The following is a 230,964-nucleotide window of genomic DNA, read 5'->3' as shown; positions in this document are numbered from 1 at the left end:
CTCAAACGTTATCCAGCACTACTAGCAACTCTGTAAGTTACTGCTTGTCAGCTGAGTCACCAGCAGTTAGCACGGGTATGCTTTTAGCTCAGCCAGATGTAAAACACATTAGCTTAAACATCTTTCATTCACCTCAAACACTGTTCCTGCTGCCCACTAATGGAAAGTGCCAAACATCTTAACTCCATCACAATTTTCTGAGATTATGGGGACAATGAAAAGGGGTTGGTTTTGCCTACTTCACATAGCAGATTTCCAGTGCTGGACGCAGCTGCTGCGGGGAGGGGCAGAAGGAAGGAATCTCCCTATCACAGGCAGTATTTATGTACAGGAAGTTACAAATATATTTAAATGATATGGTTTTAACATGAACTACTTTTAGCGAATTGATACTTTCACTCTTTATATAATTTTTATACTCCGAGGGAATGTTTTTTTTTTACCTGAATGCTTTTAACGCCAGTTGGAATAGCTCTGGCTTGCCAGTTAGCCAGTCCAAACCAACAGACCATGGAATACCACCAGTGTACGCCCTGAACACGTGGCTCGGGGCAGGCACGGCATTATCCAGTCCAAACAGACCAAAACAACACGACAGTACTCCATGGATGTATAAGTCTTTCAAAGCTTTATCTTTCATAAGGTCTTCAAGTAAATTGGAAGGCTTTTCTTTAAGATGAAAGAAGTCCAGTTGACTCAGAATGAAGTGGTACCATTCTTCTGGAAACCTCTGCCTCATTTCATTGACTTTGGAAGAAGGCACCGGGGCTGTTCTCCATTCTTCAGGGATGCTCAATAGCTCTGAGTAAGAGCAACTAAATTCAACCTGAGGCAAAACTTCTTGCTGTTTCCCTTTGTCTACAGCAGGAAGCCCAAGCACAACAGCCCTGTATAATTTATCTTCTGGTGACATTTCTTGTGGGACATTTTGGCTTCGTGTTTCCACAGATCCTGGAATAGCCAGATGTTCTTTTGGTGTCATTCCCAACTGCCCAGGTTCTTTTCTGTCTTTCATTCTGCCACTGGGTTCAAGATCAAAAATGTCACTATCATCAGTCCAGTCCTCAATTGTATCAACACTAAAGCTATCTTCTTCCCTCAGAGGCCTAGATCTCTCTACGGCACCGCTATGCTGATTTACTGGAAACGATCCTTTTTTGTTCTTGTCGGCCTTGCCTGGGCTTTCCCATGTTTTTGATTTTTTATAACAATACTGGACAAGCATCCATACAAGCACTTTAATGAAATCATCTTTCAGATGCTTTAAGTTCTCATGCGAGTCAATGATTCCAGATAACACATTTCTGGCATCAGAATACAGCCGCACAGGTAGAACAGTACAAGGAGTCAAAATATGTCCAAAATGGTGATTAGGAGAGAGAATCTTTGCGTGCTCCTGATGTTCAAAGGCCGTTTCAAAAATTTCATCAACTCTGTGAGCTTCAGCAGCATGACAGGATGTTTCTTGCAATTCTAGCCCCTAAAGCATAAATGAGAACAATTTGGTTTTAGTCTTCATCAGTACATATTCTTAAGTGCTTGCAAGCTGTTTTCTTGCCACAAAATTTTTCTGAACAAATAGATACATACCATTGTTAATATTTCCACAAGTGTACCTACAAATCTTACTAGAGATAACAGTAATAGCAAAGCACTCACTACAGTGTCAGACACAGATCAAGGTCTTAAAAAAGTAAATCTTTGCCTCATACAGATCTTACTAGCCAGCTTATTAAAGATGGGTCACAAGGTAGATGATAAAAAAAATTCACACCTGCTAAGCATGTCAGTTACAAGACTAGTTAAACCAGCCACAACACTTATCTTAGACTCTACCATCAGGTAGGTTAGTTACATTGCTGAAGTGTTATACAGCAAAATATTTGCGTTTCAAAACATTAACATGTCAGTCCTCAGCATGCAGTTACCTTAATGTTAACACTACAGTAAGTGAAGCCTTTTTCTAGCACCAATATCCACATCAGTCTGTCCTGAAAACGGCACAAGTAATGCGATCCCGGTAGAGAGAGACCTAGAGAAGGGGAAAAACACCCCAACAAAACAAACACTATGGTATTATTATGGCATTATATTGCTAAAAACCTTTTATACATACCAACTGAGGAATTCAACTGCAAACAAAATATTTCTGCATCAACATCAAGATGAGTTAAAACTGGCTAACTGGTACCCTAGAATCTTAAATAAAGTAGCTGCAAAGCTGGACCTTGAAATTGTAGTGCTATCTTTGAAAAAGCTATGGAAAATTGGGAAACCCTCACACAAGTGCAGGACTAGAATATTCACACTGGACCAGGGTTAAGCAGCCTCACCCTCAATTCCCTTTATCGAGACAACTTTCATGATTAAAATCATCTTTGGCCACATTTCCAACTACAAAGTTCCCACTGATGTCACCCTGAGATCTAAAATTCTTATGACTGCTGAATACATTAAAGAATCATCATCTAGCACATGAGTATCTTAATGGCCCCATCTGCTGTGGAGTACGAAGTTTACTTGTTATGGAAGAAATAAAAATGTAACTCAACAGAATTTGTTACGTACACTACCAGTTCCTAAACCGATCTGTCCGTATTCCAGAATGATTAGAAAATATCCTTTAGGATGCAAAATCCAGAGCGTAAATGATTCTGCTCAAGTGTCAGTTTACCAGTGACATAATATCACACCCATTTTACAGATACATAAATGGAGGCAGAGCAAGAGCACCTGCTCATCTTTAAAGATCTGTGAATCAGTATCACATATGTTGAACACTAACAGCGGATACATTTGAAATCACCTGTGGTCTTTCTGAAATACCTCTGTGTGTCTGTGTGTGTGGAGTAAATCTGATCCCACTGCATTAAGTTTGCCATCACCAAAAATACAGCCACACAAAAAAAGGAATTTGAAAATCAAGTCTTTAACAAGTTCAGGTCACACAAAGTAACTAGTACTCAACAATGCCACAATCTGGCTCTCGCTGTAAACGACACTTACATCCAAAAAAAAAACCAAAAGATACTTTTTCTCTCTTCTACCTATTTCCATAAAAAGTGCAATGCCAAACTTCATAGCAAGTGGTGGTTACACGTATTTCTTTTAAGTTATAGCCTACTGTCAACTTCTCCAGTACACTGGTGCTGTGTTTAAGCATGACATTTACTGCCAGTTTATGACCTGCTTCTGCTGTTACTCACGTTCAGGTGACCACTCACTTGCACAGGGAATTTTAGTTTCAGAATGTTGTAAGATGAAATCAGTGAAACCAACCATTAAGCTGTAGTTAAAATTTAAGTAACCTTTTCTATTCCACTGAGCTAATGAAGTGCATTTTCTTGCTAACATTTTGCAAAGATTTTAATTCTTTTCTTGATAGCTGTTCAAGCTACTAAATCTCCTTTACACAGGAAAAAGTATGGTTTTAAATTAAAATAGAGACACACAAAGTGGTACCTCTTCATTTTGAACTCAAGAGTACACCACATCTTTTCTTGCTTGAAGACATGCATTCACAGATTTTCCCATTAAAGAAGAGACTTTTTTCCCCTCAAGACTAGTGTTTTAAATTATTTAATGAGGCATACATGCCACTGCAGTCATATATAAAATATCTATTTTATATCTATATGAATAACAGATACATAAAGGATAAATATACATATCTATTATAGACATAAAGTATACACGGGCAGATGCAGTAGACAAACTGAAGTGTCTCTTTTAGAGGAAAAAAGCTTCCTAGTTTTATTTAATACCTCTGTCTATACTAGTACTGGAAGTGCAGCAAATATTTCCTAGTAAAGCACTTGCATATAGTCTTCAGAAAAGTCCACTGTCTTTAAATATTAGCCTATTTTTTCCTAGTCATAAGGCATTTTCTAAGAGGCTTATGTAAATATTTGCCTCTTGTCTAAGGGCAGTGATCTTTTGATTATTTAGGTTACATAAAGACTGGTTCTCAAGAAAACAAGCTTGCAATTTTATGAGTTATTCTGTCTCCAGCAGGGAGAAAGACCTGGCATTTCTTCACCTCTGTTTACATAATTCTGTGAAATACCCATCATGATATCTTTCACAGGTTTTAGGACCACAAGTGCTGTTACAAACGCTACCTTAACTGCCTGCACACGATATGACATTAAGTCTTACCAACTGGTTCAATTCTCAACTGTTTACTGCTGGTTAGGCTACATCACATATTTTACAAACATCCAGTCCATATTCACCATACCTAATTAACAGAGCCAAATTAGCAAAGTTGCCTTCTGGATCCTGAGTAACAGGATTGATGCAGAGAAAAAACATGTACATACACAATCACAAAGAGCAGCTGGACACATCTCCTTCTCCCCACTGACTGTCAAGAGTACTCCTCAATTTATTGCCTCCAATTAGGGGGGATGAGTGCATACCATCCTATTTTGCTCGACAGAAAAAGATTAGGATCGATACTGTTTCATCACCATTTAGTTTCTCCTCATTTTAAAGACAACAAACCAGAATTAATTTTTAAAAGAACATAACAAGTAGAGATGTACGAGAAGGATAAAAGTAATCACTTTTTCCTCAGTCTTGGAATATCAGATTTAACCTCTGCTGTGAAACATGGTTTAAATCAGATGCTACGATTTTCCTTTCTCCAGCAAAACTACGTTTCCTAAAATATTTAGCTACATTCCTTCACAATGTTGCTAGTGTACCTACCGAGGCTACCGGCTGCTAGTGCAGACTGCAGAGCAACAGCCAGGCTTGGAACCATCTGCTGGTAGTAGACGGTATCGGAGCAAACACAGGCTGTAGCACCCACAGGCCCTGGCCAGCTTCGGACAGGCCTAGGAAACCCAATCAAAAATACCGGTAGTGTGAAGAGTGGCAGCAAGGGAGAAGAAAGGAGCGCAGAGATGGCGATGAAGGTGAGCAGGATTGGGAAGAAAACAACATTGAGTGTGATTAAGGTGGCAGTAGATTTACGACGCTGTTTCTTCTCTGTCCACGATGTCAAAAGAATAGCGATGGCAAACTGCAACTTTGAGACAAACTGAAGCAGTCGATCCCGTAGGATACCAACCTGCAAAATACATGCAACAAGCACGTTTATTTGTATCCTGTATCATGTCATATTCAGCCCTGCCAAAGCTGCCTTAACTACAATAATTTTAAGAAAATGAAGTGTGATTATCATTGACTGGCATTAGAACATATATCTTAGTGCAGTTTTTCAGTTTCTATTTGCTAGGCCCTGGACTCCATAATTCTCTAGTCAGGGAGGGCAAGGAAACAAAGACCCTAAGTCACAACTATCTGTTTAAATTTGCATTATGACAATTACCAGCAAGAGTCTGATTCCTGTATCAAGGTTCCTGTTCCACCAGAGGTCTGGATTAAACACCAACATTTGTGCTAACGACACAACCACTATGTCCAGAAGGGCATTTTCTGTATTCTGCCAGACCTAAAATAGAGATATATTAGACATACATTTAAAAATGTATTTCTCTATCTCTGCTTTCATGACCTGGAACATGTTTTCCAAGTCACCTTAATACTTAAATCATGTAGAAGAGAATTTCTTAGGCTAACATATTTAAAATTGAAATTACCATCCTAAATATTCTTGTGAATCCAATGCAAACAGACACAGAATGAAGATTTTGTAGCGAACGGTCTAGTGACAGGAATGCTACCATAGCAAACGGAGACACTGTAATTGAAATAAAAGAATCATTGATTTCCTTCCAAAAACATAATTAAAGTCTACAGAGGTAAGCAGTCCTATTGCAGAATAGAAATCTTAGCATAAAAAAAGAACTCTTCCATTCATTATTTCCAACTCCTCTTTGTATTACACTTCCAGGATATCAAGCAGTGTATTTGCACTAATGGCCCAAGATGGCAAATATTTATGTCAATGCTTAGTTGTTACTTACTACTTTTTTTGTTGTTAAACGCTTGTATTCCCCAAGACAATGGGAATACTCAAATAAGCAAAAAAACCCCCATGGGAATAGTACTCATCAATCCACTTCCCCAAACTGATGCTTCTTTATAAAATGAACTCATTTACATCAAATTTTGGTTACCTGAAAGAAAATACATTTATCCCTAACCTACCAGAAAAGAGACTGTTCCCTTTACTAGCAAGTTTTAAGAACCAAATATTTAGTCAGCTTGAAGACTCTTCAACTCACTTTAGTTTCCAAGTACCTTTTAAAAATATCTACAAGAGCCATATTTTCAAAAGTCAGTACTGATATTGTAACTAAAAATCCTTTAAAAGGGCTTGCTTTCTGAGATGGACTTTTTAAAAGCTCAACTTTTTAGGTTTACCCCTAAAAAGAAATAAAATCACTAATCACTTTCAAATATTCTGAAACAGTACTTTTGACCTCAATGCACAATTTAGCAGAACATCAAGTATTTCCAACTACTTGGTTTTTCTTAGTTCATTCACAGAATCTTGCACATACAGTAATTCTAGCGTTGTTTCAATCTTCCTACAAGCATCATCTAACAAACAACAGACAGCGTGTATTCCTACCTAGTGTTAGTAAAATCCTCCTGACAACACCAACTTTCATTAGCCTTCTTTGCTTCTCCATGAACACAGTCACAGTCCTGACATCCTTTGGATAAAAGGGGTTTCGGAAGACTCCAAACAAGTATACTCTCTGAATCTCTCTAAGAATCCACACAATTATAAGTAATATCATCAGAATGTAACTTGCTATAGCCTGAGGACTGGCTTTGGAAAATGATGAAAAGCCTGCAAATTGATGCAGCAGGCTAGCTTCTATGAGAGCAAATGTCAACACGGTCAAATAAAAAATAAATTCCCTCCACCCAAACTGTATTCTAAGACCTCTGTGCATATTTTTAGATTTGCTGGAGGCTAAATGGCTGATCATGGTGTGTTTGAAGGCAAAACCAATCTCACTTAGGTTAAGACTCAGTATGAACCCAAATCCAGTCATGAAGAGGATCACACCGAGAGTGCTGGGAATGAAATACGATGCTATTGCTGTTCCAGCAGAAATGAGAAACATTACTAATAACCTGTGAAGGAGAAAATAAAAAAGATTTGCTTGAAAAGAAAAAGGTTATAAACAATATTGATATATTTTACAATTATATAAACAACATTTACTTTGTGTTACTTGACATAGGTGAACCTCCTAGTCCAAACTCCAACAGTTGTTCCATTCCCCATAGAAAAAGCGCATCAAGCGGGGGCAGAATTCCCATTGCCCATAAGAATGGCAGAAAAAGAAATATGATGTGCAAAATCTGGTTTGTCTGTTCTAGAATGGGTGTGTTGACAGCAAACCTGGATAAAAGAAGAAATGTATTTGACTTCTATGAAGGAAAAGGTAACTAATGTGTGGGAAGACTTTTTGTTTAACTACTACAGCAAATCCACAAGTATAAACATTACATATTCAATCTACAAAACCTCAACCAGTATCTTTTAAAAGGAAAAATAAGGACATACATTTATGCTTGGGGCAGTAATACACTAATTAGAACATCATAACACAGGCTAATTTTTCATTCAAAAGATCTGAAGCCTCCGGATTACGCACATGAGTCAAGTGATGTAAGTAGCCTAATTGTTTTGATACTCTTGGGATAATACATTCATGAGATACTTGTGCAAAAAGAAAGGCCCACAGGCTTTAGGACCTCAACTGTTTAACAAAAAAATGCTAAATACTTTTTCAGAATTACAAATGAGAAGCTTTATGCAAGTCCCAGACCCAAGACATAAATCTTAACGCTCAAAGAACTGGCATATTGCCTGTACATCAAGACATAAACTCTCCTCAGGAATATAAAATGTTATTTTCTACATAAAAGTATGAAAATCTGCCTGTAAAAATACAAATATCAGTATTAGAAATCTTCATAAATTTTAAGTCATGCACAGTTCACCAGTTAATAACTGAGTTAAAGGTGGACTGTTAAGATACTTGGTTTCTCTCTACTTAATAAATAAGTAAGTAAGCCTCAAAGGAATTTTCTCCTCATGAAATTAGATAGAAGAATCTGGGGTCCAAGACCATGTGTATAATTCTCATATCATAACTGAAGAGGCAACTAGAGTAAATCATTAACAAAGACATCTCCAAGGGCAAAACTAGTAAAATCAAATATGCTTTTTTTTTTTTTTAATGCATTTGAAGTACCCCAACCATAAAATATGTACATGTGACAAAGTGATATAAATATCACCTGACAGGAAGAATGAGTGCATAGAGTAAGTCTAAAAGCATCTTGCTTTAAGAGATTCTACAAATACTTTAGCTAAGACACTCATCTGAAAAGTGGAAATACAGAAGTCTCCTATTTGTAGACTGACATAGTTCTTTTGTGTTATAAAAGCATTTAAAAATCCAAGTTCAAAATCCATATAACAAAAATATAGCAGTGTTCACATTTGCTTATCCCTTCATTAAACCAAATCCATAGTCCTTTATTGCCTTTGTTGCTATTTGTAGTTTAAAATCCTCTGCTATCACTTTGCAAACACTAAATTAGAAAATATTCCAGGATGAAATGTGGATATAAATCCACTATTCCTGAATTTTGCAGGACTTAGATCTATGATTCCAGGTCAGGAACATGTGTTTTCAAAACAAATCCTTTAAAAGGATGTTGATGCAAATGCTGTTGTACAAAAATACTGAAATTGACACGTAGAAGATAATTTTAGCTGTCCCTTACTTAGAAACTGCTTTAACTGCTCTTCCTAATTTATATGGAATGCTATAAAAATTTAAGAACAAACTTTTATGCACAGTGTAGAGCCTCAATTTTTACCCTATACACTTCTAGCTTCTTTCTTTGGAGTCCCTATAGTTGATTAAAATCTCAAAATAATTTTCCTCGGAAGAATAATTTCCATCTTTCTTATCCAAAATATATAGAAGAAGCATTACTTTAATTAGCTAAGCTAATTAGGTTTACCTGTGTGCAAGATCCACTGCAATAAAGACAAAGATATAGAAAGGTCTCATCAGAGCAGTGATTTCATAAGTATCCAGTGCTTGGAAAGTAGCTGTTTCGGTAGCTGTATTTACAATTAATGAATACTCTCCTATACATATAGTCACCCATCCAAATACAAAGATCACAACAGTTCCTCCGATGTTGCTATATAGCAAGGTTATTCTGTTTGGCAGCAAATACCAAGTTCCCAACCCACACAATACCCCTGCCAGAAGGGAATGAAATACAGTGTTGATTATATACTTCTTGCCAGGAATAATAAATTTTACTGTCTCTGAACCTACACAGCTGGAAAATTCAAACTCATCTTCATCTGTTAGGGTATTCTGAATTTGCATTCTTTCTACCGTCACTGTTTTCTGCTTTGCATATAGATTTGTCATCTGAAGAATAAGTGCAGTGACAAACATCAGTCCTCCCGAAAGTGCTGCGGTATAGTAGTCTTTCATAATGCCTAATTGGTACATAAGTGTTCCTACTCCTCCCAAAACCCATGGCGTCAAGAAAAGAATAATCTGATTCACATATATGTAAGGAGGGGCACAATAGCCTAATTTAAACCGGGGACCTCCCAGCACAGTCTGTGGAAAGCGCTTCAAGAAGAACTCCTGTTTGTAGTCATTCAGCAGAGGTACATCTGGACCCATTCTTATTATTCAGGAATGCTGGATGAGTATCATTTTTCCTGTAAGAGAACAGAAAGAAAAAGAACAAAACATTACTGAATCTGGAACTCAGAACTTAACTAGGGAATTCTTTTGTCCTACTTTTATTTACCAAGTTGTAGTGGAATTCTGACATGTTAGCGTTAGTAGAGATCATCCTAAAGCACCCACAGAATGTGCTAGAACACAACTACTAAGCAAACACCTAACATGGAAAGACTATCTATTTAAAAATGTGAATGTATTCTTTAATCTGAAGTTTAGGCAACAAATAAAACATACAATCTGTTACTGGGATATGGTAAAACCAACTCATCTCCACACCAGAACACCTTCCTAAAACTGATTTTTTTTTTTTTTTTTTCATTTGGTCTGATTCCAATCATGTCTTGCCACAGACCTCTAATTCCAATTAATCCTGTTAAGGATCTCCATGTACAAACAGAAGAGTCAGTGATTTCAGTGAACAGCCACATAAGCGCAAGGATACAGTCATGCCAAGGACCCGGTAAAAATCAAAGTCTTATGAAATAAACTAACTGAAAGAAAGGTATTAGTAGAAGCATTAAAAATTATTTCCCACATCAGCATTTTTACTGTTCTCCCTACAGAGCCTAGCTGCAGAACAGGATCTCACTATACTAAGCACTACACAAGACATAAAATAAACAGTTCACTTTCTGCTTCCTAAAACATAAAATAAAAAAATAAACACAATACTTGTGAGTTGTAGCGAATCGGCATATATTCTTCTATATGTCAATGGAGAAAGCTGAAAAAAGGAGAAGATACCTGTGAACATTTACAATGAATCACCAAATATAAATCTGATATGAATACTCATTTAGAGAGGATCAGGCAATGTAGAAATAGTGAATGTATGATGGTAACTATAATATTCAAATATAATTTTATGCTACTAGGCATAAAAGCAAGAATCCATGAATACCCAAGCTAAGAAATAAGGTGAAAAAACAGCACAAAAATGCAGTGCTAAAGCACTTCATTAATGCTAATTACAAGGAAGAGATGTTGATATGCATTAGGAGACATGCAAGTAGTGAAATTTTGACTTTCTTCTACTGGATCCGTATAATCTGACAAATACCTATTAGCCACCATTGCTGATGTATTAAAAATTAAACACTCGGCTGCCATGGAGTTTCCAAACTACTGTGATCCCTTCTTTCTACAATAACAAATGCTTTTAGGCGCTTCTGAGAACAATTTATTCCTTGCATTTAAACAAGATATCAGTCACTTGACTGTAAGTAGATACTGGCCATCAGGGACGAAGTTAGAAACACTGCAAATGAGAGAGATGAAAGGGCATTCGTATGCATTATCACAACTGGAAATCTGTGCTCAGGGTCCACTAAGTCACTGCACTCCACAATAAAAGCTGAACCCGACAAGCTCTGTAACTACTCTCCATGTAGGCTGTGGAACTACTTTTTTATTTTAAGCATAGACTAGTGAATGTGGAATATTGAAAACACAGAGGGGTTTTGGTCATACTATTTCAAGCCATTGAAAGTTTCTTAAGGAAAAGGCAGCAGTCTGTCTTAATGGAAAAGACACATGTTGACAATGGAGAGAGGAATTCATTGCAGTCAGCTCAGGAATTTGAAAATGTAACAGACACACCCAACTAAAAACAAATTTCAAATGTAATTAAAAAAAAAAAAATCACAATTCATCCAATCTTGTTTAAAAAACCCCCCCACTGTTTAGAGGGCCACATAGGCATGAAACTATGTTGCTGTGACAGTTACATGCCCTAAAAGATATCTACCTGCATAAATGATAGAAGCTGAATTTAAAAAGAAACATAGAACTAATAGGTGCATAGTTTTCCTTGAAAAACAGCTTTCTGGCAGCTGTGTTTTTCTGCTCTAAGAAGGGCTATTTTTGTTCCAATTTCTAGTCTGCATTTGTGTTTGTCAGTTTATATTGCTAACAAAATGTTAACAAAACATTCCTCTTACAGTTTCTGTATAAACAATAGACATCTTTGTGTGAGACACAAAAATCTACACACATAAACAATATACTTCTACTTGGCTATACGCCAAAATGAGACATAAAAAGATGTGAGTTTATTTATAAATGAAAATCCCAAGACTGAAGCTCATGAACTACGGAAAGGACATCCTCGACTGTCCTCCTGGCTTCCATATAGTCAGGTAGTACATTAGGACTTCAAAGAGGCACTCATGCGTGTCTCGTTATTTCTGTGCAAAGCCCTAGCAACAAGCCTCCACACATTAAGGAGTGTTTACAGGACCTGGCTTCAATATACATTCCTAACATACAGGCCTGGCCTGACTTTGACAGCTTGCCTGGTTACCCAAACAACCCGCACCACAACAGTTTGTCATCTCCACCAGGGATCCATGTGACTGAGATACTATCATAACAAGGATGGGAAAAGGACTTCAACACCATCAAGTTCCCCCCTGCAATATCCTCTCTGCATCCTTATTACAAAAGAAAACAAAGCGAATCTTGCTCAAATTGAGGCATTCATGGGAGGGCATGAATTTCTGTCTAAACAAACACCATCCCTCGCGTCCATCGGTGGTGGCTCAGCTCAGAGCGGTTTGGTTTTATTTCAAGCCGATTACCGGAGAACACGTGTACAGCTCTCAGCCATCTAAGCTGCTGAAGCACACAAGGCTTAGAAATACCTACCTCAGTGGTCTTCCAGGTCTTTTCACGCGAGACTAACAGTTATAACCCCCCTGCGAGCCCAGGAGGGAGGTGCGAAGCGGCCTTCAGGCAGCCCCTCTCCAGGCAAATCCAGGCGCTCCCCCTGCCCACCCGGACACCCGCACCTCTACTCCGCGGGTGAGGATCCATCCCGCCGTGCTGCGGGCCGGCTGCCAGCCCCGGAGCCAGACGGAGCAGGCCGGGGGCCTCTCCTCTACAGCCTCGACGCCGTCCCTCAGCGAGGCCGGGGACGCGAGGCTTTAGGCCAACACGCTCCATCCCCTTCTGGGGAGAGCTTCCCTCCATCCCCTGGAGAAGGGCTGCTGGCCGCTCCCTCCCCAGACCCCTCTGCACCTGAGCAGAGACACCACGCTTCCTACCCAGCCACCTCTCCCTCAGACCTTCTGCAGGAACGGAAATGAAAATAATCAACCAAGCGACCAAAAAAAAAGCCTCTGCTGTTTTCAACTCCGGAGAGGAAGGGAAACCAGGCAGCCACCGGGCCCGCCGAGGCAGGGCCGCTGGGCAAACCCAGGGGAGGGCAATGCGGTCAGGCAGAGCCGCGCGGGCCGGGCCGCCCCTCCCGGCCGCCCCCACAGCCCTGCCTCCCGCTTCGGGGCGGCCCTGGCGCCTCCGCCTGCTCCGGGGAAGGGCCCCGCGGCGCCCCGGCCCCTGCCGCCCCGGGGCGGGGGGAAGCGGGCAGGTGGGTGCCTGCACCCCTGCGGCGAACAGCCGGAGCCGGCGAGAGGCAGCCGCGGGAAAGAGCCTCTGCGAGGCGGGCACCTACCTCTGGCCCGGACTCGGAGCAGGTCAGGGGCTTTGCGGGGCGGGGGGAGAAGGGGAACGGGGCTGAGCCTGCGGCGGGAGGAGGAGGCGGGAGGACGGCGGAGCGCTCCCCTCCCGCCGGAGGGAGTGTGAACGGCGCAGGCCGCGGCCGGGCGCTCCTCCCCGCCGGCGGTGGCCCCTCCGCCCCGGCGCTGCTGCTGAGGACGGCGGGGAGGGGGAAGGTGGAGGCGGCGGCTAATGGTGGCGGTGAGGCCCGGCCTCGCCGCGGCCCCCTCCCCTCCCCGCCCCCTCTCCCCTCCCCTCGGCGACCGCCGCCATTTTGCCCGCCTGAGGGGCCGCCGGGCTCCGCGCTGCCCGCGGGAAGCGGCCCCGGCCCTGCGGCGGGGTGCGCGGGTTCTCCGCGCGTCTTTGTGGCAGACCCAAACAAGCTAGTCTGGTTCTTTAATTATTACAAGGTTTAACATTCAACACACAACATTCTAGTATTATATTAAAACATCACAATCCCCAGCATTCTTACATCACACAGGTGATTAGTGAAAAAGCAAGGGGGAACGGCGTTAAACTCCCAACAGGGGAGGTTCGGACTGGACATTAGGAAAAAAATTTTCACAGAAAGAGTGCTCAGGCAGTGAAATGGGCTGCCCAGGGAGGTTGTGGGGTCCCCATCCCTGGAGGGGTTTAAGAGTCGGGTCGACATAGCGCTGAGGGATCTGGTGTAGTTGGGAACTGTCAGGGCAAGGTTAACGGTTGGACTGGATGATCTTCAAGGTCCTTTCCAATCTAGTTGATTCTGTGATTTTGTGGATGTGTTTAAGGGTCGTTTGGATGAGATGTTGGGGGATATGGTGTAGGGGAGAACTTTGTAGAGTAGGGCTGATGGTTGGACTCGATGGTCCCAAGGGTCTTTTCCAACCTGAATGATTCTATGATTCTATGATCATACTAAAATACTCTTAAATAAATTTTCCTTAATCTTTCTTTGTTCATGTGTAACTAAGTCAAGGTGATAACACCGGTAGAGGAAAATGCGTTTTCTTTTAGGTTAAATAAACTTGAGCATTCGCTGGCAAATTGAAATGCAAGTCCAAATACTTCAATCCTACTTACCACTTCAAATTCTACCCACTAAACATTAACAATATTTAAAAGAGTGAACATGCATAATATAATTTACATCTAATAGTATTAAAATGTATAACTCACTATTCAATAGATCACCAGGGCATGCATATGTCTACCTTGCTATCACAACAATCACCATGTAAATTCTTATAGTTACATCCATTTTGATATGAATCCCTAATAAAATTTAACACACAGGCATATACTTACAATTTTACATAGACTAAAAGAATTACTCTAATCAGTTCTTATCAGAAGCATCAGAACCTTTTTGTAGGTCTGTTAATCTCTATTCTTCAGAGATAATAAAAATGCTGTTAGACTGGGGTATCCAGTGAAAACCTTGGAAATGCTAACAAAGAAAAATGCTCATTTACCTTTACTGAGTTTCTTTTAAATGAAGTTCAATGGTACAAATGATACTGAAGTCCAGCCTTCTGGAAGACAAATACAAGTATCTCAGACAAACTGTTTTTTTTTCAGGATCCTTGATGTAAGATTTATTTACCCTGTTGTTCAAATATATCTGTTGCAATCCAGAGTGAAATCTGACTCATTTTATTCATTCTTTTTGTTCTGCATGCCATAGCAGACCAATCTTACATGTATCTGTGTGGCTTTCTGGACAGCTGCGTATGCTGGATATATGTTATCCATGACTACTTTTCTATGGCTGCCTAGCAAGTAATGCATTTCGACAGTATTGCCTTAGGCTGGCAGAAAAACATGACATACTAGGGAGCTTGCTTCTTTCTGGATTACTTTATCCCATTCAGAAAAACTTTACAAAAAAGTACCCCATTCCTACATATGAAAGATACCCGTTTTCCTGAAGGCAAAGGCTTTTGATGACATTTCTGAACTATCTTTAAGAGTTCAAGGGTAACAATCATCCATATAATGAGTTTTCTCAATCAAAATATCACCTCCCATTCAGCTACCCTTCCTGTGTGGCAGCTAAGCATATACTCAAAATCATGTCAGACTTGATACCTAGCTATTTGTTATGACATTAAAGCAATATAAAAGTATTTATCAGTTTAGGTTTGTGTGTAATGGTTTGGATTTTGAGAACTCTGTTCTTCCAGAATTGCTGCCAGTGAAGGATAAAACAGTCTGAGTTTGCAGATTTCTTTTTAGTTTGTGTAGGATATGCTTAAAATCAGGAGCTGTGAGCTGAATTCTTTTTGTTGTTTAAAAAAGCAAAGTTTTCCTTTTTTTCCTCCTTGCATTTCATGCTGAAAACATCTTGATTATGGAAGCAATCTAGTTAAATATTTTATGTTTTGGGAAAGACTCACTTGCCTTGGAAGTCTCTTTCAATTGCTGCAGTTTGAGAATGTCACTGATCTGAGGGGAAAGGGACAGAGAAAGAATTACAAATTGCAAATTTGTGTATTGCTAGAATCATAAGTGACAACCAAGGATTGACTGTGGGATATTCTGCATCTTTAGTTTGACAGGGTGCAACAGTCCTGTGGCCACACAGACTTCACAGCTGTCACTTATACCACAGTCCGTGGCCACACAGATGTTGTGGTTATAAACGGAGACAGATAGTGTGCAAGACACTCCACTCCAGTGATACACAACCTTTTACTGCTAGAGCTTAAGGACAGTTTCTAGCTGCCATTGCAGTATTAAAGTATGTTTCATCTACATGCAAGGCAGCATATCCTATGTCCTTGAGCACTTCACCCAATTTAAGAATGGTCACATTAACACACACTAGTTGTTAAAGACTAGGTTCAGATTGCTGCCATCCAGCAGCTTTTCAGCAACCTAAAAAAATATTATTGACCCCAAAAATTAATTCAGAGACCTAAGTGAGACATTTGGGCTTTGTGCGAGGTTGGGAACAGAGCGAAGTAGATGTCTCTGGAGTACAGTTCAATACTCACTAAGTGGAGAGCTGCTGATGTTAGCCATTAGGAAGCATCACTCCAGGAGCAGGTCTGAGCTGCTGTCTTACTGCATCTGGTTTGTGGTTGTGCATAAAAAGTGCCTTGATCCACTTGGAGCAGTGATGCCCCTGGCAGGTCTGGTACCTGCTTAAAAAGGACAGAAAGGCAGCTGTATGGTGCCAGGAACTGCCTTTTGTGAAGTAGGCTAGTGACTGGCCACCCTGAGAGGAAGGAGGCCAAGGACCTTCTCAGCCTGAAAGAGTCCAACTCACCAGCCACTCAGTAAAAGACATCCTAACCGTGAGGCTACGGACAAGGCTATGGAAGAGCTATTTCTCTGCTGTTCTAGTAAAATCAGACTACAGAGGGAGTCTGATCCCATCATCCAAGGACAAGCATTTCCCTTGTGTGCCTGACTTAAAGTATTAATTAGTCCTTACCTGTTGCTTCTAATTATGTCTTCAAAAAAGCAGACCAGCAAGGGAAGATCTTAGTGTGAAGATTCTCATGTGAAATTCCCACAGTACTGAGTTCAGCTGTGGCGTCTTGGCATACACTAGAATCATCACTTGCTCCCGCAGCATGACAGTAATCTCCCACAGAGAGAAGAGGTTCAGTACCAGCCATCAAAACACTTCCCAGGAGCAGAGCTGGCCCTTCAGAGTTCTGTTGAGTGGCAGTATTGAACAGTATGCTTGGACAGTAGAGGAACATTTTGGGGGAACTAGTTGCTCTTGAGAAGAGCTTGTGAGCATGCCTCCATTTAAGCCTGGCCAGGTCTGTCCTAAGTAGTAAAACAATATATATAGAGACACAAATGGTCAAGTACTGTTCTGTGCTGGTGCTCAGCACACTGCAATACTATTAATTAAGCTTTCTTAGTTTGATGTCCAGATTTTCTGACATGGATTTTGATCTCATCTTGCAGAATACTAAAACTCTGCCTTTTTTCTTTTTATGTGCAAGTACATTTAAAGAAGATTTTCATAATTTCTTTGTCTCCAGCCTCTCTAATAAGGTTGGACAGATTCTCACAGTTTCTGTTGCTAATATGATTCCTGGCAAATAGAGCAGAAGGTTCAAGAGAACAAAAGAAATGATCTAATTTTAGTAATGGTGCAGACCGAGTCTGTCATTTTTCTCTCTCTTTTATCCTCCTACCCTTTCTGAATGTCAGAACCTCTCCCAACACTGCCTCTTTTCAGTTTGAATTGAATTCTTGTTCTTCGTCAAGGACTGGGCTTGATGAGTTTTGAGATACTCCTGTGAACAGAAGCTGGAGTATTTGAGAGGCTTATCAGTGAAATCCTGACTTGTCACAGGTAATTTGCTAAGAGTGAACCACTGCCAGTGGAGCTGTTTTTGCAAATTAGAAAACCTTATATCTGAAATTTCACTTAATGTGTATGTCATAGTTCTATTATCCATTTTAAATCTTAAATTGAAGTTTGAATCTATTACAGTATAAAAACAATAAAGGAATTTAGTTTCTGAAAGACAAAAAGGGTTGCATTTAGTATAGTAAGTCTGTTCAGCTTGCAAGGTGCTCTGATCTCTATCCAGTGAAGTTCATAATTGAAGTTATTTGATATATATATATATATCAAATATATATATATATCAAGATATATTTGATGTTATGAACAAGTTTAGCTTGTTCATAATTGAAGTATGAGAATTTCTATAGAAGCCTTAACATAAAATGTATTCTAACATGTTTTAAATTAAATATATACTGACAAACTTTGCTAGGTTTGGATCTCAGGAGATTGTTCTAGTGAACAATCTTGTCTTAGTCAACCTTTATTCTTATTCTTGTACTTCCATTTTGGATGTGAGAAAAAAACAGGCTGTATTTGCAATTTGGAGAATGGCAATTATAGACATCTGATGTGCAGAACTGGACAAGAAAGCAGAGTAAACAATAACATGGTTTGAAGTGAAAATTGCTTGAGCAGTAACAAAATGCAGAGGACATTCTTTCTTGGATGTTGATTTACTGACTATACAACAAAACCACCAGTATGGTTAGAAATAAATTATAGTTCAACATTTAGAGACATAATATATTACAAAATGAAAAATAAAACCAACTTAAAGATTAATTTTGTTCCTGAACAGGTCTACTTAAACAACCATGTCAGACTTGATTAAAAATGTGCAATTATTTTTCAAAATAAATCATTCCTTGGTATCTAGCTCCAGTTTGTTTCATTTCATGTCATCTATATAGAAGGGGTCAGGCAAGTGTTGCAATTAAATCTATAAAGCCAACAACCATATTCATGTTCAAATAACTTCCTGTGATTGATGTAACAGACCACACTATTAGGCCTAAAATTGGGTTTTGGAATACACTTGATGTACTTTGGAATAGTATTTTCATCTGCAAATGCTCAGTAAATAGTTAGGCAGACCTTCTCCCCTGACTTCCATGATGAACTTAAAAACTAGGCCGAACGATTCTGGGATGGGAGGAGTACTGCTTCTTAGCTTTGTGTCTTTAGGAATTAATTTACATTGCTTTTTCTGAAAAATATGAAAGCTTAAATGTAATCCAGGAACTGGAGCTTAAAAAAGCCCTCTGCCAAATAGGCAAGGCTTGCAATGAAATCTCCCTTATCTCGACCAAGCAGCTCATCATCAACCAGGAAATGGAAGGGAAGGACCGTTCCCTCTCCATTCCTGTTTTCCATGCATGGTTTGGATGGTTCCACCCTGAGGCTCGGCTGAAAGCAGTGTTCAGGTTGGGACAATGTCCTGTGCCAACCTGCGGAGCTGGACGTGGTGGGTTGACTGGTGGTGGGAAATGGCACACAGCAGTGCAGCTGTCCCCACGACACAGTCCTCCGTGCCCCTTGCACCACACAGCCTTAGCAAGAGTCAACTGCCCCCTTCATCCTCTCCCTCTCCTGCCACAGCAAATATAGGCCTGGGTGCCAGCCCGCCCCTTTCTCAGGAGCATTCTATCTTGCTTATCCCTCATCTCTTTCAGCTCTGGTGCCTGACCATTACTCCTACTCCACCTGCAGTCATGGAGCAGCACAATATTTCTGTTTAAATGAATGTTCATTAAATGCTTCTTGTCCAGGGGCTGGGTGGAAGACTAGAAATGGACAGGAGGATCTAGGGGTTCCTGACAGTTTTCCCCAGAGTACAGGAAGGTCAGCTCTCCCAGGCCTCTCTGTTGGGTGCTCTGTAACCATCTTCATAGTTCTTTCCTGTATCTGGCGCATGTTTCTCACAGGATGATTTTCTGGCCAGACTAAGGCATCCCCAGCCCTTCTGGTGCAGCAGAGCCTTGCGGCACAGGCTCAATCACCATTTCAGCCAGCCCCTCCCATTGCTGTCACATGCAGCTCTTATCAGGGTGCTAATACTGTGGCTAACGATGGCTATGTTCTTGAGGCGCATTAAGAAATCTGGAATATAGCCCACGGCTAGAACTCAGATTCTGCAACAATAATGTTTACATTGGCAGGACTTTGAATAGAAACTCACATTCACTCCAGCTGGTTGGCGTGATTCTAGCAATTAATTCAGCTTTTCCAGTGGCAAGAGTTTGTTGATACAGCTTGTTGCTCTTCCTGTTGCAAAACACATCAATAACTCAGAAAAAAACTGCCTACACAGTCACAGAATCACAGAAGTGTGGAGGTTGGAAGGTACCTTCTACTCTGCTCTTGTGAGACCCCACCTGGGGTATTGTGTCCACCTCTGGGGCCCCCAACATCAGAAGGACATGGACCTGCTCGAGTGGGTCCAGAGGAGGCCATGAAGATGATCAGGGAGCTGGAGCACCTCCCCTGTGAGGACAGTCTGAGAGAGTTGGGAGTGTTCAGCCTGGAGAAGGCTCTGGGGAGACCTTCTAGCAGCCTTCCAGTACTTGAAGGGGGCTTATAAGAAGGGGACAGACTTTTTAGCAGGGCCTGGTGTGATAGGACAAGGGGTAATGGTTTTAAACTGAAAGAGGGTAGTTACAGGGAAGACATTTTTTATAACGAGGGTGGTGAAACACTGGCACAGGTTGCCCAGAGAGGCAGGAGATGCTCTATCCCTGGAAACGTTCAAGGTCGGGCTGGACAGGGCTCTGAGTAACCTGATCTAGTTGAAGATGTCCCTGCTCATTGCAGGGGCTTTGGACTAGATGACCTTTAAAGGTCCCTTCCAACCAAACTATTCTATGATTCTATGACATTTGGAGGTCATCTAGACTAAGCCCTACTCAAAGTAATGTTAGTTACAGAAGTTGCTCAGGGCTGCATCCTGTTAGGTTTTGAATATCTCCAAGAAAGGAGACTCCACGATCTCTCTGGGCAACCTGTTCCAGTGTTTAATCTTCCTCCCAGTAAATTTTTTTTATGTTTAAGTGGAGTTTACTGTATTTCAGTGGACATTCATTGCTTCTTGTCCTCTCACTGGGCACCACTGAGAAGAGTCTGACTTCATTTTCTTACTCCTTCACATCAGGTGGTAAGATTCCCCTGAGCTGCTCCAGGCTGAACAGCCCTGGTTCCTTCAAGCTCTCCTCATATGACAGATTCTTCAGTCTCTTAACCATCATTGTGGCCCTTTGTTGAACTCATTCCAGTATGTCCATGTCTCTTTTGTACTAGAGAGACCAGGACTGGACCCAGTGCTGCACATGTGGCCTCACCAGTGTTAAAGAGAGAAGGATCACTTCCCTTGATCTGCTGGAGATGCTTTTCCTAATGCAGCCCTGGAGGCTCTTGGCCCTCTTTGCTGCAAGGTCACCTTGCTGGCTCATGGTCAGCTTGTTGTCCACCAGGATCTCCAGGGCCTTTCTCACAGGGCCTTTCCTGCAAAGCCACTTTCCAACCGGCTGGCCTCAGCCTGTACTGGTACTCAGGGCTATTCATCCCTGAGTGCAAGACTTTGTAGATCTCTTTGTTGAACCTCATGAGATTGCTGTTCGCCTGAGTCTTATGAAAAACCAATTGGGAAAAAACTGGAGGGGTGGAGATTTAAGTATCTCAGGTTCCCATAAAATCCACACATCACTAGTTATCTAATTTTTTAACTCATGACCCTCACATCTATAAGATCCAGTCATCATCCTGAGCTCTGGAGGCTGTCACAAATCTTCAGTGAAGACAAAACCAATCCATATAATGATCAGCTTTGTAAGTTTATATAGAAAGAGAGACTACAGGTATTTAATTCTTCATGTTGTAAACTGAGTCCTAAAATTTTGTATTTATAGCATTTTTTTTAACAACAGGAATTCTGCCTAAAAATAAATATGTGTAAATGGAATCCTCTTGGTTAAGAATAAACCGCTTATTTTCTGTATATTTATGTAACTGAAATTCATCGTTTCCTCCGTATAATATGTTTTTTCTGCAAGGTTGTTCTTTCCAACAAGGCCACACAGCCTCTGCCCTCAGCTCACCTATGGTGAGGAATTAGAGTGTCCATGTTGTTTCCCTGAGTATACAAAATACAGCAAAATGCTGGCGGTGAAATGTCACCGACTGGAATTGCGATCAGATTGCCAAATGTCCTGAATATGTGTTTTTTTTTTTTCTTTATCTTTATCATGATCCTGTTAATTTTGGGGGGTAGAAGGGACCTAGAGCTTCATGAGGCAGTCTGATAACAGCTCTTAGTGTCTTCCTCTACTTTTGCCATTCACATTGGACAGTCATTAATTAACAACAGGGATTTACACCCAACTGTGAAGATTTGAACTTTGGGCCCTACCTTGAATCCAGACTTTCCGGTCTATAATGGATGGCTCAGACAGTAGGACATCAGGAACATAATCCTGGTTTCTGAGGAGCCAGTAATGAATATGCCTTTGTGTTGGAGGCAGCCTGTATTTTCAAACCATTTGGAGGCCAGGAGTACCCAGTCTTGTTCTTTCATCCACACTGAGAAATTAAGCACATTCATAGAATCATGGAATCACAGAATGGTTTGTGTTGGAAGGGTCCTTAAAGATCATCTAGTTCCACCCCCCCTGCCATGCGCAGGGACACCTTCCACTAGCCCAGGTTGCCCAAAGGCCCGTCCAACCTGGCCTTGGACACTGCCGGGGAGGGGGCAGCCACGGCTTCTCTGGGCAACCTGTGCCAGGGCCTCACCACCCTCACAGGGAAGAATTTCTTACTTATATGTAATCTAAAACTACCCTCTGTCAGTTTAAAGCCATTACCCCTCATCTATCCCTACACCCCCTGATAGAGTCCCTCCCCAGCTTTCCTATAGGCCCCCTTGAAGTACTGAAAGACCACTATAAGGTCTCCCCGGAGCTTCCTCTTCTCTAGGCTGAATAAAACAATTCAAACCCCTTTAGTTACCTTTCTTTACCCAAACTCACTAATTTTTAACAGATAAACATAGTTTACTTACTTTTTAGATTTACTAATTTGGTTTGAAATTTCTTTGGTTTCCTTCAGGTTTTATGCTGCAAATTTATCAGTAGCACCAAAAATTAGATTTGTCAAGAAGGTGTGCGACCAGAATAACAACATTATAAAGTGGATGTAGCAAAGAAAGGAAGTAGAAGTGTTGCTAAAATTAATTTAAGATATTTAAAACTAATTTGCTCACTCCTAACTTCACTGTTGGATCAGGTCAGGGCATAGGGTCTTCATGTCATCGTAGTGTGAATCTCTTTGGGTTCATGGAGATCGGGGCTGCGGATATTAACCTCTCCGCTCCATTCCTTGCATGGCTGGACATAGCCTAGTGCCTTGCCTGGGGCTGCCTTGCTGTCTGCATGCTCTGCAAGTGCAGTGCCCTGCACCTCCCTGCTGGGACGCTTTGGTTTGGAGGGTGGAAGAATGGCCTTGTGTTTAAGTTACTGCACTGAGATGCTTCCAGGCTAAAAAAGTAGAAGATTTTCTTTAAACAAATGTGGTTTCATCTGACCTTCAGTAAATCGGCTAAACTCAGCTTTCCACTTCAAATTAGGTACTCTCAGGCTCAGTTGGTTGGATACCAGGTGGTAGGAGGGAAAACATGATTATTTAAAAAAAAAAAAACCAATCCTGCTTCATAGGCAGAGCTCATCTCTTGTAAGTAGGTCAGAGTTGTTACAGAAAACATAGCAGTACTTGTAGTAACAATAGGCTCCAGTTTGTTTAATTGATCCTGTTAACATTTAAGACTTTTTTCCCCTTTTAAAATTTCCATTTTGAAGTCAGATGATTCATGATAATACGTTTTTCCTTTTGCAGTTAACACGTTGACCCGGCATCTTGGCAGCAGCACTGGGAAGTGGTGGTGGTCAATGCAGGTCCTCACGCCTCTGAAGGAAGCACCCACCAACGGGTCCCTGGGATTAAGGGGGAAGCGGAGGTTTTAATGAAGCAGACTCCATTCTTCGGAGGGGTGAAGCGAGGTAAGGGAAGCTCCTGTTGCTTATGTGATTATTGCTAATTACTGTAATTGAACATCCTCATGACAGGAATATTTGGTGCCTGAGGTAAAGCTTGTTTATGTCCATTCCTTTTTTCCAACTGTCTCGTGGTGCCCTCTCGAGGTAGGAGAGCAGCCCGTTTTATTTGCTATTTTACGGCAGCTGGAACACAAACTGGAAACAGAGACCCCAGTGAAAAAGCTGAGAAATTGCTGTTTGCTTTGAAAAACAAGTTAATTTTCCTGTAACTCGATGAAAAGTCAGTGTTTTTCAGATTCCCATTTGAAATAAAACACACCAATCCCTTTGCCTTCAGTTTTTCCACTAGAAAGGACGTGGAAAGCAGGAGGGGGGATGCATTTTTGCAGTGCTCTGAAGCCACAAAGGTGCATTTCTGCAGAGAGGGAGCCAGCAGATGATTGCAAGGCCAGCTGTTTCCACAAAGGAAGGGAACACATTTCGCACAACATGGTCTTGTGCCCTTGAAGTTGAGCACAGAATGCATCAGGAAATGCTGACATGTTTGGATACTAAACTGGATTAGGAAACCTTGACACATTAGGAAGGACGGCCTCTGGGCTCAAGTCAAACAGTGCTTGTGGGGAAGGGCTGTGCGTGAGGTGCCTGTCCCTCCCAGCCGGGGGGAAGCCAAAGGTCTGGGCTGTGATCACTACTTTACTGTGAAGGACTGCAAGCTGCAGGTTTCTCTTTCCAACTGACTATTGGATGCTTGGTCTTGAAATACCTCTTGCCAGCAGATTGTCCTTCCAAAAATGCCTCATCTTTAATCCAGCAAGGACAAAGGACTGGCAATATGGTGGGTCCTCAAGAATCAGTGAATGTATCACTTTTGTTTTGGACTGGGATAGCGTTGATGCTGAGTGCTGGAGGCAAGGACAGCCTGTTTGAGAGATGAGTATGCTGTGGGTGCATGCTGATTTTTTAGTAGTCTCCCTTACAGCTGAGGAGGATATATTTAACCTCACTGTGCAGCCTCTGCTGTCAGCTTTTCACAAGATCCCACTGGGTCACTCCAGACTGTTTCTATCTGATCCCATTCAGTGGGGGTTTCAGGAGAATAGGCACAGGAGCCAATTGCTGGCTGTATTTTGTTAAAGTCAGGGTCCTTTCAGACCTCCTATGAAGTCTGCTACCTCCATTTGACCAAAATCTCTGTTCCTTTGTTTCCAATGTACCTTTCAGACTAGGTGAGCAGAGTGCTTGGTAGGGAACATTCTGACCCCGGAGCAGCAGAGGCTGTGGCCTGCCGTGGAGGTAACTGCACCCCCGAGGCCCACCAACATGGGGGGGTGATGAATGCGACTACTTGGTTGTCTTAGCAAGCAGTGTGACACCTTTTCTCCTCCTGATAGTGTGACAGCTGTGATTTGCTGAGGCACCTGAACGAGTAGGCACCTGGGGAGCAAGATTTTTTCAACGAAGGGTTTTTTGCTCTGGTTTTCCTCTGCTGCTATTATTGTCTGCGGACTTCATGACCTACAGCCCATCCTCCATCCTGTCTTTTATGTGCAGCTCAGTTTTGGAGTTGGAAGGCTTTTCATGTGTTGATTTTGTGCCCATATTGGATACATTTTAAAAATACTTATTTTTTTAAAATGTCTGTGCTTCTCATAGATAACTTTTGATGGTGACATTTGGAAATAAATGTAAACAAATGCTGAACAACATGCTGAATCTGAAGGCATAAATCCCCTCCACAGAGCTGCAAATTGAAGACTCAAAGCTCCTGTTGTGTTGAAAAGAGGGACTCTTGGGCCCAACAAGGGGTAAGATGTTAATAAAACCTTTGTTCACTGTTACAATAGGGAACAGCTAAGTGTGGCTTGGGGTTTCTGCCAAGTTAACCCTGACTTATTCCCGTTGTCACAACTACTGCTAAGAAACCCCTTAACATATTATTAAAGATAAAGAATGAAAAACAGTTAATACTTTTCATTTTGAATGCAGCATTTAAAGCAAAAGGTTTCATTTTAAAAACATCTTTTATTCCCTTTCCCTGTTGCTAGACTAGGGGCTTTAAAGAAAATTCACATTTTATGTGGCATTAACTTTCTTTTTGTGGGGAAAGAACAAAGTTAGCTTAAATGGTCTGAAACTGGCACTGTCTTTAACATTACTGGAGTCTTATTTTATTAAGCACAGGTGTTCTGGGTCCCCTGAACACATATTAACCTGGCTTATTTGATTGTTTCCTTCCCTGTGGTCTGTTGGGCTCTGCCCATCCATCTCTTGCCCTGTTGTTAGCTCTTTGGGGCAGGAACCATGTGCGGCACATTCAGATCCATGACCGGACAGAATTGCCATGATAATGTGAATAACAACAACAACAAGGCATGGAACAATAAGATAACATTCAATCAGCATTTCAACTTTTTTGTTCAGTGAAGGAAGGCAAAAGAGAGACAGCTTCTGGCTGCAGTCCTGCCTTTCCTTTGCAATCGTACTGTTAGGGAATCAGAGGCTACTCAATAGGTGCTCCTGGAATCTCTTTGGATGAGTGTCTGGTTGTAGGAGGTGTTGGTTTAGGTGCATCTCCATGAGAAGCTGATAGTAGTATGATGACAAGTAGTACTGGCAACTAGGGAAGAAATGAAGGAGAGAGGTGGCAGGTGTACCTGAGTACTCTCTGGTCAGGTCAGCATGTCTTGAGCATCAGGGACACAGAGGCCCAGTGGTGTCATGTTTAAGAGCAGGCTGGCAGAATACACTGGGGTGATAGTCATCATTTTTCCAGCCTTCATACCCTCTGCGCTCCCCTGTGCCACCCACTTGTCAGGAAACGTGGCATCTTTATTCTGGTAGAATTAACTAATCAAAATACACTGTTGGCAATTTCAATTATAAATGTTTCCTCCCATTCTTAAAATGTTTCCACTTGTTTTCTTGGCAGGACCTTGGTGATCTCTCCTGAGAGTTCTTTTCACATAGATATGCACAGAATGAATAGTTTATCTCCAGCTCCTGCTGACTTTCATGAATAATTTGACGTAAAAAGCTAAGTTGGACTTCTGCTGTGTCAGATAACTTGGGAGTACCAGCTTCTAATATTCTAGCCACAGACTGAAACAGACTTTCTTGTTTTAGAGGCTAAAGTGGCCTCTCTGACTTCCACTCACCTGCAACCTTTCCCAGAAATTTCCAGTACCTTCCCTTTCCCTTCTTTCACTATCTGACTGCTCGGACTCCCCCCAAAATGAGAGAGGCTCTAGGGCTTCCAGCTGGCAGAACTTCTCTTGTGAAAAAAAGCTATTTACTTAGACAAAGAAGATTTGATGGGACATACAACCGTGATTTTTACTGTTTCTTGTTCACCTCAGCGGATATATGCCAGAAAATACTGTGGTCACTCCTGAAGGTGAGCAGCTTGTTTTACGGGGTGTATTCATCTGCCCAGTCTCATTTGAAGGCAAACAGAATTGCTTTTCTGAGTAATGTCACACATGTGCATAAATGATTGCAAGAGACTGAAAGGAGTTGGGAGTAGAAATAATAGCACTACTTCATCTCTCACAGAGCAGTGCCAAAAAAATAATGAAGCCATGTGAATAAAGAACCAACATAATAATCAAGCTCTAACCATTTTTGGAAAATTAGCACTTCTTCCATAACAGTAACGGCTGCTGGGAAAATGGTACAAAATATTAACTGTCAGGTTAAGCATACCTTAATCAACATGTGCTGAGTCCCACTGATGTGTCCTCAAACCTGTTACTTAAGTACTTGTTAAGGCCAATTAAATAAACAAAATTTTAAAGCCTAATAGCATAAACCACATAAATAACATAAAAGAGCCATAACGGTTGAATGGGTGGGTGTTTAGCCCTTCTTGATTTAAAACAGTGAAGTGCAAAATGTTGGAGCCCTTGAAGGTGATTTCGAAGACGAGGAAGTGACTGTGCTACACAAACAGCAATCAGAGACAATTAAGAGAACTGGGACAAGTGCCTCATTCTCTCTGCAGACTGCATGGGAAATTGCGCTTTACATTTCAGTCTCGTTGCATTTCAAATAAGGCCCCCAGCTATGTCATTTTTCAAGTCCAACTCAAATCAAAAGATATTGCTTAAAATCTTCCTATTACTCCAGAAGTGAAAGGAATGATTGTCTATGCTGATGAGCCAGGAAGATTGTCTTGGAAAGAATTTGACAGTTTTGTCTCCCAGTCCCATTATAATGTTATTACTGCCCCTGAAGAAGCCTGACAGAGCCTGAATACCAGTGTAAGTACGGGGTAGTTTAGGATGGCTCTCTGCCGCTGCAGATTTCATGTTGTTTCTCTGCACAGTAGAAAAGCTGTGTGCTGCACTGTGCATGTGTTTTCTTGTAAAGCTTAATCTGATGAAGAATCTCAGCAGACCGTATAGTAACAAAAGAACAGAAAATACAAGCAAGCTAAAAAAAAACCACCATAAAAATGGAAGGAATGAAAACAGGGAAATTTGGAAATAATTATCCCAGTCTAATTATAACCCTATCCCTATGCAGAATGCACAGCCCATGAGTGATACTTTTTCAAGAACTTTCTGATAAGCATGTAAAGGTTTCAGTACATGATTCAGAAATTTCCTGATGTGCTGAAGTGGTCTCACTTTCATAGCCTTCTTTGCAAAGAGAGGAGTACAATGAGCTTTCAGAGCTCTTGTAGCTGTTTTCGTTTGTCATAATACTCTGTGGTGCCTAGAAATGAGCAGCTTAGTTTTTAAACGCACTTAAATATTGATTTAAGTGACTAAGTTTCCCCTGGTGCAAATGCTCGTCTGCATGTCATTTGTGTAATACCATAACTTTTGCTGGTCTTTATCCTCTTAGTTATGAATAAGAAGTAATTGAGAAGTAAGATGAACATACTGTATTAAGTTCCTTACTAGAATATCAGTGCTTTTTGATGTGATGTATGTGCAAAACAGACTGTTTACTTAAAAAAAACCCCAAACAACAACAAAACAGTGGGGCCGGAGGAGGGGTTGAGAGCAGGGCCATGTGCAGGGCAGTGCCCAGCTGTGCTCAGTTCAATGTCAGGGTCTCCGTTTCCTCCCTGCTGCAGCCTGCGAGAGCCCCGACCCCCGCGGAAGCCCAGTCCCAAGGGCCACTTGCTTCCCCTGGCCTCGGCGGAGCCTCCCTGCCTCCAGCTCTGCCTGCCCGCTGGGGAGCGAGCGCTGGCCCAGCCACTGCCCTTCCCCTGGCACATGTTGGTGTGCTGAGGGACGCTGGAGGACCGTGAGCTCTGGCTGACCCTCTCTTAACCAGCCCTGACTTCTCTGCTCGCTGCCGTGAAGACTGTAAGATGGAGAGGCTGTGTTGTGTGCACAGAAGTGATGCAAGCTTTGCCTTACGGCAATTTTCCCAAAGTAGTATCAATGTCATTCTCATCTTACTATTTTCTTTGCATAAGACACTTTTTTCTTCCAAAGACTTTTTTTTTTTTTAAATGAAAAGGGCTCTAAATATAACCGTTGCATTATAATGATAATTAATAGGAAGTTAGTAGAAGATCTCTCCCCTCAGATACAATCAACGCTCGTAAACCAGGTCATCTTAGAAAACAAGAACCTAAATAAATTCTTTCCAGATTAAAAATTTAAAATTTTACTTTTCCCTGTATAACAATTGACTAAGAGAGGAATTATGAATACAGTGACAAAACCTGGTACTTGCACTCCTCAGTCTACTACCTAGATCTCTGAAAAGAAGACCAAGACCTTGTTGGTTTGTGCAGGCTGCAGAACAAATATGCCCACTGAAGAGGAATTTGTAAAGGAAACAGGCTGCTTCTAAGCCAGGAATTTTAGATCTCATTTTCAAATCGTGATGACCTCAATAAGAAGCCTTTCCCAGTGTGGTGTCAGAAAGCAAGTCCAGCTAGATCACTCACATATGGAACTACAAAAAGAAAGAAAAATACAGAAGAACCATAGTCATTGCTCTCAGAACCTTACCCTGGTACCCAGAATCGTGATGGATAATGTCTCTAGCAGAAATCTCATTCATTTCAGTGGGGGTTCCTTGGAAGCTACTCAAGTAGTGATGGAAAAATGGGTCCTAACCTGCTTGTTTTAAAACAGCTGTAGCAAAAATATATTTAAGGGCAAATTTTGGTTGCAGTAAAACCAATGGGAGTTTTGTGACTTAGTTAACTTTTCTTACATTTTTGTGTACCTCAGATATGTAACTCCTAACTGGAAGGAACAAATTTACATATCTACATAAAAATTATGTACCTAAAAATGCAATGTTTATTATTTTGTATTCACTAGTAACTCTATGGGTCTGCATTAATACCTCTCTGTTGTTTTCTGAAATGGAGCCAAAAGGCCAATGGGAGTGAAATACCAACCTGAGATAGCAGCCTAGCAAGTAAAGCAATGCTGTCAATGCAGAGGGACTTCTAGCAGAAGTGACACCTGCAGTTACTGAGACTGTCAGTCCAAACCAGTCCCTGTTGATTTGGTATCCCGGATAAAGATCAGGTCAGTTTAAGAGCTGGTGACATGCCACGCAGACAGATGGATAGATTGGTGAGCAACACAGAGACCATGTAGGAGCCTGAATTTTTAAAAAATAATTTCTGTTTTAGGAAATGCTGCAGTTTGTTTGGTTTTAGATGATGTAACATACTGAACAAACCAGGGACTAGAAGGGGTATTGTTATTTAATGTTGGTGAAGCTGGAATGAGCTGCACAAAAAGGAAGTGAAGAAGGAGCATTTTCTCTGAGCCCTGGAGAGAGTGAGGATGAGAAATGGTAGTAGAATTTCCCTGTGCTTTTCTGTGGCAGGGCACACTGGATCCCACACGCTGCTGAGCAGAGCAGTGGAGGGAGTGCCAAAGGTGCTCATCAGAGATGGGGAGGAGAAATCTCACCTTGGATTCTGAGGCTGGAATTCATCATAAACTCACACTTCAGCCTTCCTCTCCAAAGAGGATCAGCATCAGGGTAGAGGCACTGTGAGATGACTCCTCGTCTGGGACAGGGTAGCACTTACTAGACAGGATAAACTTGGACTCTTATTACAAGCTGGAAAACTGAAACCCAAATGTGAATATCTGATACCAGTGCATTTTGATTTTGAAGAAAATAGTTTAAAAGAGTTTAGCTGAATTTAAATATTTACCTTAAGCCGTTTATTTCCTGGCTCACCAAACTTTAGATGGTTCAATTAAATGACTCAACCCTAAGTAAAAACGGAGCTGCTATGTAAGAATTTAAATGATTGGTCCTCGCGTGCATCAGCATCCCTTTGACTTACAGTATTTCATCCCTTCTGTTTGCAAAATGAATAGGGTTTTCCCAGGCAGATATTCTATCTGGACTGTACTGTATTCTGTCTTCTAATAATCAGTCCAAGCTGCACTTCAAACACCACGTCAACTCCATTTTCTGTAATTTATTCATTATTTCTTCCAAAATCCTGGGTTTCCCCATGTATTTTGTCAGTGTTGATGCATATTGGTCAGTCAGGCCTAGAGTCATTCCAGGGTGCTCTTATGTTACTCTTATGAAGTCAGCTTGTATTTAACCTGGGAATAACAGTCATAAAAGGCCAAAACACACAAAAAACCCCATACAATTGCATCCAGTGCAGTCAATATCATGCTCAGTCACAAACCAGGTTAGAAAGGGACAGGATGAGTGAAGATACCAATAACGGGAGCAAGCACCTAATTTTTGGAAGTGGTTTAGATTTGCTAAATCAGAAGATTATTACCAACAGCGAGCACTGATTTATTGCTGGGTTCATCTCTTCGGGTGCACTAAAGGTATAACAGAAGAAATGACACCAGCAGACACCTCTGTTGTTGGTCTCTGCAGAAGAAAAGAATATATTTACTTATTGGAAACTTTTGTTCTCACACATGCATGTATTCATATTAATGTTGTAGGATCTGAGGGGGGCCATGCATGTGGCAGTTACAAAATAACACAAGGAGTGTATTTTGATGGCAAAGAAAAATTTTAAAGCAACACCTTAAATGGATACTAGCATATTACATAACTTTTTTAAGTTAATGGAAGAAGCACCTTTCCATTAATGCACTTGCCTAGGACCACTGTTCTTCTATCAGAGACAAGCAGTTCCTGTTAATTTTGCAGTGAGATGGGCATGCAGCTGCACTTTTTGGGCTTCCACAGATTATGCTTACAAGCTTAATAACAATTACGTGACTACAGTACATTAAATAAAAGAAATACACTGAGGAACATAAAGGGTATGAGGTTGCCAGCAAAGCAATCGAGTTGTTTATACTGTAGGGTGAAATCCTAATCTCAGGATTTCAGCAGTATCTCTAAACCAGCTGACCCATGAACGCTTCCAGTGCCATCTCAGGACAAGACTTTGGGACATCCATCCATCTTCCGTGGCCTCACAGTTCCCACATAAAGACAACGTGCACAAAGTCCAGGTGCTGGTTGTGTTGTATTCAGCAGGGCCCTGACATAGATCATCAGAGGCCCAAGACCACAGCTCTCAGTGTAGACATTAACTGTTGGCCCTACCTTGGCTTGCAACGATCGAGAGCAGAACATTGTGCACCACTAGCAGAGAGAAGGAAAACATTACTGTGACCCCAGCTCTAAGTCAGTGATGTTACAAAGGGGTGAATCTGGGCTTAAATCTGCCTTGGCTTTTTTAAGGTCAGTGATTCCCTCTAAAGAAACAAAACAACACGTGCTTGCGTGCACACAAACACACACATACAATAATTAGAAGAATTAACACGGGACTTAGTTTGTGTTGCAAATCAAGATTTTTGTTAAGTGGAAATTTGCCATATGCTCTCCAACACCCGACACAAAGAAGAGCCATTTTACTAACTTCAGCCTCAGTTTTGCTGTAGGATTGGAATGCCCATTGCTGTCGATTGTTCAGTTTAGAGCATTAAGGTTTATTTTGGGGACTGCATATCAAGGTTACTTGGAAGAAGTTTTTGGAAACTCTCTCTCAGGCTGCTGAGCTTTTATTTTGAGAAAAAAAGTAACACAAATAATAAAATGCAGAGGTGCCAGGGTGCTTAGGGTAAAGAAGACTTGGATATATCTTCCTTTTTTTTTTTTTTTCTTTTTAAACAGTCCAATTATGTACCACATAGCAGCAACTGGGCTAACAACAGCCATATGATGGAATAGCTTGTAATCCGGTTGTGGGTCTAGCTCCGTGAGCCAGACTCCAAGTAGATGAGTTTTAAATCTCCTTAGAATTAAGAAGGGTTTGGCAACCAAATTAATTGTTTTGGAAAAATCCTGCTTTATGGATCATGAAGAGGATAAAAAGGGAAAAAACATGTCATCTGTAGTGGTTAGTCAGATGTTCTTTTGGAGTTACAACGATTTCCTCTCTAATTCCTCTTCTTGTTGACATTCCCGTTAAAAGAATAATGAGTACTATGTTCGTTGCCTTAGCGCTACTCATCCCTGTGTACATTACGAAATCTTTGCATTAAGCTACCCAAATGGATTGAATCATAGTGTAAGGCAGACATTAAAAACAACTGCACTCAGCTGTAAGCATGCATAAAAGTGAAGTATAAACTGATACGCTATGATACAAGTGATAATAATCACTGGTACCCTGTACAGTAGTTTGTTTCAAAGAGGTGATGGGGCCCAGACAACCAAGAGCATGCATCTGGATTAGCAGGGCTGAATTATTTTAGTCTTTGGATTTTTAATATTTATGTAGTTACCCTTTTACCAGTGAGGTTGTGATGCTTTGGAAAAATATGTTAGATGTATTATTAATGCCATGTTTAAATAATGGGAGACAATTAAACAACCACTGGGTAATAGTTTCCCAGGTGTATTTCTATTTTATGTATTTTGTAGTTATATAATGTATTCTCACAGAGGCTACATTACTTAATTACTCAATGCTTTTAAAGTATTTTGGTAAAAATAGGTGTGCAAAAAAAGGTATTATTATTTCACAGGTGGCATTAAAGCAGCTTCATTAAGGAGGCTGGTACTAATAGTCCTTTAATACAGAAAGCCAGGAGATGGTTCTTCACATGGTACATTAAACAGTGAAATATGCCAATTTTGACTTGATTTCTATGCTGCTAAACTACCCCACATTCATTTGCTTCAGCTTTAAGCCCTTCCATTCTAGTATTCTCTAGCCGCAGTTACAGAATTGCAGCTTGCTTTTCACCTATCTTCTAACAGTTTAACATAGATGTCTGGGTCCAGTCCATTGTTCCAATTGTATATAGTTTAAAAAGCTCTGCAGTATTTTACTCTTTCCATTATATCTTGGCTTCCCTGAGCGCTCTGCTCGCTGCATTTTGCTTGTACTGGCTCTGTTTTCTAAACCCATTTATGGCTTTTTTTTCTGTACACACTTGTTCATTGGGGAGCTTAAATTGACTTCTCTCCATTCTGTTTCCTTAACTAAAAACGCACCATTAAGGTTGATTGAAGTCTTTTGAAAACACTTCATAAAAAATGAAAGGCCATAAGAAATTAGGCTACCAGTGTTTGCAAATACCTGTTTTCAGCCAAATTGATGGGAAGGAATAAGAACTGAAATTTAAAAATGCTACTGATATATATTTGTTTGGTACTTATTATTGTAAGAATAGAAGAAGCATGTGTAAAACATTTTGAGGAATAAAATATTGAGACGTTAACAAAATACACCACGCAGTAGCTTTTTGTTGCAGAAAGCCTTTTCCCTCCAAAACATCAGGGCACAGTTCTGAAGAGAAAAAATGGCAGAATGAACTGTATCTGGATCAGTCATTTTCATGATTTTCTGTTTTTAAAAAATATTTTTTATTCTTAAATATTTATTTTCAGAGAATACTGAAAATTATTTCTTTTTAAGAGTAACATTTGAACCATGGAATAACATTTATCAGGAATAGGAGGGGTTCTTAATAAATTGCTTTACAAATAGGAGAAAAAGAAAAGTTAATTAAGTCAGCGAAACTTTGAGTGTCCTTTCAGCATAAAAACATCTGTGCAGTGGTTGAGGATATTAAGTATGTTTTACATTATGTACATGTACACTTAATAAACAAAGCAGCCTCATTTCACAATTCACCCAAGAGGAATAAGGGAAGTCATTCCGAACAGCATGCTGAATTGTCAGGGAAACTTTTATGGACATATGGAAATGCATCTGCTTTAAAAAGAGAAATATCAAGAGGGATTTGCACAAAGTTAAAAGCAAAGCAAGTGCTTTAGAATCAAAAGTGATTACATTGAAAATGGCAGCTTGCTTGTCAGAGCAGCTGAGACGGCTCCTCACCAAACAAAATACTAATCATTCCAGCTGTTTCCAGGCTCTCCTAATACTGCCGCTTATCATTAAAAAATATATACTTTAGAACTGTGGAAAGCTCTAAAAGAAAAATTATTTGATTTTAGTTTATTTTTAGACAACTTTTCATACAACTGCCAAACATATTTTATTTACAAGACGTATTACTTCCATGGCTTTTTCTCTTTTCAGAAATACAGATATTCATTCTGACAGTCATCTCACTAAGTGGAGACATCTAAAATGCAGAAGATTTTCAGACTTCTGTTACAGAACAGTAGGAAAAAATGTGCATAGTGTGAGTTTTACAGTTTCAACAGACTTCTTCCACCAAAAAAAATCTTAATATGGATAAAACCCTTACCTAGCCTCAAGAATGAACTTAGGTTTGAATTCTACAAACAAACTTGTAAATTAAAGCTGTTCCCAGACTTTGCCTTTAATGATATGATCTATTTAAGATTTTTGTTCCTTTTTATTTTATAAAAGCAACAGAATAAGCCTGCCAGACCTCAAATGCAGTAGTATTTGATGGTGTACGTGAACACAAATTGTAGCATACTGTATCACTTTCTTTAAGAATTTTCCCGTTAATGGAGGAAAAGAGCAGCGACAGCAACAAGCAGAGTAGCTAAGTACAAGGAGGTCAGGCAGCAGTGCTGAGTTCTGCAGCAGCGGTACAAGGAAACCCTGTCAGCTTCCATCCCATTAAATGAGCTCTGAGCCATGTGTTGGACTCACTGGGATTACCAGCAAACCCCTACCAAGCTGTGTGCTAGCTCTTGCTCACATCCTCTATCAATTATTCAGTTCCTTTTATGCAAATAATGTTTCATAGAAGCAATGGAGATCCATAATGGGAAGAAGAGTAATATCCATTTAAAAGAATTAAATGGTAGATGAAAAGTGTGACACTTTGCAGGCAAAAGCGCTCGGAATGGTGCAGTACTGGTAGCTTTTAAATGTCTGCATGCGTGCACAGATGGGGAGATTCAAAGTTTTGTTTGCTTTTTTTTTGACTATCAACTTTATACAAAATTAAATAAGAAGGCAATAGACAAAGCCTTGCATTCACAGTTCTGCCCAGGGGACAGTCACAGAAGCGAGGCCTCTGTAGCAGATCTGTCTGTGTTCTTCAGGCTCTAAGCTTTCATTTTGTATTTTACAGGCAACGTATGCAACAAGCCTGGATGCAAATGGTGTTTATACTAAAGAGAGGCTTCGCTGTTCTTTACAGTCAGGAGTCAGAAAAAAACTAAGGGCCATTCCTGCATCCTTTTATCGGGCAAAACGTCCCATCGATTTCAGTGCATAGATGGGATCAATGCTGTAGCACCCTGGCCCAAATTCAGTAATGCAGAGGCAATTCCACAGCTGTCAGGGGACATAAGCCCACTGAGTGAGCTTCCACAAGGATGCTCCAGAAGGCCTGCTTGCTTCTGAGATCCTTCCCACAGAAGAGATTGATAAGTAAATGCAGACAATCCCGGGTGCATCCAGCCAAAGGACGTGTCTCTGTTGTGAGCCTTTAAATCCTTGTCTGGGATTTTACTTGAAGGTTTATCCCTTTTCTTCTCAGTAAACTAATTACACTCTTCCTGCTGAACTGTCTGTGGGCTGTTTGACCACGTACGTCTGGGTTTGCACTGGCAAGTTGGGGAGTGGCAAAACCCCACTAATGCCTCTCCACCGCAAGGACTGTGGTGGAGCTGCTTGTCATGAACATAAACAGGTCAGGGAGGGTGAGAAGACCTCCACAATTCTGTGTGCTCCCACATCAATTAGAGAATGTCATAATAATTTTATATATATATATATCTCTAGAATTAATTTTATACCAGAAAACCAGTGTATAATAAGGCAGAAGCACAGAAACAGGACCACAGCCTCAAGGTTTCTATCTGTCCTGCTGCAGCCTCTTTGCTATGCTTTGCTAGTGCTACTCTTCGTGTGCAACCAGCATGAATCAAAAGCAAACAAAATGTTATCAAATCTTTCAACTTAATTTTGGGAAACAAAAACAAAGTGCTAAGCAACTTCTCATGGCTTGAATCTGTATTTCCTGGAACTCGCATGCATGCTCTAGTGTTGTAACTATGTCTTCTAGACACGAAGACATCTCTTCTAAAAGCTTTGTAATGTGGGTGCCCTGTGTATTTATGGTGCTTCTGCATTTAACTATCTTTAATTATACTGTTATTTGCAAAGGAAATTTTTTGCTAAACTGGGAGTGACTGAAAGTGTGTTTAAATGGAGTGCAGTTAGCCCCCGAACAGAAATGTGCTTCCATTATAAAATTCTACACTTAAAAAGCCCTGGCGATAGGCAAAGGTGAAATTTAAAATCCCTGAAAGAGCTGGAAATTTGAAAGACCATTACACATAAACATAGATAAGTTCAGAGAATTAAAGAGAAGCAGAGCTATAGGGGGTACACACATCTTTCTGATTTCATGTTCACCACACTGCTTTTACAGCCTACGGATATGAAAGCTATTCACCTGTGACAGGCTGGCAGAGCAGTGCTCTCCATCTCATGGCTCATGGAGGCAGCTTGCCACAGAAGCTCCAAGTCCTTTAGGAAACTTTGGCTGCTTTAAAGCACACAATATTTCTATTCAGGTTTATGCAAGGGGCTTTCCGTAGGGTTGAAAATTACACGGCAACCGCAAGAGCAAAAACCTGCACTGAGTGGTCTCTGCAGAGAACTGTCTGAGCTCACTCATCCCTTTCCTCCCCCCTTATTCCTAGGTAAGGCCAGCAGTTAAGTCTTGCCTTGGAGGGCTGGGACTGACCTTGTACAGAGACCACTAACACAAGGCCATACTGGTAGGGTGAGCAGCCCTACTCTTCTTTTTCCTCCGCGTGCTACTTTTACAAGCAGTTCACTCATAAAGGGCTATCTTCTGGTTTGTGTTGCTTCTCTTTCTCCTTCAGCTACACGTGTGCTTCCCTTTCTTTTGGGCTCACCTTAGAGGTACAAACTTTTCCCCGACACTACTGGGTCCTTGTTCAGGTCCCTCTATCTCTCCTGCAATGCCCAAACCTGACTGCTAGCAGGACAGCCAGGCACCTTTAGATGCAGCATGATCCAAGTCATCTGTGCAAAGCCCAAACCAGTCACACTCAGACCCTTTTCCCAAGAAGTCCAAATTAATCAGAAAGAAAAACGAATCAGACCCAAAGGCCGTGCTGCTCCCACAGACCCACGCAGAGCTCTGCAACACTGCAAGTGGTCTTGCCTTGCCTTGACATTTCAAGAACGGGATTTAAATTTTTGATTTATTCTGGTGCAAATGTGCCATGACCCGGCCGAAGGGAGGGGGCAGTCTCGGTTACCCTGTGTACTCATGGCATGTCTCAGTATCCCTGGTGTAGAAAATCAGCAGTACAATAAAGACACCTCGTGGCTGTCCTGCAAACCACACGCGAGACAAAGACTTGCCAGCCAGCAAGGGCATCTGACCACAGGCCGGGTAACAGTCTTCACGCTTACTGCCTGCCATCTCCTTGTAAGTATAATTAATACTAACCCCTCTTCCAAATCACAACAAAAAATTTTATGTAATAAAATAACTATAATAATATCTTAGTTGTAAAAATTAAATCATATCATTCATAGAAATTTGATGATGGCTTCCAAATTAAGCATAGAAACTCAAATTATTAAATTAAGAAACCTCAGTAACTCCTGCCGTAATTTAATTTGACCTGGTATGTGGAGTGAAGACTATGAAAAATTTATGAAGTCTGAAAGTAAGCTCTTATATTATAGTACTCTAAAGTGTTCTAAGAAGTTTAATTTTATAGTAACATGGTAAGTTACCAACATATAAAATACTTACAATCTTATTAGAAACTAGCAGATATATAACATATTTATAGTTCTGTATACCAGTATATTTTTTAAAACCCTATATAATCCTGTATGCTATATCCCAAACTCTATATTTTAAAAAATATAATATGAAAAGTTAAATGTATTTTTTAAGAATAGATGGAATAATAAAGTCCATAATTACATTGAGATGTAGTTTTATTGCTATTCCTTGCATCAGCTCACAAATCCATATATAGGAGAAAGGCTCTATAGATACAGTAAGTGCATCTGTTATAGCAAAGTGGCAGTTTTTGTGATTATCTAGAACTGTACTTCTGAAAAGAAAAACAAGATCTTGCACAGTAAGTGTACCAGCATAAAACCTCAATTGGAGACATACTTACGCTTTTTCTTCCTCACCTTTACATTGAAATTCATGATAATATAATCCATGGTATTTTCCTAGTTTAGTAAAAAGAAAGTAAAAACTCAGATCATAATGCCCTTCGAAAAAAAGACCAACCCACTACGTAGTAAAGGCAGAAAGATCAGACTTTGCCCTGTTTTTCCAGTGCAAATCTGAATAAATCATATTGAATTCAGACTAATTGTCAACTAAATTCTGAGATTTTATTGCTGATTTATACCAGGGTGAGTGAAAACAGAAAAAGCCAAAGGGATCTCTTTGAGTCCCATAGGATCCTGATATTCTGCATGTGCATAAATGGTTGCTTCACTAAGTTAACATTCAATTACATAACTGATATTTCAAAATAATTATACTTTCACAATCACCTTATTAAAATAAAAGTACAAATGGCCAAATTCTCCCTTCAGTAACACCACTTAAGGCTGTGGAACAATCCACAGGAAGACTTTTTTCCCTGGAATTTCCCTATTTTCACAGTTCTTTTGACTCTTATGGTTCAGTTAGTGTGGAGAGGCTAGAGACAGTTTCAAGTCAAACCACAGAGACTTTCTTTTTAAAAAAATCCATTCATTTAGAGAAGTAATAATAATACATATTTTATACATTAATAACATGATATTCCGTCCTATCATGCACTCCCATGACAATAACTTTATTGTGTACCCTTCATGGATGAAATCAGGATTTTACTTAAGTAACTTGGAGATCTACTGCTGATACAGACAAGCCAAGATTTCACCATGTACTTCAGTACATCCCTGTACAAGCATTTTTACATCTTTTTTTTTTTTTTTTCTTTATAAAGATGCAGTTATTTACGAAGATGAAATTAGGATCAGATTTGTAAATATGCCTAGGTATTGCTCTGAGGCCTAAATATGTTACTAGTTTTAATCCTACTGAAAATCAGTGATCCTATTCCCCATACTAACAGGTGATTCACAAACAACAAGCAGAGAAATATGCCATTAGTGGTTCATAAACATACTGTTGCATCTTTTAATGCCAGTCTAACTTGTTGATTTCTCTAAGGAGAAAGCTTTTAACCCTGTTCCAATTGTGGCAACATGAAAACAGTACTGACCTAATACTAGGGAGTATGTGTCCCAGAATGTGACCTGAAAGAACCCACAAGATAATAACGTATTATCTTATTATCACTCTCATCTACACGCAGCTGATGGTTGGAGGAACCGCCTACTGCTTTGTGCCATCAAAGGATAAAAAGCCAACCCCCTTAAAACACGGGTGTTTCCATTCAAGTCCAAATTATCTTTTTTAATCATCTCTTTTTGGTAGAATGTGCCTTCTGTTGAAATATAATTTGTAACTATAATATTTAAACCTGAACAAAATGAAGCCTGGAAGATCTTAATATTTAGAAAGGCAAACAAACATGATGTTCTGTTTTAAGCAGGGTACCATAGTGGAGACTCCAGTGTTAAAGCCAAGTTGTTTTGCACATTAAGCAAGGATTCAGTCTCCTTTTGTACATCAAACAGTGCATGCCTTTGTACATTAAACAGCTCATTACCAGCTCTCTAACAGAATGGGAAAATTCAAGCAAATCCATTTTTGAAGTAAAATGAGGTGAAACGCAGTTTTGTAAGAGCTTTGCCTTCCTGTGTGGATTGTTTCTCCTCCTGATCATAATAAAAGAAAAATACACGTTTTAAACATTCAAGGGAAATATATATATTATACATAGACTCCACTTGAATAAACTAATTGGCAGTAAATTTAAGTTACTAATAAAAATCATACACAAGTGTTATGTTTAACTAGGTCACACACAAACCTAGGACAAAAATTCAGTTAACTCCAAAGGGTAACTGTCTTAATGTGCATCCATCAACCACTCACCCTGGCCTCCACTGCTAATTTTCATACAACATTTCCACATGTTGTAGTGGCTCACTGGCATAAAATTTTTAATTGAATATTAGGTGTCCTAAGAAATGTTATGGCTGCATGGTACCTTGAATATCAACAGAGCAAAGGAGAGTGGGCTGACTTTGGGCATTGAAAGGGCATTGTCAGAAGACCTGGAGCAAACTTAAAATTTTTTGGACTCTGGAAACTAGATCTCCCTTCCTACACAGATATACAGCCAAAGATGAACCTACCACATAAACTAACTCTTTGACTACCAAAGATTAAGGAAGAAATGCATGGGTTCATGTGCTTTCTGGTGATGGAATGCAACTATAAATTTAGCTTAAATGATTACTGCAGTCTTCCCGCTTTGATGTATCAGTGAATCTTCCTTGAAGTTCAAAAAATAAGTACTAATTAAAGACAGATCCTGTAAACAGAAATAATGAAAAGTATCGCATAACAGCATTCTTGTTTCATTTTTCCTTAAGGGTTGTGCACAGAATTTCTCATTATTAATAAAATAAAATTAAAATACAAATTAATAAGTAAATATCAGTAACAACTGTAAAATGCTAAGAGATGCTACAAATATAATCTAATTTAAGAAATTTAGGGAAGATAATACTTCAAAGAAATCTAACTACAGTAAGGTAAGTTAAGATACCTGAATAGTAAGTCTGTTAAGACACCTGAAGAGCTTTAACTCTGCCTGAAGAGATGCCATGAGGGAAAAGACTTGATTTGTCCTAAAGCATCACTTAATCTCATCTGGGATGATGTGACTAGCTTTGCTTAATCAGATGCAAACACTTTTTTTTACTATCTGAGTGCCTTTGTGATGTTCTTCTAACTTTAGCATGTTGGGTTTAATAAAAAGTAAGACTAAATTGGAAACACCCAGACTATGCATCGTTCTGTAACATTACAACAGGCTGGGAGAAATGGGAAAAGATCAAAGAGCACGTGTCATGCAAGGAAATGCGAGCAGTGATAGAGGATGCTTACTACAGCATCTCATCTGCATTATTTAAAAATACATGGTCTCCATGTGTTGTTTTTTTAATGTGTGAGGGTCAATCTACAACATGAGGAAAAAGTCATACATGCTGCTTTAAGGCAGAAAAGCCCACTTTTTAAGTACAAGAGAAATACTTGTAAAAGGATCCTGGACAGTATGCAGTTAAGGTAGAATCCAGTCCTGTGAAGAGGCCAGCTTAGATAAAGGCTAGAGGGAATTTAGTTCTGTATAAATCAGTCATGCTGAGTAATGTCACTTCCTCTGACCACTGCTTTCTCGTCTGTAACATCTGAGTCAGCATGGCACTACTTGGTTTAAACAAGGTTTATTTATAAAGTGTATCCCCTCTAGAGGTTTGGTGATATCAGTCACCAAAAATACATGTTCCTTTAGAAACTACTCCTGTCATCTCTGTGCATATGTAAATACCAGTTGAAGATGGTTGTAGAGAAACATATGAGGGAACAAGCCCTTAATTAACGCTCTCTTTTCATTGGCAAATATGGCCTACAGCTTTTAAACACACTCTTCTAGCAAGGAAAAAATCGCAGTTTATACCATGGCATATAATAATATATGAAAGATGCCCAAGAAAAATGCTTGTTTGGGACTAACGTTACACAGAAAGAAATGATGCGTACTGATTCCAGAAAGAATCACTTCACTGACTTACACAACTGATTTTAAGGGAATCTCTTTAGATAGTAAACGTTAGTAATCAAGATGGAAATGTGAAAGTCCTAGTGCCAGACCTGTTTGTTCACTTCCCTGTTGTGGAGAAACATTTGATACAGTAAGAAATGTTGGTGTAACATTTGGACACACACTGGCTCGTTTCAGCTGCTGGCAGTCAGTAACAGCAAGATACTGCTGTTTGTATCACAATTATTAGATATATTTAACCACAGCAACAGCTTTACCCTTGCATTTCTGCTTCTGTACTTAATATTTTAATTACTAAACAAAACTGGACTTCAGGCAACAGAAGACAAACCAACCAGAAGGTTGTGAGTTAAAACAGGATTAAGCAGGGGCTGGGGAGAAACCATCTTATTTGTGTTAAACAGCTGGCTCCATTTCATTGTGTAGTCATTGTTCTAGTTGCAAAATCTTGAGTTGTTGACTAGATGTTTCCTTAGATGCATTGCAAGTTTTATCAGAAGAGAATAAACACATTTTTGATGGATCTGGGAACTGAGGTAAAGAAAATATGGCAGCATTTAGAGAAAGAAAAGTCATGTTTGAAGAGAAGTGCTTTGGCTGCACCCCCCCCTAAAAAAGGAAAGAGGCAGCACTGTTTAGGGCTCGTAAGAGCCTCACCTGCCCACATTTTCTCTGTTGCCCTGATGGAGCTGACTGGTTCAAGAAGCAGCACTGTGATGCACCAAATGGTTTAGAAGATTAGTTGCTGCTCTTTTGGCTTGCCTAAGAGCTCTTTCTGAGTGGATGCTCCTAATATTGGCTATAATTCCTGTGTTCTTAGACTTACCTGTAACACAAAATGTACATGGATATTCTCCCTGCGCAGCCTCGCTCTAGCTGCCAGTCATCAAGTACTGCACTCATTCTTTTCCTTTTCATAATTTTCCTCACCAGAACCATGTTACATGATTTCTTTTCCATTCCTAGCATAGTTAAGACTTTAATTTACAGACTGAAATTGGTTGATAAATTAAAAAAAAAAAAACCACAACCCCAAATCTTTTGAAAGCACTTAAAGGCTAATTCTTCTATCAATGATCCAGACTGAATCTGAAGATCCATCTTAGGGTGAAGAACGGATAAAGATATGTATTCCTCCAGAAAACACATTTCTCATCTCTGGGAAGGTTGTGAGAAACTTACAGACTTGCAAGATACCCAAGAAAGATAAAAATGTCCATGTTAAAAATGCTTTATATGGCCATATAATATGTAGCATGAGGGAGTATAACTATGTTAAGTATTCAGGAATACGTAATCCTGTTTGTTTATGCTTACTTTCATTTGACTTATTCAGTAAAGGCTCTTCAAGTTCATGACCAGATATAAGATCAGAGCCATAAATGGTTAATGTTTTCATTCAGATTCCCATTTGTTATTCTGAGAGAATTATTTCTTCTAAAGTCTGCTGGCAGTGCAGGAAATCCAAAGTCCTCTGGAGAGTTTGCAACTGGAAAACCCTTCATAAGAAAAGGAAAAACAAAAATAAAGATTACATATCTTGGTCTTTATGATAGAAATATCTTTTTGCTTTTGCAGTAATATAATCAGTAATGATCAGTTTTTTGTGAGTAAAGAACTGTAGGATCAGTCTTCAAATTACTGTTGTGAGTTTAAGATTTGACTATTGCGCTTTCTAGATAAGCTGTCAAATGCAGAAGCTATGCAAGTTGTGTACATTAAAAAGCACCAGTAGCTACAAAATTCAAATGCTTGAAGTAAAATTATAACCACTTCAAGAGCAAAGCTACTGTAATGCACTGAAGCTGTTTTTACTGAGAAAGATGGAAACCAATACATTTCCAAATGTAAACCCATTACAAAGGATGGCTGGCAGGGGGCTGATAAAAATTCGGTTTTGCAAGGATCTTTGTAATATTTTAAAATATTTAGCAGTTCATAAGTCTTGGTTTGTGACAACCAGTTCTTGTAGCAACGGATTTAAGGCTGCCAGTCTGTCCTGAGTTGTTAATTTTGTTAAAGCTGGGTACAGTACAATGACAATGGTGATTGATTTCCTCCTGTAAATCATCTCTAATTCAGCAGTGACAACATGAAAAGAGATTTAATCAATGCATGAAAAAAAGAAAATATTATGATGTACAGAGTGTTCTGGTGTCTACCTAAACCAGTACTAAATAAAGTGTTAGCCTACTTTCTGCTGGGAAAATCTCTTTTGAAGCTTAAGATCAAAAGCACTTTTTAAGCTTAAACAACACCATACGGTTTCAATTCTTGCTTTCTAACAAGCACTTTAAAAAGCACAACTAAAATGCAACTGACAAACTTGAAAAATCTTTTGTGTTGTTCCACTCGAATGATCTAATGAGAAAATGGCTCAGTTCTGTTGTAGCTAATGAGGTATAACATCTTCACTGAACCTGAATATAAAACAGAGATTTCTCTGAAGATATAGTCTTAACATGCTTCTATTGCTTTACTCATTCTGCCATGTTTTTATTTAAGTGATGTCCAATGAATAAAAGCACAGGTCAGTTTTGAAATAAAACATTTACACATGAAATTACTCAATCCCAAAGTGCTTTGAACTCTGTATACATGCACTGTGGCTTCAAGTAGGAAAATGTGTTTCACTAACTTACAGAGATCCCGAGTCTGCAAACAGAGATATTAATGTAGCCCGACAGAGATCTGTGGTAACACAATTTGACAGATGAAGAACCCAAGTGTACCTGGATTTTAACCTGTCTGGTTTCAGCAGTGACTTACTATCAATGTGAAGACTGAGATTTCATAAAACAGTGAAGATACCACTAATAGCAGTATCAAATAATAGCATTTATTCTGGCTGTACCTAGAAGCCAATATTCTGCTAAAGGGCTTTCTTTATACAATAAAATACTTACACCAATACATTTATACAACAACACAGTAAGGACATAACCCATAGGTGTGGAAAGCATAAGATAAGATAAAGGAGTTAGAGTCAGTGCATCAGATAGTATTTGCAGCTCAGCAACAGTTTAGATGTAGTTGGGCATGGCGACAGCATCATGGCTGTAAAAAATTTAAGGAAACAATTGGAGTAGAATAACCTTGTGGTATAGGTGTCCACTGGTTGTGCTTCTCATCTATAAAGCAAAGAGGTTTGAGGAAAACCTGGACAGGTTGATGAGGACAGGAGAATAAAACCAATTGTACTGATGCTTCTCATCATCCCTTGTACTTTGTATGTTTCAGATGTGCAGAAGAACTGTTTCTGTGTCCATAAATGTGAAACTGAGACTTGAAGAGAGAACTGGTTTGCACAACACTGAGTGGGAACAGACTCTAGATCTCCTCATTACTCTATTGATCCGTCTGGGGAAACCGATGGTTAAAATGCATACTGAAGTCTTTGAGCTGGAAGGAAAGCATTCTGTTCATCAAACAAATCTCCAGAGAAGTTTCATGCTGTGATACAGAAAACACAGGTCTGCTGTGGGACAACAAACTCTTTCAGTGAGTGGGGTCTTAGTGATAAACAGAACGACAGAGACAATGAACCTTCTGTTTGTGGGAGACACGTGCTGGGCTACCCTCCTCTCTGACTCCTTGCTGTTGTTATTGTTATTCTTGTATTTAGGAAACCTAACAGTGAATCCTACTAAAAATCTCTGTTCCAGTGAATTTATACTGTAAAATGAGATGAGGCACACCCAATGAATGCAGACAGACTGACAGATGGGTGAGCACAAGAAAATAATGAGCAATAAAATTGGTCAGTGTGACAGACAATGGTCACAGCAGACGCCTAACTGTTGTGAAGCTTTCTTTCGGTTTCACAGTCAGTGAGAACTTCGGGGCAAGGTCTGGAGGAAAACAAGGTACCTTGTCCAGAGAGCCCCTTCTCAGCAAAAGGAGTAGCAAAGGTAGAAATATGGCAGTGAAAAAGGGATGTTGATGACCAGTAACAGTGGTCAGCTCATGGTAAGCAGTTGCATCTCAAGGCATTAGGACATGACCTCACTCTCAGCAAGAAGCATGGGGATAGACAAGGCTGAACCACAGCAATGGACACAAGTACTTCGATGAGGAGGGACAGTGAGAGCTAACAGAAAGCCACAGGCTTACAGGCAAAGCAATAAATGAAGAATATTATCTGTGCTAAAGTATTTCCAATGGATACAGATGGGACAAGATAGTATCTTTCAAGATAAGACAATATGTTACATTATCAAATTATAGTAGAAAATAATTATGAAGGTAGCTATCAGCAAGAAGAGAAATAGGAATCTGGTGTGTCAAGAATCACATTTACTGAGAAAAGATGGACAGAGAAGTTATAGCGGTGAATAATTAAACCTGAAATTACAGTTTAAAACATTGATACAGCATTGCTGTGGTACTGCATTATGTAGTAACATTATGAGGTAAGAGAATTAGGTTCCTCTTAAACTTTTATAAAAAACTATCAGACGCAGACACCCTGTGAACGTGTGGGTACTCCTGTTCCTTGTTCTGCATGGACATACTGGCATGGCACTGGTGGTGCATCTGCTTAATCTACGAATGAGGATTTGGTTCATCAAACGTGACCTGATTTTACCTGTAGACTAGACTATCTAAAAGCTGTGTAAGTGCACAGAAGTATGAACTGAGGGTGAACCCTGCTGGAAGAAATGAGTGGATTTGCTGCAGCATGGAATTTCAGGGTAAGTATAAGTTACTACTGGGGGTAAATTTCACATTTCTGAGCAATAAAATCTATGGTGTCATCTGTATCTATAGATAGATGAGCCTGAGACTCTAATGGGTCTTTTATAGTTTTTAAATGTTTGGTTTGTATTGTAGTTGCCTATTACAGGCACCTTAATGAAGGTAACACAACAAACAAATAGTAGGCATCTTCCTGGCAGGACGATAGAACCTGTTACAGATTCTCGCACTCATTAAAGTCTGTGGTGAAGAAAGGAAGCATATGTCATATGTTTTTCCTGACTTTACAAAACCTGAGATAGAATCCCTCAAGCAATCTAGAAGGAAAAAAAAAAAAATCTATTTTAACGCTGTCATAATCACATTAGGCACCCATTATAGGTGATGTGAATATTGTCCTTGGAATTTGAGTAACATTTGCTTTACCTGTTCCAGGGGCTGGTTGTCAGCTCTCACCCTCTCTTCTGCATTTACCAGGAGTCAAAACACAAGCAATGAACAGCAGTTCTTCTTGAGAGAACTGGGTGCAAAGGAAATACAAATTAATCCAGAAATGGGGTCCTTGTCCAAGAAGTCAGTAAGATCATATCTCTGCTACACCAGTAAATGTTTGAACCAAACCTTACACCAATGCTACTCTCCTAGAAACAGAATCCAAACTGTGCATAAATGACTGTATACCTTCGAGCAGTGTTTTTCAACTTTAAGTGCCCATGAGTAACTGACACTTTGTACTGACAAAGTGGCATGCTGTGAGCAATTTTATACCTTCCTCATCAAGTTAGCCTGGACCACAGCAAGTTCTCATGGCCTTCAGCGCACATGAGGATGCGAGTGCACTGTGTGCCCTGCAAAGACGTGACTAGGAAACAGCCTTGCACAAGGCCAAGTGTAGAAATGCAGGCTGTGCTGCAGACAGAAAAGGCTAGCAATATTCTTCTATTTTAATATACCGTGTTATTGAAAATGACGATGTTATCTGAAGTGTAGACCATAGTGTCAGGTATTAACTGATGCTTACTAATACACTGTGAGATGTACCTCTTAATGCTACATTGTAGAGGAGGCAGGGGAGCCCACCACCTTGATCCCATTCAGGAGAAAGTCTAGGACTGCAATTCTAAAGAAGGAAATGCTGGAATAGCAATTTCCCAAGAGGAATCTGGCTTTTTTCCTCGTGAAAAGCATGACTGTTCTTGCCATTACTAACATTCAGTTTGCTTGACATTCTCCTGCCATTTCATCAACCATTTCAGAAGTTCATTTCTGAATCTGTATGACCATTTGCAAGTTGGTTTAAAAAATATTGTAAGAGCAAAAATATTTGAGTCAGCCACTGAAAACAGAGTGCATGACTGCACCATATGTATTACTGCTCCAACACGCCCCTGCCTTCTCTCTTCCCTTGTTTCTACCTGTTGCTTTAGACACTGCAGGTTTATGGTAAAAGGAGGTTAAGGTGCATTTAGGTTTTGGGCTTTCCACCTAATCTTCAAGGGTCTATTTGTAAAAACTATCCATATGAACTATATATTCAACTGAATTTTAGAAAACCACATTTTTTTCCTCAAAACTAACAATTAAAAATATGGTTTTGTTTCCATTTATGTTTGATGCTACTTTAAAGCTCATCAGTGCTAAGATACTTAAATACATGAAGCTGAGATCCTACAAACTTCATTCAAACACTTGGCCCTACAAGTCCCACTTGTCCAGGAAAGCCTTTTCTACTGTGTGCAAGTGTTAGCTTTCTTCTGTCCCATAGATATGTAATCATAAAACCAGAAAGGCTAGGGTCTTCTTTACTGTGTTCTGATAGTTTGTTCCCAAGATAAAAAAGCCAAACCAAAAGTACTACGTAGAAAAACTGAAGCATGTCTGCAAAAAAAGAAACCTGAAATTCCCCTTCCAGACTTTTTCCAGGAGTGATGTGCAAAACAACAAAGACTACTATTGAGCCATTTTAAAAATAAAACCAAGTATTTCAGAAATCCTTTAACATTCTTTGACCTTTCTTCACAGATCTGACCTGCTTTGGAATATTGAAAGGACAGCCCATCACTGCAACATACTCACGCAAACACCTGCATTTTAAATTTATCTTGCAGCACTCTGAAGAACAGTTTGCTAAAGAGTGATACTTCTGATCACAGTATGGCACTGAGACAGGCACAGTGAGGCAATGTGATCATCACATATACTACAAAGCTTTCAACCTTAATAATAGCAGATAACTTAGGAATGACCTAGTTATGGATAAATTCTTAATAGTTTATTACAAAGATTAAATATTCACTGTATGAAGTGAAATTCTCATCTAGTTTATTTAGCAATGCAAACAAATATCCTTACTGGGTTTCCGTGTTTTGAGAGCACCCTAAAACTGGGAATAACATGAAGTTTTTCAAGCTCAGATGATTCCTGTCCAAAAGTTAAAAAACATACCATATATCAGGAGTTTTCAAAAATCTTGGTACTGATATATATATATATATATATATATGTATATATGGGGGAAAATACTGGTAATTTTACTAAGGAAAATCCATAGAAGAAAACAGGAATTTTGTCTGAAAACAATCTACCACATTTAGCCCACTGAATCTACAGCATTAACAAAAATCTACTCTGCTTGAATTCTGTTGAAGTCCAGAAAGAGTTTCTGTAATTTTACCAAAGGTTGTAAACAGTTCAGTTCTCATAAGTGGTTTTGCTCCAGATGAAGAGTCAGAAGACCATTCTGACTAGCAAGGAAGACTTGTGAAATCCTTTTAATGCGGTTATGGTCCAATACCAATTCCTGTAGAAACTGGAGACCTTCAAGTACTTCAATTTGGCTGATGTAATTTCCTAATATAGCAAGAGTAAATGCATGCAATAATCTTTAATGGATTTGTATTCCTTTCCAGCAAAAAAATATCTTAAACAAAAACAGCTCATGAACTTTCTGAATTATTTGTATGCTGATTTGGACCACTTCAGTGACACTGGACAACAGTGTGTTTGATTTCACCTATCTACCTGCCATCTCTATTAAAAGCAAAATATCTTCCTAAAAAAATCTTGGCATTTTGAGGAACAAGACTTAGGTTAATCATTATTGTCAGTATTAATTATAATGAGAAGAAAATTTCCTCAGTGTGGAACTTGCTACAGGCCATGAGCTGAGAAATATGTCCTCCATGTGCTGGTTTCCCTGCTCTGCCCTTGTCTTGTAAAAGACAAGTGAGGCACAGTGGAGCAGTATCAAAGAATTTCACTGTTCAATATCTGAAGAATCTTGGAGTCAGGGCAAGAATTAAACCTAGGATATCATTCTTATTGGGGTCAAGACCAGAGAAGACTGTCCCTCACAAATTCAAGGCATGGAGTGAAGAAGACTGGACATAAGGAAAGTACTGTGAAATGAATGAATGTACTGAAAAGCTGCTACCACCTACTCTGCAAAAACAGAAGTTTCAAGTGGTTTAGCCTGGTAAGATGTAGCTGGGCCATGTTAGTGATTCCATTATAATCCAGATTAAAATCTTCCAAACTCTTCATTTTCACTGGCAGGTTTTCTCCAAATTCTGCATCCCTAAACTAATAGATCAAACAAGTGTACGATGACACAGTTTTTTCTTGCACAAAAGAATATCAGCATTTCCCACCCCAAAAAAAACATTTATGAAGAGAATATATGGATGACTGCAATTTCACTAATCACTGGAACATGTTTCATAGGAATTACACCTGTGTATGTTAAAAAAAAAAAAAAAAAAAGAAAAATGAAACAAATCCACTACTTTGAGGTGGAAATCTTTCACATACAAACTTCTGTTCTGTGGAAGCTAGGTCAGATTTTCTGGAAATCAAACAAATAAAGCAAGCCCCCTCCTCTGCTCACAGAAGTCTGAGGACATGAAAAGAAGATAGCTGTAAATCACTTCTAGATTTAGTAAAATACTTATGGCAACCTTTGGGTGTATTCTCCCAACAGCTGAATGACAATAGGGCAAAATAAAATAACATGCACGCTCTATGAATTTGTAAAAGCTTCATTTCTGTTATGTCTGACCTGTAATTAGGTAGCATGAACTAATAGGTTAAGAGAGAGAAGGGAAAAAAGGTTCTAATTTTAGCTTTGCTTCTTCCTTACAACCAATCTAATGAAACAATGTGCTTAGCAAACTCAATTTCCATTGAAACACTAAGTATCGGTGATTGCTGAGCAGCTAGTGACTTGATTACATTCACATATCATAAATAAAACAGTATCTAAACTGTATGTGAATAAGTAATATTAATTTGTATTAAGATGTGTAAATACGTAATACGTATATTTTATGCTTTACACAGGCTTATCTCACAAGGCTACAAAAATTAAGAGCTAATTCAACTTCCAAAGAAAAGTGCCAAGAGGATCTGGGGAAGGTTTAAGAACATTTATGTTCCTAGAATATCTCACACTTGAGAAAGAAGGCAACAACGATTAAAAAGATAGTATCCACTTAGTGAGACATTAAAAGGAGCTATAATAAATGGAAAAATAAAGAAATTGACAGTAAGAAACAAAAATATGCAAAAAATTGATGAAAAGAGCAAATGCACAGAAGGGGACATCAATGGCTTGTAGCATTAAGAATAGTGAGAAAGAGTTTGAAAGTATATCGATACCAAAAGTAATCTTGACAATGGTACTGGATCATTACTAGCTGAAGTTGGTAGAAGTATCAATAAACCTGATATGAAGCATAGTTTTTCACTAAATACTTTTGTGCTGCATTTGTGAGGAGAAAAAGGGCAATGTTATTCATATCACACGGTAATAATGAAATAATTTCCATTCCACTATTGACTTCAAGGCTGTTAAGTAGCAGTTATCAAGCCAGAATCTGACATGTTTAAATCAGTGACTCTGAGTAAGTCACATTTGAAGAACTGGCTGAGAAACATCATGAAGTATTTTTGTTGACTTGCACTGAGTTTGGGAACATCAGTCAAGTGTCAGTGGCCTGCGAGAAAGTTAAATTTGTCAATTTTTAAAAAGGGAAAGGGGATAAAAAAATTCCTCCCACCAAGAGGGGCATTCCTGCAGTTACTGCACAATTTTTTCTTTTTGAGCCCCCAGTCTGTATAAAGAATGCTAATCTCTCATGGAGAAGCAGATAAGCAAAATGAGCACAGAAATTTAAATGTCACACTATGATGGAAGCCCAAACAGCCCATATCCATGTGTGCTTCTGCCAATACCCCTTTTCCCCAGAAAACTGGAAAACAAATCAATGTTTTTCCCACACTTCAGGTGCTGAGCATATGCAAAGAATGAAGACAGTGAAGAGCTGTGTGATGTCTTGAGAAGTGTGTACACAACAATTAAGTTTTGCAGGGTTTTCTGATGCTCTGTCACTGACACTTCTGTAAAACTTGACCAAGGTATAGATGGAACTCTGCATGGTGACTTTGCAAGATTTGTCTGATATGATAAAACTGAATTTGACTATGGATGTTGCCTTATCCATGCAGAAATAAGTAAATGAATCCTGACAGGTCCCAGAAGTTTCAGTCCTGACTAAAAGAGCACACAGATGAGAAATGCAGACTGAAAGGTAATTTGAAAACGCTCTTTAGGACACAGGCTAATCTAATGTTGATGGCAGAAGGAAGAAGAAAGAAGTATGACTGTCTCCTTCAGAGGATGATGAAAATAATATAACTTACAAAATGAATAAAGGGAAAGAGGTTTAATGGCAGGATGACTGACTGCTTAGACTACACACAACATTGCAGAAGAACTTTGGATGAATATACGAAAGCCTTCTTTATGCTCGTAAAAGGTATGGTAGTCTGAACTGGCTAAACTCACCGATTCTAACAAAAGGCTGTGACTGCCATCAGAATACTACACAGTGTAAGGCAGCTGAATTTTTACAGGTCAGGCTCAAGGTACTGAATTACTGCCTCAGTATATTCCCCAGTATCTGAATATTTCCTAAAAATTGTTAGTGTAATGTTGTACAATTTTAAGTAAAGAATGAAAACAGAATATCAATGATCAACCTAAGCAGAGGTATGTGTCCATACTCTCCCAGATCAAACAAACAGCCAGAGAGGTAGGTGGTTCCCTTACTCAACATGAAACCCTTCGTAGGAAGGTGAAAAAGTTTCGATGTATGCCTAACCACCTATGTGATAGGATCCAAGGGACAGATGACAGCAGCCTGGTATAGTTAGTTTGGTGATGAAGTGGCCGAAAAAGTTCATAAAGAACTTAGGAAAGAAAAGCCAGCTAGATGATGCCAAACATACTATATACATGCAAAACAAACAAAAAAAATCTGCTGTGTTTCTTCAAGATAGGAGGGGGAAAAAAATTGAGATCCAAAGCTACTGACACTGAAGACACCTCCCTCCTCCTCAGTGGAGTAAAGGAGAGATAAAAGTGTATTTAAAAAGTTGATGGTATTTGCTTTCTTTTGCAAGTCCTTCCTGTCCAGAGCTGTGAGAGGTCACCTTTCAGTACAGCTGCTGCCTATTTGTTACCTGATTAGGCTGCTTTTGTTCAGGCAGAATTGATTCAATGCAATTGTAGTTCAGACACCTGTAAAAAGGAAGCATAATTAATCAAACAGAATGTTTCTCTGTTAACACATTAGCAAAGCTGCCAATTACATTTTTCTGACTCAGAAATTTGATCTTTAGAAAGATGATCAGTCAGTTTAAAGTGCTTAAAAAAGTTTGGTGCAATTAATTGATTTTGGATCAGATTACTGCAACAACACTGTAAAACTGAAACAGTGGTTGCAATCAGCTTTGTGCTGATCGATTGCTGTTGTTACAAAAACCCATGAACACCAGGGTATTAAAGGAGATTAAAGACTGTATTTTCAATCAAAGGAAATTAGTTCATCATTAATATTATTAAGAAAACCAGAAAAGACTGTGTCATGAACCCACCTTGGCATTAGGAAGGAAGATTAAACCACTGAAAGACGTGAGATTATTTTTCTTTAAGTTCATGCCACAGACATTTCTAAATTGGTCTGCTAGTACCAGCTCTACAGCTCTGAATTAAGTAAAAAGAGACAAATATGGATTTAGAGTACAAGTAATATAGAAAAATAAATAGAAATATATAGCATGAGCAGATCTGTAATATGCTGGCTTTGGGGTAAGAGATGCAACATGCTCCTACGAAAGAAGCACCCTAACGAAAATATCACAGCAAATTCACAGTTCTTTTTCCAGTAGTAAACAATTGTTTTGATTCTGACACCAAAGGCAAGGGCTTTCAACAGGCTGCTCTGTTTGCTTCTATATCACATTGCTGAAATTCCAGTTCCATACCTCTTAGGCTGTTTTCGTTGCTTTCCAGCAGCACTGGAGCTGTAATTGCTCAGATGGGGTGTTCCATTCTCCACTTACCCCGAGGCCTGCCGAAGCACCACGCAGGTTGCGATTGTGTACCTCAGCTCCGCTGAAGCCTGCTTGCAAGGTACTTGTTACTACTTAATGGTAGAAGCAGGATACTCTACTGGTCAGAGAGGCATTCCTCAAGTAATTTTTAGGCATTCATAATTGTGTTGCTGATACATCTCTTCAAGAAATTCAAGGCTTGCAATTGTAAAACCTTAAAAGGCACATAGTCAGTGTTATGGTATTGCTCTACAACCTTTCACAACAAAGCCTCCAGGGAATGAGTGTCCTTGCAGAAAATAATCCTGACAAGAATGTTTAAATACTTGTATCTGTTCTCACATCTTAATAAAACAGTCTCTTGAAACCAAGAGTCAAACTAAAAGGAGTTACAATTTCTTTATAAGCAACACCTACTCAATTCCAGAGTATATGACACTGATATTCCTGGCATGGTAATACTGTTGCTGTAGGTCTTCTAGGCTATTTAAGATCAAAAGATGAATAATATAAAATATTAAATATGTCTCTAAGAAGACACATACGTACATACTACCCATAGAAATACTCTCCTAACAATATCAGGGATGATGTCTACAAACAAGTGTGATTAGTGCTGTGTCGCAGAACAGTGACTGTCCCACTGGGTGCACATACCAGTGTTCAGTTAAGGATGCATTTAATGTAACCAATCACAGGTCATTCTTGCTCTAAATTCTGGTAGACCTACAATGAACAAGGCAGCTTTTTCAGAAACTGGAAGACTGCAGAAGCAGTACTGAAAATACATACATGTCAGTGCTCACTTTGGGCAAATTTGTTCTGAAAGGAACCAGAACAGAGGAGTTTTGATCAGATAAAATCTCTCTTCTAGATATACTTGGTTTGGAACCAGTACTCTATCTCTCTTAGACATTTTCTGTCAAACTGTGTGCAGGCAGCACCACTCCCTAAATGAAAAATGGAAGCATCTAGAGAAAGAACATTTCTTCAACATAATTCAGAAAATAACCTTTTGTGATGAAAAATTACAGTTATTTTATTAATCACTAAAGGGAATTTGGCCTACAAATGCTAGGGAATTATCAGGCATATTTGCTAAATACAGATTCTAGCTTTAGATTTTGATGTTGTATCCACAGTATTAGATGCTACTTTTAATAGATAATACAATTCTGAAAATCACCACACCTGATATTAGAAGCTGTCCAATTTAATTCTTGCATTTCTGTGGTCTGAATGTCCCAGTCTATCTGCAATCATGTCTGAGGTGAAGTTGCCTTTTGCACTTTCTCCTTCTGTTGATTCCTGTTAAATGAATTTGAAGTGATGTCTGCAATATTAATGCAGATCTAGAACTATCATAGTAATAAAAGCAAGAAACAGTTTACAATTCAATGAATTAAAAAAGTCTAAAATCAAAATAACTTTAAAAGTGTTTTATATGAGCAGACCTGGATGACTGTTTTCTCATGGAACAGATTAATGGAGATAGTCTGTGTGCTTTCAGTCAGTTTAGATTTGTAAGTCTAGATTTGTAAGTAATGTATACTAATTTCATAGGTGTTAGAAATGATTAAGCTCCAAAATTACAGTTAAAGCCTTGGGAACACTAGCATGTGCCAGGACACTGTTGTGCTAGGTACTATTACCAAAAAAGGCAATTTCTACCCCAAAATGACTGAAGAGAGACAGACAAAGAAGTTTTATGGATTATATGAAAAGATTACATATATATTAACAAGTCTGATCAGCTGGGTCTTGATTTGTTGAAGAACTGTTTTTTAAAAGTTATAGTAATAATCTCCACACAGAATAATTTACTACTGCAGTGCCATCTAAGACTTTGAGATAGGGAAGATGGAATAATACAAATAATCAGTAGTGATCTTGTTTCTAGGCTATTCGATTTCTATGCATGTCGAAAATTATCAGATTAGTTAAACCTTAAGTAGAAAAAAAGCACGTTTATTAATATAACTTTAAAACATCCATATATATGTGCATTCAGACTACTTTATTTTCAGCTCCTTCTTCAGCCGTTGTCTGCATGACTCAAAAACGAGAAATCACTTAACCAAATCCAGATCTGTTAATTTAGATTAATAGTACTTTTCAACACTCAAGCCACAAAGAAAGCTTAAAAGTTAGTGAAAACTATACTGACATTGCCTTAAAAGCCTTTGTGCTATCACACAGTTTTTACAGAGTCTGAACATAAATAAGAACTGGGGCTTCAAGTCTCCAATTAGAGTTTGAATCCAGCCAGCAAAGTTTATAATACATACATTAGCATTCCAGGTAAACTGAAAGGAGCTGGGACTGCTGCGGGTGTAATTGTTTGTAATTTGACATGAGCTGCACAATTATTCCAGGGACAGTAAACCTTGATTTAGCCTACCTGGTAAAAGGGGTAATTACCTCTGCAGAATATTTTGAGTCCAGTCCACCTGGAGGGTTCAGTACCTCCTTCTCAGGAGTAAGTATCAATCCAAAAATGTTAGACTGGGGTTCTCATCAGTTCGGGTTCCACTGTAAAGATGGATGAATGCAGCACCCACAGGCACTGGGTTATACTTATTTATACTTATATATACTTCTATTTAAGTATATTTATACTTAAACATGGAATTATGTTTAAGTATAGCTTCCTCTATACTTGAACAAGTGGGGAAACACAGTATTTCTAATGTAATTAAAAAACAAATTAGTTCTGAAATAGTAAATATTTACTTTTAAATGATGTATGTCTTGTTTGGTAAAAAAAGTTATTACTTAAGTATAGCTCTGTTAGGGAGTAAATTTTCTTTAAACCAATTAAAAATATGATTCTGTTGTTCTCAATGGAAATGTAATGAGGATAAGACAGATTTTCAAACACATGTTTTTTGAGGCTGATAAAATGGTTATTATTTACAGTATGCCTTGTAAGTTTACTGAGCTTTGAAATTCCTTGAAAAGAAACAAGATACACTTAGTATAAAGTGAGCTGTATCAGAACAAGGTGGCTGATACAGAATTTAAACTGGTTACAAGTGACACAGGTGACATAAGCTTGTGTTACTGGGTACAACTGTAACTAAATCAAATAGATCATTAAACATAGATAAATATGCATATTTTCATAAGAAATCATTATTTTGCTGGAACATTACTGTTCTGCTTCACTCCCTTTCTTCAATTGTGATAGAGATACTCAGATTTTTTCATATTTGGAAAGCTCACTCTGTTGGCAGTGAGAAAAAACTCATCCTCTGTAATATTTCACTATAAAGAAACATTTTTACTGTGCCCCAGCTTAACAGTCTGCATTATCACTACCACGGGAAATATAGTACCATCTAGTGTTGAAAAGTAGTTTTCATCTAAAGTGAGTTCTTCGAGGTTAAGACAAGACTTCAGTCTTTCTATTGCTGCGAGTGTGTTGTTGCTAAACGATGCCCATCTTAAATGCTCCAGTTTTTCCAAGTTGGAAATTTTGAAGAGGGTTGGTCATCCAGATTTAAGACAGTGATCTGTAGTAAAACTCAGTATTAGAACTGAAAGAAACTGAGCAGTCAATTAAATCTGTAAATTAATTCCACCTATTTATTCTGTGCTCAGTCTCTATGTGTACATTTCCTACTAATATCAATGGGAATTTCTTGGATGTAGGATGTGATGTTTCCCCATTATACCACAGAGCTACTCATCTTTAATAAACTTCAGAAAAGTTCAGCTTCTCCTCCAAAAACAAGAACTCTACAATGCAGGTATGCCAGCTCCCAAATGTACCTTTGCAGCTGAAGCTATCTGAACATAGACATTTTTTTCTTGTCTGCATTAGATCTTATATAATTTTGTTCAATTCAAATCCTTCTGCAATACATGATTATATTATTGGCTAGTCTGCTTTACACACCCTCATTCTGCAACAGGACTTCAATAGAAACAGGATTTCAGCCTAACACCAAGGCTGGATGTTTAGTCTAGAAGAGACTGAGTGCAAAGTCAAAGCGGGATTTATCCTAACTTTATAGTTCTTCATGTTTTTTATATACAAACTAAACACTCTTTTCTCTCTATCATAGATCAACAAATTCAGTAATTTTCTTGTTTGAAATATTATTGAACAGAAACAAATAAATGCCAATACCAAACATGTATTTTGCTGCCCAGATTGTGAAACTTTCTTACACAGGATCTGACTTTAGACACGTGGCAGCAAGCTTCCTGTAAAGACGAGGCTGTCCATGATCCAATCCATAACCTGCTTGTATGGCTATGACTCCCCCTTTCCGACAATACTACAGTACGTTAGCCCATCATTGCACAGTGGAGAAAATCACAGAGTCACAATCAAAAAAATTCAAATATTATTGTAGGACTGTATCTAAGACAATCACTTACGTATTCTGTGGGATTTCTCACTGGCTTTGGTGATTAAAAAATATTTTTGGACTATATTATTTTATTTTCCAAAGTATTTATCTTACTCTTTATAAATCCCTTTTCTCTGATGTCACAAAACTTATATGACATATCCTGAAGCATTAATTTTGCTGGCATTTTTTCTAAACATGAATTCCCTAATGCACAGAGAATGAAACACTACACTTAGTCAACAGAAGTGTGTTTTCCTCTAGCTATTCTATATTCTAATAACAAATTGTACTGACAGAGGAGCTTTTAACCTTTCATACTGGGTAGATTAACATGATTTCAGCTGATGGATCAGAACAGGTTAAAATGACCTTGGATCTTCCTCCACTGACTCTTGAGGCTTTTTGATAGCTCAGTTTCCTAAGGAAACAAGGCTAATGTGATTGTGCTACCTGGATATCCATCTGCTAGCCTCACCACTAATTTTTAAACCTATTGGTGAATTTTGGCCCAATCTGCTAGACAAGCACCACTTGACTTTCTACAAATTCCATGAAAACAAGCACCTGAATTAGAGTTATAAACTGATGATCCCCGTCAAGGAAAGGCTGCAATATTAGCTCAGCTATAATGCCAGAGGATCTATGAGAGACCTGTTCTGAACGATCTGAGAAACTCTGAGAGCTCCTACCTGATTAGGCATTGGATAACCCAAAGGCAAGGCTCTTTATTAAGTCAAACCAAGTTCCTTCAGCCCTACTGCTCATCAAGTGACTCCTTAATTAGTTTATAATTTTAGGTAGTCTTTCAAGGTGAGAGATAACATTTAAAGGGTTATTCTCAATGTTTGCTGGTTTGAAAATAAACCTACTAGCTCTATTCTTGCAATCTGTTTTTCATATTGGTATTTAGTAGAACTCCATGAGATTTTAATCCTGCCTGATCACAAGAAATGGATTAGTATGGAGAGTTCAATATGCATGTGGTAAAGCTCATTTGGCTTTAGACATGAAATATGGCTAAGCCTCTAAATTTTAGGGCAGGGAATATTTGAAGGGTAAGTATTAGAAAACTCTTGTTGCTATATGCATTAGAGAATTTATAGAACTTATTAGGAGAGCTAATGCTTCAACATGTTTCAACACTATACTTTTGTGAAAAAAGTTGGGTTCAAAATTGTCAGGTAAATAAGCTAAGCATAGCTGTGGAATTTTCTAATAAAAAATTTTCAGGGCCAATCTCTACTGATCAGGGAGGGAATGCAAAGCAGCTGGCTGCAATTTCCAGAATCAGTCTGGGTCTGTCAATATCCTTGCCACCAGTGTCCTTGCTCTTTAAAAAATTGCTCAATATTCTCGAAGTTTCACTGACATTCTCCTTTAAAATACTTCCAGAGTGTTTTGAATTCCTGGAATCCTTAAATGAAGCAAGTAGATGAAAGACTTTGACTTGCCTTAGGAGGCAATCCTTTAAAAACACAAGCAAGTGTACCTCATAAGCATGTCCTTTATATAGCCTTGGTGTTTTAAAAAGGGCAATTTTCATATGCCAAAAGCAGTCATGAGCAAAATGAGTGACACAAAAACTTAAGCTAAAAAATGTGATGGCTAGTTAGGAGAGGTTTAAAGATGCAGAAGGTTAAACACTTCATTATTATATACTGTTACATTTACAGTTAAAAATATTTTCACCCTTTTAAATTTACAGATTACAGCAAATATTCATGAGCCCTTCTGGATCAGGCTATGGCCCTTTTATTCCACTACAGCAGAAGTGAATGAAAAATCGGAAAAATTATAGCAGTGAGTATAAAACAGTTGTTAGAAACATGGATTACTGAAAATGAAAGCTAAAAATGTCAGTGCAAGTTTGATGGCTAATACAACCGGAGATCATAATCAGGACCTAATGATATTCAAGCAATGCTATAGGCTTGATCCTATCTAAGGATTTTAAAATGGTCAGTTAGAATCCAGAAGAGGAAGATAGTTTCAATGAATATTTTTCTCTGTCTTTGGGAAGAACCATGATGAGATGCTCATAATTTACATGGATAAAAAAATTACTTTATATTTCTTTAATAACTAAAAAGAATCTAAAACTGGAACTACTTACGTTAACATTTTTAAGCAGAAATTTTTCAGTCAAGGATATTAATGAAACAGTTGAAGAACTTTCTGAGCCACTCATTTTATACAAATGATAGTAAACTTGGGAAGTTCTAGAAGGTTATGAACAAACTGAAATTATAATAGTATTGAGGATTAATAGGATTAGCTTGATATCATCCTTAGGTATCATAGAAAGGCTGATATGCAACACAGTAAATAATTACAAGTTAATGGACTCTTTAGTAGCTGCCAATATGGTGCATAGGAAACAAAATTAATAATAAATTGCTTTTGATGAAAATGTAAATGTATTGATAAGATTAATAGCTTCTGTCTGAAAATGTAATAAAAAAATAATTATATCCAAAAGTGAAGGTAACTTGTTAAATAGACAAAACCTATTCTAACTGTAGAAAGAAAATCACCACTTTACAGAGTACTTTTACTGATGTTCTGTTCTAAATTCTTTTTCTCAGTGACCTAGCAAATAAAGCAGAATTCCCTTCCTGGTAAATTAGGAGGTGACATTAAGATGCTTGTAAGGTCCACTATAAACAGCAGTTTTATAATGACTAACATGATGACCCTATTTAAAAAGCACATTTCTGCATAGAACAACTTGTAAATTATGTAGCTGGGAACAGAGAAATTCACACACAATGAAAAAACAGTATCTCAGGACACTGAAAAGGACTGGAGTTAATGACAGAAAACCAGCCGAATGTGAGCTTGTGCTGTTGCCTCAAGGACACGCATGTCAGTTAATATTTAATCACTGTACTAGTGAGTAGGATTAGGCAAGTGGAATTTTTTCTAGGTATGCCATTATCAGTCCAGTGCTGGAAGTTTGTACATAGATTTGTAGGAGGCCATATACAAAAAACATGTGGACATAATGAAACATGTTCAGAAAGGAACTAGAATAATGTCATGAGAAATAAAAAAAACACTTCATAATGAGACACTTAAGCTCAACCTAACTTAGTTTCTTTAAGATAAGATAAAGTGGGATGATTTTTGGCTAAATAAGGATAAGACTTCTGGTCCTTCAGAACACCTGGTTCTGCTCCTTTAGAACACCAGATAGAGACAAAATGAGACGCACTGCATGAAATTTGATAGTAACCAAATTTATATTAGAAACAAGATTTCTGAGAAAGAAATCTATGAGGAGAGACCTCGTAGATTCACTGTTGCTTGAAATCTTTAAACAAACACTTAAGAGTGGTTTTCATACCAGCAAAACAACATCAGCAATGGAGGTATCGCCATCTGTGGTGGCTGGCGGGGCTCTCTGGTAGGTTGCAGTTCACTTCAACCTACAGTAACCCTCTAAACTGTTCCGTGACTCATGTCCCCAGACTATTTTTGTTTCTGCACAGTCCACAAAAGGAATGTTCAAATGTGGTTATCATCTGCACTGTAGATAAGCAAAATTAGGTGAAATTAATCCTAATCTGAATGGTTTACTGTAAAATCTGCTGTAGCTCAAAGAGATGGTATGAAATTGAGGTAGAAATTACCATTTCTAATGCTTTCTTGTCTGCTTTATGCATAAAGTCAGTCTAGAGAATGTTATTAGTATCCCTTGGTCTTAAAAATATATTAATGCTAAAAAGACAGTTGCACTGCAAAATAAGTAATTTAAATGTCCTCTTCAGGGTATCCTGGACCTCCTGTGAGGCATCTGGAAATGGACATTCTCAGAGCTCAGAGACAACACAACTGTTGGTTAGACTTGAATGTATTCAGAAATATTTTTTAACCAAAAAGCATTAAACCTTTAAACTTAAGAAAACAAAAGAAACTCTTACAGGGATTAATCTAAATGTTAACCTAAATACATTAAAAAGCATCAGCCCTACCACTGAATACCAGTTATTATGATGCATCTGTGAATTTACCTTGATCTTGCAAATTTGAGACAGAATTTTAGTGCAAGGAAATACACTGAGAATGGGAGTTTTTTCTTCATCAGTCCTAGTATATTTTAACAGAGACACCTGAGGAAAAAAATGAAAGAAAACACTGTATTAAGGATATACTGTATATACTTCACAGCATTAGTAAATGGCATAAAAATCCTGCTATTCTTGGAAGGGGAAGGTGATATAATAGTAGATATAATAATTCATATATGTAGTAAATTTAATAGTTTTGCAAGGCTCCTACAGATCTTGCACAGATCACGTTTTTAGAGTTCTCAGTACATAAAACAGAGAAGGTAGAGCTCATTAAAATGCTCTGTATTCACTACAGTCTGTTTTCTGTGAAGATATTTATCCTTTTTTTTTTTTTTTTTTATCAGAAAGTCATGATCTTAGCATGTGAGCAGACATAGTTTAATTGTGACTGGGCTGTGACCATATAAAAATTGTGTTGATACCAAGTTCCCACCTATACAGCCCACCTATACTGAGTGAAGTAGCTTAGAATCAGCCTAGGATTCAGAATTGCTCTGGGATATAGTCCAGAGTAAAACAAGTTTGTGCTCAGGGGTTGGGAAGGATCTGTATATAAAATACTCTGAAGAATCGCCTGACCTTAAGACAAAGAATTTGGCACTAGATACTTTTAAAAGTATGTAGAGCTGTTGGTTTATCCTGTTATTTTCCTCTCCATTGTTTCTACTTGGCAAACATAGTTACTTTCTTGTATTTTGAATTCAGTAGAATTTGAACATGACTGTTTCCAAGATCATGCTAGCATATAATTTTAGGTACCAGCAGATCAGTGAGATCGGTGTTTAGTAAATAATTTTTGACCTACGGCCAGAGGCAAGGACAAAACTTCTATCTTCACAAAACAAAATGTTCTTTAAAAAAACAGATGCAGAACTATTACTAAAGCTTTCCTTTTCCACAGCACTTGCTGTGTTACAACACAGAACATAAAACCTGGGTCATCTTTGATCCTGCAATACATTGTAATGCTTTTGCAACTTCATTAAAAATCAGGACTCCATCTAGGTTAGTGACAGCCTTTAATAGGCCAGTGACATTCAGGTAAATGAGGCTGCCTTAAAGACAGACCTTCTATTAAATTACCAATATAGTTTACACAGAAGAAAGAGACTTGCATTTCCTTTTTCTTTAGTGTACTGTCATCTTGTGGACGTTAGGAGCTAGAGGCTTGCTATGATTTTTCAACAGAGCCACTGTGTCATCTCTCCTTGCATAGTTTGCTTGAAACACATGAGACAAGGTACCTTTGGGCCAGTTTTGATTGTCCTGATTTTATGTGACATTGATGGTAATAAACTGCTCTGGAGTCACATAGGCTAACTCAGAAGTTTACTAATCTTATGAAGCTCACTAATACATAAGATGTATTAGTATTTGGTTTTATAACCTAGGAGTTTCATTTATGACCTAGATATACAAAAAACAAAGAAAGCTTGATAGGACATGTGAGAAATGTTTGAAGGATTTAGAGGTGTCACTGAAACCTCAAGACATCACCACAAACCTCTCCTATACATACAGAATATGTTAGACTGCCCACTAGTTTACAATATAATACATGAAATACACACTTCTCAAATAATGAATAATAATGTCTGTGTGAATGGAATATAGATATATTTTGAGAGCCAAAAAAGCCAAATGCAATCACTTATGAGCTAGATAGTAGAACATCCTTGGACAGGCAGGAAGGATTTTCTGCTTTGCTCTGAACTTAACTAACTAGACATTGTGGCTGGGTGCCTAAGGGACTCTGGAGAGGCACAGGTTTACTGATGTGTAATACTCAAGGGTTACCATGTTGACACACAGAGCTGATGGCAAAGAACACAGCAAAACTAAAAGTTTTTTCTGATAAAAACCTGTGTAATAACAACAAATAACTAGAGACCAGAAATGGTAGCTCTTATTATTTCTTTTTATATCTTAGCATGTATTGAAAATATTAACTGAAGTTAATTGACAGGCCAAATAGACAAGGCAGCATCTTTTTGGATGAGTCCTCGGTGCTCCAGTGGAGTTGTGTTTCCTGTGTTGGTTTGTTGTTCAAATTATTTGAGAGGTGTTCTATTCAGATAGTACTCTTTGCCTGACTTTGACTTGTACAAAATACTAAATATAGTGTTACACAATCATTAAAAAAAGCTTTTTAAAGTGTCTTTCAGTGCCTCCAATTTGTAAGTTTTAACTCTGCTGACTCTGACTAATCCCTTTAAATAATGTTAAAATGTACTGATTCAGAGGGAAGAAAGAACAGAGAGAAACATTTGTTCCAGAAGCTGGTTGGGCAATGGGAATGAATGAGAGTCAGTAAAAGGGCTGAGTATTGGCTTTCTCACCAAAGGTCCAGCCAACACAGCTGTGCTGCTGCAGACAGATAGATGCAGTAACAGAGAGACTAACAGTGTATTTTCACATCCCCAAGGCTAGGAACTGTCTCTGCCCCCAACACTTATTCAGTGCAGCTGAGACAGCAAAATTAAAGCCAGGGCTTGGTTTTTCATATCTGGCACAGGCCACCAATAAATTTAATTCTTAAGGGAAGCAAAAAAGAAAGGAATTATGTCTCAGATGTCTCTGAGCAAAAATGACATGCAACTCATTCACTTGGTTAGGCTGTGACTACTAAAAGAAGTGAGAGAGGCCCTGTGAGAACAAAGATGCCATAACATGATCATAAGGCTTCTTACATTGCCAGTGTCTTAGAATTAATAAGGTGCAGGACCAGATTTTAAGCCTTTATAACTGTGGTCATGGTTAGAATGCTTTCCCAGGAATTTCAAGCGCTGGTATGTACCTTATGCCATGGGTTGTGTGTGATGTCAAGACTGAGTAAGTTGGGAGTGTATTTATGTAAGATGTTTGTATCTTCCCTGGACTCCTTCAGCTGGTTCCAGATCAGGTTGAAGAACTTCAGGTTTGCTTAAGCCTCTAATGCCCTCAAAAGTGATCACATAGTTATGGCTTGCATCAAAACATTCCCGGCTGGGTTGCAAAACAACGCAGGTTTGAGAAGAGCTGTATGGCCAAAAGTGTGGCAACCCCCCCCATCTGATTAAAGTAACCAGACACATTTAATCTTTAAACAATTGGACCCAGTGCCTGGAATTCCCCTTGCTCAGTATTGAGTCTGTTGAGGGAGACCTAATGTGCTCCAGCCATGTTACTCTATTTGTTAAAATGAAATGATCATTATAAAGGTCAGACAGGTGATCAAGTGATATCACTGTAATACTGTGGTTCAAATTAGAGACACTATCAACAGGCACCAAAACTGTGGGCTGCTAAGGATATCACAGTATTCGTGATCCTAGTTTAATCTCCCATTTTGTTCCTCTCTGTGCATCATGGCCCAATCCTGCCTGGTGAGCACATCCCACAATGTAAGAATATTTACGCTGGTAAATGTTCCTTGAAAAAAAATAATTAAAGCTCAATTTCTCACCAGGTCATAAATATTATTTAAGGAAGTAAATTCATTAAAGTTGATGATAAGCTTTTGAAGTGTTTCAAGTCTAGAGACGTCCTGCAGCATGCTCAGGCTGTTCCCATTCAAATTCAAAACCTAGACAAAAAGTAGATCAGAAATGACAATTTTACCAGACATGCAGCCAAATTCTGTAATACTTCAGGGCTGCTTTTAAAATGAAAAAGCGTCAACTGATGGAGTGCAACTACTGGTAAAGCCTAAAAAGTCTATAAAATGTGAATACAAACCAATGTGAAATAATGAAAAGGCAATAAAGGCTATGATGACTCGTTTTCACTTATCTGAAGACTTTTTATTCTCTAACTTCTCTCTGAAATAAAAGTGACCTGGCTAAGATGGGGAGTCAGACAGTCAGTCAGTTCATAGGAGAAAAATAGGAACCTCAGCCAAATCTCACTACAATGAGTGGAAAGTTTCTCGCTGACTTCCACAGAAGATTTATCTGGCTCTGACAGAATGGACAGAAGAGAATCAACCTTAAACCTGGGCTTCTCAGGTTGTGGTAGTAGAATATAATTTAATTTTACCTACTTGGTTTTTTTTCTTCTCTTGATCTGTGAAATTCAATGCTCGCTAGCTAATATCACAGTAGGAGAAACAAAGTTCATACCAGTGTAATTTACTCAAACTCAGCAACATGTTCCAGCAGGACCAGTTCATGGTCAGACACAAGCCACTCACGGTGCCAACGGCTGCAGTCACAATTTCTCTGTTCCAAGGAAGTTCATATTTCTAAAGTGAAGAAAATAGGGTAAATATACTATTGTTTTTTAGCTCACTTTGGTATCTCTTTCAAAATGTTAATGAGTCAAAGGTATCTCCTTCCACAAAGATACATCAGTTTTATTCCTTTCTGCCATTAGACTTTCTCTGTCATGCAGACTCAGGCACAGGCTAATAAAGGAGTTTAATTTGGCTCTCTAATACCTTATGTAGAATAAGCAACTGTCAGATTCCAGCATGAAAATCACAGCTGTCAAAGACTATCTTAGATCCTGAGAGCGTGGACAGCTCTCCTGAAATTCTTTCATTGCTGCACTGTCCCAAACTACTCCATTATATTACGGTGTGATCACCTTCCAAATCAGTTTTCATTTCCTCCCTTCTAAGAAACCAGAAACAATCCCTGTTCCTTTATAAAGGGACAGATGTTGCTCCCTGATAGCATCTGACAGTTTGGAGGGTATATTAGAATGAACAGACAAAATCAATTCTCCTTTCCCACTCAGTTCTCTTGCATAAAATAGGATAAAGCAGAATCTATCGCTCAGAGGATACATATGATGCAGAGATTTAAGCTGGTTACTTATAGCAGTGTATTTCTCAGCAGTAATAATTTTTATTTAGCTTAAAGATAAAGGCCGTGGATCTTAAGAGTGATGATTTCCTCTGTGGAATATGCATACTGCCCTTTGCCACACGCACTCAATCCCACTTTACGAACAGTGGGTATGAGACTGCATGAAATAAACTGCTTTTAGTGGGCACTAATGGCAGAACAGCAGCGTGGCACAGTGCACTTTCGCTCTGCACAAATATTTATTCAAAGAGGAATCTTTTTGGTTATTATTGTCTTTGAAAAAAAGGCAGTTCAGCTGAGCAGAGACTGTGTTCTGATGAATGAAACCTCTAGACAAAACGCAAAGTCAAAGATGAGTTTAAAATACGAATGTTAATTTATCCTTAACTTTATGCTAACAAGTGCTGTCACAGATGAGAGTATTTCACACAGTTACGACTTAACAGCAATTTCAGATTCATTAATGGTGTGAGGTAGATCAAGGTTGAATTTTAACAGCACTTAAGGATTGATTAAAGATTAACAAGGTGATTTGGTAGAATATATTAGGATTAAAATAGCAATTGTATTTGTGTCTTTCCTCACTCATCTATCTAGAAGAGATCAGACATATCTAATTATTTCTCACATATCTCTCACAGATGCTTCAAACTCCTGTCTGGGAATTACTCCCAGTAGCCGAAGCCCTTTGTGGAGCTTCCTAATACACAGAAATGCCGCTGGGACAGATTTCAGCAAAGTTTCAGAGCTCCTTTCAAGGCTGCACATGCCACCTCATGGCCATCTACAGTATTTACAAAATGTCCTTTAACAGCAATTATACAAGCCATACAGCATATATTTTACAAGATCTTTCCAAACCTTGAATTGGCCATGCCTGAATGACTTCTCAGGATCACTGCTGGTTTTGCCTTCTGCCTTAGCTTCTTGTTTCAGAGATGTTCACATATGCTTAGACTGTTACAGAGAACAAAAGCTTTTTTTCCCGTCAGGCTGCTGCAAAGCAAGGGCCAAGTATCTTTATTTGACTGAGACCATCTCTTAAAAATGTAAACAAATTTAAGCAGCATGAAAATATTGTTCTGAATTATGATAAGGGATGGCAGGCAGAGAAAGCGCAGAATAATTAATAAGAAAGTAGTTTATAGTGTCATTATTCAAACAGAATGAGATACAGGCAAGAAAATCAGATTGTTAGCTCTGTGGGACAGGGCCCATCTTTCTGTATGCTGTCCTGCACATCTCAACTCATGAGTTTTTTTTTTTTTTTTCCTGACTCTCCTCCCCACCCCACTGGGAGGGGGAAGAGTGAGTTAGCAGCTGCATGGTGCTTAGTTGCTGGCTGGGGTTAAACCACAACAGATGCTTATATAGCATTTAACACCACAAAAAAGAATCCCACTGGGGCCTCTGCAAACTAGCATGATATAAACAATAATAAAGCAAAACTGGACAGCAGATGCTGCATTTGAAGATACAACCTTGCGACCCAAAAATCAGATCTCTTCTCAGAGCAAAAAGAAGAAAAGGAGAGCAATGGGGACTAGAGAAGAGTTTCTAGGGTTATGACTGGTCTGAAAACAAGGACCCATGGCAGTGGGAGCATACATTTAGGGCTAGGTATCTGGAGATACCAGAGATCAATGGACTAGGATTAAATTTAAGATTAAGGACAAAGGAGACAGTGATACAGAGTCAAGGGCAAGCCTTGCAAGCCAGGACCTGGGATGCTGTATTACTAGAAGTGAGAGTGAAGAACTGAAAGCCCATGCTATGCTTTGTGCTAGCACTGGTAGGAAGAACAAAATAATAACAAAATAATATTGTGGTCAACCAAATACAAATGAAAATTACAAAATAAATGGCTGAAGAAACCACTGAGCCAATCTGTTCCACAGGCAGTAAATACAGGTGCTGCAGCTGTTACTGTGGAGACTTCCAAAGCAGCCCTGTATCAGCCCCTGCAAACTCTAGTGGGAGGCACTGATGAGAAGTGGTGAGTGAGAAGAGACAATTTGTAACAAAAAGACAAAGGGCAAGGAAAGGACAAGATGATGATGAGAAAAACTGGAAAGCACTAGTCATGCCATTGCCACAAATGGTGTAAATATGTGAAGAATGCAGCAGAGGTAATACGAAGAAATACAATGAGAACAGAAGAAGAAAACAAAAGAAAGATGAATAGAAAAATGATGAAAGGAGACAGGAAAAGAGAGCAACACTTTTCTGCCTGCTCTCTTCTGTGCTACTTTACTAAACAACATTCTTCTGTCCACACTGCAGCATACCGTATGCACTTCCAGACCCTAGAAACTAACCCCCAGCATTTGTAGCAGCTGCTTTTCCTTAACTGGCTATTCAGGGTTGCATACATAAGACAGAGATTCCATCTTTTCTCATTAAGAAACTACAAATAGAAGAAATAGGGAAAGATTCCAGGTTTTCATTATGCTGTTGCAAAAGCAGGCAAAAGACAAGAATAGACATTCTGACCATATAAAGTTTATAAATTGCACAATATTTACTAAGGATAACAGACTATAATTAACACAAATTCCATAACACTGAGGTTCACAGTAATCATGAGATCAAGACTTATTTTTTTTCCCCTGCCTCTATAACCAGTAAGAGTAGTCTCCAAGTTCTGTACTACATTAAAAAGCCCATCTATTTATTTGGCTCTGGAACCACCAGTAATGTCTTTGCTGAAGATCCCTGGCGGGAAGGTAGCAATAACATGAGAAGAAAGAGAATAGAACAATAAATGTTGACAGCAGATCCAGAACTCCGTACAAATTCTACAAAACTGTTGATGTTATTTTCTTCTTGAAATTCTTTTTTCATAAGGATGTAATTTCTGGTGATTTACAACACTGCAGTTTGAACACCAGCAGGTTAGTGTGGGCATTTGATTAATTATTGCTGGACTTCTCTGCCTAAATAAGCATCAGACCATGAGCTTTCAATTTAAGAACAGTGTTGGGCTGATAGTTGCTACTCAGGGAAGATGCATAAATTGCCTATCACCAACTGGAATGGGGTCTAATATATATGAATGGAGCTGATCTGACTAATCCATACTAGGAGCTAATACAATGAGACAGTTTTTCATACAGGAGGATATCCTACCAGCACAATACAGAGTGTATTGGGGAGCTTCCTGAAAAGTTTTTTTCTCTTTGGGTAATATGAAAATAGCTCCTAAAATCATCAGATGTGCCAATCGGACTTCCCCATGGGCCAAAAAAAGTACTGGAAGTGGGTAGCTGAATTGTCTGATACAGATTACTACCTCAGGTAAAGCTGCAAGAATGAAGGTTATTTTGTGTTTCCAACTTTATGTGAAGAATAGCAAAGGGTGAACAAATCTGTTTCATTTTGTATTGGAACAGACTAGAAGCTCAATAGTGGTGTTTCAGCTATGGGGGGAAATAACTTTCAGCTAACGGCTTATACGAAAAAAAAATTGAAAGTGGTACGATCCACAAGATCATCTCTGCTCATCTGTGAAGGTTTCTCATGGCTATGCTATTTCTGGGTCAAACCATACCCTACCTGCCCAAACCCCCAAAGCAAACCCTGCCACCCCTGCAAAAAAAAAACCCAAAACAAAACCCCATGCTGAGACATGTTATGCCATTCACTGAAATACTGCATCTCAGAACGGGCACACTTTGAATCCCAGGGAACTTGTTTTGATCTTAGCAGCTAAAATGTCCTGAGCTCAGAGTATCTGTCCCTCAGGGACATTAGATTTTGCTTTCAAGATTGAAAAGGTCTTCAGCTCCCTTCAAGCTCTCAGCTCTGATTTGTACACACAGAAATCACACATACGATTATACATATGAACTTTCATACGTATAAACATAAAAAGATGAAAAGTGCTGTATTAACTGTACTAAAATCATAACAATACAGTCACACATGTCAAGTCAGTGAACTGCTCAGTATGGAAAGAAAGAATTGGATTCAACAGTTGTTCTGTCCCATAGCGACAAATGGGCAACGGGGCATCCTAAGACCATTGCTCTACTGGGCACACAGTTCCACGAGCTGCTTTGGGCAGATGTTTTCCAGTGCTTCTGACAAAGATCTTGGCTGCATCACAAGCCTCAGCTTGGTTCTTGGAAGGCAGTAAAATAAATGAGTACAATCACACAAATTTCAAAGTTGAGACATACCCAGAAAAACTTGGGACTTACCTGCATGAATCCAAATCTGCTCTCCTGTGATAGAGATGAAATACAGCTGCATATACATCGGGGTGGGATTTGTGTTGTTTCTGCATTGTTCATCTACCGCTGCTTTCAACTTTCAGAAATCTGGCCATTACACAATAATATTTACCCTGTTTTCACAACAATATTAGGAACAGATGAGGTAAGACCCAGATTCTAACAGCAAAATTCTGAACCAATTCTCAAGCCTGGTATTTCCTACCAAGCTATGGACCTCTGAAATCCAAGAGCTAGTCATAGAAACACCAAGCGTAGGGACTTTGGGGAGCTTCAAGACACCTCTGCCTGGGTAAAACTTCTTAATAATCCTAAATAATTTGATGCTTTGCAAAATGTTTCTGTTCTTATAAAGTTGACTTTGTTCACAGGCCAAAGTTATGCTAAATATCTCTTAAAATTTAGGCACTTACTCTGCTATACTGAAAACTCTTTTTTACAGACATATTTGAAACTTGTCCTTAAATTTAGCCTCAGAATTTGATTGTGCAATTTATTTTTATTTCCATGACACGGTATGCTCTGAAGTCGCAGGTACAGAGTCATGGTTGAATTATATAACAAGAACTAAACCTGTGTGCAGAAATGCACAGAGGAGAGGACTAAGTTAATAATATTTTCTTCTTGTTTTGCACTGAATTTTTCAGTGCTAACCACATAATTTTCTTCTGTTTCCTATTCAGAACAACGACTCACAAGCCATACCTTTAGCCTGTTTAATTTCATTATAATTTTGTTCTCTCAAGTGAAGACAGATAAATTTACCTTATCTTATTCAAATGCTGCATTCAAGTTTAAGCATCAAATATCAATATCTAATATATCTAATATATGATCTAATATATAAAATATGCAATTATAAATCATATTATATACAATAGATACCACACACATATATTATATATATAATATATATTATATTCTATTAAGGTATCTAATATATGATTCATTGTGTTCCTTTTCTCTATTTGCACTGTCATATTTAAAATCTGTTTAAATCCTTCTTCACTATGCAAATGAGCGGTTCCACTACAATAAGCACAATCATGCATAAAGTTAGCAGGGTTTGCAAGAGCCTGCAACAGTTTCTACAGTTAAACTTGAGAAAGAGAAGATGGTCCACTGGCCAGCCAGGAACCTAGGGGCAGAAACTCACCTTTTTTCTGTGGTACACAAGTCAAATGACTTAAAAATATGTGGCCATTTTCTCTGTGTCAGATTAGGAAGACAATATAACACCATACTTTCATCTGGTACTGTAATATTCCTTAAAGATTATGGGGTAATCAGCTTATAAAGAGAATCAACCTAGAATTGTAGTTCTCCAGTTCTCCAGTTTTTCAATCAATGGAAAGTTTTCTTTAAAAAAAGAAGATATAACAGTCAAAATCCTTACTGCAACTAATAAAAATACTGCTCTTTCTTAAAAAGATTCTGTACTAAGATTAGTCATCCAAAACCCTTTGGTTTGGCTTTCATCCCTACGAGGGTCATTTATTCATTTCTCCTTGCCAAAACAAAAAGATCCTTGGCTTGAGAAAGTGGCATTAAAAGTAAGCAGAATGCTATTTATAAACAACCTCAAATGGAACCTGTAAGTACAGAACTACCCGCAGCTCTAAACAAACATCCCTGAACACAAAAAACAGGCATACCTGAGGTGGACAAGCTTGGAGTATTCAAGCAGAAAACAGTCCTTGAAATACTGCCAGCCTAAATTTCAATCTCCCCTCAACTGAGCGTCAAGGTTATTCATACAAAGATTATGTAAGCAACTGCTGATGCTTCTTTACAAGCTGTGTAGGAACTTAGGATAATCATTACCAGTGTTGTTAAAAAGCAGCTGGATTGCTTGCTTATTGCTTTATCTTCCTTTTTTAAAATCAAGAAGTAATAAAAAAATAAAGGTAATAAAAATATCGGTCTTTGTGTGCTCAGAGCTTCAGACTAGTACACAACCAAGAACAGGAGAGGGGAAAGAGTGTTTCCTTTCTTGTCAGCTATCTGCAAATGGAGTCTGTGGAGCACTGATGCTTCAAAATACTCTAGATCCTTGCAATAAATTTGTTTTGTTAAAAATTAGTAACTTGGAATCGTAAGAAACAGGTTCTAGTTTGACACAGCTGTAAAAGTTTATCATGGATTATTTGCTAAACCTTCAAAGTGAATGTTTCCCACTGTTTCCCATTCCATCAACAAGAATTGTACTACCAAATTAAAACTTGTCTTCATTTTCACTTGGAAATATTTTCAAATTCTGCCTGAAACAACATAACAGGACAAATGAACATTTGATATTTTTTCTAAACAACAAATTTAGATGAATGATTACAGAAATATATTTTTTTTTAAAACCAGAAAGACTACAACTGTGGATATACTGATCCCAATACATGGATATACTGGTCCTATACCAATCCACAACAGCAAGCTTCATCCACTTCACCCTCAGTGTTGCTCTGTAATCATTAACTTAAGAGAATCAAGTCCTCAAGTAAGAGAAGGTCTTAGTTTGCTATTCGGTATTCAGAATGACGCCAGTCCAAATTGCCGCTCTAATGAAATAGTGCTGGACTTGAGTGCAGTGTGTGGCACTGTCATTAAATCAGTAGCAAGCAACAGGAACAAATTTCACAGTATGTTTAAATTGTCTCACACCTCCATCAGTTGTTCCTTCCTCGAGATGATCGACAGTCTTTCCCTCTCTTTGTTAACAAGCTTTAAGACAGTACTACTTCGGTATACTATTTCCATTCAAATGCAGAATCTAAATGATTTGATTGTTTGGGGGCCTGGTGCACTGCTGACTTGTTGTACTACACCTATAGACAGGAACAGTGTTCATTGGTCTTAGATACAAAAACAAAGCAAGAACTGGCCAGATGAATGGTATGACTTAGCTGTCCTGAAAACATCAGAGAGCGAACAGACAGCTTTCTACACATCAGGAGAGAGCCATCCAGTTCTCCCTTCACAAAAATTCTGTAGAATGACCTTCAGATCCATGCTGGCATCCAACATTTTGGTCTGTGGCATCACTGATATCCTCCACATACCCTATTATGAAGTATTCCCTGTGTGTAGACTTTGTGCTGGCTGTTGACTTCAGAGTGAGTTTGACTCAGTCCTAAGCCAGAATCAAGAATGACAAAAAAAAGAAGAAGCCTTTAAAAGCATGTTGGAATTACAGGAGGAAAAGATGCAACAAACAGAAACAAAAAAACCCCACAGCACTTTGCTGAATTTCTACCGTTTAAAGGCCCAGAAAACGTTTCCAAGCACTGGTCCAATATAACTACTCATCCCAGCTATTTTTGTTCAATCCCTTCCCTATTTACTGAGATCACCAGTAATGGGAATGGCAGCATCTGCCTACTGGAAGCTGGCCTGGATTCAATAATTTGGACCACATAAGAACTGCTACTTTAATGATATTTGCCATACTCCTAGTTTGGACCTTATGAAAAACAAATATGAGACAGGCTTCAAGTCCTGTCATGGATTTCCCAACCACCAGCCACCATTATACCCAATTATTAATGTCTGAAAATACCAGAATATTATCCTTGTACAATGCACTAAACATACTAATTCAGTTTTCTGTTCAGTCTCCCTTATTTTTTTGTAAGAACGCCTTTTCAAGACAAGTCTTTTCTGTATCTTCATTATCATGAACTGAACTTTCCGTTTCCAGATTCTTAGTCCTTAGAGATTTATTACTTGATGTTTTACCCAACATTTGCAGCTTGGCCAGTTCACGTTCCAGCTGATAAAAAGACCCCATTAGGATTCAGAAGCAAGAGGTTATGTTAAAGTATGGCAGGAAAACTATCTTATTTATCTTATTGATGTTTCCTCAAAAGATAAGCCCTCTAGATGTGTACTAAAAAGCATACCTGAAAACATCAAACCAGAAAATTACTTTAACAAATTCAGACTCTTGATTGTCAATAGAAAAAGCTGAATTCCTTAGTCAAAGGGGCAGCTTTGCTCTGAGCAACTGCACATACTCTTCTGTGTACACTGGCTCATATCCCAGCCTATTCATATCAATTAGACCATTGTTGCACGCAGGCAGGACCAATCCCTCAACATGACTTCATTATGATGCAAGTCTCAGCAATGAAAAGAGTTAGAGGGTACAGTTAAAATGGAAGCACAGCTTTCCTTCAGACACCTAAGGGCAGGGATCATTTCTCGCCCCATGTGGGATCACTGTATGGCATAGTAATTACTCTCTGCTTTGTGGAAGCAAAACTCTTTTTCCATTCTTTTTTGAGAGGTAACTCTTTAGGATCAATGAAGCCACTATGCAGCTGAGATTAGGTAGAGCATGAGAATAAACCACTCACTTCTTTTGAATAACAAGCAAGGATTTGGCTCCCAAGTATAAAACTTCCATAAAACTCTTCTTAAAGAAAGCAGTTTGGCTCACTTGGCCTACATACCCCAATGTGAATAATATTCAAAATATTCATATATGCACTACCTATAGGTACTTCTGACAGAGATGAGGTCGCTGAAGTGTATGTCTGCTTCCTAGATACTACCTGATCTACATATGGCAAGCAAAGGGGGAAGATATGACCATAAAGGCATGAACCTCCAATGGCAGTCCTTGGTCTGTGCACCCTTGGTCAAAAGAATCTGTTGACTCTTGATCAAAATACTTTTAAGGTGTCCTATTTATGTAATCAGCAATATTTTTTCAGTTATATTTGTATGGACATGTGTGCAAAGAGCCCACTCAAAGTGCATTAAAGGCCTGCTAGGAATGGTTACAAACTGCTGTACAGAAAGTCTGTGGCACAGGTCTTTTCATTTTAGAATAACTGCAGTTGCAGTCATTCTGACTCTCATCCATGATGTTGCTTATACTGCTCCTAAAGGGAGGGGAACAGACTAATCAGTTAGAAGTCAATAAAAAAAACCCCAAACAATAACTTGAGAGCTGGGTGAGAAAGAACTTTCTAATCTGCAAAACACAGACCTTTCATAAATGTTTATGGTATCAGCTCGAATAGGCAATAACCATAATAATCTGGGAACTCAGCAGGAAAGTCCTCTGCAAACACCTGTACTGGATGAATAAAAGCAGTAACTTGAAACTCAGTTTACCACATTAGGTGAGTATCTTATCTAGTCCACTGTTCTGGACTGGCTCTCTAAGGCTTCCTTCTTGGTGCAGATCCATTTAAGAGCCCCTTTCTCAAAGCACTTACCTGAGTCTTGAGACACCAGATTCAAATAATTATGAACCTGGCAGAACTGAAACTGGAAATGGATCGCCTGCAACACATTAAGTGTCCTAGAAACTTGGCTGTTGATATTCTGAAGAATAATTAACACAGACAATGACATCATACATGTAATACATTATTTTACATTTCCACCCAAAGTGTGGGGATAGCATTTGGAAGATATTTATATTACAGATAGAGATAAACCAAGAATAATTAATAGATTCTCTAGTATCTGTTCAGAAATGCAGGCATGATTTACATTTCCATTTATAACCAAACAGGCTTGATTTAGATTTAAAATAAAACCTCTTTATACTAATGGCATTGAAAAACAAGAATAAGTATATGCACAAATTCCACTGATACCTATTTTCTGTCTTCTTTGACATGGCTACAGCAATGGAAAGGAGTTTGGAGTAAACAACGACGAGCCCTAGGGAGTTTTGACACAGACTCTGGAATGATCAGAGTTGTGTATATTGGATATGGCTCTGAACCATGCAAGTTGGTAGGAAATTTTTATTAGACTGAGAGAAAGATTAAACCACGTACATAATTCCTTGGTAGTAATCAAAATGCTCATGCTAGAAATGCCAGACTGATAACACCTTCCTATGTTTTCTATTAAGTTTCCAGCAAGGTTGACCTCTTGCAGTTTCTGCAGAGTATGTAAACCCTGTGAATGTTTTAAACAATACAGTTTTAATCTAATACAGCACTGCAAATGCTGAAGAGCCTGTAGGCGAAGAGGCAGATCATTCCAATGTAAAACCAAATTTGACTGGAGTCTAAACAATGTTAGCCTCTGTTGTAAACTACAGCTTTCTTTTGACATGGAAAGAGAGAATGCATTTTGCCGAAAGGGAATTAGCTTGGAAAGCCTTTGTAAATGATACTGCTATGAAAATAAACTCAGTCCCCCAGCCTTAGTTTCACAGCTGTGAATGAGAAACCTAACAGATCATGCCCCATGTCATGAGTACTCATTAGCTTTTGGCTACAGCCCATGTCTTGGCCTTGGGATATCACAAGAACTAAATCACTGATGTCAATTATTTCTCTCCATGATGACACTGAAGCTCTTTGCAGTGAGATGCTATTAGTGTTTGTAGTGTCCTTGCTAATAAATAATAATTTCTGGAAACACTCTACTGCCTTTACACTTGTATTTTGTCAGCTGTAATTTCTTAGTCTTCCTTTTCCTTCCCTATCATCCTGCCCAGCTTCAGTTTCTCTCTCTTTTTTTTTACAGCTTGGAAGGTTCACAGTGATCCGGCCTCATTCATCCCTACCAGCATCTCCTTCTGCTCTAGCTACTTTTATTTTGGTATCATGATGTCCTCAGCCTTTTTTTCATGTACTCTTCCAAGGGAAGGCAGACTGAGCTGAGCACCTCTGTTCCCCTGTTGGGGCATGATGACTTGGGTAATTCAGAAAGCTACATGGTCTTTTGCTAGAAATGGACATTTACACATTTCTTCTCACTTTACGTGCCAAACTGCTAATCACAGAGCTCTCACTGGTTCTGGACTAGCCTCCAACTCAAAGGTTAGCATGAAGAGTATTTATTTTTTTGGGAAAGGGGAGAAACCAATTTTTCATAATTTGATATACGACAGCATGAGAAAAAGACAGGATAGAACTTCTCCTGGACAGGAGTTATTATTTCCAAGTTATTAAAAAAAAAAATAATCAAAACATTAAAATAAAAATTAAATGGCAAGCCTTTTGCATAATACTGAAATGCAAGCAAAAATCTGCAGTTATAAGAAAACTAAAAAAAAAAATCTTTTACTTATCAAGAATCCGAGAGGTCTTTGAAAATGAGTGATTTAGTTAACGCTGTATATGCAGAAAACCTTGATAGCTAATCAGTTCCAAATAATGTTTCAGCCTCAATACTTATAAAATGAAGTTTAAAATTGTCCTTTCTGTTGCTCAATAATTCTAAAAGTTACCCCTACTTATTAGACACATTTCTATACTATACTATTAAAATATCATACATTCGACAAATTAGTAGCAAATAAATCATAACAAGGACAACCGAGTCACCTCGATATTCTTGATCATGTTATTATTCAACCAAAGTACATTCAGCTTTGTCAGGGCTTCCCAATTTTCAGTTCTGGAAATTTTATTGTAACAAAGATAAGCTTTTTGCAAATTTACACATTTTCGTAGACCACCTATTTTCTGCAATAGAAGTAGTGTTACTTTGCAACAGCGAAAACCAAAACGTTACTCTTTTTTGTAAAGATGACATCAACGCGCAGAAAATTGTTAGGTACTTCCAAATAATTTGAGACCACACCCTCTATGCAGAATTCTGCTGATTTAGAAAGTTTTTCAATTAAGCCAATAAAGAAAAAATAGTAGCAGCTACAACGATACATGATAAATGATTATGTGGTTTTAAATACGGTATTCTTTTAATGAAAATGTCTTCATTCTAATCAGTTTCCTGGAACAGGTTTCAATGTAATTATTCTAGTTTTTTTAAATATTGTTTACAATGAGAGAGAAAAAAATTTAACAATAGCTGCTAAATTACAAAAACCAGTAATATGTAACAGACATAACTCGATCCATATCTAAAATGGGATTTTTGTATACTCAAGTAAAGAAGTGTCAGATCTTGACTCCCTCTAATAGTGCCTTCTTCCTTGACCAGACAAATGGAGTGTTTGTGAAAGAATATGATAATCATTTTAAGGGACTGGAAATTGGCTAAACTTGGCTAGAAAGAAAACTCATAGTTAACTTACCACTAAACAGCATTCAGCAATCCACAGCTCTGAGCAACAGGCAATACTCTAGGTCTGAAATCTTCTGAATATTTTGTCCAATGAAAATGAGAGTAATTACATTTGGGAAATGTTTCATGCTTACAATTCTGGGATAACCTGAGAAAAACATCCCCAGTGATGTTGTTTTTATCCCTCTTGATCAATATTCTCATAAAACAATCCGTTACATGCGTACTGGAAATTAAATGCAACTGTGATTCTCTTTAAGTCCATGCTGTAAGACATACATTATGAAGCAGAATGTCTTACTGCTATTACAGTAAATTAGAGATAGCTGCTTAACATCAGTTGTGTCTTTTAAAACCTCCTCTGTAGTGAAAAGTGTTTGCAATGTTGGCCATGTTCAGTGAATAGTGGTTAAGTAGCTTATTTCTGCTCCCAAAGCACATTTACAAAGTATTACACGAATGCTTCATATCACACCTCAGAATGCATCTTCAATTTAAGACAAAATATATTTTAAATTCTGCTAATTTTAATGGATATCAAAAACTGGAAATCCATAACTTTAACTACAAGCTAGTGTATGTATGTGTATAAATATACACACATACCTATACATACATATATATGTATAAGCATAAATGGTGTAAGCTTTATCAGTCTTGCAGTTTTCCACTTCTAGATTGGATGTATCAAGTAAGTATAATACAAGCTTTTGGCCAGGAAAAAAATAAAAAGTTTACATGGAATTTCATGGTGAGATTCAGTTTGAGATTTAAGACACAAAGCATACGTATCCATGTGTGCCTCTTGCTTAAGTTCTCATCTTAGTCAAGAGATTTAACCAATATAGCCAAAGGATCCTGAAAAGCCATTCAGATGACCGTGTTTATGCTACACTAAATTGACTTATTCTATAGGTTCCCTTGACTAAAGATGGAATTCAGAGTTCTGTTGCAATTTCAGAGACCTTGAAGTATCTTGCAGCAGCTGTTCCAGTAGGTACAGTTTTCTAAATATCCTCCTAGATATGTGTGGTGTCTAAGATACCTGGAGGCAAGTAAAGTGGCACTAGACAGATGCATCTACGGAGCTGAACCCTGTCCTTGATTTCCACTGACTGTAATGGCAGCCTAGAAAGGAAATGCCTATCTAGACAACTGCCTGTAGACACCTAAATCAAGGTGTGTTAAATTGGTGTGGGACACCATTTAAAAACTCTAACCAGTTCATAGTAGACAAAATTTCCACAGTTAATCACCCAATTCTGCTCACAATGATCCAGTCTACAAAAATGCAGGACCACATCAAAACTGCGAGATTTATTTCGATGAAATTTATATAACAAGCTTATTTATCTTTCTGTATACAAATATTTCTGCAGGGCATTTCAGAAGGAACAGAGACAATAGAGAGAGCTGTACCTTAAAAGTCATTTACTCTGAAGATACTCTCTTGAGAGATTCTCCTTTCTGCATCCTAACTGCTAACATGTTTCCCATGGTTCTGAAACATTCAGATCACAACAAACTGTTATTAATGCATGACCTACACCACCTTTGGGGCATTCCAGAATGGAAACCTACCTACAGATGGTATCTCTAGAGAAGCAAAAATAATTGTATATTCTAGCAAGGGCATTGATATTTATAGGCGTACTGAGAGAAAACAAACAAACAAACAAACAAATAAATAAATAAGATCAAACCCAAATTAATAACTTAGCAGCTCCATAATTATTTCTACAAGGTTCTGGGTTTGGTTATCAGCTGCATCACCTTTTGAGTTCTCTGCAGTGACTATTATTTCTTATTCTCTTCTTAGAAAAAGTACAGTAATATTATCAGCTGTGTAGCCACTCACATAATTTGAAAGTCACTGAATTTCCAAGAAGTTTGGAAAGAAGATCTAAATTCCTAACAGATTGAATTCCAGAATCTGTTATTTCTAATGAAGTCAGAATGGATATTGCAAGAGAAAAAAGCTAAAAATGCCTGGAATACTTTATTACTTTTTAAATTAAGTTTTTTAGATTCTAAAGGTGCAGAAATTAGTATAGTACAAGCTATTCTGACCCACCTTCATAAGGAAGGGTGAGGAATTGTGCCCCCTTATCCTTGTATTGGACTCAGGAAATTGTATTTGCACAAAGCATAAAGATGCCATAAAAAAGAACCAGAGCTCGTAATTCACCAAAAACCTCAAGAAAAGCCCCTCTGCATGTTGGTGAAAATATATCAGAATATAATTGAGAGTATAAAACCTCTGCTACAATGTTTTAAGTAATCACACAGCTGCTGCAATTATTCTTTAGTTATCAAACACTTATTAGTAATAAGAAAATGATTGTTACAGATTTTTTTTTGAAAGCACTTACATGGTTTATTAACCACAGTACGCACAAACTTAACACACCGCATCCATGCTGCTTTTGAATTTCTGCCACAGTACTTAACAACTCACAGCCTCTCTAGTGAGTAATTTAGGACAGGAAACGAAGAATAAATTTTTCCATTTACAACAGCTAAGGAAATTACATTAGACCTGAATTAGATTTGGGTGGATGCCTGCTCCCCTGGGCTCCGGTGGGGAGCTCAGGGAGTTGTTCTACCTGGCCTAGAAGGGACACGCCTCTGCCAGCATCCCTTCTAGATCACTGCCTCCACAAACAGTTTCCATATAGCACATTCCCGCAGAGCACTGCCACGGGTTTGCCCACCGCGGCCTGGCGAAGGCCCCAGCGCCGGGCAGGGCCGAGCCCTCAGGGCGGCCACTGACCCACCCCCCGCCCAGGCCCAGAGAGCCGCCGGCTGGGTGGGGCACACCGCATCGCCCCGCCCGCCGGCGGGCTGAGAGCCAACCGGAGGCGAGTGCGTAAGCAATGACCCGCCCACGGGCTGGGTGGGGCAGAGCAGCAGCCAATCGGAGGCGTGTGTGCGGGGAGGGACAGGGCGCGTGCGGCGGGGTACGGGCCATGGCAGTTGCCTCAGTGAGCGGAGGGCTCAGCACCAGTGCGCCCAGTGAAGTGGGGCGGCGGGAACTGGGTCCGTGCGATCCTCTGCCGCGCTAGGTCAGCGGTTTGACAGCAACACACTGCAGACCTTCCCATCCCGGGCACCTGGCCTAGTGCTCGTCTTTAATTTAAGCTGCAGTGACTTTTCCTCTTGCTCTGTTAATGCGTGGGGTGGTAGAGTGCAGCGGATAAACTGGTTTGTGACATGTCAAAAAAAAGGGTCAGAGAGTTTCTCCCTTGGTCAGGAAGGGAGTCACGTCTGTGCAGCAGTTTATCTTCAGCGGACAACGTCAACTGGCTGTGCCGCATGGCAGCACAAAAGCTTACCGTGGCTTAGCTTAAATCAATTAGAAATGTAACTGTGGGATAAAATAGGGCATTCTTAAACCGAAAGGACCGTGTGCACTGAGCCATTTCCACTGCATTAATGATATTAATTTAAGAACAATTATAATTCAGTCACTGGTTTGTTTGGGTTTGTTTGTTTTTTTTTTTTTTCATGCAGTGAGACCAGCTGAACATTTTCCAGGGGTAGGATTGCTCAGCAAAAAATTGGATCTTTGCTGAAACAAATGTCATCAAAGATGTTTGATTTGTGAGTAAGGAGGTTAAATCTATTGAAAATTGCTAAGATTTCTGTTAAAGTTTTTGTATTAATATTTCGTAACATTTTTAATGGAGAGGGAGAAATTTTCTCAAGCATTTCCACAAAGACAGATGAATGTCTGTCACTCGTTACTTGCACTGCTATTTCACACCGCCGGATGTCACTCCAAGTCCACATAAGGCAACCAGCTTCTGTTTATTTCTACATTGTGTAAGAGGTTCTGGTTTGGTTTTAGACTTCCCTGTCCATAGGTGCTACATTTCACTTGCCCAAAGACATTATATAGATATATATATCTCGCTTCTTTTAGCAGAAGTCAGTAACAGGGTAAATCTGTGGGTCCAAATATGCTCTCCTGAATTAACATACCGTAAAAAGTACATAACGGAACAATTTGAAATTTAAAAATGCTCTGAAGACTGTGCACACTTTCTAATTCAAGGAAAAAAACAATCATCTGCTCTGAGCCTTCTCCAGAGAAATTTTTATGTAATTCTGCTTAAGGGGAGTATGTTCTGTTCTCTACACCAGATCCTGTAAGAAAGCTGGTCTTGTTTAACAAAGTGCTCCTTTCCTTTCTCGTTGACAACGAATCTTAGGCACAACCTTCTCAGTGAATTAGTTTAGGCAGCTAGGCCAACTGATACCATTTTGTGATCTGTTTAATATATTTTAAACAGCAGTTGAATGAATTAGCACTGAAACTGGACATTGCATCCAAATTCAGATATTCATTGGTACTATTAGTAGCCAAATGCAACTGCTTTTCTTTCTGAGCATCAAGCAGTATGACTCATTATTGGCAGTGAGGAAAGCCAAATGATCTAATTTGTGTATAGGGAGTTCTGATTGACTGGAAAGCACTCCTCTCTTACCAGAAAGTAGTTCTTGTAAAAGTCAGCATTATTGTTCCACACTTTTAGTCCTTTCTAGGTGATTGAATTATCTCAGAGTGACCTGCTCTAGCAGCCTAAAATCTGTGTGTGTAACATTCCTAATCTCTTCAACTGCAGCAAACATGCATGGCATGGCAGCATTACAATGGTAATCATTAACTCAGCTCGTTAAGAGGTAGCTAATGTTACTGCTAGATAATCTTGTGTTGGTTTATAAAGCTGTTCAAATGTATATTTTCATGTACAGTATTTTAAAAATGTCTGGCAGCAGTTGCTAGGCTTCTCTTTTAATGCAAAAAATTTTCAAACCTATCCAAAGCTGAGTTAATAATTTCAAGTGTGTTATCTTTCACCTTCTGCTGTGGCACATTCTGCTAAAGATTTTTAGTATAATTTGAAATAATTTCATAGCATAGACAAAGCAACTGTTTAAATGCTGATGGAGCTTTGCTGCTGTATATTTACTTTTGGAATTGTCCTTGTAGTGTTGCTGACTACCATAGAAACTTTTGGAATAATGCTAATCAGATTCTCTTGGATCACTGTGCATCATAGGTGTGTCTTTCTGCCTCTGCCTTCTACTGCTGTTGATATTTTTATAGGCTGGTAGATGATTTGGTTTTACTGGCGTTGCTAAATAGTCATCACTGTATTTGTAGAAGGGTCTCCATCCTTAAAAAAAATACCATTTGTAATCTATGTGCAGTTTTTTGTCTGCTTCTGTTTTGTATCACTGGAATATTTCTGACTTCCACTGTGTCATTTACCAAGTGCTTCTGGTATCATCTCTGCAAGTCCGTGCGTATTTAGGTAAAATATCAGATTAAGTGGCAGGAAGCAGTCCTGACAGACCTTGTGTGTTTAAGAGGGATTGCATTTTAGAAACTAGGCTCTCTATGCCTTAGTGTTAATAAAACTGTAAGTACTTTAGCTAGTTTTTAGGATCAGGTAAGATATATGAGGTAGTTTTGGGGTTGTTTTTTCTAATAATTTTAGTAGTATAACTATTTTGATGTGAGACATGCCTATGTCTTTTGAAGGATTTAGAATAATAGATTTCCCATTAAGCACCTGGGAATTGCCACCCCTGCAGCTGCGATTGGAAGCAGTTAGGTTAGCAGGATAAGCTTGGACAGTACTTGGAAATATGATCTAGTTATATTGATGTCTCCACTTAATAATGCAGAGTCCTTACTCCCACTGAGGTTAAGAAAAATATTGCTGAAACAAGACTGAAGAAGGCTTCTAGGGTCTGGCCCAGCAGTGGTGATGCATTAAGTATGTTCACAGGAGTCCTATGAGCCATGGGCACATATGTGGCAAGGGGAGAAGAGCACTTGCTTGCTTTTGGCACTGCCTAAAATAGATGTTATTCAGAGAGCATTCTGGCATGTATCCCAAGCTAGTTACAGCTTGACCTGCAGGATCAAATGGGATAAAAGTGTGTTGTCTCAAGTATGTCACTAGCAACAGACAGTTGTCACAGACAATCCAGTCATGACTTTAAATGCATATGCATTAGTGTTTTATCTAAAATAACTCCTGACTATCTGAGCTCTGGGTGGAAAAGGCCATTTCCCATCAGCTATGGCTGCATCCTCATGCCACAGAGTGTTATGATGCAGAATGGGTGTCAGTGCTGTGGGGCTCTGCTCTCTCTGCAGCTCACCTGATTTTACAGACTACTGTTCCCCATCTTTCTAAAGTAAATGAAGTATATAGATGAATGTGTATGTCTGTGCTTTGTACTTTGCATGTTTTTAGATCATCTGAATTGCTGTGTTTTCTTGTTGCTTTGGATGACAGACTATAAAAACCGAGGAGTGAACTCAGATGGGCACTGGGGTATTTTCTCATTGCTTTGGATGACAGGCTATAAAAACTGAGGAGTGAATTCAGATGGACACTGGGCATCTATATGAAATTCCCTGTGGAACAGGGCAAGCTGCTTCTTATGTATCTGTCAATAACACATAGGAAGGAAGACTGAGTTATCTCAGATGACTTTGTCTTGAGGATAGCTGTTGAAAGTCTTCTGTAAGGAGATAAAAAACCCCAAAACCATACCCATAAAACTTCATTGGTGCTTCTAAAAACAATAGGCAAGACATTACTTATAGAATGTTTTATTATTGCAGTAACTTCTTCAGCCAGCTCTGGACCGGATGTCATGCTAACAGACAGAAATGAGCTCAGCATTGATCTATAAATTAGCAGTTGCCTAGTGACTCATGATCTTGGCACACTCGCTTTATGCAAACAAAAAATAGCACTATGCAGTAATTGGTATATGCCAGTTTTTTGCTAGGGTCACTGTCCTAGAGCTTACAGCAATTTTTGACATAAATTCGGACAGGGAGAGTAATTTGAAAATGGAAGATGTCAATGAAAGCAGGGAGCATCGGCTAGGTACTACAAAGGAACATTACTATAAACACACTGCAAGGAAAAAAAAACCCACACACAAAAATGTGGTCCAAAATATATGAAAATAAGCAATGTAGCATAAAATAGAATTTGCAGGGCACATATTAAATGGATTAGAAATTGGCTTAAAAGTTGATCTCAAAATGGGAAAAAATAATTTTAATGATTATTAATCAATTAAATGAAGCTATCTAATAATTTTATTTGCCATCTAAATGGTAACATAGGTCTCTGCCAGTTAAATCTGCAGATGGCACAGGCTTGTTGAGTAGTAAGTAATGAAGTTATACCTACAAAATTATTTGAATCACCTAATTAAATGGTGACAGTCCAGCAATATGTATTTCAGTACAGCTAAATGCAAGCTGATACAGCAGGGCTATGTGGGCTACAGCTACATGATGAGAAACCCCGTCTTGAAATGCTTTAACTCAGGAAAGGGATATAGGGTCATCCATAGCAAACTGCTTCAGCCTGAGCTCCCACTGTAGGGCTCTAGTTAAATTAACTGACGTGATCTATGGGTTTATCAAGTAGATGAACTCAGAGAATAAGACAGAGCAGGGATTTTTATCGGTATGCAGCACTGATAAAACAGCTCCTGTAATGGTGTGTTCACTCCAAAGAAGGAGACCACAAACTTAGCTGTGGGCTGGAAATGAGACCTGATGATGCACTGCTAACAGACCCTCACTGATGAAAGGAATATTGGGACTGAAGTTAATAGTAGTATATAGATAGCTCTGGAAAATTACAGCTGATAGCAGAGGGCTTCTGAGTCTGACAGAGAACGGCTCAAGAATATCCAGCCACTGAAATTCTAAGTTGAACAGTGTATTGTAACATGCATGTAATACATTGTCAGCATTAGAGGGGGTAGCGTTGTGTCAATGCAGAATTCTTCTGTACCATAAATCTTGGTGGGATCTGAGTTAGGTTAGAAATCAGAACCTGTGAAACTTCATCCGGGTATTTTCATGGACCATCTTGAAAAAGAAGTTGCAAGATTTGCTTTTTATTAATTTCAACTTTATCCTTCCTTGTAATCTATCAATAATATCCAACCCATTAAACTCTTTAAAGTTTACAATCTCTATTTTTCAATGCTTATGAATGGTAAAGTAAATAATTTCTCCAAGAGAAGGATCAAATTCTTCATGCTTTCTAAAGAGTGTCTGCAGATACAGAAATGTGAGTGTGCTTCTTGTCTTAGTGGTCAATGTTTCCTATTTTTATAAGAGAACAAACTCTGCTTGCACCAGTACTTTGAAAAACATCACCTCTTTCTGTTGCCATCCTTTTTGTCTTTCTTTTCTCTCTATGTTTAAAGGTCTGAACAAGCTCCATTGAAACAAAAGTAAATCATCCATGGGACATAGTGTCATTACAGGCTCATAAAGTCACAAGGGAAGTAATTTTGGCTCCAACCTATAGTCCATGTGTACTCCTATAGCTCCACTGAATCCCATGGAATGATGCTAGTTTGGTGCCTTTGGAAGGCCAGAACTGTTTTATGATCATATTCTTGCCCACTATTGGCTTTATTCTACACACAGGGCATTAAACCCAACCACCTGAGTAGGTGTGGAAGAATTATTTCAGTCTTACGAAGCATCCTAATGAATCATCTTTTCCCACTTACACTGAGATCAAGACCACTAGTTACAAAGTGGTAGGGAGAAGCAAACAAAAATATTCAAGAGAGCTCTTGAGCATATGCTGCAGTCACAGTGTAATGTCAGTTACCAGAGGTCTCTAGGAAACGTGAACCTCAAAAAGCACCACAGAAGTAGCATTGGAACATTTTGTCTACTATCTGGGGCAAAAGAATTGTACTTGAAAGCAACAATGAAATGCAGTGAGGAATTTTCACCTGCTTTTCTTGTCTTGCATTTTTCTGTGGTGACTAGAACATCTTTTTTTCTGAGGCACAATGGAAATTGAAAACCTGCCGGACTGGAACAAGTGCAGTCAGCTTTCCAGGATGAAATAATACCTTAATTGGTCTGTCTGCATGGATGAAAAAGGGCCAACCCCACCATCCCAGTCTGAAAGATATGATGAGAAAAGCATCCTAGATCTGATACCAGCAAATCTTCCTTGAGCTATTTATATTTTTTGATGAAGAGACCTGGTAACATAATTCAGAGACCAAGGATACTGTAAGACTTAATGCATCAAAACATTATTTTGAGCATGTAATGGACTTCCTACATAGTCACCTTAAGGAAATCTTCAAAAATTATTTTTCTTTCTCTTGTATTTATTTTTTTAATCAAACTTTTTTTTTCCTGAGCCACAGAAACAAGACTAGCAAGCATCTTGAGAAGTCACTTAATTCACTCCTTTGCTCCAAGGCAGAATGGACTTTTTCCAAACCTTCCCTGTGTACTGTTTCTGTAACCTGTTTTTAAAAGCCTCTGGTAATGGAAATTCCAGACCCAAAAAGCAATGGCAGATGTTAATCCCAATGATCAGAGAAAGAGAGTGCGAGAGAAAATACTGGTATGCTCAACGGCACTTTGATATGACATTATCTTTTAGATTTTGCTGTAGGAGAGCAAGAACCTGCAGGTTTCAAAGGCTCAACTGACTATGTCAGGAGCTTCCATCATCTCTCTGAACTATTTGTACAAGTTTATATCCTTTTATGTTGCATAAAGAATACATACCTTGTTCAAATTCCGGAACTGAAGATTGATAGCAGGAAACAGAATGAGTATGCTTTTGGCTTATTATTGTGATAGAGGAAAAACCCCCAATTTATAGTTTTGAAAAGGCTAATTTATCAAAAACCTCCAAAACATATGTATCAACGTCCTCCAAAACATAAAGCCATTTATGAAATCATCTAACAGGGAATCATATTTAGCTGTCACTAGATTCCCACTGTACAAAAAGTTATAACACAGCCTAAAGGACTCAAAATCACTGAAAATATAAAACTAATATTCTAAGTTAATATTCTGAATGAATAAATTAAGGAAACATCCTAAAGGCTGCTAAACATTGTTATAGTTTGGGCAAAGGAAGGCTGAGAAATTACCAACTTGTATTACTATAAAACAGTTCAAAGAAGGACTTAACGCTGTCTGTGTTACAGTTAATGAATTCCTGCCTGGTTCTGAGAACCACAGTTGATGTATTTCTTTAGAAAAGATGGAGCAAAAATGTGTCTTCATTTCTTCTTCTTTTATCACCATAGGTGAAAACATCATAGGGCACAAAGATTATCTGTGAGTTTCTGTTATGGGAGTGACTGTGCTCTGACAGGTTGAGATACTGATATTACCAATGCAAAGGAGTATTTTGAGAAGCCCAAGTGACTGAGTCCATCTGAAATGTAGAACGACTCCACCAATAGATGTGTCAGGCCTGTGGAGCTCCTGAGCATCAGAGAGTCCTGACAACTGCCTTCAATTCCTTTAGGAGAGAGATGATGATTTCACAAGTGCAGCCAAAAGGCTCAACTCACATTTCTGGAAAATTATTTTAGCAATATAACACACCAATCTTTCTGAGCATAATGTAGGAACTAGATATTAGGGCTCGGGACACTCTATTGATAGTTTCAGTTTTTGGAGTGAAGAATTTGTCTTTCTCTGATGCTTTTGTTGGTTCTGTGACATCTGATGTTGAAAATTTCAGGTACACACCATTTCCAGACCTCCATCTTACCACCTCTGTAATCATTTGTAAGAGACACACCTGGACCTGGACCGCCTTGCTCTTTTAAATGCAACTGGAAAAAGAACAGGATGTAAACATCATCCCCCCCTCCCAGCAAAAACCAAAACAAAGCAAAAAAAACCCACTGAAAAAGCAAAAACCACACATAAGGGCCACATGGCCTAATGTCAGTCAACATTCATTCCCAGAATGGAGTAAATCATGGGTGTGCATCTCAGTAGGGAATTTCCAGCCAGTATAACCAAGAAAATTTCTCTTTTCTGGGGAGGAAACACAAACACTGATAGCATCAGATGCTTTGCTTCTTGCAGACAAGAGAAAATGTGGCTCCCTAGAATGTTGATTTTAATACTGCATCATATACTTGATCACATCTTGGGCCAGCTGTGATTCAAATATTTCTTTCACTATTTGTTTCACAGCAACATACACACACGAGCAGAAAAAGTGCCTTCTGGGACTAAGAGGGAGAGCAGACATAATCAAGACAGCTGCTGAGTCTTTTTTCTTGGTTGTGCTTCCCACAGACCAAATTAATTCCAAGAGATGAGTAAAAGATGGAAAGACATGCTAATTAGCAGCTTTTTCTTTTTTTTTTTTTTTATGAATGAGTTCTGTACTTCAGGATCTAATTAGCTTTCTAGATAAGGCTTATCTTGTCTGTACTAGAGGCAAAGGTGGCCAAGTTTCTGTTTCTCCAATACAAGGGTTATGTTCATGTATTTCCAATGCTTGAAGAGAACTGCTTCAGATTGATGAATATTTACTTATCTAGTCCATATATAGCCTCTAGATGATGACCCCTCTTTAACTACAGCTCTGGGGAATTACACGTCACAATAGATGTCACAAAGACAGAGAAGTTAAAGGGAGCGCAAAGGGTTGAATGTCATGGGTAAGACCATTATACCAGAGTGGTGGTGAACAGTGAACAGTCGCAGTTGTGAGACAATAGACAGAGAGAGAACAGAACAGGAGAAGTCTGGGGGCACCACAGTAAGAGGAGAAAAGCCAAGAGAAATAGCCAAGATCTAATTGTTTTACCTAGAGTTTATATGTTGAAGGAAGAAAACAGAAAATATTTAGTGGAAAACAAGGATGGAAGGAAAAGAGTAATCTAGAGAAAAATATAAAAATAACTTAGCTGCTTGGATTAAATTGTCTATGAGGATAATTTCCTGGGAAATATATGTGAGTAGTTGTTTGTATCACACCTCTGTATATTGGGGGGAAGAAGATATGTATAACAAACAGTTGTGCTGGAAGAAAATGAGACCTAACGCTGCTGTTTGCAGCCCAGCGCACTGGATTTACTACCATGACACATATACTTTTAAAAATTCAAAGCCATGCTGGCAAGTCATTTCTTCCCAATTTTTATGCTGCAATTTGTGATCAATTAAGATATTTGAAAGCAATTAGGAAAACCATGAAGGAGGCTGAAATGCTAGTTCAGGGCCAAACTTGTATTAAATTTTGCATCAAGTCTGACTTCAGAAATACTCAGATATTTAAAGTTAATGGGATGCTAAAATATTTGCTGACTCATGACATCAATGAATAAAGCCACGGAGGAAATGTATGGTACTGTACTATAACGGTGGTGGCATGTAGTGAATAAAGCGTTAAGGACTGTCTTAGCCTGTTCGGAAGTGTGGCAGGTGAACCCACCCAACTGGAAAACAGGGCTTCTCGGCTGCTGAAGTGTAGCAGCTTCTGACTGCCTTTGCTCTCGGGGCTTCACAGTAGTTGGGGCCTTTGGCCAATGGGAGCCACTGTTGACTACAGGTCAGATTTGGCCAGGGTTTAAATGGAGTCCCCTGGGGGAGGACTCTCCCCTTGGCTCGGGATGCTGCCCAAGGAAATGCCTCGAGGTGACTTGGGTTGGGACGCTGCCCTGAGCAGGTCCTCAAGGTTGAGAGCCCTCACTTGTTAGGTGAGTGATAGAGCATTTTGAGTTGTCCTTAAACCCTAGGGAGTGGGGCTTTGTTATGCATTTTGCGTTGTCTGAAACCCTAGGAAGTTGTTCTGTTCTCCTCTCACAGACATTCAAACCCTAATTTGCAGAGGCCTAGTTAATTGTGTTGACAATAAATTTTTAATTTTTGGTGATTCGTTGTTTATATGAGACTCTCCGTAACAGGAAGACAAGTTCTGAGCCCCAAGACCACAAAAGTAAAGGGCAGAGATTAATTAATTTGTTACCGTTACTTGGTTTTGCTACTGGTCAACCACAAAGGATGCATTAAAAAGACCACCCAACAGCAGCTTCTCACAGTGTGACAGATCTAGGACCGTGCTGCCACAGAGGTAATAAAGACAGGCTCAGGCAGCAGCTTTTCTTTTCCCAAACTAGTTCACATTTCTAGGGAAATACTGAAAAAAAATAGAGGGAAACGAATGAAAAAGATGTTAAATTTGGCGATGATAATGAAACTCTGTATACTGAACTAGTATCAGCTTAGACTGATTGTCTCTTGCCAGGCAGATTTGATTGCTTTTTTAATAGAATTATAAAATGTAATGTAAAGAGGGAACCCAAACTTTGCCTTGTATTTGATGGAATGTGTATTTGAAATAGGTACCTCTCAAAATTTAATTCAAGGGGATTTAGGTGGGGGTACTGACACTAGCAGAGTCATAACACCTGTACAAGATCTTATAATGAAACTAGCTATTGAAGTGTTCAGCTTTCCAATAAAGCAAAGAAATCTCAGCTTACTGCTTTGACAGATATTATGAGAAGTATAATATAGTGCTGCCGTAATCAAATCAGTTACAGAGAGCACGGGAGTATGCAGACAAATACTGCTTCTGCTGCAGGGGAAGGAGTGGCCATACTGATTTTCCTATCCAGATACATCCTGTGAAAGGAAACATCAAACACAGTCCACACTGTCTTGACCTGTTCCACTTAAAGTTACGTCAAAATTAATCTGCCTTCATGATGTGTCCCTGAGGGTTATTTAGGAGATTATGGTTTGAGCGACAAATTGGAAGTTGATGATATGTGGATGGGGAAGAAACAAACAGTGTGCAACATGCTCCTAAATTCTGGTTCAGTGGTTAAAACATTCACTGCTCGCTGACTGCAGTGAGGTTTGGCACTGGCAGTACTCTTGGCAAAACCAATTTCTTGTTTCTGTCCCTTTCTAATGCCTCTAGACTTTCAGTCACCAAAGAAGATATCCGAGGTCCAAGTTGGGTGGAAGCCAGGCAGAAAGCAACAGCTTCTTTTAGCATTAGTTTACTCACTATTCTTAGTCTCTAGTCTTACGAGGTTGCAGCTGGATTCAAAAGATGGTTAATGTGGGTTAGATCCTGTTGCCCCTCTGCTTACTGATTCACCAGGAGGAGATGGGCCAAACTTCCATTAAGACAGTTGTAACAAATCCAGGCACCTTCTCCAGCTGTTGGGATCTGTCTGCAAAGCTGCAAACCCTATTCTCCAACCTCTCCCTCAGGACCAAAGTATCACTAGACAGAATCAGTGAGAGGTGATCTTCTCCCTTTTGTGCAGAAGGGGTTCTGTCACTCACCAGGCCACAAAAGAAAAATGAACACAGCAAGGGTCGACTTAGCAGACACGGAGCCGCTACATGCATGCCTGGGTTTAGTGCTCATGTGATGTGTATCCTCATCTGCTGTACATGTGTGATATGGTCTCTCTACACAGTATGCAGTCCAGCCATGACATGCCATTCTTTACTGTGCAGGAGCAATGGCTGTGGCATATCCGGAGGGATATTTCCGTTGCTGGAAAGTCAGGGTCTGAAGCAGGCTGATGCCACCATGCTCCCTAAAGGGCAGAGTCTCCAAACCCAGAGGATACAAAAGGCTAAAATTATCTCTGTCACAGCAAAGTGCTGGAGGACAGATTTAGTGCTGTGAGAACAATTAGCCAGCTGGGCATGAAGGAGGAAAATGGCGGGGAGGCTCAGTGAGCTAAGGGGCAGGAGAATGGGAAATGATGGCTGAGAAAAGGAGGCACAGGGCTCATGGTGTTCAACGGATGGCTCCTCCCAGTAATGTTCAGGAGGAACATGTGCTGAATATGTGCTGCTCGTTACTCATAAACGATGTGGAGAACAGAACAATGATGTGACATGGGTTACAAATGATGTGGAATTAGTCAGGTTAGTAAAAACAAAAGCTGTCTGCAAAGAGTTGCAAAAGGGACCTCATAAAATTTGAGCAACTCGATGGTGAAACAGTAGATGAAATTCCATGGCAATAACTGCAAACTGCTGCACATGAGGAGAAACAGCTGTGACTACAGATATGCACCAATGAGCTCTAAATTAGCTATCACATCTCAGGGAAAAAGTTATCTGAGTCACTGTGGGTAATTCAATGAAAATATCAGTTCCATGTTTGGGAGCAATAAAAAAAAAAGCAGACAAAAAGTTAGAAACCACTGTAGGGGGAGACAACAAAACATCACACTGCAGCAGCACATCCCCAGTGTTCCCTCACCTTACATCATAAAAGCAATTTAGCCTCTTCCCAGTTCCTCCTTCACAAAAATTTTTTAAAAATGTAGGTAGAAAATGCTTAGGAAAGCGTACTTAACATGACTGGCAGTATGGAATAATTTCCGTATGAGCAGAGCGTAAATAGGAGTGTTCCCCTTGGAAAGCAGATGACTAAACCACAGAGGTATATAAAATATATATTTATATTAAACAATATATAAAACTTTCCACACAAGTGGCATGAAGATGTAAATAGGGAACAATAGCCATTGTTTCTTACTGTACAAGCACATCAAGAAATTGTCAGGCAGGTTCAGAACAAACAAAAGGATGTATTTCTTCAAGCAGCCTGTAATTAAATTGTGGAACTCATTGCTACAGGATGTCATGGAAGCTGAAAGCATAAATGAATTAAAAATGTGATTAGACAAATTTATGGATATACCTCCATCAGAGGTTGTTAAACAGAAGGATGCGGTTTCAGTATCTGACTCAGGAAATCTTTCAGCAAAGATTGCAGGAAATCTGCAAGGATATATTGAGGAAGGAGGGCAGAGGATTTTCACTCACTGTGAAAAGGAGTGATTTTTACTCCTGTTTTCCCCTCTCTGTGTGCACTTTCTCTAATCAGCTGCAGCTGGACCCTCTCAGAGGCAGAATACTGAGCAATCCTTTGGCTTGATTCATTACGGCTCTTTATAATTCTTACTTTATTTCCTTTCCCTTTATCTGTCTTCAGTTTCTAGAACCAAACCATTGGATTAGTTCACTCTTGGGAGCATAACTGCTGGCTGATCAGACCTTTTTGACTCCTGGGAGTGTTGGTCAGTTTACCCGTGACTTGTCTTAATGGTCAGCACCTGGCAAAAGGGGGAGGATTTATAATTAGCTCCTGGGTACATGATCCATAGAGGTTTTTTTCCTTGATGATTCCTGGAAAAGTTTTTGAAAACACTTCTAGGCAAGTGTGGGCAGTTGTCTGAGGCACACAGCAGCCTGGAGTTATGGTTCTAATTACTGGTGATGTGCTCCTGGAATGACTGTGATAGTGCACAGTGACAATAGTTGAGCTAGGTTGCAAAAATCTGTATTAGAGCTACTCTTCATGAATGAATTTCCATTATCTAAAAGAGTACTTAAAGGCACAATTAAAAAATGTGTAAATGATCCAGCTCTGGAACAGGATGCAAGTGCCAACTGGGGGAAAAAAAGAGCAATGAGGAAATGGAATCTGGAAATTAGCTTTAAAAAATGACCTCTTTTTTGTAAACTGATAGATCTGGGAATCACTCTGCCCTTCCTTCTCCTCATATTCCTATTCTCAATGGGAGGTAGAAATGTTAGTGGGTACATAGAAAAGCAGAGATTAAGTGAACAGCAACAGGAAAATGAAACGCCAGTATATTAAAAAGGAAATGGAGATAGTCAGTTTGTACTGCATATATAGAGGCATTATGTCATGAAGTCTCTTTTGATTTAACTGTAGTAAGAGCATGTCTGTGACACTACAGCTGTTTTCAGAAGACTGTTAATGATAAAATCAGAACAAATTACACAAAGTTTAAAACCTGCAGCAAAATGAAAATAGGGAGTGACTTTTGGGAAGCTATGAATCCATCAGCAGAGAAAAGACCAGGGAGGGGGAAAAGTTGTTTAAGCCAAAGTACACTGTTGGCACAAGAACAAATGGCTGTAAACTGGCCATGAATAATTTTAGGCTGGAAATTAGAAGAATTTTTCTAGCCCTAAGAGGAGTGAATTTTTGGAACAGCTTTCCAGTAAAAATAAGAGGGACAGAACACTTTACCTTATTTTAAAATGACAGTGAAGAGTTTATATAATATTGTTGCCTGAAATAGAAAAGGATTGTCCTGGCAAACCAGGAAGTCCCTTATATTTTTGTATCTTAAGCAATTTTGTATTATGAAATGAAGGTAGATTTGAGAACATAAACATTTGAAGGGCAGAGGGAGAAAAAGTACTTTCTTGAGAAACTCCCTGAGAGTGAGGTGGTTATGCAATATTTACTCAAAGGAACTCATGGATGACTCATCATTTGGTTGTCTAAAATAAGACTGAATAAAGCAGTAATCCAGGTACTTTCAAGATGTGCCCTGCAGTGGCCAGTGTAATGAACAAGGCAATCTTAATTTGTCTGTCTTCATCATGAATCATGTTACAGGGCCTTGAATGTTCAAACCCTTGAGCCCACGGACAAAGATATGATACACCGGGAGATCGATTCTCTGAAAGTTGCTGAAGAGGAAATAGTGTCCAAAAGTCAGGGCTGTTGGGTTGGGCACTCCTACCTGATTGCCTCAGCTTGCAGACAAGTGCTAGCAGGTTTCCACATGGTTGGTATGAGCAGGGTCTGCATCCTAGAGAGAAACCTGGAGGGAGCTATACAGAAGTAGTAGAGTCCCCATCCCTGGAGGTGTTTTGAGTCGGGCTGACATAGCATTTAGGGATATGGTGTAGATGAGAACTGTCAATGTTAGGTTAATGGTTGGACTAGGTGATCTTCAAGGTCTTTTCCAACCTAGATGATTTTGTGATTTCAAGAGGAGCTTCAGGACCAACTTTTCCAGCTACAGGTTCAAAATGTTGTGGAACCTCAGATTCTGAAACCAGATGGCTTCAGGAAAGCTCACATAACTAAGGCCCTAACTGTGGAAGTCAGCACCTAAAAGAACAGACCTCAAGTATAAGGACTGGCCAGTGCAGACTACAAAATCAGATTCTAATTTTAGTTTTATCTTTAAACAGCTTACTACTTCTCTCTGAAGATAATTTTTTTTTAATATTAAGCTGCCATCTAACCTTGTGTTTCACTTCGGGAAAATATGATGTTGGAAATGCTCAACAATCCCCTCTCCTGTTTCTCATGCACACAGGAGATTCTTCTGTCCTGTGAATGACAAACATAGCAGTGTTTTTTCTGTTTAGAACTGCTGGAATGTTGTTTTCCAGATCAATGTTGAAAGTGGTGATACGGAGACTGGAACATGTGGAAGATATATGAAAGAACAGGTCAAAATGTTTTCCTCTTACAAGAACAGCCTGGTGCTTAGCTTTAGTGCCTCTTAGAAATCACAGATTGGATTCTTGTAGCCTATCCATGTGGCACTAGGCACAATGCATGTTTTAGACAATGTCCTTATTACACCAGCAGGTAATGGCTTCACAGTGGTATTTTTAGTGAACTAGAACAGATCTTTAACAGAGGATGAAGATACAAATTCTAACTTCATTGATTGTCAGTTTTAATGGAAAATAAGCCATAGCAAAAGCAAACATTTTGGAAATTCAGCTCTCTGAATTAGTCTTCTGATTTTAAGTCAAACTAAAGTTTTGATTATTTACATTTTGAGACTTGTTCCCGTTCATATCAGTAGAAGGTAATTTCATTGTCCTCAGAGAGATCTTTTAATCTATCCCCTTGACATCTGCATTCCTTGATTAAATAAATATGCACTGGGAGCATTTATTATCTGACCATGCCCACTTACACAACAGATGTCAAGCAGTTACCCTTCATTCTTAATATACAATCACATTGCTAAAAGTATTGAAATTCTGGGCTCTGTCCAAGACTGACAGATGAATAATTGAAGTGAAAAAGACTACAAGTTCTGGTATTTCTTTTTCACAAACTCACTTGATGTAACTTTCAGTACTGAGAATATCAGAGCTGGACAAAACCCTGTTGGCAATACTTTCACCACTAAAAATACAGGTTCAGAATCATGAATTAGTTCCTACTGATTCTGCTGAACTGCTTCAGCTGGGAGATGCAAATGCAGAATCGAAATCATTGTCATTTTATATAAAATAGTGAACATTTAAAGATGCAGGAAAATACCCATGTATCCACCATTAATGAGCACAAAGACAGTTAAGCTAGTAGCTTAATACACCTGCAAGTAAGAGATGCTAAGAAAGTTTTGAGAAGTCAGAAAAGACACAGAATCACAAATGATTCCTCCCTGTTTCCACAAGGCAAAGCTCAAGCAGCCTCTTCACAGCTTTTAAGTTTTCAACTCTATATTGAATCATGTGGTCATTTACTATGTGTTCCCCTCATTTTGATTTCTCACCCCTGGCTGGAGAATCAGAGTTGCCAAGATTGCCCCCTTTTTCAGAAGCCGCTAGGAATGTCACAGGAATTGTGTACACCGCACTGAGGAAGGAATCAAGCTCGTTTTCTACGTTAATTTTGTCCAGAATGGTCTTGTGAAACCTGTTCTACTAACAGCTGAATGGAGACACTGCTTTCTATTAGCATCACAATCCTCCTTCCATTTGGAGTCAGCTTTCTCATGCTGTCCTGGGAGCCCAGTTATCTGGCTTCTTCCCCCTGCCCCACCACCCAGTGCCTATCTCCAGTTTGCTTTGTTGACTAGAGCTCACAAAGCTCCTGCTGTCTGGGGTAGGTGACAGGATTTTATGAACATGGGGTCTTTCCAGCACTTGGAGGCAGGGCGATCCTTAGGAAAGGTTGATAAGACTTCCAAGTATAAAGCACAGAAAACATTCAACTCGTTTCACTTGCTTGATTTTTTCTCCGTAACTCCCCAAGCTGTGTGAAGGGCAAAAGCTCATTTCCTCTTACAGCATCTTTCACTGGCTCTTATCTATTCCTATTTTCTTATCTCTTTCTCTACCATATTCAGCTGTAATGAGTTGATAAGAAATCAGATAAGGAAATTACAGTGAACGAGACAGTTTTTTTCTTCTTGGGCACAATAATGACAGATTTTTTATGCCTTACTCTGGGAAACCTGTGTAATGTTGCTTGTGAGTGGCAAAACCCACTTCGTTGTCACAGAGATGAGTCATCGCCTGTAGTTCTGTTTTCATAAACACAATGTTGGTGGCCAAAAGTTGTGTGTTGATGCATACTATGAACTTCCTGAGGCAGCAATTCCTCTCAGCATTTTGGGGAAGATAACATTTTCTTCACAATCCAGCAGAGGGCTCTAGATCCGATTTCACTTTTTTTTGGCCGAAGATGACTTTAATTATACAGTGAGGCTGTTCACGGGAAACGAGCAGAGCCCTGTTTTCAGTTCAGGTTTTGATTTTTGCAAAAGTTAAGTTAAAAATTAAAAAGTTAAAAGTTATTTTAAAAGTTAGGTTGAAAGTTGAAAGTTAAGAACATGCGGCAAGTTACATAAACAAGTAATCTGACTTATTTACTTATCTACCCACTTCACTGCAAAATGCAGAGAATAAAAATGATGATTTTAGGGGTTATTTATATCAGGGATTAATCCTGCATGGTTTTGCTTTTTCAGCACTGACATCAGCTAGAGTTTGGGGAATGTAGGCTTGTGTTCATTGCAGACATTTAATTCACAAAATAAAGCCACAAATGAGTAGAGCTGGTAAGAATTTGCAGGTTGTTCTCCCCAATTTGAATAATATAATATACAGAATGCACTACAAAGTGATTTTGAAATGTAAAGCAATAATGTTCCCTTTGAAGAGAGGATATCAAGTGCTAAATGTTACATCAATTAAATGCAAAACCAAATCTCAACCCTGCAAATATTATACAAAAACAACTTCTTTGAAGTCAATGGGCCTAATTACAAATATAAAATAGAGCCTGGTTCTACAGCACTTCTGTTAACTGGAGTTTAATTTCATGTATTCAATAAAAAGATAAATTAAAGGTGGTCTCAGAACAACTCTAGCTGCCTTCACACTGGCAAAATACAATTCCTGCCTGACTCAGCCATCTGTGGGTCTCTAGCACCCAAACACCCCAGAGCTGTGTTTAACTTTGCACTGCAGACCATTGCAGTTCTCATATTGTAGATGAGGTGTGTGGGCACCGACTGGCAAAGGGTTATATTCAGTATTATGGGTGAATATACTATATATTCAGCTAGCCTAACTAGTTAGTATTGTAACACCCAACCTTTAGGCAGATAGAGTCAGCTCAAAAGGGCAACTAGACACATCTGTTATTCCCTGTCTGTTTGAGATAGAGTAGCCATGCTCAGGGTTGACTGGGCAGCAGGCAGTGGCCTCTTGCTCAGATCATTTCTTCTCATAAGAAGTTAAATTCATAATTAGAAATGGGGAATTCTGAGCCCGATTTTGATTTATGGATTGGCCCCAGTGGCTGCTGTTAAGATGTTCTTGGTTCTCATTTGTATACAAAGCAAGAAAATTAGGTCTGCACTATAAAAAATGGAAGAAAAGACAAGTATGTTGCTCATTAGGGGAGTATAAATCTCAGCTATCAAGGTTACACCGAGGCAACTATTGCAATGTTCAGTTTTATCATATGCACACTTATCTGTCCTCAGACCTCTTACATTAATCTTGATCTCTCAGGTTAACTATTAGCACAGTATCTTTAGACGAACCAATGGCATGCATGCAGATATCCTCGTATCAACTATTAGAAGCATTGCTGATTATTTCCAGGTGACAATTGCTTAGAGGTATCTCTGGGCACAGAGCATTACCTCTGTCAAGAATGTGTTTCCTTTCACCGCAGTTTTGTCAATATTTGCATAGTGCAGCAGTTCTGGGTCTTAGGGATGGTGGATGCACCTCTCAGTTACACTAAAAGGTGTAATCTCTTGTGGGTTTTAGAAGTGATTGTAGGTCTTTTCTCCATAGGCTGATTCTCTGATACCCTCTGTGCCGTGCCAAATCCTAAATGGAAGCACATCAGGCCATTTCTGTTTCCTCCAGCATGCAAGCTGTAATCTTTAGCATCTATGAGTTTCCAGAGATGTGCAAATGGTACATAATAAACACTCTGAGTCTGATAAATGCATGTACTGTATCAGCATAAATCAGGACTCAAATGCTAACCTCTAATGGGCTTGTGGAGCTGTGTAAATGCACAGAGCACTCTGTGCCCAAATACTTTCTGATGTAATGCAAGGGAATGAGAATACATTAAAACCCCATTTCTGCTTCTCTGGCAGCTGGCTGTACCTTGTGGCTACCAACCTAACTATTCTATGATGGAAACAATTCTGTTTAGACTTTCGTCTCACTTTCTTCAGGTTCTCCCAAAAGCAAATTTGTGGATATTTTTATTGTAGGTATTTTTGTTCTACTTTTGCTGTTTTACCAGTATCAAAACCATTGCCCATATAAATTTTTGGCCACCGTATGATTTGTTCAGAGCTCACATAGGCTGTCTTGTCTGATACTTTCTTTTCAGCTGGATCATTAACAGTGAAAATAAATAGCACTAGACCTATTGGTGTCACTCTGAACATTTTTCTCAGTAAGGACTGGCCTCTGAAACTGTTCTGCCAGGGCTTAAAGAAGGAAGTCCTGTTCCATGCAGCTTAGAGTCTCTGACAGGACAAATTCTAATGCTGCTTCTTTTAATAACCCTGGGCTGTGCTCTCAGGGTGAGCACTGTAAAAAGAGAAAAAGATTACTGTTCTGAAGGTGCTCGTGAACAACACTTGCAATAGCATGCAGAAATCCTGCTGCCGCATGGAGGATGTACTTGCAAATAATATGACCAGCTAAGATCATGGATTACCAGATTCAGACTTCTGGCCCAGTGTCCTCCAGGACAAGGAGTCATTTCAATAGACATATATTCTAGAGGTGAGTGCAGAGCCTTTGAGGCATAGCGCTTGGATGGCAGTTCAGCTACCAAGCACTACTGAAACTAGGCCACCACTGAATGTATCTTGCTTATGCAGAGCTCCCACCTACTCACCTGTCTACTCTGCTCAGCTCTCCTTCTCTGCGAAGAGGTTGAAGCTGGGAAGAAGGGGGAAACAGGCTGTGTTCATCAGAGGCCGGGTGGGTTTTCTCCTCTCTGACACTTGATACACACACATCCGATGGCTGTGCCTGCTCATGTGGTCAGTTTTGCTGTCTGTTTAAACTCCTGTCACTGGATTTCCTTATAAAACTCCATTTTCAGAGAAACAGAGGTAATCCTCACTGCTCCTAGAGCGGCTGTTGATGCGGAAAGGATGAAGGACAGAGCAGTCAGTCAGGCTTACCCGGGGAAGGCACCACCTTTAATCACATTTCATTACAACTGGAGGGCTAGAGATGCTGAAAGCTCTCGCATGATGTGGGAATTAAAGGGCCAGGCAGGGACTTTATGTACTGCTGTGGTACAGCTATAGCCAAGGCAGACCTCAGAGCAATGAACCGTCTGCTAAAGACTCTGGCTGTGAGCTTTGAAAGTGAAGGAAGCTTAAATTACACAATGCTACTATTGCACATATTTTACATATTTTACTATGTAAAAATGCTACTATTTAGACAGTGGTATTTTTGAAATTGCACTTGCTAGAGGCCCCAGTTGAACCAGTGTCCCCATTTTACAGTATGTGGTAAGAGATGGTCCTCTCCAGGAGATCATTTCCAGAGCTGCAGTTTTGGACTGAGTATCTGTCTCATCTCTGCAGCTGTTCATTACAAAGGAGAGCAGACCCTACACAGCTGTTTGTCTGGGAAGGCTGTTACTACACCCATACTCAAACTTCTGTCTTTCCTGGGCTTAACCAGTTTTGCTGTTGCTTTCCTGGCACTGGGATGCTTGTGCTTTCAGGAGCAAAACTATGCCTAAGACCCACTGGCTGCTGCAGAAACTTACTCCAGGTTACCAAGCAGTGCTGGAATAGGAGCCTGTGTGGTGGGTCCCAGGAGTGCTGTGGGGGAAGCAGGGAGGTGGTTGAATCCTTGAAGCTCTGTAGAAGGCAGGGGTACCTATTTCCAGACAGGTTTGAAGCACTGGCCTTGGAAGTTGTAGCAGTGGAAGGAGTAGATGAAAAGCTTGTGGAGATGGAGAAGGTGTGAAGACCAAAGGTCCAAGAGGCTCTCTTGGAATGACCACTGTGCAAGAGCTGTTTGGTGGAGTGAAAGATGATGGATGGCCTTTGCTGTTAGGAGAGCCACCACCACAGGTCAGCTTTTCTCTCAGACCATTTAACTCTCTGTAGTGACAGTTTCAAGTAGTTTGGCTTGCTCAGGAGTAGTTGTTATTCTCACTAGGTTTCCAGCCTTGCTTTGGGAGTCCCAATAGCTCTCTGTGCCCTGTAGGGCAGATGTGTGCCTGATATACCCCACAGCGTGGCTCTCAGGATTTCTACCTGTCTGTGCCCAAATGAGAACTGATTGCATGCTGTGGCCAGGCCAGTGCTATCATACACTCCCTGAAGTTTTCCTGTTTGGGGTTGAGTATGCGAGACACACATGGAAACCAGCTGGTCTGCAGTGCAGATGTGGTGACTTGAAAAACAGAGTATAGCTGCTACAGTGCTGGAGTCTTTTCTATGGGGTAGGGGGAGGTTGTTTCACTTATCTTTGTTTTCCTATTTATGTCAGAAGCTGCTTTTTTTTTTTTTTTTTTTTTTTCTTTTTCCTGTTGCAATTCATTTATTCTAAAACCTCAAGAAAAAATCCTCAAGGAAGAGGAGATGACTTTTTCTGTTGCTGAATCAGTTGATTTACCCTGCCAGGTCCTATGTTCTTTGCCAGTAATGTTACATCTGAGACCAAAAATCCCCTCGAGGTTCAAAGTCACTTTGGCCCAGCAGCATACATCAGCTCCAGAATACAAAGGGCTATAATGGAAAGAGAAGCAATTTGTGTCTATATGTTTTCAGACTTCATACATTCAGAGACATAATGTCCGAAAGGAAGAGAGACAGAATTAAATACCAATGAGCAGAGATAGATGAGCCCTGCACAAGTCAGTTTTCAACAGAATACAATACGAACTACCAGGAGCTTTTGTAAATTAATCGAAAACAGAGAGAAATCACTTTGTTCCTTTGTGCCGAGTATTACTTAAACTCACACCTCTCTTAAGCACACATTAAATTAAATCTTCATCCAGCCTGATCTTCCTGCAAGGATCTTAAAACAGCCTGTAATATCTTTAGTGACTTAACCTTATACATGACAGCCCAGGTTGTGCCAAGTTCAGTTTTCAGTACAAACATGCCAAATGGATCGATCAAGATTTTGTCCTGTTGTTCCTGTTGATTTTTTTTTTTTTTATTCATCCTGGCAAACCAAAGCTTTGCTATCAGAAATGTATGTAGCACACCTGTGATGGTCAATAGGAGCCCAGGATTTGTATCCAAGGTTTGAAACTGGAAATCTAGTTTCCCACCCAGTATCACATGGTGATGAGCAGGGCTGATTGTATTGTATGAAACTGTTCCAGCTCATCTGGGGACTGTACAGGAACCAGTGAAATAAAACCCTGAGTTGCACTATAGTTGGGATCCCTGAAGCAAAAAACACTTGTTTATCCCCATTTCTTTCCAATAAGCAGAGCACACAGTCCACACCCTTTCCTAAGTCTTTTACTGTAGTAACAGTGTCTGTGTTCACACCAGCAGCCCTCAGATCATGATAACCTTTTTGGTCTGTAGACATGAATCATTCCTAGCGTGTGTACATGCGTTCTGATGATGCTGCGTTATCAGAAGACCTTTGTGATCGCATACTGCTCACACAGCAAAGCTGTCAGGGGCTCGGTGCTCTTACCAGGCTTCTCCTGAGCCCTCCAGTCCACTACCGACTCACACAAATGGTGTCACAGGGCCCCCAGAGAGTGATGGTCACAAGAGAAAACTGGACAGTCTGAACAAGGACATGTGTTAAGATCTACAGGAAGACATATATTTGTAAACATTATGTATGTCGTTGACATAATTAATAGTAACTTTGAAGTCATCAGTATCTTGCCAGAATCATAATCAGACTATATACAGTGCATGACATGGTCTATGTCAAAGGGGGAACTATGAATTAGGTAAATTCATCTCCTTTGCTCATGAAGCAAGCTTTAGGTGTGGGATTTGGCAACACTAAAGTCATAGGCTACTGAACTGCAGAAAACACCATCCTATCTTCACATAAACAAATAAAGAAAATCCAGTGACCCTGTGCATATAAAACAGGTTGAGCACACCAGAGTGGCATATTTTCACCATTGTTCCATGAAGACATTAAATAATCCTAATAAATGTTTTATGTGTGAGTTACAGGAAAGCCCAAATTCACAAAGAGGGGTTCAGCAAAGCTGCATGGCTCAGGCAGATTTTCCACAGTGGTACCCTCAATCAAAAAACTTGAGGCTGGTATCAAAGATACATCTTCTATCTGTCCATCTCAGGTGTCTTTGGAGTATGGATTACCTGGAAGTAACTCACAAGTAAAGCTGAATTTCACAGACTATGTTGTGTCACACTTACCTCTGTAATTATTTAACAAAGCAGTGGCTAAATAGGAGGTTCCCAGGTAGTCTCTCTACCCTCTGGATAGCCATATTTCAGCCGAGTGGTTTGGAGTAGTTTCCTTATTCTAGCCCAGGTGGTCTTGCATGCTATGTTAAAGTGTATGTTGTGCTGAAAGTAAAATGACCGATATAATAATGCTGATCTTGAAAATGGAGAAGTGAGATTGATGTTGGTTTTCAGTAATTAATCAAACTAGGGAGCTCAAAACAAGAAAGAAGGCATTGGTTGTTAGGTCCACACGGTCTGTTGAGATCTGCCTCAAATACTAATTTACCGAGCTATACCATGAGTTTTTAAGTGTGGCTGTAGGGGCAGGCAGAGCCTTAAGAGTCCATGGGACCTTGTGCGTACAAGTGCAGTTGATGATGGTATGTCATGAGTCATGTTTGCAGAAGCTGCCCCACAGGACATCAGAGCTTACAGGGCAGACAGAAGGTAGTACAACTGGTTTATAGCTACTTCTGAAGTGGTTTTTCCTGGCAATATAGAAACAGTCATGTTATTTCTCTTTTTAAAGCCAAATGTTGTTGGTCTTAGCTTACAGTATGTCCTTGATAGAATTGTACCATGCAACCCCAATCAGAATAACATCTTATTCTTTAAAGTCACTCTTGATACATAGAGCTTGAGACAGCAGAGTTTATCTGAAATCACAGCAGTCACTTCACTTCCAGTGTGATTTGGCTAATCTTGAGCATGTTGCTCCCGCTGGGGCTTTTGGCTGCAGACCTCCAAAAGGACAGCCCTGTCCCTGGGCCACCCCACCGTGCTGAGGAGCCCATCTTTGAAGGGCAGTGGGGAGCTGGGGCTGAACAGCATGGAGTCAGGCAGCAGCAGGATGGCTCCCAGAAATAGATCCTGGCTGGAGTGAGGATAAGGATGGTGATTCCCTGCAAAGATAACACAAATGGAAAGGCTGGAGCCTACTTCTGAGGCTTTAAATCTTGCATTGTGGGCTTACCCTGAATTTCCTCCCCTCTTGTCTGAAGAGAGTAGAAACATGTTAGGTAAGCGTAAGCGTGATTCAAGCTTAAGCATCCTGGAGCTGGAGAGGGTCTGAAGCATGCCGAGGGATGCTGTGACCTAAAGATCATCGAGATGTGTTGCTGCAACAGGTGAAGAGCCAGATGGGGGTGAAGACTTCTGGCTGGGACAGTTGCTCTCCACTTTGTAGCTTGACTTGTCACATCCCAGGAAAGAGGTCAGTAAATTCTTTACTTTGACGTGTCAGTGCCAGAGCTCCATGCAATGCAGGAATGATCTCGTGCCATTTACCTGACACTGCTTCCTCCTCTGTAAAAGGATGGCAAGGACACTGGTTCCCAGTACAGAAGTGTCACAGATCCTGCCCTGTATTTTCACTTTTCCTCTAACTCACGCCACTGCTGCTCTCACTAAAACCAAGGATCTCTAAGAGTTCACATTGCCTCCGTAAGCAGGCTTTACTTCCATGAGACAGTAAGCAAGCAAATACAATGCCACACCAAAAAAAAGGAAAGAAAAAAACCAAGGTAAACAGACACCTGCCATGAGTTTATTTTGACGAATGTCATTTCTATGCAATAAGCTGTGATCATCTCCCTGGTGTGGCTGCAAACAGACGGGAACCAACTGGGTAAACAAACGCAGGTGCTCGGGAGCAGAGTGCGGCTTCTTCCGCTGGGTTGGGGGGGCTGACGGAGAGAGGGGGGCATGGGGAGCTTTCGGGATGCGCGTTGCCGTGGGCTGGCTGCCCCCCCTGCGCTAAGGCTGGAGGTGAAGGAGGCACCAGCATGTGCCCGCGGCGGGCGCGCTGCGGTGCCTGGCTGCGGGGCTCTGGGGGATGCTCGGGAGAGGAGGGGACGCCAGTGAGGGGGATGCGCGCTGCGGGGGAAACCGCAGGAGAGGAGAGGGAGGCGTGTGCCTGCCAGCAAGGGGGCATTTCTTCCCTTTTACACACAAGCCTATGCCTACCCTGCTGAAGCAGTTAAACGGAGGAGAGCAGCAGCCAGGCTGGCAGATTCCTGCCCTGTGATATGCCAGCCACAGGGTGACGCAAGGGCTGGAAGGCTCCAACTAACAAGCCATTTTCACCTGCGTAATAAGCGCTAGTGGAGATACAGCAGCAGCAGCGGCTCCGAGTCCCCGCAGCCGGCCAGACTCCAGCGCGGCCGCAGCACCATCCAGCCCTCGGTGGCCACCGCAGCTTTTTCGGTGGCTCCCGCTGCAGCCTGAGAGCCGTAGACCAGCGGCCGCCTTGCAGGCAGCATGTCAGCCCCGCCGGACCCCCAGGACCTGCTGCTGGCGGGCACTGGGGTGCACTGGGCTGCGGACGGGGCGGACCAGTATGCAGCTGGGGCTCCGCTGCGGGATGGAGATGGGGCTCAGCAGCGGGAACAGCTGGTTTTCGGCTCCGCCAGGGAACACCCGCCCGTTGCCATGGCGACTGCATCCCCAGGTAAAAGGCGAGGGGTACCCAGGGATGCTCAACAAAGGGGCCCTGGCAGCAGCATCTCCTGTTTGTCTTGTTCCCGTCCCTTCCCCAGTTCTTCTTCCAGCCTGGCTGCTTGGAAACATTACTAATGAGTTAGTGAGTGCGTGTAGGAAAACAGAAAATAACGAGCAATTGCGGCCTTTGCAAATAATAATTTTTGCTGATGTGGGGGAGGGGGGACGCGGATCCCTGCCAAGTTCCCTGAAGCTCTTTGCAGTTTGCTAGGCACAGGACATGCAGATTTCAGTCAAATGTTGGAGGACATGTCATTTCACCTGACGATGGGGCTCCATCCTCATTTGTCATACACCTGTACACATCTGGAGTGACAGATCTCGGAGGAGTTACTGTGCACCTGGAATTCCTGCATGGCCCCTTATGTTATTTCAACATGTAGTTTTTAATGGAGTGCCTATTCTGAAGTGTTTGTTTATTTTCTGCATGCTTTTGAGACACATCCATTTGGTCGTGGACTTTTTGGTTGCTGCGTTTTCCTCCTTTTACTTTTTTAGGTGTATTTGACAAGGTGCATTTTGTTTTGCTAGGGTCTGCAGGTTCATTGATTTTCAGTTTACTTTTGGGATGTATTTGATTTCCCTTGGTTTAGGGTTCCTTTCTTTAGTGGGTGTATTAATAGCAGGTGCATATCTATTAATGAACCCCAGAAGGCTTCAGCTTTCAGTAGCTCCTGATAGAAGTGTTTGGAGAAAAATGACTCTTTTTCCTTCTTGGTGACACTTCTTTACTTTCTTTCCCATTGCTACCCATCAGAGAACCCAAATAACCAAATAATCCAGCCCAGGGGAAGCTGGTGGATCCCATCTAGATTCCTCTTCACTGGGAAGTAGATGTTTCCATTATACAGCCTGACAGCATTAAACTTGTCTTGAGTAAGTTGAGGGTCAGGGCTTGGGATGGGAATTGGTCTCTGTTATGCAATAGCTGCAGGAACATTAGGAACTGCGTTTTTGGGCTGAGTCCTTTCTAATCCCCTCCAGTCAATCAGCACAAAGAGTAGCTGGTCAGAAACAACACAGTCTGCGTGACTACGTGTATTATTCCAGATACCCATCTGTATGTTTTTTTCAGGGTCTGAGTGTGCATCTGTGAATGTGTGTGTTCTCAATATGGATGTTTCCCTGGTGTCTTTCTGTCTGCTTAATGCTACCGAGTTCAGTAGTAAATGGGATCTAACGCCCATCGGCTGATGTGGGAAATGTTTTGCTGTTTTGTAGCTTTGGGCAGGCAGCTAATCTGCTGATGTGCTGCTCATTCGCTGATCTGAGTGGTAGGTTATGATACGTGACTTTTTACTGGAGAGAGAGGCAGATGGCTTGTAATGTAAGGCTGTTCTAGGGGCAGGAGGTGTGTGTGTGTGAAGAGGGGCGGTATTGGGGTCTCCAGGTAGGGTTGCCACAACAGTATAATGACATGAAGAAGAGGGAAAGGATCTTGTGGGATTTTGTGGTTCACTGGTGGATAAAAATATGGCCATGCTGAATCTTAGCATACTGAACAAAGAAGGGTGGTCTCTTAAATTGTGTAAATCCCCATTAAGTTCAATGGCTGTGATACCGCTTATATTTAATGACAGTTTCTTCAGGTTTAACTTGATCTGTTGATTCAGGCTTACAGAATAGAGAGGAGAGAAAGAAAGAGAGAAAGAAAGAGAGAAAGAAAGAGAGAAAGAAAGAGAGAAAGAAAGAGAGAGAGAAAGAAAAAGAAAGAAAGGAAGAAAGAAAGAAAGAAAGAAAGAAAGAAAAGATAAAAAAGGAAAGAAAAAGAAAAGAGGAAAAAAAAATCATTTTTGGCCTTTAGAATTCTCTGCAAAGGGGCTTTAGATGTGTTTGCTTGTGTCAGACTGTGGCAAGGTGGAGATAAAGTGAGCAATACAGACCTTTTTTGGTCTTTGCTAGCTGTAGATTGAGAGACTGTCAAATTAGCAGAATCATGAGTAGTTAGGTGTTTAAAACATTTCCCATTTTATTCTCCCTATTTAATAAAGTAACTGTTACGTAGTTGCGTGTCTGTCTATCGGACCATGTCAGACAGAACAGCATCCCAACCAGTGCAGTCCTGCGCATGCAGTCTCCTTTTCTGTTTGTGGCTGCAGCACCTGTATTTCTGTTCCACATTACCTAGACAGTTCCAGCTCCTGCTCCCTTCACTGGGGGAAGTAAATAATTTCCCTGCTCTCTCTGTGTGACTAAATATTCTTAAGTTGCTGAATAAGAGGTCTGTCATATTGCTGAATATCTAAAACTGCCAAGTATTTCAGAAAACTTTAATTCTCCCACTCAGAGGGGGATTCCTGCGTGTTTCTGAGCTGCAGGAATGGATCCAGCAGGAGATACCTGGCTCCAGCAACTTACAACATTGCCATAAACTGCAGCAAACTTAGAACAATCCCAGTACAACGGGGCACCTGGGGACACTTTAGACAAAGAGCAATGCATCCAAATAAGAGTGAACTGGACAGTATGTTTTCCAGGTAGTTTCCCAACACATCCCATATCTTTCTGAGGTGCTCACTGGTTTTGTTTTTTTGGTGAAAAACATGGTTATGCTCTTTGAGGCAAGATCAGGGTTTGGAGACTGAGAGATTCTCCCAGCATGAAAATAACTGAAAATAAATGGTGGGAATTTATCACAAGTTGTACAAAAGTTTTCTTATACAACCTAAACATTTGCAAACTTTCCCTGATCTCAGCTTTTGTTTTAAGTTTGAAAACCAGCCAGGGATTGTTGAAAGGTTCAGGAATATTTTCAGGCTGGCCCTGGGCCCGGCATTGAGCCAGACTGGCTTTGTGTCAAAACCTTGTGAGTGGTTTCTGAATGATGAAAAGCAATGGATTTCACTCCCCATTCTTTGGACCAACCAAAATCGGCAATGATTGGGACTGCAGAAAAAAATTCTCACCAGGAGTGGAAAGCTCAGAGATTTTTCAAGCAAATTCAGGGCAATAAGGAGCTGCAGATCCCACATTCTCCTCCTGCAGAGCTACAATGAAGATTGACTCCAGTAGCTTCTGGGCACAGAATGAAGCAGTTTCTCTTGCTTTTATACTTGGCCCCTGAAAATTCTTCTCTCCCTCAAATGGACAGTTTCTCTCCTCCCCAAAGATGAATTTGGTTCAGGGTAAGAGGAACTTGCAGGCAGCTCTTGCAAGGACTGGAGACTGAGGCTGTCCTGAAAGGCTGGTGAGCAGTTGCATCTTGGTGAAGAGAGCCCCATGTCACCCAACACACCATCTGGTCACAGATTCTGTTATTTATTTTTATACATCAACAGTGATTAAAATCCCTTGAAAAGAATTATTTCCAGAAATATTACACAGGCTACCAGGCATTCCCCAGGATAAATACATATGGTTTCCTTCAGAGAAACAGAAAAATGTAAGAATGGACTGTACCTCCACAGTGCAGGTGTGCTTAGGGGGAAAAAGAGGGGAAAAGGAGCAGGAACTCATACAAATGGTGATTCCTGTGTCAGGATCTGGGAAGCTGTTTGCAACCTTGTTCACCGGTGCGTATCTGTAGGGGGATTTACAAGCAGCAGTGGTATGCCCTTACGTCCATGTAGGGATTGAGATGTAGGGATTGAGAGAGCTGCCAGTGAGCCCTGCCTTCTGATACTTGCCAGGATGCCCTTTGCCTTCAGACTGGTCACAGCAGTCAGGACATCCCTGGCAGTCCTGGCCTATTTCCAGCTGCCTCCAAAGACAGGGCACAGATGGGGTCCAGCTGCCCAAAGGAGAGGTGGCCAGTGCCACAGGAGGTGGCATTAATAACTGGGACATCTGTGGAGACACAGTGGGATGGCAAATATGGCCTATGGGAACCCTTCTGGAACAGCAGCCAGGGGTGGTTGGGATCCCCCGGGATGCCTCAGTGGCACAAAAGTCGTATGATTATGGGACTGAATGGCACCCATGTGGCATGTGCCAGTGAGGAGAGATGGGAAGGAGGGACTAGAAGCTGCTTGGATGAGTTGAGGAACAGCCTCTGCCTGCTGAGTAACAGTGAGATACCAAATTCCAGGAGCGTTTCATGCTCTAATGGGTGTAAATGGGTGTAAACACACAAGACTGTGAGTGGTCCTGGCTCCTGCTGCTCAGTGATGAGGACAAACTCTCTAGGCTCAGTGCTTTTAGCAAAGGCATTTTTAAAAAAACCCTTTCTAATTCACAGGATTTGTAGAGGTCAAGTTTGAAAACGTGTGCAATCCACATGCTCTCACCATGAACTAACCCACCAAACACCTGTCACAAAGGGACTGCAGAGAGGTGCTCCGAGCATAAGCCTATGTTTGTACTAATAACACTTCACCTGTAAATCCCAGTTTATTGTTTCCCTTCAGTTACTGGAGAGAGTGAGTTACTGGCAGCTTTACACCTCAACATGAAAGAGGTTTCTGATGGTTTTCATGCAGCCTGAGAGCCCTGTGGCGCACCTGGGTGGAGAGAAGTGGATATGAACATGAACATCTGCACTGCTTGGGTTTGGGACTGACAGGTTGTCAGAGCACAACCAAATGCAGCAGGTTCCACAAGACAACTGGCTCAGCTGCTCTTTGGGGCCTTCCCACCCCATTCCAAGTATTGCTTTAGCAAGAGCTTCCTCTCCCTAAGCATCCATGGCAATGTGCTACTCAAGGCCATGTGCACTGTAAAGGCCAAGATCCAAAACCTGTTTTTTCAGGTTGCTGTAGAGAGTCTGGATAGGGTGGATTCACTGACCTAAGCATATGCCACACGGGAGCCTAAGTAGCTGTTTGGAAATACATCCTTAACTGCCAAGCAGTCTTGCTCAGATTTTGCCAACTAAGGCCAGATTTAGTCTCACTTTGCAAGAGTATATATATTCATGCCAATTCTGTTATTGACATTTTAGTCCTTCTTGGTTTAGAGAATTGAATTCATTTTTTCTCTGCTCCCTGGATTAGTCCCTCAAAACCCTCATACTTTAGTGTGAGTGAAAGTGATGATCATTTGGTGGAGGCTCTCTCCATTCCCTGGAGTTTTGTGAGTGCAAGCAGATTTTGCAGAGAGGGGCAGAAACACAGCGAGTATCTTCTTGGGTCCTTCTGTTCCTGTAATTCTCATGAAGCTTGACAAGTGGCCATTTCATCACAGCTCACAATCAGTCATCTAAAAAACGATTCCTATTGAAATACCATTCTTCATTCCCACTTGGGTAAAGTAGGAGCAGAGGCTCCTGTTGGGTTCCCCCAGCAGGTGTTCTGCATCCAGGGGTGAAAAGTGCTATTGGAGGTGCCTAAATCTCCTGGTTTAAAATCTGTGCAGCAATGTAGTTCTCAACTCTATATGGATCAAAATGCAGCTGTCTTTGTCCTGTTTCTCACAGGGATGCAAGTAGCTCCATCCCTGCTTTGACTTCCATGCTGATGAATTTTCTTCACAGCCTTCAGGGCTGCAAATGGGTTGAGGAAGAGGATGAGGCAGATTGAAGAGTGGAATAGTACCAGGAAGGGTGACTCACCTGCCTTATTTTAGTCTTTAGCACTCAGTAATGAAATGTTTTATTTATGGACGACAAACTGAGGAGGAGAGGTTGAGAGGGAGGAGAAGAGCATGGAGGGGAGAGGCTTTGAATGTCCCAGTTGCAGCAAGCTTTGGGTTTTGTGTGTTGCAGTATTTCCTGAACAGCAAGTCTCCCCTGGGCTGGGTAATTCGCTATATCTCACTGGTGTAAGGGTCCTGGGAGGCACATCTGCCTCCTTTCTTCATGCAGCTCTGGAGATGCCATTCAATGACATGTCTTACACCTTATTTTTCCCCCCAAAGCTGTAGTGTGCAGTACATGCACACTCAGCCATGTGCTCTCAGTCTGCCTGGGGATGGTGACCCCAGCCTGGATGCTGCCTCTGGCTCCATCCTCCTGGAGAAGTTTGAGCAGATCTCACACGTCTGTTTATCATGTTTTCACAGACTGTCCCACAACAGGATTCCAGCCCAACGGCATGGCCTGAATTGACCTGTGATGTTCAGGACTAGTGTTTGGCTCTGCTTTAGGCCCTGAGACCTGATTTGGCCGCAAGACCTAATTATTTTGTGCACGTGTGTTTTAGCTCAAAGTTCCTGAAATACACATGGAATTGTGCTGCAGGTCCACTTCATCAACAGGGAATAGAGGTTTTTAAATGGGTGACTTCTTAGGAATTTGCCTCATGTTCCCTCCTGAGTAGTCAGTAACTCTAAAATGGGCCAAGTACGGACTAAGCCTTTTTCATTTTTAATGTAGCATTTATGCCCTTGTGTCTGTTTTTCATGTTGTATTCTCTTACTGCCAGATCAGGGCTGCTTACAAAATTCTGGGGGTTCTCATTTTTCTTGGGTTGTTTGTTGTTTTTTCAAAAGAAGAGGCCAACACATAGCAAACCATGTTTCAAGTCACGAAGCATTATTTGTAATTAGTTTTCTAATTTAGGGAAAGTAAATATATGTGCTGCTGTGAACTTGGCATGATTCAGCACTCAGGATCACACCCCACATTTAGTATTCTTGGTTTTTAAGACACATCTGATTTATGGTCAGCCTATTCCTCTAAGAAACCCCGTACCTTCAATGGCGAGAATAGATTTTTGGCACTCACCTGCAAGACAAGACTTGAAATAGAGGGGACCTTAATCACCTATTTCAGTCCTTCTTGTTTCAATAAGGCATTTAAGATCCTAATTATATGGAACATAAGCACATTCTTAACTGCTTAAAAAAATTAGGATGGTCTTAAGCATATGCATAAAGGTGACTGTGTGTTTAGCTGAATTTAGGGATAAATGAAGTAGAGGATACATCATTGATAAATTTGCTTTATTACCCATTAGACAAGATTGCTTCAGGTCACTTGTGTGTAAAATGGAGGCACCAGCACTTACCTATCTCATTACAGCACTGCGAAAATGAATATTTAAAGACATTGAAAACTTGGAATGAAAATCATTATAGTGTTGTTTATTTTGATCTATTGTGTGCGTCCAGGTGAGACTAAAATTGTTGGAAATTATTAAAGCATTCATAAGGCTGTGTCTTTCAAATATTAAGGTTTATATGCATTGGCATTATACTTTAATATTCCTTAAAAGTGGGCTTTTCCATTTTTGTTTAAATAACAGCTGCAGAAAGATTTCTTTGAATATTTCTTCCACTGCTGTAATGAGACGCCTGCCCTTGATACAGCCTCCAATTATCATGAGATCTCATATCAGAAAGGGTAGCCGCTTCTTCAGAGATTATGTGGACACAGTTACCATTAACAGCTGCAGCATCTCCTTCGTGTAGCAGTGACTCTGTCCCAGATGCGGTGCGGTGCTGCAGCAGGGCATTTGTTTGGGTACAGGTGAGGATGGAGCACAGGAGGATGCTTTCAGAAGGATGCTTTCTGTACTGGGTGACTCTGCAGATCCACAGAGTTATGTCAGCTCGAGGCTCTACTGTGCCATTCAGGACATGAATTATGTCTTATTTTTCAGCAGTGCTGAATTTATTAACTGCAGCTGATTTACTGTTGGTAGCTTTAAAGAGACTGAAGGGCTTGTTAACTGTGGCCAGTAAAAAGCGAATGTATGGGGCAGCCTTGTGAGGCTGGAAACCTTCCTGCTCCCAGCCCCTGGGGATCTTGTGCTTCTCTTGTCCCTGAGGTTTTTTTCTGTGCAGGTATCAGACCTTCCGTGAGCCCCGTGGCTGAGGAGGAGGAACTGTGACATCAGGGCACAGCCTCTGGCCACAGGGCCGGTCAGGAGCCCCTCGCTAACAGTGCTGGCAGTGCTTTGTCTCCCAAACACAGCCCTGGGTGGCCGTCTCTCGCCCCTTCCAAGCACCCTTCATACGCACATTGCAAAGCCATGAATGCAGAAGTTATAGATCTGCAGGACATCCCCAGTCTTTCCCTGCCTGTGCTGCGCTAGTCACTGGCTGTATGACCAAACAGCCAAAAAATCCTCACCCTGGGCATCCTCTGCAGCACAGCTATGCAGAGCGGGGCTGCTGACAGCCCAAGCCATTGGAGTTCAGACTGATTTTCTTCTGCTGAGCCTGAGCCCTTACACGCTGCTCCCAAAAGCACTCTGGGGCACCTGTAAAGGAACTGCTGGAGAGACAGGCTGCATTTATGGCTTGCAATCAGCAAGAGAATTTTGCCATTTACAGGCCTAATCTCACCCCCCAACTTGGAGGTAGCAGGGCTGGTGCAGGGAGAATGCCTACCCCCACCAAAGACAGCGGTTTGCACGCCAGGGAGGTGGGTAGTTGCTCACCCCATGTCGGTCCTGACATGCACAAAGCCAGAAGAACAGCTCTGCTGGGAAATGCTTTTAATCCCAAACTCATTGGCAGGCCAAAGGGCTGGATCCTGAGCAAAGACTAGAAGTTGCTCTAAATCTGCCACCACTGTGCAAGTGTTCACCCGTATTTGGGTCAGCTGCGTCCCCCTCCCTGCGCAAGGAGTGTGCACTGAGGCCATGGCCGGGGCGGGAGGTGAAAACCCGCAGCAGGCAGCCCTGGGAAGCACAGCGTTTCATTTCTGCTCTGATCTCCTGAGCACCATCCCCATGTGCAGTGTGGGAGGGTGCAGTGAGGTTTCACAGGTACCATCTCTCCACCGACTACTGCTTGCTGTACAGGAGGGTCTGAATTCCAGTAAGACCTAATTAGGTCTTTCCCTTGATGTCCTTAATTTAGAGGCAAAAGAGATGCACTTGAGGCTCATGTGCGTAGGAAATGTTTTGCATTTCAGGATATTTTCATTCCTGTTGACTTCAGCAATGAAGCGCAGTGCAATACACTGGAAATTAAATGTGCGCTTCAGCTGAACTGAAGGCTTAACTGCTCTGTGTGCAAGTGTAACTGTATGATACCAACAGTAATCTTACATTATTTGCAGACTGACTGTAGTAAAAAGGGAAATGCCTTCTCCCACCCCTTATAGAAGTTATAAAAATATGTATCACAATTTCGTTCACCATTTTTTCATCTTCCGGTTAGTGTTCATCTCTGTCTTAGGATGTACCATGCTTGCCAGTTTGCTGTTTTGGTTTTTTTTTCCTTTTTATTACAAAGGTTTATATCTTCAGCAAACATCACTGACCAAATAGATGCTCTAAACTGCACTATTGCTGTGCACTAAACTTTAATTGAGACAGTTGCCTTTGATGTGGAGCTGACCTAAAGCTGAGGCTGATTCTTCTCTTTTGCAGCTTTTGCAGTTCTTTAAAAAAGTCATAATGCAGCGGTCATGTTGTTGCTGTTTTCTCTACCGCTCTAGCAAAAGTATCACTATGGCTGAATACAGAATTGATTTCACAGAACCTCCTGGTTATCCTGAAAGTCTGTCTGTATAATCTGTGATTAGTTTGTAGGAAAGGTTGTTTGGCCCAAAGGCGAAGCTCCAAGATGATGTGTGAGAGTCAGGAGAAGTCCCAGATGAGTCAACCTCCTCTGAAAACATTATTTATGAAATAAAATAGGGGTTTGGATCCTCTATGCAGTAGCTCTGTTTATCACTTTCACTATGCAGAAACCCTTATATCAAAATGGCTGGTAAGTGGCATCTTGGTTACTGGCACAATAGATAAGACTGTTACATCGTCAAACAATTTGCAGTAGATGTCTAGTAGGTGGTATCTAATTCTCATCTTAAAAAGTTTCATGTGTGTTTAACATGGGCACATTGCATACAGGATTGAAAAGTCAAGCAAGCAAATAATTGGTCACACGCACAGATGTGGAGTCACTGCGTAAAAACTGAGTTACTTTTACATGGGTGAACTAGGAAGTCTGCCTTTGAAAATGCATACCTATCTCTGCAGATGCCAGGATAAAGGATGGAATTTCCTGAAATTTAAATTTTTTGAGAAACTTGCCATCAGAGAAAAAAAACAACTTCCTGTAAGAGATACATGGCTCAAAATATTTTAAAAAATAGTGAAATCTTACAAGTCAGTGTATATATTTTCAAATTACTCCCAGATCAATTCATATGTTTCACCTGATTTGACTGACAGCAGTGTTTAGAAATGTACTTTGTCTACATTTGGTTTTATAGTAGGACATTTACTCCAAATACATATAACTTCCATTTTAAAAGCACTAATTCTGGTTTGCAAAGTTCTCTATTCTATTTTAGAATTGCCATGTCACGAACATTTTTGCGTGTTTTTTTTTCATACGCTAAAAAATACCACTGGAGATTATGGTGGATTGTAAAAGCCAGTTGCCATTTTGGGATTTTTTTTTCTTCAAAGTCTTTCTGACATTAGCCTTTATAATTCGGTTGCTGTGTAATAGAAGTTTAGGTCAGAGCTAAGGAGACAGGCTTGGGGATTTATGCTGTGTGAAATATATGCAATCTCCTCTCACTTTGAACGTGGTAAACAGACCATGTATAATCCCTGGAATATTTGGTAGATCTGTCAGGCCAAGAAGATGGCATTTGTAATATTCATCTAGCTACACGTATTTTTACATGGTTGCACAGCCCTCTGCCATCCAAAGGAGAGAGGGCTGAACAAAGAGTGAGAAGAAAAGATATAATTCCTAGTAGGAGATTTCAGAGTTTGGGCGTCTTTTTTTTCCCCTCTCCCTCTGCTCTTGCTTTTTAATGAATCGTTCTTCTAACCTACTTTAAATCAAGCATCTAGCATGCTAGATGTTTTGCAGATGAATCATACTGTGCAATGCACTTATGCATATCTGCTGTGCAAGTACATTGTCAGCTTGTATTTGATAACCTACCAGCAAACAAGATTTTTTTTTCTGGAAGCTTGGGATGTAGCATCATTCTCTAAGTGAGAATAATGCAACCACTGTTAATAAATCAACCTGGGTCCGAGGATGTTTCGCCACTTTCACTGCCTCCTTGGTTAGCATTATCCTCAGAGGTATAAATTAAAGAGGAAAATATATAATCTGGGAAGCTTTCCAGCATCATCTTTGAAAATGTGAGCTCAATGCTTTGCTGAGATTTCTTTGGTGGAGGAATGCTAATAGCAATGCTGAAGATGTGCTCTGATTGCACCCGAAAGAGTAGGAAGACGCATGGAATAGCTTCATTTCTTTTTCCTTTGCCATCAAGATAATTTCTAATGTGATCTGCACAGGATGAATCTCAAACTGTTTCTACACAGTTCTGTGAACTGGTCCCAGAAGTGCAGCTTCAGTCGCTCCCTTTTTTACTACTTGTTCTCTTAGTCTGACATCTGCATAAAATATGTTACATGTTTTCCCATCTCAGCCTGCATATAATTGCCTGCAGCTGTTAGCTGTGAGTGGACACGGTCCCTCTGCTGCATCGGTCAAAGCCTGAGCTTCAGCAATAAGGATTTCAGGAATTTCTCCTAACTGTTCCTACGAGCTGTCATCATAGCCTGGTGGTAACTCCTGACGCCTCCCTCCCTGCCAAGGGAAGAAAAATGTGCTGCAGAATGTGCTGATTTGCAAAAAATATTTCACAGGGAAGGTTTGATTTTAGCAAAGTTCCAGCTGTGCTAAATAAGCAGAAAAGGGCTTTTTCAGCATATCAGCAACATCTTGGAAATGAAAATGCCACATCCTCCATCATTTTGTTAGAAATCAGTTTTCTCCTTCCCCTGCCCATAACCTGCTTGGGTCTGTGGTGTTAAGCAGAACTAGGAGTTTAGCAAGACTGTAGTATTTGGAGCCTTGCTTTCTAACATCTCTGTGTTCCTATTTGCTTTCTCTTGGCCAGCTCCTGCCAACATCATCCTTTGCTTTCCAAGAGATGGTGAAAAGCGCAGAATGCGAGACTAAGCTGGTGTTCCTCAGGCTGCATTTTTGGAGGTGTAAGGAAGTAGATACCTTTATTACTGTTTCGCTGATGGGACAACTGATGCACAGTTAAGTGAAGGGTCTTACAAATAGTACCCAGCAGCTGCTTTTGAACTAGGTCTGGGTCTGCTGAGGCCCAGACAGTGCCAGGCTGCTCCAAAGGGGTCTTAGCTTCATCATCAATGACTCAGTTTGTGGGGCCTCGCAGGCTGAGACTCCAAAAAGTCATTCCTCTCTCCTGGGAAATATAGGGCAGCTATTTTTACTTAGGTGGATGAAGATTTTTTTTTCTTTTTTCCTGCCTGTTTTTCACTTTTAAATTCATATTAAGGATCCTTAGTTATGTTTTACAAAGGCATTCACCCTTTCAGATGAACAATATAGAGGGAATACCATGTGTTATTTGCTGTCTACTGACATTGCTAAATTTTCTGAAGCAATGTGTTTCAACATTTCCAAACATTTTGCCTGTGGAGCATTCTCTTCCATAGAAAGGCCTTCTGTTTCCCCTTGATTTGAGATGAAAAGAAAATTGAAAATAATATGAAATCTTCCCACAGGACAGAATTTCTTTTGCAATAGCTCCACTTCCAGCTAATATCAGGAAAAACACAAACAACTGCACTCAGTATGCTTAATTTCAAACCTGCATTTAGGACTTACTCTTTGCCGTTGCTGTCTGAAGAGCAACAACAACACGCTTTACTCTCAGCTTGAAAATACCTGTTAAATCCAAGAGCTAGTGCACTAGCAAGTAGGATTTGTTAGCACCTATTTAATACACTCAACAGGAGTGTGACCTTGGTTCTGTCACTGGTGAAAATGCAGTTGCCTCCTGGTCCAGCCCATCTAAGTGCTGCTGAATTATAATACCAGGCAGGTTCTTCTCTCTTTATGGCAGATGGACTTTGCCTCCACTGTGGTGAAGAAGGCATGAAGCCAACAGCGATCCCCGGCCTAGCAGCTGCCCAGCATCCTTGTTAGCAGATAATTATATAGTGCTCCCTCCCTTACTCACTTAAAAATGTGACTTGCCTGTTGGTGCCAAGCACAGGCAGGAAAGCCAGTGGAGACAACAAATGTGACTCTTTCTTCTTAGGCTCTATACAAGACAACTTCTTCTTTAAAAGCCCTCCCCTTCTCACTTTGTGTGAGCAGGAAAGCAATGCAGGCTCCTCCATGTGCGGGAAGTGAAGTCTTCAGAAGCCATTAAGTTCCCTTTCCCAACCCTGCACTTGGAGCTGCAGTGACAACCGCTTCCTCAGCTGTGCTGTGCTGTGTGTTTAAACCAGCATTTCAGAAAAAAACAGGCTGTTCCAGAAGTTTTCAACCAATTTCAGACCCATTTAGTTGTTGGCAGTAAATGCCAGAGCAGGTAAGATCCAAGGCTTCCCAGGAGTCCTCTGCTCCTGCCTGCACCCAGCACCAGGTGCCCCAGGCTTTTGTAGCCTTTAAAAATGAAAAAGCTAGATGTGAGCAGAGCACCATCTTGCCTGCAGTGTTGCTCAGTCAGGTTTCTGGTAACGACTGCTCTGCTGTGCCAGGTACAAGCCAGTTTCTGAGAAGATGGGTTAGAGGAGCTAGTTTCTAACCTTGTCCGACAGAAAGTTGAGAGGGAAAGGGTGCTTGGGGCAAACAGCCAGGAGAAGTGAGCTACACTAAAAGTCAGTGTAAGCACAAGCATAAAGTTGTATAAATTGGACAGGAGTGTTGAGGCTGGGAGAGGAAGTTGAGGAGAAGAAGTCAGGATGGAGAGAAAAATGAATAGCAAGAAAAAGAAATCCAAACCTCTCAAGAGTTTGGATTTCTCATCCGTTTATGGAGGGAATTAGGTAATGTGGTACTTAAAGTAGTAGGTGGTTAAGCTTAGAAACTCAGCAGGTGCCTTCTGGTCCACTTCTGTGTTCATGAGCTCTGGAGGCAGACTTTCCTAGCAAACCATCTCCCCCCACCCTTTGTTCACTTGGAGCTATTAACATAATTTTTCTTAAAGAAAGCTTTTGAATGCATTTTACTTTTTCAATTTTTTCTTTTACTCAACTGGAAGAGCATAAAATCCCCATTCTTCAAGTCAGAGGCAAATCTGTTCAACCTTTCACCATCCAAGTACTACCTGGAGGAGTGCTGTGCCGCAGCAGGACCCAGTGTGCTGGCTTTGCTCTCCGGACCCTTGGAGACTGGCCGACCTCACCCAGCTCCTACATCTTGCACTGGGAAACTACAAGGAAGACTTTGAAAACTCAGAATAATCTTGGCCATTTGTATAAATGGTCTGAATAAATAGGAAGGGGTTCAGCAGGAACAGGGCATCTCAGCAGGAAAAGCCAACTTCATAAACACAGGATGGGAAACGACAGATGAGTCCATCAGAGAAGGATTGGGGTGTTGAGGGTCACAAGCCAAATGCAAGCCACCACAGGCTGCAAAGCTTGAGCTGTTTTGCTGTTGTTAAACACTAAGATACGGCGATGTGGGTTTTGTATGTGTGATGCAGCAAATGGCCCAGGGAGGAGTGTGGTGTCCAGTCTGAAGCACAGCATTTCAGGAGCAATGCAGAAAGTCCGGAGGAGAGCAACCAGCATGATCATATGTCTGGGAAACATGATCTAGGAGGGGAAAGTGAAAGAACTAGGTTTGTTTAAGCTAAAGGAGAGAATCGCTAGGGGACAGAACAGAGCAGTCTTTAAGTACATGAAAGCCCAAGCAAAGAGTCTGAGTTAATCTGATCTCCAGGTCCATAATGGGAAGGAATGGATGTGGCTTCAGTTGCAACATAAGAGATTCAGATTAGTGGTTTGGAAAAAACTTCCAGAGAATGTAGTCATGTAAGACAAACACAGGTTGCTGTCAGGGAGGGGCTGCAGCTCCATTGCTGATGGGCTGCACGGGCAGTGCAGAGGGACATTGCCCAGGTGATAAAGGAAGTGGTACTGCTACTACTGGGGCTAGCGATGGAGATGGGTGATGTCTTTCAGGCCTTTCTGGCCCTATTTTTGGGGAGTCTATAAGATGGGGTGAGGGACAGCAGCAGGAAATATACTAATTTCTTCTTTTCACATCTTAGCTTGGTCCCTGTCCTGTTCAAACCAGCAGCTTCTTCTGTTACCCTTTGACAGTGCACAAGAACCATGAGTCATAGGAAAGTCAGAATTGCTGATATTTTTGTGTTTCAGCATCTTTTGATGGTAATTATTTCTTTTTTAAAGAAAAATAGCTTTTTGTTTTGCAGGAAAAGCCCTGCTTTCCTTAGGGGGTTGAACTGACTCCTGCAGACAAATCTAAACATAGCATTCAATGACTTAAGTTGGACAAACAGAGCAATCTTCAGCATGAAAGAGTAATAACAAGGATTTTTAATAAATGCAGGCTTGGCAGGGAGAAGTTACAGAAGATGAAGTGTGCAGTGATAGCTGGAGATTAACAGCATAGTGTCTGCATCCAAAGAAATAGGAAAGGGAACAAGATACAGCAAGTACAGGCTTATTAAATTGATTAATTAATATTGTTAAGAATATTAAGGTAAAAGGAAAATGGTAAAAATGCATAATTGATTTATAAATGTGGACTGTGAAGACAAATCTAATAGTTTACTTCAGTAAGATACCGGCTGTTTTCTGACTATTTCAGTGAAGTGTAAAACCCAGTACTACATGGAAAATTGCTGGCTGAGCTGGAGAGGGTGAAGCAATACAGCTGTGACATGCCACATGCTACCTAAACAGCAAACAGCTTATGCTGAAAGAAAAATGCTCAGGCAGCATGGGAGCTGCTGGGGGGGCTCCTTAGTCAGTTTGGGGCCTGTCTTATTTAATAACTTTGTAAAATGTTTGGTACCAGTGGCCAGAGCAGATTATGGGAGTATCTGGGAGTTGAGGTGAGAGGCAGCTGGACTAATTTACAGGGGAAGGTGACTGAGCTGGGCAGTTGTGAACTGTATAAATACACCCTGACACCCTGCAAGGGTGAAAGGAGCTGTGTTTGTTGAGGTGTATCCTCTCTCGAATGAGGCTGTAATGCTTGTTTGTGCAAGTGCTGGTTCAGCTTCTGCTTTGACCTTGGCATCATCACTGTCATTCAGCGCCATGGGTAACTCTGCACTGGTTATGTATAGAGTCACTATTGCTCTCTGACAAAATGGTGAAAGCAATAAGAATGACATGAGAGAAAACAATTTGAAATGGTAAATACTTGACACTCGGTTTCAACATTTTCCAAAACAAAAATACATTTGCTTGGAAACGTTGGTTTTAATTTGACAAAAAAAAAGGTCCAGTTTTACTGAAATTCCTTTTTCCAGCCAATTCTTTTAACTGAAATTTTCTGTCCTCCTCAAAGGATGAGGAAATAATCAATGAAAGTAGTTTTGAGAAATGTAGCACCTCTTCCCAGCTGTGTTAATATTAGTGAGCAAACAGCGTTTCCTCAGACCAACTCGTGAGCCAAATTTGGCAATGATTTATGTTTGGGCTCTATGGACTGATCATGAATACTTGAAATATGAGCTGTACCGCTTAATTGTACCTCTTATATGAGTCACATGATTAACGAGGATCCTTGATTGGAAGAATGAGCAAACATATCTTTTATACATACTTGATGGTGCCAATTTCAGTGCTTATTTTCTCTTGATGCTGATATATACACGTTTGTCATTGGCCTTGGCAAACTTTTCTTTGCCAGAAAAATAATTTCTCAAGCACTGATGGAAAATGATACATGGGTTTAGCTAATATAAAATCATTTAAATGTGTAATAGCCACTGCAAAAATGTTTGTATCATCCCCTCTGTACCAAAATTAAGAAACTAACACTAAAGTTTACTTGAGAGGTACATTTGGGTAGCAGCATTGTATGTGTCCAGCTGTGGAAGCGTTATCAGGTGAAGTCAAAACCAGCTTCAAGAAAGGCCGATTTGATTGCTTTCTTAGCTCTGCTGTAAATTGGAGGCTTGGGGTTTTTTTGCGTTTCTTGTACTTTTAGGTTTCTCCTGGGCCTTAGGTGGCTGTAATTCTCATCTCAGAGCAAGAGTGGGTGATGCAGCTGCAGTATAGCTGCTCCAGTCTTCTGCCACGTCTTCTGCCAGTCTCTGGGTGTCATCCTGTATGCAGCATTAATGAGGAATCACAAGGTCCACAAAAGATCACCATGTGAGGAGACTGGTAGTTTTACCATTTGTGCTATGCTGCTTGTTGCAACAATTTTTCATAAAAGTTTGTTTATCAAGTTTTGAGAAAAAAGACTTTATCTTTCTTGAAGGTCTCATTAAAGCATTCAGCTGTGACAGAGTTCAGAAGAGCCTTCTCTGCAGTCCCTTTTCATTGGATTTAAAGCTTTGTTTCATGAATATAAACCATGACATATGTGATCTTCCTTCTGCTCATCAGCAAAGGCTGCTGCTGATGTAAGACAGAGTCAGTCAGCTGCCTGTATTGAAAAATAATCTCAATTTTTCACACTGTAAAGGTCAGTACAGCTGCAACAATCCAGGATACCTGACCTACTTGATCCCTGGGTTACAGATTTTCTTTATATGGTACAAAGGCAAGAGTTTTTCTGTTTGGAAAGTGACTCCATGGGTACAACACACTCATTTTCTGTCCCAGCAGAGATTCCACATAACATTGACGATTATTTCCCAGTTCAAGGGAGTGCTGTAAAGTCATCTTGGTGGAATGGATATTTCCAAAATTATGTGGTCTTTGTGTAGGTTTAAATTATTAACGAGCTGTCCTTTCAAACACCGCTGCTGAGCCAGCCACAACCCCTTGAACCACAAACATAATAAAAGGCAAATTCTTTCCAAAAACACAATACTGTTTGTTGAATACATTCCACCCACTGACCAAAGGAATGACAGATTAAGTAAGAAAAAAGGAAAAGAAATAATAGGCTTGGAAATCTGAAGCTGGGCATGGATAAACAAGAGGGGATTGTGGAAGTCCTTTTAGTACACAGAAAACACACATTTGGGAAGAAAAAATGGAGAATGTTTAGGAAAACATCTGGAAGGAGTGGTGCCAGATGGTTGTTTCCTTTTTGATCGGACTAGTATATTTCTCATAAAATTTAAAGACCTAATTTTCATGTTTGTCAATATTTACAGATCTCAGTCTGTATGTAAGGAGGAAAATAAGGTCTCAAATAGAACTCTGTGCATGCTTAAAATAATTTTGATATTCTGTGCTTTGCTGACTCAACCTAAATGGCCTGAGATGTTGAGGTACTGGGAATGCCTAACTCCTTTTCCAGTTGCTGGCATCGGAGAATGCTACACCCCCATTACAGAAATAATTTTATTGAGGAGCAAACTCCAGGCACCCATGATTAGAAAATTTTAGCTTTCGTTCCCACCATAGCAAAATCTCACTGATCTCGTAGTAGGGTGGCACTGGCTGGCATCAGCTTTGTTACTTTCTGATCTTGCTGGTGGTACAGTTGCTGCTTGAGAGATCTGAGACCCTGTCTAATATTGCAGAGCAGGGAGAAGCTCAGAGAAATAAAAAGAAGCAAAGACGAGTAAGAGTCTATGAAAATTGGCCTGTGCTGAATATTTAATTATTAAATGTTTTCAACTGCAAACGTACATTTCTCCCCATCAGCCACTATGATAAACTGAAGACAAAATCAATTTTTTAAATGGCTCCCTGAATTTTGGTTATATGGCTTTGGGGTAACGTTGTTTTCCACACTTGTAAGGGAACATACCCAATTTATATAATCCTGAACAGCTACAGTTACCGATGAATATGTCTTCTACCAAATGTCTGGGTTTTCTTTCACAAATCAATGGTCTTAAACTTATGTTTATAAGACATGCCATTGAAGCAGTGTTGAACTGAGGGTATGTTTTCATTTCATTGTATGCAAGACTGAGAAGAACTGCCATCCTGTTTGAAATTCAAATGCTGGGGTTTGAGTGGGACTAATAGTTAATGTCATTATTCCATGGGGCAAAACCACCATTTCTGAGGAATCTGGAGAATTTCTTCTGCTATTTTCCACCTGGGGCTTTCCCCTGGGGATCTGTGGAGAATATCCTGAGGATGCTCCAGTTGAGCATCACCAGGTGATGCTCCCATCCAGATGGACATCACCTTTGCAACACAAGATGCTACCACATTCAGGGACCCCCAAGTACAACACCACCTGCTGAGAGCCTCATATTTTGGGGAGCTTGGGAGAGGATGTGGCATGGTGATGTGTGCATGACACCTGGGAGGGCTCCAGGCTCTGTTGTCCTGTTCCAGCCTTGAGTCACCCTCCTCAACACATGCCTGGTCCTGCCCTGTGACGTGCCCCTGGTGCCATGTGGATCACTGAAAGAAGGCCAGAAATCAGTATTATGGGGCACTGGAAGCATATCACTTCCTCTACAGGGAATTAGAATTTTTTAGGGCTTTTCTTAGGATTTTATTGGACTTCATTAATTTAAAATTCATTAGAATTTTTCTAGCATAATCTGAACAATGCATTTATTCACAAACATACGGGTGTACATTGCAATTGTTTTGTCAGAATGATATGCAAAGGTTCCGGTGTTGTGGTGGTCAGTAAGTTGAGCTGGAGTGAGCAGTGTGGGCTGTGGTAGCAAGAGCAAAGCCAGCAAGTCAAGAGGAGAGATTATTCCTTCTATTCAGCCAAGGATGGATAGAAGAAAAAATTGAGAAACCTGAGCTAGCTTTGAAATACCCCTGTTTTGACCCAGGGTTGGACTGGAGACCTTCAGAGGTCTCATCCAGCCTGATTTTTTCTGCGATTGTGTGACTTTTAAGAGTCAGCTATATCACCTTTTTCTCTGCTGTTGTTCTACCTACTATTCCCGATCACTTCCACCTGTTTTCCCATTATAATTATAAAGGTAATTAGGGCTATTTTAAAAGTTGGCTGCTGGCCCTCGAGGCATGTCGGCACCAACAAAGGGCTTGGGTTGCTTCTCAAGCCCAGTTGGGTGTCTTGTTGCTCTGCTGAGTAAGTCCCTCTCTCTTTCTGGTTCACAGACTGAAGTAATGAATTAAAAATATATGTATTTTTGCAGATCAGCCTGAGACAAGGAATTTTCAGTTTCCTCAGGAAAACAAAATACAAACAAATCATTGTTTTTATTAAATCCCAGGTGTTCAGTTGTCTCCCCGCCAATTCCTTTCACTTCACTTTGGAATTTTTTTCCAAATAAAATTTTTTTCCAAATTTCAAAAATATTTACTATATTTTATAAATATAAATACTTTATATTTACTATTTTTATGAAAAGTCAGCTTTGGCAAAAGACACTGTCTGAACAAATTGCAGTGCAGTTTGCCACAACCACTGTACAGTAAATGCAAGCCTTTTCAACAAAATATCTTTTCTTAGCTAAAATTATTGGCTTAATTTGGCAGAAACTTCCAACCACGGGGGTTGATCAAGTCTGAGCTTTTCACCAAATGAGCTATCGAGCCCCAAAATCTCACCCATTTTCAATTCTGGCAGCTGGGAGATACCATATCCCATATTTGTGCTACAAACTCCATTTTTAGCAGGGTAAAGCAGAGGTATAAGGAAGGAATAAGCTGGCATGTAGTGTTTTTTCTTGTTTTATTGGAGCGAAAAACTGAACTGAAGCTAAGGAGAAAGATGAAGGTGCAGTGATGAGTTTTCTGTGAGGCAATTTGACCAGGCAACTGAAATGGGGACAGGTACCCATTGTCCCAAGTGCTAATGTGTTCAAGACCTGTGAGCATGGTTTTTTCCCCCATCCTCGGAGATGAGTAACGGTTGCCTCTTGGAGCCGACACTCTTTGCCAGCAGCGTTTTGTGCGGATGGGTGGTTATAATACAATAACGGCAAGGTAATGACAAAAGTGCTGATGTTTGCTCATGTGCTGTGTTACCAGCTCACAGGTGGAAAACTCAGTCAACACTTGACAAATCTTGATTTCTCCAGCAGAAAAGGAATTCGGCCACGAATCTGCCCTCTTGAGTGTTACTCCAGTTGCACAGTGGTGGGACCCAGCTCACACCGGCTAGTTTGGACTAAGGCAGAGGGAGGAGAGCAAGTCTTCAAGGTTGCCACATCTCTCCTGCTGTGGGTTGGCTTGTTTCTTGTCTGGTTTAATTTCCATGAGCAATATGCACTTCTCCTGCTGCTCTGCCCACCGTGGGGTCATTACAACATTTTAGCAAGGCAGGAAAGAAAAAAGAAGCACCTTTATCTATATCAGCTAGTAGCTGCTGCATGAGGGGAGCTAAGCAGGTGTGCTGGACCCCGAAGGTGCTGTGTGTGAGATGCTGTGATGCAGACTGTCCTTTCACCATCAAGGACTGACTTGCATTTGCAGCAGCAAGCAATGCACTATGGATGAGCCATCTTTTTGGCCATCCTGGGCAGCACCATGCTCTGTGGAGATGCTATCTTGGCCTTGTGAGCTGAGTTTCTGCAGTGCTCTGCCTGTCTGGACAAAATAAGCCTCTCAGCAAGACTAAGTAGCTGAGGCTTAATGCTGCATGGCTGTGGTGATGCAATGTGTTCTTGGGCAATGCAGATGTGCCCAAGGACAAGCCAGACATTTTCCACCGTCCGGTTTTCAAAGGGTGAATGGGTTTGAGAAGAGTCAGCCTCCAGCTTGTGATGGTAACTGGTCTACAGAAGGTTTGGGAAATAAGGGGACACTCATCAGAAGATCCTGTATGGAGGACTGTATGGAATTTGTAGGTCAAGTGGAGGGTGGGAATGGCACACAAAGGTTTGTAGGACAGAGGGATGAAGGAACCTCTCCTGTGCTTTGCTGTGGGTTTATAGAGGCTATGAGGTGTGCTGCCCTGCTGTATAACGTTTCATTCTTGAGTGCAGTTTTCCAGAAGTCAAGCTGTGCTCCTGAGCCTTAATTTCCTAAGTAACCTAATACAGTCAGCCCCAAACATAATCTGGTGTGCCATTTATCTGCACAAAATAGAGTATTTTCTAATGGCAGAAACTCCAGCAACCCTTAATTGGGTGGAGTAGAAGAAAACATGTATTTGAATCCTGCACAAAATATGAAGCCTATTGTTAAGCCATAAATGTGTTTTGAAAGGAGGTTTAAATAAAGCAGAAATACTTACCACAGATATTTACCACCTCTTTTTGCACAAGACTGCATCTCTATTGCTTCCTTTAAAAATCTCTGATGGAGTTCCTCCAGTAAGACCAATGACATCCATAACATCTCTGCCACCCCTACACGGGCTGTGCCTTGCTGTGAGTACCAAGGGTGACATGTGGGGTGGCAGACCCACACTCCTGGTCACTGTAAGCCAGCAGAGCTCCACTGAGGTCTCTTCTCTGGTTATTTGAGGTCAGATGGGCCATGGATTTGCAAAGGCCTGTTCCAGAAGCCTTCTCTGCTCCTAGCCTACCCTTGGGAAGGGTAGATCTCATCCCTCACAGTTTGCACACTGTCAACTTTTCCCTACTACATTCCTATCTCTTTTTTTCCAAGAAGGTATTTGGCAATTGCTTGGAAGGCTTTTGGTCCCTGCTTTCTGTTTTCTTTGGATTTCAGGCATGGAAAACTGCGTACACAATATGCTAAATACTTTTATTAATTTCACACTGTTTGCGAGTAACTCTGCCTCCTGACCTGTCGCAGCAGCCGACTAAACTGGGGTTGACCTTTCTCTAATCTGCAAATTGAGAAAATTGTTGGCTATATCCCTTAGTTATGAAACTGGGATTATTCCAGCAAGGATAAAATCTGAAGGCCATCAACTGCTCTGGCTGAGCTCCTCACCATCTGGGAGCAGGAATACATTTCCCCCTACTGTAAAATTAGCTGGGTGCATTGTGGGAGAGTGTTCACCATCTCTTTTAAATGCTGTGCTTAAAGCCAAGATGTTCTTTATGTTCTGAGTAGGAAAATAAAGCCCCTAGCACCACCACGCTCTGTTACTGTAGGAGTTAATAGGTGGTTTTGTATCCAGGCCATTTCCAAGGAGATGTGATATTTGCAGGTCATTCCTAGCATCCGAGTCTGTCCTACTTGCAAGCAACCTTCCAATTCTGCTTCTGCTGGGGACTGTCATATCATCAGGCTTGTTTTTTCCTCCCTTTCTCTCCAGAGCATCAACTGGAGATCCCTTCATATGCCTCTTTAACTCCCCACATAAGAAGCAAGTCACAGGGTCCCTGTCGGTGCCTTCCCACCGGCTGGCAAAGCCCCAGTGTCAGACAGCCCTCTTCTCCAACAGCCCGTTACAGCCAGCCCCTTCTGACACCACAACAGCATGTCTGAGATGCCTCCCTCTTCTCTCTTTTCCATCTGTCTCTTGGGGAAAAGCACAAAGAGCATCGTTATCTGCTGTGACAGGCAGGGTTATGCAGAGAAAGCTCCTCCTGAAAAGCAGATGGGACAAATAGAGCAGACAGGAAGATGTGCTCAACAAATCTGGACCAGCCAGTGCATTGGGCAAGTTGTAGGGAGGACACATGTGCCAGGAATGGAAAGGTAACCACCATCCACAGGCCTGATTTTTGCTGTTATAAACTGGTAAAGCTCCTGTGCAGGAGACCTGAGAACTCAGGGATACTGTTGTATGCTTCATATTCACTGCTATCTCTACTGAATGATAAAAACCCCCAGATCTTCCTGTACGATGCTATTTCCCTTATGGGAGTGGCTTCAGCTGAACTCACGTGCTGTTGAGTAGGATGTCAGGATTTCCTCTGCAACTGTGAACATGGTTTGTGTGGCCTCTCTGGCCCATCTGGGCCTGGGGCTCAAGAAGTAGTTAAATGGATTTGCAAGATAAACCAGGGAAAATAAATGGCCCTTGAGGCCTGCAGGCAAGTTTCAGAAATATTTCTGTTGCTTTCTTTGATCTGTTCAAAAGAGGAATTAGCTGCTGTTTTCTGTGTTTGGAAATAAACTATGGAAAGGTGCCTCCTCCAGAAGACACTGAACTGTGCAAGGGGGGCTCACACTGGGATGCTGAAATTTAGAGCAAAATCACACTCGAGCAGGCAGAGCTGCACTCCCGAAGAAGGGTGATTTTCCTGATCCTCACCCCTGTTCCTGCTCTTATGTGGGGCCAGGGCAAGCCCCAGGTTGGTACATGGCCATGCCTTGTAGGGTCACTGCCCTGGAAATCTCTGTGGGCATCAAAAATCATCCCTGTAAATACAGCAAGAGAATGTTTTCCCTGTCCATAATAGGGAAAGCTCCTGGAGGTGTTTAAAAACACATTATATTTGCCATAACTTTGTGTTGACATCCTCCACAACATTTTTCGTCGTGTTTGCTCCCAGAAGCCCAAATCTCCAGGTATTTGTTGCTCAGAAAATGGTAATTCTTTGATCTAGGGCTGTTGAAAGCATACAGAGACACGGTGCAGGACAGGGAGAGGAAAGGGAGTGAGAAACTCCTGTCGGGAAGGGGGACAGTCTTACCAGAATGATTTCCGTGTCATCAAATTGCAAGTTTTTTGCGTTTGGAAGGGAAAAAAAAAAGTCCACCCTAGAATGGCTTAGTTTATTTTCTATGTTGTTAGGTACTTATCTCCATCCCTGTTAGGCTGTGAGCACCTCATAACGACCGTTAAGTGTCTGACTGCCTGTTCATGACCGACCGCCTCTCCATCACTGGGATGCACAAGTAGGATACAGCAAGAAGCAGCCCCGCAGTTCAGCCCTTATTGCTCCGACCTGCTCTGGAGCCAGAGGGATATATCAGCCTATGGAAACCCCTCAGCCTTCTGCTTTGTGTTTCTCTTTATAAATAGCCAAGCATCCTAAGGCAGACAGGGAAACTTTGCTAGCATGCTGCTATTTTTTGCAGTCCTCTAGGTTTGAAGCATTTGCTTTGCAATTCACCTTTTAAAGGACAAAAATGCTGATGAGCCTGAGATAAGGCTGGCCCTCAGCCATCCTCAGGAGACCCGTTTGGTGTCAATCGCGAAAATCTTGTAAAAAGGACTACTGTGGTCCAGGGCTGCTGGTCTCTTTGGAAATGGATCCGGTCCCCTCAAAGAGCCCAGATGTGGGCATAGGTGCCTGCCTATGTAGATGACCATGCAGTGTTGATTGGCCACTGACATTTATTCCCTGTCCACTGCTCCTGTTAAGGTTAATGGGAAATTTTAAAAATACCTTTTTAAAGGGAGACAATTTTAGATCAACTGTTTTTCATTGTCTTTTGGGCTGGTTTCCTGCCATTTAGTGTAAAGGAGTGTAGATAGGAAGGGACTTGTCCCCGCGGGGTTATAATCCTGCTGATTTTAAAACATGCCCATTGTAGAGTTTGCTGGGGAGGGGAGGGGAACATACGAGACAAGGACTCCACCAAACACAAAATCAGAACAGCTGATCATGAAACAAAGGGAGGAGGTTTTTTCCATTCTTTTCACTTGAAAAAGTCTATTTTCCAGAAGCAGTTCTGCCAGATCCTCTGCAACTTGCAAGAAGCTGAACAGCTGTAATAAAAAATAGAACAGTGGAAATAAGTCTTACACTTTCGTTGTGTTTCTGTCCTCATTGTGCCTTTTGACTGCCATTCTTGTGGTGGGAGTTTCATTGCAGCTCAGGGGACTGTGCAGCAGGGCTGGGCTTTATGGTCCCAACACAGCTTTCCTCCTCCACCCACTTCACTGCACACTGCATCTGTGCAGGTGGCAGACCCCGACTGCTGACTTTGTGTGTGCTGGGGGTTTCCAGAGATGTCTGAGATGTTTAACTAACAGCTTTTCTAGGCAGCTGAGCATGCCAGGCACTTCGTTAACTTCCCTAGTGGCAAACACCCTCAACTGCTCTCCTGGGGAATGGGAAGGAGAGGTTTGGTGGGTCCAATCTGACCCACCACCACCCTAACTCAGGTCTGAGAGGACAGAAAATTTACTGAACTGTTCAGAGCCAGTGAATAGGCAGTGGCAGGCACAAACATGAAGGCTTTTGGGCTCTCTGTGCCACACAGGGCATTTTCTGCTGTCAGGGGAACATCCTCCATGAACAACAGTGTGGGGAAGTGAAGCCTCCATTTACTTGTCAGGAGAGATCAGCCCAGGAAGCTTCTCTGCCTCAGTGAGACACAGAGATGACCCCTGCGTCTGAAGCTCGTACAATATTTATGCAGCTGATCTGGTAAACGGCATGTTTTTTGTTAGGTGGATGAGTGCCCCTCGGTCCCTCAGCTGTCTCTGCCCTGTCGCTCCAGAGAGCTCTGTGGCTGCCTAAAGAGAGATGATGAAGCATCATTTCTACAGCCCTGTGCACTTTAAGTAGGTTGCAGAGAGCTCACACACAAATAAGTGCTGGTTTGGGAACACACAGGTTAGCAATGTTGTGTCTTGATAAAACCTATGGGGGCAAAGAGATACAAGCATTAGCTTAAACTGTGCAGCGAGCCTGTTTAACCACTAAGGGAGGAGGGATCCATAGTGAAGAGCAACAGCCCTTCCCTAAAGCAAAGGAAATACCTGAGAAAAAGAGGAAGGTATGGCAACGAAGACAAAACCTGAGGCCTTTGCTTCCAAGCCATTATCTGCAACAGCCCAGGGTGGGCTCAGGACTGGTGTGTCCCCTGGGAGCGCAGGCCACTACACCTGCCCTGCTGCCTGCCCTGCAGGGAGGAGGAGGAGGAGGAAGAGGAGAAGAAGAAATAGGAGGAAGAAATCTCCAAGGCCTTCTCTGCAGTGTAAGTGGAAGGTGTGGGGAGGCCCTTCTTCCAGGGGATGTCCCCAAAAGGTCTCCTTTCGCCAATGCAACATGCCTCTTGTGCTTCCCCATTACTGTGCCTCACTGAAACCTCAGTTACATGCTAATGCTCAATCCCAGGATGCTTTCTGCATTGGCATCAGCAGAAAATTAATCTCTGCCCCGTGCCAAATGTGGATGTGTGGTAAAGACCCCGCCTCTACTCACTGGGCAGGGACTGAACTGCTAATTAAGAGCCCAGGCTGACGCTGTCAGGACCACCCTGAAGGGGGATTTGGAGACATGGCTTGCCTTAATTCTGGTGCTGTTAAAACCAGTGGAAGTACTTCAGTCTAACAAGACACCTGTCTGCATCTTAATCCTGGAGCTGAGTGTCTCAGTGTTTTCTCTCCACCTCTTCTGAGATTTCCCTCTGTGCCTCTCTAGTGTCTTGCAGGCCACACCAAGCACATTTAAAGCCAGATTTCACTCATGGAGAAACTTTTGAGATTATTTAGTGGCAAGGAAAGCGACACACAGAGACCATGTCCCTCCAAATGATGCCTTTAATGGTGCACTCTTAAGGGGAGTGCAAGGAAGCATGTTGGATTTTAATTTTTGATTATTACTATTCACCCATGGAAAAGAGCAACTGCCAGACACGAACCACAGCAAATGCATATGCATTTTCCCATTTTTTGCAACCTGGTTTCACATGACAGCTATAGTGAAGATAATATTGCTGCAATAACAATTTGTTAGAATGTATTGGATTCCAAACCTGCTTGGTAGTGACTTTCTCCGGCAGAGGGAAGGGCCCATTGTCAGCAGTGCATGGAGAAATGATGTTGGAGAGCTGCTCTCCAGTAAGAGAAGAAGAGGCCTCTGGACCAGAACCCTTATGTAATTATGTGGAGTTTTTAAACTCCAGATCCTAAGAAACTCTCTTGAATAGTATGTTTCTTGCTAGTTTGTTCTGTGAATTTCCCTGGCAGGTAGCGTATAAATAGCTCTGAGGCACAAGAGATCCACGAGTTCTTTTCAGAATACAGTATTGAGTCATTTTAAAGCCTCCTACTGTAGCTCTTTTAAAGATGAACTCATTATTTTAAGTGTAAGATTTATGCCAGATAGAGAATGAAAAATCCTGGCTTAAGTTGTCCTTCCAGCAAAGTACCTTGTTTAAAAACCAATGAAGAATAAAATCGCATGTGAGCTGGCCAGTGAAGTGAGCAGGCGACATCTGCCCAGCCCTGCCATGGGTTGTGCTGTTTGTCACTAAGAGGCTACACTGCTTTCTAGAGCCAGGAATAGAAAACAGTGTTCCTTATTCCCAGGGGCCCTTTGCCATGTAGGGCAGAGCAATCCAGCTGGATCCCTCTGGCCATCCTTTCTGCCTGACCCCAGACACCATTCATCTTTCAGTAATTAGGGCAGAATTAGGGCAAGATCCCTGGGGATGGAGGCTGCTGGAGCAGGGCTTGCACAGAGGGTAGAGCTCATCTATGTATTGAGCTGAGCCTCCCTTCCCACCTGGAAATTTTGTCCAAAGAGAATAAGGGGATTTGTTATGCTTGTATGGGCCTGGCATCCCAGCAGGTTATAACAACAGCTCTGTCATTGCCCCTGGATATCTAGAAATATCAGATGTGTCTACAGTGCCTATTCAGATAAACACCTGCTGTCAGTGCACTGGGTATCCAAAGCTTCCACTGACAGAGGCTTAAAAACTAAAGCAAGTAGGAAAACCAAGAAGGATAATTTCTCTAGCGCCACTGCTCATGGAGTACAGTGTTATTTGCCTGAGGAGCAATACACCGTGGCTATGGTGCTGACTGCACACCTGAGATGAGTAACAGATTTTGTTCAAACAGTAGGAGACCTCTTAAACAGACCAAAATGTAGTGAGCTGCAATGGATACCACCCAAGATGCTTCTTCCCCTGTGCAAAATACTGCTACACTGCTCATGCATAAGTAGTTAAGGGCTGTTTCAGGCATTAGTTTTTCATATCGATGTACCTCAGCACAATTTTCAAGGAGTGAGTCAGGATTTACTTCCCCATTAAGCCAGACCAAGTCTGAACGGGATATGTGACCAGGTTAAACCCATGAAGGGAGTTTTAATAAGATATCTGCATGGAATTTTCCTTTTTTTTTTTTTTTGTCATCAAAACATGCCTGACTGCCTGCCCAGAGCAGCTGTCTCCTTTGCTAGATGCATTGTGCACACACATACTGGTATTAGTGTTGTGTCTTCAGTCCATCTTCCTGTAATGTGGCATCCAAACTGTGCCCTCAGCATGAAGTATTCCCTCCTGTGGGGTCAAAGGAATATAGGCAAGTCCTATAAGCCAGAAACACCTGTAACTTCTCTCAAAGCTCAAGGTGAAAATTAAAAATAGCCATTTGATACCTGAGACATTTGATGCATCTTTAGCATGTGGTTCTGCTGACATGAGCTGTGTGAGTCACATGTGTCAGCAGCACTCCCAGTGCACTTTTAGGGGTCCTTCTTGGGGCACTCCTGTCACTGCTCTTTCACTGCCACATCTGCTGCAAGCCAGGGACTGAACCAGGGGCCACAGAGCAGCAAGATGCAAAGACAGTGTCCACAGGGATTCAGTTTATCTGGGGTTTGCAGGCTGGAACTAATGGGAATAATCTGCGGAAGATCAGACTCCCTGTGCTCTGTTACAGATGGACAACAACATGCTAAATTCTGTAGTCTTAACAGCTGCTGACATTATGATAAAGTAATACGTCAAAGTAAAAAAAAATGTTCCTTCTTAAGAGCCAAGTGAATAGATTTGAATCCATCTATTATTGAAAAAGCAATAAACAATATGCTGTGGCGGGTCTCCTACAGAGACACCCTAATGCATTAGTGCATTGCTCCTTGGCTTGGGAGGTTACACCACTCAAACTCGCAGTTGCCTTCCTGGTGATTTAAGGTATCCAGGATGGCTGAAAATACAGTGGGAATTGCTGTGCATGACTGTGGGCACTTGGGATACAGCAGAGGTGAGACAGAGGTGCAGGCAGATGAGCATGTGGCTTTCTCCACGCACCGCAGCAGCTTAATGTGAAGAGAGAAAAAAGAAAGCAAAGCTAAAGATCAGTTGCATTTTATAGATGGAAGATGATGGGTGGAGGGATATGGTCTTTCATGCATTTAAATCACAAGAAAACATTACATCATTTAATCTAACATCCTGCAGAACTCATGCTTAAAGATTTCATTTTATGGTGCTATGGCAAGGTCAAACTCACTCTGCAACTGATTATCTTGGAAGTAAGTGTGTGTTTCTGTGCACGGCCGTATTTGAAAGGGAGGACAAATAGAAGAAGCCTTTTCATTTCTTCGTACCATTTGGTATATTTGAAATAAGCAACTCCTATTTTGTATGGTTGGTCAAAATTTTCATATGGATCGTAGTTCACACATGCTGCCTCTTCCCATAGGGGGTGTGGAAGTATCAGGGCCAACTGAATAAACTGATGGAGAAATTAAGTAGGGTGCACAAAGCCACACACGTTTCCCCAAACCAGGCACAGCAAAGAGTTTACAGCCCTGCATAGTGTGCAGGCTGTCTGACCCCACCCCGCTCTTCTGTACCATGCACAAGAGTGAAAACACACGGAGACTTCTTTATCAAGTCCTCTTCTGCTCCGTGGCTCAAAGCTGGAAATGACTTCACAGTGCTACTACTTTTAATCTTCTTTGATAACTTCTTTGTTTGAAAATAAAGTGGCTAGGACAGTGGGATAAAGCAGGTATTTGCTTAAGTTCTGATCAAGTGCTAGGTGGATCATCCAGACCTCAGTGTACCAATATGAAAGTGATGCTTTTCTTCATTTGTACAGGGCTATTCCTTGATAATAGGAATGTTTGTTATTCATAATCTGCTGGTGGTTATTCTCATCATCAGCTGAAGGAGACACCATTATGTGAGTTAATTGTTTAGTTCCACAGTGGCTAATGAGTATATTCCAAACTAACAATTTGCCATAGCTCTACAGGAGAGAGAATCTTAAGTGTTCAGTGGCAACATACAAATAATGAACATATTTATAGAAAGCAGAAATGAGGGACAATAAAAAGGCCCAGGGTTTTGGAGAATTTATTCCGAACTAACAATATGATAGTAAAGGAGATCCAGAATAAAAACATACGTATGTCATTTGGGAACTCAAATTAAATTCCCAGCTTTTCAAAAGTTCAATCCTTTCTCAGGTCCTATTGAAAGCAGTGGGAGGACATCTGTGAAAGATGTGGCTGTTCAGTGTCTGGTTAAAAGTGATCCAGCCTTTTTGTCTGTCACTGGTGATACAGTTCCCTCCTAAGCAAATTTCTTGCCGACATATTTTCAGCAGAGCAGTGCTTGATTCTTACATCTGGCCCTCAGAAAACCATGGATCTCAGGTGAGCACACTCAGAAAATGTCTGTCTTATTATTATCATATCTAGCTTATCACATCAATCAAGGTCAAGGCACTATTGAGATTGGTACTCTACAGTCATGTAATAAGAGAGATCCTTCCTCTGAGGTGCACATAACCGAAATAGTAAATGGCCCCAGTTACACTGACATGGCTTCTTTGTGTTCCCCATTTCTCCTTCATTTTCTGCCTCTGTCTTTTCAGAGTGTAGATGTTTGGGGCAAGATTATCTTCTTTCCTCAGTTTTCAGCATGTAGGAGTATAAATCACTACTGGGACTCCTAGGGTTTATTGAAATTCAAATAACCAGTAATAATAGTACGTGCACTACAGTTAATGGATTTTGTGCTTGTGTGCAAGTGCATGTGTTTTTATAGATCTAAGGTACCATTGCACCAGATGTGCACCAGAGCAGCAGATTACATTTTTAAGTGTTTCTCTTTGGAAGCTACGGATTCAAAGCCAGGCATATCCATTTAACAAAAACTATTTTGAACCTAGTCTGAGTACCCTACACTTAACGTATCCTAAGAATGTGTTGTGTGGAGGCAGGTGAAGCTCTTATGTCCTATGGGCACTGACTGCATGAGACAATAAACCCACCTGCAATCCACGGGGGCTGAGCACAAGTGGGAGCAGTTGTATCTCCTCACCTGGATCAGCAACAACAGTTGCTACTGCTCCACCTCTCCTTTTAGAGAGCACAATGGAGCCTTTGAACAGCTCTTGAAATTCCCATGTTGCTTTTTAGGAGACAGGCAAGGCTTTCTGGGCTGCCTTTTTAAAGGGTGTCTCACTGCAATCGTTTGTTAAATCTAGATTATTAGAGGAGAGTTTCACTGACACTGCAACACAGTGATCAAAGAAGGTTAGCCACACTTGATGGGACTGACAGACATTGACTCCAAGTAGAAGGATAAATGAATTAGTTGGGTGATTGGTTTCTTTCTTTTAAACATGCAAGCCAGAATCAATCCTCAGCGTGACAAGGTTTAGTGTGCTGAATTCCCTTGGCATTACTAACTTGCTTTTTCTTTCCTTATCTTCAAAAAATACCACAAGCAGATATAGCTGATGCTGTGTCGCATCCCACCCACTCATGTTGCTCCTGCAGTCTGTTGCTTTTTCAGATTCACACACACATTTGCATTTGCAAGCGCCACTATTGCTTTGCAGTAAACACTGCTCATGCCTCTCTTAAGAGGATCCAGATGTCTTTCTCTCAGGACGGTGCATTTATTTTTAGATTTTTCTGCCCATTGCTGCATACATTGGATGTTCTTTGCTTTTGTGTATAACCCTTGGTCCTCATCACAGACATTGCATTTTGGGATGAGGACAGTAACGGGGAGTGAAAGATATTTGTCTTTCAAAACCAAGATTTATTTTTACTCTCCCAATTCCTTTAGGTCCCCACAGACAGGTTTCTGCTGTGAGCACTTTTCCCATATAGTAACTCTGCCTCTATTAGCCACATGCTCTTTGATTGCACCTGGTATGTGCAGGTATTTGCTGGCCTTTGGGAGCTTAATAAGAAAAGGATTTTATTTGTTCAGTAGCTGAAATTAAAAAAAAAAAAAAAAAGAGAAGACTTTCAGCTTTTTTTTTTTTTTTAGCAAAGGAAGGAACAATCTGCTTGAAGGAAGGGGTTAAACTCCTCTTGTGAAAGAAGTGATGAGTGAATCCTGATCACACTGAAGACTGGTGGAGTTGCCAGTGAGTGCAATGATCAGACTATCATCCTGTGAAGTTTTACTGCAAGTTCAGTGAGATCTAGAAAAGGGTGCATAGTTTAGTTAATGCGTTTACTCTTCCTTTCCCTTCAGCACATAAATGTCATTATTAACACCTCAAACTTGGCCATCAGAACCGTTTGCCAGAGTCGTAACAGTCTTGTAGCTGTGACAGCTTGAGGATACATGAGGCAGAACTGGTAAGGAGAGATAACAGCTTCTAATGGACCAGTTAACGTTGGTAGGGAAAACAGATATGCTTAGGCACAAGTGCTTCCTCATGTCTCCTTCTGTTTGCCAGGGACCCATCTCCAGCATCATAGGTATTCAGATCGAGGATTTGCAAAAGCTGATGACCAGCTCCTCAAGCTCAGCTAAGGCAGGGAGTGGCCATTATAAATGAGTGATTGTTGCATTCCTGGGGAGAAACCCTTTTCTTCCCCAGATGGTTTCTCAAATCAGGACCCTAATCAGGTTCAGATGGCAATCGAAAGCAGACTCACAAACAGCCTCTCTTTCCCCTGTTTCACTGTAGTAAAAGAAAGGAGAGGGGTTTTTAGTAATCAGTAGGCTTTTGCTAATCCTTCTAGGAGAGGTGGGTGGGAACACTATCTTCCTTAGCCCCACTGGTGTGTATCTTCATGGGGGTTTGGAGTTATCACTAAACAGTGGAAGGTCTAGCAAACTAGTAAAAACAACAGCATTATTAAAAAAGCCAGCTGAGTGGTGGCATTGTGTGTGGTCTGATGTATACTTAAATAGAGTTATAAATACATATTCATGAATGTATGAGCATAATATCTGCTAAATGAGAGACATGAGTAAGATCAGGTCAAAAGATTCTTGCACAGCAGAGGCACTCAAGGACGTTGGTTTTACACATGAGATAACTGCAGAAAGGGTGAGAGAGAAAAAAATAAGTCCCTATTATTACACTGTTTGCTACATGCATCCACATGCAAACCTCCAGTGAAAGCTCTGTGGAGCTATTAGGGTTATACATGATCCACTCATTGCATGGGAAAAGGCTTTTTAACAACCTACCATGTGAATGGAAATGCCCTGTTTCCATTCAGCTTCATGTCTTAAAATATGAAAGTATGTTTCCAAACATCTTCATGTCTTAAAATATAAAAGCTTTTGCCAGTGCATTTGAAATGCCAAAGTCAGGGCTCCATCGCCCACCCTAAGTTATCTTTGAACTGGCCCATGCAGAAGAAATTTGTCCCATTTTCCCACATGAGAGCATCAGCACTCCCACTTGTGCTGCATTTGGAGGGCAGACTCCGGGCCCCACAGGAAGGACCTGGAGGTGACAAGAAGCAAGGACAAGGCTCTGGGCTGGTCCAAGCCATGAAAAGCTGTTCTGCCTTCTGCACTTACAGGAAGAGCAGCTTCTTTAATGACTGAAATGACTGATTACAAAACTCACCATTTCCCCCTAACAGATACAGAGCAGAGAAGTTTCAAAGCTAAAATTTGGAAACTAAATTACCATCTTAGATCCCCTTTCCCCCCCTTTTTTAAGTGGTATTGAGGATTACCACATTTGGTTACATAATAATTTCCCTAAGCCTGAGATTTCCAGCAGTTAATTAGTCAGGGATTTGAGGGAAAAGGTGTCTAAACTGTTGAATATTTGCTTATTGGTCCACAAATAAGCAAATTTGTTGCAGCTGCTGTTCTAAAAGCCTCAAAACATTTTCTTTCAAAAATTGGAAAAATCCATTACATCATTTTTGGTTTTCATTTTCTATATCTTTATTCAGTGGTCACAGGTAGGGAGGGTATATGAAGCTAACACGTGATTAGCAAGGAGAATACCAGTGCTAGTGCCAACAGGTTATGCAGAGCCTCTTCCACCCAGCCAAAGGGATTCAGGTACTTTTCTTTCTCAAACTGCTTTTCTCTCACTGTGTATCTCAGATAAAGCATATCTGTAGTCCTCTGTGTGGCTCCAAAGCTGAGGAGTATGAGAAATCTGCTTCATTCAGTGTCCAAGATCAAAACCATCCACATCGTTAACACCAGCCTCTGAGCCATATAACAACTTGTTCCAGCTGGGTCAGCCAGAGCCTTTTAAAGCTGCTGTTTCCCAACAAGCTTTGTAAAACCTTTGACTGCTTTGAGTTAGGCAGGTGAGCCATGCAGTATAGGGACTATTTATTTACTAGTGTCTTCCACCAAAACCCTTATCACAGGGAGATGGAAAATCACTGGGATTCCTTGGCTCAGAGGGAAACCCAGGTGTAAGCTGAAAATGGAGGATGTGCCCTGATGTTATAGGTATCTACAGATAAATCTTTACAAGCATAGCTGCATTTTTTCAGCCCAGTCTTTGTTGAGATGTTCCTTATCCTTTGGAAGATATTGTCACTTCTTTGTCCATCCCTCTCCTTTCTCTCTGCTAAAAAGAGCCATACAGCATCTTTATCCTTAATACATATATCACTGAAGGAGCACTTCCAACTTTACGGGCTTCCCTTCTTTTTTTTTTTGCCTTCAGACACCAGCTCACAGCAGTGTGATGAGTGGGTGCTAATTATGGAGAACTACATTTCAACAACAGAGCCTTACTGCTGGTGAATACAGAAAAATTGCTCATTAGAGAAGCATGGTGGTTAGTCAGATTGGCTTCCCTAGATATTAACATTCTGGCATTATTGCAGACTGGCAGTGTAATACTTGAATAAAACGATCTCAGGACAATACACACAGAAGGACTTGGACAACTTCTGTCCAACCTGTGTGGTTTGCTAGATGTTTCTGCTGGGGACTCCCACATGCTGCTTCTGAAAAAAGCCCCATCCTTGGATTTCAGTAACTTACATACACAATTGTTTTGTTTTTGTTTTGTTGTTTTGTTTTTTTTTTTTAAATAAGATGTACCTCACAGGGCATGGTGCATCATGGATATGATTTATTTCCACTGGGATGAAGTATGCTGTGCTTGATTATTTTCCCAGACATCCAACACTTAACCACATTGTTTGGTATGACTGCTGTGTCCATGATGCAGGTGGCATGGCTACCTGCTTCGTGGCTCTCTGTGCACAGCAAGGTGTGGGCAATGTTGAAGGCAGCCTGGAAAATGCATTGTTTGTACCTGTTACACAGAATAACATAATAAAAAAAGCTCAGCAAAACCTCTTGTTTGAACATAAAAACACCCTGGAAGCTTTAAGTGCCTTGTTTTAATGCAGGGAGACCGTGGGTTAGCAGAAGACTTTAGCACCAAAGTTTTCCTCTGCAGTTTTATAAGCAGAAAACACAGAGGCTGTGGTTTGCGTTCACAATGCTGCCAGCAGAGGTGCCTTTGCTTGGACACGGCTCCCTAGGCCTCCCTCTCCAGCAGCAGGGCATCTCCAGCTCAGCTTCCTGCTTGGTTTGCAGAGCTACCCATGTTTCTAAAGCTGCCTGGGGAGAGTCAGAGGCTCCACTGGATGCATGGGCTGGTGCCTGTGTCTGTGCAGCCGTGTGAACTGCTGCTACAGAAGCCAGAGCCACAGGGAATTCCTCTGTCCTACATTCTGTCCGCTTCCACCTCTGAGCTTACATCAGAAATAGCTGCTCTGGTAGGCTAATGTGATATAAATGTGCACAGAAAGGCTGTAACTGTTCAGCAGACAGCAGTGCCCATCTATCCCACATATACCAGTTTCCTCTTCTGCAACCCTCTAGGCTCCCCTTTGACTTGAACACCAGCTTTTTGCTGATTAGCTCAGCTTTATCTAATTAGCACCCAGATGAGAGTGCCTCCCCCAGCTGCCTCTGAGCTTGCCCAGAGCTAAGGTTTTATGTGGAGGAGCAGAGGAGAGCTCTTCCTTGGGGTTTGTGTGGTGTGTCCTCACCTCTGTGCAGTGGGAAGGTGGGTGTGTGTGTCCATGTGTGTGTTCTTGTGCTGGTGTTACTCTGTTGGTTGATACAGGAGGTTGGCAGTACCTACATCAAGTTGTCACTGTCTTCGTTTAACTTGTTTCTTTCCTTTAAGTTTACTGTATATGTGGTGGGTTTTTTTTTATAATGGTCATGGTATTTTGCCTGTAGTTTGCCTTGGAGAAGTAGAGTGTGTCCTACATCCATATCTATTTTAAGACTCTGCTCTATTGCCTCCTACTAGCTGGGGATATGGCTAGAAGGAGCAATGGTTTCATGTTGTAAAAGAAAACACTGGATGTTTTTAGGGAGCCTGTAACTGTGAGATCCTCTGTATGTTTATCATCTGGAATATTATGCTCTTAGGGGTAGTACTCTTCTCACCTGGCTTTAGTATTTTAAGAGTTGGCATTCTGGTTTAACTTAATCAAATAAGCTCTGTTTGTAGACAATAGAGAACGAGGAGCACCCGGAAAGCAAATTACTGTGTTTCCAATATTTGTATTAAGAAGATCCTTTTCCTTTGTTAGTGCTGCTCAGACTTACTTGGGTTTGGGGGGGGCTAGTAGAGATTATGTTGTTGTAACATTAAGAAAACCTCTGTTTGCTTAGTGCAGAGCACTGAAAAGGAATTGGGATTCACCCCTCTAGATGGTACTCTTCATGACTGCCTCTCTGCAGGAGTTAGCAGAGCCCAACAGAGTGGTGAAGTCTGGGTGTTGCCAGATGCTTATGTTTGAGGGTAGCAAATATTGTTTCAAATCGAAGTGTGTCTGCATGGTTTCCTTTTTCACAAGGCAAATGAGTGCAAATGAGAGGCTGAAGTGAGCTCCCAGTTCATTGCAGTAGGTGATGAATACCTGCAGTACAGTCACATTAACTGTTATCATAAGAGTCTGTGTGGGGTTTGTACTTAGAGCTGGAACTGTTCAAGTCCTCCTGAGCAGTGTAACCAAAGGAAGTTGTCTAATGGTGGTGTTGCACACCCGTGTTCAGGTATGTGCTCAGTAAAGGTTGCTGTGAGTAAGAACTCATGCAAAGCAGATCAGCCCTGCACTTACTAACAAAGTGCTTGCAGGACCCAGTTCTTTACTGGCGGAAACCTATTAATTGCAGTGATCTGTGCAGATTAAAGTAGCTGAGGGTTACGTGCATTTTCTCCAAAATTAGAACAGCCAGACAGAGCCACTGCTTGTCAGAAAAGCATCAGGATAAATTTCAGCTGGGTGGAAGCACAGAAGATTTGGGAGCAGGACAGCCAGATGTCTTCCTTAACATTGTGCATCTTGTGCTCATGCTTGTGAGGGTTCTTAGCCCACAGTTGTCCAGCTTAAACATTATGGTTCTGACTGTTTAGTTGTATTCCCACAGGTGTGGTTTTTTGGGTGGGCTGACTAGTATGGTTTTAGTTAAATCCCAGTTTAAGAAGGAATGTGGGTCAGAACTGATTTCAGATGGAAGGTCCAGGGGTCTGGCTCCACATTATGTGTGCATTGGCCCCATCACAGAAGGTTTTATGTTTGCAGACTTGGACACCCCTGGGTGCTTTCCTGTTGCCACTCTGGGTGTACAGTCTTAGGTGATGTGCACTGCTGTGTGGCATGGTACTTGTGTTAACAGATACAACCACAAAAGGTTAAAAAATCCCCAAAACACCCCCCAAAAAACAACAAAAACTTTATGGCCAGAGGTGGGTCAAGGGGAATCCCAGGCCAAGTGCTGGGTGGTGTCTCTGGACTTTTTTTTTTAATAGCGCTGTGGCCTGAGGGAAAAGAGTACATAAACATGACCTTTTAACTCAAAGATGAGCAGCTACTTGGTAAACCTGACATAAGTATAAGTTGTTCCAAGGTTTAGGGTGTTTTTTCTCTGAAGTGCTTCTCTTTTGGTTAAACAGCTCTTTTCTTCACAAGAGCTGAACGGTTAGTGGGTCAGTCCTGACTATGGGAAACTGCAGTGTGAGGTTGCTGCTCCAGTGCTGGGTCTGAAAGTCAAAAATGTCCCCCCCCTCCACCTTCGCTTGCTCCTAGTTCACCTGAATATCTGGTGATAACTGTACCTCTGCCTGCGCTGATAGATAAACCTGTCTTCCTGGATTTAAGCCAATGCACTGGAAATAGTGGGAAAGGATCATACTAGTTTTAGTGAGCTTGGCCTGGTAAGTAAAGAGGATGGAGACTAGAGAGTAGTGCTACAAGTAGATTTGAACCAGGAAAGGTGATTTGGAGGGGAGGCAGCCAGTATTTGTTTTGGCATCGTCCTGTGCAGCATCAAACTGGTTGTGAGTTGAAGTAACACCCCTGTTTCTGTTCAGCATGTGCTGTTGTATGGCCAAGTAACACTTTGTCTTTCACTGTGCTCAGTGATTCTTCTGTTGTTCTTTGTCCAAAACCACTTGCAAACCTGAACTTCACTTCTGAGATTGAAGAGGAGAACTTTCTCAATGGAAGAGAGTTTTCCATCCACTTTCATCTAACATTTAACATACAGCTGAAAGTTACAGTTTATGCGGTAGTAGTGGGGAGTGAATTTTGTATTGATGTAAAAATTAGTCATTTTCAGCTTACCGTTTTATGCATCAGAAAATGGCCTTAGCTTCAGTAAGACTGCTGTATATTATTAATAGATATAATTTATTCTTGGCATTGGGCTAATAAAAGCACTTAATTCATTGCCCTGTCCTTAAAGTTGGCCAAGTGAGATCTTAATAAAATTTAGATGGGGAGCACAGCCATTTTGGAACAGAGCTGTGCTTCCACCCTTGTGTTCCTTGTTGTTCCTTGTGTTTCCTTTGGGTGTCACTTGCATCTTCAGCTGGATCAGCATAGCAGTGGTGGGTCTGGAGGTGCTGAACTTGCTGGCTGCAAGCTGAAAGTCTGATTTTGGCACCCAGGCCACCTACACAGAGGCTGAAAAACCTTAATAGTTGATAAAGCAGCTGATTTGGGTTGACAAAATGGATGGGATGGGAATTGCCTGGGACATCAGTGCCTTATCCTCGTGTTTGGGGGGGCTGGGTACAATCCACACCCAGTGGTGTAAGCGCTGAGCCTGCATGAGGCCAATCAGAGATGAAAAGTGCTACTGCTTCAGGCAGACGTCCAAGTCAAAGGACCTCAATTTCAATCCCTGTTCATATGCTGGTTTATTTATAGGCTATTAAAGATGTATAAAGTGATTTTTGGAGCAGGCAGTGGAGCCTGTGTCTCTCTGCTTCCAAGTGATTGTCTGACTGACTGGTTACAGACTCCTCCTTGCTTTTCTGAATGCTTTTTTTGTTGGATCCTCCCGTGTTGGATGCTAGTTGTTCCTTTGACATAAACATTGAATCTTTGTAGGGTATGGTTTAGCTAAAACAGCAAACAACACAACATATAGTTTGTTGGGGATTTTTAATCTTCAAGGAGACACATTCTGGTAAATTACCACCCTTTCTGTGCAGGGTGTTTCACATGACACTTTCTACTAGTACTGCTGGTAGCTGTATTCATGCTGACTGGAGGTGGCTCGGTCTCCTCTGCCAGCTTTGTGAGCAAGTGGCACTCACTAATTTAAGAGCACTTTTGTTTCAACTTTTCCTTGCAAAAGAGCAGCAATTTCCGCAGTAGATTCATGTTCCTCCCTTCTAAAATTATTTTGCTGCTCACAGCCTGCTGGGTTATGGTATCCTGAAAATTAGCTTTCTTTGTTGGTCTGCACTGCAATTAAATGGAATGTGTAAACAGAGGGCTTGCTGCATCTGAAGTGCATACTTGTTCTTACCTGTCAGGAATGTATTTTACACAAATGTGTGATGTTGTAACAAGGTTACCTTTAAAAAAAAAACACTTCATGGGCATCATGATTCTTCTGAGTTATTTGCTGAAGTCTGTTGTTGCACAGGTATTGAGGTGTGACATCTGAGTTGGACCGATGGTACTTTCAACTGTCCCATCCTTCTTGACATTAGTTCATGAAATATGGCATCATGACACATAACATTGTTTTAAAGGCTTGAAGAAAGGACTGTGCATAATATTGAGGAACCCTGAACCTTAGAAATAGCATTTGTAAACTGGTCTTCTAAAGTCTCTAGTTTGCTGCAGGATCCTTGCCATCACTTCCACCTAGACAGCCCCCTCTACTCCACTCTCGTGAGACACACCACACCCCCCAACCCCCCCCGCAGTGCTGCGTTCAGTTCTGGGGCCCCCAACATGAGAAGGGGACAGACCTGCTTGAGTGGGTCCAGAGGAGGCCACAAAGATGATCAGAGGGCTGGAAAATCTCCCTGTGAGGACAGGCTGAGAGAGTTGGGGTTGTTCAGCCTGGAGAAGAGAAGGCTCCAGGGAGACCTTAAAGGGGGCTTACAGGAAGGATGGGTAGTGATAGGACGAGGGGTAGCGGTTTTAAAGTGAAAGAGGGTAGATTTAGACTATATATAAGGAAGAAATTCTTTGAGGGTTGCAAGACACCGGAGCAGGTTGCCCAGAAAAGTTGTGGCTGCCCCCTCCCTGGTGGTGTTCAAGGCCAGGTTGGAGCAACCTGGTCTAGTGGCAGGTGTCCCTGCCCACGGCAGCGGGGTTGGAACTAGATGATCTTTAATGTCCCTTCCAACCCAAACCATGCTATGATTCTATGATACACAATCTAGAGGAGTGCTGCAGATGTGCCACCCAACAACAGGTCATTTTAAGCTCTTCAATGCTTAAAATGGGTGCACGAGGCAAACAAAGTGTATTACCATCACGTGGTTTTATTGTTGTAAAAGCAATTCTAGTAAAAGTTACAGTAGTCCCTGGTGTTCTGCTCCAAAGCCCTTTGAAGTCTGCATAACGGCTCCATTGAATTTTAGCAGCCTTTGAATCGGGTTTTCCATTGTAGGATGGTACTGATCAAAACCTGGTGCTCCAAAGCTATTTTCAGAAATCCCTCTTGCTGCTCTCTTCCTATTCTCCTGGCAGCTACAAACACTGATACAACCAGCATTTAGACAGTTTTCTTAGATCTACTGATGAAAAGGACTGTCTAAGAGCTCTATAGATGATATTATTCTGCCATCATATGTCAGGTTAGTGGGTTACAAAGTCTGTGCCACAGTGAGGAGCTTGCTGCCTTGGATGTCTGCATGAACCCAGTTACCTCCACTTTCAAGCTATGATGATGGAGCTTTCCTTTTGTGAGGGGAAAAACGTTTATAATCTTTGACTAAGCTCTCTCCATTGCTACTGCTTTGTCAAAATGCAAGAGCAATGCCCTAAAAGAGGTTTTATTTTAAAACTCACCTTTTTGAAGACCTTGGGTCTGTTCTGAACGTGCTGCTGCAGATGTGTGCAAGCCCCTGGCAGTGTTTGCTCTGTGACTGTAAGGAGTTCTCTTGCTGAGTGCATCCACTTGAGCACGTGAAAGCAACACCTGGAAGGCACCCATTTTGTGGGGTGAGTAGTGACTGGAAATGGCCATTCACTTCCTTGATCTCCCAGTGTGGCTTTGTGTGTGGCATTTCAATTTTCAATCTCATGGTTTCCCACCTGTAAAACGGGAAGAGTAACTACTTTTCTGGACTAGCCCTGGGCAAGTCTCTCCAGCAAGGATGCTCTGCCCAGTGAGTGCAGCACCAGATTGCTGGGGAGGAAGCAGGTTGGAGTCTCTTCCTGCTCTGCAACGCCTGGAGTGCTCCATGGCTGAGAAAAAGGGGATGCAAACCTGCAGCACTGCCTCACAGAGTTGCTACTTTCCACAAACCTGGGGGTGTTCTCTGTATTGTGCAGTGCTTGAGCTGTTTGCCTGCAGCCTCGCTGTCTGTATTTTCTTCGCTGAACTGTTAGCTTTTTAGCTGACTTTCTTGCTAGTGTTGCTAGTGACTTGGTGACACTTAGAAATGCATTTTCCAGTTTAATTGTTCTGACAAAGCCTGTAATTGGCTGATTGTCCTGTCCTGCAGTTAGCAGAGACGCAGCATCGATTCAGTACAGGCCTTCCTGCGGCTGAACTAAAAGAGCAGTGTGGCTCTGCTCACAAGCAGAAATTGCTCTCCTTGTTTAATAATGTCTATGGGAGGATTCCCATCACTGAGCACAGGCTTCCTGTCAGCCTGTGTGCTGTTTGGATCATCCCAAAGGGTCTTGTAGCTAGAATGTGTCTTTGTACCATTTCTGGGGTAATTCCTGTAGAAATTTATTAATTCCTCCCCTGTTTTGTTCCTGTAGGGGATGGAGATAACCTGACTGAAAGCTTCAGCTGAGTAGGAGCAGTTCAGACTGGCTTAATGGAATTTTCAGTTAGGTCTCAAATATGTGACTACCTGAAAGCCTGAGATTTCCTTCCTAACAATCACTGTAGGTAAAAATAGTTCATAGCAGACCTTGGCTCTCAGTTTGCTGCAATCATGCAAGCTGAGTGTGGTGAGCAGTTTAGGTGTATGGAGAGTGGCCCATCATCAGCTAAATACTGTGCTCCTACAGAGACACCCAAGCCTATAGCATCTGCCTTTTTATGTTAGAGACCTGCTGGTTAGGTAGCTCTGCACAAAATATATCCCCAGCACGTCTGCACTGCAAGCGGAGACCATGAGGGCTGCTGCTTTGGAGGACAGTATAGATGAAGTGATACTGTGACTGGTTCTTTATTTACAGCTTCTCAGAGCACAGCAGACAACATGTAATTAGAGCAATTGGCTCTGATGTTAGAGAAGGAGAGGACAACCTTGTTGATCAGTGTGTCAGAAAGGCAAGTAAGTACATGTCTGATGTGCTCTAGAAAGACGAGATGATGCTTTTGGGGAGGGAAACAGGATGTATTTGCATCTTGCTTTCATTACAGATGGAAGAGAAAATACTGCATTAATGGGAAGGTATTGAACAGCCACTAACTGAAGCTTTTTAAGCTGAAAGGGTTAGGAAGAGAATTGGCCAGAGAGATTTTTGGGAATGGGGAATGCTAAATTTGAACCAATCTGAAACACGGAAGACAGAGGGGACTGGGGAATAAAGCAAACATGGTGGTGGTACTTGTAAATGAAGCAGGGTTAGCCTGCAGTCAAAAGGAGGGAATGCTCTGGCAATCCACAGGGGAGGTCACAAACTTGCTCTGAATTTTTGCAGGTGATCCCTACCTGAGTTATGCCCTTAATCATGTAGAGAAAGAGCTGCCTCTGGTCTGGGGTCAGTTCTCACGGGTTCACATCCTGATGGCTGTGTTGCTATGCTTAGCTGGTTTGCAGCTACTGCATTTAGCAGGTCTGTACTTGGCTGGCTGCTTCTGCAGGCTTCTTGTTTAGGATTTGTCAGTGCCAGAGGTGGTGTTGAACACAAAGACCTGTAGATGCCTTGGAGTGTGAGGTTAATCGAAAACATTATGTCGATGCTCCCAGTGATCTCTGGAGCGGGAGGGCAGTGAAAATGAAAAAAAAAAAAAAAGTTTTTATTGTGGCCCACTAGGTGAAGAAATAGCCAGAGGGCTGAGATAACCTGAGAGCAAGAAAGTTCTTTGGGAGTGCTGTGAACTGGAGAAGAAAGAGCCTCAGTAGGATTGATTTATAGGCAGTAAAGACCTCAGTTTAGTTTGTGAGTCAGAGATTTTTCTATTTGCTATAGCTTAGGAAAACATGGGCTTATATTCTGGCTACTCCTGTGTTTTATGTTAAACATGCAATTAAGAAATCTAAATAAGAACCCATGGGCTCTGCAGAAGTTGGTGCAATCAAATCTACAGAGGTGGAAACTCTAGCACAAAGGCTGGAAGCAAGAGAAGGGCAACACAGACTAAGGACTGCAGCCCATGTCCACCTGATCTTCCAGCCAGGGGTGCCACAAAACACTGAAGGCATCCTGGGGTCTGAGCTTAGCATTTAACCTGTCCCAAGTTAAATCATCTTGATGGGGAAAATGGGCTTCAATTCCATGGTTTGAAGTGCTGAAATCCAGGGATGGTGATAAAATAGGCAGCACCCTGAAGGTGAGTGTAGTGGGACGGGGAGATTGCAAGTAAGTCCAGAGTTTAGGTGCCCAGCAGAACTGAGGGCCTGATTTCCAATTGTCTGTTCCTTGGATCTCATCAGGGTGCTGAAGTGACTCCCCTGGAGGTGGTCCAGGCTGCTTTAGCACCTCCTGGAGTGTGGGACATAAAAGCTGGCAAGAAACAGCCCACAGCTTTCTGGTTATGGTACCGTGCTGGGTGATGGCAGCTGCTGTTGGCTTGAATCTGGATATGGACTGGGGACCTTGTCATGAGTGCTGGTGAGATACTGTCCAGTGTGATAGTTTATCCTGAGGTGTATTTAACAATCTGACTGTGAATGTTACGCTGATCCCCTTTGCCCTCTGATGCAAGTGGGATAGAAGGAAGTAGGGGTGGGGGGGTGTCTACAATCCCAGTGCAGCAGTGGATGGGCTCCCAGGACCTCCAGACAGGCAGTGAAGGTGACAGTAGGCGATGTCCCCTTGGGATGAATGTCCCTCTCTAAACCGTGCAGAGGTGTGTGGGTGCATGCAGCTCTGTTGGAGGGCCAGGGGCCAGGCAGGCAGCCCCCACTCTGCCTCTGTTCTGTGTCCTCCTTGCCTGAGAGCTAGCAGAGGTGACTTCTCCGCATGCCTGAGGAGATGATGCTGGGGTCGCTGGGCCCTTCCCTGCAAATTAGGCCTGTGGCTTTGCCAGAAATGACATCATTTGTTAAGCAGATTTCTTCATTAGGAAGCTTTCTAATCTCAGACATGAGCGACACAGAAACTCTCCCCACCCTGCAATCACTGAGGAAGCTGAGCTGCATTTCCAGTCTCTGCAGTACGCTTTGCTTATTTATCATTCATGGCATCATGTTTGTTTTATGACAAATGAACTTAATCACAATTTTCACAGTGGAATACACAGGAAAATACCCAGGATAACCATAGCTGCAGGTATAGAAAACCGAACTTAATTTAGAAAGGATATACTGTAACAGTCTAAGCAGCTGAAGAATTGAATTAGTCTAATAAAAAGACTCAGCTATATATAATTCTTCATGCTGGAACAATAGCCTCATGAGATAGGATAGTGCTCAGATTCTACATTAAACTTTTTTCATTTATGCTTAATGCTGAACCAAATCATTATCATTATTTGTTGCTGAAAAGTGCATTCGGGTGTTGGGAATATGTTTCTTCCCCAATGTTGCAAAGTGGAGGAGGATAGGAATTGCAGATCATTTATTAATGCTCTGCTCTGTTGTGGTCTTAATCTCAAACAGATGGGCCAGGATGCTCTGGCTAAAATTCAGTGTGAACATGCTGACTTGCACAGAGCTTTCCATTTCAAGTATGGTTATGGAGGGACTGGACCAGGGCACAGAGTGTGATGGTTATCCAGAAATGTGATTCCAGAAATTTTAGAGGCTGAGAGTTAATCGATTCTACTTGGGAGAAAAAGCGCTATGCATGTAGGTGTGTGTACACACATACACATGCATACTTAAGGATATTCTTTGGAGTATAGTTTGGGTTTGATTCTTTGGTATAGTATTTCCTGTGTGGCCATGCTTGCCAGGGAAACTCTGATAACTGCTTGCTTGATCCTGACAGTGCTGTATGCTTCCAATTTCTACATCATTTTTGATGCTCATCAGTATTTTTTTTTCCTTTCATGATACCAGAGCAGCAGAAATTATGATGGTTGAACTAAGAACAATGCTTCAGAAACTAACCTACTGCTGTCAGTGTATCTTCATGCTACTCTAGCCAAATAAAATAATGGTGTGATCTGTCTGCACCACGCTAAAATTGATTTCTGTGTATAGAAACATTGTTAAAGAGTGTCTTAAAGTACATGGCACTGAAGAAGAATTTAGGACAGAAAATAGAAGAAACTTCCCAGAGTGTGGCACCAGGCATCCTAGACTCTCCATGAGATTTAGTGTCAGGGTGTGGAGAGCTTTCCTTAGGAGACTAGAGACAGTAATTTGTTCAGTCTAGCAAAATAAAAACTCCAAGGGAATGATTGCTTCCTATAAATATTTTCAAGGGGCAAAAGCCAATGCTGACAGAAGAACTAATGGATGTAGGTTGGTGATGGATAAATCTAGGCTGGAAATTTAGGAGACTCCTATACACCAGAGCAGTCATGTCATGGACCAGTTTTCTAATGGGTCTAAGGAGTCAAAAGTCAAATTGCTTTTTGAGATGGGGTTGGTGTCCTGAAAATGGCCCTTGTGACAGTGTTCACCATCAGAGAAGGGGATGGCTCTTAGTGATCCAAACATTCTTAAAGCTTTACATTCTGTTGAAAACTGTTTCTTTTTTCCGTGGTGTCATTAGAATGTGTTGGAAAGCAGCAGGCTACCCTGTGACTGAGCAGCTTGGCTCCAAAATCGTGACTCCTTGTTTTAAAGGTGTAGCTAGAGATAAATGGGATGGCCTTGTCTCATTTAATGACACACAAAATTATGCAGTCGAGAAGCAAGGTCATGGAGAAGCAAAGTCATGAGTAAACAGGGTTTTGTTTCTGTGTTGCCCACATGGATTTGCATGGGATGGATGACAGAGGAGTACCACAGGAGAGGCTGATTCCCATCTGGACACTTTTGTATTCTCCATTTTCTGCATCTGCATGATCCATTGAATTCACCCAGAACATGCTGCTCCAACCCTCAAGCAGCATTTCTGCGCGTTCAAAGGCTCTCTCTATGGCTGAGCCACAGCCCTGCCTGGAGCTCAGCACTGCTGCTTCTGCATTTCCACCCAGCTTCACCCTCCTGACATCCCCCTGTATCTCTGGCACACTCCTTTGGCCATGGGACACTGTCCAACCTGCTAAGTTTGTTAAAGCCATCTCTGCTACAGTCAGGACCTCTGTGGCTCTTATCCCAGAGACTTTGGGAATGGATCAGAATTGGGAAACCTATCAATTTTTAAGGAAGAATCTGTATCTTCTGAAAGAGCAGTGAAGGGATTTCGGAGCCTCAAATCAATTTAATGAGTATAATTTGTGCAGGCACTCAGTCTGATGTACATTACAGATATTTTTAGTGTTTGGACTCTCAGGAGGCTGCATCTGTGTCATCCCAACTGCTATAAGAAGCAATTGCATAGTCAGATTGCAGATGGACAAAAGTCTTATTTTGTTTTTATCTCTCGTAAAAGTGAAGCCTCTAACGCCATCTTATAAAAGGTATCAATGTCCTACTTCATACACTTCCGGTGAATAAGGTAGCATAATTTAGATAATCAGTAAAATATAGCCAAGAAGGGAAGGAACATGGGGGTAAACAGATAAAGATGCTTGTGTAAGTACTGCCAAACCTTGTTTTAGCTCCTGTCTCAGCTCATGGCTGTCCACAGCCACCTCCCAAGGAGGGGAACAGATGCTTTACAAAGCAGGCTGAATGTACTGATTAGTACGGACAAAATCCATGTGGCCTGGGGGGGTCCTGGGTCAGGGGGGATAGAAATGGCTTTGGGCATCTCCATGCAGAGCCAGTCTCCCAAAGTGGAGTTAGAGCAGCCTTGAGGCAGGGCAAGTTATGTCAACCTTGGGCAGCTCCAAGGGGAAGAAACTGGAGCTGTTTTTTAGTCTGATTCAATCCCTGCCTGCCTTGTTGTCCTACCCGAAAAGGGATGAGTGGCCTTTACAAACTTCTGGGTTCTTCCTTGTATAACTGGATAAATTGACCTCAGCTGATGCTTATAGTGAGGGGCAGAGCAGCTGTAATATGCAGGGAACAGGACACAACAGCTTATTTGACTGATTTAAGCACAGAGATGACACTGGGGGGAAGGCTTAGCCTTAAATCAGCACATTTCTGCCTTAAACTAATCCCCTCCCTGCCCAGTGTTTCATGCTGCAGCCATGTTAGCCAGCAATATCCCAGCCCTGCTGCTGAGGATTGCAGCAGAGAGCAAAGCCTCCTGCCTCCCTGCTCCCTCCAGTAGCAGGTCTGCGCCACTCAAGGGCCTCACACCTGATGTGGAACAAAAATAGCATCGAACTGCTGAACCTGTTGCAGGCTGTTGTCTAGCAGACTGGTGCAGAGGGCATGGGATGGCCATGGTGCAAGAAGGAGCATGGTCCAGGCAGCAGGACCTGCACAACAGCTCACGTGTTGGCCACGTTCCTTTTGCCTTTGTGTACATGTTGCTCCTTGTGCCCTTTGTTGCTCCAGACTGGAAAAGCTTCTTCCCTGAAGGAAGGCAGGTAAAATGCCTGAGCCATGCAGGGCTCGTGGCCACCACCCCCTCGTTCACTCCCAAACATTCTCCTCTTCGGGGCTGTGTGCTCATCTGAGAATAGCTCCTTGCCACAGCCTCCTCTGCAGGAACGGAGTTATTTATTCATAGGCGTTGGGTTTGCTCTGATAGTCTTTCTGAATTTATTCTAAAAAGAGATTCTCCTTGTGCCTAGCCCTTCCTCCAAAATGGAAGTGAGAAAAGCTCCTAGTGTGTTTTTGTATGTGGTTAAAAATAGTGTCCCAGAAATATATGATGGATAAACATGAATGAGGGAAGTGTAGATCAAATGTAGTAACCTTCAGACTGTACATACAGACAGGTATGTGTGTCTATCCTAGCACTTCTAAAATTTCTTCTCTCTCTTCTCACCCAGTTCATACATCATCCTCTGCTTTCTTCTCTACTTCTCTTGCCCTTTGTTCCCATGACTTTGTTTTAATTCTTCTGCATCACTCTTCATTTAATTCTCACTCTGCTCTGCTTATTCCTCTCTCTCCACATCAGTGTCCTTTACCCTCTGCTTTCCACCCCTCTCCCACACACACCTCCTCTTTTTCCTCTCTCTCAATACCTTTCCTTGTTCTTAGCACTGAGCTCTTCTCCCTGCTCTACCTCTTGTCTCTGCACCCTTCTTGCTTCATTTTTCACTTGTTTCCTTCTCATCATCGCAACCCAAAATCTGTTGGGGATTCTCTGCCCACGTAGTTGGTGGGGCAGGCAGATGCCAAAGATCTCTGGTGCTACAGACCTGTCCAAAAACCTACGTGTGAGGTTAAAAGCTGACTTGAGATCTAGATGAAAGATGCAGAGACTGGGTAAACTGAGCTGGGGGATTAAGCATGTTGCATCAAGGAGACCATCCTGGTTAGGATGTGGTTAGCCATTTCTGCGCTCTCCCTCGAAAACCAATCTGACCTTGGTCTGCATCTTGGGTGAGTCCCACCTGGAGATACACTGAGACAGGGTCCACACAAGAGATGAAGGTTCTTGATCCTCAAAAGCAGAGGGTTGACCTGGGTTACCAGCACAGCCTTTGGCTTGGGAAATGGGATGGCAGCCCAGGGAGGTGTTTTATTGCATCCTGGGTGTGCAAACTGAAACATCGCACCCAGAATGGCTGTTTACACTTGTCATCTTGGTCAAAAGCCGGCATAAAATCCTTAAGCCTTTTTCTGATGTGTTTAAGTGGATGAAAACACTAAAAATGAAGAGCCTGCCCATATGTTGTGAGTGCCTTACGGTGACAGACCTGAATGTTTATCCACGTGAAGGCCCTTTCATACTGCAAAACAGTGTTAAATGGCTTCAGGGTAAGTAGAAGTCGAGCCAGTAAGGGTATAAATAGCCTGTTGGAAATACTCTTCATGCAGTCTCCCATCTCCAATTTCCCTTCTTTCTCCTGTTTCCAGTTTTAAAAGGAGGAAAATTAGTTATTGTCTTTGGGCTATTTCAGATGAGGCTGGGAGCCGTGTGGACCTCAGAAGCCCTTTTTGTGTTATAAGCCTACAGCTGATGTGGACATCTGCTGGCCTCATGGGCAGTAAGAGATGCAGCACCCAAGCCATGTGGCATTTGGATAAGAAGACAAAACTTCCCAAAGTTTCTAATTCATTGTCGAAAACCATTGCCTAATAAATTAGTTGTTTTTAACTGCTGAAACCCAGTTTTCCTATTGGAAGAGGGTTTAGTGGAAGAATGCAGTGGCTTGTGTTTTATAGCGAGGTGCAGCCTGGTTCTCCCTCAGTCCAGTTGTCTCTGTCTGTCCTTACCCCTGTACTGGCTTAATTTCATGTTTTCTAAGGAATGTGCACTGTTCCAACATTTAACATAAAAAACGATGATTCTTTTTAGTAAAAGGCAAATGTTCAGGAAGATCTACTGCAAAATTTAATCTCTGCAGGGTTATAATCTAAATTCCTTTGAACAATGGAGAGGAAAGGGGCTCTGATTTTCCGTGTTTGCTCGGGCTAACAAAAACACACATTGCCTGCATTTAAATTAGACTGTAGTTTGTTCGTCCACTTTTGAAAAATGTGTAAGCAAGTTGGCTGTGAAGAAGCAGCTTCAAACAGCAACTGCTTTGAACAAGCAGCTGGGCTGGTTGGAAGTGGGGTGCACTTTGCTTTTTGCACTCCACAGCTCAGTGCTACAACTGGTAGCACTGGGGAAAGATGGTTAATCCACCACCTAGATCATCTGCTGTTGGGAGCTATGAGGAATGGAAAGCTGTGCAGGCAAAGATGGCTCTTGCCCCTGCTGCACAACTCCTTCCAATAAATGGGATTTTGGGACAGTGATTTCTAATAATACTCAATAGGATGTTACCATGGCAACTATACGATGCAGTGAATAATCTCATGGGCTCAGATCCAAAACGCTGGGAGCTAAGTTGGGTCTGAGCACAGTTTAGCACTGCCTGTGAACTTTGATTGTGCAGGTGCTGTGCTTCTCTGACTCTGAAGTGAGCCTCAGCCTGTTAGGCGTGGCCGGCGCAGGGTAGGGAAAATGAAGGCCACCCTGCAGTGTCCCCCTGCATGGGCCACATTGAACATGCTTCCACGAGGGACCCTGATGCACAGCATTTCCCTTTGAAATTCAAAGTTTGCTGTAAACCAGATCTGACATTTAGCTTCAGGTCAAATTAAATTGATTTGACCTGGAATGATTTTTATTGGTTTGCTTTTGTGTTTCACTTTTAAAAAAACCCTAAATCTGTTGCAGCTCAGTTCCAAGCAGAATTGCTTCCCTTTAATTTTCTCTCTTGCCAAACTTCATCTGATGTGCTAATGTACAAGAGGCTATCAACATTGGTGCCAGAAAAAGACATCTGGAAGGCACCTTTCCAGGGCAGAGCTGGAGTTCATTCCCAGCTAAGGCCCATCCAGATGTGCTGTAACGGAGAGATGAGATAGGGGCATGCACTGTGCTCCCTATTCCGCTCCTCTGCCCTTCTCCATCAAGAAATACACCTTGACATGTAGCCTAATTTTACATCCTGACTTCAAGCCATTGGTCTTTTTCCTCCCATCCTCTAAGACTGTGACTAATTCTCTCCACTTATACTGGTACCTTGAGAGTATTAATAGACTGTGATCCTGCGCTCCCCCTCCCGTCCCCCTTCCATACAATATAAATGTATCTCTGTTATTCCCTCCTCCAGACTGGTCCCAGGTGTCCTGCCCTCCAGTACTTACACCACCAGCATCTTCAGTAGTTTCTCTGCATCTTTCTGTGCTTTTTCTAAACGAAGAAAACAAACCACAAAAATACCGTGGCTCCTGGTTTATCTGTGCCAGAAGACAAGCTACAGATAAACAGTGGGAATCTCTTCTCCTTGCCCTGCCTATCCCTGTATGGGACCTTCTTTGTTTTACATCGCAGGGTTAGTCCATGAGCTCTTATTTTTTCTGCTGTCTATTCGTGGGCTGCCTCTCGCCTCCTTTCATGTCCTGCTTGGGTACTTTATTCTGCAGCACTGCCTGCACCCTTGCACTCTGGGCTTCTGCCCAGGGAAAATATGCTGCATCCCTGAGCATGGTGACATCTGCTGATGCTTTTACACTGCCCTGTCTGAAGTTTTTAATGCGATGAATGATTAGTCGGTGTCTGAAGAATGCCATCATGTGAAGAACTCCCTTCAGGATATCTTAGTGTCTTAATTGCCTTGTTAACACTTTGTCCATTTGACTGATTTCCTGTTACAAGTTGTTTACCAAAGAGGACTGAATGCCAAAAATATAAGAGAAAGTTGAGTTTCCTACACTTGTTACTTTTCCTTTGCTTCCTAACACCAAGCCAAGATGGCCATTATATTATTTTTTAATGTTTTTTTTTTTAAGGACAACCTAATACTTAATCTTAGCTAGTAGTCATGTTCTTCCAAATACCCTCTGGCTCACTCACCGTAGAAGGCTCTCAAAATGGGCTTTTCTGGGAGGACATAATGCTTTGTTTGCCCTGAAGTTCTCTAGATGTTCCCTTCTATTCTCTTTGAAAACACATCAGAAAAACTGCTTGCCATATTTGCTTTTTCTCTTTAGACATCTTTATTATTTTGGCACAAACCCGTAGGTGAATCAGCAATATGGACAGGGAAGTCCTGTCCATAACTTGATCTAGAAGCTGCTTTCTTCTCAGATGAAGCATTCTACCTGGTTTATCTGCTGGGGTGGAAAGGTTCATGATCATAGCGGCAAGTCTGACTGTCATGTAGCTGGCCTCCAAATGTAGTTCATGCTAGAGCCTAAAGCAGGAGAGCTGCTGTGGAGGTCATGTATTTGTCCTGTCTCTCCAAGCAGGAGCACCTCTACCGATAGCATTCAAGTTAGCTGTGTAACTGCTCTTAAAAACCTTTGGTATTTAGGATCTGAAACCCCTCTGAGCTGCACAGGAAACTATTCAGTGTTCTCTGCCTCTTCTAAGGTCAGGATGGCAGCAAAGTCAGAGATTTTCAGATTTGGTGTCTTAGATGTTTCACTAAGGGAAGGGACATTTTTTGGAGGAAAACAGACCTCCCTGTAATGGAAAAGCCAAGTTTTCATTGCAGCTTTTAATAGAAATCTTCTAACAGATGTGGGTGAGGCAGTGGTTTGCAATAACCACATCACAAGAGCAGCTTCAGCAGCACCGTTGGCACATGGATGGAGATCGGGCAGAGGAGGGGAGCTCCTGCCTTCCACTGCAGCTTCCACAGTTACCTGGAAGCTGACCCTTCCCATGCAACAGAGACTCTAGGAAAGCTGCACAAGGCATCATGATCTGGGTAATTATCCCCAGCTTTTCACTAACGAAGCCAAACACCAGGCTGTGCTGCTGAACGCAGAGAGAAGTGCCTGTCAGTGAAGTTGGTCCTGGCGCTGCTGTCAAGCTGCTGCCCCCCTCCTGCTTTAATAACACACAGTATTTCCAGCAAATGGTGGGTTTGAATTAAAGTTGCTCTGCCACAACCTCAAAAGCTTTCTGTAGTGCAGCCTCTGCTGTCTTTAAATCTGCAGAAGACTGTGATTTAGCCACCAACTCTGACTGCAGGGAGCTGAGTCCCCTTGCAAACAGCAGAGGCGTGACTTTGCCTTGGCTTTCCTCTGCTCTTCCAGAAAAGCCACATTCAGCCCCTGCCTGCCCTAAAGCAAAGCAATTGCCCCTATCCCTGCCCCACTGGCTGCAGCAGGACAGAAGAGGGCCAGAGCCAAAGATACCCGTGTCTGAGGTTCCCTTATTCCAGAAAACAGTGGGTGAGACTGTAGTGCTGCCTGCATGGTGTGCAGGTACAGAGTGGAGAGGAGCTGCCCCCTTCCCCTCAGCTTGGGGGTGACATCCAAGGTGTCTGTGAAAAGTGCTCAAAACCAAGCCAGCCTGTTGACCAGGCCCCAGCTTACCACAGAGGTCCCATATCACCCCTCCAAACCTTCATATTTTGCAAATGAAAAGAGAGCTGCCGAGTGAGGAAGGAGCAGGAGCTTCTCCTGGGCTTTCAGGGAGGGTGATGGTCAAACTAACCTGTGCTCCTCGAAATCTTAATTATGCCTCCACTCGGAGTACAGACTTCGGACTTGCTGGCTGGTCTCCTGGGTGGGTGAATATTTTTGGTGTCACGTATTCACAGTCCGGAGATGGAGGGGTTTGTAGTTGTATTGGTTCTTCACTAAAGGACAGAGATGGGTGGGATAAATCTCTAAAAACGTCCTTTGGGGAAGTGAGATGTCTGGGGAGGATTTTTTCTGCCTCTGCTTGGAGTAAACTCATCTTTTACAGAAGAAGAAACATAGTGGCAGGTAAATAAAGGAGAGACCTTGAAGGCAAGGACATTTCTAACATTAGTTATAGCACATATGGCCCGATCCTCCTTAAGCAGAAGCTGGAGCCAGCAGGTTGATGCTGATTTATGACTGCAGTGGCTCTGCCCCACATTTTGCACTACTTTGAGAGGTTTAACTTTTAATATACTTTTGAAAACTTTTTGATTGACTTTCAGATGCACCCTTGGTGCTCCCACCTTCTAGAAATAGAGAGAAATCACTTTACATGCAAAGAAGCCACATTAGTGCTTAGGTTGGAGCCTGCTGCCTCACCTGCTTCAGCAGAACCTCCCAGTTGCTTTATTTTTTTAAATTTGTTTTTTTCTAAAATCTTTTTTGATGCTGTGCATATTTCTTCACTCCTCCTTGATGTTACATATTCTGGATCCTACTCAAAGCTATACAGGGTCTTTTCTACTGATGTTTCTATTGCTGCCAATAAAGGTAGATACCAGGAGCCAGCATATGCCGGTCCTCTGGTCTTTCAGGCACAGGTCATGTTGCGATGGGAAAATACTGGGTGAAAAGGGAGTTAGATGGAGATTTTTGAGCTCTGTCTCTGCCTGCATCAGCCTCATGCCACTGTATCCTCTCTGACCTAGATTTTCCTGCTGTCCCTTGGGCATTAGATTTGATCCTGATTTGTGGCCAGTAATGCCTTGTCTTCAGACACTGTTTGTTGGCTCCCAGAGCCTCGTACTTCCTTCCCTAGTGACAGTTTTATGCAGGTGTAACTCTAGTGCCTTTGGTGGAGTCACTCCTGATTTACCCCAGCCCTCAGTGCCTGACAGCTGGTTTTCTCCCTGAATTACCATGCCTGACACATTGCTGTAGGTGTTATGCATTGTCACAAAATTAATTTTCCTCTCGAGAGCCCTCAGTGATTTCAGCTGAACTTCATTGCAATTGTTGCTTTGTCTCCCTGGAAGATTCATGCCGCTGGGGTAGCTTCAACCCTGGGGGATGGGGAGCCAAGCCCAAGTGCAAGGCGACACTCATCCTTTTTTCTAATTTTTTAATAGACCATAAAAATGGTCAGATGGCATAGAGAAAACTCAGCAGTCTCTCCAGATGTGTATCAGACACTCATTCAAAGACTCGTATTTCAGTAGAAGCCTTTCTCCCATGCTGGCTTTTACCCCTCTGCTGGTGAGCCCCTTCTTCCCTGGTGTGGAAGAACCTGAAGCTGTAGGGCAGTGATTTCTGTCCCGGGTTTATCGCATCAAAAGTGGCTGGCACTGGCATTTTTCTCTTTTCCAGGCTAAGTCTGGATCTGCATCTGCATGGCTGTGGATTTTAAAAGTAATGGGGATGCAGCAAAGGTCGGGCTGGATGTGCAGGAGGTGGCTGTGGCAGAGCCCTGGGATGGAGGCTGGGCAGGGGAAGACAGTATTGAAAGACAAGCTGGTTCAAGTTTGGAGAGTGACCAACTGTGTTGTAGCAGTCTGGGGGTAAAAACAGTGAATAGCTGAAGTTCCTAAATCATGTTTGAAATGTAATTTAGGTATTTTACAATTTACTGATGAATGAGACTTAGCCAAACACATCCAGATTTTGTGAGATATTTTGGTGTCTAATTCTCTAAGGGGAGTTGAGCCCCATTTTAAGTCATTGAAAAGCATGATTTAGGTGCTAATTCACTTACTGCTTGGAGTATTTTTGCTGTGGGACTTGCTGGAGTTTGATCATTCCGGGGGCAATGTGACTACAGTGAAATAAGAATTAATTATTCTCATAAGCAGGGTTTAATTGTCCCTAGCAAAGTGCATTTGATAGCACTTAAGCCAGTACCATAGTGTTACTGAACCCTACTAAAGAGTCGAGTTACTCCTATCACAGGAGTGAAAACCTGCTTTTTTCCTGCACCGTATTTTTGTTAAAACTTATAAAAGATATTTGTATCCTTTTTTGATAATTTTGAAAATCTGCAGCTGCACTCCTAGCAGGAGCATCTGCAACTTTATGCCCATTTTAAACAGTTTGTGTTCCTCTCAGGACTCTTTTTTTCAGCATTCATGATTTTTCATGCTGTCTGGAGCAGTGGGGAGGGCTGTCTTGGACCTTATACCAGGGTTTTACTTGCCAGGTCAAATTGGAGCTCTCTGAGACTATTTATTGAAGCAGAAAGCCTGGTGGGCATGTGGGGGTGGGAAGTGCTGAATCATTTACTGTGGGTTCACTTTGCACACTGGCTGGTTGGCTTTGGGGGATCTGCTGAGCATCCCCTGTCACATTCTGTGAGCTCTGTGTATGTCCATGGGAGCTGAGGATATTCAGCATCGTCAAACCAAGCTCCACTCCTCTGCTTGGTTTGGCTTGGTCTGGGGTGTACTGCCACACCCACAGTGCCTACTCAGCAGCAGCAAAAAGGTGGACCCCGGTATCTTTTCGGAATGGTGCTGGCAGGGAGACAATAGCTGTTGTGGTGCAGAGCCGGTGGCAAAACCGAAAGATGCTGTTAATAGCCTGCTGGGATGACAGTGCTAGCAGCGCAGTGCGTCCTGTGTTCCTCAGAGTGGATCTGTCTTAATCTTATTAAACGCTCATCAGTGTTTCCTACACATCCCTCCTGCAGACAGAGCTGTAGCACTCAGCAGCTGAGCCAGGGCATGATCTGTGCCTGTCCAGTTTTTGGAATAAACTAGAAGTCAGCTGGGGCAATAGGAGAAACCCCCAGGCAGGGTCTTGGGAAGCCACTGGAAGAACCATGCTTTGGTGTAACATGAGGGTGACCTGACACTGGCTGTAGCGGGGATTGTCTCAACAGATAGCCCCCAAACTGAAGCTTCCAAAAGTGTTAGGGACTTCAGAGTTTAGATCCTGACAGCAATTTGTCTCCCCTCTCCAGCCTCTGTGCTTACGAGGAGGTGGTGGGTTGATAAAGGATGCTAATCCTTGGATCCCTGTGGACCCCATATATTTACCACATGGAGGACTGAAATGGGGGAGCCCTGGAACTGGAAGCTGCAATGCCTGCTTACAATAGACAGCTAAAGCACTGAGGCTGGAGGCTGTACTAACTCTTATCCTCTGCAAATTGACCTGAAGGAGGGGTTTTACATGCATTAAAGCATATCATTAACTTGTTTGACTTTAGGCCTTGCGTTCCATCTCAGGTGAGATGAATCAGAAGTCACAGCAATGAAGTCCATAGGGTAACTGATGTGTAAACAGATTTAAACCTGTTTTTTCCATCCTGTCCTTTTGCCCTCCTACCTGTGCAGGAGACAGCACCTGCCTCTCTGCATGGCAGTGTTTCATCTGGCTTCTGTGAGATCTCAAGGGGAAGGATGAATAACTTGCACAGCTGATGCACTGACTCACTCCTGTCCCCAGGAGCTAAGGCATGGAGCTGTCAGCTGCTCTGAGACAGCGGGAAGCAGCCACCTTACTGCTCTGAGTTTCCCTAATACGTTGGGGACCCATACAGAGAACCAGAGGGAAATAATAATAGAATAGAAGCATGTATCCTTCCAGTTTTCTTATAGCATTTATTGGGTAAAGGAATCCCAGAATTACTGGCCATTGATGTTTGCAAATGCTGTGACTCGGTGAGTTATATTTTTCCTGCAGTCAGGATCATGAAGAGTCCTGGAAGAAAAGAAGTTGCTAACCTGTAAAGTGGGTTTGCAAATCCTGAGCTAAAACAAAGAGCACCATCTCCTGGCAGCTGGGAATAGCTGGCATTGCTGCCAGGGATGCACGCCTAGTTGCAGATCTCTTGCAAGCAGCTTGCTGCTCTCTGCATGTAACCTATAGCATCTGGAGGTGGAGTAGCTCAGGGCTGACAGCTGGCCCTGGCTATCGAGAAAGGCTAATTCAGGGGAGACCAAGAGCTGATTTAGTGGTATTATCCACAGCATGGTGATGCCCGGGCTTGGCATGAGGGTCATCAGGGTCTCAGTCATCGTGGTTTCATGCTCTACTTGAGTTGGCACACAAGTGCTCAAGTACTTTTGAGGTTTGCAATGGATATTGAAGTGTCTTGGGTTAGAAAATTCATGGAGGAGGGTCTCGCAAAATTGAGGGCATGGCTCCCAAGTGGTACACTCATTCATGGGGGTAGCCAGCATACTTCGAAGCACTGTGTGATTTGCTATGGGGCTGAGAGATGCCTCTGCCACTCGTGCAATCTGCCCTTGCTGCTGCTGGGAGGGGTGCTAGCAAAAGACATTTGGAAATTCGTGGAGTGTTGCTGACATTTGAATTGGACTTGAAATCAAGTAAAGAGGAAGAAACAACTTGGTCTGAATCTAAGAAGATAGGGTGTGCTTTAAATTTGGAGATAAACTTGGGACTGCTGGTCCATGTGGGTACTGTAAAGAGATGTGGAAAAGTGATAGAAACACTGAACATCTGTATAAAGATGTATATGACTACAGATTATAAAGATGTATCTGACTAGAGATGAGAACATAGTAAGGTAGTATAATGTGATTTTTAAAAAGGAGGGCAACGGAGTTGGGAAACTAAAAAGAAGCAATGAAACATCATGTATCAGGCTCAAAAGAATAGGAAATAAGAAAAATAAGAAAAGGTATTTCCATTTTTTTTCTCCTTTTTAAGGATAAGTTAGGAATACAAAGAAGCCAAGGTCAAGCACAGGCTTTTTGCTAGTGGCTGATGACAAAATTCTAAATTTGGTACAGAAAAGGCAGGACTGCTTAATAGCTACTTTTGTTGTGTATTTGGAAGAAAGCAGGAAGATGCATCTACCTGATGGTCATGGATGAACAATAAAAGTGAAGGAGAGGCTGGAACATAATCTACTGATGTGGGCTGCGAAACACAGTCTGTGCTGGTCATCAGAGAGGACCCTGAGCTGTGGTTTGATCTCCAGATGCAGATATTTAGGTGGTAGCAAGGTTTGGGCAATGGGACTCTCCTGCATCACTGTCAGTTACAATGGGATGGCATGATGGCTCCTTGGGTTTAGACAGTCTTGCTATGAAATCAGCCTTTCTAGCCAAGGTAGTAATTATAAAATGAAAAGCTTGACAAAGTGCTCAACTACCTCCTTGAGCCTTTAAGACAATATACAATATCTTTTTAAGAGCCAGGCTTTTGTCTGAATGCTGAAAGAAGGTCACTACATATCCCTGAGCTCTGCAGTGCCTTTGGGAGTCTTGGATCAGAGCAGAGATGCTGTGTTGGAAAATGCTTGTCACTCAGTTTTGGCTTCTTTGTTAGCTAAAATCTCTGAGTGGCACCTGAAGGGCCAACCCCCACCTGGGAGTGACACGTGGCCTGAGAGATTCACTAGCATCACTTGGGGCCAGTCAGACAAGAGTACTCCCCTTGTTTATGGGACTTTGCTCATTATTATCTCTAGTCCATAAGTTACCACGGGTCGGGGGCTGTCCAAACAGGACAAGGTGGACCTTGTCACCAGGAGGCTGTGATCTGCATGGACACAGGAGAGAGCTGGGGAGACTCTGCTTCTGGGAGCCTGCAGCACATGGGTAGCCAGTAACAACTCCTGAGGCTCAGTATCCAAAGCCAAAGTCAGAGCTTGCTCACACTACTCTGCTTCTGTGTGAAACGGTCGCTTGATTCCTCCAGTTGCAACCAAAGATCCTTCCTCTTCTCACTGCAGCTCCAGGCTTGTAAAAATAGCATAATCTAATTAAAGATTAGTTCCCCCCTCCTCTTCTGAAAAAATTAATAATTCTAAAGAATCACTGACACACAATAAATACTGAACCTCACATTGCGGGGTTGCCAACAGTTCTGTAGAACTGAAATTTCGTGTCCTTCTATGTCAGTCTTTGTCACTGAAGGTCACCAGAGTTGTATGTGAAGATTAAGAAAGACAGGTTAACATGAAAGCTGATTATTTTATTGAAAATTTAATACAGTATTCTGAAGTGATAATTTTAAGAAGACTCTAGTTTGGAAAAAACCCCTCAGTTGTACTTAATTTAGCTCTTTTTCTTGTCTGTTTTTCTCAGCTAACTTTGTTTCCTCTTCCAGCGTGCTGCAGCAGTTCAGCTTGCATTGATCCAAATTGGGCTTCAGCTGCCTTTCTTAAATTAAGAGTTACTCTGCATGGAACCAATGATTTCTAAATTATTTCCTGTGTCAATTGCTAAATAGCTCTAAATCCAGTGCTGTAGGAGGGGATTTCTGGAGCATTCACTTACTTATTCTGAGGAAACAAAACAGTCATTTTCAAATTTTTTTTTTCCTTTACAGTTGATGAAAACACATGTAACTTGCTGAGCATCTCAGCTGTGCTCAAATGATTGAATCAGATCCATTACTTCTTAGCTGGTCGCAGGAAGTGAAATTATTTCCCGAGGGCTCGTATTACAACGAAGTATGACTGCTGCTTTCAGGCACTGAATAGCTTTGCTTTACCTGAATTGGCAGGCAAGTTTTTGGGCACATTTGAAGGAAATCCAGATTAAAAAAACCGAACCCTTTGTAACAAGGGCAAATTCAGATCTGATACTGCCATCAGTTACCAGTGCTATTCAAGGCTTCTCCTTCCCACGGATATTGAACTAAATAAACTTAAAGTCAGAGAGGGCATTGCTTAATCACCAGACTCTGAATACACTGTTCTTCAGCGAAAATCTGCTCAGCTATTATAGGTTTTCATGTCTTTAATAGCCAACCTAATAGCTGATAGATTCACACTTCCCAAATAAGAGGCATTTTACCAATAGCTTTAAATCATTCCCTGTGGAAATAGACAGTTGCATTAAATCCTAGTAATTAGGCAATTTCAGCTGTCTTCAGTGCTTCTGACTCTGCAGTTGTCTTGAGAGTTGGGATCCTTCTATGTCCTCCTAAAGTGAATCCTCTCTCTACTCACACATGCGCATAGACATGCTCACATACCCTTTAACTCTTTGTCTTCCTGCTGAACCCCAGTAAGAAATGCATTTTCTGGTTTCATCGTCATTTGCAAAACCACTGCAGAAAAAAAAAAAAGGTTTGTGATCGACATTCAGTCCATTTTAAATCAGCTCTTGTGTTAACATCTGCTTCAGCACTGGTTTTGAACCGTTTGAAAATGTGATGTTTCTGCAATGACTGTTTCAGGGTTATTTTTTTCTTTCTGCTGATAATGTAAAGACCAGGATTATATTTTCCCAGGCCCTCTTTATCAGAGTGGCTCTCCTGAGAGCCCTCCTGGCTTGGTGTAACTCCTGCTATGAAGCATCTGACACAAATGCATTAGAAACCCTTTCACTGCTCTATTGATCAGCATTACTAAGTGCTGTAAATGCATGTGCATCTGGCTCACATATACTGTGGACAAAGGAGAAATGAAAGCTGCAAACAGCATCCATAAATATTAGTTTGATGGTGACTTCAATCTCCTCTGACTATGGTTGTTCTCCCTCTTTATTAGCAATAGTGGGATATTTGTAGAAATGGATTTTTGCTCACTGATGGTGGTGTGACTGTATTTTTTATGAGCACCCAGAGCAGAAAGTATTGCACAGCCATCTTGAGCTGGTCCAAAGCCACTCAGAATCAATGGGACTTTTCTAGTGAATTCGGTGGGCTTTGGATCAGGCCCTGCAGGCACTGAGGAATCATCTAATGAAAGAACAGCCCTGAAACCCCATGATTTAGACAGCCACTCACCCAGCACAAATAGTAAATTACAAACAGCAGATACTGGCAGCAACAGGCATGAATAGTCTGTAGTCAGCAATTCACAGCCTGAAATATGTTGGCATAAACAATGCATCAGATAATTCCAGCTAACCAACACATTTGTGAAAATCTCAGCCTGTTTATGGATAATTTTCAAAAAGGCAAGTTCAGCAAGAAAAATATTTGCAAGAAAACCTATCCCTCTCTGCTTACTGATAATTTAGAAATATTTTTTGGGTATGAGCTGTCCTTGTGAGGCACTGGATGACCTCAGGTAGGACCTGATGTGGGTGCTGGGCAGCCCAGCTTAGCCCTTATTCTGCTTTGGTTTCACTGTGGTTTTCTGCTTAGGGTCCGTTCTCACGTACCTTTGCTGATGAGACTGAGTCATTTGGAGAAGTGAGAATGAGAGCTGCATGCAGAGTTACAAAAGGATATTGCAACCCAGAGTGAGCTGGTGGGAAAATGGAAGGTGAAATTTAGAGTAGGTAAACATAAAGTTACATAGCTGGAGAGGAAGAAAAGCTTCCAAATTCATGTGTGTAGGAAAAATCTCCACAGTGACCCTCATCACTTGAAACATGATCTTGGCTTGATCATAAATATTTCTATGAGAACTTTTATGCAGTTCTCTGTAGCGGTGAGAAGAGCTGGGAATGACTGGGAATGGTGATGATAATTTTCCACCTGCTATCTACAGCATCTCTTGCTCTGTGCTCTTGTATGGCAAAGGCAGCTGCCACAAATCCCTGGCCACGGGCTCTCGGGGTGCAGGGATGGAGCTGCCATCAGCATTGTGTGTGCAGTAGCAGATTAGTGGTGAGGGTTGGCGGAGGAGCCGCAGCACCCAAAGTCAGTGAGGATGGACACACAGGAGCAGGTAGCATAGGTAGGCTGAAAAGCAAGGTGTGGCACTTTTGGGTTGCTTTTTCCTTATGCTACTGGGTTTCCCCTTGTAAAAAAGGAGCATGCCGTTCCCACCCGAAAGTCAGTCCAGGAAAGAGAAGTTGCTTGTAAGTCATCTGAGCGATGAAGATCACTGAGTGATGCAAAAATCTGGTGTGGGAAATGGTCCTTCTGCCTTTATGCAGGGCTTGGGTTGTGCATGTCAAATCCACTGAAGTTGTGCAGTACAGTAAATCCTGCAGCTACACGCTGAACATTGATAAAGGGAAAAAAAAAATTGCTTCAGGGCTCACTAAATGAGTTGCACGTGCCTAATGCATGGAGAGCTGTGGGAAAAAATAGTTGCGATGGTATTTAGAGATGATATCATTATGTATGTGCAAGGAGAAAGAAAATAACCAAATCCAAGTAGCTCAGGAGCTTTCACACTGACATTTCCCAGCTTCTGACTTTGAAGCTGCAGCAATGTCCCTTTAATATTACTGTTAAGTTTGCATTTTGCATGGTAGCCCAGGACATGGCAAGTGTGGAGCAGGTCAGGAGCCCCACATCCCTTGCAGGGGGTGATGAGCAGGGGTCGGAGAAAGCCAGCCAGCCTCCGCGATGCAGCGTGCGTCAGCGCACAAGCAGTTAACAGGCTACCGCCCTCCTATAGGCACCAGCTCCTACAGACAGTAGCTTTGTTCCTTTACATCCCCGTTCCCTCAGGCCCTATAAAAATTTGTCTTCCCACCTCCCTCATGGGGGATCTTGCTGTTCCCATCATCGAGCTGTGCTTTATATTAATGCTGCAAATAGAGAGTGACCACTGTTTGTAGTTTAATTAGCATCATCCCCAGGAATTTAAAGCATGACAGAGGGAATTAGAGGCAGTGTATGAAAATGATGCATGGGCGTGGGTAGAGGTTTAACCACTTTGATGCCGGCATGCTCGGTAGATGATGCGCACAGGATACAGCTTTCTGGGCATGTGGAAATCACTAAGTGAGGATGTTTAGTCTCTGCCCTGGTGTTTCACAAATCTAGGGTGGCTAGTCTTAAAAGAGCAAATGAAATCTAAAGCTGTCTAACACTTTTTCTGTCTTAATTTCTGTCCAGCAGAGTTTTTCTCTTAATGAAAAGTTTCTTTAAGGTGAAATGCCTCCATTTCTCTGTATAAAGAAAAAAAAAATCTTTTTGGTCAGGATTATTTTTGTATTGGACATTAGGTTTTTGGGTGGTTTTTTTTTTTTTTTAAGGATATTGGATGGTGAGGCCCTGAGTCAGATTGTGAGGGAGGTTGTGGGATTGCCATCACTGGACATTTTTATGCACAGGCTAGGCAAATGTTGGCAGGGAACTTTTAGCAGCTATCAGGATCGTTACAGCTATTTTAAGATTAAACAGCAGCTGGAGGCCTTGTCTGACAGATGTGCCATTATGTTGCCCAAAGGTATAGTAAGAGGCAGTCCCAAAGAGCCTGCAAACAAAGCCAAGCCTGGTGCACAAACCAAATCTAAAATTGACAGGGAGCAAGTACAGCTTTGCAGAAAGATCAGTGCCTGCAGGCACTTGTCTCTTCGCTGTGCATCATTTTTCTATCTTTGCTTTAGGTGTCACAACTTCATCACACCTCTTTGACTATGGATCCACAGCCAACGGCGGCGACAACTCCTTCTACACCTCTCTGATCTCGGACGTCCACTACACCACCCCACGGGACTCCACCTATTTCATGGGCATTTATCAGCAGGAAAATAGCCCCATTCCCTGCTCAGGCAGCACAGAGGGGTTTAATACGCTGGGACATCCTGTTCAAGATATAACTGGATTTGAGTCCCGTGGCTTGTTTAGCTCAGATTCGGGGATAGAGATGACTCCTGCAGAATCTACTGAAGTTGATAAAACCTTAGCAGATCCCATGAAAGTAGAAGCTTATAAATACATGGACATAAGTAGATCAGAAGAAATAAAATACCAAGAAAAACATGACCCTGACTCAGAAGATGAGAGTCCAGGCCTTATCGATAAGTACCGGGGAGTACCCACCAGGTCCAGCCACATTGCTGAACCTCAGCGGACGGCTTCAGAGAGCATGAAAGCAGCCAAAGAGCAAGACTCACTTGAAGACACAAGGTTTGGAGATCAGCACAGTGCTTCCGTGGTTACAGCCCCTGTCAAGATCACACTCACTGAGATAGAAAGCGCCCGGGAAGCTGCCAGCAAAGAGTCAAGCCCAACTCAGCCAGAGACTGGCTTGAGGCCAAGCCATGAGGTGGTACCAACAGTGACGGTGTCGGAGCCTGAAGATGACAGCCCGGGGTCTGTCACGCCACCGTCCTCTGGTACAGGTAATATCAGTGCATGGCACTGGGCTTTTTTGGTAACCAGAGTGGTTGCAATTGTAGGTCTGCATGTTGGGAAATTACTATGGGTTTGTGGGGTGGGTCTGAGGGGGTGTGAGCAGACATTCACCAGTCTCCACGCTGGAGGTGTTTCTGCTCTGCTTGGGCACCACTTTGTGTTGCCAAACCGAAGGGGGATGCGAACCCCGCTGCCCATCACTCACACACCGCTCAGGATGGGCTGCCCTTTCTCTGTTAGTAGAGGGGAAGACAGGACTGGGGATCTGCTGAAATAAGTTGCCTAGAGCCTCTCAGGAGCATGGCTGGGGTCAGATCCAGGCTTTGTGAGCCCAATGCCCATGGGGATCTCTCCGAGGGGAAGTTGTGACCTGGCAGGTGTCATTGAGGGAATCATCAGCCAGGCAATGATTTTGGGCTGAATCCCAGTGATTTTGGGGTCTCCTGGTCACCTGGCTGTCTGTACTCCCCAGGGGAAATGAAGTGTGTGGGACCAGGGCACTGCAAATGTCTGGGTTTGTTTTTTTTAAATTTTAATGGCTGTTTTAACACCTGTTTGCTCCTGCAGAGAATGAGGTTAAATTGTTAAAAATAAGTGCTGTTTCCAAGTGAAAGTGCTGTTTTTAGATAGTGCTGAGGATGGAAATGCTGTCACCTCATTTACAAAGGGGAATGGAGGGACAAAGGGCCAGTCTCTTTTAAAAGCTCCTGATTTCTTTTCAGGAGGCATCAAAATCCCATGTTTATACATTTTCTTATTGTCTCATTACTGCAGTAGTACATAATATCTATTCCTCATTTCCCCTATTATACACTGATAAAATATGAAAGTAGTAACATATTTTAAAAAGGAATAAAGTTCTGTGACAGGAAACAGAATTTTCAGACTTGAAATTAAATTTCAGTGTCCTGGATCAAAGCCCTTTGACAGTGAACATTTGACAACAAACATCTCCAAGCTGAAATTTCCATTGCTTTGATGGCATCTAGAAGCAATTGTAATTTCCTTAAAAAGGCAGTCTGAGATTTCCTACCTTTAGAGAAATACCTAGTTCCTATCCAAAACTGAGTGTGCATTTGTACACTTTCACACACAAAAAAAAGAGATAGAAAAAGTCTACTGGAGTTGTGAGTTCATCCTGCCTGCATCAGCTTGAAACTTTAGATTATTTAGAGTCCCATTTTAGTTCTCTTATTTGACTGGGTGACATCACGTGCTACCTCTGAGACATGCTGGTTTTTATCCATTTACACTTTCTGCACTGAAAGGTAATTAAGATCCTCAGGCACTAATTGTCATTTATTCAGTCTTTGGCGACTGTTCAAGGCTACCTTCGTGACACTTGATAACTGTATCCCATGAAAACAGCTGAATAATGTGTGGCTGAACCTCATGGCTGCTGCCTTACTGGGAGGCACTGGTGTGGCCAGTGTAATTGCTGGCATAGAAATGTTCCTCTCCATGGGCAAAGCTGATCCCCAGCACTGCCCGAACAGCCCTGGGAGGTCACAGCACCTTGCATCAGGGTGCTGGAAAGCCAAAAGAACTGCTTATCTATCGTGTTAAGGAAAGAACCAGGAATCTTCCTTTAGGGCCTGGATCCCACAGGGTGTTTTCTCTGGATTTCCCCCCTTTCCCACAGCCGGGGACACACTGCACCCAGACTCCACGTTCATAAGCAAGGAAGAAATGTAAAACCTGCCCTTGCTATTTCTACCCAGTGACCCAGCAAAGTCGTTGCTCCTAGATACCCCTCAAGCATTCTGGCAAAGCCCCCAGTTCCCCCCTACTTGGATCAGGACTTTTGAAAATGGTTTTCTTTTAATTACTGGCCATCATCTTTCTGGGGAAGGAAGACGTGGTCTGTTCATATGCCGCACTGGTGCTGAAAGGCTGTGGGTATTTATACGTTTCCCTGTGCCAGCGGTAAATGTGACACCCTGCTGCTGGCCACAAAGGACTTTTTTGTTTGCAAGGTAAATGCCATGGCTGAGAGTTACAAACTGCCAGGGTGGGCAGGAGTGGGGTGAAGCTGAGGGACGACGCGTTGCTGTGCTACGAGGGCTGGCGGTCACATGCCTGTTTGGATGCGTGCCAGATTAAGTCATTGCTCAGGGAGAAAATGCTCACATGCGGTAATGCAGGAGAGTGGTGCAGCTCACACGGGCTTCCTGCAGCCAGAGGAAAACGATGCAGAGACTCCTGCTCAGCGTGGCTGATGGAACAGAAACTTCCCAGCATCCAGGTGTCGTAACAGTCCCAAACACCTTAATCCTGTCTGCAGCTGTGCTCTGGGTTGCAGAGGACTTTCTCATGAGAGAGGGTTGTGTCACAAGAGAGCTGTCTTGATGGAGGAGCTGCAGACATGACAACAATACGTGCTCAAACTTGCTGATGACATGCGTTGGCAGATGCACAACCCAAAGTTGCTTGGAGGGCTGTGGGGAGGTTGTTTTTCTTGCCCATCTTCCAGCAGGACGTCATGGCTCAGGTGCTATCGTTAAAACCTTCTCGTTTACCCGATTCCTCTTGGCAAAGGCATATGATCAGGAAGAAATCAGCTATGCTATTGCCATTAGAAATTAAGTTGAAATAGCCAGAAATAGTGGTTTTTTTCCCAGGTCACATCTGGTACAATCTCTCTCCCACCCTCTGATGTAGAGGAGCTTCCAGAGGTGATCAACACAGCTGGGTGAACTTAGTGGGCTGATGCCAGTGGCTGCACCCAAAGCAGGGCTGGCCTGAAGGCAGATACTCACTAGTAGTGGGCACAGGTCGGCTTGGGGCTTCCTACAGCTGCAATTGAGGGGCTGGAAACCTCCCCCCCCACCCCGCTGTGGTCCCCAGATGTGCAGACACAGGCCTCTTCACCAGCATCAGCAGGAGAAACCTTGGGGGTCTCTTCTTGAACCCTCACCATCTGCAATGCCATTTGGTGACCCCTTCACATTAATAATGATATAAAGTCAGTGAATGAGCACTCAAGAGTCCAGGGGACAAACTTCTGTGTGCTCGATGGCTGTTCCATCATGATTGGGGAATTCTGCCTTTTTTTTCCCCCAGAGGGAGGGTCTTGCGTGTGACTGGCAGCTATCCCTGGGTCAGTGAAGTGCAAGGTGGCAACCAGCAATCAGGAGGTGGTGATGGCTGGGTGCTGGCAGGGGATCAGGTACAAACTGCTGCCGTGCCTTGCTGCTGGTGCACCAGGAGTAGCCCAGGTTTGAGCCTGGCCGATGGCTCTGTGAATCAAGTGAAGCCTGTTCCCCGTGCAGTAACTCAAGATAGCCACTGGTGCACCTCATGCTGCCTCTGTCACCTCTTATTGTGAATACTTTACAGACAATTTTATTTTCTTTGTTATGTCATTACAAAATCCCATGTGGTAAAGGGATATACAGAGAGGCAGAACAAGTAGGAAGTCTGGTGCTGGGTTCTCTTCTAGTATGGGATGTGGGCACCTTCCTAATCCTAGGTGACCAGCCAGCCTTTTCAACTGCCCATTTTCAGTCTCTTAAATCGATCTTCTTCCAGTGTGAGCCAGAAAATGCAGAGAATATTTTTGTTTAAAATTTTGAGTGACAAGTTGATCAGTCATTATTTTCATTAATGTAGTTCTTAATGATATTAAGAATTACAGTTTAAACAAAAGTTTCATTTTTCAACCCAACTGGGATAAAAGCAGACAGAGAATTCACTGCCCACCCTCCTGCCAAAAAACCCCAACCACCAAGCACCAAAAAGTCTGAGAAAAGTTTCTCACCTGGAATTTTTCACACCAGAAAGTTAAAGTTTGGCAAAATTTCTAGTAACTACGCATGGGTTGTTATGATCAGTGGTGCCAGGAATGCACCGGCCTCATGTGAGTGTCCCCAGAACAGACCCATATCCATTGGTGAGTCAGATACTGTCACACATGGCCTGAGCCCACATTCCTCATGACTGGTGATTTTCCTGGTGAAACCATATTGCTGAGCCACTGGCCAAGCACTGACCAGCATTGCCTTGTGGCTCAGATTTTTCCCCAGTAAATTATGCTAATGATACTTCTTTTATAATGAGCATGTGGATGGGAAGGGCTCTGTAAGGACAAGCTGTTATTACTGTTAATCATCCCAGACGGGGAGACTTTCTGCCTGTATTACCATCCCTGTTAGAGGGATCTGTGCTGGCATGAAATCTATTGTGTTTGTTGCCTAAGCAGCCAGAAAACCTCATTTTTAACATTTTTTTCTGTTTTTTTTCTCCTTTCTTTCCGGGTGGCAGAACCGTCCGGCTCAGAATCGCAGGGCAAAGGCAGCCTGTCGGAGGATGAACTCATCAGTGCCATCAAGGAAGCAAAAAGCTTTTCCTTTGAGACCCCAGAGGTGCAGCGGTCACCAGCCCCTTCCACTGAGAAGAGAGACCAGCGGGTCAAACCTGGGCGCCCCGCTGTCTCCTCGCCCCTGGATAACGAAGCCAGCAGTGCTGAGTCAGGGGACTCGGAGATTGAGCTGGTCTCAGAGGATCCAATGGCTGCTGAGGAGGTGCTGCACTCCAACTACATGACCTTCAGCCACATTGGAGGGCCCCCTCCATCGCCCGCCTCCCCCTCCATCCAGTACAGCATCCTGCGGGAGGAGCGGGAGGCCGAGCTCGACAGCGAGCTCATCATTGAGTCCTGTGATGCCTCATCGGCCTCCGAAGAGAGCCCAAAGAGGGAGCAGGACTCCCCTCTGATGAAGCCCATGGTCATGGACATTATCAAGGAAGAGAACGGCTCACGCACTGACACGTCAGACTATGAAGCCAGTAAAACGACAGAGAGCAGGATGAACAGGGAAAACCTGGCAGAGTCCGCGTCCTACCTGAAATGCTCCTTTGTTGCACCAAAAATAGGTGCTGAGCCCCCAACCTCTGCTGTCAGCACTGAGGAGCTGAAGGAAAGAATAATCCTGAAGAAGCCCATTGAAGAAACTGTTGTTAACCAAAGTAAAGTGTCTTCCAAGGACTCTGGCAAAAGAAGTCCCTTGGCTTCACCTTTACTGCCGTTTTTAAATAAGCAGAAAGGTAAATGCAGATGTTTATGTTGTTTTTTGCAGTGCTGCTGAGAAGGGGGAGGAGGGAGAAGTGCCTGTTCCTCACAGGGGAGGTGTTAGTGGTGCCAAGCAGGGGGAGCTTCTGGCAGTGGATAACCTCATTTTGAACATGAGCACACATCATCTCTGACCTTTCCATCCTCTTCTTTTTCTCTTTTCCTTTCCTGTAGGAAAAAAAAATAATAATACCAGCAACATAATTTTTAGCCTTAAGCCTATAGATACTGGATCAAGCAGGAACTTCAGTAACATAAGGCTGGTTCATACACCAGGCATCTGGAGGACAAAGAACAACATATGATCATTTTTCCTTTGAAATAGTACCTGCCTTGCCCCAGGGAAAAGGTGCAATCAGGGAGGAGGTCCTCTTCCTCCCAAGTGTGAGGACAATGTTTTGGAGAATACATTTAGAAAAAAATAAAGATTTGGAGGAGGAGAGGTGTTGGGTTTGGTGGGTCTGAGTGTTTCCAAAGCTGGTGCAGCTTAAACAAATCTCTCTCATGGTGGCTGACACCCTCCATCCTGAATGATGAGGGGTTTGTGTATGTTTCCAGGCTAGTGCAGGGAGGTGGGTGGCTTGGGGTACTCATCCCAGCTCTGTGTGCCTTGGGGGGCATCCTGTGTGTCCCTCTGAAAGTCTCTTCCCTAATCCAGCTTTGGGAAAGGGAAGGCAGGACACTCCCCTGGTACTCAGGGGAGCTCAAGAGCACTTGTCTCCCTGTAGGATCCCTTCAAAGCCAGTGTAGAGCCAGCCAGGCCCGGGCTTGCTGTGCCAGGCACTGAGATCTGACTGGAGCCACCAAACCTCTAGAGCCACCCCTGACTTTTGGTCTGAGCTAAGTCCTGAGGACCAAGGGGTAGCACACAGTCACTGCACACTGACACTGCCAGGGTCCCTGCAGCCTGTAACTGGCTTAGTGCACAAGAGAAAAAATCATTTTATTCTTTGCAAGATGCGAGCTCTAAATAGCCAGGACCTTCGTATGCCTCTGGCTTTGTAGGCTGGCATGGGAGGGAGGGACACTGGGGCTGCCCATGCCTGCCCTGGTTCCCCTCTGCCATCTCCACAGCTCTTCTGTTGGATGTTGTTTTGCAGTTCAGAGAGCTGCTGCTTACTTGTGAAGAGCTGGATACAGATGGAGGGGACGACAACCCCATCCCTGCTGCTTAGAGAGCATCTTCTTCCTCAGTCTACGTTTGTGCAGACAATCGTTCGACCACATGATAGCCTGGAGATGTGACAGATACATTTAAGTGGCACTCTTTTAAATTGATTTATCTAGAGCTGTGAACCCAAGCGTGCAAGTCTAGTAAGGAAACAGCACGAACTTGCACGATGTGCTGAGGACTGCGAGATCTGCAGTGCAATAAAATATGTTAATACTCATATTCTTAGCGGTAATGAACTAATGACATTAATAGGCTGAATAAGAAACATGATTATTGCTTCTGTTTTCCTGCCAGATTCTCAGTGTTCACAATGTCACACTGTGCGTCTCTTAGCTCCCTCATGCATAGGATAAACTCCAACCATTCCTTTCCCCCTTCCCCAATTCCCCTTTTGTAGGACTCACTCAGGCCTTGCCCAAACCCTAGAAGCTGTAGGGCTGATTGTATTTACCTTACTCACCCTTCCTGTGAGTAAGGTAAGTGTCTAGCATTGGGTCTCTGCAGCCATGTTGTGTTCTGTGTGTTGTTCTGGGCAGACGACTAACAATTTGATCTTGGATTTGGGGAAGGTAGTTGGGGAATATCACGCAGACAGCTAGTTGCCTGCCCCTCAATTTTGAGATTTCAGGCCTTATTACATTTCTCAGTCCTCCTTGATCATATTCAGATTTTTTGGGCCTAACTTCTGTGTCTCATTTAAATTCTGTCATTGACTAAACTGAGGCTAACAGAGGCTTGTTCTCATATGGTGGTCCGAGAAAATCCCTGTCTCTGTGAGCAGACTTTCTCCCCGTCTCACACTGTGTTCTTGTTTCCTATCTGTATCCCACTAGGACAGCAGTGGCAGGAACTTTTCCTCCTGGACAGACACAAGACAGCTAATTACTATTTGGCAGTGTGCAGAGGACTATTTTAGTATGTGCTTTTCTCCCTTGAGACACTCTAGTGCCTAAGGCAAAGAAAACAAAAACATATAAAACCTCTCATGATTATTGCTAAAACTTGTGTAACTTTTTAAAGCTGATTTCAAGGTGTGGGGAGGTGGGCTTAAGATATGGATGATGGGGGGGTCCAGTTTACGCTACCTTCCAGTCACAGGTATTTGCTGCATGGGTCACTGTGTCTGGGCCCTACTTAAATTTTTATGTTGAAGGTAGGGTATGGAGCTCTCCTTCTGACCTGGGAAGGAGAGCTTGTCCCTCACTCAGAGAATTCACGTGAAACCCTTCAGTTTTTCCATTATCAGAGGTGAACTGGGGGATGTGTTAATGGCCTTGGTGGAACCGGACCATCCCCCATGGGTCCTGCCAGGCTCCATCAGCCTTGAGCTGCATCGGCTGGCAAGGAAATGATGTGGCAGAGCACATCCAAGGGACAGGGATTGCCTTCATAGCATCAGCTTCAGGTCTTGGCAGAGCTTTACATCATGGCATCATGTATATGTCATACGCCAACTCAGATGCACCTAGCAGGCATTTGGCACTGGTCACGCTCAGCCAAAGTGAGACGAATAGAGGGAGATGTGGCAGTGCCACACAGTGGAGGTACAGCAGTACGATGTCTCCCAAAGCAATAGTGTCATCATTCATTAAGAGAATTATCTTAATGATAGTTGTCTATCATTAAGAGAATACTAACAAGATGTGACTATGTACTTGATAAAAGATAGAAAGCAGAAAAACCTTCATTGCTTCCTGTTACCTTCTTGTTACACGCCACCTCAGAAGTGCTGTGCTACCACCACACATCCTTATTAAGATGGAATGGTTCACAGGGTCCGGGTGGGGACTGATCCCCCTATGGCCATGGCAAGTCCCACCTGAGTTCAGGTCAGTGCTAGCCCAGGGTTTCTGGAGATTTATAGGGAACTGCAGAATCAAGTCAAGCTGTTCAACACGCCTGGTGGTGTTTTTGACACCTGGCTATAGACCTTTCTGTGGCCCTTGCCCAGCTTATAGCCACGTCAATGTAATTAAAAATAATCAGCCATCAGTTTCGCGTGTGTTAACCATTTCACAGTGTGATACTGTAATTCCACCAAGGAGTTTTTTACTCATATGCATGGCATTAAATATACTGTGAGTGGCTCATCAGAAGAGTTTGCCCCAGGCTGGCAACAAAAATTGGTTTTGAGTGCACACTCCCGGAAACTGAGAAGCTGTGCAAAGTGAAAACCCAGAGTTCAGCCTGACCCCAGGAACAGTCTTGCTGACTGTGTTGCTGCCAGCCTGCGGCTTAATCTCTCGGAGACCTTTCTCGTGTGTCTGCTAGGTGTGCTGAAATCACGGGCATCCTCCTGAAGTAACAAGGTGGAGCACAGCAAGTGGATGTGTGGTTTGTGCAGTGATAACCCAATGTCTCTGCTTAACGTCTGTTGCCATCCAGTGGCAATAACAAAAATGAGCAATGACTTCCTACCTCCATTTTACTGGAGCTGACTATCACGATGTGAAAGAATGAAGCTATTCCCGTGGCATTAACCACTAAGCAGCGTCGCTCGCCCTTCCGCAGGGTCAGAAAGGTCACATTGCTTGCTGCAGCACAGGCTTGGTTTTGGCCAGAGTTGTGCAGTTGCTACCTGTGTTACCAACTCCTTTGCCTCCTGCAGAGCAAAGAGAGGAAGGCAAAGCTGTAGCAGGACATTTACTGTTTGGCTGTTGCTGCCCCCCATCACTTGGGGCACCTCCTCCCAGAGGTGGATACAGCCCTTATACAACAGGGCTCAGAGCACATCTGGCTGCGGCTATGCAGGAAAGGAGGTTGCCAGCTGTTTCTTTTTTGTTTCTTTTTTTTTTTTTTTTTTAATATTCTATCACAGAGAAGGAAGTCCAGATGCATTTGTGTTTTCCAGTAGCCAGAGCAAGGAATACTGATTTTTAGGTTTGTTCTAATAAAACACTGTCTTACAACAGATTTTCACAAACTGTGTAAAATTAATGCAACCAATTGGTGTGGCCTGCACAGCGCTGTGACATTGCATAGCCCAGGTGACATCCAGGCTGGGCTTGCACATGGTTTGGGCATGCAGGAAATTTCAGAAAAGACCTGCTGTCCTAGAAACGTGCATCTTTTGTCCTGGAGCAGTTTGCAAGAAGCCCAGAAGAAGCCTGGACCAAGGCATGGGAAGGAGCATTTTGGTTGAGTCCTTTCCTGTCTTCTCTTGCCGTGCCTGTCAGTAGCCCTCTGCCAGTGTGGCCTGGCTTACCGCATGCTGGTGTTCCACAGCCGGGGGACCAGGTCCTGGGCAGAGATTTCCCTTATGCTGGAGCATCATGTTTCTCTCCAGCCTCTCCTTCAGTGACAATATTAGGAGATTCCTTCTGCTTGATCCATTTAATGAAACGTGCAGCAGCTTGTTATCTTTCAGATCAGATGTCTGAGGTCAACAGATGTCTGAGGCAGGGTCCTGCTGGAAATTCAGTCATATAAAATTCACCATTTAAAATGGTGTCTGCAGCACAGTCCTATGCCACCCTACTATGAGGGATCCTGATTTTTATGACTTATGAAAGGCTTTTGTAGCATTTATCTGGTTAGTCCCCTACAAGTGTGTCCTTACCTCATACCCTTCATTGCTGCTGTGGCTCTAAGCACCCATGAAGGATACCAAGGTTCACGGCCACCCACCTCTATGTGGTGGCCTGGTGTCTCTCCAGTAGTGTCACAAGCTGCAGTCAGGATCACTTCTGGTTTTGGGGTGACACTGGCAAATGCCCCAGGTTGGAGAACATGTTTCCCCTCCTCCCTGGTGCCTCTCATGCAGCTCCATGGTGTCCAGGGCTGTCATGCGGTAGAGAAGTACAAAGCAGTGTGGGCTTTTCCCCTTTAATCTCTCACTCCGTCCGCCCCTGTTTGGTGCCACAGACAAACTGGTTTTACAGTTTCTCAAGGAGATGGTTTTCCGGCAGAGATCTGGGAGAGACCTTAAGTTATTGGGAATGCTTTTTGTTCAGTCAAACATTGTCTGCATCATGTTAGCACGTCCCTGCTGTTGGAGGAGTTGCTAGTGAGGCATTTTTCCGTGGGAAGGCGATGTTTGGTGGGGTGATTTAGCAATCTGAGGCTCATTTCTCATCTGCGTGCTTTCACCAGGCTGGCTCTGCAATCAGCAGCAAGCCAGGCCACGGTTTAAGCATACGGTAATGTTAGTTTAATATTTTAGTGCCATCTGCTGTAAGTGCCTCCACACTCTGGCCCATCTGTTTTGCGTGCTTAAATTTGCTTTTTATGGAGCTCCGGTAGCTTTGCATCCTTCGGAAAGTACCTGCTTGGAAAAGGTGTAGAGGAGAGGGGTGTCATGCCTGGGGCTGGAGTGTCTTTACCTTGTGCTGCTGTAGGAGGAGTGGTGTAAAACCTGCCCAGAGAAGTAAACATGTGAATCTAGGCCTGGCCTTGGCACAAAATCTTTGAGTACGTTGGTGAACCTCTGTGTGCTTGCCGCCCCCATGGAATAATTTAGGTGGGAAGGGACCTGTGGAGGTCTCTGGTCCAATCACTTGCTCAAAGCAGTTTGGTCAGGTTGCTCAGGGCCTTGTCTGCCCGTCCATCTTTTCAGCAAAGGCAGAGGATTAGGAGTAGCTGAGTGTTGGAGCCTGCAAATCTGGGTCAGGCCCGTGATGCCACCACAGCACCACTACTGCAGGCATACTGCAGAGCAGAGTAAAGGAGAGATACCACTCAATGTAGCTTCATACAGTGTGGGCTGGCAGGAACTTCACAAGGTCCAGAAAGCCCATCTCCTGGCCCACAGACAGGATTCCTAGTAGAGCGCTCTTGACAGATGCTTGTGACTCATTTGGAAAGCCCTCTGTTGGCAGATTCTCTACCAGCTCCCAAGTGTCTATCAAAAACAGTTACCATTCTTCCATCCTTCTTTACTTTAGGCTAAGCAGTTCTAGCTTCTTCAGTTTTTCTTCTCTGTTCATGTTTTTGAGGTTTCTAAACTGTCTTCTTGTTTCTTTCATTCTTTTCTACCTTGGTTGGATCCTTCCTGAAGCAAAATGGAGAGGCAGCTTTCATGGAGGCCATCCTCATGTTGATGATGGGTTCACTGCCTGCCCTACAGCCTAGGACTGGGCTTGTAGAGCCCACTGCAGCAGCACAACACTAAGTTCCATTGCTGCGAGGGGGATCTCTCCTGTATTGCTTGGAAATGTCTGTTCAGACTTCTGTAGCAAGCTGTGCTGACTGTGTTTCCCTACTTGGACTAATTTGACTGTTAATTTTCTGCGTGATAACAGGAATGGAGGAATTTTTGAAGGGTTGGGGAAGCCTACTGGAAAAAATTGAGTTAACCATGATAGTCTTGCCCATTTCTGGGAAACGGAGAACTTGAATGACTTACTGCTCAGATGGTTGAATGCCAGCTTAAGGGGTCTTGCTCACTTAATGCAGAGCAGATGAATCTATGGGGACAGGTGTTTTCCAAGAACCATTAGCAGAATTGAGTGGAAGAGGTCCTGCAGGCATGACTTACAACTTTTCCACAAATCTCCTGGACTCGTTGCCTGAGCAAAATGGTTTATTTTTCTCCTGGGCTGTCTGATTCCACAGCCCTCTTTGGTTCACAAATCTGCATTACTCTGCTGTATGCATGACCCTTCCCCAGTCTACCTTCTTTAGGAGCTGTTAATGTGCACTCCCAGTTGCAAACCAGTGAAATAGCTTAAGTGTAGAGAGTCTTAGAGGAAGAAATGACACCTGCATTGCTAAACCCCATACTAGGGACACACCTGGAGCACTGGAAATCAGTCTGTTCAGGCCAGCCTTCTCCTTTCATACCCCTTTCTGACTTCCCTGATGTAAAGTCAGGGATGAATTTAAGACTAAGGCGGTGGGCAGGAGAAAATGCAGCTGAGGCATCCTTCAGTCTGCTTTTGTCTCTTTGCTCTGATGCATGTTTTTCCTTGGCTTTGTGGCCTAGCAACCCAAAGTTATGGACAAAATGACCAATTAGCTATTTATTGGCTAGATTGATCAAAAATGATCAATAAAGACTAAGAAAACAGTTTTAAATGGAAGCAAAGCATATGAGGCATGCAGAGCTGCAGCAAGGGGTGAGGGGTGATGGGTGATTTTCTTTCTGACAATAGTTTTATACAGGCATTTACCTTTCCATGGTAAATTCTTGGTATTTGGGTAGGTTTAATGGTGGATTGGTAGATTGCTTTGCAATTCTGCTTTCACTCTGTTCAGAGAATCTAAAAAATTACTCTGAACATGTGATAGGACATAAACAGTGAGCTGTGACGACACAGACTCTACAGACACATTCAGATGGCCTCATTTTATGGGGTCTCACTCCAGAGACTTTCAAACGATTGAAGCAGTGGGGCCCCAAACGCCATCTCCAGCCACTCTGACTGGAGGAGTTTACCCAGCCCAGCTGAGCTGCCCCAGCAGCAACTCACGGGCATGTTCCTCTGCCCATGGAGGTGGAGCGGGAACTTCACAGCCACCATTTTTCACCGTGGGCCAGGCAGTTGGAAATGTTTCTGCCTTTGCAGCAGGCTACGGCCCACCTCCCTATTTCTGGGCAGTTAATGCAATTCAGCTGCCACATGACAGCTTGTTATAACCATCAAGCTGTGATAACTCAGCCGGAGCTGAGCTGGAGAAACCTGGAGACATGCAGGTCATTGTGGTAGAATGAGCAGCGTGCAGACCAGCAGGTTTGTGCTGTACATAATTTCTCTTCCCCTCCTCCCAGACTCTTTTTTTTCAGGGAGAGAAGAGTGATTTTAGCACTTTCTGGCATCAGGAGTGTTGCAGAGGAGACAAGGAAAGCTGATAGATGGTCAGATGCTGGCTCTGGGGTTGTCCCTGGAGTCCTGGTCTGGTGGGAACATAGCAGGGTCTCCTGAAGTGAGGAGCGGTCACTTAGAGGAGGTGCCTGAGCCCTGGAAAGGATCAGAGCAAACCAAAGAACAGGGGATCTTCTCTCCTTTCCCCAAATGATGGTTTGCTGGGGCAGTGGCTGGGATCAGTAACCACCAAATGCAATGATGCCCTCTCATGATTGGCACTATGCACATATACCAGAGCATGACCTTGATATGACCTTCAGAAATGTCTCACTACATCTCATGCCCTTCAGATCACAACCTGTGTTGTCCATAGCCTGAGCATTTGTCCATTTTACCTCTGGAATCTGTTTCCTCTCCTCATTTTTAGCTGTGTTTGTAAAAATTACTCCCCATGTGTTGGGTAAGGTCAAACTTTTAACGTGTATGTGTCAAAGCATCTTAAACACAGTGACTAGATGCTCAGAGGTGCTTTTAAAATCGGGCATTGCTTAATGTAGGAGGATCATAGGTCTTCTCTTGGGACTGCTATCCATTCCACTGCCTGTGTGCAAGTTAAGTACAAAGCTATAAAAATTTATAGGCCTTATCCTTCTGTTTTCATATATCTTCTCTTCAAGAGCAAAGGACTGCCTCTGAAGAACTGTCATAAGTCGTAGCACTCAAACAGATGTATACAGACCTTTCTGATAGATGTGACACAAGATGGCCTTTATAAAATGTTTCTGCCAGGTCAAGATTACATCATGACCAGTAGGAAAAAAAAAGCGCTACTTGTTTGACTGTATTTGACTGTATACAGGTGCCTGATGCTTATGTCAAATGTTTAAATATCAAAGCCATGAATGGCAAAGTCTAAGCTAAGCACAGTGAGTAGTTGGGTATCTTGTATACAAACAGGAACCTGCTGAGAAGAGGCCCAAAGAGGAATGATGTGTACTGTGTGAAGACCTATCTCCGCATGCTGGGCTGCACAAGCCCACTGCTTGCTCTGCCCCTGCCTGTGTCCATGTCCATGTTTGTGCCCTGCCAAGCCGAGCAACCAAGGTCAGCTCAGTCCTGCTCCTGGGGAAGGCTGCAAGGAGACAACTGCTCTGCTCACAAGCGATTTTTTGTTCATGTGGACAAACCTCAGTTGCAGAATCACTCACAGTTGAAGTACTTTTTAGAAGCCAAAATCTTGACACAGTGTCCCTTTCGGTGTCTCTTGGTGTCAGTGATCAATGACTCAGCTTTCAGGCAAGGCTGTGACTATCTTATGACAGCCAGTTTTTCCCAGATGCCTAGATATAGAGATGCTTTGCCTGGATACTCCCAGCAAATCTCAAAGATTTGTTATTGATAGAGAAATCTAACACCTATTGATCGTTTTCCTGTGGCTGACAATATACAGGAAGAAGAGATTTTTATTCTGGGCATAATGCAGTATATAATGAAGGGGAGAAGTTACACCAGCTGCAAGGCTTTCCTGCAAATGTTGTTAAAGAGCTTTTTCCATACCAATTCATATTTTTAGCTCAGAAGGTGCTTAGGGAAATTTATATACTATAAGACAAATTAGGTGAAGGAAAATAAAACTTTTTTTTTTTAAATATTTTACCCATTAATGCAATTTTATCATAAATGTAGTATTTTGCAGGGAACTTCTGGAATATTTTGTTCAGATCTGCTGTAAGTGCTTTTGAACCTCTGCAGTGCTCTATGAGCTGGAATCAAGGGTTTTCACTAGTTTTATTGATTAATTCAAATGTAGAGTTTGGACTCATTTCAGGTCAGATTTAGATTTATGATCAAGGTCTGGTGATATAAAATACATCTCTAGTTCTCAAGGAGAGGTGAAATACAAACTTTTGAATGTCTCTGCCTGTTTCAGAGTGGATTAACACTCTAACTTTTCAGATGTTAAGCAGAATAAGGACTTCCCTGAGTACTGCTATTTGTGTCTGGTAGATAGCATGAGGTGAAAATTAATGTATTTGACTGTAGTGAAAGGAGGGTGTGTGATAGGAGATCTCCACTAGGAATAAAACCTGGAGGTGGGCATTGATTTTACTGGTGTTTTTCCTTAGCTTCTGAGAGTGCAATGCTGATTGGGGCATAAGAGAAATACTGACTGAAAAGAAGATTATTATTTTTTTTTCTTTTCCTAGGGAGGCAGCTGTGTTCATGTCAGTTCAGAACAGTATAGGCAATAGGGGACATGCAATGATCCAACAGTTCAAAGGGCTTGATTTCCCCCCTGAATAAAGAGTGTCTGGGGTTTTTTTGTCATTTTGACTCTTAATCTTATCTTGATTACCACTTTCTTTTGGTTTAGTCCTCTGCAGTAATTTTTCTTTCTAACTCTTTTGTCCTTTACCCAACTTGGTCAATTTTGCCCACTGTTTTTTCCAGAAAGGCATCACAGATACCCTCTCTTCCTCGTATTGCTCTGCCAGCAGCTCAGTGGTTACATGGGAACTGTAGCAGTGAGAGGTCATTTTGGTCTTTTGCTTTCTCAGCATTCAATTTGTGTATGAAGAATACAAACAAGTATGGAAAAAACCTAATACTACAAGAAGACAGTTTGGTTTGGATGGCAATAATCTTCTACCTCCACCACAGGCCTGTGGTGGGGACATTTGGTGATGTCAAGATTGCTTAAATCAGCTCTAGCAATGAAAGTGAAGGTTTATCATTTTGGTGATGATAGATTTCACAAGTGCTCTGAGTCTGGGAGGCTCCAGCTGAGCATCATTTATGAAAATCTGGCATACAGAGATCTCTGAGCTTCTGAAATAGGTGTTTCTCCATTCAAGAGGACTGAGTGTTCGTTTCCTGCATATTCAGGGCTCAGAAGACACAAAGCATGACTGATTTTCAAAGCCACATTTTGCGGCAGTGAATATTTCCTGGGGAAAAAACCCTGCTAGTTGGGCTGCTTTTAGGCGAAAGGCTCTTTGCTTTACCAGAAACTTAATTTTAGAGTTTATCTTCCTTGCAGCCTCAACTTGACTCACAGGTCTATGCACTGAAAGCCCATTGGTGTCACTTGCTCAGAGAAACCCTTTCCCAACTTGTGCCATGAGATTTTATGTGGAATTAGGGATCTCTTCCAAAGGTTTCAGCTGGTGGTGGAGTTTGCTTCACGTTGCAGCTCCCCATAGGAGCCTTCTGTAACATGGGCACTGATTAGGTCTTCCTGGGTGCTGCCAGTCCTCCAGTACTTTCCTGCAATTCTCTAACATCACTGGAAAAGCTGTATGAGCTTTCTCACAGTTGATATGAAAATAATCCACAGTTTAGTTCATTATAGTGCAAACTACTGTGAGAGGTGACCTCCTGCAGAGCTGGGGTAACTTGAGAGACACAAAAAAGACACAGTTAATCAGTATTACCTTTGCAAAAAACTGTATCTTAAAGAGAGAGAGGGCTTCCAAGGCAGCAAATTTATTTTGCATTAAGGATTTGGCATTAGACTATTCAGATTTTCAGGTAAAGTAGGGATCTTGTTAAGGACTGTCCCCCTTCAAACTGGATTCTAAAGAGTAATTTGCCAGGGAAACTGCTCTTGGTGTTGCTGAATCATCTGGCTAGATGCAAGCACTGTTGGAGCAGCACATTTCATACAAATGAGGAAAATGTGAATTTTTAAAATTGCTTCTTATCTTTTGAATAGAAGGTGCAATGATATTGTAAAATTTAAGGGGAAAAGCAAATGCAGATTTCCAAGGTCTGATACCACCCACAGCTTGGCTGGTATAAACCCTCTGCCTTGCTTGATGTTACTTGGGATCCCCAGTGGTGAAGATGAAAACCCAGCCTCTGACAATCTCAGAGACACTGTTTTCACAGTTACTCATTTAAAAGCAACCTAGGATCTATGCTCCCTCAGTGAGTGCTGTTGGCAGAGGCAGGCATTGTGCAGACAGGTTTTTCTGCTCTCTTTTAGAAATATAGACTGTTCCTTACAAAGGTAGAGGGGAGTTATTGCATACATCCTAATGAAATGCTGATAACATCCACAAAACAAGGTCTGTATCTGGGCAACAAGCAAGAAACAGGGTAAGAGAGTTTACAGAAAACCCAGCAGAGATTAATAGTCAGGATTTCTGAAGGTTACTTTGTTGGTTAATGTACCATTGAAACACGAGCAGCTATGCTTACTGGCTTAGGTTAAGTGCAAGAGTTTACCAAAGAACGGAAGTTACTCCCCAAAGCAAGAGGATAGGCTGCCTTCAACTGTTCGTCTCAGATGCCTGCACTGGAGCTGCTGAAGCTTTGCTGCTGAAATAGCAGGCCCATGTATACCCTTAGCTGAACATGAAAGGTTTATTGCTCCAACCAGGGAGACATAAAATGAGTGGGATTTAATAAAAGCCATAGTAGCAATTGTGCCTTCTGAAACGAGCACTCACCTATACACTTTATTTGCACAGACAGTTACTGCAGCTGGATATTATGTGCTGACTCTGCTGCCTGGTGCTCTCAGACATGGTAATTGCACATGCAAACTGGGTCAGAAATTGTGTGTGCAGTTATGTCTGATGTTCCAGAGAAACACTCCTCAGTCCTTGCAGGGAAAGGGTCTGAGTAGTGCAGTTTTGGGGGGCTGAAGTAAAGATGGTTCAATCACAGTGACAGGACTACTAGAAAGAGTGAACCTGCAGATTTTGTCCATGCTGGGAGCCCCCATTTTCTCAGCACTGCAGGTTGCCAGCGAGGGGTAGTGAAACAGTTCAAATCTCCAGGCAAAGCGAGGAAGGAGATGATACTGTCATCTTACAGACAGGATGCTGAAACACGTGCGCACGCATCTTAAAGACCCTTTTTCTAGGAAAGCTGGTGAAAAAGGGACTGAGATTGACTAATTTATCATATGATTAATTGATTTGTTTGGTGTGATTAATTGATTTCACTGCAATAACACCAAGAATACACAACAAAATTGGGAAACGACCTCAGGTTTTTCTAAATCCTGGTTTGTGAGATCATCCTTATTGCCTGGTTATTGACCCTTACATCCAGTAGATGTCTCTAGAAAAATAGCAGGTTTCTCCATCATTCAAAGTGGCAGTGAGCAGGAGCAGCAAGGCACCATGCATCGAGCAGAATGGTTAGCAGCACACCATTTCTATGAAAGGGGTGATTTCCATATATATTTCCATATAGCTATAGCAATGTGCTTTCTACTTGTAGATCTTGCTCCTCCAGCAGCAAGGAAGGGGAGATTATGTTGGAATTAAGTTTAAATGGAGGAAAGGGCCAAAGAACTGATCCTACTAAGTGCCTAAGCTGCTTTGGCACGTGCTTAATGGTGCTGAATTATTCATTGAGCTGGCTGGGCAAACTGACAATGCAAAGGGAAATAAATGAGGGTGCTGGAGAGAAAATGTCAAACAATGCGTTAGCCAGTGTCACAGATTTCACAAGAGGATCTGGCCTGGGATCCTACCCCCTAAATTCCAGTTGCTGCCAGGTGCAAGCCTTTTATAAAGGAGAGGTTGAATGTTTTGGTCATGCACACAGGTGTGACTTTGGTGATGTTTGTGGGCCCAGATTAACTTAGTTTGTGATGGGAGACCTTTCCTTTTAGGGGAGGTGTTGCAAAGAGCAGGGAATGGCCAGCAGGCAGGTATTGATGGGGCAACTGTGATATAGCAGGTAGAGAGAGCCATTAAGTCTGGAAGATTAACCCTTGTCAGTCAGATCTGTTTGGAGGACTTCATCTCCTCTTACCCCTTTTAAAGGTGACTTGCTTTCTTCTGTTCCTGCATCCTTGGTTAAAACTCAGTCACAAGTTTTGCAGTGTCTTCCCCCAGTACTCCTTCTCCAGGTGAGACCCCCTTTCCCTGACCAATCTGGGCAGCTGTCTGCAGGTATCCCTCCCCTCTTCCCTCCACTTCAAATCCCATAGAGACAGGGGACAGTGTTTTATCACACTGTTCTGCATTACACCACTGTGTTTTGAGGGAAGGGAAGGATCTGAAGCTTTGTCTTTAGCATGGTTAGGATCTGACCCTCTTCTCAGGGACAGTCTGAGCATTGCATTTGCAGTATTCACAGTAGCTAAGGGGAGTATGGGATGAGCAGTAGCCATCTAACACATGCTTGATGCTTCATGGGGGGCTGCTGAAAAGATCAATGTAATAATCATGGACTCAGAGGCCTGGCTATGCTTGTGGTCTGAGGCCTGCCTGGGGAGCAGAATCGTTTCCTGGCACCTGTCTGTCTGCTAAGACTAGAGATGTGGTCTCAAACACCATGTAAATAAATGGCTCTGCTACATATAGCAGAGCTCTCCTGGGCATTCTTGAAGAAAATAATCAGAACACTTGGCTTCAGCTCCTGTTGTTGCTCTGATTTGGAGATGCTGGCAGCTGAGATTTTCAGGATTTATTCAGATGCAAGCTTTGCTTTTGCCCTGTGAGCAAGGGTGGAGTTCAGAGCTGCAGTTTCTATTAATGGATTTGAGTCAAGCATAGATATGTATCATACCTATATGTATAATTCCAGACCTAAGCCTTCCCATCTCCTCCTCCCTGCTCTGTGCTTGCTCAGTAGAGAGAGTTCCCAGTGCTGCTAAATGGAGGTTTTGCAGAGAAAGCAAGGGGACAATCATGCAACAGAAACACACACAGCAGGAACTGTCTGGGCTGTTGCAAAGCCAACATCAGCGTGTCCAGCTGTGCTCAGCTGCATCTGAATACCATGTCCTTGGTTGCTTTGTGCTCCTGCAGGGTCTAATGCTCCTTCCTGTTCCCAGAGCTGAAAGCAAAGCAATCCCCTATGCCATCTCCACCAGAGCTGAGCCCCACTCACACCTGGGGTTAAGACCATCCCATCCACTTCCAGCAAATGCCACAAAACAATTGTGACAGTTGGGGCTCATAGCTGACCCACCTCTAAAGATGTGCCTGCTGGGGTGTGCTGTGGTGAGCCCTGAGATCCTGGTTCCCATCACTCAACACAGGGACTCATCAGAAGGACCCACAGCCCCCACCCAGCCTGTGCTGGGGTTTCCTTGGGATCTCACATCCAGGTCAAGCCAGGTGTGACCAGGCATGTGAGCCAAGTTATCATCTCATCCCTTTCAGTACTGACTCTGGAAAAAGAGGTACAAACAAGGAAGCATGCATGAAGCATGTGCATCCTAAACCACCAAGGCTTGTTGTTTTCCCAGGATTGGTTCTCCCTTCCTCAGCATTAGCTCCTAAGAAACGGGGATAGTCCATCTCTATTAGTTTATCTTGGGTAATCCCAATGCCACTTTGGTTTTGTGCAGTTTTTTTAAACAATATTTAACTGTAGAGGATTGACTCTTTCCAGAAAGGTTGACTCTTTCCAGACAGGTGAGAATGCAACATGCTTTCGTCTGTCACTCCCACAGGATTTCACTTCTACTGACCAAAGTGAAGAGTCTGTAAAACGCTCAAGGAGCCCCTGTGCATCCTTTTAGCATATTTCAAAACAAAATAGGAAGAGAAGGGATGTAAATATTTACTGGAATTGTGTATCAGAGAGCACCCAGGGATCCACATTTAGATAATCCCCATTGCAAGAGCAGTCAGGGGAATAGCAGATGATTTTGAAAGGCTGCAGTGCTGGATGTGTTTCTTAACATACACAAACTGCCCCTTGATTTCATAAGGAAAAAGAAAGCTCTGCGCTGATTATTGATTTTAGATCTTATTTTAGTTGTAGTACCTTGAGACCCAGTCAAGATCAGGATCTTTTGCTAGCCGAGATAAGAGCAGGCAGTAAGGTCTTCTCCTTGGAGAGTTTGCAGCATGAATTTCAGTCTAATGAGGATTGTTTAATGCATGAAACCAGGAAATTCCACCTTTTTGTGTTGGCTGAGGATCAGCTCTGCTTTGCCTGGTGCCCACTTCTTTTTTCAGGTCCCTCAATCCCCTTGCTGTGGTGTTACCCTTCAGGTGGAGGGGTAGGTGAAAGGTGAGGGACAGAGGAGACAAGAGAGGGTAATGGGGTCTGCTCTGCTTTGTTCCCAAACATTTTCCCTAATTGGATCCACTTGAGAAATGAGAATTGGTAAACTTGTGCCAGTGAGTCACTACATGCCCAGCAATATCAGTCAGCCCCACATACCCTGACTGCATCTGTCCCATCATAGACAGGAGAGCTGAGGAAACATGTCTAATATTTGCTTTATGAAACAGACATACATAAATCTGCCCACCTCCCTTGAAAGATGAGATGAGTCTCTCCTCCTCTTCAGTAACTGTTTTGGCCCATTACTTGTAGGTAACGTGAACAGGTGACATTATCTCCAATCCCTACCCTTGCACATGTTTGCTGCATGGTAAGATGGGGCTGCCTTTATACCCCAGGTTTCTCCTCAGTCTGATTTGAAGCTGCTCCTGTTCATGCTGTATTTGAACTCAGGTTTAAATACAGCTCATGGAAAAGCATGCAGTGGGTTTGGTAGGAGATGAAGCACAACCAGTCCGTGCAAGTGCATGATTCCTCCTGCCACGTGCTATAAATGATGCTTCTGCTGTACATTAGAGGAACGGAACTACGTAAGGGCTAGAGGACCAAATGGTCTGCTTTAATTATTTATCATTAGCAGTATCTATTATTATTTAAGAGCTGCCCTTCTTAGCCTGAAATATTAACTGCTAGCCTGTTTCTTTCCTTGATTGCTACTATCGGATGCCCTGCTGTATTTGCTCTTCAAGTGGACCACAGCAAAGGTCTTTGCCATCAAGCTGGCTCCAACCCATTGCCGTTCCCCCAGTAACCCAGGCCTCCTGGACCTCCTCTCAGGGCTCTTGCTTGCAGTAATTCATACCAAGCCAGCCAGTGGTTTTCTCCTTGTTTTCATCCCAAATGTGTGCTGGGTTTCCCTTGCTGTGCTCCATCGATATCCCCCCGTGCCTGACTCAGATGCTGTGTACAATACGTTCAAGGGAAGAGTTCCCACTGGTGGTGCCAGCACGTCTTACTGTCATCTCCATTTCTCCCTGAGAGGCACAGGCCTTGTTTACTCTTCTTTTAATAACACAGATGGTTTTAATAGTTCTCTGCCTTCGCCCCCAGTTCTTTCTCCTTGTCTGTAGTCTGCTTAATGCTTCCTTCTAAGTGATGGCTTTGTCACTTAATCTCATTAAAACTTCTCTTCATTGAACTCCATGAGCTGCTTATCAGACCGTAAGCCTAATCTCCCATTTGTAATTAATTTGTTCTGTGCCTCCTACAATTTGGCATCATTAGATAATGGTATCACTCTCAAGGTCACTGATACACAGCACGAGGTAAACACCCATGGCTCCATCACTAGCTGTCCTGCTAGCCTCCTTCTTCCTCCTCTCTTTGCCACACTGCTTGATTTTATTGACAGCTTTCTCCCTTTCCCTCAGCCAATTTCTGATGTATTTGGGATGCTTCCTATCCAGTGTGTGTTGCTATGTGACTCTGCAGATCAATATCTCATGCTGTCTAGAGACAAATGCTTTTCTGATATCCTCCAGACTCATCTGCACTAGTTTTCTGCTCGCCTTCCAGTTCATTCCTATTTGGTCCAAGAATTTAGGTGCACTGCTTTGCCAAGTTACATGTTTTGTAAAACTTGCAGAGCCTTGTCCTTGTGGGCTCAGGGTTGGGAATGGGATACAGCAGACTTTCACCTTTAGGCCATTGGGCCCAGTGGACACTCAGTGGCTTGCTCATCAATGGCATAGGAAGAAACAAGCCACAAACCACTATTATGATTTGATGTTCTTATTTTTAAAAAAGGAAAAAATCCAGGGTTATCACAGTTCATGGTACCAACCAGTACCACCAGGCAATTACTGTTGGTGGAATGAAGAAATAAATCAAGCATTAACCAGAGATGAAAACCAAACCAGTGCTTCCCTATTCTCTCCAGGTCCTGCCAGGATGCTGGTACTTGGTACCACCACAGACTTTGCCTCCAGCCTGTGTGTTTGCAGGGCCCTGCCCTGTCTGGGTCTGCTGGCTTGAACCCTCCTTTTAGCAATGAATTTCACAGGCTAGAGAAGACAAGAATGATACCTTTGCCGATACTGCCATTTGCTCATTGCAATTTGCTAGTATAGAGTTGTCTGGGACCTTTGCAGGCTCTGGAAACAGGGTCAGTCCTGGCCCAAGCTAAATCCCTTCATTTTTCCTAACAGATTTATTTTCATTTCACATATTTCCCTGTTCAGATGTTGTATCTAACAAAATCAAGTTGATTTGACCTATTATTTCAATTTTTGCTATTCATCCCCCTGAAAGCTATCTGAGAAGCTTAAGTAATAGTTGCACACAGAGCTGTCATTAGGTCATAGGTATTGATAGTCAATACAGTATTGACAACAGTATTCAGAAATTCAGCATTCAGGCAGCTACAGAGAACAGCTCCAAATCCATTACATGGAGCTGTAGGGAGAAAATCTCACAAGCACTAAAAGCTCAGGATTTTTAACTCACTAGAGTCTGCAACTATATTTTCTAATTGTAAGTGTGTGTAATTTTTCTTGCCTGGTAGTCAATAAAGAAAAAAAAAAAGATCTACTGGTGAGAAATTCCACTGCCTTTTGAGAGAAGACAGGCTGCTGTAAAATAGATATTTTTCTGAGGGGTGTAAATGCAGGAAGGACATTTTGCATTTGCTCACATAATGGGCTGCACATATGTCAGCCCTGCCACCTTGCTGGGAGCCAGCAAAAAGCGACCAGGTAGATCCAGTTTAGTCGCTTCAGAGCAGCTCTGCGGAGCGGCTGCGTTCAAGTCACTGAGTGCAACATTTTGGCTAAGAGGCAGCTCTTACCTGAGGATATATGGTAATTACTCCCAGTGAAACGTGCCTGGCTCAGCAGCAGGAAGATGTATTTGCAGCAGGCTTGCAAGATGTTAGGAACTGCATGTTTTATTTGAATGTGGTGATGCCTCAAGATGCTAGTTTAAGGCCAGGAAAACTTTGTAGTTATAGTCAAAAATAAGTTTCTGCTCAATGGACATATTGACAAGAGCAACTGACTGACAGACAGACTGACTTCAAGAGACTCACTCCTGAGATCAGAACTAGGTTTGGATCAACAGATAAACCTTCGATTTTCCTAAACAATCAGTATTTCCTAAACCATCCTTGTTTTGGTCTCTCTCTGCAATGCACTCCTCCAAATCATGCTGAAAACATGTTTTTCTTCCATTTATATAACTCCCTTTGTGTGCTGTGCTGCCATTCTCTGTGCTCACACAATCACTACACCAATGTCATCAACAAAAGAACAAAAATCATTTTATTCAGTGCATACACCATTTCCTCTGAGAATGAGCCCAAGTTCGGTTTCATTTATCTGTGATGCAGTTGGACCCCGTTTCTAAAAACAACATTAGACCACTAAATATCAGCTATCGACTATCAAAATGGATTTTTAAAATTTCAGTTTTGTTTTATTTTTAATGATCCATTTGTCTCTTCAGACTCAGGAGCAGGCAGTGCACAGTGAGATAACTGTGATTTGCAGCCACAGGCTGCCCGCTCCCTCCTCCATGCTTCCATGGAAACATGTGTTGGATGAGGCAAAACAAGGCATAGACTTAAAGTACATGACTTCCAAAATGTTTGCTTTTCCTTTCAAGGAGTTCATTACCTCCTGTTTGTACAAAACTCCGTGTGAGGAGAAGACCCCTTTAGGGAGAGGCAGCTTTTTGAAGTGCCTGACTGGTGTTGCTGCAGGGGTTGAAAGCATCTTCCCTGAACATGTGAACATGCCCCTTTGCTGCTCAGAGGTGAAATGCATGAGGAGGGCAGGGATGGTGGGTTTTGGAGCTGGTGTCATTACAGCTGTGGCATTTGGGGTCAGGAGAGTTCAGCTTTAATGTAATCCTTTTGTTTTACCTTAATCTGCTCCCTGGAGAGGTGAAGATCATACCCGCCTCTGCATTTCAGAGCCCCAAATATACCCAATGTGCTCATGTAATAGCTCCGTGTGTCCGCTGGGCAGCCTCTCTCCTCCCTGGCTCATAGTATAAAACAGATTATTTGCAGTTTGAGGGCAAAACAGGAGAGGGCTGGGGAAAGGACAGCAGCTCACACAGACCTACATGACATAGGCAGGGGTCAGTACAGTTTTTTGGGTGACTGGCATGTTTCATGTGGGGAATTGATTCAGAAAGAACGAACTTGTAGGAGAAGACAGACCTTAAGCGACAGCCACCAGCTCTTCCTGCGCCTCATGCAGCAGTCTGTCTCTAGAAGGGCACTCACCCTGCAGGGACACCAGCTCACTCTGCTGCTTGGAGGCCAAGCTGGAAATCTGCTGCTGCAGGTATGACTCCATGAGACCCGATCCTGCTGTGGGAGCCAGGTCCTGCTGTGAAGGTCTGGTTTGCAGGGTTTGAGCCTCATACCTGGCAGCTGCAGACCTGGCATCTTCTACTTGACCCCTGTTTGTTGGTGAGAGGGAAAAAAGCTTCTTAGATGTGGTGCTTCTAATGAGACACTGAGGTGAATGAGTTACTGGGTGCTACTTATGCAGAATGTCTTTCCTGCATGGAAAAGAAATTTATTTTATCCTCTATCACTTGCAAAGTGTTTGAATTTTGAAGGCTGCTTCTGTCTGTGGCAGCCTGAGCACAAAGCAGGGCAGAAACCTTTTCCAGAACAAACCCCAAGCCAAGCCCTTTTGGCTGTAGGTCAGCCTTCCATTTTGGCGTCTGGGAAGCCCAGCCATCCCTGGCCTCTTAACCAAGCCCTGTCTCAGGCATCGAGAGGTAAAAATAAATGTCACTCCATGCTGTCTGATGATTCCACAAGATTCACGTTAATCAGAGCTCTTAATTAATTATTTAGCTTCAGGGAAATGTGCTGAAGGGTTCTGACACTTCAGATGTGCAGAGTAATTGCCACGTTTACTTCCCAGCTAATGGGAAAGCCAAAATAAATTGTACTGGGCTGAGTGGGTATGTGTGGGTGGGCAAGGGAGGGGGAGCCAGGACCTTCCTGCCCTTCCCTGTGGTTTCATCCTTATCCCAGAGCCCACAGAGCTTCACCGTGTCTCAAGGGGCTGAGGGTTGTCCCCCTGTGTGTCAGCCTGAGCTGGGCATGTCACAACATTCAGCCACAGCCACCTCCATCATCCCCTCTGTGCACCCCTACAAGCAGCCTGTCTCTGTGCATCACATCTACTCTTGTTTTTTGCCCACTCCAGGGTTGCTCTGGCCCCTCAAGCCAGCACGCGGGCTGCTGGTTAGTTTACTTTGAGTTGCCAGAGCAGGATTGAACCCTTGCAAGCAGCGTGGAGCTACACCCTGCACCCAGGGCTGTGCTCCTCCCTGGTTGGTGGTGAGAAGCAGCAGCTCTCTGCTCCAAAATACGTAGGTCTCAACTGCAGGTTTGCAACCCGAGGAAAACAAACAAATGCAGAGCAGGGTGGCTATATTTATCTGAAACTTAGAAGCTGTGGTTCACAGGAAACTTTGATCACTTTAAATGTCAGGCAATGTGGGAAAAAAAAAGGGAGAAAAAAGAGCACAGTTTAAAAGCAAATATTTTGGAAAAGGTAAGAGCTGCTGTTTCCAAAATGAAGTACAATCCCTTCTCTTCTGGCCCCCAGTACCAGACATCCTAATCTAGAGGGCTGATATCTCTCAGCTCCAAGCGGGGGTACTCAGGCTGGGGTTTCCAAAGCCCAGACCCGCAGGTGCTGAGGACCAGCGGGACTGAGAGACCTGCCTGGCATTCAGCAACAGCTCATCATGGCTACTGTACCTGTGAGGGGTGAGGTTCATCCAACAGAAAACACGGCCTTTGGAACTGGGGTTTCGGTTTGATTTTTTTTCCACATACAATGATTGTGGTTTTCTTGAGGTTATTATAATTTAAAATTAATGTCATGCCATTATGTTTTCTCTCTGATTCATTCACAATAAATTAATTTTAAGTATCTGGCCTATGAAATGCAAGATCCTTAGACTGGACACAGAGATATCATTTGTGCTTTTGGTCCCTTGATGTTTTTATGAAGAATGAGATATCAGCTATAGTACAAAGGGGTATTCGGTGGTACCTGTCTCAGGGAGTTTCAGCAAAGCCCCATGTACTTAAATGTTTGCAAGGAGTGAAACACTTGGGGAAACAGTTCAGAAATCCCAGCAGACCTTTTGCAGTGCTTGCCCAGACCTATTTTATGATTCTCTTTGGAATTATCTCATTTCTGCAAAACCCAAACCTGTTGCGAGGGAATTCACTATTCATGCAGAAAATATCATATGCTGTCCTTCCACCTCACATTGTTCATGTGCAGTGCTCTGGGATAACAGCTATTTCTTTATCTCTGCAAATCTACACTGTTACTCTGAAATTACTGCTACTTCTAGCATATCCACGTACCACTGATTGTTGAAGCAAAGTGTTAAAGGTACTGTGACCTAAGGAAGACATTTTCCTTTGTCTAGTTTTGTCCAGTGAACTTTCATGCTGCTTATTAATTGATATAGATGGCAAAACAATTCAATTTTACATATATACATTCACACTCACTGTATACCTCCTATTATATATTCACACTCATCCCAAAGGAGAGGACTATTATTCCTTTGCGGAAGCAATCAGGAAAATGTGGTTTATGGTGTTTAACGATATCATGAGGGAAATCTGAATTCCTTAGGCCTTTTAGTTTGGTTTTCTAAATGTGGAGTTGTTTTGCTGATCTATCTTTAATCCTTCGGCCTTAAGAATGGGAAATGAAATTGTCTCTTCTCAGATACTCAACGTCAGCATCCAAATCAGGACTTTCTCATTGTGTGCAGAGAGGGGGAGCAAGGAAACATGTTATTCAAGTACTCAGAGATGGAATCTGTTTTTCAGAGAGAAACCCATTTCCATAAATTCAGTAGGTTTAACTGAGTTCTGCATTTTTTTCTTCTCCTTTTCCTCATTTTCATCTGTATGCACAAGATATCTAGTTTTAGGGATGACTGATGTTAAGTTCCTAATGAGCTGGCTCCAGGGTGTGGATTTTCATTGCATATTTTGCTGATTTGATGCTGGAAGCTTTCTTGACCTTGTTTATGGTATCTTCTATAAGATATATGGTTATAATCCATCCTTTCCTTTTCCCTCTCCCCCTTGTGAGGGGGTGTGCTAGGGCAGGGCAAGCCCCCCCCAGTACTCAAACCATCACTGCTTTTCTGTGTAACTCTTCTTCCAGCCAGTGTCCTAAAATGCCCCACAAAACCATTTTCCCTGCTCATTTCCTCAGCAAACACAACTCTGACCACTTCCCAGGCAACGCTTCTGGAACATCATTTCTTGATCTAACTCTTCTAATTACCCCAGAGGCCCATAATAACATTTAAAAATCAGAGTGCTGCTTCACTGTCCAAAGCGTTTTCTCTAGCCAGTGCTCATATTGGCTCTCACCAGAGCCCTGCTCAAATTCTCTCTTTCCTCCTCCCACAGCCTTGCACTGAAATACCTGTCTTACACACTGGCATTTTATGTCCTCCATTTTTCCTTTCGTTTTGTTTTGTTTTTTTCCCTTGGACAGTCCTAATGCACTCCTCATTCATCAGCCCTTCGCAGCACGCGGCACTGTCAGCATTGCTGCAATAAGCAGCCATGTTCTCTGCCTCCTCCATCGCCTTTGCAAGTGCTGTAGGGTTGCATTTGCTCAGGACAGGAGCGGCTGCTTTCTAACTTGTTCATGCCTCACCTGTCTCTCCTTCCTCTGCAACCTTGGCCAAGATTTTTTTCCATATTAGCAGCTGACTTCCCAATCTGAGAATGATCCAGAGCTGTGGCTCAGCAAGCGCCATCCCTCCCTTTGTAGAGAGCATTTTGGTACCCAGGTGTCTTGCATCCATGGAGCAGGCGGTTGGTTGTGGCTATTGCATCCAGCAGTGTATTAGTGATCTGTTGCTGTTTTCCGGGGAAAGCTGGGGTTGCCATGACAATTGGCCGTTGGTCTGGTCGAGCGGGTGCTGCTTGGCCACAGCATCCTCATACCTCCACCACTAATGCGTTTATCCTCCCAGCCCTCTTCGCAGGGGGGGGCAGTGGTGGGGGATGCAAAGGTGTCCATGCTGAGGTGCTTGAAGCAGCTCTCCAGCATAGTGCAGAGGGTTGAGCAGCTCAGGGCCTGCTGGGTGGCTCCCTTCCCCAAAGAAAATTACTTTTTTTTTGGAATGGGGGCAACGGAAAGGAGCCTGGTCTTCAGTAAGTCACTCTGCACCTTCTCCCACCCTCTTGGTTTGGGCTGGCAAGAGGAGTGCTGGGTACAGGGGGAGAGGAGTCAGCAGAAATGCTGCAAACCAGAGCCCATTTGCAAGCACCCCTGTCTGCCTTTGAGAATCCCAGCCTGAATTAAGGGCTTGTGGCACTGCTGCAAATGAAACCTCAGTCTCCTGAGCCTCCGCCTGCAGGCTGTTGGTTTAATTTTGTAGTTGCATTTTGCACTTGGACAGAACATCCCGGCACCTGGAGCTTCAAAACTTGGGCCTGGTCCCAGTAGGGCAGGAGCGAGGGACAGCCCCTGTAAGCTGGAAGCAAGGCTTCAGGCATTTCTGTGGGCACATCTTTCCTGGGGCTGCATCAGAGCTGCCTCAGCCCAGCACCTGGGTGTGCGGAGGAGCGAAGGGCAGGACTTGACCAGGCAGGACCTGCCAAGTGCTGCTGTGCAGCAGAGCTGCGCTGGTGTGGCATTTTGCCTGGGCTCGCAGCAGGGCTGCCTGCCTGGGGCACGGCGCTCTCTTTGCACTGCCATCCCGCATGCCTGCGTGCTTGTATTGGTGTGGTCCCCGCTCACATTCTTTATTTCTGCCTTTTACTGCCTCCTCCTGCCAGCAAAGCAGCTTGGAGAGGCTGTGCCTGCCCTGCAGGGTGCCAGCAACACAAGGGGAGAGCCAGTGACATGAGCTGCTCTAGGGCCACGTCCTCTGCTCCCAGTGCAGGACCTTTTCCAGGCAGGGACAAAGTCCCTGGTGGCTTGTGACACACACAAATGGCAAAGTCCAGGCCTCGTTTCCCCAGCTCAGGCACTGGCCACCAGACCTTGCTTTAAGAATTTGCTAAAAGTGTGTCTTCTTCAGCTCTTCTGGGCATACTTGGCCAAAGAGGAGACTCCTCTGTCCCCCAGCATCCTTGCACAGCACGAGGCAGGATTACACCATTTCTAAGAGCAGTGCAGTCCCAATTAATCTTTACAATCTTGCTTGATCTCCACTTGCCCAAGAATGACAGCCAGTAACACCAGCCTGCAACTTGTATTGCAAAAATGAGTGAGGCTTCTTTGCTAGAGCAGCAGATGTTGTGCTGGGTGCTGCAGAAATAAAGCTTGAAAAGCAGAAGATGCCCCAAATTTAAACAGACCATGCAGACCCAGAGACCTAAGAGAGATGATTCCCAAGGTCATGTAGGATGCCTGTGGCAGATGTGAGGACTGAACATAGATCTCCCAAGGCCCAGCCATGCTGTGATCTCAGGACTGTCTTCTCTTTTGTCTTCCAGTCCATTAGGAAGATCAGTTAATAAAATGGAATTAATAATGCCAGCTGCAGCACCAGCAATGCTGCAAGAGAGAAACATTTAGCAGCACAGGCTTAAAAGCAGCAGGCTGGAAAATGGGGGTAGGATGCAAGCACCATAAGAGTCCGCTGTGATGAGGGAATGCAGGAGGTTAGCCAGAGTTTTAGGGTCTCGTCATCTTTACTGATCAAATCTTAAAGAAGGAGTGAAGATGTACCAACTACCTTCCCCAGAGGAGAGAAACACACAATTTTAAGGTTCCCAGCAATTGAAAAAAGTAGTCCCACTGGAAAGAATCAAAAGACTTTTCTAGGTCAATGGCAGGAATAGAGCCTTCATTTCTATGATCCTCACGGTTCGAAAATAACATTAAAGAACCAAGAGAAATTAACCACTGCTGAAAAGCCAGGAGTAAATCAAAACTGATTTTTATGCATTAGACGTTCTGTTGCCTACAGTAGTCACTGAGCTCAAATGGCACTGCAGAAGTGCCAGCCATCTCTGGGATGGCCGCTGAAGAGGATCTGTGCCAGGTTCACTGAAGGACTGCACATCAGCGGTTCAAAATCCAAAATGGAAATTTGTTTCTTAACAATGGCGCCAAATCTAAGGACTTCCCTTGAAATGGAAAGGCCACCTTGTTCCCAGGGAGCAAAGCAAGTGCAAAGTGTGTCTCACCTCATTCTTTCACCCACTTGTTTGACTCATGTCACATGGTTGTTGCCTTATGATAAGGCCTTATGATAACCTCAGTCTTTGAGCAAGAATGGGCATGGACAACAGTTCCGCTGAGCAGAAAGTGAAACAGAGGCAGCAGAGCAGAAATTTAGCAACACATCTCAAAACACACTTCTTGTCCTTGTGAACAACGCAGATATTTTGATTGATGATTTGAAAAAACCCTCATAAACCCAGGCATTTGAGGACTGCTAAAAGAAATTGCAGGGAAGCTGGAACATTATGTGACATGCAGAGACATGGGATTCTTCTGTTCTGAGTATTTGGCTCCAGACTTAAATTGCACCAGTTTAAGACTATATTGTCTTTTTTACCAGCTTATTGATTCCTTTTGTTGTCTAAAGACCTGAGGAAAAAACCTAGTTCATCACTGCCTTAAGTCTACTAAGAGAAAATACCAAAGACCCGGACAAAAGACAGCGAGGACAGAGCTGTCTATGTACCACCTAGACTGTGGATATGATGGACCTGCAATAGCCTTCAGCATCTCCCAGCTCATGGCCTTTCACCTGAGCTGTCTCAGAGCGATTCTGCAGCCCAGAAAATGTGCTGTGCAAGACAGCAGGAAGGATGAGAGCAGAGCCAGGATCTGGCCCATCCCTCTGCTATTGACAGCCTCCTCACGAAAATGTAATTGCTGGCTGCCCTTGGCATGGAGTACTCAGGCAAAAATTCCCCATTGCTCTTCAGAGCTTCAGAACATATTAATGCAACTTTTAAAATAGCATCCCCTCTATTTTTGTTGCTAATACTAAGAACAAATTAGCTTAGAAGGAAAACCCAATGATCTCCCTTAATGCTATTGTTCTCCTGAAGTGCTAAATGTCAGGATCTTACAGCACCACCTTGTAGATCTGGCACTGCCCTCAATGTGTCCCACGTTGCGTTGACGTGGAGCGATGCAGAGCGCTGTTCTGGAAAACATAATGAGTCCAAAGTGTCTTCAAAGTCACTGCACTTAGAGCAGAACTGGCAATAGTTTCAGCTCTATCTTTGAATTTATTATGATTAAACATTCTTTGAAACCAATGCTGATTTCCACCTTGCCCTCCAGCAGGACTTTTAAGGGACAGCCCTGAAGTTTAGGGCCATGTGTGATTCTTCCCATGGTAGAACAGTGGATACTTCTGAGTTCTTATGGACTGTTATGTCAATTCAAGTAAATTTACCTAAAAAGCCTTAAATTTTGCTAACTCTGAGTTCATCAGAGCTCATCAGCGGTGCACTGGCAGGCTGGGTCACTAAGGAAGTGGGAGGACCTTTGGAGGGAAGCAAGGTAGGGCTGGAGAGCTAGTCCTGATGTGGGGCTTGTGGTGTCCCTGCAAACAGCACAACCCTGGTGACCTACACACCGTGGCAGGGTGCCCATGTCCTTTGCTGAGCTGCAATCTGCACCTCGTCCAACAATCCCTGCTGGCATTGGAGGGATGGAAAGAAATGAGGCAGACAGCAATACACTACTTTCCCAGAGGTTTCCCTCACTGGGAGGTGAGGATGGGCTAAAAACAATCAGGTACTTTATTTTATGAGTCCTTGCCCCACACATCCTCCATATACAGGTTGTTATCTCCAGCAGAGCTACTTAACAAGCAAATACTGATGAGCCCACTTGGCTTGTGGCTGTGCCATCAATATTGAGCTTTAGATGACCTCACTACAAAATCTTAAGATCTGTAATTGTTTCAGTAACATCCTGCAGCAGAAGGAGCTTTCCCATGGACAGTGCTCTGAAGGGAAGTAAATTCCACTTACTGCTTTTAATCCTGCTTCTATTCATGATCACAGGAAAATGCTCCTCCAGCTCTGCAGTATCCTGTGGTAGATGGCAAGATCTCTGATCTCTGCATGTATCACCCCTTTAAGATCCAGGCAGTGCTATGCTTATTTGTGCCTTCCAGTCTGCTCAGTAAATGTTCAGTTGGTGGTCCTGGTTTAGTTCTGTTGCAAAGAAGTAGTTCTCACTCTCAGTCTATTGATGGCCAACAGCTTGGTCCTAATTCTGGCTCACTGCTTACTGAATGCATAATTTAAATTCTCATTGTAGAAATGCATTTTTTATCAATTGCCATTTTAGTCCTGGATCCATCCCAGTGCTGACTGGGATTTTTTTATAAACTTTTTGTGCACATCTATGTAGACACACATACAGTGTTAATTGCAGGTGCTGCCTCTGTCCCTCACTTGACTCGGCTTCTGGGATAAGTGACTTCACGCTGGAAGTCCTTCTTAGCCCATTCTCATTTTCTAAGTATGTTCATCTCACAGTTCCAGTTCAGTTCTGTTTCTGACACAAATGCATTGTTCTTGTTACTGGTGGTAAAGTGATGGGTTCTGGTGCCCATGAATTAAAATACCTCTGAAAGTGATATGGGACAGCCCAATCACATAGGCTAGGTCTGAAGAGATACTTTTCCAAAGGGAAGTAAGAATTTAAGCAGGAAAACTGATGGTATGGTTCATTTTAGTAGCTTGAGGAAGGAGACCTGAAGTCTAGGGTAAGAAAAAACCCTACCAGCAATGAAAGAAAGGAGAAATCATCACTGTTTCATACAACACTGGGATGTTAAATGTACATGGACCACTCTTCTGTCCAAAAGGAATTTGTCTTTTATACCTGAAAAATGTGGGTTACAGTGAGACTAAGCAGAGATTTGGTGTCTTCTCACTGCTGTGTTGCTGGTGGTATGTGCCCAGGAGCTGTGAGTTTCACTGATGCACTAAGTTTGAGGTCTCTTCAGCTTTTTTTCAGGGACTCCAGGATTTAGGAGAATGATGGCTCTGTTTTATATACACTGCTTATAAATACCCCGTATTATGGATTGGTGCTGGGAACCCCACTGCAGAGCTGCAACCAGTGTGCAGGGCAAAATATATCAATAGGGATATTTTCTGCTCTTGCAGAAAAGGGTCTAAACCAATCAGTCCATGCTGAGAAATCATCCACTGCCAACCTGTTTCCTTCATTTTTTAACAATGCCAGGAAGAACACAAAATCAAGACTTGTAACATTGTAGATTATTTCATCTTACTATATGCAATGACAATTAAAGCCCGTTCTGCACCAATTAGTTAATTATTTCCCTGTTAGGGAACTAAAAATGCTGGATTCAAGCCTAAGCAAGTCTTTTGGGGGATTTCAAAGACAGTTTTGAAACATGAACAATAACTGTTGGCCTCCATATCCCAGTAGAGTTTCCTAGGTAAAGGTTAAGATCACACTGTGGTGAATCTCTCCTGAATTCTGGGCTTTCTTCTCTGAGATGAATTACCTGAGGGAAGGATAAGTGACCTACTACTGCCAGTTGGAGATCTCTGTTAACTCAGGCATTAAAAACCATTTGGTTTTGGAGCCAAAAGAACAGAGAGGTTCAAAATTCTGTTTCCCATGCTGATGTGTATGTGACCCACTGTGTCTGTGCTGGTGTCTGTTTCCATTTTAAAAAAGCTAAACCCAGTATAACATAGCTAAAGTAAAATTATTTCATAAACTAGCATGATCTAAAAGATTAAATACAGCCTCAGAGCTGAGGGGTCCCCAGTTAGGATTGTTCTGCCAGTGATGACTGGACCAAGTCTGATATGCTTTATCTCAGGTCACTCCTCAGTGAAATGGGGTGACTTTTGGGGGAGTTTCTGTGTGATTAATAGTCGTCCCACTCCCCAAAATCTGAAAAGGCAAATAGGTTGGGTGGATGTAAAGCGTTTACTTTCCAAGTATTTACTAAGTACTGTGTGGCCATTACTTAGTTATGACATCTCTGCAAGGTTACTTATAGTGGTTTATTGATGGGGAAACTGAGGCAAGGGCAGTGTCTTACCTGGGGGAGGAGTGTCAAGGCTGGTGTTAAAACTGAGCCATTAATGAGCTCACAGTTATTACTGAGAGCACACGCTTTTTCACAAATTGTCCTGTATACCTGAACTCTTGCACCTCAAATTCTGGTTTATGCAGGGTTTTGAGCAGTGACAGGAGGCAGAGCTCATACCCCACACACCCTCACCTGGGTGCAGCCTGCAGTGCTCGGTCTCCCAGAGCAGCAGGGCTTGGCATGAGGGCTTGGGGGGCCATGTGGATCACCCCGTGCCTGCGGGTGCTCGTGCTTGCTGGGGGTGAAGGATGATTCCCCCGTGGTGTGGGTACTCTGCTGTTTTCTTCTGTTTCTGGAATAGTTTTGCAAAAAATAGAAAAATGGGGGTTGCTCTGTTCGGGTCGGATCCTGACTTTGGTTTTCTCCTGCCTGCTCCCTGACCCTCCCTGATGAGAGGGGGGGGCATCAAAAACTGGAGGGGTCGGTTAAAGTTTGGCCCGCTAAAAAAAAAAAAAAAAAAAAAAAGAAGAAGAAAACACTAGATTTCATCACTCAAGAAATTTCTGGAACATGAATAGTCACAACCATACAGCCACATCGGAAACACTGCTCCCCCCCTAACCCCCCCTCCACCCACACCCAATTTGTTTTTATTTCTTTGCCATCAGGTTGCTTTAACCATTTCGATGGCTTGGGAGGCTAAGCCGCCGAGCGCAAGCTTTTGATTTGAAAGGGGACTGCATCCCCTTTTCAAAGGAGCCTGCTCCCTAGGGCAACCACATCACACTGCTGATTTGCTGCAGTGGAGACCGCAGCGCGTACAATATGCCCTCCCCCCTCCGCCTGTGCTGCTTACAGCATCAGTCCGGAGCCGAGCGGGGAGACGGGAGCGGTACCCGCTAACCCACCCATGCTCGGGAATGCCTGACTGGTAACGCAGTGCCTCCGACGAAAGGACCGGCAGTTCCTCAGCTCTCCGAGATGCAAGCCAGTGCGGATTCCACCAAGATGGACTGTCTTTGGAGCAACTGGAAATGTCAGGGTATTATATCTATTCTAGTGTTGCATGCTAGAAGGACTGCATGTCAGAGGAGGCAAAGGCAGGATCCATCCATTTTTGCATTGTTCACCTGTGGGCCTTTGCATGCTGTTTTCTCTCCCTCCCCGTGAAGCTTTTCTTTGGGGGTAATTTAAGAAAGAAAGATAAAAAGCCCTTAATTCTGTTCTTTGAATGTATTTCTCCCATCTCCAGCTGTCTCACCCTGAAAGCATCCAGGATCCAGGACCTTCCTTCCCACCTTACAGCTCATTCCCAAAGCATCCACCCTTGCTGTTAGCGGTGTCATTCCTCATCCCCGACTCCTCTCTGTCGGGCTGCTGCTGCTGCCATGATTTCATACCTTTTGGGCTTTAGGAAAGCCGGGCGATGGTGAATTTGTGCCTGCTCGGGCTCGCGAGGGTTCGAGGCGGTTGCGTTGGGCGCCTCGGTGCATCCTGCCCACGGACACACCCATAGCGAGGGCTTAGCCTAGCGTCGACACAAAGAAAACGCAGCTTCGGCAAGAAGTGCGATAGCACCGAGGCGGCCACGGCATTGCCACCCACTTCGTACTTTGCTGTAGGATTGCTTTTTTTTTAAAAAAAAAAAAAAGTAATCCCATCGCTGTGCTTTCGAGCGCTGAGTCGTTCGGGGGCAAAATATTGTGATGATGTTGTCTTGCTGCTGAGTAGGTGAGGGGAACAATAGCATCTCCGTTTTGGGCTTATTTTCAGCTTTTTTGAGCGGGTCGGTGTCTGCGCTGGGTGGGGCTGGCTACCTTCCCGGGTGCCTCGGACAGCTTTTCAGCCATTTTTAGTCGGCTTCACACTTCCCAGCCAGCATCTAGCCTTTGTTTTGATAAAAGACAGTCTCTGTGACGCTGCTCGGTGGGCAGATTAGAGGGAGAAAAGCTAGCGGCTGATCCTGCCGGGCAGGCTGCTGTCTGCTTTGGGCAGGCTTTGTTTGAATGTATTTTTTAATTTTAAGGTGCATGTTTATGCCGAATAGATCATACGTGATGTTGATGGTCATAACAGGGTCTCTGGGAGAGAGATTTCTCTACAGCATCATCTCATTAAAGGGTCTAGGATGCTTGCAGACATAGTTTCATAAACGCAGCTCGGTGTAACAGAAGCCAGAAAACCTTTCTGAAGTATTTTTTGGGGAGGGGAGGGCAGAGGGAGATCTTTCAAACAGACACTTGTCTCTAGGGAGCTTTATATTTTTGCAATCTTAATTCAGCACCTAATTTTATTTACAGTCGGAGGGGTTTTTTAAGGAAGATGAGTAGCTGGGAAGTAAACAGATGCACCTGTTAAATGCCAGCCTCTAGCAGCTCTGGCTTTCCATCCCTTAATCAAGGGCTAGGGTTTTCTATAGGATTGAGTGATTCATGAAGCTTATATAGGAGAGCACAACCAAACTTCAGGGTCTTTTCATATGAGTTTTGCAGATAAACTTCCTTGTTAGGTGGGGTTTTTGTTTGTTTTGTTTCCAAAAAGGCTCAATATTTTGCTGATTCTTATGAAAACATTAATTTGCTGAGTCAGATTGCTGAACCACCTGTATTTAGAGGCAAACTTAATATTTTCTGTCTCAATCAGAAAAAATAGTATTTTTTCATAAATTAAAAAAGCAGCAAATAACAAAGGGCATGCTGCTCTTATTTAATTAATAATTAACAGTGATCGTGGGCTTTCTCCTTCTATGCTTTCCTTTTTGAAACCAAGAGGTAGATTTCCTGAAAATTAAATGACACAATATGTCCCATGCTGATTTGAAAAAAAAAAAAAAAGCCCAGATCTGAAAAAATCAACGCAGCTAAAATAAATCACTTGCCTCACTTCTACATCATTTGCATATCTTTTTCTTGGGTTGTGCTTTATTATTCAGAAATGATCCTGCAGAAAACATGAAACAGTCATAGAATATTATATCTGTCGGCAAAATTCTTTGATCAGTCCCAGATAAAATAAAAGAAATTTAGAATTCAGAAGAATGAAGACTAAAGACTTGATTCATTGATTCTTTTAATATCTATTATTCATGGAGTCTCTGTCTCAACCCAGAATATCAGTTTCTTGCAAACCTGGAGTTGTGTAATTTTGCCAGCTTCATTATCAATGGAATTATGGTTCCTCTCTGTAAACTCTTGAATATGTCTGTGAACATAACATTTGCAGACACAAACCCCAGTAAATGAAGAGCATATTTTTACTGAAACTATGGAGATATGACATTGAAGTTAATGTAAGTTTTAATTAATAAATAGTCAAGTCTGCAACTAGGTGTACCATTGGTTTGCTCCTATAGTACTTCTAAGTGGTGTAAAATTGGGTGGGGATCTTGAGAAGCTGCAGAAGCACTTGGAGAAGCTTTGGCTTTGCCCCACTAAATCAACGTACTGTTACTGTCCTCGCAATGAAGCAGTTGATGCTGCTACATAGGTTTGGAAATACTGCAATGTGTTTTACCTACCCATCCTGCAGGTACAGCATGATTATGTCAATGGTAGATCATGCTAAAGCCCCTCAGGGGAGTGGGAGAGTAATTTGTCCCTGCTGGGCATATGCTTAATTCAAAATATTATCATAGGCAACTTTGGAGAATTGCAGCCAGCTTCCACACCCAGATCATCTTTTGCACTGGAAGGCAAACTGAAGTAGCCTTGGATGGAGCCATGCATAATGCATGAGCATGCAGAGAAATGTCATGGACTGGGCAATCTGTTTGATGTGGGCCTCCGCGCAGCAACCTATGGCCAGTGCCAGCTGCATGATGCATTGCAGTGTGCGGTGTCCGGAGGGGAGCTGCTGGGTGAGGGCTGCCTCCAGGCTCAGGTGGTGGAGCAGGTCTCTGGGTCTTCCCCAGGGATTTGGCCCAGCTCAGCAGAACTCATCCCCATGCCTTGCTGAAGAGGTCTCTCTGGATTAGGAAGGTTTTTGCCCCCCAACTTGGTGGAGCTGTTTGATGTCATTACAGTGGTCCCCGTGAGTATTCCCTCTTCCACCATTTCTTCTACACGCCAGCTCTTGGGTGGTCATAAATGACATGCTTGTTCCTGCAGCTTCAACCTCCTGCAAGACTTATTAAAAAAGAAAAGGGCCTGTTTCTATGATCCATTCATAGAAATTATCTTAAATATTATCCACATTATGATTATAACTTAATGTGGAAAAGGACTGCAGACTTCATCAAATCCATCTAGTTGACATAACTGCACTGGGACTGCAGTTACTGAGTAGCATTTTCTTGGCAGCTGTTTCCAGAGAACCAGTTTTCGTGCTTTGATTGATACATTAGTTGGTTTCCAAAGGGTGCTGAGAAGCTGCACCAACTATTCATGGCAGCATTCCCCACTTTGACTGATAAAGAAGTTCAGTGGCAATAATATGGATGCGTGCTATTAATCTATAATTTTATTGGCAGTTCTGAAGCCTGTCTAATTAGTGTTATTATTATGAGAAGGTAACTTCAGCTGGTTGGTACCTTCAGTGCTTTCCTGAAAATATTGTGGGCTGAACTCTCAGCTGGGATCCACTTGTCTTGCTCAAATGAGCTCTCCCTCTTTTCAGCAGCTAAAGATCTGTCCCAGTAGTTGATTCTTATGTTGGACCTTGGTAGAGCTAAAGGAACTTGGAACCAAGTCATCCATCACCTGATGTGACCAATTTAGTTAATAGATACACAAAACGTCACTAATTTATGAGAATTGACTTCCTAATTTCACCATTGATTTCCTGTGAAATTTGAATGAAATTTGTCGAGATTTTTTTCCACTTTCAGATTTTCTTTATTTTTTTGTCACTGCTGCAGAAATTGTATCAATCCTTCCTCAAGCACATTGCTGTTGATGGTAATACAACTGCAAGATCAAGAGCTTAAAGTTAAGAGGACAAACTCTCTTAGATGACCTTCATGCTGTTCGACTGCCAACCATCCCACCAAACACCTAGACCTAGGTGGTATCAAAAAATCAGTGAGATTTTCAGTAGCTCTGCCAAAATGTGCTCTGCACACCTGCTGTGCCATGTCTGAATGTAATTTTTTTTTTCTTTACAAATAGATGGAAAATATTCTTTCATTGCCAGAACAAGGAAAAAAATTTCCAAAAGTAAGATTATTATCAGGTATTCCCTGGGGAGTAATTTAAACTCTAGCAAGAGGGTGATGATGGTGCAGTAGCTGAAGGCAGCATTGGAGGGCTGCTTTTGCTTTCACTGTGTCTCTGGGGAGTGAGTTTTGGTGAGGCTTTTTTGGTACCAGAAGGGGTACTCTCTACACATCATTATTTAGTTCTCACAAATAACATAGGTCTGAGCCATTCATGTGGAAAATCTGCTGATTTTCAGATGTTTGGATAGAGTTAGGAAGGGTCCAGGTCCGTTATTTTGGTTCTAGGAGCATCTCGGGAAAATCTTAGTATTTCCATAGCATTGTGTGCATTCAGGGACTCTGCTTGATCTCCTTGGTTTCTGCTCACTTAAGGTGAGAACAATAACATCCTCCATAGAAACTGGCCAAGGCAGGTAGTGGTATGGTTTGATCAGCAGGAGGTGTGTGGAGAAGGCTTTCTACTGCTGCTATGTTAAATCGTGGTCTCAAAGCATCTCTTATGTGAAAACTATAACAACAATAGCAATAACAATTATAATAATAATAATAATAATAATATAATGCTAAATAATATTACAAAAGACGTGTATGGCATAGTTGTAGGACTAATTTTTTATTGCAAATCCTCTTCTGCCTACTCAAGCCCACTCTGGTGCCTCACTTAAGGCAATCAATCAATACTTTTTTGCTCACATTTTGATCTTGCAGATGTAATAGGATATAACTTGGAGGACATCTTATCGAGACTTCCCTTTTCCCTGGTTCTATTCCTGCTCCAGGCCTCCTCTAATCAGAGTTTGGGGACCAAAAAGATCTGAACTTTAAAGTTGAGTCTTGGGGCAGGTGGATAATAAAGGTATAAAGCTGAACTGAGGACAGGAATGGACAAAGTGTGTACAAGAGGTAGAAGTATGGCGAGATCCCTCAAGGCTGGAGATAAAGGATAAGGAGAGATGCCTCATGAAACAGCCCAGATATTCTGTCTTGGCTCTGCTGTTAATCACAGCAGTCTCCTGAAGGCACCAGACTGCTCATTAAATGGTGTATCTGTCTGTATTACATTTGAGTCAGATCTGTTGTGGGGAGGAGAGCAATGACCACATTGGATCATTCGCTGGAGAGGAAAGGGAAACCTGGTCCTGCAGCCTGTGGTTAAAGCTGCAAACTGGAATTTCTTTGAGCATGAGCAATATTTGCTTCTATTCAGACTCACAGCTTTGTTGCATTTGTTGTCAAATATTGTTGCAACAATGCTATAAACAAGACTGCCCTTATTAAATTATGTTTCCTGATCTTTTCACTTCCAGTAGGTTTTAGAAATGCCTTATGAACTTATTTATATTTATGGTCATAATATTATGCTGTATACAGAATTAAAGGATGTTTGTACACAAGTTTTTCTCACTTCTCATTAATACTAATATTATATAGGGAATGAAGCTGTAAACCCATTGATTTTACATTCTAGGGAGGCCCTGTGGGACTTCCATTGTGGGTAGGGCAGCTTGATCACATATAAGGCTGTTATTAGTATGCTGAAGAGCATATAACCATTTATTCGATCATCAAGGCCCATGGGCCTTATTTGAAGGCTGGATCCAAGGGGTTTGCACACACTTTTTGTACTAACTCCCACATAAATGCTGCTTGATGCATGTTCATTTTTCATGCTCTTGTTGCAGTAGAGGAGAAACTTGCAAAGTCAGAAGGAGAAAACAGGTTTTTCAGAGGAAGGGGAGGAATAAGCTATGGAAGATGTGAATTGTCCAGTCTGTGCTTGGTTATCATTTAATTTTCATCTTAAAATGCTTTCTTTGATTAATGGAATGGAAAGATCCCCATTTCTCTTACAAAAGTATTTTTCAAAAATATAACCACGCAGGAGTCCGAAGGTGTGAGGAGGAGATTTTAGCTACAGGTTGGTTTGGATCCTCTATTCTATCTCTGGGATCTCCACTCAGGAGCCTTGGGCTGCAGCTACCCCACACCACAGTGCCTCTGGGGACCACATAAACCGCCAGAGACCAGTCCTCATGTTTCCACCATGTCCCGAGGAGAATGGATTCAGGAGCATCACTGCTTAGTCCATCTCAGCTGTCTCAAGTAGTTCACCTCTTGCCTCCAGCACTGCTTTTTCCAGCCCCCGGGTCTGTCTTCTGGCTTTTTTGATGCCAAAGATTGAGGAGCAGAAACATTTTCTGCTGAAAGCCATGATGATGGCTGGGAGAGCTTTCAGGCACTCTACTCAGGAGCAGTTGCTTGCTGACACAAGCATTGCATGCTGCTGCTGTTACTTATATTTGTGATATTACCTTTAGCTTGCCTCACAAATGTGGGTATTCACCAGCTACTCATATTAACAAGTGGGTGGTTGTATCATAGAGTTTGCCTTTGTTCATCGTTAGTCTGGGGGTTGGCCCCAAATGGAGGACTCACATTAGTTTAATGAGATGAAGTTATACCATAAAGTATAACTGAGATACTGATCTGGCCCCCTTGAAAATTTTCAAGTAGAAGGCTACTTGAGTAACATTTTACAAGTTCTGCTGTCCGTTAAAAAACACAGGCAGGTGATCCTTTCAGATAAATAGCTTATCACACATGCTTCTCCAGAAAAATTCTTCCAAGGCAGTTGCAGTGACCTGCAGCACTGCTGTCTTAGAGAAGACTGGCAAGTCCTCCATAATGAATGCAAATACTTTTGAGTCTGAGGCAGTTCTGGCAAAACCCAGAGTCTTTTTATACTTCCACAAATGAGCCAGAGCTCTGGTGTGTTGTACTGGAAAGAGTGCAAAGTGTCCGACGCTGCTTCCCTCCTTCCAGGAGGCCAAAGGGAGATCATGGAAAGCTACAGCTGAACAGCTTCTGCATGTTAATGGGCATGGTCAAGATTTTACAGTGGGGATTTTCAAAACAGATGGAACCCAAACCTCAGGGAAACCGAGGCTGTTTTCAGTGCATTTTCCAAACCCTGTTTGCAAATCCTAGCTGCAAACCTCAGGTGGTTTGAAGTTGGCATTTTGGTTCTCAGAAGTGTATCTTGCTTAGCCAGGCAGGCTGACCCACTGTCCGATTGCATGCACATCACATATTGACAGGCTCATGTGGCACCAGCCTCCTGCTTCATGCATATTCAGCGTGCGTGGCTCAGAATCGTGCCATTGTAGTTGGGTCTGGGCAGGGCTGTGCACACACGCACCCGCACGCGCTGTCTGCGGCACACCCAGAGCTTGCAGGACCCTTCATCACACTAGGACCCTTTATTCTTTCCCTATAGATTGACCAAAGCAAGCAATTATTAGGTCATTAATTCATGGTCAGAGGGTTCCCCTCTTCTTCAGTTTATCTGGGGAATACCCTACCTGTGTAAGAGCTGGACTCAAAGCCCATCTCAGCCTGGCTGAGCATGGGGCCAGCGTGTGCTGGCAAGTGGCTCTGCAGAGAGGGGTGTGTGTGAGGGTGTGCAGCTCTAGCTCAGCTCCCGACCCCACCATCCTCATACTCACTGCGTCTCTGTGTGCTGCGGAGGCTGGTCAGAGCCTGGGTGGTCATCTCTTCAGCCTGCAAGGGAAGGGGTGTGGGCATGAACAGGCAGCTACCCTTCATCAGAGACCTGGGCCACCATTTATATTTTGTGACCTGTTGAAGGGCAGTGAACACATGGGGTCAGCGAGTGTTTGAGGGAGTTGTTTGCTGTCTTAACCAGTTTTATATGAATATAGGATGAGATGAAACTCAAAGCAGACACATGAATGTGGTGGACAACATCATCTTTCATTAACATTCCCATTCAGAATAAAAAAGAGGGTGTGGAAGAGGTTGATACATCCAGTTCTGGGTTCACCTGATGGTTGGACTAGGTGATCTTTAAGGTCTGTTCCAACCTAGATGATTCTGTGAAGGAGCAAATTTCTCATTCCTTTGCCCCTTGGTATCTTTACAACACTGGACACTGATGTGACAGGTATGTTTGGTCTGGTGTGAACAGTTACAGGAGAAAATGACAGTGCAAGGAAGCCAGGCAAAGGATCCCAGCTAGGGGGTTTTGCACCCAGTGCACCTCTGCCTGCTGTTAAGGGAGATGCATTTATGTAAGGAAATGTAGGATAAAAATATATTTGAGCACCCTTTTGGTAAGGAAGCATTTCTTTACCAAGAGGGTGGTCAGACACTGGAACAGGCTTCCTAGAGAGGTGATCAATGCCTCAAGCCTGTCAGTTTAAGAAGCATTTGGCCAATGCCCTTAACAGCATGCTTTAACTTTTGGTCAGGCAGTTGGGCTAGATGATCACTGTAGGTCCCTTCCAACTGAAGTATTCTATTCTATTCTATTCTATTCTATTCTATTCTATTCTATTCTATTCTATTCTATTCTTTTCTATTCTATCCCATCCTATCCCATCCTATCCCATCCTATCCCATCCTATCCCATCCTATCCCATCCTATCCTATTTGTGTGAAAGGCCTTTGAAGTGACTGAAGCAGCAACTGAACAAGCAAACATGGCTCTGGCATGTAGCTCAGGTGTGATGCAGTTCAAATTCCTGAGGCCTGTTGGCAAAAACATGCTTTCTCCAGGGAAGCCCATGGATCATGGCTGGATTTCTAGCTTTGAACTCTCCTTCTCCTGCTTCCCTGTCCAAGGAGTGGTGAGGTTCACCTCCCTCCTGCACTGCCTTTTGCAAGGTTGTTTGGCTCACCCCTTTTTCCCTAAGGGAGAGGAGGGGAAATCCTGCCCAGACAGCTGGACATGGCAGCAGTGCTGCAGCTCTCCATCCCTGTGAGGGAGATGGGGGGGAAGGCAGATTGGTTCCTGCCCTTGAAAATCCCAATTGACCTACTGCAGGCTGTGGGAGGGGGGGGTTGTGTTCCCCGGCTGAACCTGGGCACTGAGACAGCCATGTAAAAACCATTCAACTCATCTCTCCCTCATCTGTGCTATTTTCCTCCTAACAGTTGGCAAGTATTTTTTCCATGCACATGAGAATATTTGCCACAGGTCTAAAAGACACCGGATCCCTCTCTCCCAGGTCTCATTTGGCTGTCAAAAGAGACCAGCTGCCTTTTCATCTCCTCTCTCAGGCATGCACATATCCCCAGAACTGTGTCATTTGGCCTCTGTCCATCTTGCTTTTGAGTTGTGGCAAGTCTTCCCTTACCTGATACAGCTTAGTAAATATTCCATGGCAGAAAGGGGCATGTTTCAAGATAGATATATACACCTGTCTTGAGTAATTCAGCATCTTCCTTGTCAAGAGGAATGAGAAGATGCAGTTTGTCATCCTAAAAAAGGAAGAGAGAGGGCTTAGTTGCTCATTTCGGGTCATCATCAATCGTGATTGACTCAGAGAACTCTACTGGAGTGGGATTTTGTATTTTTTGGCTCAGCTCCCATCTGTTTGCCTGTCTACTGCATGCATCCCAGGTAGTGTTGTCCCCTGGTGCGTGGCCTTTTATCAGTAGATGATGTTCCATGTCCAGCATCCTGAGCTAGCTCACCTGTGCTTGTTTCACTTAATGTGAAGGTATTGTGTGATTTAAGTGTCTCAGAAAGTGAGATTTGCATAAATTTCCAAAACTACCCCCTGACAGAGGAATTTTTAAGCACAAAAATGATCTGGCTGTGAATAATAATACCTCCTGTCCAAATGCTCACTGGTGAAAGCACACTAGTTGCTGTGCTGCAGAATTTTGCGCCTTGACTGAAAAAGAGTATGAAAAATGGTAAAAACTGCACACTTGTGTTCTGGATGCCATTTTGTAAAGATGGTTTGCAAGTTGCATGCTCTAGCACCTCAACACTGGAGCTCCAGCCGCCTGCATCAATACGGCTGGGTCTGCTGTTAACCTCCCTGATACAGGCATATGCTCTGACCACACTGTAACTGCATTTTGCAGCATTCCCTAGTCCAGGGCTGAATGCTGGCACTTAAAAATATGAAAGAATTTTTGTATTGTGTATAATGATGGAGAGTACAGTAGGATGTGAATGTTGCATGAAGAGAAAAGAGCTCAGTAATACAATAGCAATTTTTGCATTCAAGCCCATCACTTTGAAAAGCAATGCTAATATGTGTAATAGTAATGAGTAATACAGCTCATTGACTCAAAGCAAACATGCCATGGTGACTCACAATTTTTGGAGATTAGATGATAAGAACTACTAGGCTGGATTAATTTTGTTTCTTTTTTGTATTTGTGAAAATTTTTTTGACAGATTGCAGTTTTCCTGAATTTACTCTTTGTTCAGAATGATTTGACAAGTGGCATCTATGAAATCTGTTTGGCTGGTGGTGTGTTCAAGCTGTTCATAAGGACTTGTGCAGCGTGTGAAATTAAAGCTCTTTCGTTTAGGTTTTCACAAGCATGTTCTTTGCCTGGATTAAGAGTTCTCTCAGAAACAGTTTATCGGTGTAAAGAAATTAAGTTCACATTTGTGGACTGGATATTCAGCAAGCATTTAATAAAATTTTGCTTTTCTAGTGGCTATTCCTGATGGCAAGATTGTTGGAGGGGTTGGAATAAACTATACAAACTGGGTGAAAAATACTGTCAAAATTAACTGCTTTTCAAATGTAAAAATGTATTGATTGGAAATTTTTTTTTTTCACTTGCTTTGCTCTAACAGCTCCCATGGATCTAGACAAGGAAAGTTATCTAACAAGGCAGAAAGGGTTTTTTTTAATAATTTGGAGATGTTTGGATTTGCAGTAGCAAAGAATTTGTTCTGTATTTTAATGTACCATCTGAAAAATGGTTTCCTACCATGTAACTATTAAGCAGTAGTAAAACCAGGAGTCTTTTCCTTTCTCAAAACTTAGAAAATAACAAAATCATATTGTCAAAACTTTGAATGGGAAAGTGGTTTATTGTGGCTAACCCCAAACTTTCTCATTCGTTTAGCAACAACCAAAACTTGAAAACGCTTTGATCAAGCATTTGGCATTTGGACTTGTAACCAAAACAAAACCAACAAAAAAATCAGGTTTCCAGAGTAGCTAAATGGAAGTTAGGGTAGAAACTTCCATACAACCCTAGCAACAACACAACCCCCAGCATGCATTTGCCTTGCTGCTACAGGAGATCCACCATCCTGCAGTTGGAGATATCCATCTTGTCTAACCCAGAGACAGACGCATGAAGTAATACAAGGATTTCAAGTAGGTCATCGGTTGTAATTTCCTTAGTGCATTGCTGAAGTCACTTCAGTGCTTCTGTTGAGGAGTTCCTGTGGGCACTGATGTGAGCAGGAGCATCGCACCTCCCTTTACACTCCTGCAAGGACTGTGAGCATCGCAGTGGCCATGGTGGCCATCCTCGGTGCCCTTTCAGCTCATGCCTTTAACATGTTGGTCTTCTCTCCCCAGCTATCGACCTGTTGTACTGGCGTGACATTAAGCAGACAGGGATCGTGTTTGGCAGTCTCCTGTTGCTGCTCTTCTCCCTGACCCAGTTCAGTGTTGTCAGTGTTGTGGCCTACCTGGCCCTCGCCGGCCTCTCGGCCACCATTAGCTTCAGAATCTACAAATCGGTCCTACAGGCTGTGCAGAAGACGGACGAGGGCCACCCCTTCAAGTGAGTGCTTTGCCATCATAGCCAGGGGCCATTTATCCTGCAAAGGATCCATTCCCAGTGGTGATTCACATTTCTTTAGCTGCCACTTTTATACTGGGTAAAGTTATTTACTTGCTTATAACAAGGGAAATAATTTTTTCTGTTGTCCAGTGTCTCAAGAGCTGTAAGGTTGTATTGGCTCAGATACTGGGGGGAAAAAAAAACCCAACACAAAAAGCCATCATCCTCTGAGACATGGGATTTTTTTCCTGAAATTCAAAAAATCCAGAAAATTTTAAGCAAATAGAGAAGAGTTTTATTGAAACTAATGATAATACAGTATCTCTGCAAGCAGGAAGATTATTGTTCCTGGGCACACTCTTCTGGGTGTAAAGGGAAACTCTTTATGCCTTTTCTCCAGCACTGCTTGGCTGTGACATGGCAGTCCATCACCCAAGGCAGTGGTGCTGGTGCCAGTGCCAGTGCCCTCCCCACCCTCCACAGGGTCTGGGTTTGCTACAGGAGAGCAGCAATCCTTTCTCCTCTGCTGTGCCAACAAGTTGGTAAACGAAGTGATGGAACCGGTCTGGTTTGCGAACACACACACTGAAAAGAAGTCTTGTTGGCGTGCTGCTCCTTTCTGTTTCACCTGTGTCAGTTTTGAGACGTGGCTCACGACATGGGCATAGCTCAGAGTGGGGTGCAGGGCAGGTGGTGGGGTGGAGGAGAGAAAAGGGGACACGTGGCCAGACAGCAGCTTTTGTTCCTCCAGAGGCTGCCAGCTGGAGGAGATGTCCCCTTCTGCGGCAGCAGCATTGCACAGAAGTTTGTGGGGACCCCTCCTCAGCTAGGATTTACATCCTCTTTTGGGTGGAGTAAAGAGAGAGATCCCATCAAGACCAGGCTCTATGTGGGGAGAGGGCAAGGCTGGAGGCGAACAGCCCCAGTACAGCCTGCAATTGCCCAGGGAGATGGGTCGTGCAGGGTGAAGACTGTGTGCTCGTGGCTCAGTGCCTGCAGGAAGGGGGACACGTTGCTTCAGGGCAAAGAAATGAGGTGTGGAGAGGAGGGAGTGATGGAATAGGCAGGCACAAGTGTGAACACCAGGTGAGCCCGCCTGGGTTTGTAACTGGACCTGTGTTTCTGACAGAGCCTACTTGGAGATGGAAATGAATCTTTCACAGGACCAGATTCAGAAATACACAGACTGTCTCCAGCTATACGTCAACAGCACGGTCAAAGAGCTGAGGAGACTCTTTCTCGTTCAGGACCTCGTGGATTCTTTAAAAGTAGGATTGCTTTAAATATTTGTAACCCTCTCTAGAGGACCAATCTACACTTCAAAGTCATCATAAAGCCTAGTTTTGCATAGTTCCACATACAAAAGTTGCTCTCATTTTTGATTTCCCAACTGCTCGCTTCCAGCAGTTTAGAGGTTTGGCAATCTGCATTTGAATGTATTGATACGTAATACAGGAGTTGTAGAAGTTGCAGGACCAGCTAAGCTCCACTGCAGTTCTGGAAGCATCTCTGTGTTATGCTTTCTATGACTTTGCCACAAAATAGTGTGTTCCTCTCTAATACCTCGGTTAACCTGGATTTCCTCTAATGGTGGCATTTCCTGCTATGGAGGCTTCTTTCTCTCCCTACTGAGGTAATTATTAATTTTCAGCCTTACACCCAAATAGGTGTTCTTCAGAGCAAAGGGAAGATCATTAGGAGAGCAGACATGGGTTAGGCTCCTAAATGACTAAAGATTTTTAGAAAAATGTATCTATCTCCCAGCCTCAAGAGTTTTCAGTCACTGGGATTATCACTGTGGGGCTGTGGTTACCCTGTGTGGGATGACCCCTGCCAGCATCAAAATTGGATGCAGAAATCTGCCTGTGCCACGCTCAGTGTGGAGTCCTAAATGTATGCAATTAAGCCCTAGATATACGTGAAAGCTCAGCTAAGAGAGTGAGAAGCGGTGAACAGCAGAACGGAGAATGGGGTTTATATACGCAGAAAAAGTACCTAGTTCCTAATGTGCTTCACTTAACAGCTCCCCTTACACATTAAAAAAGGCTAATGTGCTATTAACTTAGCTAGTTAAGTGAACTAATTTCTTCTTATGCTGACAGTGGAGGTCATGTAATGATGTGTCTTTAATTTAGTTTGCAGTACTAATGTGGCTGCTGACTTATGTGGGAGCCCTCTTCAATGGCCTGACTCTTCTGATAATGGGTAAAAATCAACACTGATTTAATTTTTTTTTTTTAACTCCCTTGCGATTTCTAATTAGACAAAAGAGCCTGTCCTTATGCCTTCCCCACAGTTAAACCACCAAGTTTTATTTGCCTTTCCAGTAAATATTCATTATTCCCATTACATTGTCCCTCCTGATAGAACTAATTTGTGTTTTGCAGCTACTGGTCCCAGAGTAATGGGAAATTCCATATTTGGGAAGTTTGAACAAAGTTCATTTTTAATACAAAGATCCCTGGTGGATCAGCTGACTAAGTGGCATGATACATGTTTTCACTGAAGTAGGTCTCTTCTCTGGAGGAGGCTGATCTGCAGGAATATAACACTGTGCTCTTTTTCTCCCCAGCTGTGGTGTCTATGTTTACTCTCCCCGTTGTATATGACAAGTACCAGGTAAGTCTGTCTGCCCGGCGTGGTTCGGGTGTCTGGGTGGCTCTGCCTTGTTGATGCCAGATTGACTTGGTCTTGTTTTGCTCTTTGCAGGCACAGATTGATCAATACTTGGGACTTGTGCGGACCCACATAAACACTGTTGTGGCAAAGTGAGTTCAGCAGCAGCAGACTTGACCAGAAGTCTTGCTGTGAGGTTGCAGTGCACTGGGGGTGGGTGAGAGCTGGGTGGTCCCTGGGACAATGTGCCCTGTGAATGATGCCCTCCCCAGCTCCTGGCATGGCAGAGCCTGTGGGGGGGCAGATCCCTGGAGGAACACAGGCCTTCTCAGCTGAGTGTAGACTGAGGCAGAGCTGTGACCCCACATCCTTCTCTCCCCTTTCCTGCCCACTGGGGAGCTGTGGACAGAGCAGCCCAAACAGGGACTGGTGTCCGTATTTGACCTGGCCAAGACAAACAGGAAGAAATGTGTTAACTCCCTTCCCTAATGACCACCCCAAGCCTGGGTTTTTGCATTCGGGGACTCTGTCCTCTAGAGTTAATAATACCGTTAATGAACAGTGGGAATTAGAACACCACCCTGTTACAGAAAGCAAATACCTGGAAGCACCATGATCTTGAGTGTTTCAAGCCACCATGGAACAGATGGAAGATCTGAATGAAATTTTTGATGCAGTCTGCTCTGATTCCTAACGTGTTGCCTGTATCAAAAGCTTTTGTGGGATCCCTCAGGGCACAGTGAGGGTCTAAGCATAGTTCTTGACACTAGAGAATTCCTGAAACAGGATGATTGGTCTGGAAGGTGGATCTGTGCACCTCAGTAGTTTGTAGCCATGGCTTTGCAAAAGTTGGCTGAGTAACAGGAATCCCATGGAAGGTTACAAAATGGTGAGGTACAGAGATCAGGTGTCCCATGAGAAGATCCTGAGGAAACAGCTTGTTTAGCCTGGCAAGGAGGGAGCGAAGGAGCGATTTCATAGCAGCCTATAAATACTTGGTGGGAAGTTACAAGATGATAGAGCCAGACTCTTAGTAGTGGCAGATGTTATAACAAGGAGCAACAACATAACTCCAGTTTCGAAGGTTGCTGTTGGACATTAGGAGAAACATTTTCACTAGGAGATTAGGACAGCACTGGAGCAGGGTACACAGGGAGGTGCCAGAACCTCCTTCTTTGGAGGTTTTCAAGAGAAAGCCATGGCCAACCTGATTTCTCATTGACGATAGTCCTGCCTCACATAGGACGTTGATTCAAAGACTTCCAGGGGTCCTTTCCAGCCAATATTTATGTGATTTTGTAAAACCCTTAGCCTTGGGCAGGAATAGAACTTTGTACTGAAAATTTTTTGTTTAAACTTCATTCCTGGCTTCCAACAGACCATGGTAGAATAATGAAGAGGGGAAGAATATCACTGACCATATCGCATGGTTACCACCAAAACCTGGGCTGATTACAATTAGGGGCCTGTAAGAACACCTACATGGGCATCACCTCTTGTTTTTCTTAGACTCTAAGTGTGACCCACACTGAACACAAGCTAGGGACTACCCGTGGATAAACTCCAAGCAGGGATCTGCTGGAGTGGAATAGCTGCCTCACCATATAATAATTATTTTTATTTTTTTTTTCTTTATTTCTAGGATTCAAGCTAAAATCCCAGGTGCTAAGAGAAAGGCAGAGTAAAGCAGACATCAAGAATTCACCAACTACAGTAGCGAACAACAGGGGAATCTGGAGTGAAACAGCTCTGTTCTTACACTTTACTGCAAATTTATTGTTCTTTTTTTTCTCAACACCATAATCTTAGAAACATAAAATTCGGAAGCAGTGCTTTTCCCCTGCTGCTTCTGCACTTAGAATATTTGCAATCACTTGTGTCAAGCACTAAAGTATAGTAAAGAGAAAAGTGTACTAGATGTGGTTTTTTGTGTTGCTTATAAAGTGCATGATGGTGAGAGCCTAAATAATATTGACCTTTTTATTTTATTTTTTTAGTGTTTTTCCTTCTTCTATTGGCATTGCTTCTATAACTTTTAATGTTACATGTGGCTAGGGGCTTTCCTGCTTAGCGCACTGATGCAATAGTTAAAATTGCTTCTATGTCACTGGGTTGCTGGTTGGATTCATCTTTATTAACTATATAGAATTGTAGACTGATGTTTTAGTGTTTTCCAGCACAAATAAAATAAACAGTAATCGGTACTTATGGTAATCAGTTTTGTATAACTCAAAAAAATGAAAACAAAACCCAGTACTTTTGTTGTAAGGGATTGACAGGCTGATTTACATGTATGGTAACTGGAAAGTTCCAGCATGTTAAATTTATTACAATTTGTATTACATTCTCTGTAGTTCCTAATATTTGCACTTATGTACTTGATACCGAATGCATAAATAAATGTTACTAAATGTAAAAAGTTTTCCCTCTTGTTGCCACTGGGATTATCTTGACATTTGCAAACTGGGTACATACCGTGCAAAAAGAAATGTTTTCTCTCCCAGTCCCCTTGAGATTCACATACACTTTGCCCTTACAAAATGGTGCAGCCCAACAAGATCATCTGTAGCAGGTAGCTCATCTAACAGTTTCACATCCTGATGAGTACAGAAATAAAAGATCTTAGCCCATAGCTGGGTTTTTTTTGTTGGTGCTGTTAGCAAAGAACAGGAACATGAGTATTGTCTGTTCCTCCACCTTGTGCAAAGCACAAGCAACACACTAACAGGAGGGGTCAGCACAACACAGAGGGTTTTTCAGTTTCTTTATGATCATGTTACTCTCTTATCCAAAGCTGTTCTTTGAAATCTGCTCTAAACTGTGGGATAAATACTGAATCCGGAGGCTGGGAACTGAAATAAACATTTGCTCTTGTTCAAAGGTAAAGGTGTTTTAAAAATGGCAGTTGGTGTCTGAGAACCATCAGACAAGAGAAACAGCTGTCAAACGTTATCTAAAGTGCTTCAAAAACCCTTGGTTAAGTGCTGAATGATTTGCCCACTTGGGGAATATATCCATGGAAACTTATTTTTTTATTGTATAAAAATGGGAACCAAAACATTTTCAGCCAAATTGCAATTTTCCTCTTTTTCTATCACAGAAGTTTTTATGCAGAAATTATTTCTATAAAGAACTAGATCCTTAAACACCCCAACATTTTCAAGCCTTTCCTTAGATTCATTCGTTTAATTCACCTTCATCTCAGTTTCCCATGGACATGGTGGCATCTGTCCTAGGTCAGGCTGCAGTTCTGTTTCTATACAAATGTAAATCCCAAATGCACACGAGGAGTTGGTAGAAACATTGGTATAGCTGTGGGCTAGTTAATTCTTATGAGGAGTCTCAAATACCCTTATTTTCATATAAGGTTAACATTTAAATATTCTGCTTTTATTTAAAAATAATAGACTTTTAAAAATAATAGTATTTTAAGTGTCACCTGCAGCTAGATAGGAACATTTTTTTCTCAATGAAAAACTGAATGCCTCAAAGTGACATATGTTGCTTTTGATCAAATAGAATATGTTTGGTTTAGCATGTGTAGTTTGCAGCCAGTAGTTAAAACTCAACACCTACCCCCAGCTTTAACTGCCTCTTAGGCTTTCGTACCGCTGCGTTCCAATGGCCACTATATACCCTATAGCTCTGCGTAAGACAGTACAGCCTGAACGAGTGTCCTTGAGAATAAAGATTGACCTTCAGCGTTCTTATTACTCACAAGATTGTACATGGGTCCAACAGATTAATTCTGAAAATGAACATGCTTCATGTCCCATCCCACTGGTCCCATAAATCTGTTCTTCCCTAGCACCGAGTGCAGTCATAGCCAAGATGTGCCTTTTGCAATGCCGAACCCTAAGCAGGATTTAAAGGCTACATCTCCTGTATATTTGGAAATCAAACAAAATAAAACCTTCTGCTAGAGCCCAAATATTCTTAAGAGCCTAAATCAGTAGGGACCAAGAACCCCATTCTTGTCTCCTCCAGCGTCACCCTCTCTCTAAACCCACAGCCCTCCACTCCAGGCCCTCATCGCCCTGATGTACCCTTCCACATGCACCGCTCAAACCCACACCCTTCTACCTTTTCTCACATCCCACCTTTCCAACCTGCTTTGGAACCACCTTGGCTTCCCATATATTGGGCAGCAACAGCCTGCAAGTGGGCATGTGCTGCTGAGCAGCTGGGGTGGGTTAATCTGGTGGGTGGAACTGATTTGGAAGATGTAGCAGAGGCAGAAGACTTCAGCCAGGGCTTGGATTGCTTGTGCTGCCCGTGGTCACTACCACCTTACTGGGACTACAGCAGCACTTTCCATGGTACCTCCAAACATGGAAGCTTGGAGAATGCCATCATGCTGTAAAGCCCTTTTTTTTCTGATCTTCAAAATGGCAAACTTGTAAGGGCCTCTAGGCAGGTGAAACCTGGGAAGCAGCTCACAGTGCCTGGGTAAAATGCAGGGGAGGGGAGGGCATGAAACCATTCTTTACTCTTCAAAATGTTCCTTGCCAGAGGACCCTGGACATCAGACCTCATTACTAGTACTTCAGGAGTCAGATTTTCCTCCTGGTTCAAAGGCTGCTTTAACAAGATATACAAGGGTATGGATGTTTTGAAGACCCACCTAACCAAGTGAGGTTGTTCAGGTGGCTGGAGTTAGATGTGTGCTAAGTACCTTGCCCAAGCAGTGTCTCTAATCCTCTGTCTCTGGGTAGTTTGAGAGGGTGATACTCCCTTCCTGGAGAGGAGGCTGAGAGGTTTCTGAGGTGGATATCTCAGCTGGGAGGCTTGTTTAGATGGAAGGACAGGTCTGGACCAGGTCTTTCAATGGCTGGGAACTGGCTGGGTAATGTAAAGGTGACAACGGTGTTTTGATCTGCTCAACCTGATGCTGCCTTTCAAGTAAGGCAACAGATCTACCTGCTGATCGTACCTTTAAAAGTCAGCCCAAATGACTCTGCTAATTTGAACTGAAACCAATTTAACTCTGCCTTGGATATGTGAAATCAGGAGTGATGTGCTGGTGGCAGAAAAAATTCTGTTAGAACATCTACACCTAAAAATGTGGGGGGTTTAGGCTCTATGACTTTAAAATACCTTCTCCATGGTTTCACCTGTACCCTCCAGAAACGTTATAAGCCTGCTCCTAAACTGCTGCCTGTTCAGGAGAGCTTCAGTAGTTACTGAAGAGCTCTGTCGGTGCTTTATGTCTGCATATGTACCTTGAAGTGAATACTCCATTGGTGGTTTAATGTGAAATGTGAGTATTCTCTGACATGGTTGGTTTTGATTCCCTGCTTCTTGGTGCCTCAGCAGTATTTCACTCTTCTTCTAGCATATGCCTCTGAGCTGTTACTGATGTCTTTTATGCTTCCTCTGCTATTTAATGCTAATCTAGTGAGAGTAGGATCATAAAACACATCAGTGTCAGGAAAGCCCTGGAACTGGGAGAAGATAAGAATGATATAATATTTTGTGAGCAGCTAATCCAGTTAAAAAGAGTCTGTCTGCTTCCCCATAGCTTTTGCTATCTCCCTGCATGCTTTCAGATGGCAGCTGGCCCCCTTCCCTGTCCTGGTGGGTGGTAAGTCAGTCAACTGTAACCTTACCAGCTTTTCCTTCTCCATATGGCTCAGGGAAAGATGTGGCAAGCCCAGTGCAGCTCTGAAAACACCATGTGATGTATTTCTTCCTGGCCCTTCTTAATATATTCTATTCTCAGGCACAGAATTAAAAGGTGCTCCATCAGTGAATCTGCACGCGAGCTTCCTGGGATGCCAGGAATCAGTGGAGTGAGGTTGCTGGCATGAAGGAGCCTGGTAGGACTGGCTGGCACTTGCAGCCACTGCAGGACATATGGTATGTGGATAAGGGTGAGACGTGTTGACTGATTAAAGAGTCAATAGTTGAAGTGCCTGAAAATGAAAGAAGGAATGGTCTCTATTAATTTCTGCCAGGATTTCTTGCTGCTCAGCACCTTTACAGGAGAGAGTGGCAAACCCTGCTCTCTGCCATGGTAGGAGAAAGATACTGAGAGTGGATGATCCTTCTCCACAGGTGCGCATGGAAATGGGAGTTGACTGAAAGTAAGTACATGGACTTGACTTCTCTCTTACCTGAACTGTTCACTTA

General features: G+C 42.1%; 3 protein-coding genes and 1 long non-coding RNA gene across 6 annotated transcripts in view; 2 read left to right on the top strand and 2 right to left on the bottom strand.

Moving 5' to 3' along the window:
- PCNX4 (pecanex 4) overlaps positions 1 to 12,737 on the bottom strand; it is a 15,557-nt gene extending 2,820 nt beyond the window's left edge. Inside the window, 10 exon segments of the mRNA XM_074908806.1 lie at positions 316 to 1,480; positions 1,929 to 2,032; positions 4,714 to 5,077; positions 5,339 to 5,461; positions 5,610 to 5,710; positions 6,548 to 7,062; positions 7,154 to 7,333; positions 8,974 to 9,700; positions 10,401 to 10,452; positions 12,375 to 12,737. Coding sequence (XP_074764907.1) covers positions 316 to 1,480; positions 1,929 to 2,032; positions 4,714 to 5,077; positions 5,339 to 5,461; positions 5,610 to 5,710; positions 6,548 to 7,062; positions 7,154 to 7,333; positions 8,974 to 9,662 — 3,241 coding nt within the window. The 5' untranslated portion in view covers positions 9,663 to 9,700; positions 10,401 to 10,452; positions 12,375 to 12,737.
- An 81-nt stretch (positions 12,738 to 12,818) lies between these two features.
- On the top strand, positions 12,819 to 29,828 carry LOC141961671 (uncharacterized). Its single transcript, XR_012633814.1, has 4 exons — positions 12,819 to 13,201; positions 23,413 to 23,576; positions 25,230 to 25,381; positions 26,506 to 29,828. It is a non-coding gene; the product is annotated as an uncharacterized LOC141961671 (long non-coding RNA).
- Positions 29,829 to 43,336: 13,508 nt separating this feature from the next.
- On the bottom strand, positions 43,337 to 83,064 carry LRRC9 (leucine rich repeat containing 9). The gene is given in 42 exon segments (XM_074909185.1): positions 43,337 to 43,509; positions 44,001 to 44,058; positions 44,060 to 44,182; positions 49,734 to 49,802; positions 50,014 to 50,231; positions 50,822 to 50,958; positions 53,767 to 53,770; positions 53,831 to 53,961; positions 54,292 to 54,424; positions 55,966 to 56,009; positions 56,011 to 56,084; positions 56,601 to 56,725; positions 57,512 to 57,543; positions 57,545 to 57,728; positions 58,115 to 58,264; positions 58,267 to 58,291; positions 63,115 to 63,252; positions 64,147 to 64,264; positions 64,525 to 64,529; positions 66,011 to 66,130; positions 66,132 to 66,204; positions 66,660 to 66,778; positions 67,314 to 67,424; positions 68,865 to 68,944; positions 68,947 to 69,043; positions 70,322 to 70,393; positions 72,662 to 72,729; positions 72,732 to 72,772; positions 73,395 to 73,505; positions 74,376 to 74,475; positions 74,520 to 74,541; positions 74,897 to 74,952; positions 75,857 to 76,004; positions 76,687 to 76,793; positions 78,034 to 78,157; positions 79,537 to 79,677; positions 80,250 to 80,280; positions 80,282 to 80,420; positions 80,423 to 80,482; positions 81,956 to 82,006; positions 82,009 to 82,033; positions 83,017 to 83,064. Coding segments are annotated over 42 exon segments (3,885 nt in total).
- A 25,408-nt stretch (positions 83,065 to 108,472) lies between these two features.
- RTN1 (reticulon 1) lies at positions 108,473 to 227,261 on the top strand. 3 transcript variants are annotated; one of them, XM_074908803.1, is made up of 9 exons: positions 108,473 to 109,043; positions 173,662 to 174,399; positions 178,676 to 179,458; positions 222,009 to 222,216; positions 223,346 to 223,484; positions 224,352 to 224,421; positions 224,789 to 224,835; positions 224,926 to 224,984; positions 226,475 to 227,261. In XM_074908803.1, the coding sequence occupies exons 1-9, from the start codon at positions 108,854 to 108,856 to the stop codon at positions 226,515 to 226,517; spliced, it is 2,277 nt and encodes a 758-aa protein (XP_074764904.1). In that variant the 5' UTR covers positions 108,473 to 108,853; the 3' UTR covers positions 226,518 to 227,261. The 3 variants fall into 3 exon arrangements, with proteins under 3 accessions (XP_074764904.1, XP_074764906.1, XP_074764905.1); XM_074908805.1 differs by lacking the exons at positions 108,473 to 109,043; positions 173,662 to 174,399; positions 178,676 to 179,458 and adding an exon at positions 210,231 to 210,522 and having other exon boundaries at positions 226,475 to 227,255; XM_074908804.1 differs by lacking the exons at positions 108,473 to 109,043; positions 173,662 to 174,399; positions 178,676 to 179,458 and adding an exon at positions 210,255 to 210,528 and having other exon boundaries at positions 226,475 to 227,254.
- The last annotated feature ends 3,703 nt before the right edge of the window (positions 227,262 to 230,964 follow it).

The sequence above is a fragment of the Athene noctua genome, chromosome 6 (genome assembly GCF_965140245.1).
Source record: "Athene noctua chromosome 6, bAthNoc1.hap1.1, whole genome shotgun sequence".
In the NCBI taxonomy this organism is placed as follows: domain Eukaryota; kingdom Metazoa; phylum Chordata; class Aves; order Strigiformes; family Strigidae; genus Athene; species Athene noctua.
This window is presented reverse-complemented; position numbering and strand designations above follow the sequence as displayed.

Bases quoted from the DNA above. Each gene is read 5' to 3' on its own strand.
- RTN1 (XM_074908803.1), top strand. From the start codon at position 108,854: ATGTCAGCCCCGCCGGACCCCCAGGACCTGCTGCTGGCGGGCACTGGG. The intron at 174,400-178,675 runs GTAATATCAGTG...TCCGGGTGGCAG, and splicing joins GCCACCGTCCTCTGGTACAG to AACCGTCCGGCTCAGAATCG. The intron at 222,217-223,345 runs GTGAGTGCTTTG...TGTTTCTGACAG, and splicing joins GACGAGGGCCACCCCTTCAA to AGCCTACTTGGAGATGGAAA.